General features: G+C 39.3%; 1 protein-coding gene and 2 pseudogenes across 2 annotated transcripts; all 3 read right to left on the minus strand.

Annotated features, from left to right (window-relative positions):
• Positions 1 to 507: 507 nt before the first annotated feature.
• Positions 508 to 242,937, minus strand: CDK6 (cyclin dependent kinase 6). Of its 2 annotated transcripts, none has more exons than XM_041727653.1 (8): positions 242,697 to 242,937; positions 239,265 to 239,869; positions 177,857 to 177,992; positions 127,592 to 127,759; positions 70,450 to 70,559; positions 22,284 to 22,334; positions 16,170 to 16,305; positions 508 to 10,763 (listed from the first exon to the last, which is right to left on the minus strand). In XM_041727653.1, exons 2-8 carry the CDS (start codon positions 239,495 to 239,497, stop codon positions 10,617 to 10,619), a joined length of 981 nt encoding a protein of 326 aa, XP_041583587.1. In that variant the 5' UTR covers positions 239,498 to 239,869; positions 242,697 to 242,937; the 3' UTR covers positions 508 to 10,616. The 2 variants fall into 2 exon arrangements, with proteins under 2 accessions (XP_041583587.1, XP_041583588.1); XM_041727654.1 differs by lacking the exon at positions 242,697 to 242,937 and adding an exon at positions 240,048 to 240,152.
• Positions 182,464 to 183,626, minus strand: LOC121474634 (annotated as a pseudogene).
• A 14,765-nt stretch (positions 242,938 to 257,702) lies between the features above and the next one.
• LOC121475190 lies at positions 257,703 to 257,801 on the minus strand (annotated as a pseudogene).
• Between the last annotated feature and the right edge of the window lie 30,557 nt (positions 257,802 to 288,358).

Consider the following 288,358-nt stretch of genomic DNA (forward strand, 5'->3'; position numbering starts at 1 on the left):
CTTTTCATGGGTCCCCATCTGCAAGCTTTGGAAAGGACTGCCATGCCTTACTTGGTTTTGGGTTGTCAGAGTTTAGCATAGTCAACTATTTCAAGCTTTAACATTTGTTACTGGAGCTTTAAGCTCAATGAACCGCTATTTAGTTTTTAAAAGCATTTGAGGGATTCCTGGGTGGCGCAGCGGTTTGGCGCCTGCCTTTGGCCCAGGGCGCGATCCTGGAGACCTGGGATCGAATCCCACATCAGGCTCCCGGTGCATGGAGCCTGCTTCTCCCTCCGCCTGTGTCTCTGCCTCTCTCTCTCTCTCTGTGACTATCATAAATAAATAAAAAATTAAAAAAAAAAAAAAAGCATTTGAAACCTGAAAAGTTTAAAACGTATTCTGCTAAAACTCGCTATTTATTTCTAAGTTACTTTACTCACCATAATTATATTCATTTTACATTAGGTAAAAAGAAAAACAGCTGTGATAGCGATAGTGATTCATTTCCAAGAAAGCAGTCCAAGATTGGTGTTTTTATTATTTTTATTTGCTACCAATATTTTTATTGTAAGAAATACAAAAGGTATGACAAATATACAAACCATTGTCATGTTGCTTCAATTTATAGCTTGTGCATAAGTGAAAACAATGAACTGGACAGTGACATTTCAACACTAATTCTTAAAAAACAATGATTTCCATTATCCAACAATAAATACCTAAATTTGCATTCTAGCACCCAGTAAGACATCCAGTTTCCAAAGGATTTGTGATCTGCAACCCTCTGAATCGTCTGACATGCTATCTTTGCCACTGCAACAAAGTCAACATTGGTAGTTGTCGCTCTCCCAAGGAGTCCCAGAGCGAGCGTGCTAGAACGGCTGCCCCTGACCTCGGGCAGTTCAGGTCAGAGCATCTTTAACTTGAGCTACTTTTTAAAACAGATTGCTACTGACGGGGGATTTAATGTAAATTTTGGTAGTCCTTGGATTACATATTTTACAAGATACAAATAACCTACTTTTCTAATTTCCTCTTCTGGTGGGAAGAGTCTAGATAAACTGACCTGTATTTTCATCTACCTAAAGGGAAAGAAGCAAGATCATTTAGCTCAGGGTGCTATGAAGGGGGTAACTTTGCAGTTAAGCTTTTTTTTTTTTTTTTTATTCTTTTTCTTCCCCCCGTACAGAGCTTTCTGTACAGCGTGGAGGGATGGTCACTAGAGTGAGAGAGCCCTTCCCATTCTGCTCCTGTCTACACCCACGGCCATTTTTCTTTGGGGGCTAAATGATCTGGCACTTAGGAAGGCCTCTGCTTTCAGAGAGCTGCACTGCACCCCCATTTTTTTTGGAGGGGGCACAGGGTTTGGCACTCTGTGAGAAAGGATAGTCAGATGAACCTGACAGGCCAGGGTGGTAATCTCAAGCTGTGTATGGAGAAAAGAGCAGAAGCAACATCTACTACCAAGCCATCTGCCAACGTTCTTATAAGACTGTGTTCCAGGCAGTGATTTTCCACACTGCTTCTTTGACCTGCTCAACCCAAAGCACCAAAATAGCATTCTGTAGCAATTCGAGCAAACGGAATGAGAGTAATTTTGCACCTTTAAGGAACATGCACCCTTATATGTCTGTACCCTGATATTAAAATAGCAGAATGAGTTTCAAGTATGAAGAAATACAGTAAAACTATGGCCTGTGGATGGATAGAAAACAGTAGCCTGGAATGTGGTTTTTAGGCTTGTTTAGTTTTTCTCTTTGTACCACAGCCAAAAATTGAATGCTCCGTAGAAAGACTTGGTTTTAAAATCAAGATGCACATGAACAGGCTAGAGGGCATTTGTGATTGGTGTTGTGGGCACACTCTGTGCCCAGCCAAAGGTCAAGTAGAAGTGGCGGCCAAGCCTGAGCAGGCACACCTGTGATGCCTACAGCATCTCTCTCACCTGGCCCCAACAGCCAAAGGGCGGCCAGGAGGATAAAGAGCACCACGCAGACGGGCCTGGATGGAGACAGGATACAGAGGATGGGAGGACATTGGTGATCTCGGCTGGTTCACACAGCCTAGATTAGTATCTGACATGCACACACACAGTCTCTACATCTCCAGAACCGTGATTTCAAACACAGAAACCAACAAGTCAAATGTCCAAGTTACGATTTTTTTTCTACGTTTAACACATTTTCTATTATAAGAGTAAGTCCCAAAAACAAACGAACGAAAAAGCTTACTGGGTATGACAGCCTTGCTGAAAACCTAGAATAAAGTTTTAACTAAGCCCTATGGGAATGCAGAAACACTACACTAATACATTCTACAGTGAGAACATGCATTTACACATCTCTGACATGAAAATCCCATAAAACCCTCTAGTTCTAATTTGCACTCTATGGGAACCAATATTGTGCTTTTCTTAACACATACTGTTCTTCTATACCAAACACTTGCCAATTAGCCTTCAGATCAAAACCTAAAATACCAGAAATGCAACAAGCTTCTGAGGTGTTGGGAACTGTTGGTTGTTAAAAGCCATTGTTGAGTACTGTACATGCAATCTTTGTTTTTATTACCAGATTGAATTGCTTCTGTACAAAACTCAGTTGCTTGAAGCACAGAAACTTGAATTTCTCCATCTCACACATTCTGGAAGCCCCAAGGCACAAGCTGACAGTTTGCTTCTACAGAAAACTCTCACCCTGTTCTTGCAACAGTACGACCTGTTCCCACTACTGCACATGACACCTATGAAGGCAAGAGATCGCAGGAAGGAAGCTTCTTCTCAAGGCCAGAAAGAGGAGGCGCCACCCAGGCACCTGTCTCTGCCTGGCATCTACTCTGGCGGCCGTCTGGCGGAGTTCCTAAATTAAGGCAGATTCTGATGCTTTTCTATCTGGTTTTAATTTTTGCTGTATTTTCACACTATACTATATGCATACTTGACAAAAGAACTACAAAGTCCTTTGCTTTAATTCCTTTAGGTAATGATAAAACACCTAGACACAAAAATACTACACCTACAGACTTAAATTCTACCCATCATGTTAAAATGCATGCAGCTTATCTGGGGGCTTAGTCTAATTTTAATTTACTTAGCTCCATCAAGACCATGATAATAAACACTAAATGCAAATCCTAATGCCATCTTCTTTCAGTTGTACTTTCACAGGACTAGTGTGATTCAGAAATAAATAACATACATGAATAACAATAGAAATAATTTATGCAAGTGTAGAACAACTTGAAATAGAAATTCCCCAACTTGTTAAGTGCTGATTCTAGGGGTAGTTGCTATTCATTCCATGTACTAACTAATATATTTATTACTGGTCATAGTAAAACACATGAATACAAAAGTAAGTGAGGCATTGTAATATTCACGTGTAGCTGTTGCAAACACAGGACCAAAATGAGAAGCTATGTAATGTAGTTGGGGGGCAGTTCAAGAAATGTATTACTGCTGGGATCTATTTTCATTATTCAGAGACTTCGAGGTTAAATTAGGAGTTGCTGGTGATCACAGAAATATTGCTAGCTAATACATATTATTGCATTTCAAAAAACCTAAGATTAGAATCTTTCAAGTTAAGGGTACCACGGGTATCTTCAGGACTGTAACCTAAGCATGCCAATGGAATTTGGCCAGAAACCACAGAGCTTTAGAAATTAAATAACTGTGTGTGGCTCTATGCTTGCTCATTACTGCTACAGTCATAGTTCTTTATAGCAATATGTACAGTTATGTGCCCCCTTAATTAAGGAAACCTATACTTGACAATCCAAACTCCTAAAGTAGAGAAAGGGTTATTTGCTTGATGAAACAATTCACACAAAAGATCCTCTAAACAGGAAAATCTCCTACTCCGGGAGATAATTTGCTTGCATATCTTTAACTATTTGACAAAGAAAAAAAAAAAAAAAAAAAGAAAAGGAAGAAATTAGAAACTAAAGAGGAGCTTTCGCCGAAGCGGAAAATAAATTTCAAAATTTTCAAAACAAAACTTTTCCACACGTATCTTCTGCCATCATATATGTAGAATGATAGAAAATAAAAAAATAAAAAATCTTTCCTGTAATTATACATCTTCTCTTTAAAAAAAAAAAAAAAAAAAGCTGAGCTTAGAGCTTGAGAGATGCCTGGTAGACGCTTCATACAGAGCAGCATCTCTTTATACCCGAACTTTCAAAGAATTGTGTTGTACTTATTTATGCACAGAAGACACCCGTTTGCTTCTAGGGACGTTTGGCTTCCTAAGATCGCAGAACAGATGCCTCTGAGACAGCAGCAGGGCACGGGACCTCGGACAGGTGAGCGGCGGGGGGGCCCCAGGCGGCCCCGCCCCAGGTTTTCAGACCTGCCCAACGGGCAACCAACGCGAGGTCCGAATTCGGCCTTCCATATAGGGGCTTAGCTGGAACCTCCTACGGTGGGGTTTTTGGCCGAGGGACGAGGCCGGGCTCCCCGGGAGCCCCCGCCGCCCCTGGAGCGCGCGGTACCTGCAGCAGCAGGACGTGGGGAGACTCGCCCGCCGGCTACTCTGCGGGAAGCCAAGCGGCTGCCGTTGGCTTCTGCCACTCAGGAGGGGTAAGCTGCCTTCTGCGGTGCCGAGCTAACGGAACGGAAAGTACTGCGCGGGCCTTCCTCCTCAATTCTGCAACACTTAGCAAAGGGACTTCTGAAATTAACTAAAATCATCTCGGGGTGGGGGTGGGGGTGGGGGTGGGGGTGGGGGGGCAGTGAGTCTCTGAGCAGACCTGCGAACTAAAACACAGGAGTGTATGGAGATATAGAGAGCTGCCAAAGAACGTCCCAAGTGGAGAAATTAAAGATTTATGCAAATATGCTCCTCCTGGATTATTATGCTCATAGGCTGGGAGAGGATTTTTTTTTTTTAAAAATTAGAGTTTCTTGTGAATTTACACTTGTGATCACACAATGTAAAAAAAAAAAATATTACCGGGTCTTTTAGAATTTAAGGGCTCTGTTTTTTGGCATGGCAGTTCTTCAGAAAAAAATAGTTTTGTCTCCTTAAACACCAATGTTACTTATGCTACTCATCTGATTTTTAAATGAGGATTTACAATTTTAATCAATGTCTAAAGGCCATCATGGGAGGAAATGTGAAAAGAGCAAACAGAGGCATAGGTATTTTGGCTGAGGCCACTTGGAGGAGTTTTTACACTCCTAAAAAAACTATCCCAGTCACAGATGCGTGTTGCCTTTTAACGAGTAAGCCTGTCCATCTTTGTAGCTTCTGCACCTGCAACAGTAAGGTAATTAGGGACCTCAAAAAAAAAAAATGCTTCTTGAAAAATACCATGCCTTGGCTTGGCTTTCTGTATGCACTTAAATGATCAAAATGGGTGTATTCTTCATTCTCAAGAAGAACTTACTTGCAGACACTTGTTCAGAACCTAGCTAACAGCTAAAATATTGAGGTTCCAGAATGTTATGAAGATTATTAATCATTCTAACAAACAAGGGCTAAGCAAGAGTAGAATATATACAGAAAAATAAAGTTAGAACCAAGTCTTCAGAAGTACCTCTTTAGCCTTGCTCAGATTGTTCCCCTACCACCTCCCCCCCAAAAGTGCCACCTTGTGGAGTATAATGGAATAAAACAAGAATGAAACAGGAGAGTGTGAATTTTAAAACGGACATTTGCAAGAAAAATCGTCTCCCTTTCCTACCCTATAACCTTCAAATTACTGTAAAAACATTTATGTAGATGCTTGAAAAATGCCTGTATTAATTTTCAAGAGGCTTTTGTTTTCCTTTTAAAGGCCAGAGCACCAGTATCAAGGAAACATAAATATGTCAATGGAAGTTCATTCATTTATCTAAACTCCCCGGAATACTAAGAAATATAAAACATTTTGAAAAGCTGATTCGTACTTCATTAAAACCAACAGAAACTAATTGAGAAAAAGGAAAACAGTGAAAAATCAGACTCCTCCTTTTCCATTTCTGTTGTATACAAACATCAGATGGTAGAAAAGGCCAAAGGAATATGTTGGTTTACTTTTCTGAAAAAGTACAAGTTAGAAATGCTTGAGATATAGGTATGTAACACAACTAGGTTGAAAATTGCATTGATAAGTGAAAATGCTATTGTGCTTTTGAGGAAAACACCACTATTCAATAATCTGGGGGCTTACATTGCTCAACAGGTTTTTGGTAGCCTCAAGAAGTGTTTCCATGGTGGAGAAGGAGCATGTAGCTATGTTTCTAATATCTGAATGTATTGAATGCACATGATTTGGGCTTCACAATTTTCCAAAAAATTCTGGTGGCACAGGAAATATGTGCCTTTTAAAAACGTATTATTATTTCTCTTTACAGTGAACATTCTTAGGCTTGCATAATGAGTGTAGCTTCATGTAGCTGCTTCCTCTCATGAAATAAGAAAGGAATACAGATGGTTTAGTGTGCTCAGGCCACCCTTTGAAATGGCAACTGCTTGGAACAGCTTTTCCATAAAACATATTTTTGAATGTACCAACTTCAGTTGCAAGGTGACTTTAATATAGATTCTTACAATATATTTGTTAATAAATATATATCCTTCAAAATATATCTAACTTTGAAACTATCCTTCTTTGAAATACCTTCATTTTCCTACTGAATTTTCTCTATCCGTTGTCCACTGTTTTAGGACTTTTAAAAGGTTTAGAAATCACACCACATCTTTATTTTTATAAAATACACTGTTTCTATGTGTCACAATGTAAAAATGCATTCTTTTGAATTCTACCAATACCTAAGGATTTCTAATGTCTCAACATTTTCTTTCCAAGGTAAATATTCTATAGTTTCTGTACCAACATAATTAAGTAATTACAGTGGCTTATTAACTTAATGTTATTCTTTCCTAGACCCAACTATGCAACAAAAGCCTGCTTTTGAAAAATGTGAGACACTCTCTCTTGTACTTATCATAAAAACAGTCCAGTTGTCATTTAAAAGAAGTGATTCTTTGAAGAGAAGAATTTTAATATTTAGTTTGTGCTATTAGGAAGCTTACATGATTTTAATTTTCATAATGGAATGAGGATTGCCATTATTGACTTTAATAGACACCACTTTTTAAGAGAAGCAGCTATAGTTAAAAGCTCAACTTTAATACATAATTTAAAGTTCAAAATGTTTGGTACTATTTAGGATTTTTTCATTGGGATGGATAGTACCGCATTCTGGAGTCAAATGATAAACCTCCAGTAAAGAGGTACAAATTTCCTTTCTTTAAGATATCCCACGTGTTCCGAAATTTTCCTTTTTACTTAAAACAAAGAAGATGAAATTCTATGCTTAGGTAAATACTTTGAGCTATTTTTAGTAACACACATTGGGCTAAATGAAAAGTGTGCTGTTCTAGTGTGTGATTCCTGAGAGAAAATCATGAGAACACAGAGGGATGAAATGGCTCGGAGCTCCTGTCCAAAACAGGTTCTTTGCTTCTTGGGTTTCTATCTACTTTAAAGGAGAGACAAAGCGGGAGGCGCCAACACACCGGGTTCTTACAAGCTCTTGGAAATTCTGTTTTTAAGGTTATAAAATTGGGGCCTTTTTACCTTTGACATGATAGCTTATGATGCTGAAATGGACAGGTTTCTCTTTTATTCATAATAGGGATGGTTAGAACTCTACTCCGCACAACAGTTTCCAAAATGCCTGGGCCACCAGAACAGCTATCATATAGAAACTATCAGGCACATTCCAGGACCAGTCCTCAGTAAGAAATGCAAACGTGATTTTCAATCTGACATCATATTTTTACCGCTTATAGCTGCTTCAGTATAATCCTGGGGCAGTATGACTTTTTCAGCTAACCACTGCTTGGCTTTTGGCAAAAATGTTTGAAACCATACGTCACAGAAGAATAAGCTGTATTCAGTAAACTCCTATGTGGCTATATGCTTCCAAGTTCGCTAATGGCAAGGGTGCTTGTGTGGGATCTGAATTTCAGAACTGGTGAGCCCAGATTTAAAAGACATAAAGCAAGAGGGGAATCACTCAACTCCAAGAACCACAGATGGAAGATCTGGGGTCAGACTCCTAAGTTCAGAGAGGCCGAGGTGCCCTCCTCCTGCTGCCTCTCCAAGGATAATTTGCCAAGTATCCAATGCTGAAATGTTTGTGCTTTAAGTTTTCTTCATAAACACTACTGATAAATGAGCCTAAAGCATATGCTAGAAATAAAGTGGAGCGCTCCACTTGTTTAAAATTCTCAAGAATGCTGAAAAATTCCAGTTTAGAACAGCTGCATTTTTCTGGAGAGAACTTATGAAAAACTTAAAAAAAGCAAGAATGCAAGTTATGTCCACTCTAACCATGGATACTAACTAAAAAGCACATGATGAATCAGTGCAGTGAGTTTAAAAATTCAATTTCTAGGCCCCAGCAAAAATGTCTTTGTATTTTGACCCCTGATCAAAGTTAAGGCAGTATATTCACTGTTCCAGGGGAGACATTGCCCCAAATGCTCTGGATTCATTATATCTCAAGCATTTACAGTGATGACAAAACATAATCAACGTTGTCAACAATGAAGAAAAGCGCTACGCATTCTAATGGCCCATCTTCTCATTCCTATCTGGCTTTAGACAAATCTTCTTGCTCTTCAAGTTACTGGGTTAGGAAAATGTTAAACAATATATATATTAAAAAAAGAGTAATTCCCAACCCAAAAAGCTTGCAAGGAGAAAAGTCTCCTAATTTTTCTCTTGTTCAAGATGGTAGTATAGAGTATTGAGCTGTGAAGGATTCAGTAAGGCTCGACAATATATAAACAGCATCTGGAACATTTTCTACTGAGGGAGGCAATGTTCATTCTTTGAAAACCCTAACTCTAAACATGGTCTAACTCTTGCATGCACTGAAAATATGAGTCAGAGAGCAAAGACAGCTAAATTTCCAAAAAGATACTTAATCTCTGTGTCTTCGAGCACTGACCACATATAAGGCAGAGATGACATGGAATATAAAGAATAGTAGAGAAAACGGCAAGAGACAAAAATAAAGCTGTTCACAATGCCCAGGTCAGGCTGGCTCTGCAGAGAGCAGGAGTACGCACAAGGCACTAGAAACAAGCAGAGCCTTGGGATGGAGAAAAGATAATTTTATAGAGTAAAATATATATTTCTAAAAAATAGTTAAAGATATTCCCCTCTGATTCTACACTGACAACATATTCTAAGAAATCATAAAACACTAAGTAACAGTTTAAAGTAATCTATGTGCTGGTGATAGAGAAGAACCAGTCCTCTACTCACTGCTTAGGTAACAACAATGAATGCTAGGTAGGAAGATCACATCAGAGCAAGAACATTCAGGACCCTGTTAGGATCACACAACTGGAGCCATAAACCACAATCTGACTATTTACAAAAGGTTCATTGAAAGAAAGCAAGAAAGAGGTGCATGGGAAAAGCTTAAGCAGTCTGTTATTAGTTATTTAATGGTAGTAATGTATATTAGAGGCCCTGGGGGACAGATAAGATGGATACTTTGCAAACAAGGCAGTGCATGGTAGAAAAAGTACAGTGTAATAGAGAAAAGTTAAATGGTATTCCTGTCTCTAGTCAGAACTACTATCCAAATCAGAACAGGAAACAGTTTCTGACAAATTCCTAAAATCAAAACCAAAATAAAGTAACAACAAAACCTAAAAAGGAAATAGATTTTAAATCAGGAAATAAAGGCTTTCTCTAAATTTTTTTTTTGACAATTTTACCTATTTGAGGTGTACTCCCTAAATCTATAGCAAGTAAGAAAAAGCTTATAGGGTATCTTTTAAAAGAAACAATAAAGCATATAATACAGGTTAAAATGGACTTATAAGGAGTAAATTCAGCTTTTTGAAGAGTAAACAGAATGTTATGCTTTAAAAGACATGTCTCTTAAAAGACACTAGCCTTTTTTTCCTTTTGTTGTGTGTATAAAACTTCATCTAGATAGCGAATCTTTTACTGCTAGCAAATTTACTACTTTTGGCCATAAAAGAGATTCTGAGGACATTGGTTCAACTTTCTAATTCGAGAAGCCCATTCTGGTAAATCACCTTTAGTCAACAGACACCAGTTATTTATAGGTCACTTTGAGTCTTTAAAATTCAATTATTCTTCTTGTTTATAGAAAGTAACACTTTAAGAGCTCAAGAATCACACACACACACACACACACACACACACACACACACACACAGACACACACACTCTCGCTCAAAAGTACCGAATCAGGCTCGGGCAGCTGCAGTGAGATTACATCATAACTCAGCTGTGCCTGGATTGCTCACTTCACACTGGCAGCATTCAAGGTTAGAAAAATGAAATGGCAGCACAATTGGTCAGCAGCTTCTCTTCTTCTGGAATTTTTCCAGGTTCTTGAAACAAACAAACAGACAGACAAACAAACAATGAACATAAAGCTGCAATCATTCTTGCATTGATTTCAAAACAGTAAACTGGGCGGTTTCCATGGAGAAGCAGAGCCCGTCCAGAAGATGGCCACTAGAAGGTCCCCAGCCAGTGATCCTCAGCAGCTCTGCCAGGGCTTACTCAAGGGTGGGGGTGGGGGGGATGGCATCAGCCCCCACGGGTGTTCTTCAGGTGATCAGCTCAAGGTGGCAGTTGGGACCTCAGGCTGTGTTCATCTCTGAGCTGTTCTGGCTGGGCGGCAGATGGGAATCCAAGTTTTCCTTGCACCTCTCCAGGTCATGGAAGTATGGGTGAGACAGGGCACTGTAGGCAGATATTCTTTTGGCTGGATTAAATGTTAAGCACTTCTGTGATAAAGAAAAAAATAATCGATTGACTTAAAACATGTCCATTTAAAGAATGTGTTTACAAGTTATGGATTAATTCACTGTCGTGAATTGGGGTTCTACAATGAGAATGAATGTCTACTCAGAAGACACTAGGGGGCGCCTGGGTGGCTCAGTCGGTTGAGTGGCCAACTCTTGGCTTTCAGCTCAGGTCATGATCTGGGTGGTGAGACTGAGCCCCAGCCTGAGGCTTTGTGCTCTGTGGGGAGTCTGCTTGAGATTCTTTCTCTCCCTCTGCCCCTCCCCTGCTCACCCTGTCTCTCTCTCTCAAATAAATATATGAATCTTCTAAAAAAAAGGGATGCCTGGGTGGCTCAGAGGTTGAGCCTCTGCCTTTGGCTCAGGGCTTGATCCTGGGGGCCTGGGCCTCCCCACAGGGAACTTGCTCCCCCCTCTGCCTATGTCTCTGCCTCTCTCTCTCTCTGTATCTCTCATGCATAAATTAATAAAATCTTTAAAAAAATCTTTTTTTTTTTTTTTAGAGATTCTATTTATTTATTCAGGAGACACACACACACACACACACACACACACAGAGAAAGAGAGAGACACACACACACACACAGGCAGAGGGAGAAGCAGGCTCCATGCAGGGAGCCCGACATGGGACTCCATCCCGGGTCTCCAGGATCAGGCCCTGGACTGAAGGTGGCACTAAACCGCTGAGCTACCCGGGCTGCCCTAAAAAAAAAAAATCTTAAAAAAAAAAAAAAAAAGGGAAACTAAACAAAATGCAGACAATAGCCATCTTATGTATGTCCTCAATGTATAAACTGCTCTTCAGGAAGAGGCAACAGCTTTCGAGTGGCCTGTGGACTGTTAGCTCCCCGGGCTTTCTATTCAACTCATACTATGTCCTTTAAAAATATATATATATATATATTTTTTAAGATTTTATTTATTCATTCATGAGAGACAGAGAGGCAGAGACTTAGCAGAGGGAGAAGCAGGTCCCCCACAAGGAGCCCGACTCGGGACTCGATCCCAGACCCTGGGATCATGACCTGAGCTGAAGGCAGATGTTCAACCACTGAGCCACCCAGGAGCTGCTAAAAGGTATTGTTACTGCAGCATGTATACAACCTTATTTAGGTAGTGATTTTTCTAATGCTAGCAAACTTTGTGCTATAGTCAGAGATGTCACCTGAACTTTTAATTCTTCCTCAATGTTTACTGGTGAGTCGGGAATGGAAGGGGGTAAATGGCTCATGACTACGTGATAGAAATAGTTTCTGACATCAGGATTTCTAACATCAAAACCCAAACAAAATAACAACAGAAGAAACAAAAAAAGGAAAAACACTTTATGCCAGGAAATAAAGGTTTTCTCTACTAAGGAGGTGGCAAGTTAAGGGTTAAAACCCAGGTGCTGCGGATCTGGATCTGCCAGCAAGCCCAGCAAGCTGTGCACCCTGCCCCCCGGGGCTGCACTGTCTGCAGGGAGCGACACCTTCCTCTAGTCAAGTCTCGGTGCTGCTGCCATATCGGCAGCAGCAACGTCCATCAGGTTCAGTTCAGGTACTGAACTCTCCAGCAGGCTGTCAATTCCAGTGCAGGTGGAAGGTGAGAGGGGGTGAAGGTGAACCTCTGGAGCAGCCGTCTCTGCTCCCCAAGTGCCCATTCATCATCAATTACGCAGAATGCTTCCCTAATCCTAGTTCCATTTCCACTCTGCCCCCAGGTAATCCTGTTCCTCACATCCGCCTCCTGTCCTTGCACCAACACCTCCACAGTGCCTAGCAGGTGGCAAGCACGAGTGAAGGATGACTAAGACCCCCCATTGCCCAGGAACACACAAGTAGCAGAGAAGCTCCTCCAGCCCCTCCATCCTTGTGATGCAGTGCCCACTGAAGTGAGCCGGAGATTGGAAATGTCTATCAGTTTCAGCCCTCTCTGTAATCAAAAGATGGCACATACCACAGTTATGCTGACCTCTTCTATTTAACCTGGGTCTTTGCCCTCAAGGGGCTCAGAGTCACAGTCAGGTCCTATCTGGATTAGGATGCCCTCTAACATTTTGTAGGATGCTACGGACCTAGAAAAACACTCATGAGTAGAAAATTCTATATTTTCTATACACTTCCAAGCCAATGTTTGGGTCCCCTGAAACTTTATTTCTCCTGAACTCCCCACCAGGCCTTGGATGTCATTGGATGCCAGTCTCTCATAGTGTCTGTCTCCTGAAAACCAAAGAACCAAAGGGCTAGCAGAGGAAAGAGAAGGTTGGTAGAATGGTCCTACTGTCTCTAATAGCAATAAACATCTTGAAAAAGCTTTGCATGGGCTGTATTTTCTCAGCACAGAAGAGCAGGGGCAAAATCCTTGAGCCTGGTCTGTCTTCCTTGAGTCCAGGAAGGAGAAAATTAGGTAGTGACATTAGAAAAAGAAGCGGTCAGTTTAATCTCCAGGACATAGGAACGAAGAAAAAAAAAAGTTGTGGGAATACGCTCAGGATAGAGACATGTCCCTAGGGGACTGTCTGGGAGGAAGCCTGTCCCCACAGTTATCCTGATGGCTTAGAGATGGGAAGTGGGTGGAGAGAAGGAGAAATCCTTAGCCTAACGTGGAAGTGTGTGAGAATCTCAGGTTGGAAATCTTAATACCTTATATATCATATAGAAATATTGTTAGAGATGGTGGCTAAGCTCTATCATTGCTCTACTTCAACTGAGCAATTGGATGACTTTAGAAATAATTCAAAATCTTATTTAAGAATATTGTTTCTCTGAGAAAATCTAATTTACTTGCCAAATAACGGACTGATAAAATGAGCTTTTGGAATTGCTATTTAGTCCAGAGTTGTATACTGTGATGGATTGGATCATTTTTCACCACATATCCTCCTTCTTCCCATCCCTGCCTTCACAGGAGTATTCCTTCCACTATTAGAGTTGGCCTTGGCCACAGAACTTGCTTTGGTCAATGGAATGTGAGGAGAAGCAGCAGGGTGCCTTTTCCAAGCCTCTGCCAGGCCATGGGGCCATTGTGTTTATGCTTGCCCTTCTAGGGGCATCCACCTTCTATTGTGAGAAAAACATGCTCCAGGGAGCCAAAGTCCCTCTTGTTCTGGGTCCCAGAATGAGACACATGGAAAACACTTGTACTTGACCTATAGGCTGCAGGGAAGCTGTCTCTGCCAATCTGCAGAGCCATGAGCAAGAAATAAACGCTTACTGATGTATGCTAGTGAGACTTTTGGGTTTGTAATGTAGCAAAAATAGCCTAATCCAAGGAATACCCTCCCCTCTCCAAATATGTACCCTAGGCTCTGAAAACAGCAGAAAATTCTCAAACTTTTTTCAGCAAGAGCATTACATTTGGAATAAGTACTCAGCTTCTCAAGTTAACCAGAATGAAGGGGATAAAACTTATAAAGATGGGTAGGTTTCAGTTGCTAAAAATAATTTTCCCCCTGAATTGTCTTATTATTGTGCACTAGTATGTACGTGTAAGAGCATTTATAAATGTCAGTGTACATATCTGCACATACATGGCTGAGGCATTATAGTGTCAGCCTTTTCTTTGAGATAAAACAAAGGACAATTCTTGAAGTGCTCAACCATTTAAGTGATGTTTCTTAAATAAAACAACTTTCTAAAATACCTTTCACTTTTCATCCTTCCTAAATAATTTGGAATAGAGGCGACAAGTACTGCTGGGGTTTCAGATGCCTGGCTGGGACCGCACAGCTCTCTTTCTTTTGTTTTATAGTTCTATCTTGTGTACCTCTAGCAGGAAATAGTGAGAACTTGATGGGGGTTCTGAGCTTTGAGGTGTTGGGGTGTCTTTTCCTTGAATGCCCATGGATTATTATGCTTTAATTTTCTTCCTCCAATCCTGATGTCTCTGGGTTTGCTTCTTATTCCTTTCCTTTGGTTTTTCTAATCTCTTTCTTGTCCACTCTCTTCCTTCTCTTCCTGGTAGTTTCCTTTCCTTCTTTGTTTTTTGCTCCTTCTCTAGTTTAGCGCTACTCTGTGGTCTGACTTTGAAGGCCATCACCACTAGTAGAAGACGCTGAATGAGCAAGGGGCCTTGTCTGCTATCTTTTCATTTTCAGCTCCTCTTGGTGATTTCTACTGATGTTGGATCTAGGAGATACTTTGAATTGTCTTTGGGTGTCCCAGTGGCTGTAGGAGTGGGATGCTTCACTATGAAAACTGTCATTGTGACTGCCTGTCCAGAATCTTCTTCTAAGAGAAGCATTCCATTCAATGTTCTTACTGAAAAGGAAAGCTGATGGTGGCCCTATTTTCATTAACATATCATCCCTCCCGTCTCCCAGCATAGCTGACTGGACCAAGAATGGTGATCAGGCCTGGGGCAGCAACTCATCACAGCTTGGCAAGAAGGTGAGGTAGATCAGCCACATTCTTCCTTTTAGGAATCTAATGTAGAAGATACTAATAGAGCAAATGTTAGCAGTGGGGGTTGGAGCTGAGAGGATCCAAGAGTTAGCTGCAGTTCTGATAGTCAAGGGGCCAGCCACAATTAAGGGGAGCAGATAGTACTACTGAAAAGAAGCACTGAAGGGGAGAGGAAAGCAGAGCTGGCTGGGCTCTATGAGAGCACAAGCAGGGGGAGCAGAAGGCAGAGGGAGAGGGAGAAGCAGCTTTCCCAGTGAGCAGGGAGCCAGACCCGGGGCTCAATCCCAGGACCCTGGGATCATGACCTGAGCTGAAGGCAGATGCTCAACCAACTGAGCCATCTAGGCACTCCCTAAAGTATAATATTTCTACAAAAACCCCATAGACTCTTAGGTCTCTATCTGAAATTTAGAATACAAAATGGGAGCACTAGCTCATCTAGGTCCAGGAGCACTTTCTTGGCTAGATAGCAAAAGCTGTTGGTCAGTAGTTAAAGGATATACTCATTACTCATTGGGTTCTGAACACCAGGAGTAGCTCAATACGTACACTCCTCTATCTATTGTTCTGTCCTCTAAGTGTAGGGAATGATGTATAAGGCCAAGTATTACTAGAGTCAATCTCAGAATACAAGTCCTTATTTTCAGTGAGATATTTTATATATGCATGGCACATTCAATACTTATTGGAAGCATATGTCTAGATGAATTGAGAGGCTTCAAAGGCTGCATTCAAATGAACATTTAAAAGATGGCAGATTGAAAGTGTGTGGATCAGATCCTTTCTCTGTGTAAAAGAAACGAAGACATTCCAGAATCAAAAGCCACCAACTGCTGCAGGTGTGGAAGTGAAAGCTGCAGATAGATTATGGCCTTTTGCCCCGTGTGGTTGTGGCACATGATGCTGAACCTGATGCTGTGCCTACCACCCAGCAGACCACCCAGTGGACAGGTCATGTCTTTCATCAGCACCATATGAACAACTTTGTACCACATGAACTTACCAGAAGGAGGTCTTTGCCTTGTTCATCAATGTCTGTCACAAACTTCTCAATCGGTTGAGGAGATTTTGAGTGGAAAGCCTGCCTGGGTAGGGCGACATCTCTAGGCCAGTCCTCTTCTCCTGGGAGTCCAATTACGCTACAAAAGAACCATGTGTGAACATACGCATTAGCTGCTGTACTGAAGCTATTTTCCCACCAAGATCCGGAGGCAGGGGACACAGAGCCAAGGGAGCTCCTCGCTTGTATGATCGGCAGGATGCTCATCTCCATCCTACTGCAATATAGTGAACAGAGGCTAGAGGACGATCTCACAGAGTTGTGAAATTCACTGGGAAGACCTAAGAGATCACTCTGGTGGCAGATACTAAATGTATGAGATGATGCAGAAATAGGAAATATTATATTACTAGTAAGTCCTAACATACTGACAGAATAGGACCTATATATTCCAAGGAGGCCCACATGGGCATATATTTTCCTTTGTGCCCAGGAGTGCTTTTTGTGTTCTGATTTAACACTCTCATATTCACATGTTTTTATGATGCTCATCTAGCATGATTCATTAACACATAAATCTGGTTGCACTTTTGGTTAAAGAATAATTCCCCAAACAGTAATTACATACATTAGAATCAGACCAAAAAAGAGGCTAAAAGGTATGTTAATCTGCAGCAAATGGTTTTATAATTTATCAAATCATATTAATTTAATTTATTTATATTTTATATTATAAAACTTTTTTTTTTTACTTTAAAATATTTTATTTATTTAAGAGATAGAGGGTGAGCAAGTGGCAAGGGAACAAAGGGAGAGGGCAAGCAGACTCTATGCTGAGCACAGAGCCGGACGCACAGACCTGAGCGTCCTGAGATCATGTCCTGAGCAGAAATTTAAAGCTGCCAGATGATTAACTGACCCACCCAAGCACGCTACAAAACTGTCTTAGGGTATTCCAAAGTGAGCAAACAATAAATACAGTATCATTTAGGTTTCCCCTAAAAATTATTCTGGGATCAGAAACGTGGAGAGAGGATCAAGTGATACAGAAACAGCACAGGCATTGTGTGCCAACTATATTCAAATACAAAACATAAATTAAAAAAAAAAAAACAGTGCAGTGTATATTCAAATACAAAACATAAATTAAAAAAAAAAAAACAGTGCAGGCTTTGGAAAAGACAGACCTGGGTTCAAATTCTGCACCTACCACTTACTGGTAGGTAAGGACATATTACTTAACTTCTGTGAGCCGCAGTGTCTTTATTTATTTAACAATCATGATTTACAGTGATAATTCATTATCATATGAGGAAAATAATGTTATTAATCTAAAATGTACAGGCAATGCATCACTACCACACTAAAAATATGAACTGTGTCCTATTGGTGTGTGACTTGAGGTTCTTCAGAAATATTAATAGGTCAGTGGCTTTCCACAACTTAGACACTCTGGAAATTAAAAAAAAAAAAGACTTTCTTTCTTTTCTTCCTCCCTTCCTTCTTTTCTTTTCTTTCTTCCTTCCTTCTTTTTTTCCCTTTCTTTTCTTTCTTCCTTCCTTCCTTTCTTCCTTCTTTCTTTTCTTTCTCTCTCTCTTTCTTTCTTTCTTCTTTCTTCCTTCTTTTCTTTCTTCCTTCTTTCTTTTCTTTCTCTTTTCTTTCTTCTTTCTTTCTTTCTTTCTTTCTTTCTTTCTTTCTTTCTTTCTTTCTTTCTTTCTTTCTTTCTTTCTTTCTTTCTTTCTTTCTTTCTTCTTCTTTTTTTCTTTCCCTCCCTTCCTTCCTTCCTTCCTCCCTTCCTTCCTTGTCTGTCTCTCCCTTCCTTCCCTCCCTCCCTCCTTTCTTCTTCTTCTTCTTCTTCTTCTTCTTCGAGAGAGAGAGAGAGAGAGAGAGAGAGAAAGAGAGAGAGAGGGCTCACTTGCACAGGAGGTTGGGGTTGGAGGAGAGATAAGCAGACTCTGTACTCAGCATGGAGCCTGATGGTAGGGGGCAGGGGGCAAGCCCATGACCCTGAGATCATGACCCATTGGAAACCAAGAGTGGACTGCTCAATGGACCGAATCACCCAGGTGTCCCTACACTATGGAAGTACTATTTAAAGTTTATAGAGGGATCCTGGGTGGCTCAGTGGTTGAGCATCTGCCTTCAGCTCAGGTCACAATCCTGGATCCTGGGATTGAGTCCCATACTGGGCTCCTCACAGGGAGCTTTCTTCTCCCTCTGCCTATGTCTTTGCCTCTCTCTGTGTCTCTCATGCATAAATAAATAAAATCTTAAAAAAAAGTTTATGTATAGATAGTAAGTAGGTTTGAACAGGGGAAATCAGAGGATGCAAGAACTTGTATCTCACTTATAGACTCTGATTAACTCCAAACTAAAATGTTATAATTTAGTGGACAGAATATAATGGCTATTTAAATTGACTAGACTTTTTTTTCTTTTTAAGATTTTATTTTGAAGTCATCCTACACCCAATGTGGGGCCCGAACTTACAACCCTGACAACAAGTCATATGTTCTACCAACTGAGCCAGCCAGGTGGCCCCTGACCAAAATTCTTTTTTTAAAGATTTTAATTTTTTATTCATGAGAGACAGAGAGAGAGAGAGAGAGAGAGAGAGAGAGAGAGAGAGAGAGGCGGAGACACAGGCAGAGGGAGAAGCAGGGTCCATGCAGGGACCTGATGCAGGACTTGATCCCAGGACCCCAGGACCACACCCTGGGCTGAAGGCAGGTGCGAAACTGCTAAGCCACCCAGGGATCCCCCCAAATATTTCAATTACAGTTAGAAATGGTGCCAGCCTGCATTAGGGTCTTCTCCTTGGCCTGCACTCATTGGGACAAAGGTTGAGAAAATGTGTTCTCCTGAATGGATTTCCAGGTGTCAGAAGATGTGGTGACGAATGTCACAGGTTCTCTGTAAGGCTTTGTTCCCCCTTCGCTTCCCTCAACAGAGCCCAGGTCCCACACTTCCCCTGAAACAGACACCTGGATCATAATTGCACCTGTCAAGGGGTGTCTGGGGAAAGACACTGAAATCCTACATCTGTTGGATATGCTAGGAGAGCCATGTTGTTGAGGCAAAGAAAGGCAGATTCATGGACATATTTACCAGAACAAGTGAGAGGAAATGACAACTTGGGCAATATACAAATTTGCTTAATAAAGCGAGATCTAGAATAAGAATAAAAAGAAAAAAGATACCACTATTAGTTATTAAGACATAAATGTGTATGCTTGGAAAGAATGGGATAGGCAGACGAAGAAAAATAGAATGCTTATGAAAGAACTTTAATAATTTCCTTCATTTTTAGCTTCTTAGCCACTTTTATATCATTTTTTTTGCATATCATCACTAGTCATCTAGAAATCAATTATAAAACACTTAGTAATAATTTCAAATCTTTTAAAAAATCTTTCTTAGAATATATTTATATTGAAATAAATCTGGTGATATGGGTAGCTGAATGCCAAAAGCAAAAAAGAGTATCTGTGTGTATATGTATGTGTGGTGTATAATTATACATATATGTGTACGTAGCTACCTATATAAATAACTTTCAAAAGTATTTAAAAATCTATCACCTCCTCTGATTCCATAATGATCTCATGAGATGTGTAGGTCAGTTGTTACTTCCTTTTTTATAGCCGTAGAAACGAAGGGATGAGGAGTGAAATCAACTGCCAAAGTCACACACAATGAGTTCAGCCACAGAGTGAGAGTGAACCCAGCTCTCCTTTATTCCAAATCCAATATTTTGTTTCCATTTAACTATGACTCTGTTTTGAAAAATGCTCTAAAATGTCACGAGCTAAATGCATTCAGTTTCACTTTCAAAGTACTTGCTGTTCTTTGAAAGTATAAATCTTTCTAAATACAGAAACATTTCTCCCCATAAGAGAATGTGAATATGGCTTTCCTAAAAAAGCTCCCCCAAACTCCCCCAAAATTTCACTTTAATATCCAGTATGAACTTTTATGGCTCATATATGAGTCTTGTGAAACTCTGATAGGTCCATTAAAAAGTGCTTACATCAAGTTTCAGTATTTGGACAGCTGAATATAAGCCTTAAAAGTTGACACTTGTAAAGACTGATGGCACAAAATAGACTGATGGCACAAAATAGACTAATGGCACAAAATCTATAAATGGCAGTAGGGACAGAAATCATTTTTCAAGTACTTCAGAAATGACACTAGGGTGCAGCATTGGCCCTTTTCTTTGTGTCAAAGTAACAAATGCAAAGTAAACAGAACATAATTTCAGTGTAACAAAGCCAGAAACCAAGAAGTGAATTCTAAAGGCATAAAACATATAGAACTTTAGGGCTTCTTTTGTGCTGGCAACCTGGGGTATCAGGCCTTTGCCAAAAGTGGAACTGGTTATCCCTTGGAAGCAAGTCAAACGTGTTTGCTGGAGGTTCTTTTGGGTCCATCTCACCGGCTTCAGATACTGAGGGGCACTAACAACGTTAACAAGTTTGCAGATCCTGGGTGGACAGAGTGCCCAGGTGACATCAACAGGGAAAAGGTGGTGATGGGTTTCAAGGGCTGGCAAGCTGTCTTCAGCCAAGATCACTATTCCTTCTAACATAGTCACTGGTATGTCTGACTGTCCCAGTTACTGCTTCAACAAGGTTTTCACTGCACACAGATTATATTCAACAGTAACGGGGAAGAACTGATGGGGGTTCATCATTGTATGAGCAAAGAAGTTGACACCTAGGAGCAAGAAAACAGGAGTTTTGTCCTGAATCTGTCCATCTTCTGGAGAAGGGGGAGGAGGGGGAGGAGGAAGAAGAGGAGGAGGAGTGGCAGTCTCAGCAGCTGCCCTGGACCAGGGAAGGCCCCACACAATAAAACCAGCAAATATTTTTCAGGCCTTGAAGCCACGGGGTTCTGATTCCACGGTGGTACTAACAAGTTTAGTAGACAGCTTTCCAGTCACTAAAAGAACAAATTCAGGTTCCGGGTTTATTCCAACCGTCTTCAGTAGTCATGCTTGAGTAGATAGTATCAATAAATTAATTATTTTCTTTAGGGGTAGTTTTCACCAGTTTGACGGACTGAAAATAACATAAAAATCACTGGGATTTTTATAAAATGTTACAGACCAATGATGAGGGCTATTTTTGGTTCTAGAACTCCCACTTTTTTCTTACTTCACTCCAATTCTGATGGGGCTTGGCAAATGCATCATGTATCCCAAGAGGATGCCATTCTTTATGCTCTGTGAGAGGAAAAGTCCCGTCTCAACATTCTAGAAACATGAAAGCATATATATGCCCACAGGCACAAACATGTAGATATGAATGCAACTCTGCAAATCATCAACAAGATAAGTGACAGACAATTAGAACCAAAGAATTTGAGCGCAAGAAAGGAGATCTTACAATTTACGTCTAACGCTTCATGACTCAGGAGAAATTAAGGAACAAAAAGGTTAAGTGATTAATGATGAATTATAATCATAGCTGCCATTCTTTTTTTTTTTTTTTTTCATAGCTGCCATTCTTAAAGCATTCAGGCACTGTGTAAGTACTTTACGGGCATTTTAAATGACTTTCTCAAGATTGCAAAGTTATGTAGCAACAGACATACAATGAGAAGCTAGGATTCTCATTTCTTACTTCTAGTGCTCCAAAGAAAAATGGGTAGTGTAGCATACCATCCAAAACAAAACAATGCAAAACCAATCTAGATGACTCAATGGGGATAGTCAATGGGAACAGGAAGCCCAGTGGGCAAGGATGGGTTACCAGGCAACCAAACGCTCCACCTCTGATGGTGGATGCATATGAAATGGCCCCAAGCAGACAACACATCTGAATTACAGAATTTGAGCTCAGCCACGTGGAGAAGGAGGATCAGTGGAAAGAGCCACATGAGCAAACACACAAGCTTCCAGAGCAGACCGGTTACGCCACACGCCATGATGGGCTCTGCATAAAACAGCAGGTCTGCCATGGCCCCACTCACCATACACATAATAATAACACTGAGGCAGCAGCTTGGGGGAGGAAAGACAAGAGATCAACATTTTACATGAATGTCAGAGGAAACGCACTGCAAATGTTTTAATGCTATGAATGCCAACGTGAAATTACAATTACTACTTACTCCAAGATTTTTCCAAGTTGATCGACGTCTGAACTTCCACGAAAAAGAGGCCTATAAGAATAAAAAGATACATATTAAACAGGGAATATTCTCAGGTTACATTTCAATCATATTGGTCATTACCATTGTTTACAGGAAGCAAAACATTCTTGAAGGGTGAGACATCTTTCCTCTGGTCAATGAAAATTTTCCTTGCATTTGACTTCACGGGAAGGATCCCTCCTAGGTATCTGCTGGTACCTGGCTCTCGCGTCCTATCATCATTCTGGGTATCCTATTCACGCTCACTGCATATACAGGCCCTAGTTTCAAAGTTCTACCTAACTTTGTGATAGGGTGGAATGCATCACTGCCCTTGTCTGAACTGAGGGGTGCGTGGGCTTCTTTGAAACTGTTCTTGGTCAGATTCTTCTCTGAGCACCTTTCCCTCATCTCTCTGCTATCACAGGACTTCCTGCGGGCTCTCCGTCTTCCCATGGGTCCTGATGCTGCAGTGGCATACCTCTGGATCTATTTTTCTGATTTTATCACTTTCCCTTCTTACAATATTAGCCATCATTATGGGCTTCAGAGTTGATTATGAACACACAGCCTCTCAGTGTCTACACTGAGCATTTAACTGGCAATTAAATGAGCTCACTTGGTGACATTGTTGGCATTTTCCCAAGTGGATCAATACTCCTCAAGGGCAAGAACTTCTCCAGTTTGCTCCTGATTTCTGTCATAGTGCTTTACCTGAACAGGTGCTTGGTCAATAAATATTTAATATATTCCTATGGCACACATGTATATTTTTCCTAACCCCTTAATCAATGACTGGCAAACATATTTTTCAACAATAATGTGCCTTAGAAAATATTTATAGCCTATTACCAGGGATCATATTTTTATAATGTTATATATCAGTTATAAATATTATGCATCTATTTTAGAAAAGCCAAAAATGGAATCCTAACAGCTATTATTTCTAGAACCCTAATGTTGAATGTGACATAATGCCATGTGCTCCCCAAACATTATCTCATTTAATTCTCACAAAAATTTCAGGTACAAGGTAGTATTATTATTACTATTTTCTCATGAGCAAATAGGATTGGAGATGTTTTATGACTTACTTAAGGACAAATAACAAAATGCAGACTTAAAATTCAAACAAGGTCTGCCTTGCTCCAAAGCCTATCTGCTTCATTACTAAATTGTAATACTTTTTTTTTTTTTTTTTTGGTTACTAATGTTCTCTACATCATAGATGGTCCCTACAGCTGAGCCTCTAGGGTGAAATGGCACAGAGACAGTGTGAAGAGCCCTTTATAGAGAACCTGTGTTTTCACAAGCAAGTGCCTATGGGATTCTGTACTTAAGACTGCTTTGCATATGTCCAAGGTGTCTTTAAATTCTTGCCCTGCTTTAACAAAGAACAAAGCAATTCACCAGACTGACTGAAGTTCTCTATTCTTTCCATAAACTTATTGTCTGATGGCTCTTCTACATTTTTTTAATTGTTTTTGTTTAAAGATTTTATTTTTAATGAATCTCTATACCCAACCTGGGGCTTGAACTTACAACCCTGAGATCAAGAGTCGTACACTCTACTGACTGAACCAGCTAGGTGTCCCTTAGTGAAGTTTTATTATTTTTTATTTTATTTTATTTTTATTTTTTAAAGATTTTTTATTTATTCATGTGAGACACAGAGAAAGAGAGAGAGAGGCAGAGACACAGGCAGAGGGAAAAGCGGGTCCATGCAGGGAGCCCGATGTGGGACTCGATCCCGGGGCTCCAGGATCACGTCCTGGGCCGAAGGCAGGCGCCAAACCATTGAGCCACCCAGGGATCCCCCATGAAGTTTTAAATTTTAATTCCAGTATTGTTGATACACAGTGTTAGGCCCTTCTAGATTTTTACATTCCTCCCCCAGTGCAATTTTTTACAACTGTTTTGGTCACATCTTAATTGATACACCATTTTTTTTCCCCTTCCAAAGTACAGAACTTGGGTTGCACAGAAAACAGTGCTCTTTCTTTTCAAACTCATTTTTCCTTAATGTTAAAAGCATGAAATTATATAACGAAGTATATCCAGCATTATGAGGTTTGGACAGACGCAAATCACCCATCTTTGTTTAGCAGGTATCTCAGATGGCTCGAGTGATGGGCATGTCAGGTCAGCAAGCACAGAGGGAACAGAGGGATCATGTTTAATCTGATGAGCTGGTTAAGCAGCTTTGTAAATATGCCAAGCCCCTCACCCTTCATGAAGAAGACTGGTATCCACAGTGAAATTATCTGAGGATCATGGAGCAGTTTAAAATCAACTGGCCATGGCCACTGGGAAACAAATAAAGCAGACTGACTTGAGTGGATCTTGTTCCCAGGCAAAAGCAGGAGACCATCTCTCTCTCCTGAGGTGGACACTGAGACCAGGGCCTGAGGAGGCTCAGCTGCAGCAGCAGCTCACACCCCTCACTGGTTTGGTTTTCAGCTACCTTTTTGTTTTTCTCCCATGGCAATATTGGAACTTTTTTTTTTTTTTTTTTTTTGCTAGCTCCACAGTGTGTTTAAGCAAGGGCTTGGATATTTTATCTTATGTTTGCTGCATGTTGTAGCAGAGGGCTTTTAAATCATGCAGTCTACCATACTTCCAGAACCTAGTCTTACCTCTATTGGCGGGACTTGGCTCACAGAATGAAATGACCCTTACATCCTTGACTTAGAATTAGCCCAGTAAATTGGCCTGCTTTAATGAGTTTAAGAAGCAGAAAGGTCTGAATCATAACCACTTCTCTGTGACCTGCTATGGGGAATACTAGAAACTTGGAAGCAACAATTCAGTGTATAGAATGTCAGAATGACATTTGCCCATAAGAAGACCTGGCATGTGACTATGAGGTCTATTAATTTGGCTTTATGACAGATATGGATTGGCATAAATTATATAGAACCACTAAGTCCTCACTGCATGCAATGAACTCCTATGAAATAGATCTCTGTGATGTAAAAACATAATCAGTTACAAGATAATGGAAATGAATCACATGAAAGGGGGTAACAGGCCTAATTGCAAATGATACTCCTAGTTGACCAAAAGGCTGGTCATCAATGTGACCAAATTCTTAGGACCATCCATTCAGTTTTGTGCTGACAATTCTCAAGTTTGTAGGAGCTGGTTTTGTGACAGAAGATGCTACGTTCATTAGAAGCATGGAGAGTTACAGTGGATTTAGAGGCAAGATGAAAGTTTTCATCATGATGAATTCTTGGGGTGCTATGATATAATACAGAAATGTAAGAATAAGATTGTTCAGTTATATGATACAATCTGTCTATGAATAAGGCTCCATGGTCAAAAGTCTTGGCTGTCAGGTCTCTGACCTGTGTGCATCATGTACTGAGGATTGTATTTTCACTGAGGCTGTTCTGAATATTTCTTCCTCCCTCAGATGAGCTGAGTTAAATATCCTTTAATTCATATAATTTATGCCATATTTTAGGTGGACAATTATGGACATTTTTGGCTACATTCTTTGGTTTGGTGGTGAGGGAGAGTTTAATTCTACTGGCTTGAATAATTTTATAATTGTAGCAATGATTCAGCTAAAACACACACATACATGAGTCAAACTTGGCTGCTTCTTTATAACCATGACACAAGGCTGAGCTGGAAGGAAGTAAAGGGTGGAAGGACCAACATGGGGGAGAATAAGACCCAGAAAGATTGAGACACTGAGACTGGGCTAGAGATGGCCAGACAGAGAGACAATGTGAGGAAGTCCAAAATAACTCTGAGCTCCGTTTCTTCCTATTACCTAAACATCTACCTCTCCTGGAAATCCTAGGGTGTATTTATATGGGCCTGTCATAAAGACTGAAGATGAAAAGGGAATATATATTACAGAGGTTTTATATTTTTATATTTTAGAGGTTCATAAAAATTAAAAAGGCATGCATTTTTTTGAGTTATTGCAGGGAGAGGATCCACTAAGCTATCCTCAAAGCCTTCCAGGTGACATACTTACTAATTTTTTAAAACTAATTACTTAAAAGTAAAATTAACAAAAGAGATATTCTACTGAAAGCAGTACATGTGAAGCCTAGTTTCATATTTTTCAAAACATTTTTTCTTTATATACACATTTTTTTGGGGGGTTAACCAGCAAGAACATCCCCACATAAAAACTGCAATTGTTTTACTGGATTGATATACTAAAAAGTTCCTTTATTATATGGGTCATTACTTAAGGTGAGTAACTTTTATGCAGTTTACTCTATCAAAAACTATAATTAATTACTTCAGATGACTTTTCAGTAGTTTAAACCAAGTGTTTGGGTAAATGGTGTACAAACATTATCTACTAAAGGCCTTCGCTGAATCTACATTTCATGGATCCATTCCTAATTTTATACATTTCTTTTCTCTTTACATAGCCTATGACCTTCCTTCTTCCTCAGAAGATTTTCTCCATGCTTGTTTCTTGGGACTATTACACCCATTTGCATTAACCTCTCTCTCAGTTTCTCATGGCCTCAACCTCTTTTCTATTTGAATTACCACATTAACTACTAGAGGACCCTACCGGAAGACTATGCCATTCTACCCTTTGAATCCAATTTATTTGACAAATAATATCTAGGGGGAAAATATCTGAAACTGAACATTGCTATGTTTTTACGGAAGAGAAATTTAGGTTATTTCCAAGTATTTTCTTCAAATATCTTCCTTCACTATTATACTTGATAATAGTTAATGCTGATAAGATAACTTTCTGCAAACAATAAATTTTAATTTATACATATAAGCATTTTTTAACTAAGAGGAGATTATTGTAAATAAAACAACAAATTGCATTCATTTCAAACCGTAGCAAAGTCAATTTTCTTCTAAAATGACTGTGGGCACTCTCATGCCAAATTAAGTATGGTTCTTGGGGTTTTCATTAGCAAGGATTTTTCCCAAAGCTTTTCTGAATTTGTGAGAGTTTCAGCCTTAATGCACACAAACCCTGTCCAACATGTTGATTTTTTTCTGGATATTTTTTGACTGGGGAAGGGGCATATGAACTGTTCTGGGTGACTCCCTACCTGGCTTATTTCTTTCTGAATGGCCTTAGGAAAGTCACTTAGTCTCTCTGAATCTTATTTGCTTTATCTGTAAAACGTCCAGTTTATAGTAGAGCTACAATAAGTGGCAACTAAACACATACATACTTTCTCATACTCATACATGGTAGATACCTCTGTTGTTTGTGGCCATTATTGTACACAAATGATAAAATATTTCATGCAGTGAACAAGAAAGGAAGGGGATACTTGTCACCACATGGTAGATTCCCAAATCATATTAATGGCTAATAATTCTTCCTCTCGGGTCACTATTCCCTACACCTGTTAGAACTCTTACACATTTATCATCAGGAAAAGAATGAATGTCAACATTTCCAATAAGCTTTGATTAATTTTGGATTGGCAATATCATTTCTTCCTCTGTACATAGTTTTTTAGCAACACTCACCAACGTCTTTTAAGCATGAACTGAATTTTCTTGGGTCAAATTACAAAGGGTACCAAGTTTCAGATTCCATGCCTTTTTAAACACACTAAAAGAATATATAAATATCATTCATAACCTCAATAAACAGTGGAAAACATTTAGAAGTAGAGTATGTTTTCTAGCAGATGAGACGTGTATGCTGATATGTCTGTCATAGAAAGGAAATGATTCATGCATAAGGGAAGATGAAAGGTTTTGTTTAGTTACAATACTTTCATTGTACTAAAAAGATGAGGAAGTCATGGATCACCCTATAGAACACCTCTGCAACCTGCATTTGACCTGCCGTTACACTTTCACTGCCATCTTTCTTGATGAACAGAGGAATTGTCCATGTTCATAATGTGACCTTTTGAAAAATATTGCTTACTATTTTATACTTGCTCCCATGTTCAGTTCTAGAGAGAGCTGTTATCTGTTAAGTTAAAAATGTTACCTTATCACTATACAATTACCACCTATTCAAATAACCAGATTAAGCAGAAGATCAATTAAGTGATTTGCTTCGTAAACACTGAGTGATCATCCACTAAGCACACATGGCTGCATAGGTGCTGGGAGATAAGCCTTCTCCCCAAATATATATTAAATGTAAATATTATGTAATATATGGTCTTAACATATAATATACATATATTTAAATTATATTACACATTTTAATACAAATATAAAATACATTAAAATGTAAATTTACAGTAGTTATAAGTAAATATACATATTACATACTACCATAATGATCCTTGCCTCTGTGGGAGACAAGAGATACAAATGTAGGATCTTGAAATGAAGTTTATTTCATTTTACTGGTGGGAGATAAAAGCTCAAGATAATAATTTAATCTTCACTTGAATGTTGGGAGGTGGGCCTGATTAACTGCATTTTATATATGAGAAATAAAGAAACTTAACCAAGGAAACTGCTCACTAAGTGGCTAAGCTGGTCTGACTCCTAATGAGGAGCAAACAGAAGCAGTGTTTTAGAAAGATTAATATAGCAAAGGTTTACTGAGTCATTCAGAGGGGATGGGGACAGCTAGGGAGGCCAACGGGGAGGTCAGTGCATGAATGAGATGACAAGGACCTAAACCAGGGGACAAGCAAATGGGAAAGGGCATAAAGACATAAAAGGGAAGGTGATCTGAATTTGGTAAAAGACTGAACACAACTTGGGAGAAACAGCATGGTTTTAAGTTTGCATTATTGGTAAAGCCAGGCTGAATGAGAAAGGTATGGAGACGGTAGTGTGGGGAGAAAACTGGAAGATAACTGACTTAATTTTAAACATATTCCTTTATAACAAAAAATAATGTATAAAACAACACTCTGAAATCTAAAAATGAAAAACATGCAAAAGATAGTTAGGCCTGCCTAGGTATATACCCAACAATACCTGCAATGTATGTGCACACAAACACTTGTACATGAATGCACATAGCAGTATTATTCATAATAGCCAAGAAGTGGAAAAATCCCAAATGTCCATGAACTGACAGTGGGATAACAGAATATCATATAGCCATACAATGGAGTGTCATTCAGAAGGAAAAAACCCCAACACTGTTACTTGCTATATAGTGCCGCATATATGGAATCTGTTTACCTCATCTCTGCATTCCCCCATCTTATGCTAACCTACTTCTATTACTCAGTTACTTGTTGGTCTGCCCAACCAAACTGAAAACTCTCTGAAGCCAGGGCCAAACCTTACTTGCTTTAGTATCCAGGGCACATAATTTACCCCTGCTTTGTTCATGACTGGCACTCATTTAATAAACAGGAATGGTTACTGTTCCTCCCACTGAGAAGGCTTTCTCTCCCTTCTTCCCATCAACCTCGGTCCCTCCCACCTCAAAACTTGTGTCCTTGGTTTCACTCTGGATAATTCAAGTGCAAGCATGTGTGTTTGTGCAGATATGTATATGTGAACAGATGTATGCCCATTTAGAGCCCAGACCGATTTGATTTCTATTATTGTATCTGTTTATGCTGTAACGAATCTGTGGCACTAGAAGACATCATCCTGAAAATAGTGGGTCTTTAAAACAGGGGCTGGTTGACAATGAAGTCTCCTACATCTAAAATCTCACCCAAACCATCAGAGAAGCAGCAAGAGGCATGCAGGATAATAGGAACTTTGCCCTGACGTGCTTTACTTTACCCAGGTATGCAGGTCATGGATGGGCTTCTTGGAAGACAAAGAAAGAGAACGGTTGAGAAGAAGTGCAGCAAAATACAACTGAGAGTGAGGGATTAGAGGGGGTGTGGGTGTGAAGGAGGCTCTTGTAGGAAACCAGCCCAGAAAGGAAGGGGCGCTGGTGGGAAAGAGCATGGGAGAAAAATAAAATTAAAGCCCAAGGAATACAATACAAGGACCCAGGTAAAAAGAAGAATCTGAGATGTAGTTCTGTTGAATGAGCCAGAGACCCAGAGGAAAAAGCATCTCCTACCAGGGAAGGGAGGTACCGCTGACAGGACAGAGCAGATGAATACAGCTTAGAGAGCGTGCTGCCCTCTGTCCACAGCAGGGGACTCTGAGTCTGGTCATTTCCTTACAAATAAATAGCTGAATTAATTTTTCCTTGTTACCAGATGTGAATAATTTATTTCTCCACAGAGGGCTCATATTTTACTGGACTAAGTATGAGTAACTTCCTTGAGAGAGAGAGCAAGCAAGCACAAGAGAGGCAGAGGAAACCCCACCAGTTTTCAATTCAAAATTGAGAATTAAAATTAAATGGGACCTCACCAAACCACTTGAGACTTCTGAAACATTACAAAACTTACAAATTAATATACTTACTGACTTAGTCAATTTTACAGATGACTCAAGAAGCCTAAGTGGTCAGTCAGATAAAAAAAATATTTCTAACCACTTCAACAAGTATTATCTATCATTTGTCAGAAATAATTATTGCTCTTAAATACTTATTCAATTAAAGAGTCGCCTTTCTGTTGTTGCAGAGCTATCTTTTCTTGTCTCAGTTATGGCTCGGGCTGCCATAACAAAATACCATGGGTTGGGTGGCTTACGCAATGGAAATTTATTTCCCATAGTTCAGCAGGCTGGATGTCCTGGATGAAGGTGCTGACAGGGTCAGTGTTTGGTGAAGACTCCCTGGTTTGCAGACGGCCACTTGTTTGCTGCATATTCACGTGGTGGAGAGAGAATAAGTTCCCTTGGGTCTCTCTTCTAAGGGCACTAATGTCACCCCCAAGGGCCTCACCCTCCTGACCTAAATAACCCTAAGTAATCCCAAATCTAATCTCTAAATAATCCCAAAGGTCTGATGTCCAAATAACATCAAAACCAGGGGAAGGGGCTTCCATATCTGAATTTGGTGGTGGTGGTGGTAAGACACAAACGTTCAGTCTGTAACACTTCCTTCCTCACATTACTAAATATAGTATCTTTCTGACCTTTAAAATCAGAAAGCTGGGCAGGTTCTTGTCCAATAGGAGCAACAAACATGATTTGTCTCATTCTGTGTTTGGGGTGCAAGTACTCATTTTATATACTTTTTGGTAAGTTTTCTTGCCAAAGTACATGTTCATGACTCTCACAGTGCCTTCCTTATCTCTGCTCTCCAGTCACATACTTAGCATACAAATATGGGTATTGGCCCTGGAATGTTAGTGATGCTGTCTACACGTGACACTAATATTGAAATATCAGTGCAGTGACCAATCAGCAGAAGTAAGCACTTGTTTTCTCAGGATAGAATTTTATTGACCCAAGAGCCATCTTAATTTTTTAGAGGCTTATTTATTGCATTTATATATATATATATATATACAGGATTATATATATATATATATACAGGATTTTAAAAAAAATTTACCCAGTTTCTCTGAGGAAAACATCTTGTGAGAATTTTAATACAATAACACACACGGGATATAGATATTAACTTTGAAAGAGTCAAGACACAGAGCATTGCTATGGCAAGGATCTTTCATGTTGTTCTTTTAGAGCCACATTCACTTCCCTCCTGCCCCCACCTCTCCTTAACCTCTGGCAACCACTAATCTGTTCTGTATTTATAATTTTGTCATTTTCAAGAATGTTATATAAATGGAATCCTGCAGAATGTAACCTTTTGAGATTGGCTTTTTTCTTTTTTAAGATTTATTTATTCATTTTAGAGAGTGTATGAGCAGGTGGAGGAGCAGAGGGAGAGGGAGAATCCCTGAGCAGACTCCCTGCTGAGCAGAGATTTTTTTTTTTCCCCACTAGAAGCTGAATGCCAGGACCCTGAGATCACATATTTTTAATGATGGGTGAGTACTTAAAACAAAATCACAAAGCATCACCTCAATTCTTTTCTCTTTTTATATACAAATGGGTAAGATAGCATCTCTAAAGATCTCCTCCTTTTCAACCAAACTAAGATGGCACCATACCCTAGAGCAGGATCTGAATTTGGGCTCTATAGTCCTTGTTTTGAACCTGAAGAGACAAGAAAGTGCCTAGCAGTCATAACAAAGCTGTGACTAAATACCACTCAAGCCTCTATGATGACAAGAATCAAGGACATATTTTAAAAAAATTATTTGCACACACATTTCTATCTACCCTTTTAGACGGAGTTTTATTTTATGACAAGGAGTGGTAATTTTTTTTTTCCTTTCTGAATGGTACAGACAACTGGTATCCTGTATGAATATAATATTCCTATCCAGCACATTTTGGGTAGAATCCAATAATGTGTGATAACTCAACAATTTAGCACAGGAAGCAAAGCCCACAACATTCCTTAGAAATTTCACAGACTATCTAGACAGAACAGACCCATTTGAATGGGATTTTTTCAGTGATATTTGAAGAATGCAATTTTTTAGGGTGGACATACTGGGTTTGTGACGGATGCAAACTCAGATATGAAAAAAAAAACACAATTAAATGATTCAGACTCCTGCGTTGTGCTTCCACAGACCTTATTTCTGCACAGGTCAAACAAAGGAAAGTTGGTGTTTGACAACTGTGGGTGACTCATCAGAGGAAGTTCTTACCATATGGATGTGCTTGTTGAAATAAAGCTGGTTAACAAAGCCAGCCTGTTTTCTCCCTGTGGGCCAGTGAGGGTTTCATTTTAGGAAATGGAAGTGTCAGTGTGGACAAACTGTCCTCAAGTATTTATAGCATAATGTGTAGTTTCCTTAAACTGTCTTTGAACAAAGAATATGTGAATGAAAAGTAAGATCTACATTTCTCTTGGGTTATTGGAACTGTATTCTGTTTATAAAACCTATTTAGCACTGTGACCTGGGCATAACGTGATAGGAAAGTGGTATAGCTACCCTGAGGTATGCTACTGGTTTCCCAACAAATTTTAAGAGCTCTTTATTCATTAAGGAAATTATGCCTTTGTTATATTCATTGCTAACATTTTCTCCAAGATTACCATATCCTTTTTAACTTTGAAGTATTTGAATTTTTTGATGAAGTTTTCAATTTTTATACAGTAAAGTATATCAGTATTTTTTCTTTGTGACTTAAAAAGAAAGATTCATTATATTTATTTGAGGTGGGAGAGGGGCTCAGGGAGAGGGAGAAAAAGCCTTAGTTAGGCAGGCTCCGTGCTCAGGACCCTGAGATCATGACCTGAGCCAAAACCAAGAGTAGGGCGCTTGACTGTCTGTGCCACCTATGTGCTCTTTGTGACTTTTTAATGCTTTGAAAGTCTATTCCATTCTAGGGTCAGAAGTATTTCCTATAGTTTCTTCATCCTTTTATGGTTTCATTTTTAATACTTAACTCTTTAAACTACTTGTTAATTTGTTCCTTGATAAGGAACACAGACACTAATCAGATTACCATTCTTCCTCACCTTTAACAAGTTGACCAGTTACCCTAACTTATTTGTTAAATCATTCCGCCCTACAAATCATGTAAATTGGGGTCTTTTTCCAGATTCTGTATTCTGTTCCATAAATGTCTATCACTTCTGCTGGTACTAGATTTTTTTTTTTTTTTTTAGATTTTATTTATTTGAGAGTGAGAGAGAGAGAGAGAGAGAGAGAGAGAATGAGTAGGGGGGGGGAGGGGGGCAGAGGGCTCCCTGAGCAGGGAGCCTGATGTGGGACTCAATCCCAGGATCCTGGAATCAGGACCTGAGCTGAAGGCAGACTCTTAACCGACTGAGCCACCTAGGCACCCCTAGATTGTTTTTGTTATTGTAGCTGCAGAATGCATTTTAGTGTTTTGGGGTGGAAAGCTTTCCTTCATAACGAAAAAAAAATTCTTTGCTATTTTAACCAATGTAACTCTTCAAATGCATTTTAGAAAATCCCACTGGGATTCTGATTGGAGTTGCATAAACCCATGAGTTAATTTGGTGAGATCTTGTATCTTCTCAATATTCAATCTTCTCATTCAGGAAAATATATTCTCTTTCTAACATTTAAGTATTCTCCACATCTATGCAGGTATTTTGTATCTCTCAATCAAATTTATAGTTTTCTTGATATAGGTCCCACACATTTGTTTACATTAGTCTACATTTTTTATTTTTACTGGGAATGAAATGCTACCAACTAGAGAAGCCAACTCTGGAGAAACTGCCACTCTGTTGTCTGAGGTCATAATCCTGACTGTTATCTTGAGTCATGGATTATTTTAGATTTGGAGTGAAAAAAGAAAGAAAAGAGGGACATGCTGGGGGGGTGGTTTATATTCCTAGTATGAAGACTGTAAACCGCTCAGAAAGGCTTTAAAGGTTAAAAAACATATAACTAAAAGCACTGGGGGTTAGTAGAAAAGAGAGATAATGTGCTAATAAGCAATCAGAATGATGACTCACTGCATTGGATCATCCCTGGGAAACCACCTACTAAGCAGAATTAGCAGTGAAGGCGTTATTTTTGGTATAGGATTCACTGCTACTTCCTCTTGGCGGGAAAAAAAACCCCAACTTATTAAATTCTAGCTCCCTAGAACACTTGAAAATGGTCATCCTGGCAGATTGGCCTGTCCAGTAACAATGCTATTTCTAGAACAGGGCAGGGTTGTGTTCCCTGTAGAGACTTCTTTAGAATAAGATAGAAGCACTTAGCCACGTGTAATGGAAAGGAGAATAAACCAGGAGGCAGAAGCCCCATCTCTTAATGCTGGCTCTGTAACTGATTAACTAATTGCTGAGTGCAGGCAGGCAGGCCACTTCACCTCAGCTCATCTGTTAAAGGACAGGTATCATGGCTTTTTCTGCCCCACTCTATACTGCAGACATGCTACAAAAATAATAAACTATGTGGATGAAGCAGTTAGAACAGCTGAGAAGTAAAATCAGCTTCTCAGTAGAAGTACGGCCATCAATCAAGTAGCAAATATAATGAACTCTCATTCCAGAGTTATTCGTTTTTGTGTAATACTGTGTTACCTACACCCATCTGCACCCCTCCATGATTTCTTCTCTTTTTCTCACTGTGTCTAAACGTGCAAAGAAGATTCATTGCTGTTGTTTTGGCCATATGTCTGGACGAAATCTCTGAATTTAATTTACTCATGATATTCTGCAGGGCTATTCACAAAGATCACTGGCTCAGAAAATTTGAAGATGATGCAATCAGGAAAATGATAAATATGGGGTGGGGGGTGGAATATGTTTTCTTATCCAGTATCCATGGTTAGTAAAGCTAATTAGACCATTTCCTCTCCCCATTCGATATAATAGTAAATGAAATACACTCCCTCTTTCTGAAAGCATTGATAGTTAGAATGTGTATTTCCCCAATTAGCAGTGAGTTTGAACATTTTATTTCTTTTTTTAAAGATTTTATTTATGCACGAGAGATAGAGAGAGAGGCAGAGACACAGGCTCTATGCAGGGAGCCTGACATGGGAATCGATCCCAGGTCTTCAAGATCAGGCCCTGGGCTCAAGGCGGCGCTAAACCGCTGAGCCACCTGGGCTGTCCTTCCTTCTGTTTCTTTATCATGGGTAACACTTCTGCGAATTTCTACTTCACAATTCTAACACAGCCATATACATTTTGCTTAATGAAATGGGATAAGAACTATAGGTAAGACATATTTTGCTAATCCCTACAAGCAACTCTGAAACACAGTCATTACTAGCCTAATTTTATAGATGAGGAAGCTGGGGCTCAGGACAGTTTTGTAACTTAACCAGACAAGTCATGTATGTATGTGATTAAGTTTAGGAGCTGGGATCAATATTGCTAATCAGGATTACTTATTGATGCTATTTTATCTCATGTTAAATGCAATCTACCATAGCACATTAAAAAATGTATGTTTGAATGTATGTTCCCAAACAAATATTAAAGTCAATCTTTGGCCTCAGCACGATATCTTCGTTTTATTTACAAAACAAATGAATCTGTAAGAATGAGGAGGTTGTGGGCACATGACTACCAATGACCTGCTTACTGCATATATCTGCCACGTATTTGACTTTATAAGAGAAGGGTATTATGGAAAGGATTTATGTTACCCACATAAATGAAAACATTTGGTTAAAAAAGGCACTTTCAGGTTGTGTTGCTTTAGCATGTAACTAATACACACCTTTGATTACTTTGATTTTGCATGCTAAGAAGTCTAAAGGGTATTAACATTTTTCTTTATGTGGTAACCAAACTTCTCTCCTCTGTTAATTTACCTAAATATATCTTTAGTATGCCTTTGATGTTCTTACTTTATTAGCATGAGTACTACTTTTTTACTCATGATCAATTTCAAAAGAGAAACCTGGCACCTGAGAGAAGGAAGTCCCTGATACCAGGGAAGAGTCTTTAGGCCGAGCTTGGAGCAGCTGAGTAACACAGCCTGTTGATCCCACAGCCTGTCATAGTGTTCTACTGTGTCAGGTTTCACCAAGCCACTCATTCAGGCTGAACTTTCCTGGTACCTCTCCCCACTTGTTTAGGAGTTCTGCCAATGCCTCGATAGAAAGACACTTCAGAGCAAATGTGGCATTTAGCCTGCAGGGTCTTGCTTTGCTTTTGCAAGGCATGGGCTCTGACAGGCAGCAGGACAACACATGTTGTGTGGACCCTCCAGGCCAGGGATACATTCTAATGCTGCTCTGCCATCAGCTAGCTGTGACCTGAGAGGGTAACATGAACTCAGCCTTAGTTTCCTTAGTTTCCTACTCCTTGAATATCCCAGGGAACATCATTTACATACTAAATTATAATAAAAATGTCCACAAATTAAATTTCCCCACTAATGCTTCAAAACATCTTTGACCACCAAAGTTAACCAGCTCTTGGATACTGATATGAAGAAAATTACTAACTTCTGCTTTTTAAGCAGAACTACCATATCTCTTCAAATGTAAGATGCTACCAATCGATTGCAAGTTACATCCTGATTCTAGAAACAATCAAATGTGAAAAAAAATGAACATCTCAGAAACACTGAAATACAGTAGAAGGGCTGATAAAATACTTATTTGCTCATTAGGAGGTTGTGAAATGTGCCAGGTGTATTGTGTTCTGACTCTTCTCAATGTAACTCCGGAACTTACGGCTTTGATTTCTTTATAGATCCATTTAATTTTCTGGTTCACTGAATACAGATTTTACTTAGTTTTTTTTGTTTTTTCCTTTTTGAAGTATTAACAAAACTTTGGAGCTTTGGTGAAAAAACAAGGAGAGCTGCCAGGCTAAAGTTCTTAAAATAAAATAAAAACAGCAAATGGAGGCCTTGATTGGCTAAGCACTTCTCAGTTACAGCATGCATTTCTTTTTTTGTTAAAGATTCATTTGTTTTAGAGAGAAAAAGAGTGTGGGGGGAGGGGTGGAGGGAGAGAAAAGAGAGAATCCCAAGCAGACTCCTCACTGAGCTCTGAGCATGATACAGGGCTCGATCTCAGGTTCCTGAGATGACTAGAGCCAAAACCAAGAGCTGATGCTTAGCTGACTGAGCCCCCCAGGTGCCTCACAACATGCATTTCTTGATCACTGATCAATGGTAGCAACTTTACTGAATATTTGTCAGGGAAAATTTAGTAAAGAGGACTCTAGGGTAAACTTTTTTGACACAATTTGGTGACCAGACCTCTGGCTTCCTTTGTGTATTAATGGTCTGAGGAGCATGTCAGGAAGCTGATAAAAATAGCTTCATTTAAGTAAGCTCCAGTCATGTTCTTCCCTCAAGAGAAGCTTTCTTGCTCAGCAGTATCACCAGAGAGACCTGGAGTCTGATAAAAAAGCCTTCCTGCTCTTGCTGGAAAACTAGGAGTCAGTGCCCAAGCACAGCTTTTGAACCTCACGTCTAGAGATCACATCACACTGTGCAGGCTTATGCTGCTTTATACAATTTCCTTTGTCTCCCCCACCTTTTCTCTAATTTTTTTTTTTTTGTTGTTGTTGTTTCGTTGTTATGGGTAGTGACAGTTTCTGGTTTCTTTCATTTATCAACGGTTTCCTCTACCACAGCCTCTATTCCTCCTGCTGGAAGCCTGGCACAACTGGAAGCTGGAAGAAAAACCGCAACCGAATAGGCTGGCACTTTAACAGTCATTTCCAACCACAGATTAATACTATTACTGGATTTGACTAACGGCTCTCAATCAGCTCAACTGTCATCACTGGAGAGCCTGATAGCCAGTGAAGCCCAAAGAGAAAATACAGGCAAATCCAAAGCATGGTATAGTTCTACTGATTTCTCATCTTTCTTTCTTTTTTTTCAACATTTCTTTTTTAAAAGATTTTATTTATTCATGAAAGAGAGAGAGAGAGAGAGAGAGAGAGAGAGAGGCAGAGACACAGGCAGAGGGAGAAGCAGGCTCCATGCAGGGAGCTCGACGTGGGACTTGATTCTGGGTCTCCAGGATCACACCCCAAGCTGAAGGTGGTGCTAAACTGCTGAGCCACCGAGGCTGCCCCCCCGCCCCCTTTTTAAAAGATTTTATTTATTTATTCATGAGAGACACACAGAGAGAGGCAGAGACATATGCAGAGGGAGAAACAGGCTCCCTGTGAGAAGCCCGATGCAGAACTCAATCCCAGGACCCCAGGATCACGACTTGAGCCAAAGGCAGATGCTCAACTGCTGAGCCATCTAGGTGCCCCGGATTTCTCTTTTGAATCCAAAAGTACCCCTCTGAATATCCTCTTCTTGGTTCTCCTTAATGATCTCTATCAGGACATAACTCCCTCCTGCTCCAACCAGCTGGAGGCTGAAGTCGGCTGGTGCCATGGGCTCCAGCCTGCATAACAGGGCACACTGCTCAGCTGCCAACAGAGTACCTGTGTATCTCACTCCTTGCACTGTCCCTCCCCCCACCCCAGAGACTGCACGGGATGCTGGTGTTCAAGTAAGTTATGTGGCCAGTATCAAAGTTCAAATGAAGGAGGCCCTCCTGGAGGTTCTGTGTTGATGACGGTGGAGCTGCGATAGGATAGCTATCACAATCAGGAACCTCGTTTTTCTCTTCATTGTTCACCTTGACGTGGCAGCCTCCAGGCCTAGTGCAGGTAACCGGGCTTTCCAACAGATACTGAGAGAGGATGGTATGGTATATTGCAGGGTATATGACAGGCTCCACTACAGTCAGATTCTGTCCTACCCTGGAGCTTTCTGCATGCACAGAAATTCCATCGTTTGAGCAAAGGCTTTGGGAAATGGTCCCCAGCTTTTGGCCCTGATAGAGTCTATCTGCATGCAGGGAGAAAAGGACTTATTATCATTTTCTGACAACCGTTAGGTCCTACTCTGGATGGTGTTTCACACACATTAATCCCAATCTTCTTCCTTTAAAATGTAGTGAAAAGGGCAGCCCGGGTGGCTCAGCGGTTTAGCGCCGCCTTCAGCCCTAGGTGTGATCTTGGAGACCAGGGATCAAGTCCCACGTCAGGCTCCCTGCATGGAGCCTGCTTCTCCCTCTGCCTGTGTCTGTGCCTCTCTGTCTCTCACAAATAAATAAAATCTAAAAAAAAAAAAATGTAGTGAAAGGCATGTCTTAATACAGCCCCAGGGGAGGGGGGAATAAAATAGAAAAATCTTTCTGGAGGGCAGACTGGTTCCTGCATCAAGTAGGGTTTTTTTTTTTGTTTTTTGTTTTTTTAATATTTTTCATTTGAGAGAAAGTGATAGACAGCACAAGCATGAATGGTGGGGAGAGGCAGAGGGTGAAGAATACTCCTCACTGAGCAGGGTGCTCAACACAGGGCTCAGTTCCAGGACCCTGAGATCATGACCTGAGCCGAACGCAGATGCTGAAACAACTGAGCCACCCAGGCGCCCCATCAATTAGGTTTTTGAATATTCTTTACCTCACTATTCCAATTCCAGGAATTAGTCCTGAAGAAAGTCATGGGAACATGCAAAACATGAGCTGCCAGAACAGATACCACAGTCTTGCTCTAAAAATCCCTGCAAATTTCATTCATTCAATAAATACATGCTTACTATGTGCTGGGGAATATTTATTTACTTATTTGGGGGGAATATTTAAATACACATAAATAAGACCAGGATATATTTTTACATGAAAAAAAAAAACAGGTCATAAAGAAGCATGAGCTCACTTTTATATGAAAATTGAAATGTTATAATGCATAGGAAAACAGAAGATACTTGGTAAACCATTAATAATGGTAATCTTTGAGTCACTTATTGAGTTTCTTTTTCTTTTTCTTTCCCCTTACCTTTCTAAAAAAGAAAGTATTTTGTGGAGAGCAATTTTGACTTTCCAACTCTAACATGCCTTCTATTTATTAGTTAGCGCTCTACTATTAAGAAGGAGCTTTATCTATTTTTATTAGTATGGACTCACAAATTTTGTTTCATTCAGTAGAAGAATTCATTATTTTAATGGGTTATAATCCATTACTATAATTACATATTTTCATGCTCAAATGGGCTCAGATTTGTCCAGGGGTCTCTTCAAGCCAAATTCTGTCTTCTTTGGTATGTTTCCATTATTATTATATTTATTTATTTATTTGAGAGTGAGCAAGAGAGCAGAGGGAGGGGCAAAGGAGGCAGGAGAGGGACAAGCAGACTCCACGCTCAGCATGAAGACCAATGTGGGGCTCAATTTCATGACCCTGAGACTATGACCTGAGCTGAAAGCAAGAGTCAGACACTCAACCAACTGAGCCACCCAGGCACCCTCCATTTTTATTATTATTTAAAACATTTTCTTTCTTTCTAGTACAAGATGCTCTAGGCTTATCTTACATTCTTTACTTATATTTTAAAAACTGTTGTACAATAACTTATTTTTGTTAAATGAAAGACTATGCACTATTTAAAGAATAAAACTTACATATAATATAAGATTATTTAAAAAGCCCAGATTGTTCATCCCGCATGGGTCAGAAATATTAAACAAATGGGGCTCCTCTTGGGGCTCCTGGGTGGCTCAGTTGGTTGAGTGACCCACTCTTGATTTTGGGCTCAGGTCATGATCTCAAATCCTAGGATCCAGCCTCGAGTTGGGCTCCACGCTCAGCAGGGAGTCTGCTTGAGGACTCTCTCCCTTTTCCCTCTGCCCCTACCCCCGCTTGTGCCTCTCTCTAATAAATAAAATAAACCTTAAAACAAAACAAAAACAAATGGGGCTCCTGAGTTCCAGTTGAGATGGGAGAGGGGAGCATCTGCCTTACAAATCAGTAAGAAAGGCAGTCATATCCAGTAAGATCATTAAATGCAGAAGTCATGGTTCTCTTCTTGATTGAAAACAGTGAGGCGGCCACACAACCCCAGATATGAAAGGAGACAGTTAAAAAAGCACATTCTGTTCAATGAATTTCTCATAGCCAAATGTCTCCTTGTCCTCCCCCTCCCCCCTCAGAAGACTGCAGAGAAGAAACAGTGAGACAAAATCATTTTCATCTGTGAGTTTCTTCCTGGTGACTGTTTGGAGTTTCCCTACGAGCTGGTGCGAGGCACTGCTTCCTGTGGCTCAGAACAAGACTCCCTGAGGGCCGATATATACCGGGGGACCGCACTCTGGATTCTGTAAGGCATCAAGGAAAATAAACCTGGAGCCCCTATTCCTCCCCTTCAAGGAGCGAGCAGCCCCTTCCCCGAAGAGCGCCCTGCCTGGGCTCTCTCCCCCTATGAGATGGGTTTACTGAAACTCACTGTACGGCATGCATGCTCAGCCTCTCGCCAGACGCCACGATCAGTTTTAGCCTTTGTGGTGACTGTGGTGGGGTGGAGGGGACACTGGGAGCCCTGCAATGATTAGTCATTACTTCAGGATTGAGTCATTTGGCCACACCGCCCAGTCAGCTGTGACCTAAGTTCATGCTTTGTGCCCTAGGCGTGAGGTTCTGCCTAGTATCCCGGGGCACCAAGTCCGAGGCTTTCTGACTGAGTTCTTCCAACGTTCGATGTTACTTCTGACAAGGAGCCCCCCTTATCCTGCTCCAGAAAAATGATACACCCAGGTACCTGAACCACGAACACTAAGAACAGTGACTAAGTTTTACTACGCACATGCAAGGCAGAGCCCAGAGCTTTCATTTAACCTCAGATCAACCCTAGGTGGGAAGTCGATGTTAATATGCTCATTTTACAGCTGAGGAAATGAAGGTTGAGAGATGATGGTTACTAGTGAGTCACCATCACCCAGCTAAGAAGTGGTGGACGCAGAACCCGGATGCTCCAAAGCGGGTCCTTGTGACGGTTTCTCCATGTCATGCCCGTCACAGAGGACCATGGAACTGTTAATGGACTGGAGTCTCTGCCTGAACAAAAGTTCCATGTTTTTCTTTTTTTCCCCTAAAAGAAAAATGAATGAATGAAAACCACTCTGGTGAGCTTGATGTTGAAATGAAGTAATTGTCTTCAGATGAGAAGAGAGGGGGATCCTGAGGACCTGCGAATCTGGGGGCAAACCTGCCACCTAGCACTTCAGTAGGTTCCTTCTGCACATTTGTGGATCTGTGCCGTACTCCTCCATCTGCGGAGCGCAGGGACTACGTGGTCCCTGACCTTGTGGGGCTTACAGTTTAGGAAGGCAGAAAGGAAAAATAATCATTATACAAGCAGTGAGTGCTGTGAAGGAAACAAGATGCTCTGGTGACCAACAACAGAGCAGTGAGGAATAGCCACATAGGGAGGTGCCACTAAACTCGAGGATGACCCAGAAGAAAGAGAGCTGCTGAGGTCTATTCACGTCCCTTTCATCTTTGGTGGTAGCTGGAATCCTCAAGTACTTTTCAAGAATGCTTTCCTTGGGTTCTGTTAAGCAGGTCAACCACTACTTTACAATCCATATGCTTTATCATTGGTGCTTTCTCCATACAGTTCAAGACATCCCAGACAAGATATAAATGAGGTTTTACTACTCAGTAGAGGACTCCTTTTTTTTTTACTATTCAGTCTAGGACTGTCCTTTTTTTTTTTAATTTTAAATATAGAAAATCACTTCAGGAGCAGGGATAAGAGGGAAGCTCTTTGTGTTTTGCAGAGTTCATCCAAGTGTACCACTTGTTTCTTCCCTGCGGAACAGTCATATCAGTTCTAGGAAAGATGATGAAAGAAAAGAAATGGGCCCAGAGGGTCCTAAGAAAACAAGGCCAAAAGTGCTATTCACGTGGGCCCTGAGGGGGACAGGAGAAGCAAAAAAGCAGTGAATGGAGTCCAGTTTTTTTCCCCCATCAATGCTATGCAGTGGTCAGATGTGGCACTTGGGATCAAGAGGCTTTCTCAGTCAGAACTGATGAGGGCTGACCCAGCTTCTCTGTATTTCTGAAAGCAGTCGTCTTATTATCTCTTAAGTAGAGATTCTGGAAAGTCTGATGAAGGCAACAGCCTGAAGGCAACAGAAGGACCTAGGTCCTTCTTTACTAGAATCTGACTGCATTTTCTCTAGGAGAAGGGAAGCTCCCTGAGGATACGGAGGACTAGGACCATGGCCATATATGGCTAGGGCGGCAATATTTCTGATGTTTAGAGACCTCAAATCACAATTATTTCCTTGTATTCAAAGCCTGTAATAAAAATGGTCGTTTGCTCCCTTCACAGAGCAATCTGGTATCTTGAGACCTTCTACTCCCTGGCTTCCAGAAGTCTATTTTTTTTCCTCCATTATAATACTTGCTCTATACCGAAAAATTAACCCTAAGGACTAATCTAGTCTCACAAGAAAAAGGCTTGTGAAATCCACTCCTGATGCATAGAATTAAATGCAGAATTACCCATCAAGTAATGTGTACCATCTGGGAAGGCCAAATTTCCTTTCCCAAGGTCTCGGTTCCTCCTTCTCCCCACTCCCCCCAAAAAAGACGGAGGAAAAGCCTGTATTTTAATGATTGATTGGAGCAGCCATTTTATGGTTCCACACACATCCAGGGCCTTAGAAGTCTCTTCCGTCACACAGAGTGACATGGAGCAGCATGCTGTCCTGCTCTCTTTGTCTGCCAGTAGAACTCCACACCAACTGACCAAAGCTGTCAGCACCCGGGGCTGCCAACATGGGCCTCCAGATTGTGAGGCCACAGGGTCAGATACGTGGCCTGGTGCTGTGCCGGTGCAGGGCTGCGTCTCCAGAGTGGCCAGCAGCCAGGCAGAGCCCTCTCTGTCACGGCTTGGCCACCTGTCTGCGAGGGAAGACAAATCCTATTTTATGAGGTTTGGCAGAGAAAGCATATTGTCTGCCCCCATATCCAAAACCACTTGAGTGGCAGAAGCAAAGGAGAAGAGCACAGACCCCAAGTGTGGATGTCAAAGTGGAGATGAAACTTATGGTTAATTTGGTTTGGATTCCAGGGTGTTTTCAACTTAGCTCTCTTCACTCTGAAGCTGTATTTCCCAGGCTTTTAAGAGAATTCTCTTAATGAAGTAATGCAATGCCAAAGAAATGGCATCACAGGGCTTTGCCCTTTCCTGCTTTTTAAAGGCCATCAAAACGATCATTCCCTAACATACCCATACAGGAAGAAAGATGAGGCTTATCTTGTTTTTAAGCTCTTGTGTTACCAGCATTTCAATGGCACAAGAAAGATAAGTAAATGCTTGCAAAATAAGGCCTGACCCAAGCCTCACCTGACACCCAGTTTCTATCTTGCTGAGCGCACATATTAGTAAGATTTCAAACTCATTAGAAACTGCTGGTCAATCCAGAAGTGTACTTCTACGACACAGGGAGGGCTTCTGATTACTTTGCAGTGAAGCCACTGTCACAAACAGGATTTCCTAAAGAGGTCTTAGGGCAAGGAAGCTTCATTCTAACTTCGGCTCTGCCATCTGGGCAGCCCTGCTGCTCCTCCCCTACTGTAAACAGGCAGTTGGAGGGACCTGGGGAACACTCCTTCCTATTGTTCTTCATGCCTCTCACTTCCCTTTCATCTCTGGTAATAGCTGGAATTTATGAGTACATTGGATGACCTTCCAAGTCTTTCCTTTAGAGTTTATTTACTTCATGGATCCTCCTTAGAAGGGCTCTATCTTTTGGCCTCTCTCATCCCAGCTATATTTGCCCAAAGGTGTGGCTTCATTGCTGTGCACTGTTAAACAGACTGGAAAAGAAGTCATAAAGACTGTGTGTGCAGTTCTTATAGTCCAACAGTGATTGTGGATAAAACACACTATTTCCCAAACTTTTACCTTCCATTCCAGCCAGATTGTGCTTTTCCCAGAACACACTGTTACTTCTGTGGCTTGTCTAATGCGGTTCTTGTTAAGAATCCAACTGATTATCTCCAAAATCCAGTTCAAGACTAACTTCATGAAGCCTCTATTTTTTTCTAGTCCAGTTCAGAGTTGTACTGAACTTTTCTGAGCTCTTGTAATATTTAATATTTAAATCTGTACCACTTAGCTTAGCACTTACGTATGCACAGAGTCTGGTATTGCTTGCTAAGTATTACACGCTCACACATCTTATTTGCTCATGTAGGTTATAACCTCTTTGAGGTCCTGGCCACAGACCTTGGTATGCATAAGTGAGAAGTGGTCTTTGACTTTTTGCTATCTCCCATAGTGCCCAGAATAAACTTAACTACCTTCTAGGTTTTTCAAAGAAAAACCATAAGAATCCCTGGTTTTGGTAAGTTTCATTTCTTTATGATGTAAATGGGTTGAATATATGTAATTCTAAACATCAGACTTACCCAGAGGAAAAAATGCTAGAACCAGCATCTATTTAATATGTTACATCTCTTTGATTAGTAAAATGATGTAACATTTCTTTTTTTTAAAAATATTTTATTTATTTATTTGAGAAAGAGAGAGGGGAGAGATCGAGAGTGCACAGAGGGAGAGGGAGAAGCAAACTCCCTGCTGAGCAGGAAGCTCGACATGGGGCTCGATCCCAGCACCCTGGGATCATGACTTGAGCTGAAGGCTTAATGAGCCACCCAAGTGCCCTGATGTAACATTTCTAAATTTAAAACTAAGTGCTTTCTGGGAACATAAAATAAAAAACAAACTTTACTGAAGAAAAATAGCCAATTCATCCTTGTATGGATCCCAGTAAAAAAGATCTAGGAAATCCATGGACACATTCAACAGATATTTATGGAATGCTGACTGTGTGTGAGATACAGTTCTATGCCCTTGGGATATCCAAGTAAACAAAGCAAATGTCCCTAACCCTCTGGAGTTTCATGTTCTGTGACAAGACATAAAAGCATTAACTTGTATTCATCTAAATACTGCAGGGCTGGCTACAGATCTTGGTATGTGTATGATGACAGCAGAGGAAAGAATCATAATGTAAGGGATGGAGGAGACAGCTGTTATAATTCTACATCTTGTGAGTTAGAGGCGCTGGTAGCTTTTGTTCTGGACTAGATTTTCAAGTGAACAGCCTTTGGGAGATAAGAGATAGTGTCTCCCTCTGGGGCAACAGCAGGTCTGTCTTTAATATAGTGTCTCACACTGGGGCAAAGGTCAGATGGACATGCTGCCCGTCAGAAACACCGCATTCCCTAAGCCTGGAGTTTGATTTGTGTAACATAACTCATTGTGTGAAGGTGTCACTCAGTCCTCTCAGCCCTCTTACTTCCCCATGGGAGCTGGTGTGCATGCTGGTACTCTAGCTGCTGCTACTGCTGAGTAATAAACTGTCCTGGTCTCTAACCTACGAGTCTTGTGTTTTCTGCCAGCATCCATGAAATAGTGGTGGACTAATCTGTTAGCTTGCAAGGAGGGTAAAATCTCAGATGCTTCATAGTTCTTGCCGTCAATCTCTGACAGCCTGAAGAATGGGGACTTGTTAGTTTATAAAGGCAAAACACGAGGAGGGGGAGAAGGTTGAAGTCTGTAAAATCGATCAGAGAAAACTTGGTCGTGTTCACCAATCCTGAACATCAAATTAAGGAGTCAATCCCTAATACTGGGGAGAGGTAAGTTTGGGACAAAAGAAAAGAATTTCTTCACTAGAGGATACTGACCTTATAGAATTTACCATCTCAAAAAATGGTGCTGGCTAAAAATACAAACTGTTTTTAAAAGGCTTCTCTCGATTTATGGATGACAGACTGAGAATGCCCAGTTCAGTATGTATTTGATGACTCAGTCTTGGCCAGGTGGAGGATCATGTCCTTTTAGAACACAATTCTCATTATGTTTAAGAGAAGGACTATTGGGAAAGATTAATAATCTAGCCTAGCTAGGGCCATTTTTAATCTACAAAGTAAGAATTAGAACTTTACTGCTTTATTGAAATCTAATCTGAAACATGTACATATAGACATATATTTGGGATGTATAACTATAAAATCTCCTTTAGAACAAGACACAATTCATAAAAATTTTAATTCACAAATCTGCAATAATCTTGGTGAAATATGCTCATATTTTAGTGCAGTTTTCTACCAAACTGGATGTGCCGAACACTCCCAGGGAATTTTTAACAGGCATATCTTGAGAGAAAAGTTCTGTGGTTAAATACATTTGGGGAGGGACACCTGGGTGGCTCAGGTCTGCCTTTGGCTTAGGGCGTGATCCTGGGGCCCTAGGATAGAGTCCTGCATCGGGTTCCCCATGGGGATCTTGCCTCTCTCTCTCTCTGTGTCTCTTGTGAATAAACAAATAAATCTTTTTTTTTTTTAAAAAAAGAACTTGTTAAATATGTTGGGGGAGCCTTGCACAATATATCCTGGAAATTCCAAAATCTGCTACCTTAATATTAAGAGCTCTGATGAGTCCTGAGTAAGGAAACTTGTGTTTTAACCAGGATTTGTCAGATTATTTTAGTATTATCCTACCATTTCATAGCACACCTTACATCTTATGAAACATAATTCTTCAAAACAGCAGATAGAGAAACGTCCTTTAACATTGTTAAAAAAAAGATTTTTGTATTAAAGAAAATACTGTAATGGCAATGTTATCTAGAAAGCCTCACTAATTTGAAGTGGAAAATAACAGTGGGCAAGGGACAGAACCAAACCCTGGTTTGGGTAGCTGATGCAGGATGGGTAGGGTCATCTCTCCTTGAGGGAGACCTTGGGGATCTTTGTTTTTTAGGTCCAAGAAGTCAAAAAGCTCCAATTTTAGGAATATTTCTATTTTTCATCAAAGCATAAAAAATCATATGATAGCTAACATTTATTGCTGCCTATCAATGTGTTAAGCAATTTTGAGCACTTTAAATTCTCACAATTAATTAGGAGAGAGGTACTCTTATCCATTTCCACAGAAAAGGAAAAGAAGACACAGAGAGGTTTAGTAAGTGGCCTAAAGCTACACAGCTGGTAAGTGGAAGAACTGGGATTTAAATACAGGTAGTCTGGCTCCAGAGTGTCAATCCTTTATGAGTGCAATTCATATCACCAAGCAATTCACTGTACCTTCCAGTTGGGTCAAAGCCTTAACGTAAGTAGCCTGCAGAATTCAAGGACCATAAAATTATACGCAGAGCACATGCTAACACATTTTCAAAAGCTTGTCAAAGTTTTACAGTTGTACCAGAAGAAATAAAATACAAATGGGACTGCATGTACCATCATCAAAAGCCCCTCATGTACCATTGTCAAAACCCCCTTGCGTAGTAATTCTTTTCACTGATTTGTTACTATATACACCATTACCCTTAAGTAAACAAACAAGGAACTACTAATATACTCATGCTCTTTTGATCACAGCAATGCTCAAGGCCACTTTGTGAAATGGTTCATCTCTAAAGTATTTTTCTTACAAAAAATATGATATAAAAAAAAGATATATAGTACATACATATTCGTGTCTCCCTCTGCCCCTCTCCGGCCCCAGACACAATTCTCTATCAGCCCCCGACACAATCCTCTGTACGCTCTTGGTTGAATGCAGAGTGCTGGTTGGGTGCAGCTACTGCTAGGTCCTTTTGACCTTTGGAACTGATACTCCTCACTATGTAAGACATTCTCAGCCAGAGAGCAACTAAATAGTCTTTGTGAATTGTGTATTCTGCAATGCTTATGGCTTATTCCACTTGTTTTGTTGTGTTGCCATTACTTTATATGTTGGTGTGTTTGTTAATTTTCTATTGCTGCTGTAATGTATTACCATAAATTTAGTGGCTTAAAACAACACCCATAATTCATCTCATAGTTCTGTAGATCAAAAATCTGGGAATGGCTTGGCTCAACTGGGTCTCTGTTAGTCTCACAAAGCTGAAACTGAGATGTTGGCCTGCCTGTAATCCAGACTGGAGCTTCCCATCTCATTCAGGGAGTTGGCTGAATTCAGTTCCATATAGATGTACTGAGGTCCCCACTTCCTTGCTGGCTGTCTAGTGAAGGCCACTCTTAGCTCCTGGAGACCTTGCTCTGGTTCTTAATGTGGCCTCTTCATCTCAGAGGCAGCAACAGTGAGCTGGATCCTTTTCACACTTGAAATCTCTCGGACTTCCCCTCTTCTTCCCCCATCTCCTGCCTCTAGCCTGAGAGAGGGCTCTCATGATTAGATTAGGCCCACCCAGATAATCCAGAATAATCTCCCTATTTGAAGGTTCATAACCTTCATTACAGCTGCCTTTTTGCCATTAGAAGGAAAGAAATTCATAGGGATTAGGGCATAGACCTATTTATGTGCCACTATAGGTACAATTTTTGGTGAACATTTTTGTGCCAAGATTGCTAACAGTGGTAGATATGCTAACCCTGACTCAAAAACAAACAAAACCAAAACCAAAACCAAAACCAAAAAACCAAAAAAACCACAGCAGGATGTTAAATTCCAAGTTTTACTCTGTTTCCAGCAGGCTTTAGGTCCAGGAAATAGGGTCCTGGACCTGACAGGTCCCTAACAGCAGCCAGTTAGGGAATGGTGGAAGGTCTTTGACATGTTGCCTGAGATCAGCAGCTGTTCAAATGATAGCTGGAAGAAATGACTGCCAGAAGCACAGGATGACTTCAAGGAACTTAAAGAGAGTATAGGGATTTCTGCAAATGTATAGTCCTAGGAGTGCATCTCTATTGACTAAGATACTAGTTTAAAAAAAAAATTAACATGAAAGGGCAGGAGCAGGATTCTGGATCAGCCTGGGCATGCCAGACAGTGACCTTTTAGTTGGATCCTAGGGAGTCCCTGGGGATCTTGGGAGAAGAAGCAGGGGCATCTAGGCAGCTAGAGTACTCTGGGTAGTGGCTTTTTAACAAATGGGTATGGAAACATTGCCAATATTTTAACAAGCGGTACAGGATGCAATATTAGCAACCCAAAGATATTCAACAATGTGGATACATTAAAAATTATATTGATACGCTATTATTTTATTAAGCAATTCTACCAATGTTGAACATTTTGATTGATTCCACTTTCTGTGTTAATATAATCTTTAAATAGAAAAAGTCAGTGTTTAGGAAAAATGGGAAGATGCCAGAAATTATGATATCAGCAGGAACAAATCACCCACCTGAAAATTTAGCCCAGTGCCTTTTGCATCACTTCTGCAATTTTCTTAAATGTCAATTCAGCTCTCTGTGCCTTGAGGGGACTGTAACTTGGATGCTCCATTTTATGTCTTTATAATTGTTTCTTATCCCATGCATCTCCCTTCCTATTTCATCTTTAGTTTTTCACTCTGACCTACTCTTATTTTTAAAGGTCTTTAGAGACCATTTCTTTCTAGTTACAGATGGGCTAAAATGAAACATAATTTTAGTCATATTTAATTAGACTTTTAAATCTGATGGTACACTCTGCCTGAAGCTTTTTCAGGGGAATTTCTGAAGTCCAATTACAGGGCGAGTCTCATAATAAGGACTATTAATTCATAATGAAATTATTTGCTTTTAAGCTTCATCCAGATCCTGTTGTGAAAAATATACTAACCCAACCACATTCCTATAGGGTCATTAGTATGGCCAGTACAAACAGGTGAGGTCTGCTGAAGTCACAGTTCTCCTCAGAATGATTGTGCAGAGTTGGGTGTTGGGGCTGAAGACAGCCCCTCAGGGAAGGCCACCAGTCCTCTCATACTGTGGCTTCCCATTCTTGATGTGCTAATTTTGATATCTCTTTCAGTTAGCTCAAGTTTGCCCAAGTTGTATTAAACAAACAAACAAACCAACAGTAAGTGCATCCTTGCACATATGAACGTTTCTGTTGCCTTCACTTGTTTAAGACAACTCATCTGAGTACAAAATTCTTGGGCACAGACTTCTTCCCCACTCCTCACCCAGCTGAAGATTTTTTCTTTATTCTCTTGTGCCTTTTAGTTCAATAAAAGAGAAGTCTGAGGCTGGCCTGTTTTTCCTACCTTTTTGCACAGCTTTCAAATAAATTTGTTCCTTGTTAGCTTTTCTCTTTCTCCATGAAGTTCAAACATTTGCCAAATGTGCCCTCTGTCAGCCTTTTGGCAGATTCCATGGGTTGCCTTCCCACTACCCATTTTTCCCTTTCACCTTATAAGAGAACTTGATGTTCTTCAGACCACCATCTGTCTGGTCAACAGAATCCATTTCTCTGGTGTCAGTCCCTGGTTCAAGTGCAGGCATATACCACAAGCAGTTCTCAGGATGAATTTTGGCACTTGTCTTTGGAGCCCAGGAACAATGAATGTGTTCTTTGTCTGAGCGTCCTGATGTTGAAGATGTGACACCTGGAACCACTGCAACCATTTTGCCATAAGAGAAGACAGTCTTCCAGGATGCCAGGACATAGTTAAAGGAATCTTAGAGAAATGAAGCTGTAGCCTCTGGATTAAGCCAATCCTGAATCTCACCTATCTCTGGAATCATTGTTTCTGTCCGCTAATAAACTCCTTATTCTTTAGTCAACCCACATGAAATTTTCTGTACTCACAGCCCTGAGCACCCCAACTACTAGGGCCTCTTTTTCAATGATTTCCCCCAAATACTGAGACCTTTGAATTCATATATTCAAATCCTGTCTCCATTCAGGAACATGTTCTATAATTATGTTTTTGATTACTGCCATTTCAAGGCCATCAATTTCTTAAGCCAAGTTTCCATTCTTTATTCTTCCTATTTGTCATTTTCTTACCGTTTCAAACCTTTTGTTCTTTTCCTCAGCATTGTGTGAGAATGTCTCAATACTGTCCTTTAAATCAATGATTCCCTGTCCTATAGTATTAATTCTACTTTTTATTCCTTCCAACCAGTTTTTTTTTTTTTTTGAGAGACTGCATGAGCAGTTGGGAAGGGGCAGAGGGACAGGGAGTGGGAGACTCCCAAGCAGAGTGGAGCCTGAGGTGGGGTTCGATCTCACTACCCTGAGATCACGACCAGAGCAGAAACCAAGAGTGGGATGCTCAACTGACTGAGTCATCCATTGATCCCTCCCTCTGACCAGATTTTAATTGTGTCCCTGTACGGGGTTTCCCTACAGCTCCACATAGTATCTACCTCCCTTCTCACATTAGTTTGCTGTTTCTGCATTTCAGAATGCTCAATGCTTGGAGCCTTTGTTTCTGTTTTAGAGAGCATGTCTTCTAGTATTCTGCATTAGTCTACTAATTTTTAGAAGTTTTCTTCTGATTTTGCTAATCCTTTTCAGTTTTCTATCTTTTTCTTGGACTTCTAAATAATGTTACTTGCCTTGATCAGTAAGTCTTTCTTCAAAAGCCACAAGAATTTTATTCTTTTAGTTGGTGTTCTCATTCTAAAAGGGGTGACAGCCCAGACAAGTTGTAGTCAACAAAATGTAGACTTTACTTGAACTCATTTCTGTAAATACTGAAATACTGAGTAGCTCTTAGATCAATTTTAATATCTACCATGTTTCATCTAATATTGCTCTCATGTGTCTACCTCCTGATTACCCTATTACCTCATTACCTGATTACCTGATTACCCTATTACCTCAGCTCCCCTGCTCCTTTTTCTGGTATATATACTCATACCTAAGAAAGAACGAAACAGAATGCTGACGGCAGAGGGTAGGCAACACACTGTAGTGATCTCAATAGAACAGTGGTTGGGAATAGCTGACCATTTTTTTGAATTGGAATGAACCTTGTGTTTCTGAAACCAGGGAAGGAGGGAGAGAGAAAAGTCTATCTAATTATTTTTAGGTGCACATAACAACACCAAGGGACCAAATGGATTTTTAAGTCTAGTTCTGGCTAACTGGAAATTTTTCCAAATAATTTTGATAATTCTCTCACTGCTAGTTTTAATTCTGGTTTTGTCTTTTTAGTAGGAAATTGAGAGAGGGGCAGTAGGAATCATTTTAAACTAAAAGGTCCTAACATTTTTAATGACTTCTGATTAAGAGCTCACAGACACAAGAAGCTATTAATATGCAATCTTTATTTTTTTTTTTTTGATTTTTATTTATTTACTAGAGTCACAGAGAGATAGAGAGAGGCAGAGACACAGGCAGAGGGAGAAGCAGGCTCCATGCACCGGGAGCCCGATGTGGGATTCGATCCCGGGTCTCCAGGATCGCGCCCTGGGCCAAAGGCAGGCACCAAACCCCTGCGCCACCCAGGGATCCCCTATTTCTTTTTTTTTTTTTTTTTTGAATATGCAATCTTTAAAAAAAGGTACCAGTTTAGGGGGAAAAATGTAAAATATCTACATATTCAGTTCATTCCCATACCACTTAACTGAGTGTCTTTCTTTCTTTCTTTTTTTTTAACTGAGTGCCTTTCAAATTAACTTTATTACACGCTGATACCTGTAGAATTCAATATGACTCTGACTAGCAAAACACACAGCAATTGGCTTCCAGTTTATTTCTGAATATCAAAATATTAGTATGTCATATGATTACTAAATGGTTGGGCAACATAGCGCAAACACATTTGGCAGGCTCCTGATGCCTGATTTCCAAGGTTTTGGACCTTCTCCCAGGTTTCAGAATGAGAATATCCAGCAAACTTGAACTGTGCCAGTGATAAAAGAAGAGCTAGTAGTATCCAATTCAGCTCATAGTAAAATCTAATTTCTAACGGAAACCTGCCATTCTAAACTGAACCTTGCAATACTTCAATTAGCAAGTGAATACTGCCCATGTATCCATAGCTGTCTCTGTCCCACCTTTCTATCATATCTTAAGATTTTGTGAAATGTTTATAAGAAAACAAGATCCAGAAATAATAAACCAGATTCTTGCTTTTATAAAAGGACATGCACGTATATGCACATACATGTGTATACATATGTACCATACACACACAAACCCCTAAGCAGCTGATTGCTCTTAGACCTATTTCTGAATAGATTCTAATCTCTGAAAATTTAATTTAGCTAGCAAAGCTGGAACAATAAACCAGAAACTCAGTACTACCATGTATTATCAGAGAAGGTATATACGGAAGGCCATGTTAAATGCCCTGGATCTCTCACAGTTAAATTGAGGAGAAGGGAACAGCAAGAGAGTGACACAGAGAGAGTGGAAGAAAGAAAGAGAAAAAGAAGGGCAGAAGAGGAGGACAGAAGCCTGAATGGTAGACAAGAGGAGAAAAGATGGAAGGAGAGAAAGAAGAAAATCTAGGAAACTTTTAAAATTTTTATTAAAAAAAAGAAGTCCAATACTTCTCAGTTAAGCCAGAGACTGGGTCTTATCAGATGATGAGCTCCTTCAGTCACTGTGAGAAGCCAGATGGAAGGCAGAAGCCCAGTATGAAACAATGGAGCATGGGTATCAGACAGACCAGACCACCCCACAGAGATGGGCCACATGGAGTTACCGACAGATTGTCACTATACCCTATCTTTTTAGGACAAGACCAAATGGAATCATTTGTCACATCTTCCCATTTGTTGTAATTTGGTGTCGTAATGCTGTTCTGTGAAAACTATTCAGGAATACAATAATATCTCCTGAATTTATATTTATCTAAAATACTTTGTATTATTCATTATAGTGTCTATCATCTTGTCTGGTAAATCTTCATGAACATTCTAAAGCAACAAATGTAATGTTATATGACATTTTTATGGTATTAACAAGGCCAGACTTAACTCAGATCAGAGGTCCAACCTCCAGCTAAAGTAATTCTGCACAGGCTTGGTACTTTTCAATTTTCAGGGCTGGGAGGTACCTCCTGCCAGGGGAGCCAGGGGACAACGAAGACAAGCTTGTCACTGATTAAAAGATTGGACTGGTAAGAACGAGCTTTCACTATATAAAATAGTTAATTTCTCTGCTTGTGTTTTATAATTAAAAGTGGATGGCTTCTTGTCTCATATATTTTTATTCAAAGCAATGGTTGAAAGATGTGACCAGAAGACCTGAGACTTCACAACCAAGGTAGAAAGGAGACCATCAGTGTTAAAGCAAGTGCTTCCAGAGTAAATGCAATGAGGAGACCCAAAGGCAAAATCCGAAGCAAAGATGCATGAGGTCTGGAGAGTAAGAAGACCAAGAAGGAAGGGCAATGTGAAAAGAGGGCCACATTCCAAGTTTTGCCTGGAATGAAGATCATGCCACAATATACATTATTCTCCAAGCCTAGGCACTCTGGAGCTCTGCAGAATGACCTTCATGTTGTCTGTGCACTGGAAAAAAACTAGTCTGAAAAACGGCTTGGGAGTTTAATCTTAAGATAATTTTTTTTTTTAACTGACAAAAGGAGGTTGATTCCTTCCCTATCACTACACAACTGATAGAAAGGAAACCCACAGTGAATTTTACAGTTGAAGGAGGTCTCTTATGTTTCAAACTAAGCTTAACAACAGTTAAGCTTAACAGTTAATTTTTATAAAATTACCATATTCACTTATACTTCCCTCTTGATATTATTTTTAAATATGGATAGAGGACATAGCCAGGGCTTATATGTGTCCTTGTTTTGTTTTGCTTTTTTTAAAAAAAAATTATTCATTTGAGAGAGAGAGAGAGCGAGAGAGCGAGAGCGAGAGAGCACGAGCCTGAGCTCATAAGCAGGGCAGGGGGGGAGAGGGAGAAGCAGACTCCCTGCTGAGCAGGGAGTCTGATGTGGGCTCTATCCCAGGACCCTGGGATCATGACCTGAGCCGAAGGCAGACTCTAAATTGACTGAGCCACCTAGATGCCCCTGTCTTGTTTTACTCTTGCCAATACTTCTAATCTTTGAGAACCTTAATCCTATCTCCCACCTTAAACTTAAAACAGAGTTTAATTGAAGCTTTTTGGAGGGCAATTTGGTTTAGCTGGCAGAATTTTAAGTATGCATGTTATCTGACCCTGTAATTTTGCTTCTGGAATTCACCATACAGAAATACTTGGACAAATGTTCCGCAAAATAAGCACAAGGATTTTACTGCAAAATTGTTTTCAATAAGACTGAAAATAAATAACCCCTAAATGTCCATCAATGGGAAATTAAATTATGAGATAAATGAACTGGCAATTATTCAGCAGTTTAAAAATGAGTTAGATTTCAATGAATTGATATAATATATGATAAAGTGAATAAGGCAATGTAAGCCCATCTCTGTGACACAAATTTATCGATGTACATCTATAAGTATGTGTGTATATATATATGTATTTATAAACACACACACACACACACACACACACACACCTTTGAATTTGCAATAAAAAAGATCTGGAAGTACAACCAGGAATTCATCTTTGGGAAGCAGATTTTGGATGAGTACAGAAAAGATAATATTCACTTTTACACTTCTGTGCCATTTGGCATTTTGCAACCAGACTACTCTACCTTGTGATTAAAAATTTTTCTTTTCTTTTCAAAAAGCTAATTGGCATCTAAATCTCCTAATTTGTTTCTGTCCTTAGCAATTCTTGTTTCTTAAAGTGGGATGTAGAGAGATCACAGAGACTGTGAGGCTCCAGGTGCAGGCAATTTTAAAAGAGAGGGGAAGATCTGCAGGTGCTGACAAACCCACTTGCATGTTGGCGTTCAAGTGCCACCAGTTCAGGGACAAAGGCCCAGCAGCTGCATCAATATCAACATCAACATCAACTCTTTTAGTTTTATATACAAGGACCTCAACTTTTTAAAGCCTCCAAACTAGAAAATAGATTCAATGAGTCTAGGACAGAAGGGCACTGATTCACTTCTTCTTCCCTTTCCAGTAAATGGCAGTCTGTTTTTTTTTTTTTTTTTACTTTTCTATTTGATGGTTTAGAGCTGTGTGATCTTGTACAGTACAGGTGGCTACTGAGCACCTGAAATGTGACTAGTCTGACTGACATGTGCTCTAAGTGTAAAATACATGCTGGAGTCTGAAGACTTATTATGAAGAAAGAATGTAAAATAGCTCATTCATTCATTCATATTTTTAAATATTTATTACATATTGAAATAATATTTTAGATATGTTGCATTAAATAAAATATACTATTAAAACTAGGGATACCTGGGTGGCTCAGCAGTTGAGCATCTGCCTTCAGCTTAGGGTGTGATCCCAGTCCAGGGATCAAGTCCTGCATTGGGTTCCCTGTGAGGAGTCTACCTCTCCCTCTGTCTATGTCTCTGCCTCTCTCTCTGTGTCTCTTGTGAATAAATAAAATCTTAAAAAAAAACCCCTAATTTTATCTGTTTTTTTTTCCACCTTTTAAAATGTGGCTACTAGAAAATTTTAATTAATTGGTTAAAAAAATTATTTATTTAACAGAGGGAGAGGGTGCAAAAGAGCACAAGCAGTGGGGAAGGGCAAAGGGGAGAGGGAGAAGCAGACTCTCTGCTGAGCAGGGAGCCCAACGTGGGGAGCTGAAGGCACATGCTTAAACCAACTGAGCCACCCAAGGGCCCCTAGAAAATTTTAAATTACACTGTGGCTCATGTTATATTTCTATTCAGCAGAGTTGCTTCAGACCTTCATGGATGGAATGTCTATATACTTAAACGTTTAAAAAAAGGAATAGTAAGGTGGAGAGGGAGGCATGAATGAACACACACATACACCCCAACTGTTACAATGCTATCCTCTATATCTTGATGCCTAATTTTTAGAGTTGCTTGTTACAATTCAGTGTACCTGTTATAGACCATATAGTTCTGAGTTCAAGCTCTGCCAATGACCAGATGTGGGATTCTGGGGCAAATCACTTGGGAAGATTAAACTGAATAATATATGTCAAGTGCTCAGGACCATATTCAAGGGTATGTAATAAGCTCTGTCGATAAGTGTTAGCTGTGCCAGACATCAGTAAGAGTTCCAGAACTGACCAGATTATGCTTCTACCCAGAAGCAATATCAGAGTTAGAATGAATCTTAGACATTATCTAGTAAACCTCAGAAACCCAATATATAAAAAAGATGAAATCAAGCTAACCTGAACAAACTGAGTGTGGGAGCAAGAAAGGATGTTAACGCCTGAGCTATCCAGGAGTGTGAACACCATAGATGTGGTATCTTATACAGGCCTCTTCATTTTACAGATAAAGACACTAAGCTCCAGGCCAACGAGCTGTCTTCAGTCACAGAACTGGTGAGGGAGGGATGACATGGAGTGAAATATCTGGTTCTTGAGAAAGAACACTGCTCTGCATCACATCATTACTGCAGCTGTGGAGGGCAACGTGTGTGCCCAGAGAGAATGTGGCTGAGAAAAGCACCATGAGACAAGACAGATGGAATGCTGAGGAGCCATTTGGAGTGGGGGGGAGTGGGTAGTACGGCAGGTCTCTTTCTGAAGAGGCAGCTTCTAGGGTTAGCTCTGGGAGATGAAAGGGGACAGGTTGGTACCCAGATCAAGAAAAATGTGTGGATTCTAAGGAGGAAAACCTGGGGCAAATTTTGGGATTAAAGTAGGTCACTTTGAGTAACATAAAGTTACATCTTGGAGAGGAGTATGTACTGAGGCCAGAATAAAGTTGGGGCTTCTTTAGAAGGTCTTTTTTTTTTTTTTTTTAAGAAGGTCTTGAGAGCCAACGGTCCTAGACCAGTTTTTTTTTTTTTTAAGATTTATTTATTTATTCATGAGAGACACAGAGAGAGAGAGAGGCAGAGACACAGGCAGAGAGAGAAGCAGGCTCCTCGCAGGCAGCCTGATGTGGGACTTGAAACCCGGACCTGAGATCATGCCCTGAGCCAAAAGCAGATGCTCAACCACTGAGCCACCCAGGTGTCCTGCTAGACCAGTTTTAATACGTTTTTGCAAAGGGGTGACAATAAGAAGATTAACTTATGCTAAATCCATGAGTGAGCAGGACACAGGAAAGCAGGCTGCCTATGAAGGACCAAACTGAGTTGATGGAAGTCGAGATCTGAGGGATCCTGTGGAGACAGGATCCACAGGACTTAAATATATGAGAAGGATGAGTAAGATCCTAAGTGACTTTAGGAACCTAGCTGGGTAACTGTGGGAATTTGGATGCCATTAACAGGAAAGGAGATGGCAAGAGAAATGGCTGGTTTGGTGAAGGTAAGGTGTCCGTGAGATGGTTGGTGGAGAGTCAGCCAATCAGAGAAATGAAATGTGGTTCTGGAACTCATCTGTATCTTATCTATACAGAGTCTTCAGAAGCATCTAGGCTTGGGAGAGAAGAAGAGCCAGTAAAAGAGATAAAGAAAGGCAGAGGCATCCAGCACTGTGCTTTTTCTTTACCAACAGCAAGGCCAGGAAGAGTTTAATGGAATAAGTGGTCACCAGATTGAGATGCTGAAGATACCAAGAAGAGAACAGAGAGCTGGTTCCTGTTAGCTCAGAAGGCAGCAGATGGACTGCAAGGAGGATTCAGCAGTTAGATAGATATGCCTGGGTTCAGAGCCTCTCATCATTTATTAGCTGTGGTACTTTGTACTACTTAAGCTTTTTGGGCCCCAGTTTTCTTACCTGTTAAATGGGGGTCAACAGTATCCCACAAAGTCACTGTGAGATTTAAATGAAATTATGTATTTTGAGGCACCAAAGAACACTTGTAGTAAGTGCTTGCTAAGCATTATCTATAATTTTTATCATTGGAAGGATTTAAGGAATGGCAAATGGTGAAGAAGTGGAGGCTGCATGTAGAGACCCTGTTCTTTTCAGAAATTTGGCCATGAAGACAAGAACAAAGATTGAGGGCACAGAAAAGGGAGAGTGAGGTCTTTTCTAGAAAGGAGTTATGAAAGCTAAGGGACAGGGAGATTCTGAAGTTACAAATCAGAAGGGGATGATGGATAGTGGCAGTGTCCAGGAGCAGGGTAGCATGGAGAACACAGTCGAAGGACTTGTCTTGGAAGGAGAATGCATCCTTCCTTAAAAGGAGAAATAAGGTGGCACCGGGGTAGCTGAGTGTACTAAGCGCCCAACTCTTGATTTTGGCTCAGGTCATGATCTTGGGGTGACGAGATGAGTCCTGTGTGGGGGGCTCCATGCTCAGTGGGAAGTCTGCTTGAGATTCTTTCTCCCTCTCCCTGCTTCCCCTCTCCTGCTTGTGCTCTCTACCCCTCTCTCTCTAACATAAATAAATAAATCTTTACCAAAAGAGGAGAGAAGGAAGAGAGGGGATGAATATGAGAGATTTTTGAGTTGAAAGAAGGGGCACAAAGGAGCTTACTTTGGATAGACTTGCTCATCTCAGTCAAGTGGAGATGTGGTGGAATGTTGGGCTGGAAGCGCAAGGACAGACTGGGCTTAGGGACTGTGGGGGTTGGAGAGTAAAGAACTGTGCATGGGACCAGGTCTTAGACTGAGGGAAGAGATCTAGAGGAGAAGAGATGTGGCCACCAAAAGCCCAGATGGCAAGTGCTAGAAAGCCTACATGTCCTTGTTGCGTGGAGCTTCAGGTTTAAAGGTGGAACACAAGGATGACGATGATCCCTAAGGTGCAGTGAGGGCCCCTGAGGAGTGAGCAGAGGGCACAAGTTCATCAGAAGGTCCTGGATACCTAAGTGCAGGCAGGGGGAGACAGGGAGAGGGTACACTGAACAATGCAGCAAAGTTGGTCAGGACTCTTAGTCTGCTGTTTCCTCTTACATGCCAACTACTTCCATCGGTAACAGTTCTTCCAACTCTGGAGTAGCTTTGATAAAGCTATTATGCTTAAAAAGAGCTCTATATTAAAAAAAATCGCTGGTTCTATGTGGCAGGTGATATAATTAGGAAGGGGAGACTAAAGCGGGAGAGGGTGGCAAAAAGGAGCTAGGAGGCTTTGGCCGAAGAGTGCCCCCAGCACCAGATGGCCTGGAATATCCCAGTTCTCTTCCAGGCGAAGAGAGCATTGACAGAAAAGGCGTGAAGAAGGAGACTTCAAGAAAAAGTTCTATGAAGGGGGACAAACTGGCCCAGAACAGGGATCCCAAGGACCGAGAGGGAAGGATTAACACAGTTTGGAGAGCCAGAGAAGGGGGAAAGCGGGTTGCTCAGAACAGGGATAAGACCATGGAGAGAAGTCCCAGACCAGTCATTGCCAGGAAAAGGGAAGCAATGACTTGTGCAGTTGGAGGGAAGAACATGATGGCAAAATTGGCAGGAAGAGTACTATAAGGATAAAATCTAGTTTGCAGAGAAGACCACAAAATAGGCAGCCCCAAGGTGCCCAACTGGAATGCTGGGTGCTGGAGTGCCGCAGAGCTGCCCTGATGGGGAAAGGCCAGGCCATGCCCTTTGGTGGCTTTTCAGTGTGCATCATGGAAAACAAATGCATTTTTCAAATTCATGTTAAAGTAAGATACATATTAAGCATAAGAGAAGTCAACATTGATTACGTTAAAAAGTACTCATTCGTTCTTAGAACTACTCTAATGCATTATTCAACCAAGATTAGTTCTTTTCCTAGGTACCATCTGGGGTATTTCCTTACTCAAGAAAATGCTTCTTTAAAGTTCTTCCTTTTGGGTTGGTTCTTTTTATAAAGATTTTATTTATTTATTCATGGAGAGACATGGAGAAAGAGGCAGAGACATAGGCTCCCTTGGGGAGCCTGATGTGGGACTCCATCCTGGGACCCTGGGATCATGACCTAAGCTGAGGGCAGACTTTCAACCACTAGCCACCCAGGTGCCCCTGGTTGACTCTTTAAAGGAAAAAAAAAAAAAAAAGCCTATGAAAGCATCCCAGAAGAGATAAGAATTCTCAAGGTCTAGTTGTATGCTCTAGTTTCCATACACATGTTCTGACCTAACCTGAGGTGATGGGTTTCTACTCAAGGCTAGGGCGTGTCCTGTGCAGTCTTCAGGTCAGCCAGTTAAGAACCTCAATTTACTGATGTCACTAAAGAGAGGACTCAAATAAGGGGAAACACCAACATAGTAACCAACGGGAAAATTGGCAAGGCACTCAGTGACATTTTAAAGTCATTAGTTCACAGACCACTCAGCCACAAAGGACAGTTTCACTGTCAGTTTCTCAGCTACTGGGTGTTTAATTCATAGAAATCAATGATGACTAACCTAGAAAGGCCACCACACATGGGATAATGTAGCCATGAAGCCTTGTTTGTTTCCTTCCAACAGTGACTGTATTTATGTTCTTCCTGGTGGCATTTGGCATTTCTTAGCTAGGGATCAGTAGGGTTGGCAACTCAGAACTTCTAAGAATTACTATCTGCTTACCACAATCTCCATATTCAAAGAACTAGTTTTAGGATTAGTTTTTTTCCCCTCCCAAAGAATTAGCATGTTTTACTTTTTTAAATGTGCATTTTCTTTTTATGAATTTGCTATAACCTGGAAAACCCCATAACTCTCAAACCACAGACAATAGTTCTGAGCAGGATCACAAGATAACCTGGATAGCTAGCAACTGTGAATTTAATTTGCCATGAAGTTAAAAATCAACCTATCTCATACATTCATCCATCCATCCATCCATCCTATCCCATCTCATGCCATCCTTCGATCTCACTAGTTGTCTACTGACTACATTCACAGCAATGTTTTTTAGTATTAAAATGTAACTCAATGTAGGGTATAGGTGGACCACCCATAGGCAAAGAGCTATAGGAAGAAGATAAAAAATTTCAATTCTTACCCATTTTGTAGCATGTCACTGTTAAGTCATTGGTGGCAATTATTAAACCAAGGTAATAGAGACAGATTGTATAAAATTCTCTGGCAGCCCTTAATAATATTACAGAGAATCAGGGATCCCTGGGTGGCGCAGCGGTTTGGCGCCTGCCTTTGGCCCAGGGCGCGATCCTGGAGACCCGGGATCGAATCCCACGTCGGGCTCCGGGTGCATGGAGCCTGCTTCTCCCTCTGCCTGTGTCTCTGCCTCTCTCTATCTCTCTGTGACTATCATAAATAAATAAAAAATTAAAAAAAAATTAAAAAAAAATAATATTACAGAGAATCAATTGGTCAACCTTTCTTATTTTTTTCTTTTTTTTTTTCCAGTCAACCTATCTAATATGGGAGCGCCTGGAAATCAAAGCTATTAAATGTATGGTTTGCTTCTTGACCTTTCTAAAATGTCATTGCCGTTACACTGTAATAATGCACAAAACATTCCAGATAAAGTATGACCTAGTAGGGTAAAACAATAGCAAGGGCAGAAACATGACAGAGTGGAAAAAAATCTAAGGTTACAGAGTCAGGCAGCCCTGGATTCAAATCTGACTCTGCCATTTAAGAGCTGTTTGTCCACGGACAAGTTATTTACTCTCCTTGCAGAAGACTTTGGTTTGTTATCTGGAAACTCTGGATAGTAGTCCTCAGAATGTGGGTTTACTGAGATAATGCATGTGAAGTGCCTGGCCCTGGCTCTGTCACATGGCAGACAAGTGTTACCTCCCTTTGTTTTTTTATTTTTCTCCCTAGGTTATGGAGAATGGTGACCCTTACTGATACAGAAATGATTATTCCTCAACAATTTTATATAAACAGCTGGGATGTGGCCTGTATGGGAAGGTTGATCCTGACTTCTGGCCTTCCAGTGAGAAACTGCTTTCCCTCCCTGGAAAGAGTCTTCTCATTATATCTATTCACAGAACCCTATGCTTCTTCAGAACACTTATCCTGGCTCAGGCTAATCAGCTAATCATGCATGCAATGCCTCTCTTCCCCAGTAGGATTTAATTTCTTCTCTAAAAAAGGGTCTTGCATCTAGTGGCCATGCTGTAAGTTACTTGTAGACTAATGAAACACCTGTTACAAGGTTTCCCACATGCAACATAGACCACCTGATATGTGAGAGAGATGATTTTAGGGGCTGAACATGGACTACATTACTCAATAGTTTTAAGGTTATATATTTGAGTGTGCACTAAACAAATAAGAACTAGTTCATCAGATCTGTGATTTTATATATTTTTGCTCAGGATGAGGCTAAAAAAAAGTAAATTGTCTATAAAATATAAAAAAGAAACAATTGGAACTGAAGAATACAGTCACTAAAATGAAAAATACATTAAGAGAATCAACAGATTAGGGGATACAGAATGGATCAGTGATCTGGACAACAAGCAAGTAGAAATTACCCAAATGGAACAGCAAAAAGAAAAAAATAAAAAATAAAATCAGGATAGTTTCAGGGACCTCTGAGGCACTATCAAGTATATTAACATTCATATTGTGGGGATCCTAGAAGGCGAAAAGAGACAGAAAGGGACAGAAAACCTATTTGAAAAAATAATGGCTAAAAACTTCCCTGACCTGGTGAAGGAAAAGACATCCAAGTCCAGGAAGCACAGAGAGTCCCAAAAAAGATGAACTCAAAGAGATCCACACCAAGACACATTATATTCAAAAAGTGTCAACAGTTAAAGAGAGAATCTTAAAAGCAACAAGAGAGAAATTAATAGTTACAAACATGGGAACCCCCCAAAAGACTCTGAGCTGTTTTTTTTAGCAGAAATTTTACAGGCCAGAAGAGACTGGTAGGATATATTTAAAGTGCTGAAAGGGAAAAATTTACAACCAAGAATACTCTAACCAGCAAGATTATTATTCAGGATAGAAGGAGATATAGAGTTTTGCAGAGAAGCAAAAGCTAAAGTAAAGGAGTTTATCAACACGAAACTGGCCTTAAAAGAAATGTTAAAGAGATTTCTTTAAATGGAAGAGAAAATGCCATAACAAGAAAGAAGAAAATCATGAAAAAAAATCTCACTGGTAAAAAGGTAAATTTATAGTAAAGGTAGTGGGATCAACCACTTTGTAGCGAGTATGAAGGTTAAAAGGCAAAAGGAATAAAATTATCTAGAACTACAATAATTTGTCAAGGAATATACAAAACGGTATGTAAAATATAACATCAAAAACATAAAACATGGATGGGAAGGAGTGAAAATGTACTGCTTTTAGAATGTGCTTGAACTCAAGCAGCCATCAACTTAAAATAGACTGCTATAATATATAGGATCTTATATAGGAACCTCATGGTAATCACAAACCAAATACCTCTGATAGATATGCAAAATATAAAAAGAAAGAAATATAAACATAACACTAAGGAAAGTCACCAACTCACAAGGGACGAGAACAAAAGAAAGGAATCGGAACTATAAAAACAACCAGAAAGTCATAAACAAAATGGCAATAATTACATATCTATCAATAATTACTTTAAATGGACTACTGCTCCAATCAAAAGGCACAGAGTGGCTGAATAAGTCTTAATAAATTTAAGGATTAAAATCATATAAAAGCATCATTTCAAACCACAATGGTATGAAACTAAAAATTACAAGAAGAAAACTAGAAAAAACATAAACACATGGAGGCTAAACAACAAGCAGCTAAATAACCCCTGGGTAAATGAAAAAAATCAAAGAGGAAATCAAAATATACCTGAGACAAATGAAAAGGTAAACACAATAGTCCAAAAGCTTAGAGACACAGCAACGGCAGTTCTCGGGCTCCCAGCATGGAGCCTGCTTCTCCCTCTTCCTGTGTCTCTGCCTCTCTCTCTCTCAATCTCTCTCTAGGTCTATCATGAATAAATAAAATCTTTAAAAAAAAAAAAAGAATTTTACAGTGATACAGATCTACTTCAAGAATAAGCATTTACCCTTATACCTAAAGGAACAGAAAAAGAACAAAGCCTAAGTTAGTAGAAGGAAGATAATAATAAATAAGAGAACAGAAATAAATGAAATATAGGCAAATCTCGGAGATAGTGTGGGTTTGGTTCCAGACAACCATAATAAAGTGGGTATCAATAAAGTGAATCAAATCAATTTTTTGGTTTCCTAGTACATATAAAAGTCATGTTTACACTATACTGTTGTCTATTAAGTGTGCAATAGCATTACGTCTAAAAAAACCAATGTATAAGCCTTAATTTTTTTTTTAATTTTTTTTTATTTATTTATGATAGTCACAGAGAGAGAGAGAGAGAGGCAGAGACACAGGCAGAGGGAGAAGCAGGCTCCATGCACCGGGAGCCCGACGTGGGATTCGATCCCGGGTCTCCAGGATCGCGCCCTGGGCCAAAGGCAGGCGCCCAACCGCTGCGCCACCCAGGGATCCCTATAAGCCTTAATTTTTAAAAATATTTTATTTAATTATTCATGAGAGACACAGAGAGGCAGAGACATAGGCAGAGTGAGAAGCAGGCTCTCTGCGGGGAGCTGGATGCGGAACTCGATCCCAGGACCCCGGGATCATGACCTGAGCCAAAGGCAGATGCTTAAGCATTGAGTCACCCAGGTGCCCATGTATATACTTTAATTAAAAATATTTTGCTAAAGAATTCTAACCATCATCTGAGTTTTGGGTGGGTCCTTATCATTGATCATAGAACACCATAAGAAATATGATAATAATGAAAAAGTCTGAAATATTGCAAGAATTAGCAAAATGTGACAAGAGACATGAACTGATAAGCAAATGCTGTTGGACAAATGTTGCAGACAGACTTGGTGGAATCAGGGTTGCCACAAACTTTAATTTGTAAAAAAAAAAAAGAAAGAAAGAAAGAAAGAAAAAAAGGCAGTATCTGCAAAGCACAATAAAATGAAGTATGCCTGTAGTTAATAATAATACATAATAACTTGGAATGGTGACAAATAGTAGCTAGATTTAACGTGGTGATTGATTTGCAATGTACATGAATGTTGAATCACTATGTTGTACACCTGAAACTAATATGTCAATTATATTTCAACTAAAAAAAACAAGTAAATTGTTTAGGGTAAAAATTTAAGTAAGTATAGTTGTTTCAAGAATATGGAAAAACCATGAAGGTGTTAAAAAAGATGACAACATTTGGGAAATATTGCCATAATAACAAGCAGGAACCCCGGGGTAGACACATGCTAATGCCACATTCTCTGATTTAGGATTAACCTAAGGTAATGAGGAGTCTGCTTTCAGAATCTATGGCTTGTAAATTCAGCTGGACACTGCAATAGGCGTGTCAACACCGACTCAGGACTTAAGCTACAATCAGGTCAAGCTGGGGGCTAGACCTCAGAACTCATCTGGCATGAGTAAGAAGCATGCACTTTCAGATATCTTGGTGTTATCACAGGAAATACCAAACATGAACAGAGCAGGAACAGGGTCACATCCCACAGCCATATTCAAGGTCAAAGCCAAACCAGCAGGAACTACCTAGGAGATAGAACACCCAGGCCAGGAATGATGTATGGTAAGCCTGGATTCATTCTTCAGCCAGAAAGGCACAGAGGACTGGATTCTGATATTGCTTCCTCCTTCAGGCAATTAATTATCAATTTATTACCTCTACGCAAGGCTCCAAGAAAGGGTAACTTTCTTTTGTGCATCTCTAAAGAGCCAATGGGTCTCTACCCACCATCTCACTTCCTCAGCAAACTGAGGCTGGCTGTTGCTGCCATCATGGAAGGAGCCCTTCACTGAGTCTCCAACACTGAGTACCCCCTTCTCATGCTAGGGTGAAAATAAGGGTATATCCCTGTCATAGTGGATTAGAACAAAGAATGAATTTTCCCACAGAAAAAATGTTATAAACAGAAAATGGGCTTTGATGAATTAGCACCAATAACATTTCATATATATTCCAGGTTATACAGGATTCCACAAGCTAGACTTACATAGGATTCTGCAAGCCACTTCAGTGGGAAATGTTTTAATGCTCTAAAATGAAAATTTAGGTTGCAACTGTTCCATAAGTAGTGACTAGCTATACTTAGAAATATAGCAAGTTCCTTACTAGTGAATGCTTAATACTACATATCTTAAATTTTATCTTTTAACATCTTTCAGGAAGATATTGATTTTATCATCAATAGTGGCTGGTATCAAGTCTTGTACTATTGAAGAATAACTGACCACTCTCATCCCATTACAAAAGAAGGACTCATTCTTTGTATTTGAGGACAATTCTAGACACAGAAATCTAATTCTACCGTACATTTCTTGAATCAGCTTTCAGCTTAATGAACTTATTTATGAGATGAATTAGAATAACTGTCCTGACTTCCATCCTGCAATGCTGACAGTAAATTATTTCCTGTTCTGACCATATCCTTTATTTTTTTTTAAAGATTTCATTTATTTATTTTATTTGAAAGCAAGCCAGGAAAAGGCAGGTGGGCAGAGCAAAATGAGGGATATGCAGATTCCCCACTGAGTGGGGAGGCAGACGCAGGACTTGATTTCATGACCCTGAGATCATGGCTTGAGTCAAAATCAAAAAGTCAGATGCTTAACTGACTGAGCTACCCAGGCACCTGTGACCATAATCCTTTAACACAATGTTTTCTATACCTGTTTGATGAAAAGAATTACAAGAGGTACTTTTAAAAACAAGAATGCCTGGCCCCAGCCCAGTAATGAATCAGAATCTCTAAGGGAGAGATCTGGGAGTTGCACATTTAAAGACTGCTCATCCCTGGTGATCCTGTCATCCAACCCAGTGGTTCTTAGCCTGGAGGGTGAATTAGGATCACCTTGAGGGCTTGTTCAAACACAGGTTGCTGAGCCCCAGCCCAAGAACCTCTGATCCAGTGGACCCTGGGGGAGGGGATGGGATTTGCATTTCTACCAAGGTCCTCAGAGATACTGAGGTTGTTGGTACAAGAACTACACTCCCAAATCACTTATTTAGCCTGTTGGGCAAACACTGAAGCTACCTTCAATATTACTTTTTTCTTCTCTCCTTGATAGAAAAACAACACTGGATTAAAATGCACAGGACTTCATTTGGAGCAATACTCTTGTTACTTTTTAGCTGCGTGATGTCAGTTAAATTTATCACTGTGTATCAGTTATGTTTCATGGGGAGGTGTAAAAAGGTAACAGAAGGGCAGAGGTTTGGTCTTGTACTCGGCACACAGTAGGCCTGCAATGAACATCTAAGTATTCTGATTTCTTTGGCATGATTCCCTCCTGTGAGCCACATATAAAAAATGCTGAGTTCAAAAAAAAAAAAAAATGCTGAGTTCTAAAAATAGGTCCCCAAATTTATTATAAGCACTAAACTTCATTTGGTTAAAACAAAAGAACAGACCAGGAATGGCTGACCACTTCTCTTTCTTCTGAGCTACTGTGTAGCTGACATTTTGAACATAACATGTATAATAGGAATATATACTCAGCTTTCCAACTCACATTTCCCATGGAAAACAGAATTTTTATTTCTCTTTTATTTTTATTTCTAAAAATAGAAAACAACGAGTTAACAGATTATGATTAGGCTCTCTGCTTAATTTTGATTTGCTGAATTTAGTACCCACGTATGGATTATTTTCCCGGCAGATCTTTACAATATTGTTTGGCTATTTCTTGTGACCTGAAAGTCAAACAAATGAATTACAGACCCTAAGAGTCAGAGGTCCTTGGAGGTCATTCAGCCCACCTGCCTACTCTACTAGTGCCACTGAAAACACCTCCAATGTGGGGTGACCTAGTTTCTTCTTAGACACCTAATGAGAATGTGCTATTTTCACAAACCCCAATCTTCTCTTCAGACAACTGTCCAATATTAGATTTTTTCCCACATCTGACCAAAAACCTTTATTTCTATAATTTCTAAATCCCTGGTCCTTACTTTGCTCTCTGTCATGCCTGAATATGTCTAATCTCCTCAGTCTGACAGCATTTGCAGTATTCTGAACTAGTGCTGACATCTTCCTTGCCTGGTCCTTTTTAGCCTGAACATTCTGTTTAAGCAACTATTCTCAGCATCAAAATTTCCATACATGTAACAGCCCTGGTCCTTCTACCATGGACAAAGTCCACCTTGAGCATATTTCTATGTCCCATCATCACCCACAAAAATAAGTTGCAGGGGCAATGGCATGTTTCCTTCCCTGAATCTCCAAGAGGTGGAAGCTAGAGTCCTATAAAACTTCACTGTTAAGGACCAAGAATGTTTTTCCAGGACAAGCTTGAATGTGGCAGCCCAAAGCAGGTGGATATGGAGATACACAAACACACACTCATGACCTTACTTGAAACAGAAATGCTATGTTGCCACTTAAATTACTGAAGACCCAAAATGTCTCTTTCCAATGAAGACAGAGCAAAACAAAAGATATTTCTTACTTTCTACGAAACATTTCTGCAAATATGCAGCCAACACTCCAGAGGTCCACGGGGGTGGCATAGCTGGACTGAAGCAGGACTTCTGGAGCTCTGTACCACAGTGTGACGACCTGCAAGGGCAAACGGATCTGAGCGTTACTGTGGAACAGGGTTGGTTGCTTCAACTTCTTACCTTGGGTGGTATATAGCCAAGATCCAATTCAGAAAGAGCACCTAGCATTGTATGAGGACACTGAGCTAGAAGCAATAAGTAACTAGGATTCATCATTGACAGGCCAGGAAATAACATCATCCCCACAACCTGGGTCCCCAGCTCATACTCTGTGTTTCTTATTAGGATGGTAAAATAATTGAGTTTCAGAAAGCAGAGTAAAGACTAAAAAAACCCCCAAAAACAAAAAAACACATGAATTTGAAAACTACTTTTTTTTTTTTAAGGGGCTTAAAAAAAAAAACAAACAATACAAGGAAAACAGGTGTTGGCAAAGATTCCAGCTCGGTTCTTATGCCAGCATTATTGGGAAATCAGAAAATGATTCCAGTGGTTGCTAGATGTTGACCTTGAAGTATAAAGAACACTCAGGACAAGTCAAAACTACTCTTATCATGAGACTGTGGGGAATCAAAATAAAGCCTCCTCAATGCCACTCTTTTCAGAAAACAAATAAAAAACTAAGAACTTAAGAGAGAATATATAACTCAATTGTTTACACCATGTGTAAATAAGTCATCCAGAGGACAGTATTCCCAAAGAGGAAGAATCTCACTTAATACAAGAATTGGGTGAAACAGACCCCGCCATGACTATTTCTGCAAGGCTGAGAGGTCAGGGAACAAACACATTTATGGGCTTCAGATTTATATCAGTATATGTGGGTTCAAGTGCTTCTCTTTTGGAGGGAAACAGAGATTCTATGGATCCCTGAAATAAAGAAATATTCTTTACTGCCAGGTAAGGAATTCAATACATAAATCTATTACATAAGCATTTTATATTATTCAGATTCCTTTTATCCTTACTTATTGTTTTGTCTAATTGCACTTTTGTTGACATCAATCTAAATTTCCGACAATTCTCCTTTATGTATTTTGGTGCTGCAGTACTTGGTGTGTTCAGATTGCAGTCGCAATTCTCCAAAACATGATTGCCATCTATTTCCTTCCTTCCTTGTAGACACACACTGTGCCTCCCAGCAAGAGATGGCGTTTGGGGCGCCTGGTGGCTCAGTCAGTTAAGTGTTGGATTCTTGGTTTAAGCTCAGGTCACCATCTTGTGGTCCTGAGATTAAGCCCCATGTTGGGCTCCGTGCTCAGTGTGGAGGCTGCTTCAGATTCTCTCTCCCTCTCCCTCCCAGAGCTCACACTTTCTCTCTCTCTCTCAAATAAATAAATAAACTTAAACAATCGTAAAAGAGAGAGAGAAAGAGTTTAAGTCACCTTCCATTGAATCTGAGTTGGGTCTTAGTGATTTGGTCAACTAAACTAAGAGAATGCATCTGAGACTATCAAAACTAGGTTAGAAGAAGCTTGGTAGTCGGGCCTTTTTTTTTAAGATATTATTTTTAAGTAACCTCTATACCCAATGTAGGGCTCCAACTCACAACACCAAGATCAAGAGTCGCATGCTCCACTGAGCCAGCCAGGTGCCCTACGGTCTGGGCCTTTTTGAATGCTTGTTTTTGAGGTGCTTCCTCTGGATCCGAAATGCTATGCAGTGAGAAGCACAAAGATGTTCTAGTGGATATGCCCCGTTGAGTTCTCGGCTGAAAGCCATGCTAGTGAGCCATCTTGGATATTCAAGTCGGACCAGTCCCTCACATGGCTGTGGGCCACTCATGCCCATGTCACAGGGAACAGAACTGCCTAGCCAAGTCCAGTCCACTCACAGGATTACAAGTGATAATAAAATGACTATTTTTTTAAGTTTTGGGGAGATTATACAGCAGTATCGAACTGAAACAAGATTCTTGACTGGTTCCTCCTCTTCATCTGATTTAACTAGTGTTGCTTTGAATTCACACAAGGAGTCAAATTTCGTGTAAGGGATATCTGGTTGACATCTAATGGAGGCATGGTGGTGATGTAACAAATTTAAAAAAGGAAGCAAACAAACCCCTCCAAAACCAAATAGTGTCACCCAGTTATCATTGGCTCCAATATGTCTTTCCAGCAGCATATCCTGCAGTATCTCCATATACCATAGTATAGTATCTCCATAACTCTTACAGTCTTCTCACATAATAGACCACAGCACTGAGTTTCAACTCTGTGCATCAGAATCATCCACGGGCTTTTATTATTTATTTTAAAAAGATTTTATTTATTAGTACATGAGAGAGTGTGAGAGAGAGGGACAGAGAGAGAGGGAGCAACAGACTCCCCACTGAGCAAGGAGCCTGACATGGGGCTCGATCCCAGGTTCCTGAGATCATGACTTGAGCTGAAGGCAGATGCTTAACTAATTGAGCCACCCAGGTGCCCTATTCATAGGACTTTTAAAAAACATATGTCTAGAGGCACTTGGGTGGCTCAGTCGGTTAAGTGTCTGACTCTTAATTTTGGCTCAGGTCATGATATCAGGGTCATGAGATTGAGCCCCAATTTGGGTTCCCTGCTCAGTAGGGAGTCTGCTTGAGGTTTTCTCTCCCCCTCTGCCTCTCCCTGCTCTCTCTCTAAAAGAAATTAAAAAAAAATCTCTCTCTAAAAAAAAAAAAAGGAAGAAAGAAAAAGAAAAAAAAACATGTGTTGATCTTCTCTGTCTCTCACTGAATTGGATCTCCATGATGGGGGCCCTGGAGTTCTTCCTTCACTTTTTTATTTCTTCTCTTTATATAACAGTTTTTCAGGTAACACTAACCCTTGACTAGGTCTGAGCCCACTCAATTATATAAACATAACCTCTAGCTCCTGCCTCCATGCTTTAGAGCTGGCACTGTTCTAGTCTGGAAAGCTCTTCCTTCTCCTCTGCACATGTGGAAATTCCCCTTATCCTACAAAGCCTGGCTCTGATGCTATCATCTCCCTGAACCCACTGCCACCTGAAAATCATACCTTGTAACATAGTTCCTAAAATGGTTTGCTGCAGAGGACACGGACTTGATTTTAACCATGATTACATCTGTAAATACCCATCACGATATTGCTCACATAACAACTGGGGTTAAACAAATACCAAATTGACAATTTTAAGCCAATCATTGCTAGGAGATAAGTTGGCAAAATTCGGTTATCAGTCATTCCCCAGGAAGAAGGTACTTACTACATTTGCTAAGAAGAGCACTCAGTTCTGGGCTCTATGAATTATGAATGAATAAATGAATTATTTATTTCTGCTTTATTAATATTTCTAGCTGGGGGGACATTTCTCTGCTCTTCTGATACATTGCAAAAAAAGGTGTAGGCGTAAACGATTCATAAAGTTCTGCTCAGTGGTTTATAGACATACACAGTGTAAAGGCACACACCTACTTTTTCAGCAGCATTTGAAATAAAGTCTAGCATCATATGGGATGAAAATTTTAACCTGAATATTGCATTGTTTTAAGCCGTTCTAAAGTGGCTGTGATTTCTGATGGATTACATGTTAGTGGGACTTTTTCATTTTGAGTACTTTAATCAGTGTACCTATTATGATCATCAAGCAAAATGTCTAGACAGTTAAAATAATAACTACATTGACATGTTTAGGAAGTTCCTTTCTAGTCCTTTTAAAAATTAGTTACCACTCAAAATGGATAATTAATTTTTATCAAATATCTTTAAAATGTCTATTAATAATGACCATATGATCATTCTCATTCATTCTACGAATAGTATGTCCATTAGCAGATATCCTAATACAATCCTTGCCTTTTTGGAATTAATCATTCCTAATCTTGCTGTATTATTCTTTTAATATTGGTGTATTACTCTCTTAATAGACCCTTGGGTTCTATTTGCTAATACTTATTTAGAATATTAACTTGTATTCCTGAGACTGAGCTGCAGTTTTATTTTTTGTGTTAATTTTTCCTGTTTTGATATTAGAAATATGAAAGGTTTCTAGCCTTCTCTATGTTCTGGAATATTATAAACAAGATCAAAATAATCTCTTAAAAGGGCTCATTCATAAAACCATCTGGATCTGGATCTTCATTAGCTGTTATGCTTTCAACAATCTTTTGAATTTCTTCTTAGTCTGTTTAGGTTTTAATCTCCTTTTGAGTCAATTTTGGTAGTAATAAAGGATTTTCATGAGAATTTCTAGATTCTAAAATGTGTTGGATTAAATTTGTACATAATATTTCTTATAATTATTGTCATGCCATGTGTTTCCTCAGTTTTCTGAGGAAGAGAAAATTTTATTTTTTCTTAATGTTGCATATTTTTGTCTTTTCTTTGTAAAAGTCAGGTTTTCCAGGAGTTTAGTTATATTATTTACTGAAAAAAAACTGACATAGAGTTTTATTTCCATTTTGGGAGAATGGTTGTTTTATTTTATAATTTATTGTTTTTCTACTTTTATCTTCTGAAAGACAAAAGTAGTTTCTTTGTACCAGTCTATCTACTTGAATTGAAACTTGATTTATTTTTAATTCTAATTAATGATATAACATTATTTAAAGAATATGTAATTTACCTTCAATTTTCCCTTTAATCCAAGAGTAAACTACTTCAATGAATAAATTATTTAGAAAAGTATTTTAAAATTTCCATGTGGTCATGTTATTTATGGTTATCTCTTAATTGTTGGATTTCCAGCTTTAGAAATTCATGGCCAGAGAAAGTAACCTGCAAATTTCTACTTTGTAGAATTTATTTTTTCATTTTATCTTTTTAAGATTTTATTTATGTGAGAGAGCATGCATGTGCATGCAAGCATGGGGAGAGGCAGAGGGGGAGGAGGAGGGAGAAGAGGGAGAGAGAGAGTCTCAAGCAGACTCTGGCTGAGTGTGGAGCCCCACGGGGGTGCTGGATATCAGGACCCTAAGATCATGACCTGAGTCGAAATCAAGAGTCAGACACTTAACTGACTGAGCCACCCAGGTGCCCCTACTTGGTATAATCTGTTACTGCTTTCTCTAGGACTATGTGCACATCTGGGTTTTGTGTCATAGGGTTTCAGGGGAGTAACTCACTCTCTCTTTTTTTTTAGGATTATTTTTAGAGAGAAAGAGCAAGAGAGAGCAGGGGGAGGGACAGAGGGAGAGAGAAAGAGAGAGAGAGAGAGAGAGAGAGAGAGAGAGAATCATTGAGCAGACTCTTGGCTGAATAGGGAGCCCAACTTGGGGCTCAATTCCAGGACCTGAGCCAAAATCTAGAGTTGGGCACTTAACCTACTAAGCCACCTAGGCACCCTGGGAGTAACTCTCTTTTAAGTGTAAAGTTCAATCCTAATACAAGTTGGTCTCATACAGCTCCTTCTATTTTTCTATACTTTGTCAAACTCTGGAAGAGACTCAAATTTTTGTTTTCCTTCTCCCAGAATCTCCTTGTATTTCTAAGGGTTCTGCCCTATACATATTGGCCTTATATTATGGTAAATAAAATTTATGAAGCAAAAGTATTCTTTTTTTAAAAAAATTTTATTTATTCATGAGAGAAAGAGAGAGAGAGAGAGAGGCACAGACACAGGCAGAGGGAGAAGCAGGCTCCACGCAGGGAGCCTGACGTGGGACTTGATCCTGGGTCTCCAGGACCACACCCTTGGCCGAAGGTGGCAGTAAACTGCTGAGCCGCCCAGGCTGCCCTGAAGCAAAAGTATTCTTAAGATATAAATAGTTTAGATGGCTGATATAAGATATAAAATAAATAGACAAATCCTAGTAAGTCAGTTATAAGATATAATGTAAAAAGGATACTATTCACAATAGTAACAAAAATATAAAACATTGAAGAATTTAAAAAAAGCAAAATCTATGTAAATACAATGATATACTATTGTTGAATAACTTAAAAATCAAATAGATGATGAGACAGACCATGACTAGGATGGGAAAAAACATTATTATAAATGTAACTGTCATTCCTATATTAACAAGAAAGTCTAAAACAATGAAATGATTTGGGGAAGGAATTTAACTTTGACAATATGGGACCTCTGGCAGAATGATGCTTAAGAAGAGCCAAAAATAGTCTGAGAAATTAAGATGAGGAGGATTTATTCTTGGTTACCAAAACAAACTCTAAGGTACAGAGAACAAAATAATAGGTGCTAACAGGTTAAAAAAAAAAGAATAAAGTCCAAAAGAGACTGATCTATTATTTATGGAGTTTAACATTCTTATAGGTGAATTTCATCTTAGTGAGAGAGAAAATGTACTTCAACATGTAAAAGCAAGACAACTGGCCAATCATTTGGAAGAAAGTAAGTTTGGTGTATACTTTACACCATGTCTAAGAAGAAACTGTATATTCATGAAAGATCTAAGTGTATAAAGTAGAGCTAGGAAAATGTATTAGAAAAAAACAGAGGAGGACTTTGGGCTATGGAGGCCTTTTTAAGCATGAAGGGATATCTAGAAGCTTGAGATGAAAAGATGAACAGATCCGGTTATTTCAGACTGTAATTCTCTTGGTAAACAGTATAAAATTAAGACAAAGACAAATAACAACCTGGGATAATACATCTAAAACAAATTACATAAATAAAACAACAGAAAAATGGATAAAGAATATAATAAGAATTCACAAGAAGAAATACATTATCAAAGATATTTAATCCTATTAAAAGAAAGGAGGGAAGGAATAAAGGAAGAAAATCATCACAATAAAGGGGTATCATTTTTGCCTGATTAGCAGAAAGGAACAAATGACAGTGTTCCGGGTTGGCCATAGTATGGGGAAAGTATTTCTTTTTTTTTTTTTTTTTTATAAATTTATTCTTTATTGGTGTTCAATTTGCCAACATATAGAATAACATCCAGTGCTCATCCCGTCAAGTGCCCCCCTCAGTGCCCGTCACCCAGTCACCCCCACCCCCCACCCATCTCCCCTTCGACCACCCCTAGTTCGTTTCCCAGAGTTAGGAGTCTTTCATGTTCTGTCTCCCTTTCTGATATTTCCCACTCATTTTTTCTCCTTTCCCCTTTATTCCCTTTCACTATTTTTTATATTCCCCAAATGAATGAGACCATATAATGTTTGTCCTTCTACGATTGACTTATTTCACTCAGCATAATACCCTCCAGTTCCGTCCACGTCGAAGCAAATGGTGGGTATTTGTCGTTTCTAATGGCTGAGTAATATTCCATTGTATACATAAACCACATCTTCTTTATCCATTCATCTTTCGATGGACACCGAGGCTCCTTCCACAGTTTGGCTATTGTGGACATTGCTCCTAGAAACATCGGAGGGCAGGTGTCCTGGCGTTTCATTGAATCTGTATCTTTGGTGTAAATCCCCAGCAGTGCAATTGCTGGGTCGTAGGGCAGATCTATTTTTAACTCTTTGAGGAACCTTCACACAGTTTTCCAGAGTGGCTGCACCAGTTCACATTCCCACCAACAGTGCAGGAGGGTTCCCCTTTCTCCACATCCTCTCCAACATTTGTGGTTTCCTGCCTTGTTAATTTTCCCCATTCTCACTGGTGTGAGGTGGTATCTCGTTGTGGTTTTGATTTTTATTTCCCTGATGGCAAGTGATGCGGAGTATTTTCTCATGTGCTTGTTGGCCATGTCTATGTCTTCCTCTGTGAGATTTCTGTTCATGTCTTTTGCCCATTTCATGACTGGATTGTTTCTTTGGTGTTGAGTTTAATAAGTTCTTTATAGATCTTGGATACTAGCCCTTTATCTGATATGTCATTTGCAAATATCTTCTCCCATTCTGTAGGTTGTCTTTGAGTTTTGTTGACTGTATCTTTTGCTGTGCAGAAGCTTCTTATCTTGATGAAGTCCCAATAGTTCATTTTTGCTTTTGTTTCTCTTGCCTTCATAGATGAATCTTGCAAGAAGTTACTGTGGCCAAGTTAAAAAAGGGTGTTGCCTGTGTTCTCCTCCAGGATTTTGATGGAATCTTGTCTCACATTAAGATCTTTCATCCATTTTGAGTTTATCTTTGTGTATGGTGCAAGAGAATGGTCTAGTTTCATTCTTCTGCATGTGGGTGTCCAATTTTCCCAGCACCATTTATTGAAGAGATTGTCTTTTTTCCAGTGGATAGTCTTTCCTCCTTTGTCGAATATTAGTTGACCATAAAGTTGAGGGTCCACTTCTGGATTTTCTATTTTGTTCCATTGATCTATGTGTCTGTTTTTGTGCCAGTACCACACTGTCTTGATGACCACAGCTTTGTAGTACAATCTGAAATCTGGCATTGTGATGCCCCCAGCTCTGGTTTTCTTTTTCAATATTCCCCTGGCTATTTGGGATTTTTTATGATTCCACACAAATCTTAAAATAATTTGTTCCAACTCTCTGAAAAAAGTCCATGGTATTTTGATAGGGTTTGCATTAAACGTGTAAATTGCCCTGGGTAACATTGACTTCTTCACAATATTAATTCTGCCAATCCATGAGCATGGAATATTTTTCCATATCTTTATATCTTCCTCAATTTCTTTCAGAGTTGTTCTGTAGTTTTTAGGGTATAGATCCTTTACCTCTTTGGTTAGGTTTATTCCTGGGTATCTTATGCTTTTGGGTGCAATTGTAAATGGGATTGACTCCTTAATTTCTCTTTCTTCAGTCTCATTGTTAGTGTATAAAAATGCTACTGACTTCTGGGCATTGATTTTGTATCCTGCCACACTGCCAAATTGCTGTATGAGTTCTAGCAATCTTGGGGTGGAGTCTTTGGGTTTTCTAGGTACAGTATCATGTCATCTGCAAAGAGGGAGAGTTTGACTTCTTTTTTGCCAATTTGAATGCCTTTTATTTCTTTTTGCTGAGGCTAGGGCTTCTAGTACTATGTTGAATAGCAGTGGTGAGAGTGGACATCCCTGTCTTGTTCCTGATCTTAGGGGAAAGGCTCCCAGTGCTTCTCCATTGAGAATGATATTTGCTGTGGGCTTTTCGTAGATGGCTTTTAAGATGTTGAGGAAAGTTCCCTCTATCCCTAAACTCTGGGGAAACTGTTTCATACCGTAAACTGGCACAACCTTTTTAGAGGACAATCTGACAGTATTTATAAAAGGAATAGTGCCCATGTCAAGAGTTCTACTTGCAGGAATTTATCTGAAATATTCAGTCTAGTATACAAAGACGTATTCAAAAGGATGTTTATCCCACAATGATTTCCAATAGGGGAATTACTGTTCAGCCATCAAGCCATCAAAAAAGATGAGGTAGTTCTCATTCCTGCTCATTTGTGCTCCCACACAAAGATGTCCATGATATACTGTTAAATGAATAAATACGTTTTGAACAGATTATGTGTGGGTGTAATCCAGAAGTCATATATGCATGCAGAAATGGCTGCCAGGACTCTCTACATGGACATGAGTTGTAAATGAATAGTTGCCACAAAAACGTGACAGTGCAGGAGGCTGAATGTTGAAAGAAAAGGGGATAGAGGATGATTTCAGAGGCACAAGATCAGTCAGTTCCTGTCAGTAAGCACATTTTATAGCTGAGAAAACTGAATTTCAGAGAGGCTGAGTCATCTGGCCAGAAACACTGAGCTGAGATGAGGAGGAGCTGTTATTCTCAACCAGGACTGACTGCTTTCAACTCTGTGCTCCTTCCTCAACATCCAACACAAGACCTTCAATTCAGCACTGCAAACATCCACACATCAACAGGCAAGCACACAGGCTATAATTAGATAACCAAGAGGAAAAGATTTTATATTTACATTGAGATATTTTAATGTAAACTTTTTTCTTTTCTTTCTTTCTTTTTTTTTTTTTAAAGATTTTGTCTATTCACAAGAGACCGAGAGAGAGAGGCAGAGACACAGGCAGAAGAAGAAGCAGGCTCCATGCAGGGAGCCCGATGTGGGACTCGATCCCAGGACCCCGGGATCAGGAAGGACCTGAGCTAAAGGCAGATGCTCAACCACTGAGCCACCCAGGCACCCTAATGTAAACTGTTAAAATACTTTATAGTTATAGGACTCAAAAACTCAGCTCACTTTTGGGGTTAAATGATTTCTGTAAAAAAAAAACGGATTTTGGAAAAGGTTTCAAAATTCAATTCTGAACAGTGCTCTGAATGGCATGGCAACTATTCGTCAAATTCCCATTTAATAATTTCAATAAAAATAAAGATTTAAAATCTCTTTGGCAGCCCTAAGATTTTTGTTGGTCTATGTGTAAATCATTGTTAACAGTGAGAGGAATCAGATTTATTAATTAGGTGTATGCTTATATTCTATTTGAACTATTAGCATTTGTCTACAGAGACATCTTTTTTGGTTTAATCTTTGTGGAATTCAACATGCTTGAAGTATGGATTGTAGAAGACTTATATTTCTAAATAATTCTCTAAAAAATCCCAACAATGTCCAAGGCCTTATTTAAAAATAACAAATTACTATTTTTTGCAATAGATAGAAGTCTAATTGTTGTTCCCTAGTTTATGTAATATTATCTCGTATGTCACAGTGTCCCCAGTTTTAATTTGCTATTTATGTGGCTGTTCCACATTCTAATTTATGTGGCTGATCCAGAGCCCTTTAGTCCTCACTTTACATATCACTGTAATTTCTCACTTTACATATCTCAAATGATGACAATTTCTGCGATTTCATGGGATTTAAAATATAGAAGTTCCAAGTTTTTGAGAACAAATTATAACAATTTTTCCTGACAGTAAAATATAAATTCTATTTGCTTTGGAATTATTACACTTCTGTGACTCTACAATTTTCTTATGGAAGACTGCCTAACTTAAAACCAGTCTGTCACATGGAAGCAGATTCATTAATTTTTACTTTAAAGCTTTTTAAGGAATAGACAAAAGTGAAAAAAAAATGTTTCAAGGGTTTAGTGCATGAAGTAAAGAATGTTTTCAATTCTACCCAAAAGTTCTTTGTATTTAATAATTCTAAATATTCTTAAAATATCACGGATGACCTTAAATTTAGAAACATGTACAGAAAAATCTATGAATGCAATGTATAAAGACCAACATTTAGAAATCTATGACAAAGGTAGCCTCTTTGATACATGATAACAATGCAGTTGTCTACTAAGCAAAGACAACAATAGGAACTATGGACAGAGTTTAGTGGTTGGAGCCAGCTGGAACCAAAGCAAATACGATGTTTATTACAATCATTACATGTATTAACAGCCTCTAGAGGTGCTGAATGGATTTGGCAACAGGAAGGAGAGTGGAAGACGGGGGAAGGGGACTTCAAGGATATTTACCCAAGTGGATGTATCTGTTTAAACTGCTTTGATCTTACAATTTTTTGAACCAGTCCAATAACAGTATAAGATAAAGGAGAGCCAAAGCCAACTGTGACTCTCAATACATCAGAGTAAACCATTCTTACTTAATATCCGATTTAACAGTCTTTTATTCATGTTCCTTTCACCAAGATCCTGAAAATACTTTGTAGATGTTATCTGAACCATCCTTATTATATGGCTACAAGCATGAAGAGTAGAAAAGCACATCGCGAACGCTGTGCTGGTCATCTTCCTTTTGCCTCTCTGGATGGTCTCTGCACTGTGGGGTGGGAATGGATCTGTACCTTCCACATGCCTCCATGTTCTTATTGGGTTTGACCAATGCGAAGCCTAGGCAGGAGTTCAGGGAAAGGGAGAAGAGTGAGGCAGAGTCTTTAACCTCCAGATTTCCTCCCATTGAGGTTGTCCAGGGCTGGCTGTGCTGCCATCGCAGTCTGTCCATCCTGGGCAATACATGATTCCAGAAATGGCTCCCATCAAGCTTGGGAATGATGAAAGCTTGGCTGCAACTGAGACCCCAGTTAGCACCTTCACTGTACTTCCCCTAAAACCCCCTTTGTAAATCTGGACTCTATAAACAAAACTTCCTCGTATTATTTTGAATGTGCACTGGGACCTATTTCCCAGGGGATCTTGACCAATACATTCAGTTTGCAGATGAAGAAACAAGCATGGATGTTAAAATCTTGTCTAAGCCTCGTTTTTCTGTCAATGTGGGCATTTAGACTAGATCTGTGAGGTGACTTCTGCTAGCATTCTAAGATGCTGTCATCTCTAATGATGTGACGATGGTCACATAATGTGGCAGTGGTCATGAAGCTTTAAAAAAGGTACATACTGTATAAACGCAAGAACTCTTATTTTTGGACATCCTTGTCTGTCCTTTGGTGTAGTAATCACTTATGGAGGGTACAGTGCCTTGATATTTTTCTTCTGGGGTCCGCTTCAATATCTCATCTCAAATACAAACTTAGATAAGGATTTCTGAGGAATATGTATACAGTCGTTGGAAGAACTCAATCTTGACACTGCCAAAGTGAAGGCTTTCTGAACTATGCTCTAAGCTTTCTGAACTATGCTCTAATCAATATAAAACTCTCTGGTATGTATGTTGTTTTTCCTTCCAGAAGACTAATGTGGTTTTGCAAAATGAAAATAAAAATTAATGGCAATTTCGCTGACTTTTCATAAAGGGTCTTAAAATTCAGCTCTTTAAAGTCACACAATTAACATCATCATCAGAATTATGCCAAGCCAGTTCAATGGAAACTCTTAAGGATTAGATAACAAAAAAAGTTAACCCACAAAGTACTTTGCAGCAAATAATAGTGGAGTCACCTCAAATAGACTTATTTATAATCTAAGGGCCAGAACAAGATGTTTTGATAGAGATGACAAAAATGGCCAAGGTCTACACAAAAATGAGATTCTGAGCATTGTGCCAATAACGATTGTGGCCTCTGCTCTGACGTATTCATTATTAGCACGAAGGCTATCTGTCCTTCCCAGGACCTACAGTTGTCCTGGCTCACAAAGGGAGACACTGGCTCCCATTTAGATGTGCTGGTTGCCAATCACCTGGTCATTGCTTCTGTGCTTTCTGTGGGATATTCTTTCCCTGAGTCTCTGCAGGTCTGAATCCTTACATATCACTTCCTCCATGAAGACTTTCCTGTTCTTCCACATCCAGAAACGACCGCTGTCTCCTGGGCTTCTACCACATTTTTAAATTTTATTTTTACATTTTTAAAAGAAGATTTTATTTATTTTTAGAGCAGACATCTTGCTGAGTACGGAGCCCAACATGGGGCTCAACCTCACAACCCTGAGATCATGATCTGAGCTGAAATCAACAGTCAGATGCTTAACTGACTGAGCCAACCAGGCGCCCCAAACTCCCCTGCATTTCTATAGCACTTGAACCTTCTATTTTCCATTATAGTCATTCAACTTTCTGGTCACAGTGTATGATCATCGTCATGCCTGAACGGTGCTCAGGAATTATCTGATGGCTGGATACATGAATAAAGCGCAGGGAGTTCTTGGAGCAGTGCTGATGGTGGACAGAGGCACTTGGCTAGACTGGAGTGGAGGATATGAGGACAATAATGTCTAATAATAACTGAGTACCTCAGAGTAATCCTGTATCTTTAAAAAAGAAATGGGATCTGTGGAGGGAGGTGAGGCTGAAGCAATCTGATTCAGAGGATGTGCGAGAAGATTTGAAGGGCAATGAAACCTAGCCCAGAGAGGTGTTCCCTCCAAGTGAAGATAAAAGGAATCTTCAGGGAAGAGTCACTCAGTGGTCAGGAGCCCACGTGCTGTACCCAAGGGGCGATGATGATCACCCACTGAAGGATGGACAAGGTAGAGTTCAGGGATCCAGACTTTTGACCTTTCAGGAGACCAGTGATCCTTACCATCTCTTTCTGAACATTATACTTTTCTCTCATTTTGCTAATGTTTCAACAGATCAATCTAAAAAAGGTTCTACTACTCTGGCTATCAAGCCTTAAGGGTCCAAGTGAACTTCAATTTGATTTATCACGAGGGTACCCACTGTATGAGAAGCAACCGCTCAGTCCCGGAGAGAGGGTCACAGGTTAGGAAAGCAGCAAGTCAAATGAGTTGGCTGAAAAATAGTGGGAATGGGGAGTGGGCTGTAGTGATTCAAATGAAGAATGCTAGGGTTCTGTCCTAGTGTGCTCCCACTTAGGGGTCTCTTCCCCCATCAGTCCCTTAAAATACTTCTTTTATTTCTTTCCTTTCCCTTTTTTTTAAAAAAAGATTTTATTTATTTATTTATTTATTCATGAAAGACACAAAGAGAGAGAGGCAGAGACACAGGCAGAGGGAGAAGCAGGCTCCCTGTGGGGATCACGACCTGAGCCAAAGGCAGACGCTCAACCACTGAGCCATCCAGGTGCCCCGACACCTGTTTTCTTTAAGGCTGAGATTCTCAGCTTTTCCCTGGAGAGCATCATTTGTAGATATCCTCCAGGGCCAACTGTAGCCAGAACTCTGCAGACCCACATATCCAGCTGTCTTCTGGACATCACCATGCAGGACCCCCATAGGTATTTCAATTTCAAAATGCATGCATTTTGTCGTTTCCCTGAAACTTGCTTCTCCTCTTAGATTCTCTCTCTCTGCAAGCAAAATTGCCACCTACCCAGGCGCCCCACTCACTCCACTATCAGTAAGGCTGTCAGATCCTGACAATTCTACTGCACACACCTATGTCCTCGCCTGATGGCCACACAACTTCCTCTGGGCTCCTTTCCTACCAGTCAGCCTCCTCCTACTCTGTCCTCTCTACTGCATCTGAAGCCATGCTCACCACACTTCTGCTCAAAATCCATCCACTCTCCAGAGCTTTTAGGGTCAGGTTCAAGTCCAATTTACCCACAATGCCCTTATGATCTGGCTCTCACCCTCTCTGGTTTTATCGCCTGCTGCTCCTTCACTCAAATACTTTCGTCAACCTGCTCAGAGGCTTTAGGGTTGTTCAACATGCGTGCTGTGTCATGCCTCATGGCTTTGCCATATGCTGAGACCTTTCTCTGGAATGTCTTCTCACAATACCATTCTTAATTCTTGTGAACCTTGCCCCACCTAGTCCTTCTCAGTGACACGTAATCCCAGCACTTATCACACTGTATCCCATTCATTGCCTACTTACTGCCTACTAGACACAAAGCCAGCTCTTTGAGGACAGAGACCGTTTCTTCCTTTCTTTTCTTTTCTTTTTTTTTTTAAAGATTTTTATTTATTTATTCATGAGAGGCAGAGACAGAGACAGAGAGAGGCAGAGATGTAGGCAGAGGGAGAAGCTGGTTCCCTGCAGGGAGCCCGACATGGGACTCGATCCCAGGCCCCAGGATCACACCCTGAGCCGAAGGCAGACACTCAACTGCTCACCCACAAAATCTCACAAAGCGCTGTGTATAGCAGACATAAAATAAATATTTATTCCAACAAATGTATGGGTAGCCAGAACATAGCAAAATAGAGGACTACAGGTTTAGGAGAGATAACCTAGGGTAGGATGCGGAGCTTCTATTACAGCGTAAATTTACAAACCATGGTATATCCCCAATACCTACACTAGGTATCCTGAGAGTCCACCAACATCATCTTCAGTCAACACATGACTTTTAAATAAAGTTGAAGACCATATAATTTCTGTAAAATGAAGTTTCAAAATGCCTAAAGGGCCCATGTTTTCCTTCAGGGTGTATTGTTTAAATTTCATCTTGAGCTTATGAAACTTAAAATAGTTACCCCTTGCTAAATGTCTACTAGTTTCAAGTAACAAACTTACTCTCTTTTTAGAAGTACAGTATAGTGTAGTTTTGATTTTGACACTAAACAATCACACACTTGATCTCTCTCTGCCTTCACCATAGAAACCAAGCAAATATTTGTAGACATTCCTTCAACCTTCACAGATAAGTAGAAATGAAATTATTCTGAGCACAGGATATGGCAGGCTGTGGAGCTCATCGTTTCCTTTTAAGCATTTTAACTCTTAAAAAATCTATATGCTCTGGGAGAGAACTTAATCACTCAGATTTGTAAGAGAATTTAAAAACTATCATGAAAACAGTCAAATGTCTCTGAAGTCCATGCCTCCCTTGCAAACTTGCTAAAGGAACACAGTGCAAGTCACCAGGAAAATGGAAAAGCATGGTTTTAAAATCTGAGCTCAGCCTCAAACATTCTCTAACACCTTAAAATTCACTGGGCACTGCCTTCTTTAAATGAGAAGGAGCTGGAGATCCTCAGATGGAAGGAGCTAAAAAAAAGGTACAGGTTCATTTGATGGTACTCACTGCCCCCACCATCTCAGCTGCACAGCTCCATCTACAAAGGCTCATGAAGATGCATGCAGGAAAAGAAAACCAGCCATGCAATTTCCACCTGATCTGGACCACTAGAAAAGGACTATGGAGGATTCTGAAGCTCCGGCTCTATTTTGCACTTTCAGCAATTAAAGGCAAGAATGAAAGAAAACGTGCTTCTGAAGAGCACGATGTCTCCTGCTGTGCATTTAGTAAGATTAAATTGTGACCAGAAAAGAAGGAGGATGTGACCCAGAGAAGCACTTGGCTTGCAGCATTAGGAACAGGGTAGTTAGAAGGAAGTTATTTTCTGACAAGAACTGTTAAATGGCAGATGGATTGTTGTGGCATTTTGTGATCTTTCCTCTAAAACCTTTTTGTTTTTATCCTAAAGAGTGGCAAAGAAGGGGTCAGGGAAGGAGGGAGAGAACACATGGATGGTGCACAGGAGATATAAAGTACTGTACTGAATGGACTTCCTCTGTTGCCTTATACAATCTTCAGTTTAATGGCATAAGGTGAGGATTGATGTACCGGTCTTTAAAGACAAGAAGTTGAGAATCACAGAATTTAAGTCTCTTGTCCAGGACCAATCAGCTAATAAATGGTAGAACAAGGATTTGAGGTAGGGCTTATCTGACTCAGGTTTGTTCTCATAGAGCAGACTGACCTCAGGTCTTTTTTTTTGTCTTAAGCCTAATTATAATTTTTAAAAGTCTGTATTTCCAAAACAATCATTTCCATAGCAATGTAGGTTTAACAGAAAAGCTGACTAGAGGAAAATAAATTGTTCGATAGTGTCCCTAAGGATTTTTACCAAGATGCCCACCACTTGAGGCATCGAGATGGTGGGTGTATAAATGGCTGGGGCCTGGGGGCAAGGCAGGGAAAGTCTCCCTACCCACATGCTCTGCATGGGGATCTGGGTCTGGTGCTGTATGCAAAGGCGTGTTTCTGCTGACAAACATTTCATGGCTGTCCTCTCAGAACATTCCTTCCCTGGAGACCACAACAACATCCTTCCTCCCAAACTTGTTCTTCTTTTGTATTCCCTATCTCTGCAAATGACGGCACCAGCTAACCAGTTCCCCAAGTCAGGCTCTTCCTCAAACTCACCCCTCATCCATCTATGTAGACCCAGAATGAAGAGGGGACTTTCTCATCTCTACAAAAGAGCAAAAATGTACATTTGACTAGAGTTGTGGGAACAGGAGAATGGAGATTCATTTTGGAGAACCTCCTCATTATCATCACCCTTTTTAAAATGCTGTCCCCGAATAAAAGAAAAAAATTCACATCACTGGGCACAAGAAATTTTCAGGTTTGAAGACTCTATGCAATTGTATGAACGTGATGACCTCACTCTAGATTTTACGATCTGATTTTACAGTTACTAAAACCAAAGTTGTATGTAAACATGCGTCCTAGCTCTTTCTTTATTTTCCTCCTGTTTTATAAATTTTATTCTTTTCATCTTTTGTTATTTTTAGTTTTCCCTCCTTTCTTTTCTAAAACACTTTTCTACACCCCTAGGATTTTTAATATCTTAGAAGATAGAATATCTTAATATTCTATCTTAATATTCTATCTTAATATCATAGAAGATTTTCTATGAGCAGAGGGGAAGGAAAGGACCACTTTAAAAGAATACAGTTAATTAAATAATTATAGAACATATAAATTCACTTGCTCTTGATGAGCTGCAATGCCTGTCTTAAAATTGTCTCAGCTTCTAGGAAGAACCACACCAATACCAAGGACTTAACAGAGTGTTTCTAGGTATATCCGCTATTAGGAGAAATATATGTGTGAACATAAAAACCAGCGGAAGGCTTCTCACCTGGGCTTAGAGGCTCATGCTGCACATGTGCTCAGGGCAGTGTGGTTGCTGCATGCAAACATTAGTTGAAAGGAAAAGTAAGCCTCCAGTTTCAGTAAAACTTGGCTTTTACCTCAGAACTAATTCAAAGAAATACTACTTTTCCACTTACAAACATTTCAAAGAATGTTGCTGCTTTCTAGAAATCTGTGGCAGGTAGCTTCTTTTATCCTTGAAACTGCTAGGACTTTGAAATGGTCCTAGAAGTGATTACAGTGATATCTAAGAAGACATGTAGATTATATAAAATATTTTAATTAGTCTTTTAGCAACTGAAAGTAATCTTAACCATCATTGTAGATGGTAAAATAGGACCCCAATTTATGGTAAAGATAAAAGCAGGGCCCAGCGACCCTTCTGTGAAAGGCTTCCAGAACATTCTGAGCCAGGGAGAAGCTCCCTGCTCTACACTTCCACAGCACACATCTCTCATAGCCCCTGATGATGTGTGCTGTGACCACAAGAATCTGCTTCCATCTCTATCTTAATGACAGGGATTGGGACTTAATTATCTTTAGATTTCAGAGCTGGCACAGTGTCTAGCAGAAATCAGGCATTCAATGACTATTTGTTAAATGTAAGATCAAGAAGTTCAAATTTGCTCCCCAACTACAAAACCAAAACAAAAGCAGAAAGGGGGGGGGGGAATCCATGCATCTTTGAATTATTCCGCAGGTACAAAAGGTGTTCCAGATTCATAAATATGGCAAGAAAATCAAATTTGCTCAACCTAACATGTAAATCGTCTATTTTGTTGTACATATCAGTAGTTTGTGTGCTTTAGTTGTTATGTGGTGTTCTACTGTGTCAACATGCCAGAATTTATTCAGCCATTTTTGTCTTCTGTTGATGGATGTTTCTAGTTCTTGGCTATGGTGAATGAACATTCTACTATGAACATTTTTGTGTATGTCTCTTGTTGGACATATCCGTTAATTTCTCTTGGGTGTATACAGGTATATCTATCTATCCAGCCATCTTTGAGAGAAAAAGAGAGGGAGTAGGTATATGTTTGGCAGATACTACAAAATAGTTTTTCCAAGTAGTCGAGCCATTTTATACTCCGATTAGGAATGTGTGACACTCCCAGAATGCCCCACTTGATATTCCCAAACATTCAGGTTAGTGTGTAGCATCACCTCATTTACTTTTGACTAACCAATTTAGAAGAATATAAGGTTCTTAAAAAAATGATTAATAATCTGGATTTGTTAAAGCTTTAATTAGATTCTCTTTGTAATGGCAGAATAAATAATGATATCTATCATTTCTTATAGATGCATGACTCAACAGTTTAAGATAATTTTTAAGATGTCAGGTTTCTCATTTTGCCTCTGCTAATCTGACTTCTGGCAGATTCCCAACCCTTTAAGCATCTGTTTGTTCTTTTCCTGAGGTGTATAAACTATATACTTACACAGAATTCTTAGACAATCTGCGCCATGAATAGGGAAACTAAACTGGAAGGTATTTTGAAATGTCTGTGCCAAGATTCTAAGTTAAAATATTAATAATGTAAAAATTCTAGAAGCTGCTGGATGGTGGTTTTTACGGATTTCCTTTATGGACAAAAGTTGGACACATCATTATGAACTAAATTACAGAACCATACCTGTCAGTATATAGTCCCATGGCTTAGTTAAGAGGCAAACCCTAAGCTATTAGCCCCTGTTGCCTCATTTCCTCCTGAAGAGGTCATGCAGTCACGTTTCCATCTGTGGTGAGCCCGCGTTCACATTCACCCAGGCATGAAATTTAAACATGGGGAACCACGGCAACAATGTCAGGGGTGGGGTGGGCTGCAGGATGATAATCAGAGTCCATGTGGCACCATTTTCCCTTGTTTAGAAACTGACTGACTGTAGAAATTACTTTCTTTATTTAGTGGATAAGCATTTGCTGAGTGCTGCTTGGTGGCTGGCCCTCACTGCTAGTGAATGATCCATAGTTCCTGCCCTGATGGGGCTTATAGCCTGAGTACAGAAGGGTGGGAACAATGTGAAGGGATACTCTGATTCAGCCCCGAAAGTTAAGTTTATTGAGGTAAACAGAGAATCTGTGAGATTCCACATTCAACTTTGAAAAGAAACAGGTATAAAAAATTCCATCAATATTTTCTATTAATAAAGACTTTTTCAGTAAGAGACAAATATCGATAGAATCTTGGAGATGTGGGAAGAATACATTTGGTTATACCATGAAGTCCTCATTATCCCACACTTACCTCCCAAAGGCAAATTAGAGGACAATATTGCCCAGAGACATTTCATGAAAAACAGTTTTTTGTTTGTTTCATTTTTTAGAGATTTTATTTATTTATTCATGAGAGACACACAGAGAGAGATGCAGAGGCAGAAGCAGGCTCCCCACAGGGAGCCTGATGTGGGACTTGATCCCTGGACCCAGGATCATGCCCTGAGCTGAAGGCAGATGCTCAACCACTGAGCCACCCAGGCATCCCTGTGAAAAAAACAGTTCTAAATCAAACACATTTGGGAATATGCCGAATCGACTCATGATATTCACATTTTTACCCTGGCATATTAAAGGCTCTAAGAAGTTCTACAGTCAAAACAGAAACCTATTTAACATTTGCCAAGTATTGTTCATGGAATGATCCCCACCCCTCACAATACCTATTACCATCCTACAGAATTAGACTTCCCCGAAAAATGCTTTGAAAAGCAATAGTCTGTGACAATGTACAGGATCAGGAGCACAAATAATCCAAAATACATTTTGGAATGTATGCATGCATGCAACTCAACATCCTAAACTAACCTCATCCTAAAAAGTAAGAGCTGGTCTATCTTGCTTTCAGCAAGCAACATTTATAAAATCTGGTTTTGCATTGAAAATTAAAGTATAAAATGTAAATAAAGGTCACAAAGGTACCCCTTTATAACCATTATAACATCTTTTATCACTATATAATATTTCAGATGTAGATGTCGAAGAAGCCTTGCTATGTCTGTATTAACTATACTCTTTCTGTTAGTACAGAATGTTAGCTCACATTTAGGAAGTGGTTGTTCTGAATAAGTACTTCATTTACTTTCAATCACCTCTTTCTGGTAAAAGTAGAATGCAGAAAAAATTTGGTTACTTAAACATTCTGTCTATATGCACCCCATTTGGGAAGAAGTTTATTGTAGTGTAATGTTGAAGTTAACCAACATTTTACTGGGCAACTACCATGAAAGGGATTGAGACTATAAAGACAAATAATAGACAATGCCTGTTCTGGAGGAGTTCATAGTCTAGTGAGGCAAATATAAAAAGAAATAACTGTTATACAGTGCAGTTGGAACTATAATAAGGCATGGAGAAAGTGCCATGGAAACACAGATGACTTCATTAAAGAGAATGGGTGATTTATTGCTCCTATAGTAAAGCATACACAATCTGTTTGTATACAATAAAAATATGACTATAATCAAGAAATTAATAAATATTTATTGAGCACCTATCATATACTATAAATCTGCGTGCCAGACTCTCTCGAATGTCGAATTACTACTAGTCTCATAGAATTTCATATTATTCTCAAAAGGAATGTAAAATATTTCTCAGATTTTCAGGCGATTTTATATCCAGAATTAGAGGGAGCCAAACTAAAGTTTAATTTTACACTTTGGAAAAAGTCTAAGGCAAAAGAACATCCTATGCAAGCAATCCCCCTGGAATGTGTAATCATTTTGCAGTTAGAGCCAGCAGAGGGAGTAAACCTTGTTGTAGAAAAGCCTCAAGTATATAAGGAGAAAAGACTTCAGATGTAAAGAAAACTTTTGACAAAAAAGAAAAGGAGAGCTGTAGAGATACATATTTCAAATGTAGGTAAATAATTTAACTGTATTTTTTAAATTCTTGAAACATAATGCAAAAGAGTCATAAGCAATCACTGAATAAGCTAAAGGATGTCATCTTACTTCTCCATGAGACCCACAGAACTGAACATTATAACTCTCCCATCCAGAAGCGATGGCAATCACAAATTTCTGTAAAACACATCCCACAGCAAAATCTAGCTAGTTAGCATTAATAGGAAGAAACATACACCAACCACAGTACATTTCTGCCTCAGTTTCCAAGACTGAGAAGCTGCTACCATGAAGAGAATGGGAGCTTTCACCTTGGCATTTCCAAATCTTTTGTGACCATTACAACAAATTCATTTTTAAAACAGAGCTACACAGAACTAAGCCTTTCTATGATTTTCTTCATGGGCAGTATTGTGACAAAAAAAGTTTTATTAATGAAAACCAGGCCTTTTTTTAAAGCTACTTTCACCTCTGACTTATCCATAATATTTTATCATGATTGCCCTTTACAGGGCACCTCTTGCACCTTTCCATCTGGTATTTTTCCCACATCTGGTTTACCCACCAAGCTACAAACCTCTTGAGTGTATTCTGTGTCTTTTATTTTTTATTTTTTAAATTTTAATTTATTTATGATAGTCACACAGAGAGAGAGAGAGGCAGAAACACAGGCAGAGGGAGAAGCAGGCTCCATGCACTGGGAGCCCGACGTGGGATTCGATCCGGGTCTCCAGGATCGCGCCCTGGGCCAAAGGCAGGCGCCAAACCGCTGCGCCACCCAGGGATCCCCTATTCTGTGTCTTTTAACACTATATACCCCCAGTACTAAGATAGCACCTCATGCCTTACACACAGGTGATGTGCAGTTAAGTGTTTGCCGAGAATGACTGAAATAAAGGAGTTTTGAACGTTCTAACTAGAGGGCCACGTGGGTGGCTCAGTGGTTGAGCATCTGCCTTTGGCTCAGGTCGTGATCCTGGGGTCCTGGGATTGAGTCCCTCATTGGGCTTCCTGCAGGGAGCCTGCTTCTCCCTCTGCCTCTGTCTCTGCCTCTCTCTCTGGGTCTCTCATGAATAAATAAATAAAATCTTACAAAAGAAAAAAGAAAAAGAAAAAGAAAGTTCTACCAGAGTGTCTGCTTTGCTCAGTCTCAAATTCTTTTTTTTGGTAGGATATATTTTCTTGATTCTCTTGCTTACATCAGAATGAATAACATATATATAGACTGGGGATATCTGCTTTTCTTACTCAGAGTAATGTAAAAGGACACACAGAGCAAAAAATGGTGGCACTAAGTTGGAGCTCTGGTGACAGGCTGGGTTCACGAAGCAGCCTTGATACTCCAGGTTCCTCTGATCAGCACTCCTTTCTAGTCTTCCTGTTCCAGTCTTGTAGGTGCCCAGTTCTTTCAGTAGCTCTATTACCCAGAAGCCAAGTTGACTGATAGGCGCTATAACTATATTCCCTTTTTTCTCGACTGGCTCTGTCAGAGAATTGCTTTTGGTATTAGTCTTCATGATGGACCAATTCCTAGCTTTATTTTTCCATTCTACTTTGTTTTCTAATTCATTCATTTATATTTAAAACTTTATTTACTCCCGTCTTCTGATTAATATAGGTATTTCTCTAATTTATCATTATGTTTCATACTGAGTATATATTAACATTTGTCTTTAAAAAAACAATACTACACAACAGATGCTTGTTAAAAAAGAACTCCTTTTCTTGTATAGTCCTTGGATTGAAGGCTTTCACCTTTATATTCAGTCCTTCTCATTCAGTCATAAAAGCATTCAGTGCTCTCAATCAGCCTCCGTGCACAGCTTTGGTTATACTGTCAGCTTTGATGTAGATTTCACTGTTACAACGTGAAGTCACTTGCACTAGAGGACTAGTTAAATAGGCAAAAGAAAAAGAAGATTCTACAGACACTGTGAGAAACTTATTACAGGAAACTAAGGTGTGACAAGCTGATGAGCTGAACAGTTGAAATACCAGCCACCAAATGCCTTGGGAACAAGTAAAGACCAAGACTTCATGTTACCACCTGCTCAGTACATGTAACATCTGCTCATAACAACTTATGCGAACTTCTTCCTCCTGAGGTATACCCATGATACAAATATCAGATGTTCACTCATCTCACCTCTGGTCATCAGGGAACTCATCATACGGTCCAGGGGGTACACGACTGGATGGAATAAGGAAAGAGTCCTGCACTGAGATCTGGAGACCTGGGTTTTTGCCTCACATACCATTAAAAAGCTCTGTGAATTAGCTTGCAAAAAAAGGTAGTTTTATACCACTGGACCCAAGGTTCCCCAACTGTAAAATCAAGAGGTCACATTAGATTATTTGTAAAGTCCTTTCAACCCCAGAATCCTAAAATCAAGAATCAAGAATTTCTACATGCTCAGTGACGCCATTTGGACATCGTGCTGTGTACCCATTCATCCAGGTCAATGATGCTGTGCCGAGAAACTTAAAGAAAGAGAAATTTTAAAGAAATGGAACTGCATCAAGATGAAAATTTAAAGGGCATTAATTGGTACCCAGTGGAGTCTTTGATTCCAAAAAACAAAACTGGAATTCCAGAAGAGACAGTGAAGAATCTTAGTGAGTCATTACATTGAAAGGCAAAAGGCAAAGGCCTATGATCTCTTATCAGTTGCAGTTACAGGCCAGAGAGCAATCTTGTCTGCATGTCTGTGCACTGTGGTGGGGGCTGTTGTCTGTCTTCTATTCTTTTTAGAATCTAGCATCATTATTCAAATAGGAATGTATAGGGATTGGCTGCAGTCTAGGTAGGCAAGCATCCACATACATTAAACAATATGCTCACCATAGCCATTTGAGAAGAAAGGGGTAAGATTTTTATAGGTCTGCCTGTGAAGTGCAGTCCCTTCTAAAAAAAGGCCACTGTAAGCAGGAATGGGATAGCATGTACTTTGTCTGCCCCTACCTGCTAGACCATATGGATCTATCAGAATGAATTCTCTATTCAGGTCTACAGACATTACTGAAAAGTTATTATACTAAATGGCTGAAATTACATGAAGCTACAAATAGATGGAAGGATATGAACCCACACATAGTCTATTATTAAGTTCAGGAGGGAGAAATTTAAGCTACCCATAATATCTCTGGAAATTCTGTTCTGTTCTCATGCAACTCAATCAATGAAGCTGATTACAATAGAGTGCACGGATAATAGACTTTGAAGAATCAGGTATACATGGCAGCATGAATTTATGAATCATCTTGGTTTCTTTGAAACATTATGAAGCTACTATGGTCCTAGGACTAGGACAACTGCACTGGAATTTTAAAGAATTCCCAGAACTTTTTGTTGGCGATTAAAGAACCCTGGGTTTTAAAGAAGAAAAACAAGAAGCAACGCTCAAGGTAGTAAGTGCTTTCATGTTACCAGTTCTCATATCCAAGGGCACTGGATCAAGCGAAAGGACAAAGAGATAAGGGCAATATTGCTAGTTACTAACAAATGGCAGATAAAAGAGCTCTTCTGGGTTCTGATTAAGTGACAGCATTCTACACATTCTTTTGACTTGAGAAAGTCAGACTAAGAGAGCAACAGCTCAGTTACATGTGAAGCACCGCTAAATAAGCGTATCTGTAAGCTTTCACATTCCAGCAGGACAGGATTCCTCCCCTTGCCGCTGAATAGAAACACGCTCTCTGTGCTCACAGCAATAATGCGCCTTGGCTTCAGCTTCCATAAAAAAGCATAAATGTATATGCTGAAAGCACAGAGAAGTTTTGTGCTGTGGGACGTGGTGGCTGGGAGCCAATGTTTACAATCCCCTGGGTGGGAAAGGCAGAAAGGCTCAGGACGGCAGGCTTTAAAAGTCTTTGCTGTTTGCCGCCAGTGACCTTCGCCTCTGTTTTCAAAGCAGCTCTCAGGTTAACCCCTTGGATCCTGTGTGCGCTGGTGCTGCACAAAGGAAATACCTTTCTTTGAAGGACACCTCTCTCCCGCACATCGGTTTCTGATTTCAGTCGGAGCAGCTCAGAAACCCTGGACTGAGAAGCGTGTATTCAATCTGCTATCAGACCCACAGGGACGGCAGGGGTACTGGATCTGGATGTCGATGTATGCTGTGCTCTACAAAGTGAAAGTTTCCAGCTCCAGGCAGTGGACTCAAGCTTACAACCAGGGGACTGTGAAACATGAGCATATTCGGTCTCCAGGGGAGAAGGAAGCATCCAATTTATGCAGAAATGCTCTTTTCCCAGCTAGCCAATGAGAGGCAAGGCTATGAGAGAGGGGCTTCCTATAGGGATCTCCGGACTGGAAGAATGGTGCTTAAAATTAAGGACAGGCGAAATTGCTAACAGCCCAGCTTAAAAAGCAGCGGAAGAGAAAAAGCCAATTGTAGAAATGAAAAGGGAGTTTCCTAGTTCTTAAGTTAAAGCTGACCACTTTCGCCTTAGTATTATGTTATAGTTGCTGTTACCATTTCAGTGAGGTGGAATTTATCATCTTTTATTCCTAATGCTGAGAAGTAAGGATCCCATAGAAAACTTACTACGCATATGCATGTTTTATTACAGTCTTTACTAAATGACTCAAAAGATGTGATTTAACAGAAATATTATTTAAGGCCTCAAAATGTTTTCAGGATGTTAAGATTTACTTGGAGAAAAAAAAAGTTGTCTGATGGCAAAGTTCTCGTGTCCGTTTTAACAAATGCTTGGGCCTATGAGAAGTTTTGTGGATTTCAAAATGTGTGGGACCCATACGTCAATTGTCCTTAATACTGTCCTCCCTTTATTGAAGGGGCAGTGTACTGAATTCCCGGGGTATGGGAATGAATCGTGCAATCCTAAAGTTCTGAGTCAATGAACCCCTCACCCAGGTTTAAGGTTAAGGGTTAAGACTTCTGCAGATGCAAATGGCCAACAGCAAACACCAGTGTAATTGATGTGCACAAAAGCCATTAAAATAAGCCTTATGAAAATCATTTAATCAAATATGAGACAGTAATAAGGGAGGATTTTCTCCTAACATTTGGAGATGAAGTCATGGCCTTTGTACTACCAGGCAGCTGCCTCTAACATCATAAAGTATGCGTATCCTGTAGTTAGAAGTCCATTCCCAGAAGAATGATGCTATTTGAGAATACAGCTTTTCGGTTTTCCTCAACTAATAACTGGGTCATATTAAGGTCTTCTGAAAAAGTTATTAAAATTTCAGCTTCACCAAGAATGTTTAAGAATAATCAAAATCACTGTCCCAGTTCTCATTACAGACCAAACAACGTGTTGCTGTCCCTATAGAAGTCAATGGTGATTAAGTACATATATTCTATTCAAATGCAGACACCAACTAGAAATAATGTTTTGAGAATCTAAAAGAAACCCCAGCTCTATCTCAAAGAAGATGTAATAACAACAGCCAAAGTTTACTGTGAGTTTCCCATGTGCCTGGCATTTCACTGAGGACTTCACAAATTTTATGTCATTTACATCCTGTAATCACTTGTTAGGTACTGCATTTTTTACCTATATTCGAGGTAAGAAACTGATGTTCAGAACATGCCAGTAACTGTAGTAAACCCCCCAGCTAGCCATGTGTTGGAGCTAGAACCAAACCCAGTGTAATTCCAGAGGTTGCAGGTGTAGCTATGGGGCCTGAGAGCCATATGCATGGAGAGATCATCACCCTTGCAAGAGAAGCCCTCAGCAGACATACTTCACAGCTCTAACACTGTGAGATACATTATGGTTATTATTATTATTACTGGGGACTCCAAGGCTTATCAATCTATCAAGAAGAGAGGTGGGTGCAGTTGGAGATTTTTTATTTTCTTACTGAATTAAAACAGTAACATGATTTCTCACTGAGGTCATGAAACCATAATACTTGGTTTCTGCAATAGATTTGCTAACAGTTATACGTTATGTTTGAATTTTAAATGGAATCTGGAAGTAGCATTGGGAATTATGCCTGTCACAAAATTTCATGTTTTACAAACCAGTTGGGGAACTATTTTACTTGCAGTCTACAAAATCTCATCACTTTCAATCTGGACCCACTACCCCTATGCCAAGATTTCAAGACCTTGTTTCTTATTTGTCTCCGTAAACGAACCATCCTAAAAAAAAAAAAAAAAAAAGACAAACCCAACTTGTGAAATCAAAGAAAATAATTGTTGCCATCTTTTATACAGTAATGACATGTCACTTAAAAACGGTTTTCGACTTAAGACTTGGTTTTTGAAGCAGCTTCTAAATAACTAAGATCCTAACAGCCAACCATGAACTTTAATTATTGCAATATAATTATGAGGAACAACTAGTTACAACTGAGCTTCTCCACACACAGTATAAAGTTAAAACTGTACAAATGAAGCCAAAATATGCACAGCTAAAAGGAATGTTACAGGGGGGCCTCTCTTCGCGAACAAAGCAAGCTCAGTTTGGCTCTTTTTCCCTCGCGCTACCACATCCGCACATCGTTAGTTGGAAAATTCCTGATATATGCTGTAATTTTTTGTGCTTTTTTTTCCCCCCAGTACGCTTGGGGCTTTAATGTCCAGATGCCATTTCCCCCCTTATCTGTCCCTGTTTGGTGCTCTGCCAACTATGGTCAACAATTAATACAGCCGAAGAAAAAATACAGTACACTCCCTGGCAACTGGTACAGCCTCGCAGGAAATACCAAATAAAAACTTGATTATGTATTGTTTAACCATTTTGTTTGCCTGTAGGCCACCCTGTCGTCAGTGTAATTCAGACGAGCATGCTTCATCTGGACGGTCTGTGCGCCGCACCATTGTTGCCAGAGTCTGTCACGCACAATCACTGGCTGCAGCCTGTGGTCCTCTAAATGAAAGGAGCAGATTTGTGGCAGCTTTCCAACCTGCATTCCTTTTAATTAGTCAACTTGTGGCCCAATGTTATAATAGATAAGTAACCTCTTAATATTCATGTAATTAATTAATTTTTTTCTCATTCAGTTATAAGGCTTTTGCATGGGGAAAAAAAAAGAAGCTCTTTCCTATATGGGCTCTGATTTATGAAATAAGCATGTTACTATTACAAAGAACATCCTGGGCTCTGTTTCAATGATTCTTCACAAGCAAGGACAGCTCCAGAAACCACCATATGCCCATACCTATATTTTAAGCAGATTTTTCTTGCATTTAAAATAGTAACTGAAATCCTTCTGATGTATAAATTTGATATATGCAAGATGGAATAACATTGCTAACTTTCACTGGGCTGGGAAGCATCCCTTCCATTTTAACTGATAAACGAGCTTACCACTGGAAGCTGGAAAGCTTACACTTATTTAAGATCCCTTGCAAAGAGGGCTGATATGTAAAGCGGCCTGCAGTTCTCAAAGTACCAGGAAGTCTGCTCTAGATCTTGATTAAATCAGTAATTAAACTACTGATGCTGTTAGATATTAGCACATGATGAACCCTTTAAAAGATAAGTTGTGTCCTATAAATATTATTAATTTTCACTGCTAAGAGGAATTAAAAATGGCTTTTAAAAAAGCTCAATACTTAAGTTCTTTCAACTATTTAAGTTTCTCAATTAAACCAGTCTCCTCAAAGGCAGTAACGACATTTTTACTTCTGTTAGGTCCTTGTGGACAAAAACATGGTAGGTCAAACACACACATGTAACTGTACTACCCCTACATACTCTAGTGTCACCTTCTCATGCAGCTTATGAGACATTTACAATGACACTTCAATGATTCATTCATTCATGCACGCATTCGTTCTATCATACACATACTAACGTGCCTGCTATTGCGATGAGGTTGTGATCCCAGTTGTAAAGAGAATAGGAAGATGACTGAAATCATGGTTATCTGCACTCAAAAGCCAATAGCTGAGCAGGTGAGGCACATGTGAAACTACTAATTGCGTAAGCTCCTCTGCAAGGTAGAGGTATATGATTTATGATACTGGGTTCAAATCCTGGCTCCTCTTTTATGAACTGCATCACCTTGGCCAGGTATCTTAGTCTCCTTGTGTCTCTGCAAAATGGAGAATCATAGTACCTACTTCATAAGACAACTGGAGGATTGTATGATGTAAAGTCCATGAAGTACTTTGCAGATGCCTGGCTCTATAAATTCTGGCTACCAGCAAAGATATATGTCAACTCCACAGGGAAGGGCAGGGTGCAGGACAGGGGAACCCACTGCTAGAGGCCTCAGAGAGGAGGTGCAGAGGCATGACTGACAGAGGGAGAAACTTGAACACAAGGCTGAGGAGCCTGATTACATGGACCAGATCACAAAGGATCAGATGACAAAGCCCAGACTGTATACTGAAGGGAAGGGAGGCACTGTAGAGTTTATGCAGGGGATGTATGTCATATTTGTATTCTAAAACGAACGTTCTGGTAACTGTGTGGGATGAAGCCGGAGGTGACCCTTGAGGCAGGGAGCTCCATCAAAAGACTGTGATGATCCAGGCACCCTGGGAAGAGGACCTGGAGACCTCTCACAATGAGGAGAGCAGAAGCAAGGGAAATAATTTTCAATGAGTCAAATGAAGCAGAAGGGGAGAGAAAAGAAATCTAGGGTAAATCCCCGCTTTCTGGCGGGGTGACAGAGCGGGTGGTGGCGCTGAGACCTGCATGGGGATCCAGAAGGAGAATGTCAGGCAGGCTCGCTGCCTGTGATGACATCACAAGATGAATATATGGGTCTGGGGCTCATGGGAGAGGGCTGAGTAGGAGAGAAGATGAGCTCTCCTCCTTCAGGACTGTCTCTTGGAAGCAGAGGAGATCACTGAGGGAGAGGGCATACGTAGGACAGAACCGATGGGGACAAGAGACGAGGGCATTTGGCAGACATGATGTCAAAGAAGCCACGGCGGATATTTACAAGAAACGAAGAACAGAGGAGATGTGTACCAGCAGATGCTAAGCCAGATGAGGACCTTAGAATATTTACTATAGCAACATGGTGGAAGCAGAAGGCTGTCTGCGTGAACTTGAAGGGTTAATGGTATCCAGAGTGAGGGCCACTCCGGTGCCACCTGACTTAAGGGGAAATGTGACAGTGTGGAGGCATGTGTGTGGGCTAAACTGTATTTAAAACGGGTTATTTCTGCAATTAAAATAAAGATCATTTGAACACAGCATTGGGGCCTTTCCCGTGGCCTCGGTGTATGTGTGGGGGGACTATGAACTGAAAACCCATCAGGTACACTACATCCACTTCTGATCATAAAGAGTTCCAGGAAAAAAAAAAAAAGAGTTCCAGGTGAACTCTATTTAGTAATTAGCAATGACAGATTTTTTTTAAAAGTCTCTTTTTATACTGCATAATAATGATACTACTACTCTTTTTACACACACATATTGCACACCTCAGGATGGGCAAAAACACATTTCAAATGTCCTCACTAATCATCACAGTATCATTTCCAGGTAAGTAACTAAAGCACAAAATGAATAACTTTGATTCTCTGGATTAAAAATGTCACATTTTTATGACACGGATGTATCATGAAAAGGACATGTCGTGTTTGTGTGTGTGGGGATGTGTATAACGCAAGGAACTGATGTTTTAGCATCTCACTTATGTGGGAAGATGAATGAAGACCTAGGCATGACAAAATTTCCCAGATTACTTAAGTTTCTCTTTTCAAGCTCTAAAAATATATTGTAATCATTTGGATTTTTTTCTTGCTTGTTTCCTATTATCAATTATCAATTGTCTTTACTCCTGCTGTTTCGCTGCCTGTGTTTTTGGGACTAGGATGCTATTCAAAGCCCTCAGGTGGTTTCCTATTCTACTTAAAAGCAAATTCAAACACTTTTAGTAGGACCCCCAGAGCAGGAACCCCCACGACCTCCCTGACCTCAGCCTTGACCACTGTCCCTCCCCCTTACTCCGCCTCAGCCACGCGGAGCTGAGGTTCCCTTCCTTGGCTAGGCCAAACTACCTCCTGCCTGGAATGCTCTTTGCTGAGTCTTAGCATGTTTCTGCCCCTTAATTCCATTATAAGAGACCTTCTTTGACCACTCACTGTCTTTAGAATAGATTCCTGGTCTGTCATACTCCATCCCATCACAGTGACTTAGAGAACTTATCACTGCCTGAAATTACACAGTAGTTTATTTATTTGTTTATCCCATCCATCTTTATTTATTTGTTTATCCCACCAGAGTGAGGAGAGATTTTTATCTGCATCATCTGTCCATAGTCTCAATTTGGTGCCTGGCCAGCTCAAACCACAGAGCAGAACTTTAAGAAATCACGTTGGGGCACCTGGATGGCTGAGTGGTTGAGCATCTGCCTTTGGTTCAGGGCGTGATCCTGGGGTCCTGGGGTCGAGTCTTGCATGGGGTTCTGTGCAAAGAGCCTGCTTCTCCTTCTGCCTGTGGTTCTGCCTCTCTCTGTCTCTCACAAATAAATAAAAAAAAAATTTAAAAATTATGTTATGTAAGAGTGGGGGCTCTAAATAAAAGCCCAAGGAAGTAACTGTAAGGCTGCCGTGATGCTGCAGTTAGTGGGGTGCTCAGAGCTCTCTTTCCTTTCTGTTCATGTACTCTGCTCTTTTCCCTTGCTTCCCTACCGTCTTTGCCCCGTCCCCCAACATTCACCCCTGTTATTGCCAATAGCTGCAGCTCATTTTCATTTTCACTGCTGTATAATTCTACCATGTGAAGAAACCAGAACTGATTTATTCATTCTTCTGTCCATGCACATTGGGGTTGTTTCCACTCCTTGCTGTTAAGAACAACGTTGATCTGAATATTCCTGAATGGGACTCTTGGTGTAAGGTCTGCACAAATTTCCCTACTATATGTAACTAGGCATGGAGCTGCAGGGTTTCATGCTATGAGCATGTTAAACTACATAGTTAATATCAAATTACTTTCCAAAACAGCATACTCTTTTATGTTCCTGCCAGTGGAGGAGCAAAGTTTTAGGTGTTTCCTGACAAAGCACAAAGTTGGTATTAGGTAAATATTTAAAAAATCCAATCTAACAGGATCTTAAAAAAAATTATTTACTTATTTATTTGAGAGAGACAGACAGACAGAGACACAGAGAGATTGAGCTGGGTGAGGGAGAGAGGTAAGAGGGAAAAAGAGGAGAGAAACAGATGTCCCATGAGTGCAGAGCCTGACCAACTGAGTCATCCAGGTGCTTCTAACATCCTCTACCTTTTAACTGGTGAGTTTTGTACATTTTACACTTAATGTGATTAATAATTTATTTGGATATATTTACCAATTTATGTACTATGTACTCACCATTCTTTCTTGTGTCTCAGATACTCCTGTGAGGATTAGTTTCCTTGTTTTTTTTTTTTTTTTTTTAAATTTTTTTTTAATTTATTTATGATAGTCACAGAGAGAGAGAGAGAGGCAGAGACACAGGCGGAGGGAGAAGCAGGCTCCATGCACCGGGAGCCTGATGTGGGATTCGATCCCGGGTCTCCAGGATCGCGCCCTGGGCCAAAGGCAGGCGCCAAACCGCTGCGCCACCCAGGGATCCCGTTTCCTTGTTTTTGAAGCATGTCCCTCAGAAGTTCCTTTAGTGAAAAGTCGGTGATAAACTCTCTGGGTTTTAGTTTATCTGAAAATGTCTATCTCATGAGTGTATTCTGTACCTAGAATTCTACATATATACAGTAAAAGTAATAAAATATCTCGAACAGTGGTGGTATTTCCACTACAACGTCCCACAGGTATCAAGAGAAGAGCAGATGAAGTAGCACCAAGCAATCAACCTTCTCAGTTTCTGGTCCACACTAATGATGCTAGGCATGCATAGCAAACACAAGTTATCGCTCCTGATCTCAAGGAGCTTTGAGCAGCATCAAATAAACTTAAGCAGAGGGTGAAGTTTCATGTAAGGAGTAAACTGTGTGGTTGCTTAAGAAGTGCTTCAGGAGTTCAGAGCAGGAAGTGTCTAAAGAGAGCTGGATTCCAGTCAGGTCATGTTGCAGAAGCTCCTGAATTACATTTCCACACAGCACTGCTTCTCTGGCCAAACCACACCTTTCCCTTGAATTTAAGAAAAGCCCAGAGTACATTTTCTTCAGAGACAGTATCATGATTTAATCTGAATCTTGAACTGGGCACTAAGTAGATAAGAGTAATACTAAGACAAATGTTGTTAAAAACCAGACAGTAAATGACTGTATAAAATTCTGCACACAAATTCCCTAAATGGCAGGTTGAATATGCCACTGAGTTATTAGCTTAGGTACCAACTCCTTTTGTGAATGGGGGGCATTCTTGCATGGCTTTGTAAAACAGAACAAGACAGTGCAGGTTACCTAAGGGCTGGGCTGAAAGCCTCAAGAATTTCTTTTAACTAATTTTTCTGAAAGGTTAATAGCTCGAAGAGTTCTAATGGCACGTATCTTATGCAAACTATGGAAAAGTGGTGTATGTTATTTGTGACATTAATTCCTAATCCATGGTTGGTACAATGAGTCACTTATTGACCAGAGAAGAATCTAACCTATTTGGGAAATGAAACATTCTGAGTATTAACTACTGAGCGCTGACTCCCAAGAGAAAGTGATAACTGAAATATAAAATGGTTTAGCCTAGAAATAAGGTTCTGACTACAGTAAGGAAAGAAATTTACTTTCATAATTTAAGAATGTTACATTTTGGGGCACGTGGATGGCTCAGTTGGTTGGGCATCTGACTCCTGATTTCAGCTCATGTCATGACCTCAGAATGTGAGATCAAGCCCTGCACAGGCTCTGTGCTGAGCATGGAGCTTACTTAAGATTCTCTCTCTCTCTCTCTCTCTCTGTGTCCCTCTCCCCCTATGTCAGCAAGCACTCTCACTCTCTTAAAAAAATTACTTTTCAGTCACCTACCTTCCTCTCTATAGAGATTAAATACAGAACATGTCCTTGAAAATATTTTTTTATCTTTCTCGAGTTTGTACTGTGGGTGGTAAAGAAGAAAGCAGAATCATTTTGCGCTATAGGGTCAAAGCTCAGTTTTTCTTTTCCCACTTTCCTTCTATTACTGGGTTGAAGCACTGTGTTTCTGGGACTGAGGTCTCACATTGAGAGATGGTGCCTGCAAATTAGTTTAAACTGTCCATGAAATTTACTCACAGCACCAAACTCACAGATTCTCAGTCTTATTAGTGAAAATTTGGCAACTGTTTGGATTTGCATATTTGATTGTCAATATCTGAAGGCCGAGTGTATGTATACTCACATATTTTTCCTAAACTTCAGCACTGTTTAAAGAATACTGATACTGGAAAGAAGGTTTCCTCAACATACTCATTTCAGAAATACTAGAAAGAGTCTCCCTTTTGAGAAACACTTAGGTAATAATGAAAAAGGAGAGAGTGGTCTCCCTGGGATGCTAGTAACCTGAACTCTAATATGAGTAGTCCCAAGTCATTCGCTAGTAGTAGGAAAGTGATTCAATTAGTTATACTCATTTCTGTACCCTTTTTCAAGTTCAGGTGCAAAGATGAGTAGGACTACTATGTCATTCAATGATAACACTGTATTGAATGCTTATTCTTTTCATGTATTAACTTGTTTAATTCCCATAACAATGCTATAGTGTCGGTACAATTATTTTCCCCATTTTAACAAATAAGAAACCCAGAATATAAAGAGGCTAAAGAATCTCCTTAAGCTCACTCAGCTTTTTAAATAGCAAGATAAACTTCCAATAAGAGGTCTGTGCTACCTCTTCAATGAAGCAAGATTGGCGGGGGGGGGGGGGTGGGGGTGTCTTTGCCTATAGTTGAAAATAGTAGGAGAGAAAAAGGAATATTCCAGGAACACTTGAATCAATTTAAGACTTCAAAAACAATGTTTCCAAGAAGGAAAAGAGAAACAAGGCAAGAAATTCTAAAACAGAATCAATGGAGTCACTGTTTAAAGAAAAGAAAGAACTTATTCTCTTGAGAGAGTGGGAACTATTTATTCAACAATACCTGATGAGATATCACGCACACGCGCGCGCGCGCACACACACACACACACACAGGTAAACCAATGAAATATTAGAAAGAACACCAGGCATATATAATATTTTAAATTGTAAGGTCTTTCCAAGCTTCTTCAACCTAACAACATCTGGCCCCAAGAAAGTGACATTGTTCTTTTAAAAGAAATGGCCACTATCAAGTGTATGCTATTTGGGGGAGTGAGGTGGCCATGTGATGCTGATGTGAAATTTTTTAGTTTTTAAAAAATCCTCAAATTCAACAAGACTCTTATTGTAGTTCTATCCAATAACTAATTTCTACACTTGATACTCCTTAGGAGCAGTGAAGGAAGAAAGATGAAGGTAGGTAGCCCCAGGAGGAGAACAGGGTAACTAGGGACTGAAAAAATATTACAAACCTTTTTTTATGCACCTCTTTCTTTCACACTCTACTTTGGCATTCTGACTTTGAAAACTGAAAACCAAACTCATGTCACCATTTTAAAAAAATGGACAAACTGAGCCAAGGGGAAGGGGATAACCAAGACCACACAAATTTGCCTATAATGAGTATATATTACTTTGATAATAGACATAAACAACTGAAAAGTACATCACCAATACCAATTACTATTTAGTGAGCACAATAGATGTGATATCTGGTTTCTTCCCTCATGGGGCTTGTTGTCTAATGAAAAGAGTAAATTGTGGCATTTGTGGTTGTTTACATTATACAACCTCACTAGGGCTTGGTCATATAATGACCACATGTGAGGTATATAATTTGCCAACTTTAGCAAAAGCTGGCTTATGGGGATGAAAACGGAGAAACAGAAAGACAGGTGGCTAATTAGCTAGAACATAACCATATCACAGGGTCTTTAGATCTAATAGTATCTAAGTTCTGATGAAAAGATGTATTTTTAGAAAAAGGTGTGCTTGTAAATGGAAAAAAAAGTAATTTTATGTTATATTCATCTTAACTACAATTGGGATTAAACCATTAGAAATTTCACACAACTACTAGTGAGATGTCTTATGCAGACTCAATATAATACAATCTATTTTGAATGGACATGTTCATCATATTAAGAAAAATTACTATACATATTTATACAACTGCCAATAAAAACAGTAATGATTACATTGATTTGTTGCCACTATGTCCTGAGCATGTTGCCTGCATTATATTATGCACAATAATGTAATATGAAGATAATTATGACCACAGATACTTACTCAATTTAAAGAAATAAATGATTTCTTTTTTATAAGGTAAGTTCATACCAGACTTTGGCATATGATGTGTCTCCCTCCTTTTCTCTGTATCTACATTTAAACATATCCAGTTTCTATCTCCTTTCTCCTGCCTCCATTTGACTCTCATCCTGTATCTCTCTTAAAACAGCCTCCACACTGCTCTTCCTGCCAGTAATTTCTTAATTTATGCCAAACTCTCCTTATTGACCTATTCATCACATTGCATCAGAAAAGATGTCCCTTTTTTAAAAAGACTGGGCAGACTCCTCATTCTTGAAGACCCAGCTCAATGATTGCCTCCCTTGTGAAGCATTCCCTGACCTCTCAGGTGTAATGATAGATACTTGCCTCCCGATTCACTAGGTTTATTTGGCTAGATACAAGATGGATGGGCAACTTCAGACTCACACGTACACACGTGTTTTAAAAAATAATCAGCCTTGGGGCACCTGAGTCGCTTAGTGGTTGAGCGTCTGCCTTCGGCTCAGAATGTGACCCACAGGTCCCAGGATGCAGTCCCACATAGGGCTCCCTGCTGGGAGCCTGCTTCTCCCTCTGCCCTTGTCTCTGTCTTCTTTCTCTGTGTCTCTCATGAATAAATAAAATCTTAAATAAAAAAATCAGGGATCCCTGGGTGGCGCAGCGGTTTGGCACCTGCCTTTGGCCCGGGGCGCGATCCTGGAGACCCGGGATCGAATCCCACATCAGGCTCCCGGTGCATGGAGCCTGCTTCTTCCTCCACCTGTGTCTCTGCCTCTCTCTCTCTCTCTGTAACTGTCATAAATAAATAAAAATTAAAAAAAAAATCAGTCTTACTCTAAAAACATATTAGTTGAGTAAGAGAAACGTTAATATATTAATGTATTTAAATAATATATTAGTGAAATTATAATCTTTTAGAAAGTATTTATAGTTTAACAAAGTATTCTTGCTGCTTCGTTGTTCTAAAAACCACCCTTAGCTTCTGATACACCTAACTGAATTTGCATGTGAAGATATTAACCTGCAGATTACTTGTAGGTTATTAATGCTCCCTAAATGTATGTTAATTAGTGTTACTAAGAATCCAAGCAATCATAGTCCTGGTGAACATGGTTAAGCATTCATTCTTGGCCTAATTAACATTCCCATAAAATTCTAAAGCTTTCTACTTTTAACATATGGGAAGCACTAAGGAAAAAAAGCACTGTACTTCATAAAATATTTTATTAGGGATCACTGACTGTATCTGTGTACTTCTGGAAGGAAGGAACAGTACAAGTTTCTACCTATACGGCGGCCCTGCTGCCTTGGGGAATTTTCTGGATCAATGAAGGCCTGTCTCTGCTAGTTGTCTACCAACAGCCCTTTCCCCTCTTCCTGGCTAACATAATCTGATTTTCTTTGGGGAGCAGTATGCTTACCTACAGTGTGATTGGTCTACAGGTAGGTAAATGATCCAGGTCTGGGAGATGAAATGTGAGAGTCTGAAAAGAGCCTTTGGAAAAGATTGTCGTCCCTGATCAAGAGGCCAGTGAAACTCTTTCTGGCCTCTGCTTCCTGACTCACTGCTTAGACTACTGTCATATGAGGAGGTGATGCTCGAGGCTGCAGCATCTCTAGGCCACAAGAGAAAACATAATTCACTGAGGAGGGAAGAATGGAATTTTCTTAATTTGGTTACAGGAATCAAAGGGACATCATGGCAAGAGTACACTAATTTATCTCGACTTCTTAGGTCAGGTTTTTAAATTCTTTCAAGATACTTTACTTTTAAATTTTTAAACTATTATGAATCAAGACACTTTTGACTGACTATTCTGTACTTGTAACCAAATGAAATGCTGACACAAATGATCCAGAAAAAACCCTGAAGATTCTAGCTTTGGTGATTTACTAGTAATAAAGAAAGGAAAATGAAGCAGAATTGCTCAGGGTAGTGACTGACATGTTTGTCATGTCTTGTTTCTGTTGCTCATGGACACCAAGTAGCGATGTAAAGTGAAGGGAAGTAGAGTTTGTCATCCCAAAACACATCACTTTGGCTAAAGCAATCAGAAGCATGTTACTTGGAGCTAAAAGTAATAAAAACCCAGCAGATTCAGGAAAAGCTCAGCTAAATTTATGTTGGAGAAGAGGCCTGTATCAGGAAGAGAACTATTACCAGAAATACCTTTTGACCTGAGAAACTTATCTGCATAATAGGGCCACCTCTACTTTCTGGAGATATCCTCTGCCTTCCTGTGAATGGCCTTCCTATCCTTTGTATCCCTGGACACCTCCCCTTTTCCTTGATGCAGGATCATTATATCAGCCTCAATTATCTCACTCCTGCCTTTTGGGTGTTCTATTTTTACAGGGCTCCTATATGTACAAAATTTGCTTTTCTCTTGTTAATCTGTCTTATATCGATTTAAATTATTAGACCAGCCAAAGAACCTAGAAGGGGGGGTAGGGAAGAGAAAAATTTTCCACTCCTACGGTAGGTGACCATGAATGAACAGATGGACCTTCCCTGGCTGGACACTGCTTGGCTCAGGGGCTGCTGTAGCCGAGAGATCCTGGGACCTCTGACAAAACCCGCAGAACGTAAGGAATCTTTACCATGTAAATCTCTGGAACTCTGCCTGCAAGGTCTGACGGAAGGGAGAGTGGTGGGAGACCTTTGCTTTTTCTCAGTTCAGATTAACAGGAGAAAATATTTGGGTGAACTAGTTCCTTTTGAATAGCGACTCTGGTAAAATTTTGTCATGAAAATTTGTTTATTATTGATCCTTTTACGCCCAGAGATGGCCACTGTTTTTGTCTTTCAGGTTGTTTGTCACTGATGAGGAAAGTGACAGAGATCACCCACAGTGGGCACAGGTCCTAGGAGCACCTTGTTCGAGCTGGCCTCACACACCGTCAAGTTCATGGTTCTTACCAGCCCGGTACTGTTTAGACATACTTTACCATGAGTTAACGGCACACGAGATAAAGGCCATTCCTAACGAGAAGCAAAATGCAACGAAATTGGTGGGCACAGGTTGAGCACCTAACAGCTGTTAGAGCACCTGTCACCCAACTCCAAGACTCCTTTGTTAGGATAAGTTTAGCTATAGCTGGTTAGTCCGAGTCAAAGGTAACAACCTGGTCTTCCATCTGCATCTCTACCCTATAGTGCCAGCTCTCAGGAAAGTCTTTCCTAAGGTGTCCTGATCCACAAGGGATCTTTACTGTCTCAGCCTTCACTGTCTCATTTCTGGATCCTGGGAGGGCTGCATCTCTCCTAGTCTCCTTTGGGTTGCCTCTTGTGCCCATGGTTAAGCCGTAAGAAGTGTTACTGATTTGAGTTGCTATTTAGATTAACCTAAGATCCTACTTGTCAATGGTCTAATGGATCCTCTAACTTGACTACATTTTAAAGAATTTTTTTTTTTAAGAGAGACCTCATCCTAAATAATTGTTTTATTGGTATCTATAGAAAGACCAAGTTGAAAAGTGAATACAAAGGAGTATAATTGCTGTCTGTAGGGACTCCCTTAATAAGACAGAAGAACAAAACTTATAATTCACCATCTAATGTAAATGCCCCTTCTCTACCCTCTTACTGCAAACCTTTATCCCCGACTTCCTCTCCCTGACACTCTAGATCTTTTGGATCTCTTGGCCTTGGTCTAAATCCCCCCCTCTCAAAATCCAGCCTCACTGCTTCAGCCAATTCTCTTGGATCCTCAAACTCCACTAACTTCCACAGGAAATCCCTCAAACACCCAGCTGCCTATTTAACTTCCCTTTCTTTATGAGCTTTACAGAAAGCACTCCAGCCTGATCTTCAGACCCAGGCTATACAGGTTACTCATGTAAATAATAAATGCCAGGGAATAAATTTAGCAGAAGCACCACAGATGGATGGTAGGGCTAAGGATTCCTCCTACTTTGGAGGGCTCTGTAATCAGGCTTTGCCAGGTTTGAGCCTTCCCATGCAATGTCCTTTGCAAATGCATCCTGGACCCTGCCAGCTTTGGACTTTCCCATGCAATGTCCTTTGCAAATGTATCCTGGACCCTCAAAGAATTCATGTCTGCTGGAAAGGAATAGATCTAGATTGTCTAAATTACAAAGCCCTTTACCTGTACTTTCAGAAGATCCTACCAAATTCATAGAGTAACTGTAAAGATTAGTGGCCATTTATAACCCGACTAACAAAGTCTATGATTGACTGCTAAGGGGTGCTCTTGTCACCCATGATTCTACTGCAGGTATCAGACAAGCCAGATGGGAAAGCCTTCTAGGGAAAGCCAAAAGAGATTCATAGAGGAAAGAGATTACCAAAATTTCTCCAAGGCCCTCCTGCATATGATCAGGGAAATGGATCAGCCAAAGCTAATGTTTTGGGGCTGGCTGATAGAAGCAACAGTAAAGCCTTTCTCCCTAAAGTGAATTGGTTCAACATTAAACTGTGCACTCATAAAGGATGCCTTTTTCAAACACTTTAGATAGACTTTTAAAAGACATACTGCATTAAACCCAGAAGCTCTAGAAATTTTTTTATTTCTTAGTTGGAAACCTCCCTGATACAAAGAAGCAAGTTTAATCAGATGGGTTGGTCAATCCCTTAATATTTAGGATGCAACCAACCCAGTTTTTTGGGGGGAATCAGAACCTCTCATCTTGCAAATTTCTACAAAGCCAGAAATGTGGCTCTAGGTAACAGTTCAAAGCTGACCTATCTTTATGAATCCCCAAACCTTTTCTATTTATGCAAAATATTTGCAGATATTGTAAGTATTAAACAGAACTGTCCTGTGCTTAAGGAAAGGAAAAATTTAAATAGTAATTACCCTAGACTTCTGATAAAAGGCAAATATACTCCTAAAACTCCACTCTACAGAAAATTTGGATATTTTCTCTGTGCCTTTGTGATGTAGATTTTCTACCCTCATCTTCCCTAAGACCTAAGAGCCACTCTTTAAAAGGCAAATTTTAGGGAGATGCTTCTCATCTGAAGAAACAAAAAGGCGGGAGGAGGTATCTGGACACTGGGCAACTGAAAAAATCTTCTGTCCTCTCTACAAATATTTGCAAAAAGCTTTAGCCTTCTGAGGTGAACTAAATTCATTTCAACTGCCAAAACAAAATTTGAATTCAACGGTTCTTCTATAAAATAGTGAGTTTTGTATTGTTGTACCTAACTCATGGCTAAAACTTTTAAACAAAAGCTGTAATTCTCTGTTCGCATTTCCCTGTGTGTTTGCTGTATGTGTTATAAATGTGTGATACTTTTCTTTATTTAACTGGCTTGAAACTAAGCACTTATAAATTAAATATTCCCTAAAGTTCTCAGAAATTTAACAGAAACTAACCCAAATATTTTTCAGGTTCATATGTTCTGAAAATAGTAAGTATCAAAGTTTAAGTTCATTGGTGTAATTAAAATAGACATGTTTTTAGAGGTATCAACATTGAATATAATGCAGGCAAATAACTTTTACTCTGCCTGAGTTTTACCAGTCAAATAAGTTCATGCTATATTGTTTACAAAAATCTGTCAGCAACAGAGATCACTTGGGATGATGGCAGACTTTGTCTAATGTCTCACTAAGTTTTTGTAAGTAGTTGAAACATAATTGTTGGGAGCAGGTGATTTAAACAGATATGAGTAGGTAAGAGTTTTTAGGTGAACTTTTTAACAATAATCGTGTTTTATGGTTTGTATACTTAAAAACAGCTTCTCAAATCTCTTTGTTAACTTGAAACTTTAAAGTTTTGCTAAGTTAAATTAAATGGCGGGAGGCTCAACGAATATTTAGATCATTTATTCCCAAGTAAGATAAAATAGTGCACACTAATTATGGAACATAAGTTTATCTATGGTTTTCTTATTATAGAGGAACTAAAGATAAATTTAAGTCTGTTAGTAAACATGCCTTGTGTCATACCGAAAAACTGCATTTTTTTAAAGATTATTTACTTATTTGAGAGAGCACATATGAACATGGGAGTAAAGGTCGGGGAGGGAGAGGGAGAAGGAGACTCCCTGCTCAATGAGCCAGAGGTGGGCTTGATCCCAGGACCCTGAGATCATGACCTGAGCCTAAGTGGGACACTTAAACCCACTGAGCTACCCAGGCCTCCACGAAAGACTGTATTATTAAAAAGAAGCACATGCTTCTAGAAATCGTAAAATGTACTGATAAATTTGCCAATCAAAAGAATGCTGGTGTGACAGTTTATAACTGCTCACTTACTAGTTTTCACTAGAAAGTAAGGTTTCTAAAGGTCAAAAATTTTAATTAATAGTTTTAAAGCTACTAAAAATAATAAGGGAAACACTTCTATATAAGGAAAGTAGGATGTGTTTTGGCTAAAAAGAAGTGTACAAGGTATGGAGATTAGTTTGTAGGGGAAAAGAATGTAAATATGTACTAAAATAAAACTGGGTTATTTCAGAATGGGAAAGAGGAGAATAAGGGACAGAATGGTATAAAAAGTTGGCAAGAGAGAGAAAGAAAGAGGATTTTACTTTGTGTAATCAAGCTGGCTTAAGTTGAATTGTTATAAGAGTTTTTTAAATAAGCTTTAATATTAATAGCTTGGCACTATCAGATTTTGAAATGGGCATACTCATTAAAACAACAATAAACCTATTATAAGGGCCAAGATTCAAAACACTGACATCACCAAACGCTAATGAAGATATGGAGCAACAAGAACTCTTGTTCACTGCTGCGGGGGGGACAGATGTAAAATGTTACAGTTTTTTTAAAAGATTGTTTGGCAGTTTCTTGGGGTGCCTGGGTGGCTCCGTCTGTTAAGTATCTGATTCTTGAGTCCAGCTCAGGTCTTGATCTCAGGGTCAAGAGTTCAAGCCTTGCCTTGGGCTCCATGCTGGGTGTGGAGCCTACTTAAAAGAATTATAATTTAAATGAAAAAAAAAGGCGGGGGGCAGTTTGGCAGTTTCTTAGAAGCAAAACATTAAAAAAATCTTTTGGTAATGCAATTTCTTGAAATTTATCCTACAAAAATATTAGTATTTGGGTGAGAAGACAAAAGCCCAAGGATGCTCACTGCAGCCAAACAATGAGAAACTATTGAAGGTTCATCCTAAAAGACTGGGGTAAAAAAATGTTACTATGCATATTCACACAGAGAAGAGAAAAATAAACAGACTACAATGTTAGATATGGAAAATGTGCACGATAAATTGGAAAAAGTCCACAGAAGACTCCAAACAAATTAAAATAACGTGTATGTATACTACAAACACACTGCTTCCACATATATATAGTTTCATACAAATATAAAAAGGTGTGAAAGTCCATTCATCAAACTTAACAGTAGCTTTTTCTGGGAGGAAACATTATTGAGGAGCTTCTTTTTTCATTTTTTTAAACCTATTTGGGATGTTTGAATTTTAAAATAATTGTAGCCATTTAAAAAATGTAGATTTAAAAAAATTGATTGAAGAATAAGGGTTTAGAGGAGGTTTCTGACTCCTGCATACAAATGCCACAAAGGCTTTGCAGAGGAAATGGCAGACCTTGCGTCTGGATTTGGTGAACTGTGTCTTACAAATACAGTGGGCCCCCTTATCTGTGGTTTTGTCTTCTGTGGTTTCAGTTACCAGCGGTCAACTGTGGTCTGGAAGCAGATGATCGTTCTAAGGTATCATCAGAAAGTCAACAGAAGGCTAAAGCTACGTCACAGTCATTCCCTTCACGTCATCTCATCACACAGGCATTTTGTCATCTTACATCATCACAAACAAGAGAAAGGCTGAATACACGTACAAGAAGATATTTTGAGAGAGACCACATTCACGTAACTTCTATCACATAAATTATTATTGTTCTATTTTTAGTTGTTAATCTCTTAGTGTGCCTGGTTTATAAATTAAACTTGATCACAGGGTTTATGTATAGGAGCAGACAAGAGCATAGATAGGGTTGGGAACTGTCCCGCATTTTTAGGCATCCACTGGGGGTCTTGGAACGTATCCCCCATGGATAAAGCAGGGCTAACTCTAATGGTGTTTCTCTTTCAAAAATGTCTCCTGATACCAAATTTCTAAAAATAAAATTACAGAACAGATGGATGCTCTGAATATCAGATGTTTAAAGCAATTGATGAATATCATATTTTTCTCCAATGTTACATGACTAACAATACTTGCGAAGTGTAATTAAACACTGGGAAAACTTGATGCCTTTATAAACAGGAGCACATAAACCACCAATGAAAAAGAAACCTGATGGAAAATACAAATTGGATGGTGCTTTAGGTAAGGTAGCAACAACATGGCACTTACACACGGCATTTCAGCCCCATGTCCTAAAATCAAGGAGTCCTTTTAGATATAATAGAGAACAAAAGATATATAAAAGTAGTAAAGAAAGTCCCCAATTGAAGAAGCTCTACTCACTTCAAAGGGATTGGTTACCCAATCGTGTCAAAATTTTAAATGTTCTGCTACATTTCTAACCTCAACTTGCCAGTAGAAGGCATGATTGTGGCCAACTTGTGTTTGGGTAAAAGAAGAACAAGTCTCTTTTTTCCCAGACTTTAACACTTTTATTTCATTTTATTTATTTATTTTTTTAGAGAGGGAGGAAGGGTACAGGGAGAGAGACTCTTATGCAGGACAGAGCCCAACGTGGGGCTTGATCTCACGATCCTGAGATCATGACCTGAGCTGAAATTTAGTTGGATGCTTAACAACTGACAACCCTCACCTTACCCCCCACTTTACTAATGCTTTTAAATCCCCAATGGGCTCTTTTGGCTGTTGTTAACTATCTTTGTACAAACAAGCAGTAAAAAAAAAAAAAAAAAAAAAGAGTGGCCAGATAGAATAAGAAGCTTTATGTAATAAATATATTTATTTATTTATTATATTTATTAATATATATATATATATTTTAAAGACTTCTTTATTAACTTGAGAGAGAGAGCAAGCGTGCACAAGAGGGAGGGGGACGGGGAGAAGAGCTGAGAGAGTATCTAGCAGAGTCCCTGCTGAGTGGGGAGGCCAGGTGCCAGGGCTGGATCTCAGGACCCTGAGCCAAAATCAGGAGTTGGTCACTTAACCAACTGAGCCATCCAGGGGCCCGTATTGAATTATATTTTAAATTGCATAGGCTCCTTTTGAAAATCTTTGCCACAAGCCCATCTGCAAAGAACTTGATTATTTATCTACTTTACACATTAATTTTTTTTAACTTAACATAGTTCTCTTAAAGCTATATTATGTTTTAGAACACAAGATTAGGTTATTACTGTAATTCTACTAAAAAAATTCCCCCAATTTATTACTGATAAAAAACCCATTTAACGTTACAAATGGTTACAACCAGAAAAAGCATCATTGAGATCTAGTATACTCTGGTAACACCTAACCAACTAACTTCCAGTCATGCATCTGAGTAAAAGCCATCATGTCTTGGTTTTCCAGAATACCACTGAAATATAAACACAAGGTTTTAGCAATGAAACTGATCAATAAAACAAGTTTGATTCCTGGTGCTGTAATTGCAAAATGGATGCAGATACAAGTTGTAACCACACCCTTCAGGGAAGCTGATGTTTAGGGGAAGCATCTCTTCCCAAACACACTTAGTACCCCCAATGCAGCCTCCCTCCACCTCTACTCAGAAACCTCTTATTTCAGAACACACACACACACAATCTTAACACTCACAGAGCAGTGCTGTGTGCCTGTGTGTTGTTACTGCAAGCCCTGAAACTGATATGACAGCTACTGAGAGGCAGATCAAAAGTACACAGGAAAGGAATGCCTAGCTTTATCCTACAGAGTCAGGCTGACTTCAGGGAGGAGATGGCTTTTGCATAAAGTCTTGAAGAATGAGTAGGAGTTTGTTAGCCTGCGAAGGAGAAAGACAATCTAAGCAGAGAGAATGCCTAAGGCACCGAGGCACAAAATCTAAAGGCATGTTGTTTCAATCAGGAGGAGGGAGGTCTGGAGTTGCAGATCATAGGGGTGGAGAGAAAAGTTAGGAACAAATTGGAGTATCTAGACTTTTTAACCTGTGAGCAACAGGCAGTCAGTGATAATTTTTATTTCTCCTTTAGCTCTCCAAGCCTACTGGTTTCCCACGGTAGGTCTACGCTATGTAGGCCCTCCCATGGCTCCTTTCTATAAGCCAGTCTCGTCTTTCCAGGAAAAAGAACATCTGCTTTTCTGACCGACTGTGGTCCTGATCTTTCACCCACTCTGGAAGAGTGGGATTTTATAGTCATCTAAGGAAATTTTCATGAATATATGTGAAGACCATCATTGTTTTGAATTTTTTTCGTATTTTTCACAGCAACTGTTCCTTGTCTTTAGAAAAATTTAATTGTAATTTTTCTAATCTGCATTTGCTAAACTAGTAAAAGCTAGTTTTCTGGAACTAGGTTACAGACAGACTTTGGCCCATTTAACAAGGTCAGACTGTTTATTCTTGACAGAATTCTTTCCCACTGTAAAAAGGTACTTTTAAATGCCACATTCCAAGAGCAGTGCCAGTAAGCCACTGAAGCATATTTTCCCACAAGAACTGATACCATGTGCAATCCCCACCTCACTAAAATCACCCAGAGTTACATAAGGTGCAGATAGGACTCAACGTCACTGGGAAATCTATCGTCACTGGGAAATCTATCGACTGGAGTAGTATGCTAGTAAGTATTCAGAGAAAGCTTCCATACATTTTAAAGCATTGTTACCTTTAAAAAGTAATTATTCAAAATAAAAATGAGAAAGAAGAAAAGGACAGGGAGCTTTAGAGATAAAAAAAAAAAAGTAAGATGACAGAATGGAATCCTTGTAGCTTTATATTAGTATCCAAATCTAGAAGTAGTAGAGACTTTTCTCCCTTATTTTGGGGCTTTTACGGCTGAGCTGTTAAATTTACAGCCCCACTTTTAGATTCTGCCAACCTTCAAAATAAATATATGAGCAGCACTAAAGTAAATTCTCCTACGCTTTCCCCTTCTTTCTTTTGGACGCTTCCCTGAGACTTGAAGGTAGATTATTTCTCCACAGCCAACTGTAAAGTTTAACATTCACATTTATGAGAGATTTAAAAATCATCAGTATCCTTACAGACACTGGGGGCAACGATGTCACTCAAATTCTGTGCTTCAATCCCTGGAGAAAAGGAAAATAGAATGTGGGAGCAATGTGACCCAAAGAACATCATTTAGAAACAAATTCGGCATATTAGCAATAAGGTCAATAAAATACCAAAGAAATCCGCATTACAAAGCCATCATATAAAAACTTTCAGAAAAGCCTGTAGAGATTAACGTATGTACATCCCTAATCAACCCAAGAACCCAAGTAGACTAAATAAAGTAACTAAAAAAAACTACAACGCAGACATTTTCAACCTTTTCCTGTAATGCCATGGTTCTTCCAAAAAGCCCCAAGAGATCTTAATTTTTTTTTTTTAATTTTTTATTTATTTATGATAGTCACAGAGAGAGAGAGAGAGGCAGAGACACAGGCGGAGGGAGAAGCAGGCTCCATGCACCGGGAGCCTGATGTGGGATTCGATCCCGGGTCTCCAGGATCGCGCCCTGGGCCAAAGGCAGGCGCCAAACCGCTGCGCCACCCAGGGATCCCGAGATCTTAATTTTTATTTAAAACATACCATACAGAAAATGTTAAGTGTACAAGATGGGGAGGTGTATGAAGGTTTATGATCTTGAAGAAGCAGGGATGAAGGACAATGATTATCTGAAGTTTAGGAATGGTTGCCCAGAGAGACATTCTAAGTGCAAATGTTACTTCCTCAGGGTTCAAGCTGCTATCTCTATGAGGGGATGACGTAGGTAGCTGGGAAGATTAACTAAAAGTTTCATCTAATGCAAAAAAACTAAAACAAAACAAAATGACAAAACCAAAAAATCCAAAAAGAACCAAATCAAAACAAAACCCAAAAATAACAACAAAAAAAAACCTCCAAATAAAGCAAAAAATAAAAACCACACACACACACAAACACAAGTACTCTAGATGCTTATAATTGATGATGAAGTGATCCTGGCAGCAACATGGAAAATGCAGTTGGAAATTCATTCATTGATTCACTGGTGAAAGCGGGGAGCTGGAAGAGAACTTGATGCCATTCAAGGAGTAGTGAGAAATTTAATGTAGGTAGAGGACAGGGAGTAGGCGTTTATGTGTATGAGGGTAGTATGAGTGGGAGGACAGAAGGATAGGTCAGGGCTACACTACAAAAAAACTTTGCAGGCTACATGCTACATGCTAGAGTTGGAATTCATTCTTTAGACATTGGAGAATCAAGAAGCTCACATATTCAAAGAATATATGAAAGAGGATATAAAAGTGCAAGTTATAAAAACATTGTTTTATATTCTATTCCAAGGATTATGTCTCATACTCCTTTAGATGAACATTAACACACCTGAATAAATCAAATTTAGGGGAGATGAAATTATTTCATTAATACAGTTTGTCAGACTAGTCCCTGACCAAGCAAAAAAGGCACATTCCCATAAGAATGTTAAATGTAAGATCCAACAAACCTTTTTCCATTGTGTGGATCCCTGAGAAACCCTTTGCCTTGCAAAAACTTTCTAAAGCACTTGGTCTTGTCGACCTTAAGACAATGCTTGGTCTGGATACTCAGACTTGTTCTCAAGTTCTGAGATTTGAATGGTATCATACAGGGTGTCTATATGATAGAATATAAAAAAACCAGGTGACAACTAGACCACATCTGCACTGTACCTTGATAGGACATGATGCCCAAACAGATGTATGGAATCAAAGAACATCTTGTGCTTTCTTTGAGTAAAACACCCTTCAGGCAGTAGCACTACAGTTAAACTGTTTTCATCTAGAACTAACTGGCAACAGTGACCACTGATGAAGGAGCTAGAATTAGGTGAGTCAAATGAATGACTATCTTTTATAAACAAGAAAAGTATTTGATTTAACTTCACAAATATACGTGATACAGTTAAATATCCACATGCATATACACATATCCACAGGAGCTTTCTTTACAGTATAGAATACATTATCTTTCTACATGGGAGAAATTTTCACAGTGGTCATCAAAGCTTGCCTTCACTGTGGAGGCAGAGTTAACCTATCATATAGTAACTCAAAATGTGTTTTATTGCCACTGAGAATGAACAACGAAGGATCTGGATGGGTTTTCATGTTTGTTTTGGCTCTGGTATTTTCCACGTACCCAGCCCTGGGAATCCTAAAGAAAACGTGTCCTGTTCCCAGCTCTGTGCACTGCCCCATTGTGTTCTACTTCCCTCACTGGTGAAAGTGAAAACGAAACCGGCACAAACACTCCATTGTTAACTATGAAATATGTACTGGCAACTGGAAATTTTCACAAAACAGACCTGGTTGTGTCATGGCAAGGGGATGTTGAGTGGGGAGGGAGTTACAGGAGCGTTTCCGGCTTCAGAGGTGTGTCCTGCACTTTCGCTGAGGTGCTGAGGCGACAGGGCTTTGGGTTTTTTCCATTATACTCGATTAATGCTCTTGGTTTGATTTACTCAGTATGCACTGGCAGCATTCGCAGGCTTCTGTGGGAGCAACTCGGCTGCCCAGGCTGAGGCACAAACCTTGCCAGGTCTCCATAGTAAATACGACATGCACGAAGAGGAAACAAGCATAAACAATTTATTTTCTCTTGTAAAAGATGACATTGTTCTCCGATCTCTGGTCCTACTTCACTTTGTCAACTTGGTGGTGCCGACCTGGTGCCATAAAATGAACTATTCCAGACACAGAGAAAATTAGCAGATTGTGTGATGTGCACAATTCATGCGGCCTCCATCTATGCAGGTTCTGACAGGGTGATGCTGGTGACCTCTCTGAGCATCTCACATCTTGGCATAGGCGAGCAAGGAAAGCTTCCCTGACCCCCAGCCTCTGAGGGTTCCTAAGACACAAAACTTGATGGAGTTGGGTCCCTTCCCTTTATTGCACACTGGTTTCTAACTACATTTCTTCTTGTGACTATTTTATGAAGATGTCTCCCCATTTTGATTATGAGATCCATTAGAGCAAAAACCCTGGCCATTTCTAAGTCCCCATCATCCCTCAGGTTCATGGACAGTGCCTGGCAGACGGAAAGTGATCGGTAATTATTTGCTGACTGAATTTCATTTCATTACTCTTCTCCCTTTTTTATCAAAAAGTTTTTGAATCCTCAAGTTTCCTTCAGTGTTTACTAAATGCTACCCAACTAGGGTTAGAGTAAGAAAACCATCTATTGCTAGAGGCATAAGAATGGAATGTAAGGAATTCGAGTTTTTGTAATACTTGTGGTATTAAATAATTGAATGATCATAAATACAATAATTTTGAGAATCACTTATTTCCCAAGTGAATTTTTCTAATTTGTAGAGTTGTCAAATAAAAGTCTTCCCATGTTTACTATTCATTTGTTTTGTTTTGGTGTTTCCACAGAGTGCAAAATGTCTTCAGAACATTGTGTCTCTTTCTTTTTAACGATTTTATTTAATTATTTTAGAGAGAGACGGAGAGAAGGCACAAGCAGAGGGAGGGGCTGACAGAGAATCCTAAACAGACTCTGCATGGAGCAGGCAGCCGGTCGTGGAGCTGGATCCCACAACCTCTAGATCACAATCCAAGCCAAAATCAAGAGTTGGACGCTTAACAGACTGAGCCACCTGGGTGCCTCCACAAGTGTCTCTTAATTGGATACATGATATGGAAAAAAAGACCCTTGGAGAAGGGGAACAGAATTTACTTTGTGAGAATTTCATTAAGTCATTAGAAAGACCGGAGAACTGTCTTACTCTTCCATTATGGTACAACGTAGAATTTTTCTCCAAACCATGTGTATCACACACAAGCATCTGAAGGAAAAATGCTAACTGTACCTTTTGTCTAATGGCTGTATGAAGACCCTCCCAATAACAACGAAAAGTCACTGTAAGACTGTTCACTGCAGAGCAGAAACGGGTTACGGCAGGCCATTCTGGGACCTCATCTCAGCATGTGAAGTTACAGAGACCCTAAAAGGAACAACTCATTCTAAGGCACAGACATCTCTCTATCCACGGGCAGCTTTTGGGGTCTGTCCTGGGGGAGTGTCTGGGTGGTCTGGCAAATACATCTGGATATAAAAATATCAACACCGGCATTACTCTGGACGGCCCTTGAAAAAGTCTCCTGTATGGTGAGTGTAACATGGTATTGTGTGCTGCTGCATTTATGCATCTGAGTGATTTTAAGGCGACGGACACACACAGGAGTGAACCAAGAGAATGCTTGTTTTTTCCTAAGTAACAATCCATTTACAAGACGTTCAAGTTTGGGGATGCCTGGGTGGCTCAGCAGTTGAGCTTCTGCCTTCGGCTCAGGGCCTGATCCTGGAGTCCCGGGATCGAGTCCCACATCGGGCTCCTTGCATGGAGCCTGCTTCCCCCTCTGCCTATGTCTCTGCCTCTGTCTGTGTGTTTCTCATGAGTAAATAAACAAACTCTTAAAAAAAAAAAAAAAAAAAACAAAAAACAAGACGTTTGAGTCTGCAGGAGTGTGGCAGAAGTTTTATTCTGAGGTCTATGTAAAAAATAAATTAGCCAGGGGGTGCCTAGATGGCTCAGTCGGTTAAGTGTCCAACTCCTGATTTCAGCTCAGGTCATAATCTTGGAGTCATGAGATTGAGTCCCACACTGGGATCCGCACTAGGCATGGAGCCTGCTTAAGGTTCTCTCTCTCTCTCTCCTTCTGCCCCTCCTCCTGCTCTGTCTCTCTTAAATGACAACAACAAAAGTAAGTTAGCCAGAAGGTACAAGTTCATGCCTCAGTGTTCTCTACTGTGTCAAAATGTGGCATGAGCTAGTTGTTTTTTAATTATAATTTTAACAAGACTTAAATTTTAGAAAGTCCTCAAGTGTTGGAACACCTGTGGAATCTCTGGATGCCCTTTGCAGGACCCAATAATCCTACAGAATATATAGCCTCATGCCTCTGCAATACTGGAGCCTATGGTGTGGAGAGGAGGAGGGGAGAAGGGATGGTGGGTGAGAGCCAGAATACAGACATTAGATTTCTCCAAGCCATTTGCAATCTATTTGGTGGATTCAGACTTAACCTGGTCACAGACTGCTTGTCTGAGTCTCAGTTTCCCCACTTTCAAAATGAGATGTTTGGTAAGGAGTTCTCCCGACACTGTATCTAATAACAATAGTATTGCATCACCCTGTGTACTATATGGTCCAATTCAGAAAAACAATAATAAATACTTGGCATCATAGACATGTGAAGACCGCTCCCTCTCTGAGATGCCATCCACAGTGCTTCATGGTTAGCAGAGTCATCATCAGACTGCTGGTGACATCCCAGGTTCTGCTTCTCAGACCCTCTGGGTCAAGTATGAGTGGTTGCTCTCTACTTCTCTTCTATTCTGACAGACAAAAGTGAGTTGCACCATACGTTGCATTTGACATGGGGAGTACTTAGAAATGTTGGCTTTAGAATGACTCTATCATTCTAGCTAGTCTTGTAGTCATTCTATTGAATAGGCATACATTATTGAAAAACTTTTGGTACTGAGATTATATAAGCCCATGAGTCATGATTCTTACACGCATCACATACGTGCAATGGAAAGAACCTCCCTGTAACCTACTCTGTTTTTCCACAAATGTAGTAGTATTTCAATACAGGTTGTAGAAGTCGATTTTCATGGTTTCAGAGAAATTTCTGATAAAAATCATCCACATCAGGTAACCAAGTGTAATGGGGTTCCGCCCCCAAGTCTTGGCCCCTTCCAGTACCGTGCCAGGTCTCATACACGTATTCATGGACCTTCCAACCCCCACGTGCACACTCTGACTGGCTGTCTGCGAGCTGTTGCCCTCAGACGTGGGAGTGCATACACGTGCCACAATCTGCTGTCAGAAGGAAGGACACAAGGAGAGCCCATGCAGTGCCCATTCAGTCAGGGAATTCCAGTGCCCTGAGCATGGCAGGAAGAGGGGGGGTCTCAGACTCTAGCTGGAACATCTCCGTGGCACCCTGGATTCTGCGCTCCATGAAGAGGCCCAGCTGGAGCAGGGCCCACGCAGGCTCCTCTGAAGTATGAGATCCTGGCCATGGGCCCCTTCTGCCTGAGTCTACTGCATTCACTGTAGCTATTCACATCTTAATTCTACAATCTTTAAATAAATAGGCATAAACCATCTTTTCTCTGTATGTTTAACCTATGCATGTCTGATTGTGTACTGAGCAGCAAGTACCTAATACTCTCTAAAGACATCTTGAATGTCATGCTGGAGGCATCCTGGCAAAGTCAGGCATTTAAAGGACACCTCACCCTCCCATATCAGATGAAGACAAGCTAAGCCATTTGTCACACACCCTAAGCGATGCACCACCTACAGCTATGACTATAGTCCACTCTTATAAATTGTTCTAAATTTCTTCCCAGAAGGCCAATTCCTTCAAGGAGCTTACAGCCAGATATATAAGACCCTGAAAATAATTGCAAGCAAGATATAAAATAGTATTATGATAGACATTAATAAGATGTTAGCCTAGAAACACTGAGGGAGGATTGATTCTTACAGGGAGTAACAGAAGGGGACACCTGGGTCAGGCTTTGAAAAGTAACTAATATATTAGCATTTCTCATGGCTGTAAGATGCCAGTTTTGAATCAGTTAACTTGTAATTCCTTTAACATTCCAAAGATTAAGTTGATTCCCAGGTCCTGTATGACATAACCCACTAAAAAATGTGTATTTCCAGGAAGTGGAGTGCAGTCTTTTTCTCTTCAAGAAATTCTAAAAATAAGTACCAGTTCAGTCTGAAAAACTGTGATTCTAAGTCTTTATATATCACCACGGATATGTTAACTAATGCATCACTAAATGGTTTCTTCTTTTAACAGAAAAACAAACAAAAAACAATGGGAAAACTTTTAAACGCAGCACCCCTTAGGAATCATAACCTTTAGTACTGACATTAAATGCCAGCTATCATTCTTGGAAATAATGTCAAATTTGTTCCAGTGTCCTTCCCAGTTGCTAGTATTTTTTGCTAGTATTTTTTACTTTATGTCACCATAAGAAATACAGAGTATGTGGGACAAATGAGACACTGAAAAATCAGGTATTTATGACTGTTGATCCCTTTTTCTCTATGAAATAATTGGTCTACGTTTTCCTGTCTGAAGATATCAACTTTCAGCAAGAATGGAATGTTAATTGATATTATACAGAAGCCGGGCTACCGTTCTTTAAATTTAATAAGAAAAAAAAAATCAAAACAAAACCAACTGGGTTTCCTGTTTTTATTTATGGTTTTTTGTGCCCATTTTGGGGAAATCAAAATAAAGAGTCTGCCTCATGAACAGCTCATCCTTTCCACTATTAAGATACCCAAAGAGATCAGCTCCTTTCATCTGGTCCCCTGGTGACCACTGGGATCACAAAGCCTATTGAAGCTTTTCCTCAGGGACACTAAACAACTATATCCTAGGGAAGCCCACAGCCCACCTAACCCTTCCCACTGGAGAAATGCATAGACTCAGCATTTTGGCTGTGGATATGTAAGAATACAAGGGCTCACACGACCCAGCCCAAAGTGGAAACATATCCTTTAAATACTATCTTGTACTTCATTTTCTCAAAAGTATGATTTATCTTTCAACAATGGTGACACACTCTATGAAACCTCTGTAAAAATTCTGATGCCCTAGGTAAAGCATACAATGTTGGGGAAAGTATGTGGTCTTATGTGTCCAGGTTTTAGTATCCCTATTTGGGGGATGGGGAAATGGAACACTTTTGTAAACTGAATGTTTTCCTAAGACAAGCTATCTCAGAGAATTTCCAACTCCCCTTCTGTCTATATCTCAGCAGCAGAGGCATTACTGGAATTTGGGCAAACAATTCTTTGGTGGGCAGTTATCAGCCTCTTTGTGGCCACAGCCATCCCCTAAGTCATCAGGATGACCAAAGATGCTGCCATACATTTCTCAACAATGCCCTCCACTGAGAATCTTCCAGGCTAAAGATGTGAAAAATGACATATTGATTCAAGAACATTCTTTTTCTTAAGGCTTAATCTAATGCTTTGAAGACAACTTTTATAGTCTTCATGGACCCAAGGGGATTCTTGGCATCAACCTCCTACTGAGTAAGCAGCAGCATAAAGGAATATTGCTTGGCTTTTTGTTATCTCTGCATGAATCCACTACATGCAGAACAGGTCTTTAAAAGATAAAAGTTATTAGCGCCTACATGATGGTTTTGTGTCTGGTGGAGACAAAAAAAAACCTGGACACTGTAACTCATTCTTTGCCAAAACAGACCCTTGGGTTTACTCCTTATACTCTGACTTGGGTGAGGAGGGTGGGGTGCTGCTTGTTCATGGGGCATCCTAGTTCACTATAAACTTAGTTTCTTCTTCATAGTCAGCACCACAGATTGAGAAGAGTGCTTTCACATACCTGTGTAGGTACCTCGTTATTTCTCAAACTAGGATGCTACAGACAGGACAACATTTCTGGCGCTCTTCTTTCCTAAAACCTTGTGCTATGTTTCCCCAGACTTTGTGTATGCAGCTCTGAAAATAGTGGTTATGGCAAAAAAGCAATTGGAAACTTGTAACTGATTCTTTTTTTAGTGGTGACAATGTAACAGACTATTTTCTGCAATAGGTCCTGTCTGTGACAAGCCCAGTCTGTATGTATCTATAGTTACAAGCAAAACCCTTTCTTCCTAGCCCTCCTGTTTAAAAAGTGTAAAGACAGGAAGCCTGGGTGGCTTAGCAGTTGAGCCTTTGGTCCAGGGCATGATCCTGGAGTAACCAGATCGAATCCCACGTCGGGCTCCCTGCATGGAACCTGCTTCTCCTTCTGCCTATGTCTCTGCCTCTCTCTCTCTCTCTCTCTCTCTGTGTCTCTCATGAATAAATAAATAAAACTTTTTTTTTTTTTTTAAAGTGTAAAGACATTCTCTCCCCCAACTGATCACATGCAGTAATAATCTCAGGGGCATGGCATAAGGGCAGTTCATTATTTAAAAGAGGAAACATAACTTTAATGAAAGAATAGCACTTTCTCACTCACCACTGAAGTAAGAGCCATCTGAAAACTGTAGATGCGGGCAAGGCCGAAGTCAGCCAGTTTTATTTGTCCACTGCTGGTCACTAAAATGTTCTGTGGTTTTAAATCGCGATGCACTACTCGGTGAGAATGAAGAAAGTCCAGGCCTCGGAGAAGCTGAAACATCATATCCTAAATAAAACCAAAAAAGAAAATCAATAAACTGTCAAAACAGAAATTCAACATGTGAAGGAATCCTTAGCCTTGGAAAGCATTTGACAAGTATTTGCTGAATAAATGAATCTGTTTTCCTTCTTAACCTCTCTAGTCTTCCATTTGCAAGATCACAAGCAAAAAATCTCACATTGACCTGTATCTTATTCACAAAAGGAAAATTTAAAAATAGTTTCAGATGCCTGGGGTGCCTGCGTGGCTGTCGGTTAAGCATCCGCCTTCGGCTCGGGTCACGATCCTAGGGTCCTGGGATTAAGCCCCGTGTTGGGTTCCCTGCTCAGTGGGGAATCTGCTTCTCCCTCTCCCTCTGCCACTCCTCTCTGCTCATGCTTTCTCTCGCTCTCTCTCTCTCTCAAATAAATAAAATATTAAAAAAAATAGTTTTGGATGGCATAAGAAATATTCTGGGAGGTAAATACCAAACTGGTGTCTGTAGTTAAGGCTGGGGAGAAGAAGTAGGTGGTAAGAGGGAGACACTTTTTACTTTATATACTTTCATATGGTTTAATATGTTATTTCAACAGTTAAAACCTAGTATATGATAATGCTATTAATGGTAATTCCTATTACTTTTATAGCAAGTAAGTAGTCACTACGTGTCAAGTACTTTTCTCAATACACAACCCAACACTAAGGTAAATAATAGCATTATCGCATCTTATAGGTCAAGAAACTGATTCACCGGTATATATAATTAGCCCAAAGTAACATCACCAGCCAAGTAGTGTTGATTCAACAGAAAAAGTGGGTTCAAATTCCTAGTGCACTCCTTTATTAGATCAATGATGGAATGAGTATGTAAGGCCAGGTAAGCCATTTAACCTTGTGAAGCCTCAATTCCCCTGTCTGTAAAATGGGAAAGCAACAAAACCGATTTCATGGCATCACTGTTAAGAAAGCACTTAGTACAGTAGTGAGTCCTCAATAAATGGTAGCTCATTGCTATCATTATTAACCAGCATGGAGCGGGGGTGGGGGGGGGATTCAAAAAATAATGTCACATCTTTTTATAACTTTGGAACCAGTAAAATTAGAGAGAAGATTTAAAACTCAGAAACAGTGTCTGAAAGTAGGAATTTAAGATGCTGACCATTGGATCCTTTGAATTCTAAGGTTAATAAAATTGACCTACCCTCCAAAATACTGTGCAAATGCTGTGCACAAGGGAGGATGGGATTATTTTATAATCCTTATATGAAATAAGGATTAGAAAAATGGTAGGGCAGCATCATGGGCTTCAAAGCTGGCAATGGCTGTGAGGACACACTTGTTCATCAGCTGAGTCATATTTGGTTATTGGTTTACAGTGCTGGTTTTTCCTTCAGAGCTGGGAGTTCTGCTGGCTTATTTAAAATCGAAGCCTTAGTTTTACATAAAATGAAGAGAAAATAGTGCTTACTTTTTATAATATTATGAGATTAAATGAAGTAATGTATACCAAGGGAGGTAGTGCAGTTTTGGGAAATGGTAAGCATTCAATGAATGACAATCATTTAAGTGTCCTGTTTCCCCAGGGGAGACAATCACAAACAACCATAAGAAAATGTGGCCAGTGCCATAGGTCAGGGAACCTGCTGACTCCTTAGCATTGGAAACAAAGCATTGAGCAGTGATATGCAATGACCCAGGTGTACTAGAATCCCTTTGAGATGCACCTCAATGGATATTCTGTCCTGGGAAAGTTTACCTTCTAAGTTTTCAAAGGCAAACCTCTTGAAGAAAACTGCACTGATGAGGGTCAGTCCTTTAGGACCTGGGAACCACTGCAGGTCACACACCTCACAATGCACATCCTTCCAGTGTGAAACGGAAGCATATGTATTAACAAGAGTACTCTGCTGGGGCAAACCAGTCATTGTTGGAAACGTTATGCTCATGGCTTGTAAGCCCTGGATTTTAAACAGCATGATTAACCTAAAGTAATGCCATGCTGGCCTGTCATCTTTATTCTTATACTTTCAACACCAACCATTTAAAACTACTGAGAATATATGTTTGGTTCATTTATCATTGTTTATATAGTCTAAGCAGCGAATTAGCAGAATAAAAATTTTAAAATTTGAACTAATTAATAAAACTCATCTAAAGTTTACAAAAAACCTGAACCAAGAGTAAAAAAACCAAAGTGTTAATTGCTTTTATCTGTGTATTTATTTATATAGGACATATGACATCTTTCTTAATTATTAAAATGGTACATGCTTAATGTAGAAACTTATAAAAAAGTTTTTAGGATCCAGAGGAAGGGGATATGTGGGAAGCTCAGTTGGTTAACAGTTAAACTCTTGATTTTGGCTCAGGTCATAATCCCAGGGTCATGAGATTGAGCCTCCTGTGGGGCTCTATGCTCAGTACAGAGTCTGCTTGTCCCTCTCCCTCTGCTCCTCCCCCTGCTTGCATGCTCACTCTCTAAAATAATTAATTAATTAATTAATCTTAAAAAAAATCCAGAGGAAGAACAGAAATCACTCAAAATCCTATTGCTCAGAGAATAGAGAAAACTTTATTATTAAATATTTTTTGTCTTTCTGGTCTTTCAAAAATTACAAATGTCTCAAAAAAATTATAGATGTTGCTATATTTGTAGGTATAAATGCATCATATTTATATATAAATATTATATATAATGTATAGCATAAACCAAGACTTAATATAAACATGTATTTGTAAATAAAAATGATTATTCTATACACATTATTCTGTGGTTTATGTGGTTAAATGTTTTAAAAACATTTAACAATTCATTATGAATATTTTTGCCACATCCACAAGATTCTTTTTTTTAATACATGATTTGTTTTTAAGATTTTATTTATTTATTCATGAGAGACCCACAGAGGCAGAGTCATAGGCAGAGGGAGAAGCAGGCTCCCCATGGGGAGCCTGATGCAAAACTCAATCTCAGGACCCCAGGATCACGACCTGAGCTGAAGGTAGACACTCAGTGAGCCACCCAAGGATCCCAATACAACATAATTTTTAACGGCTACATGGTTTTCCTCCCTGAGATATGCCATAATCATTATTTTAGTTGTGTTATTTTGAAACTTGTACTGGAAGTCTAGATCCCCTTCATTTAAGGCTAGGGTACTTGAAAATGACTTGTTACCATTATAACTATTACACCCAGCACAGTTTAAGTAGTGCCAAACCATATAAGTGCAATAACAATTCCACATAAATGGTGCTTATCGAGGTATAGGAAGCTGATTTTACATAAGGATTGCCATTCTTTAGATTTTATTAGGCTATTTTTATTTATTTTTAAAGATTTTATATTTTTACTTGAGAGAGAGAGAGAGAGAATGAGCAGGGGTGAGGGGTAGAGGGAGATACAGGACAGGGATTCCAACACGGGATTTGATCACAGAACCCTGGGATCATGACCTATGCTGAAGGCAGACGCTTAACCAACTGAGCCACCCAGGTGCCCTATCAGGCTATTTTTAATTTTTTTGTGTGTGAGCAAACAGGGTTTTCTCCTAAACCTACAATATCCAGTTACAAAAGAGTTTTGAACTATGTGAGCTTTGAATTAAATAGCTTAAAAATTTTTGCCCAAATCTCATCATCTTCAATGATTCAATTGTGAGGTAGACTGATGTACATTGTAGACTTGTAATAACTGTGATGTGGGAACCCTCCTCAATCTTTACCTGTCATTCACTGGAACACCTAATCTCAAAGGGAAAATATACTCAGCTACATTAGGGACTCCAGTCATAAGGAAGAATAAGACATGGTACCAATTTCTCAGAATGAAATGAACAAAACTGTACCACTAAACAAGGCAGGGAAACACACTTTTGCTTCAGAACCACAAGAAGTGCTTGGATCAAAGACATTTCAAAGGATTCTTTACTTAAGCTTATTACCTGTTCGATCTCAGTTTATAGTATCATGAGACATACTTTTAAAATAGCCTCTCAAGAATTTAATCTAAATTGTAAAATTTGAACTAATTAATAAAACTCTTAGTCTGTCTTATACAAGACACAAAAATATTTTACAGTAAGCCTGCTGATACAAGGCAAGGAAACTGTGGATACTACTGTTAAGGCTCTTTAAGTTAAACACAGATTTAAACCTATTTACATTACAATGCACAATCCTGGTAGAAAAGGATTCAATATCTAGTCACTTGGGGCCCTCATTATCTTTCTGAAACACATGGAAACATGTTTTAACAGGGCACCATCATGGAATGAAGTCTGGCTCCCAGTGACTTTGGGTGGGGATTTGTCCTTGGTGACTCTCCCCTCAGAAGATTCTGGACTTTCGTCAGCATACCAGAAATCTGTAAAGCTTTGTAATCATTTCTTTTAACTGTTCTAGAGGTTCAATCCTGTTATTTCTTTAAAAACAAGACATCAAGCAAACAAACTGAAAACTTACCTCATGCTTTTCTAATGGGAAGAACTTTTATCATTGGGTCTATTTTTTTCAACTACAAAGTGTCATTAGTTCCAAAAACGATACTAAAACACCCAATTTATACCATCTAGTAAATCACAGAAATGACAGCTTTCAATGGATAATTCTGGATTTTTGGCCTTATCTACGTTGGTATCGTCACATCCCCAAGGCTTCAGTGACAAAAATGTACACCAACAGTATATCTGTCTAAAAACTAAAAATAAGACACATACAACCCATAGTCAATGACATTTTTTTTCTCCTAAAATGTGTAAATTACAGTGTTCGTTATTCAAGTTTCAAGTATCTTTGTAATGGTTTGTTATTTGCTACAAAGGCCTACTATCCAGTTGGTTTCCTATGAAGGGTATTACAGGAGTCTACAGTCTAAAATGGATCACATACAATAAAGGTATTTTACATTAAACTGGTAAGATGTAGGTATAAGGTAGGGGTTATGATTAGGAATAGAAATAAAAGATCATGACCGCCTGCACATAAAGGGTGATAGTAAAAGCCATAAAGAAAGTCGAGCACTATAATAACAATGACAGTAATGAGGGTTAGTCCCAGAATCTTTTTTTGTTTTTGTGGGTTATGAATATATATATTAAAACTCTTAAGCATGGTAAAATACACATAATATAAAATTTATCATATTAACCATTTTTGAGTATATAGTTCAGTACTAAGTATATTCACACTGTTGGGCAACCAATCTCCAGAATTCTTTCATCTTGCAAAACTTAAACTATGCCCATTGAACAATTTCCCATTTCTCTCTCCTCCCCAGACCCTGGCAACCACTCTTCTACTCTGTTTCTATGAATTTGACTACTCTAGATACCTCATGTAACTGGAATCATACTGTAATTGTTGTTTTGTGACCTGTTTACTTCACTTAGCACGATGTCCTCAAGGTTCAGCCATGTTGTAGCATATGTCAGAATGTCCTTCCTTTTTAAGGCTGAATGATATTTCATTGTATATTCCATATTTTGCTTATCTATTCATGGGCTGAGGGACACATGGGTCGTTTCCACCTTTTGGCTACTGTGAATAATGTGGCTATGAACACAAGTGTACCAACATCTCTTTGCATCTATGCCTTCCATTATTTGGGATATATATATACCCAGAAGTGGAATTGCTAGATCTAGTTCCAGGGTCTTTTAAAATCACAGTTCTCCTATAAAATATGGTACAATATTACTCCATAAAGCAATGGAGTAGTGACTTAAAAAAGCCACGTCTGGGTCAATTAGCAGGTCATTCACTCACTGGCAATTTCATTCCCTCCTATTTCTGTGCTCAGGGATAATCTACTATATGTCACATCAAGCTTACTGTCAGGTTACACACCTTTATTCTACTTCAAAAATTGACAGAAGCTCGCTCATTCATGCTTTCACTGTTCAATTCACAACAATAACAATGGGCTGCAAAGATTGCTTTAAAAACAGGTTCCTGCTGCTTCTCATTTTGGTCCTCAGGAGTACCCAAAGAATGCTCATCCAAAATCACGAAGGGCAAAACAAATTCTGACAAAGCAAGGCGGGGGGCGGGGGGTTAAAGGAGGTTCTTGCAAACTTCAGATCACCTGGAAAGCTGTAATTCATGAATTCAAAGCTCCAATAAATGGGAGGACCTGGACACAAGCTACAAGAGTCACATGTGAGCTCTGCTCCAGGCAAGCTGCCAGTATTCCCTGTCACTTCACCACACCTCAGGCCAGCAGGGGCCAGGGGCCATGGTGAGAACAGGATAGGTAACTGAGTAAAGGCGATACATCGCCTGGGGGCTCTTCAGCAGAAACAAAGGCAAGGCCCCTAATTGCAAGTGCTGACTTTCTATTTTTACTGCCTCTAGGCAACTGGATAAAAGCATAATAAAAGTGGCTTTGTATGCCAATTTTATTAATAAAATATGTATTCTAAAGAGAGAATGAAAAGAATCCATATATTATTCATTCCTGGAAGTGACCATAATGCTGAAGTAGGTAAAGAATCAGTCTTAACTAACTAGAAATCAGAAAAGAACAACTAATTTTCACCAAGTGTGGAAAGTTGGTATTTGAAGGACAATGTAATGACTAAACAGATAGTCTGAAAGGAGGAATCATTACATCACCATGAGGGCTATTATTAACCCACAGTGGGAAGTCATCGGGAATTCAAACTACAAATAGCAAGGTCAATTATAACTTTTTCAGAGCAGGATATAAAAACCTGCATTGCATCAATACGAAAATACTGAGCACCAGTGCCTAGAGATTGTTCACAAATGACCCAAATGGTTTTTGTTCTTTGCACATTATTTTGTGCCTCTTTTAAAATACATTTAACAACATACTGTGTATATTTCCCTATTTCAAGACATATTCTTTATAATATATTTTTTAACAATATGCTTTTTAATGGCTGCATTTGGAAAAGTATCCTCTCATCTTTCCCCATTCTCCTTCTCATTTCCCTGTTCTGAGAATCTTCCCCTCCTCTCCAAATGAGGTAATGGATTTCAAAAGTTGGTTTTCTGCTCCAGAGTGGAGCATATTATTATCTGCCTCCTGTAATAGACATTGTTGGTCGCTAGCCATAAAGACTGGTCCAAGGTAATCACATTCTCATTTGTTAGGAATTGATCCAGGGAGGGACATGAGACCTAATGCTAGCCAATGAGATATAATGGTAAATCTGCTCTAGAGTTTCAGGAAGTATTTTCCCCTTTAAAAGAGGACCACAGTAGAAAATTCTTTTTTTTTTTTTTTAAATAGTTTTGGATTTTTTTTTTTAAAGATTTTATTTATTTATTCATGAGAGACACAAAGAGAGAAGCAGAGACATAGGCAGAGGGCGAGAAGCAAGGAGCTTCCCCTGCAGGAAGCCTGATACGGGACTCCCAGGAGCCTGGGATCACATTCAACCACTGAGCCACCCAGGCGTCTCCACAGTAGAAAATTCTTGCAGTACTTCCTCCTCACCTCCCAGCCCCCACTCTCTATCCAAGCATTTTACACTAAGTGCTACTCCTTGAGGATGTGAACTTGGCAGTTGTAGCAACCATCTTGAAACACAAAGGGAGACATCATCTGTGCTTATAAAATGCCAAAGTGTAATGAGGGAGAGTCTGGGTTTTTGATAACATTGCTGAATAGCTGAATCAATTTTAGGGCTGCCCACCTCCGGCCCTGTAGTTACAGCAATAATGCCCTTATATAAAGAAAGCTATTTTTTTCATTAAGTGTTCTATAATTTGCAGTTGAAAATTATTCTAACAAATCAAACTTAACTAAAATTACATTAACTAAAACCTGTTACGGTCATTTATCTTTCATTTAGAGCCCTCTTTGCTTACCCACCACTCCTCCCCACCCCGCAAGGGGCTGTACTAGCATTCTTTTCTTGTTGCCAATTACCACTTCCAGGTGGTTATCTTTTTCTCTTTGAAATTTATACCTCCTTTCATTTATTGTCACACATCTTCTTCTTCATTGTTATCATTTGCTATCCATCCTCCATATTCCTCAGGCTCTATGGCACATCCTATCTACCCCACACTCACCATTTTCCTGCATGACTTCAAGCAGCTCTACCTAGCTAGTACCTTGACTTGAGACCTTGACTTCTTTAACCCTATTCCATTATATTTGTTGTTTATCTCCATGGCTAAAAACCAAGAATGCATTATCGCTCAACTCTGATATATAATATTTTAATTAAACAATGTTTAAATTACTTTAATTGCATTTATTTTTATGTCAAAATATCACATTTACGTAAGTTCATTAGACAGTATAACTAATTAAAATTTGGAGAGCCAACCTCTTCACACACCATTTGCTAGATCTGCCAATTCCCTCATCTCTCTTGTTGGTCATTTTATCTTATCTTTATATAAGGCTTAATCCTCAGCTAATCCAACCACTCTTTCTTTCTTGGCTGTTATGCTGCAGAGAGTTGTTGGGGTGTGTGTGTGTGTGTGTGTGTGTGTGTGTGTGTGTGTGGGCAGGGAATGATCACATAATATGTGTCCATTATCAATAATATGAAGTTAGCCTTCAATCCTGATTACTGCTATGTCATCTTATTGATCCCTAATGAGCCATCCTGCTGTACTTATAGGCTAGTCTGAATTTTTACTGCTGTCTCCCTACCTTATAATCTTTCTTCTCTTAGCACTCTAGCCTATACTCCATCATGGGGAGAAACACAGACATCAAAGGAATGCTATTCCCTTCCTTTGTATCCACCTATAAATTTATAAGCACTGGCATCTAGCCCTCTCCTTTATCTTCTGGTAGGAAGGATTTCCTTCCTTCTATTCAGTATTCATCTTCCTTCTACACTCTAGGTCTCATTCAATTCAGCTTATTCAAGTAACCTTTGCTCTACTAGCCATTCCCTACTATACCTGCAACTTCTTCCCTCTCTATTGTCTCTTGACCAAGTGACCCCTTTCTTTCTTTTAGGATTTTATTTTCAAGTAATCCTTATACCCCAACAGGCGCTCAAACTCACAACCTTGAGATCAAGAGTCACATGCTCCACCAACTGAGCCAGCCAGGCACCCTTCCCCTTCTTTTCTCAGACAATGATCTTTATACATAGCAATGCACATTTTCCTATTTCTCATCCACATCACATCCTTACAGTGAACGAAGATGCTATAGCTCTTACAAGATCACCAATAACCACTCATTTGCCACAACCAATGGGACATTCTACTCCATGGCATTTCACCCTAGGTCCCTTCCTCCCCGACCTTCTAGGTTTCTGTTCTCCAAAGGAAAAAGACCTTCTAGGTTTCTGATCAGAAATGTAACACATATTCACTGTTAAAATAAAAAAAAAGTCAAAACACAAGGAAAAACATAAATATTTTTTTTTTTTTAAATTTTATTTATTTATGATAGTCATACAGAGAGAAAGAGAGAGGCAGAGACACAGGCGGAGGGAGAAGCAGGCTCCATGCGCCGGGAGCCTGATGTGGAATTCGATCCCGGGTCTCCAGGATCGCGCCCTGGGCCAAAGGCAGGCGCCAAACCGCTGCGCCACCCAGGGATCCCGAAAAACATAAATATTACCCACAATTCTCCCACCCAAAGATAACCACAATTAACATATTGGTGTATCCTTCTCTAATTTTTCTATGCATATATTCTCACATAGAAAGTTATTTCCTGTTTTATAAATGGAATATGAGTGTATATGATTTTGTAACCGTCTTTTTCACATCATAATGTATACTGAATTCATTTGCATGTCAAGGAATACAGATCTACTACTTACCTTTTAATTGTCATGAGCTATTCTCTTTTTATTTGAATACTATCTTTAACCAAAAGGTTTTTTGTTTTTTAAAGATTAATTTATTTTTAGGGAAAGGGAGAGAGTGAGAGAAAGCGAGCAGTGGGGTGGGGGTGGGGGGCAAAGGCAGAGGGAGAGAGAGAATCTGGAGCAGACTCCCTGAGCTTGGACCCCAATGCCAGGCTCCATCTCATGATTCTGAGATCATGACCTAAGCCAAAATCAAGAAGTGGATTTTTAACCAACTGAGCCTCCCAGGTGCCCCTACCCAGAACTTTCTAACATGCAGACCTGATCCTATCAGATCATTCTCATGCTTGAATGCCCTCAAACCAAGCCTACCTGGCTCTGGGACTTGTATCTTAGAACTTCTGAGGACTTCCTCCATCTTTACTCACTCACTGCTCTATGGCCCCATTTCTGAAAGAGGGACCTGCTTTAATCACTCTTCCTGCAGATATACTAGACTCCTAGGACACCATATTAACAGGTGCCAACAATGTTCAATGACTTTTCACAGAGGAGTGAAAAGTCCAAACTAAACTGGATGACTATGAAATCTATAAAGCCATAAACTTAAAAAGAACCCACTGACTCTTCCCAAGGAGGAATACTTTGGTGGGTGATAAAATTCAAGGGAAATCAGAAAAAGTAGGTTTGGATTATGGGACAGGGACCAAAGAGGCATAGCACAGAAATCAGTATTCCTACTATTCCTACACTACTAAGACCCTATTAAGACCTGGTAGCTATTAGAGCATCTTCATATGTGTATTAAGACTTTTGGTTCATTATTTCAGAAATATAATATCCTTAGGTCTATAATGAACACTGAAGCATGGAATAAAAACAATGAAAGATGTTTTCTTTCTATCTTACCACCTTTATCCAAAATTCTTGTAGCAATCCAAGCCCCATCAAGAGACATGGATTTGATTTTAGCACACTGTTCCACAGTTAGAGGTATGACTCTAAGCAAGTCACTTATCAGCTCTCATCCTAAGAGAGGCATTCTATAGATTAAATCCTTCTGCTTAAATCCCTCCCTCTGATTAAATATCACTTAGGTGCAGAATTAGACCACTGGCTAAATCTCCAAATAATTTAATTTCATATCACCACATCAATGGTTCTCAAAGTATGGGCTCTTAACCCAGTGCTACTAAGTTCCATTTCATCTTGGCCACTAGCCAACTGATCAACCAAGGCCCAACTTTTTGGAACTAGTTATTTATTCATAAAAGTCAGGACGGGGCACCTGGGTGGCTCAGTTGGTTAAGCATCTGGTTTTGTCTCAGGTCATCATCTCAGGGTCCTGGGATCGAGCCCTGCATTGGCCTCCCCACTCAGTGGGGAATCTGCTTCTCCCTCACCTTCTGCCTCTGCCTTTCCCCCTGTTGTGTTCTTGTGTGCTCCTCTCCCTCTTTCTCACAAATAAATGAATAGTATCTTTAAAAAAAAATCAGAATAAATTCTGCCCTGCCTCCATCACAGAACTGCAAGAATTATTATTATTATTATTACAAATTAGGTTTTGATTTGTTTTTTAAACTGTCAAGTGCTATACTGTAAATTCCCTAAGAAACAGGTATGTGGGGCTTATCTATACTCTCCCTGGAATCCAAGAAAGTACCTTATACACAGAGATCTGTTGATTTTACTTGATTTGATGAATTATTTAACAGTGCCTAGATAGGCATGAAGATGAAGTATAATGACTTTTGCCCTTGGCTCCGTGCAGAGAAGTTATATAAACATCCTTACTTATTAAGCTGATTTCTAAGTTGTTAGTGAAAAGTCTACAATCCTCCATTGTGGTTTATCAGTTATTCACTAAGAATTTACTGAGTGTTTGCCAAGTAAAACACAAAAGAAATTTCTCTTGGAAATGTATACAACCTAAGCAAGCCACCTGCATGTGAGATGCAAATTTCCATTTGAGGGCAGTATGATTTAAAAGAAAGGCCTTTGAATTTAGAGCTAAAGGCATTGCATCTCAATTTCTGCTTATAGTAACTTATATAATTTAAGGCAAATCATTTGCAACACTTGTGGGCCTTGGTTTTCACATCTATAAAAGTGGAAATAACCTTGAAGACACTTAATAAGATATTATATATTTATATATAATTACACATATTGTAATAATATATAATTACATATAATAAGTAGGACATGAAATACTTAAGTACTTTTATATGGTGAAAGTGCACACAACGCATTGCTACCATTTATTCGAAAGAGATATTAAGACCCTACTATGTGTCAGGCATTGTGTAGGTAATGATACACACAAACACCTAAGACTGAGACTCAGGACACTTGTTTTAATGGGCAGAGAAGATATAAATAGATACCTATAAACTTCAAATCAGTTTACGGCAAGGACTACACATGGCACAGGTGCTATAGCCGCTGAGTAAGCCCAGAGGACTAGCAGAGGCTTTAGAGAATAAGTGCTTAGGTATTTGAGGACAAGTGACAGCCCCTGGAGAGGGCTTACTCCTAAACGGGACCACATTGCAAAGGGTTTCACTACTGGGCCTGCATAGGGTGTTTATGGAATCTTATCTTAAAGTCTGTAAGAAACTAGTGAAACTGTGTAAAAGAATGGTATTATTATTTATGATTCAGGTTATAGAAAATATGGGAGATGCTATAAGGAGGCTATTATTCTACTCTAGACATAAGACAGTAGGGTCTGAACTAGAACATCAGAAAGGGAAAACAAGAGGACCGTCAAGTCAACAGACAAAAGTAATCGGTGAATGTTTTCACAGGTTGACTTTAACAGGCCATCTTTTGAGGGCTCTGCTACATCTCCAGGTTACACATGAGGTGGCCTTGAGACTTTATTTAATCTCCCTTCCCTGAGCATCAAGTCTTAGTCTCCTCATCTGTAAAATGAGGATGACATTTTCTTGAAAGGTGGTTGTGAAGACTAACGCTAGTGCAGTAACCTCCCGGCTGGGGTAACAGGTTCGGGACTGGTGTCACCAAATCAAGAAGAGGACCCATTGTTAGCAATGACACCTGGCTAAGTTCAGATCCATCTACTTTTCTCTTGTTAGTAAATGGACAGCCTCCTATCTTCCCAAACAGTCAAAATTAGACATCAACAGACACTACTGTGTGCCTACTAGATTGTACACACTTTAAAAAATTTAATTAAATCAGGTGTTATACTACCTGTTCTTTATTTTGAAAGTCTAAAGATTGCTGGCATTTTAGATTTAGAAGCATCCTTAGAAATGAACTGTTATTATTCACTGAATGCATTATAGGCCTCTGTAAATAACCCAACTTTCTTTTTTTTTTTTTTAAAGATTTTATTTTTATTTATTTATTTATAGAGACACAGACAGAGAGAGGCAGAGGCACAGGAAGAGGGAGAAGCAAGCTCCACACCGGGAACCCCACGTGGGACTCGATCCCGGGTCTCCAGGATCAGGCCCTGGGCTGCAGGAGGCGCTAAACCGCTGCGCCACCGGGGCTGCCCATAACCCAACTTTCTAAGGTGGTTTTAAGTTGCTTCTTCTTCCTTTTTTATTTTTATTTTTTGATTTATTTATTTATTCATGAACGACACAGAAAGAGAGAGGCAGAGACATAGGCAGAGGAAGAAGCAGGCTCCTCAGAGGGAGCCTGATGTGAGACTTGATCCCAGATTCTGGGATCATGCCCTGAGCCGAAGGCAGACACTCAACCACTGAGCCACCCAGGCATCCCAAGTTACTTCTTACCTTGTACCCGAACTGGTTTTTCTATGAGGCCTCCAACTGGTGAGATTTCCTCAAACTGTCTGATGGGTGTTTTCACGTGATAATCATTTACTTGAACGCATATAATTTTTTACTTAACATATATATTCAGAAGCTTCTACTGAGTAGGGAAAAACATTACTAATGAACTTTATTACATAATTAACTTTGGTTGCTTTCCCAAGCTTAACAAATAGGAGCTAGAATTTGTGATATTATTTCCTTATGTTATCCATTAATGCTGAACTATGTGCATTCCAATACAGAGAGGAGGAGAGGAACAAACGAGGACTCTGAAAAGAACACTTAGCTTCATTTGGTCAAAAAATGGTCTTTACAAGAGTTTTTATTATAGGTCATAAAACACTGCTTACCACGATGTACCTCTTTCCTTGAAAAAGAAAAGAAATCCTTGCAGTGGTGAGAAGCTGAAAACAACATGCTGCGTATTCATGCTTCCTTCCCATAAACACATCTGTGCATATTATCTGTTTTGGGTAAAGCTGCATGCACAGCTGTTTATGGAGGCTCAACATTTTTTATTCCATGTTGTTGCAAGGCCTGAATTTTTAAGCGGAACCTTGTTAGGGAGCAAATGCATCTCCAGGGGGAGGAGAACCATATGCTCTTCACTAATAATTCCTTCAGTCTACAGGAAGAAGAGGCTCTGGGTGGTCATCTCTTGTCAGGAAAAGCATGGAGGCCAAGAGAAAAGGGGATCTTTAGGCTACATGGAATTGAAGAGCAATACACCAAGGCAAAAATGAAAAGTAGGTTAAGAATCTAAGGAGTATTTTACAAAGAATTCAGCAAGTTAACATTAAAGTAAAGCAGTGCAATAGGAATTGTCCAGGGAAAGATGGGTGGTCTATGGCTAGAGGATTTAATTATTAAGAGTATTCAGGTATAAGTACATATATATACCGAGTACTGCTCCGGTTTAAAGAGGTCCCTCCCCAAAACTTCTTGGACTCATCATTGTCTCAAACCTGCCCCTGTTGCCTTCAAATCTTTTCCTGGTCCATCTGAGACTCCCTCTCAGTATTTATGGTCACTCTCTTTCTAGGCACCATAAAATCATCTCACACTTCTTACACTGATCCTCCAAGGCCTCACTCTACTACCTACCATCCCTAGTCTTAGAATTAAAGTTGCTGAGAGAAAAGCACTACATCATGGTCTCCACTTTCATCTGGGCTTTAAGTATTACCTTCTCTGGGTCTCTGGTAAGTTCCCTTTTCTGTTGTTCACCGTGGTTACATTCACCATTTGTCTGTGTGCCCAATTATGTGTCTCCAAAGTATCTTAAATTCTAAGTTCTGTCTTAACCTCCTCACTGTTTTCATTCATGGCCATATTCTGATGTATCCCAAGTCATAATGGTGGCTGGGACAGCTCTCTTGAGTTTCAGACATGCAAACTTCAGAGTTTCCTATTCATGTTTTCTAGAATATTCCACAGCAATATGTTCCCAAACAGTAACAGTTCTTTCATTTCCCAACAAAATCTGTTCTTCTGCCTGTATATTTCTTCCCTTATAAATGGTATTACTGCCCACCCAAATGATCAAGTCAAAATCTAACAGACATTTTGGATTCCTTCTCTTCTCCTGATCACATAGTTAATCAGTCACCAAATCCTGGTAATTATATAGTTCCTAAATTATGTTTCAAATCAGCCATTCTCTCCTATTTCCATGGTCCCTGTCAAGTTGCCAGTATCTCTTGCCTGGATGGCTGTAATAGTGTTCCAAAACAGATAAGCTATCTATCGTTAGATTTTAGCGTCTTTAATCTTTTCTCCACAGTGTCAACCCAGTGATATTTCTAGAATGTAAATCTGAATCTTACAGAAGTCCTCTGCTGTTCACTGTAAGACAAAGATAGAACTTAGCTTGCTACCTAAAGCATTTTTTTTAAGTATTTTATTTATTTATTCATGAGAGAGACACAGAGAGAGGCAGAGATATGGGCAGAGGGAGAAGCAGGCTCCCTGCGGGGAGCCTCATGTGGAACTTGATCCAAGACCCCAGGATTACACCGAGCCAAAAACGGCTGCTCCACCACTGAGCCACCCAGGTGCCCCAAAGTATCTTAATGTCTGATTCCTAACCACTTCTGGTTTCATTTCTGGCTGTTTCTATGGTCCAAAGGTGACAGAGTCTATTATATCTTGCCCCTTTACAATGCTGTGTCCTCTGCCTGGGAAATTTCTTCCATTGTCCTTCCCCCCAAAACACGCAGCTTGCCTGTCTGTCTTTACAATTTATCTTTCAAGACATACTTTAAGTAGATCTTGACCAAGTCCTGGGCAAAACTTCTGACACCCCCAGGCTAAGGTAGGCACCCTTTCCTGTAATCCTACAGCCCCCTAAGTATGATTCTATTACAGGACTTATCCTACTTTACTATACTATGGTGTCTCCCTCAGTGAGTTAGACCCCTTAACGCTAACAGAGGAACTGGAAATGGGATAGATAAGAAAAATAAGGAAGCATCCCAAGCACTTTGCTGATGCTATTTCATTTAATTCTCACAACAATCCCTTGAGTAAATCCACAGTCATTCATTCTAAATTAATGTTATCGGTCACTGTGCTACACTTGAAGAACAACAGTGCCTGGTGTCATGGAGTTGACAATGGAGGAGGGGAGGCCAGTTCTGAGAGGTCAAGCAAGGTGGCTATCTTGAAACATCAGCCCTGCCTTGGCTCCTCCAAACCTGGTGCTTCAGGTGTATTTGGCCCTCAGCTGCCCATGCCTTGGGCCTTGGTGAATAAGTGTAAAGGAACTGAACAATGTTTTTTAAAATATGCTATGACCTAGTAAATTAAGGAACCTCAAATTTTAATTCCACTTCTAGGAAGTATCCTACATCCTACAGAAGCAACAGCACAAGTCTTTAAGTCCATACAGAGGATCAGGGCAGCCAGGGTGGCTCAGCGGTTTAGTGCCACCTTCAGTCCAGGGCGTGATCCTGGAGACGCGGGACGGAGTCCCACATTGGGCTCCCGGCATGTAGTGTGTTTCTCCCTCTGCCTCTCTCTCTCATGAATAAATAAATAAAATCTTTTTTAAAAAAGAGGATCAATGGTATGTTATTTGAAATAGTAAAAAAATGGAAATACATAAAATGTCTACCAATAGGAGGAGAGGTAAATAAATTCTCAGTCTACAATGTAATATGAAGCAGCCATTAGAAAGAACCTGAGTAATTCTGTAAACTAGATAAATTAACAGCAAAAGGCATAAGCCTTAGAGTAATACAGACAGCTGATTTGAGTTTGATAGAAGGAAAGTGTAGACATTAATGTACATGTGGGTATGTCCATATCAGGGTGGCCAGATAAGACACAGAACACTCAGTTAAATGGTTTTTTTAGCTTAAATATGTCCCATGCAAATGCAAACTGGTACAGCCACTCTGGAAAACAGTGTGGAGGTTCCTCAAGAAGTTAAAAATAGAGCTACCCTACGACCTAGCAATTGCACTATTGAGTATTTACCCCAAAGATACTGATGTAGTGAAACACCAGGACACCTGCACCCAACGTTCATAGCAGCAATGTCCACAATAGCCAAACTGTGAAAGGAGCCTCGGTGTCCACTGACAGATGAATGGATAAAGAAGATGTGGTATATATACAATGGAATGTTACTCAGCCATCAGAAGAGACAAATACCCACCATTTGCTTCGACGTGGATGGAACTGGAGGGTATTATGCTGAGTGAAATAAGTCAATCGGAGAAGGACAATCATCATATAGTTTCACTCATACAGGGAATATAAGAGATAGTGAAAAGGATTATAAGGGAAAGGAGGGGAACTGAGTGGGAAAAATTAGAGAGGGAAGCAAACCACAAGACAAACATGGGAAACAAACAAAGGGTTGCAGAAAGGGAGGTGGGCACGGGATGGGGTAACTCGGTGACGGGCCCTGAGGAGGGCACTTGATGGGATGAGAAATGATTTTATACTATATGTTGGCAAACTGAATTTAAATTTAAAAAATGTAAAATAAAAATGTCCCATATAATATGTGAGATATATTTATATGGAGAAGTATTTGCTATTTATCTGAAATTGAAATTTAACTGAGGGTCTTTACCTGCTAAATCTGATAACCTCATCTGAACACATAAAAATGTCTGGAAGGAGATAGAGCTCCAGTTAAAGGTTGTTACCACTGGAGGTGGGGGTAGGAAGGAGGAACAAAAGGAAGACTTCTGCTTTTTTTTTTTTTTTTGTCAAGTGTTTAAACTGGTAGAATTGTCGGTGATTTTTACTTTTTTTTAGAGAGAGAGAGGGAATGTATGTGTGAGCCAGGGTGGAGGGGCAGAGGGAGAAGGAGAATCTTACACAGGCTCCATGCCCAGTGTAGAAAGCCCCACATGGGGTTCAATCTTATGACCCTGAGATCATGACCCCAGTCAAAATCAAGACTCTACACTTAATCCACTGAGCCACTCAGGTGCACCCCCCCCCCTTTTTTAGTAGGCTCCATGCCCAGCGTGGAGCTCAATGCAGGGCTTGAACTCATGACCCCAAGATCAAGAACTGAGCTCAGGTCAAGAGTTGGATTCAATCAAATGAGCTACAAGGCATCCCTGATTTTTACTTTTTGGTGTCCTTCTGAGGTTGCCAGTTAGAATTATGTATATATTTATGAAAAAATATTTTTAAATATAATTTTATATAATGAAATTAGATACAATTTTAATATTTAATACAATTTAATATAATTATACATATATATATAAAATGTCCCTTTTGCCAACCACATTAGTAGGCAGCAATCCAAAAATTGGGAGCCAGACAACTTTCAGCACAGATTTTAGGGTCATTTCAATCTCTGTCAGACATGATGTCAGTGCTTACTGGTCTTTCCTTAATAGCTTATATTTGAATGTGATTTACTTTTATTTTATACTATTCGACGTCAAAGAGGGATATGGTAGTTGTACCCCTCAACACACATACACATACACACAGTATTGTAAAGCAAAATAGTGGGTAAGCCAAAAGAATTGTTTTTAATACTTAAAATTCATAAAGCTCTTCCCTTTTGGGATTGTATTTTCAGTATTTTGGGGGTACATAAAATGCACACTGGAAAGTTTCTAACATTTAAAAGCCTACTTATGAGGTTTCACTATTTGTCACAAATGTTTAGTTTGTAGTTAAAAATATTTTACTAGATACTTAAAATTGTCAAAATAGGCTGCAAAGGCATTAGGGAAATGTCCTGCCTCTATGTATTTTAAACTGCTTGGATAAGAAGAGATGTAAATGATGATAAAATCATGTTTGATGTTCTGAGTGGAGAGGAGGATCCTATTCAAATTCCTATACATTGGGCGAAGATTTTTGCACTGCACATATCTGACAAAGGACTTATACCCTCCATATATAAAGAGCTCCTACAAATCAATCAGAAAAAGACATATAACACAATCTTTTAAAATGGTGGAAGACGTGAATAGGCACTTCACAATAAAAGGAAACCCAAATGTCCAGGAGTTTACAAAAAGGTGCTTACCTCTATGAGTCACCATGGAATTGAACATTAAAAGCATAACTAGATACCATTTTAATGGTTTAAATTGACAACACCAAGTGTTGACATAGATATGGAGCAACTGACCCCCTTCTGGCACTGATGGAAAAATACAAAATAGTTTAAACCACTTAGGAAATTGTCGGGCACAACTACTGGTACACAGAGAAACAAAAACTTCTCTTACAGATACGATGCTAGGTAATCAAAGCTAATACACAAAAAAAGTATACACTTTTATATGCAATAGCCAGTGTAGTCATTACTTTTAGGGAGAGGGTTATGGTCTGGGAAGGGGCATGAAGATGCCTTTGGGTATGTTCTCTTTCTTGATCTGGGTGGTGACTATAAGTAAAAAACCAAGTTACATGCATGCTTGAGATGAGTGTACTTCTTTATTATGTGTTTGTTTCTTACACCTCAATGAGAAAAAACAAAACAAAACCCTGTCTTTCCAATACCCATCCAAATCTGAGAAGTCATATAGTTCAGTCATGCTATTCAGAACCTGTCTGGCAGGCTCAGTATTAAGAGTCTTCACGGATTATGCTCTCGATTTTCCTTTGGGATCTGTTCATTCTTACTTCTCAGCAGTATAATCATTTTGCCTCATTTCCACCTGTATCAGTGTCTTCACTGAAGACACTTGAAGTGTCAGAAGTGAAGACACTTCTGTAGACAGAAGGGTGACACAGGATGACACAGGTAATATGCATGTGTGTAAGCACTATGGAAAGTATCAAGTGTTATATGCATGTACATATTACCATTGCTTATCTGACATTGGAACACTCAAGGTTTCTCCAAATGATGTTAAAGCCACAATGTTTTATTTTTTTAAAGACATAAGATCTTGTCTATCACTGCCATTTCATTAACAATTCTTAAATTTTTGAAATATAAAACATCAGAAGTTAATTATGAGTAAGGTTAAAGAGTGTCCTATCCTATTCCCTTCATGGTTCACTGCAGTGCCTCACAGGACAGGCGTATGAGGTTTTGACTGTACCTTTCCCGCTAGATGACACTTGGCAGGTTTGTGTATTTCACTGAATCTAAAACACTATCTATTTTAAGATTTACTATTATTTTAACGGACCACTAAAGAAGGAAGACAACTGCCAACTCAACTATGACACAACTCTTTCTTATCACATAGAAATTTTAGTTAAACTTAGTAAAAGGGCTCCTTAGACTTCTCCAGCTTTGGATTTTTATTATGTATTGCTCCTGAACATAGATCTCAATTAAAACTTGAGTGAAATAATTTGATTCAAGTATTCCAAAAACTTCTTCGCCCTCACAGTTCTGTTCTTTCACATCACTTTTCCATTCCAGAGTTTCCGATGTCTGTTTTCCCCACACAATTCTGTCCTCTGTGTGATCAAGACTTCCACTGTTATCTGCAGGATTTTCATCCAAGTCACTGATTAATTTTACAAGTTCTCTAGCACGTGTGCGGTCAATAACAACTCAATCATGACTGAAGCCTGTTAGCAGTGACTGTACAATGCATTCCAAATGGGCATCTTAGAACCAATGAAATATTATACTTAATCTCTTTGAACCCCAGTTTCCTCTTTAATAAAACAATATTTACCCTTACAGAATTGTTATATAGATTAAATTAGATAATGTTGAGGTAACATATTCTGGTGTGAAAATAATTTTCCATGAGAAAATTTAGGATGTGACTCCACTGTTTCCAGGAATCCATGCTGTTGATAAATCGGTTGCTTTTCACTTTGGGTCAGAAATATGCTCCATACTACACTTTATCTACCATCCAGACATTCAATAAGCATTCATGAAAGGATATGGTGGGCATTCTGAAAAATGTGGGGGATGCTAAATTAGTCTTTTTCGACAAAAAATCTTGTATAGCTGTAATATACTTTAACATACCAGTTTAGCAATCTTATCTGGCAGGAAAATAGGACTATATCTGAGGACAGTTTCTGAATGAAACTAAGCCAACTCCTAGTGATTATCACTTAAGTCTTATTTTTGTAAATTACATAAAGATTATATGAATATATTTCATGTATTATGAAACATTATGTTTTATATGTGTAATGAAAAGAGACAAAACCTGAAGAGTAGAAGTCCTACTTGGCCACCTACTAAGATTGTCAGATAAAATAAATATATGTGCAGTTGAATTTTAATTTCAGATGAATGATGAATAATCTTTTAGTGTAGGCATGTCCCCACTATAGCATGGAACATACTTATACTAAACATTTATTTTTGTTGTTGTTTATCTGATATTGGCATTTAACCAAATATCTTTTTTAAAGATTTGCTAAATCTGGCAAATTTACCACCTATTCTAACCTTAGTGTCTTCCAAAGCGATAGCCACTATCATTAGTTTGTTGTACACTCTTCCAAACTTGGTTTTAAGAAGAGATAAATATGTATTTCAGAAAAACAGAACCACACTGTCCTCACAGTTCTTAAACTGGCTCTTTTTTCCTTTAGCTCTTTCAACACTGTGCTTTAAAGGTAATTCCTTACCGATTAACAATATTCTTTTTAATTGTCACATAGAATTCCATACGGTATCACAGTCTATTTGGCCATCACCTTACTGATTAGCCCTGAAGTTATTTCTATTTATTTTTTCCATTATAATTAACATTATAGTATACTTTCTTATTCATACCTCCTTTTGCACTAGTGTCAGCATATCTCTCAAAGGTGAAACTGCTTGGTCACTGAATATATTCATTTTTAGTTTTAATAGATACTGTCAGATTGCCTCCAAAATTCTGTCAGTTTATATTCCCACCAACAGTGCACCACTGCTACCCTTCTAGAAGAGACTGTCTCCTTTCCAATTGAATTCCCATTCAATTCCTGTTGTCATTGCTCCTAAATGAGTACATCACCACCAAATCAATCAGTTTAAAAAACTACAATGACAAAGTCAGCCAGCCACCCAAAAGCCTGCCATTATTTCCCAGTGCCTACATGATCAAGTTCATTTCTCTCTTGCATAACTGACTTCTTGTCCATATCTCTCGGATGTGCCCCACCTAATGCTGTCTTTCCTCAAGTGGAAATTGGCTACTCTTGAGTAAGACTACCAAGTCCTGCTTCTGGTTTATGTCATTCGTGCCTTAGAGTAACATGACCAAGGTACTACACAAGTGCCAGGTTCTTTATGAAGCCATTCCTTATTTTTCCACTCTCTGAGTTCCTGCAGTGCTTATCATTTTTAACATGTGGCATTTATCATATACTGCTGCCTTATGTGGTAGCTATTAGATACAAAACTGGAATATACCTCCTTGCTAGACAGGCCTTCTTGTTCCTATTTAAATCATCCAATAAAACGTGTATTTGAGGTACATCAGATATCCGAATATTTTGTTTTTTATTTTTTTAAGATCTTATTTATTTGAGGAGGGGGAAGAGGGCGTGAGTGAGCAGGGGGAGGGAACAGGAATCCGAAGTGGACTCCACACTGAGTAAGGAGCACAGAGCCTGATGTGGGGCTTGATCCCACAACCAGGAGATCATAACGTGAACTAAAACCAAGAATCCAAAGCCCAACTGCTTGAGCCACCCAGGCACCCCAAATATTAGAATATTTTAAAACAGCATTTCAATTTGGTCAGCTGCCAACAGGAAAATGTAATTAAAAATTGAGGGAAAATGCACAGACATTAAACATACTAACCTCAGGCCTTTCATCTTTTAGATGTGCCAGTACACAATGGAAAACTCTTTAAAAATCAACTCCCTCAAATCATGATGGCACACTGTGTGTTCTATACTTAGAAATTTCAGAGATAAAAGTTTATAGGATTTAATGTTCCAGAGCATCTGAAGATTATTTTTTAAAGTAATTCAGGAGGTAACTAATATATTAGCAGCAAGAAATAGATGAAAGGAAATGCAAAAAGGTATTTTATATAGTCAAAGGCATTTTACAGCCCAAACCAGAAGGAAAAAAGACCATTAGGGACACCAAATAGATCAAATGATCCTTGTGGGTCATTAAAGACTCCAAGCATCATCTATATGGTATCATTTTAGACAATTTTGATAAGCCATTGTTATCACTGGTCAGATCTTGGTGTAGTGCTATGATCCATTTAGGTCTCTACATTTGAAAAGTACATGCAGGTAACTACAAAGTACATAGGTGAACAATCACCACTCCTATGAGTAAGATGTTGCACCCTTTAAAAATATTTTATATATTTGTAACTATTGATTTGCAGATTTAAATCCTTGTTTAGATACAAAAACTGAACCTCAGAAAAGTTAAGTGACTTGCTCAGGTCACATGGGTAGTAACCAGGCATCTTGTTGCCATGGGACTCACTTTCTCCACATCAAATAAATAAAATGAAATAAGCAGTGTCTTCTGGGCTTTAAGACCTTTAAGTATTGTAGTACTTCCCCAAATCTAGATGATGTGCTGCTTCCTGAGACTCCATAGAAGGCAAAAACATATAACTACTTAATACTCCTCTCCCCTACTTCCCCATCCACACCTGTAGAATTAATGAATATTAATGCAAAGTTTGCAAAGTGATTTTTGCAACTTAAAGCCAACTGATTCTAACAAGCTTCTTGCAGCTGCACACACCACAGTGGTTTCAGTGAATGGAAATGATACAAATTCCATAATATATATAGTGAAGTTTTTAGAAAGATATATAATAAACATATTTTTAACAAAGGTAAAAAAAAACTCTGAGAAATAAAATATATGCCAGTGTCCAAACACAATACCAGAAATTCTTCATGGTAGGCATGCTAAATTTTCATTCCTTTAACCATGTGTGCAGTTTTTAAAAGATTGTATTTATTTATTTGTTTTATTTGTTTATTTATTGGGGGGGGGGGGTTAGAAGGAGAGGGACAGACTCTGCACTGTGTGCCAAGCCTCATATGGGGCTTGATCCCATGATCCTGAAATCACGACCTGAGTCAAAACCAAGAGTCAGACGCTTTAACTGACTGAACCACTCAGGCACCCCCACATTTGCATTTTTGAACCTTTTAATTTCTAATGTAATTCCTTTCCCTCCTTTATGTATGCCCACAAGGAATGTCTGATGCTTAGCAGCATTTGTCCTATGTGCCCTGTGAGTTTTTTTAAGGCATTCTGCTTTATTTCAGACATCTCTAGTCCTTTGGTGGCAAAGTGCTTCTTATATAGAAAAGGCACAATAAATGTTTACTGAATTGAATAAAAGCCATGAGTTTATTTGACATATATCCTTATTTGACAAATATGCAAGTAGCTACCAGGGAAAGAGTAAGAAATAACTTCTGCGCAAGCATTACTGAAATGAAATAGGTAATACAGAAATTATTACAATCCCTCATGGACAAAAAGAAGACATTTGGAATGAGGCTCTAGTTAAAGAGAATAAAATGTTAAGAATGAAAGTTCCAGCAAAGGAAACATTACAAATTCTGAGGTTAGATCAGTAAAAACAAGGGCAAAGTTCAAACTAAGATTGTTTTTAGAAGAATGTGCAAGTAAGTATGGTAACTCATTCAAACGCATAACAAAATTTTTCAAGGATAGGTTTTTATTATAGCAAATAATTTTATATAAATGAGAACAAAACCACATTTATATCGCCTGTGGAAAGTGCACTAGACTATAACAATAGGATTTGAGTTACTGTTGTAGCACTGGTTCTAACTACGTGACTTTGGGCAGCTTCCCTACTTCTTTGGGACTCATTTCCTTAAATGTACTATGTGGAAACTGGGTTATACACATTCCAAGGCATTTTCCAATTTTGAAAATTTCATCAATTTGTATATAAGTGATGTCTTCCTCAAGCCTCTAAAAATACCCTTCCGAGTAGGTTTATTTATTTTTTTAAAAGATTTTATTTATTTATTCATGAGAGAGAGACACACACACACACGGAGAGAGAGAGAGAGAGGCAGAGACACAGGTAGAGGTAGAAGCAGGCTCCATGCAGGGAGCCCGACGTGGGACTCGATCCTGGGTCTCCAGGATCACACCCTGGGCTGAAGGCGGCGCTAAACTGCTGAGCCACCCGGGCTGCCCCCTCCTGAGTAGGTTTAAAAAGATTCCTCCAGTTCTGTTGACATTTTTAATTTATAGATCCTATTAGATAAACCTTGCCAATGTCTTGAGATTTCAAGTTGAGTTGGTACTATACCACATTTACAGGCAAGAGTAAGAGGAGAATGGTCTGGATGTACACCATCTGTAGAGAACAACACAGTCATGATGACAAAACCATACCGCAACAAGCCATTTCTGAAGAAAAGTAAAACAAAGAAGTGGATTTATGTCACATTGTAGAAGATGGGCCTTTTTCAACATTCTAGTTGCATTCAGGCACCTGAAAGAATAACTAGAATGCTGGCTTTGAAAATCTGTCTGTCCCGTTACGTGTACAATGGGAATTTCAAGTGCATTCTAACAGATCTTTACAAGGTGTGCTTTTAGTTTAGTGCAGCTACCACTATATAAAAATTTACCTGGTATATATTAATTTTTTAAAAAAAGACAATGATATTTAATGATAGATTTTATAATGTCTTATTCCTAAATTATTCCTAAATTTTTGGATTACCAGCCAAACACCAAGATAGATCTTCTATAGGGACACTTGTTTTTGATCCTTACTAAAGTCGATAGTCAAAATTACAGCCTGGGAGGCCTTCCTATTTTTAACAAAGGAAGTAGACACAGATTCGAATATCTACAAGACACTAAATGGACAAAGAAATCCTAGGAGTGGTTTCTGAACTGCTTGGGGGAACATGTAATACAGTAATTCCTTCAGAATACTAAAATTCTATTTTCAGGGGTCTCTCACAATCTTCACTTGTTCTCAAATAAAGGCATAAAAAATACTAAGTCACACAAGAAAAACTGCTAAGAAGTCTTTAGGTGATAATGAACCTATTTCTGATGCTAGATTATTTTATGGAGCAAAAGGGTGAGAGTGGGGCACATTTTTTTTTTAAGATTTTATTTATTTATTCATGAGAGGCACAGAGCGCGCATGAGAGAGGCAGAAACACAGGCAGAGGGAGAAGCAAGCTCCATGCAGGGAGCATGACGTGGGACTCGATCCCAGGTCTCCAGGATCACAACCTGAGCTGAAGGCGGCACTAAACCGCTGAGCCACCCAGGCTGCCCAAGAGTGGGATACATTTTTGTCTTTAACTAAGCTGAGCTCTAATTCACAACTGTGTTAAACTTTGCCTGTCATTCTCCCAGAATTAAAAAAAAAAAAAAAGGAAAGGGCAAGATACTTTAATTGGAGAGAAGAGAACTTAACTAGAGATTATCCTAATGTGGACTCTTTTCTCTGTGACAATATGGCAACAGCAACCATGAACAATTGACAATTTATAGATTTGTGAGGAAATATCATAAAAGTAGTGATCACATAGTCAGTTCTCACTTTTTACAGGATTCTTACATTAAAGAAGCAAGCTCTATCTTTGAAAATATGCTATGCATTCCTTAACGGTTTAAAAGTAAATCTGCAGAAATAAGAGCATATTCTCCTTAACTCTGAATCTAAAATGTTAAGCAAAATACAATATAGGAAATGAAACAGCCAGTATCTATTGAAAAGGCTTACTTTGGAATCCTATCACTGACACCATGGGGCTTAATCATAATAATAAAATTAAATGCATCTCTTTTCATTTTGTTTCTGAATTTATTTTATATACTTAGATGCTTATAATAATTAAAATTATAAAAATAAATTGCCTTAATGACCCTGAGGGCATAGAAATACTAAAACATTTATGTAAATAGGATTTACTCATTAAATAGCACTGATAAAGCTATATAAATTATATTTAATTCTACTACGGTGACTTAGATGAAAACGGTTTAATGGCTTGTGCAAGAGTCACAAATCTAGCTCCTGGCTCTTTACTTGTGTGAACCTGGGCAAGTCATTAATTAGCTGGTTATGCCAGCTGTGCCATCTGTAAAATGAGGACAGTGCTACTTCTCAGCTGCATGAGAATGTTGCAGACTCAGCTCTGAGAAATTTCTCCCAGAATTTAATCTTTTTGAAAAGCCAAATCCAATTAAGATATAAATGTACAGGAAGTATTAATTCTCCTTAAATTTGCAGACTAGCTAATGTCTTTCAGTGGCATTACTAAAGTTGGAACTATTCAACTGTTCATGAAAATAGTCATGCTTATTGGTTCCCTAGGCTTGTGTCTACATGAGAGACAAGGCTGAGGGTAAACAGGGGATAAGTTCTGGGAAAAGAATGCAGTGAATCATTAGGACTAGAAGTGAAATGAAACGCTATACCAAATCCTGTCAAAACTTTAGGACTTAAAATGTGAAACTACTTTTTCCCACGAGAATTTAGTAACAATAATTTTAATGAATGCTAGGAAAGATTTTCAAGTTCTTGGTTGACACATAAATAATAGGTGTTTTCAATGAAATTTGCCATTTTATAAAATATAGCACTATTAATTAATTCTAAAATCCAGAGAATTTTTATGGAATTACATATTATGGACATATGACTACCAAAGTGGTTCATCATGATTGATGTTATGATTCAGAATACCACGGGAGTTAGTAATGATTTGGTGACTTCCCATGAAATTCAATCCAGTGTTTTGTTTGTTTTGTTTTTTGTCAAATTGGCTCATCATTTTCACTAAATTGGTATTTTCTCTGCTATCCTGTTTCCAATCATCTGGAATCTTCTGGAGCCTACACAATCTTCAGGTATGGGGTTTAAGTAAAGCCTGACATTATATGATAGATCCTGGAATCAGGCAGGCCTAAGAAACAATTTTGACAAAACAATGCTATTTAAACATGAGTGAGTATAATTTAGTTTCTACATATTTTCTTTTTTAACTAAAATAAAAATCTACTTTATAGTTAATAAATCTACTTCTGAACGTCAAAATGTGACATTTATTAGCTTTTTAAAAATTACGTGCTTCAATATTCACCTACAGTCAAGCAGAAGTCAATTACCAATTATCCCCCAAAATCAGAGATCAGTAACATAATAGAAAAACTCCCATATAGTCTATCCATCTATGAGACAAGAAGAGACTCCATAATTAGAGACTGAACATATATTCATATGAGCTTATATTTTTATATACTTTACTGATTCTCCTTTGCAATCTACTATGTAAAATATTATGAATACCTAAAGAGGCAAATTTCCCTATATCTATATATTACCTTGATATTAGAATTAAGAAATACTTTTACATATTACTAGATACATTTAAAATTGGACAGGAAGACCGTCTTTGAAAATGGGTATCTCTTGCTCCAATAGGGGCAACTTAAAATGGGTACATGAAATTTACAGCCGGACATCATGGCAGAAGCTGATTGTGGTCCTTACTGAAGAAAGTCACCTCTACCCTGGATTTGTACTTCCCTCCTACTGCCTGCTGTTGACAGGGCTGGTGGACCCCTCTGTTGCAGCTGAGATTGCCTAGGACTCCTGTTGTACTAAGTCACCCTATGAAATGATATAAACAATTCACCTGGGAAGGAGAGACTTGAATTCTCTCTGCTTCACTGTGACATCTCAGTCAAGTCCCTAAACCTCTCTGTGCTTGTTTTTCAACCTATAAAATGAGGGTCTCAGACTAGATGATGCAATAGAGTTGCAAAAGCTCTAACATTCATCAGTTATGCCACCTCTTCTTCCAGAGAGGAAGAGATGAAGTCCTAATATGACAGTGTTACTTCTCCTCAATTATCCTATTGGTTGCTCCTAACCCTCACTTAAAATTATGTTAACTGCTGCCAGAATTTTCTTCACTAACGTTAAGTAAGAACTCAGTGCAATCCAAAGTATGTCTCCATATTTTATCTCCAATATTTTGTCCTTGGTACATATAGTCGACCATCAGCTCATAGTCATATAGTCACTGCCAATCACTTTCAGAACACCTGTCTGATAAACACTCATCCCCTGCCCTGAGCAAAATGCTATCTTTTCATAAGAGAAACCTTCCAAGTGCACAAATATGAACTTAGTACCTGTTCGAAGTTAAAACCCATAATAAACATTCTATGTTTTTCTCTGAACTATTTTCTTTAAAGATTTTATTTAGTTATTCATGAGAGACATAGAGAGAGGTAGAGACATAAGCAGAGGGAGAAGTAGGCTCCCAAAGGGAGCCTGATGCAGTACTCGATCCCAGGACCCCAGGATGATGACCTGCGCCAAAGACAGACAGACACTCAACCACTGAGCCACCCAGGTGCTCCTCTCTAAACCACTTTTAATGATGAGTTCAGACAAATAAGTTTCAACAAACATAATTTCACATGGAACCATCTCATTATCCATCCTTCCACGCTGGCAATCAGATTCTCACGAGAAAAAAACCTACCCTGACACAAAGCATGTGCTTACAAGGGTCAGTTAGGACTCCATCTGGATAACAGCACCTTAAACATTTCAATCTTTCAAAAACAAAACAACAGTTTTGGGAAGCTTCTAACTTATCTTAAAGTTTCTTTTCTCATCTTGGATGGTCCTCCTCCTCTGAAAGTGGCTCTCTCTCATTCCTCAAAGTTCTGGTCTGTGTTCTAAAAGCTGCCATAGGTCTTGGGGAAGACGGCTTGACAAAAGTCAGTCAGCAAGATGGATCTCTTTGGAAATGGAAGCTGTCTGGAGCCCACCAACTTTAACGACTTGGGTTTCAACTGAAGAGGAGTTTACTGCCCTCCAGCCCCCTTCCCTGGGGGCAGTAAATTACCAACGATTAAAGAGCCAGTTCCCCTCACCCTTCTTGCCTCCACCTCTTCTGTGCTCCCAGTGAAAGCGTAAAAAATGCTCCCCAAAGGACAAAACCTGCCACCAAGACAGCAGCACTGTGGTAATTTCTCAAGGCACTATGATTGATAATGATCAGCGGAGCGTGGGATAATAGCTCCCCTTAATTTACCGGTCCCTTTGAAGGGTTAAAATCTGGCAGATGTTGATAGCTGACACTCCTTGCTAACAGGAAAGACACATTGCTGTGGGGCCCACTTCTAGGCTTTCCCGTCCCTGCAGCTGTCTGTGTAGGGCTAATTGTATCCACTTGTTTAACCTCGGGGAACGTCTGGAGGGGACCCAGTGCCACAAGGGTACCTTTTTTTTTTTAACGGTCATTTCCTCTCTGGTGTAACTTGCATGACAGTATGTGACAAGCAGAAATTAATGGGGACACTGCTGTGCCAATTCCTCCTGAATTGCTGACACTGGCTACAGGCTGCCTGTTTGCCACCCAGCCAAGACCTCACATGAAACATGGCGAGGGGCCCACAGCTCTATTCACCAACAAGCCAGCTGGTCAGTGATGAGAGGAGCCGAAACAATGTAGGGCGCACAAACCAGGAAGAAAATGCTTTACAAACCGCTTCAAATCAAAGAGGTAGCATTTGTTGGGAGTTAATATGTTGCTTTGTTTTCCTCAGTGACAAACTGCAAGACTCCCATGTGCAAAGTACTTTAGATATAAGAAGTATTCCTCTCCCAAGGCCTTCTCAGGTTGAGGGCAGGAACATCACTCAGGCAAAGGGAAGCCATGTGAGATTTATCTCCAAGGAGGCTTTTCCAGCAGGCAGCTTCCAGGAAGGCCTAGGAGCCAACAGGCTATCTCTTGCCTCTAGCTAAGTACCATGGTGCTGACCATTTTAAAAATTCTATGCATGGGTGTCTCTTTCACTCTTTCTCACACATACAAGCACACACACAAAAGAATCTCGAGTTCAAGCCCATTATTTGTCCGCAACGTTTTACAAGGTTGGGGAATCTGTCCCAACCTTGGCAAGATCCACTTTCTCCTCTTGATATAATCAGAAACCAAACTCTGCCGGTGGTCACTTAAAATAGTGGTCCTGTTATAGATTAGGCCCTGCTGATTTCGGCTCAAACAAATAAAGGCTTAGAGATTAAAAAACAAAAACAGGCTGGTAGAAAAGTCAACTAACCATGATCTCATGTAGAACTCAAAAAGTCAAATTTAGGGAGAAAGATCGAAAATTGTAACAGGGAAATTTATTACACTGGTTCATGTTTTCTAGCACACTTGGGAAGTCCTAAGGGCATTTCAAAAAGGCACAACAGAGGCTCCTCAATTTTGTGTCTGGACATGGCATCGAGGTGCTCTGAAGTAGTGGATACTCTCAAAAACAAGAATCTATTCAACTCACTGTTTCTTCCCTACGCAATTCTAGAGTATACTAGATGATGTAAAGATGTAGCCAGTACCTGAGAAAATAAGGAACATTCACAGCAACCAGGGAATCTAGCAAATGACGAATGTGCAAATTTTGGTCTAAGTTAGGCCTCTCATTTTTGTAGGGCATAGGAATAAGATTGGAGAGAGAATGCAAACACCCACAGCATTACCAGGCTGACCCTGCAGAATAAGAGGACGTGTGTTTCCACTTCTGAGAGGACCTCTCAAAGCCAAGATGAGAGTGGGGGGCTCAGGATGGTCATCCTACGGCCAAAAAGAGTTAGTTACAGGGACAGGCATTCTATCTTTCTACCAGTAAATGGAATTAACAAAATTCTCCAACCCAACTCGGCCTGACAAGAAGCATAGGACCAGAGAGAGAGTGAAATAGTATGCCCCTTTCCACCAAATAGTGGATGAGCTGTTGTTTCTGTAAATATTATCTGTGAATTTAGGAAAGGTTTAAAATGTTTCTAACTCAGAACTGGACTTCAGGCCTGGAAAAAAACACAAGGGAGTAAATTGTGGAAATGGAAATCCGAATTTCAACAAACACATGTCCAAAATATACTATATAATGTTATGTAATATACTATATAGTACTATACTGAGCCCTTTTTTTTTTTGAAAATTTATTTATTGATTTGAGAGAGAGAGTGTGAGAGAGCGCGTGAACAGGGGGGGAAGAGTAGAGGAAGGAGAGGCAGGCTCCACTCTGAGCACAGAGTCCAGTTCAGGGCTCGATCCCAAGGCCCTGAGATCATGGATCACGATTTGAGCCGAAATTAAGTCAAATGCTTAACTGACTACGGTACCTGGGCACCCCTATTGTACTACACTGAGCCTTTTTAAAATAGTCCCTGATAGCACAATCTTCAAGGATCCCTGCTTTCTGATCACAAAGTAATATTCTAATGAAAATTCAAACATTCTGAATCCAAAGGATGCTGAGAACATACTATCTAATTAACAGGTCATTATGCCCATGACCAACGTGGAAACATTAATAGGCAGGAATCCCATTCAACTTCAGACATTCCCTCTTATGTGACAACTAGGTGGTGAGCACTGGGATCTCTCAGAATCAATTCTGCAAATATTATCGAAGACCTGTGTAGGTGAAATCCTGAGCTTGAGATGTGATGCCCACAGAGTGTGCAGTAGCTTTGCAGTTTCCCACCAAAGGCTCTGTCAAGAGTAGTGCTGTGGGGGAGTGCTTCTCACTTCATTTCTCATTAATGAAAATATTACTTGCATTTATGAATTTAGCTCCAGCTTACATCTCTGAACTCCCAACTTTTTCCAGACTATATATATCCAATTTAACAATGCCAGAGGAATAAAATAACTCTACATGTGTAATTTCATCACAGAAACATGTTTTAAAAATGCATATTTTTAAGTTAAAAAGGGGATACCTGTACTTAGTAAAATAGCCTCTCTCAGTTCAAATGCCACATTGTAGTGGTCAAAAAGTTGGCCAGCTTGTTAAAGCCTATCTGCCCTGCACATAGATTTGTGAGTTAGGGAACTATGAATCATATTTTAAAAGGCAATCCAGCAAGCAGCTGGATATAACATTTCCAGGCTTCCCAGCCCTTCTGGATGATTCGTTAGGCCTCTTATCAGGACAAGAAGAATAGAGATCTCTGTTATGGCTTTCCTGTGGCAAGTAAAAGACAAGGCGATGATTTTCCAGTCCATTTCCCCTGGCAACATGCTCATCAATCACCAGAGGCTACGACTTTGTTATTTTGGCTGGAGGAAAGAGAGCTCAGTGGTTTCTATCCACAATGAAACGAGACTCTCTCCTCTGCGATGCTTTACGTTGCCTCTACCTTAAGAGTATCTGTCTTTGATGGCTTAGGGCTCACACTGCTCAGCTGGAACACAGCAATTCTACCTCCTGTACAGATGATTCAGCCTTGGATAAAAGCTATTCTGAATAGCTTGTTTGGTGATGTCAGTTTTTAAGTCCAGCAAGGGGACCTACCAAAGCTGCAGGTGTTCATCTTTCTGTAAACAAAGTCCCCTTAACGATGTTCATATACCATCACCCACACTGGTCTATTCTCATCTTCCTATGCTCAGAAGGAGTACAATGGAAAAGGATGACAGATTTTAAGGAAGCCCCTCCCCCTCCCCAAATTTAGAAAATAATAAACATACATCTAAATTCCATTTGGCATCACTTTCCCCCCTTCAACTTTGAAGAAGCACAGGTTGTCTTAAGTGTTATTCATGTTATTGTAAGGGCAAGTGCGTGTTCCAAAAATTATGGTTAGCATTTCAAAAGTCTCAAATATCTTACTTCAGGTTAAATTGGAAAGGTATCTGACAACCCTTCATTAAATTAATTTTGCATTCATAATTCTTATCTATTTGTGGGTCATCTCTCTGTACAAGGCAAATCCAGGTTTTGAAAGAAACACTTTTTTTAAGCAAGTACAGAATAACACAAATGTCTGAAAAAGCCTGTGCTTAACGATATAATGTTAATTGTTACGAGCTCATTTTAGCAAGAGGACAAAAAAGTTGATTTTATTTTTTTAAATATTTTATTTATTCATGAGAGAGAGAGAGAGAGAGAGAGAGAGAGGCAGAGACACAGGCAGAGGGAGAAGCAGGCTCCATGCAGGAAGCCCGATGCGGGACTCCATCCCGGGTCTCTAGGATCATGCCCCAGGCGGAAGGCAGGCGCTAAACCGCTGAGCCATCCAGGGATTCCCAAAAAGTTGATTTTAGGTAAAAATCACTATAGTAAAAATAGGCTTGTAACTTCATTCTATAAAGTTTACTACTCAGCAGTAATTACCTCCATTTGCAATCAAGTGAAATTTCTCCATAAACCAATTATACTATTTAATGGTAAAATGACAATATTATTTATTCTACTCTCTCAATGTTTGTCATTTTATCAATATCAACAATACCATGTACTAAATGCATTTAATGTATACACAACAATTATTTTACAAAATCTATCTTATTGAATAGTTGCCTGACAGCAAAGGAAATGATACTATGTTGGTAATTCTTGCTGGGCTAGAAAGAAAAAATTCAGATGTAAGAACTTATACTTCTCTGTAACACAGGGTAATCCCCATAAAAATGACGTTAAAACACCCATGTTGGATCATAAGAATGTTAGGTTGAATCATGTGAAATTTCTATTTTGTAGGGCAATAGCAGTGGACTATTGGCAAATCATATGGCTTAATGTAATAGTGGTATATGTCCACTTTAGACCATAAAATAAGTAACCCGTAATACCTCGACAAAGGCACACTATTAGTATTTTAGTATATTTCCTTCTAGTTTTCTATACGTGTACTTGAGATGTTTTTAAAACTTAGGATCATATTATATAAACAATTTAGAGCATATCTTTCTTTAGGTAATTACTTTTCAAAAATATGATTTTTTTTGCAAAAATAATTGTTAGATGAATTTTCATAATTTATTTAATCATAGTACAGTCTCATTTTTCACGTGTATTTCTCCGATTGAGCATTTCCTCTATCTTTCAACCATTCTGTGTATATGTATTTCTTCGTGACTCTGTGCATATTCCTTTTCCACATCTAAATTGGGTTTCTTATTGGATTATAAAAGCTTTTTATATGTTAAGGATACTAAGCTTGTTATATTTTTATAAATATCTTATTTGCCTTTTAGTTTTATTTATAATACTTCAAGTTTAAAATTTCCAGTCTAATCTATGAATTATCTCCTTTGTGATGATGTCTACAGTGTTTGGCTTAGAAAACTCTTCTCTACTCCTAGATCTGGTATTTGCTTATGTTATTCTACTCATTAAAAAAAATTAATAGCAAACCCCCTTATATACACACGTCTTTTGAAAGTATAAAGTGTTTATTAGACTTTATACAAAACTGTAAAAGAAGGCACTTGCTTGGTATCCAAAGCTGAAAGTGCTGTCTTCAGCTCCTAACCAGCACTAAATGTTACTAAATCAGGCCTGTTTCTAGCAAAATTTACAAGCAAACTCAGCTGTCTCTTTTCTAAGGAAAATTTCCTGCTGTACAAAGGGTTACCTCTGAACAGTATCTCCATTATTTCACCCATGACTCCATTCCTAATTTTCTGTTTTCTGGCAGCTGCTCTCTGACTTACAAATAATGCGTGTCTTTGTTTAGAGTTCCTTAAAAAAACTGTATATTCTAAATGTGGAAGAAAGCTCAATTTATTTTACTTTGAAACCTGAGAAATCAATAACATGAACCATATGTTAATTATGGAACTTAGTGATAAATAAAGTAAGAAGGTCCTGAGAAACCTTGCTGGTGAAAGTGATGGAAGAATTGAAACAGAAAAGGAAAGAAGTCCTTTCTCTCGGTGGGTGATGCTTTCATAAATCTCTCTGCTTGGGAGGATACCAAAATGCAACCCTTTTCTTAATTCATTCTAATGTAATTTATATTTCACTTTCTTCCCAGTTCCTAAGTGTTTTCAATCAAGGCCTTACACCAATGATGAGATGCATATCAAGGGCCATTACTACAGTGGCCACATTTAGAACAGATGATGTTAAAGACAAAATTTAACCAGTATTTTTGTCCTTCTGTGTCATTTATTGGCGTTCATATAGTTTTTGCACTGAAGACATGAACCAACCAATCCTTTTTTTAAATTTTTTTTTTTTAAATTTTATTTATTTATGATAGGCACACAGTGAGAGAGAGAGAGAGAGGCAGAGACACAGGCAGAGGGAGAAGCAGGCTCCATGCAGCGGGAGCCCGACGTGGGATTCGATCCCGGGTCTCCAGGATCGCGCCCTGGGCCAAAGGCAGGCGCCAAACCGCTGCGCCACCCAGGGATCCCCCAACCAATCCTTAATATCTGGTTGAAAATATTAAAGAACTTAATAGGTTTACAGGATAAATTTCTTGATTGGGGTAATCATTATAGTGAGGGATAAAAGTACATAATGTTTCACGTATTTACATTTGACATAATCATGTGCTTTCTAAAAAGCTATTTTGAGGGATTAACTTGAGGGCTATAAATTTCTATTTCCTGGGACCTATTCAACTAATTCTCCTCTTGTTACCACCAACTTATTTCTTCCCTTTCTTTGTGTCATCCTGCTGACAGAAATGTATTTCCAAAGGAGGACACAGAAGGAAGCAAGGCCTTTGCCTACAGCCTTCACACCAAGTTAGTCTCAACAAACACTTCAGGTCTCCAGCTACGGGTGATGTGAATTTCTTATTCCAGATCTGAACATTAAAACATGATATATAAGTGAAATTAAAATGTCAACAAGGAGCACTTCAAGTGTTTGTTCCATACTAAACACATCCAAAGAACATCTTAAACTGACGATAACTGTTTCCAGATCAATCAAAATCTGATTGCTCAATGTTGACTTAATTAACCTGTAATGTTGCAGTTCCCAAACTTAATTCATACTGAAATCTCCTTTGCCCTGTGGTCCCCAATTTCCTGCTACGTTCTATTTTAGCTTTCCAATCTCAAAGTGGTATGACTATACTAGAATAGAATGATAAATATTTCTTTGGTTTTGTCCAAGAAAGGAAAAAAGAACAAGTATGGTTAGGGACAGCAGAGAGCAATGTAAGTGCAAAAATCAACAAAGCTACTAACTTATATTTGTTAAAAGCCTATAATATATCTCAGGGTCCTGGGATTGAGCCCCACATCCAGCTCCATGCTCTAGGGAGTCTGATGGAGATTCCCTCTCTCCATTTCCCTCTCTGCCCCAACCCCCCCCCCCCCCCCCCACCGCCCCGCGTGCTCTCCCCGCCCCAAATAGATCTTTAAACAAACAAAAAAAAGCTTATAATGACAACTGGAAGAAATTCTGAGCACTCACTGCTTCTAATACATGCACCTCAAAGGGAGTACCTGAATACTGTTTGACACTGGTGTCAGCGCTAAAAAAGCTATCATCCACCTAACTTTTGCATGGCTTTGGTTCCTGATCTTTATAAAACAGGGTTAAGAATTCTGAGCCAGTTACACTTGCAAGTCTACTTGCAAGTATACTAATTTAAGACCACAGAGAACTGTGAAAACATCAGTGAAATGAAACAAAAAGCATCTTTCAAAGGTCAAATCATGATGTCATTAACATTTTTTTTTAAAAGAATAAGATTTCAGGGTGGCTTAAGAATTTCTAGTTAGAATTCTCATATTCCTAAGCATTTTCTTTTTAATTTTTATTAGTGAGTTAGCATTTACCAATAGAACATCTTAAGGAGTAAAGCCTCAGTGTTGTCTTTTTAAAAGATTTTATTTATTTATTTGACAGAGGGAAAGGGTAAGAGAGCCTGAGCAGGGGAACAGCAGAGGGAGAGGGAGAAGCAGGCTTCCCCACTAAGCAGGGAGCCTGGATGTGGGGCTCGATCCCAGAACTCTGAATCACTGAATGAGATGGGAATACTTGGGTTCATGACTCAGAGGTTCGACTGAGCCACCCAGGCACCCCTAAAACCTCAGTGTTATTTAATAGGTGTTTTATATACATGTGACTCTGGTAAAATGCCACACCTGACTTCACCTGGGCTTAGATTTGAACCTTCTGGTGGCTGGTGTTACCCATGCACAGCAAACAAATATCTCAGAGGTTTGAGTAGTCTCAGAGTGTATTCCATTCCCCCACTCCAGTCCAGTTATATGTCACACTGAAGGAGAATATTTTTTAAACTGTAGTGTCTATAAGCATCACTGGAGGGTACTTACTAGAAACTCCCTCCAAGATTAGGTTGGGGAATTGGTTAGGGCAGGGCTATGGTCTTATTTTTAAGATTTTATTTATTTATTCATGAGAGACACAGAGACATAGGTAGAGGGAGAAGCAGGCTCCCTCTGGGGAGCCTGATATGGGACTCAATCCCAGGACCCCGGGAGCATGACCTAAGCCACAGGCAGACACTAAACCACTGAGCCACCCAGGTGCCCAAGGACTACTGATTTAAACAAGCACTCCAAGCAGTGGTTATGTAGGTGATTCATGACCACACCTGGAGAAACAGAACATCATATCTGCCTAACTTCATTAACCCTTTATTAGATGGAACTCATTTTTTGCAAAATTTGTTGGGTTTAGTCTATTTTCCAGGCATCTATTTTAAGCTCACCATAGTATGGTCGGAGCAAGAGTTTTTACAGATTAGATTTAGATTTGATTATTGCTAAAATTCAAGGAATTATCTTTCACTTCCTAAGACTTCAAGTGTCACAGTATCCAGATGCTTGGCATCAGGCCTTGATTTAGATATAGAAGTACAAATTAAGGTCAAACTCTCTTGATTTGATATTCCACTGGAGTCAGTCTTTTTGGAGACTTACTCTTTGAGAATGATGATGAGGAAGAGGAAGTGCAGAATGAGTGGAATCACAACAATATTTCATATACTGGAGGTATCTGATTCTTATGACTGCCACTATCGGGTTTCCAAGGGTTCATTACACAAATGTTTGTGAAAGCATTATTCATTCAACAAATATTTACTAGAACCAAGAATGATTTTCTTAACTGTAATGAAAGGATTGATTAGTCCGTTACACCTTGCTTAGGAATGAGGAATAAAATACTATCTTAGATAACTGAGGGATACCATCTTTATATGCCTTTCACTAATTTAAAATGTGATTGTTAATAGTTAGCATTTGCTCTAGCAGCAATTCTGATGCCTTAACTTCTAAACTGCAAAATGTATATAAGTATCTGAAATTTTTGGATAAGAATAATAAAAATGCAAATGAATAAATATAGAGTATTTTCAATTCAATTTTTTAAAGTAACTTCAAAGCTGCTTCTTCGCTTGGCGGGGATAGGGAGGAACTTTGCACACAATGGTGAATATGTGTTTATGAAACACTTATCTTCAAATTTTAAAAAATGTGTAATTGCTCAATTATCTTTTAGATACATCTCTGGGAGATGAGAATAGGGTCTAGGATTCATAGCATCATTCTCTTCACTGGACTTGGTTTCATATCCTTAGTATAAAACATATTTAACACAATCCAACATTGAAAGATGATAATTTCTGGAATTTTGTTAAGTCACTACTATATGAACAGAGAAAATACCATATAGTTCTAGTAGAGATTAGTTATTGGTTTTAGACTATATCTAAACCAAGCCAATGAAGGGAATCCTTAGTTACAATGTGGATAATCCCAACACCCCTGCCCACCATATAGAGTTGAATGTGAAAGCACAGAGTGGGTATGTTGAGATAGGGCATACCATATTAGCTTATTTTTCTACATATGTTGTATATGTATATTTACATATAAAACCTATCCTTGTAAAAGTACAATTTACTCACTTGTACCATGGGTAAGTTGACGCCTACATTTCAGAACTAGAGGATTAATGAGGTAAGTACCCTAGTATAGTGACCAACATATGTTTACTGAATGTCCCTTACATTCTAGACAGCATGCAAGCACTGGGCTAAGTGCAACAGAATCTTGACTTCAAAGGTCTTACCTTCTAGTTGGGAAAGACAAACACAGATTAAAAAATGAATGAGATAATTCCAGCTAAGTGTTATGAAGAAGATAAAATAGGACCGTGTGGGAGGGAGAGGTGTAGAATATTCCAAACAGCACGAATGGTTAGTACATACAGTCTAAGCAGGAAGCATGGTGGAAGAACAGAAAGAAAGCAGGTGTGGCCCCAGAACAGTGAAGCCAGGAGAAGGGTGGAGACACACTGGACTTTGGAGGGTGCAGTAAGAAAGAACCCTAGATCCTGTAGGACTTTTGATTTTATTCTACAGTCACAGGAAACCACTGGAGTTTGTAATTGGGGAGTAAACACTTTGATTTATGTTTTTGTAAGATCCCTCTGGTTGTTACACTGAGGACGATCTAAAAGGGGTAGGGCTGGAAGACAGCATATTGAGTTAAGGAAGCTGGTGTGACAGGTTGGGCTAGAGAGCAATAAAGATACTGAAAAGTAGTTGGACTGGGGATACTTTTTTGCGGATAAAGCCAAAAGTACTTGCTAATAGACTGGATAAAGATTGTGAAGAAAAGCAAGAAACCAAGAATAATGCCTAGGTTTGGAGCTCAAACAATGGGGCCTATGGGGAAGGCTTCCATTGGGAAGAGGATTCCTGGGCAATGTTTTGGTTTTGAGATATCATATGGTACACTTAGAACACAGGGAAGAGGTGCGGCTGGAGGACATAACGATATCTGAAGATTGTGGACTGAATGACATCACCTGGCCAAAAAGTGTGAAGAAAAGAGGGCTGAGGGTGAAGCCTTGAATGTTCCAACATTTCAAGGAAGAGAGCCAGAAAAAAAGACTATAACCAGAGAGCTTAGGCAATGCTAAATTTAGATGAGGAATATCCCTCTTCTCTGTAGAGCATCACTCTGCTATCTGTCACCATGGTGACTACAGACTAGGTGTACACTGCCTGCAACTTTTTAATGGGCTCTATAAACAGATTTCATATCCAAGGTGAAGAAAAATTTTTCTAGAAGATTATAACTTACCTGTTATTAGCTTGATCAAAGTGTCATTTGCTTATTTTAGTGAGTCAGTCTTAAGAATACCTTTAGAAAGACACTGGCTTTTTTTTTTTTTTTTAACCCCTATTTCCTGTTACGGGGGAAAAAATCCAAACCACTAAATAACTGTTATAGTTTGTTATTACATACTTTTAGATAATCATGTATTTGCATCATTCTGTCCTTTTTCTCCTGATATTTTCAGCTACCACAGGGGCTGGGAAATTGCCTAAGGATTTGTTTTTGAGGGAGTCCTCAAAACCTAGATTGTCTAAATATGTTCTCCCTGAAGAAGATCCTTGATTTATTGAAAGTTACTACACACTTATAGCTTATACACTCCACATTTCCCCCTACATTTGGGGGAAACTCAGTGTTGACTCACTTCCTTCTGACGAACTCTCCTACTGGAGTCAATGACCAACTATGGGGTGCCTCTCTGCTGGCTACTCTCGGACTGGCTGCTTAACTCTTCCTGAGAGCAATATAGCAGATGTTCCTCTTAAAGATATCCCCCAGCTCTGTGTGAGTGTATGTATAGGGGGAGCACATACATAGGTAAGGATGTGTTTGGGTGGAGAAAACATTCCTGTTGAGTCAAAAGACTATATTTGAAGCTGACTTTCCATAGGAAAAAAACTATAATCTAGGCTGCATTCCTGAGGGAAAGTCCAGATGCCTGTTAAAAAAAAAAAAATAATTGAATGCCTCCAAGCACAATGGTTAATACACTATAAATGATGGGACTTTTAAGATTTATTTATTTTAAAGTTTTTTTTTTTTTTTAAATTTTATTTATTTATGATAGGCACACAGTGAGAGAGAGAGAAGCAGAGACATAGGCAGAGGGAGAAGCAGGCTCCATGCACCGGGAGCCCGACGTGGGATTCGATCCCAGGTCTCCAGGATCGCGCCCCGGGCCAAAGGCAGGCGCCAAACCGCTGCGCCACCCAGGGATCCCAAGATTTATTTATTTTAGAGAGAGAAAGGGAGGGTGAGCACGTGCAAGCATGGGGTAGGAGGAGAGGGAGAGAGAGAACCTCAAGCAGACTCCCTGCTGAGTGGGAAGCCTCACACAGCATCGAACCCTATGACACTGAGATCAAGACCTAAGCTGAAATAGAGTCAGATGCTTAACCAACTGAGCCACCCAGATGCCCCGAATGATATGCTTTTTATAAGGCATGATAAGGGCCTAGAATGTGCATACACTGATTTGATAAAACACTGTAATAGCCAGTAAAATACCACTTTATTGTGGAAGGGTAGAGGGACTGAAATGAAAGACTCCTAGAACACAGGCTGGAAAGAGCCCAAAGCCAGGGACAGAAGAGAGGGCTGGTGCAGAGCTATGCAGAACCCAGGAAAGCTAAGCATGTGGTGACCATGGTGTGGTGGGGATGTGGTGACCATGGTGGTGGTGGGGACAAGGGTGGGTTGGAGGAGCAGTGGAGAGAAAGGCTACAGGGAATGGAGGATCTTGAGTACTAAAAAAGAAAATTAACTGTTTGGGAACCAGCAGTGCTGAGCAATGAACCCATAGCGATTCAACTGTACCATGCGAACTGTCTGAAGCTGAATTGCTATATGATGAGGCCCATCCTAGACTAAAAATCAACCCTGGCATGACTGACCTATTGGGTCCTTAGTGTCATTACGACATTCGACTTTGCCTTATTAAAATTAATTTTATTAAAACAGTCCTCTCAGGCATCTTTCACTTATGCATTTTCTTTCAAAATTATTTCATGTTACTACAAAAAGCAGCATTAAACACAAGGACAGATGTGTGTGTGCTTAAAAACACAGTCTATTCAATTAGTCAGCCATGATATTAGATGGAAAAAAAAAATGTCCTTCCAGGATCCTTATCATTATTGTGGAGTATGTGTTCTTTGAATTTCTTGCCTTGTTTTTGGGATCACCTTATTATGCAACATCTGCTCTGAATTTCCAATGTGATAAACAGAGTATGAGTGTCTGTGGCAGATGGCTAATGACCAGCAACGACAGGCCATTCAAGCCTGCCTTGTTTTCTGAGAAGCGATATTTTCATGTTAATTTGCTCTGTGTCCTACAAAGATGAGACAAATCACCTGCTCATAATTCAAGCAAAGTGGAGACCACCAGGAGCCAGAGAATGGGCAATGGTTCGACTCCTTTAGGGGTGAGAGGAGAGAAGGGTCTGGGACACTTTTCCTCATCTGCGTGGAGGGGGAACCCATCAGTCACTTGGCATTATGTCAGATGGAGAAAGATGAATCAGCCCTGGGCATCTCATACTGACACCAGAGCCACTGTTGACTGCAAGCAGATATGAAAACAGATTTCCCAGAGGCAGAAAACAGGTGCTATTAAGAGTGTGTGTCAGTCTCTGAAGTCTGGGTTTTGTAAAATAAACCTAATAGTATATTTTATCTTCTAGTGAAAAGATGACAACCAACAGAAATCTGTAAGAAACATTCAATTGAAGATAAAATGAAATCTAATTCACAGGGAAAATGACCCATACAGACACACAAACCTTGAGCTTTTTGGCCTTCTCAAGCCCTATAGAATTCATTTATCATAGAAATACATAAGTAAAATGTCATTTTTATTCCAAGATTGAGTCATACAAAGGGGCCATATGGTCCTGAGCTAAAAGAACTCTGTCCTATTTTGGAGAGGCAGCTGATCTTTCAGTGTCTTGAATTTCTACTTGTGAAATTATACTGCCAGTTTCATCAAACATGTTATATGCAATGTCCAAAGAACGACGCTAGGTTCTTAAAGAGTTTATAAGATGTTGAGAAGCCAGGTATGTACTAGAAAATATCTTGTACTATTATAGGCAAGCCTAAGTACCCAATGAATAGTTCAAGTAGAATAGGGCATTCCATTCTAAAACCCTATAAAAAAAAAAAAAAAACAGAAGATTTTATTCTCCCGATATATATCCTGCCACATAATTCATTTTCTAGGTAGCAGTTACAATAATTAAAGAACAAGGAAATGGATTTTATTTACAGGTTCTTTCTGATTCCCTCTTAGAGGGCAGCAGATAAGGGAAAGAAAGAGAAAAAGAATCTGAAAGCCCATTTTTTCTCATGAAGCCCTCATATTGGAAAAGTGCTATATAAACAGAGATTCTAAATTTATCGTGAACCCTAAAAAAAGACAATTGTTAAGGTGTCAATTATGGTCTTACAAGTTTAAGCATGGAAGTCCAAAACAATGTCAAATCTCAAATAAAAATAAAGGTGGCAGTGAATTCCTCCAAAATCAAGTACAACTAAAGATAACATTCTGAATTAGAAAGAGGAAAACACGGTATGGCAATGGTAAGTCTATGAAGCAAAATGTGAATATATGTTGACTTCAAAGTACGACAGTGAGCAGCCTCCTCTAAACAAATATCATTATCAACATCAATGTATGGGGTGCCTTAGGATATCAGGAAGAGATGAAGACCACAAGATGGAGTATGTGTAAGATGTATATATGCATCTATTTATTTATTTTAAAGAATAAGGTGTATTTTTAAATGTTGTAAAGAACCACCAATGATTTTTATTCTCATGAGCTTCTCAATGGCAATTTTCAGTTCAGGCCTATACACTTCACTTACTTTATCAAAGCCTGACATGAATACCATGCAATAATCGCAGGCTTTTCTAGTGAGTTCACCCAACTATCAACCTCCACAAATACTTAGGGCTTCAGGGCTGTGCTGCTTTTCTGCCTTTTCTATTTTTTTAATAACAAATAGTATTTAAAAGCATTTGAAAAATTGTTATGTGATTTATGCAAGAAGCAGGTCAAATAAGCCCATCATGGGTTCTTTTCTAATAAACATGTTGATGAAAATATTGAACAAAAATATTTTACCTTTATAATACCTAGTAAGAGACCATGGAGCATTTCAGTTGTGTACAAGTACTGCTCTCCTGTAATTTATGTCCTGAGCAGGCACTAGAATATCCTGAACTTAAGTGGATAATAGGTAAATAGTGCCACAGAAAACATGGTGGGGGGTAGGGGAACTGAGGAAAAATGATCTTGTATGAGGTCTCTTCTTGACTTTGTTTTATATCTATTTCATGTTAAGAATTTTTTTGCATATTTACAATTATTTTATAATATGGCATGTTCTGACACTTGCAAGACAATCTTAGTACTAATATCTATTGAAGCACATTTTATAAAATATTTTGGTACCATAATACAAAGACTGAGCAGCTAAAGATTGTGCTAATTTGTAAGTGGTTCTCTTTCTTCCTTTCACCTGAAAACACTCCCTAAAGTATTGCAATAACCACAGAAAATGTGTACCACATGCATCTGGGTGCATTTCACCTCTTCTCTTATACTATAAGGTCCTTGAGAGTAGCTTCTTGACTAACTCATTTTTGTGTTCCCTAAATGCTAATGCAAAACTCTGCAAATACTCAATAAATATTTATACCAGTATACTCAGAAAATCTTATTACAACAAAGTATTCTATGTAAGAATCCAATTGTGTTCCCAATAGGTTGTTCATAATAACAACATTCTCTTGATCTAGGTATCTAGTTATTGAGACTTCCTGTAAATAAGCCTATACGACAATGAAATATTTCTGTTCTCTGGCTGAGTCCATACAAAATTCAATTAACCAGAACCCCAACTAACCAGAACCTCTTACTTAGCAGATGTTTATCCTGCAACCAACTCTTAAAAAGAAGTCAATCACAAAAACAAAAGTATGTCTTTACTAAAAATAATTTTGTATCATTTCTACATTTGGCCTAAAACTATACATTTGATGGTTTTATGATGGTTATGTAATTGTTTTAAATGATTATTCGTATTTTAAATAATGGCCTAAACAGCTCCCAAATGCTCAAATTATTTTTAAAAATTCTTATATTTGATAAAGAAGAAAAGTAGATTAGCATAGTATTGTTCAGAAAATTTTTAATAGTTAAAGATGAAGACAAAATAGGTCTTTTTAAAGTTTTACTTATTTATTCATGAAAAAACACACAGAGAGGCAGAGACATAAGCAGAAGGAGAAGTAGGCTCCCTGCAGGGAGCCTGATGCAGGACTTGATCCAGGACCCGAGAATAATGCCCTGAGCCCAAGGCAGATGCTCAACCACTGAGCCACCCAGGCACCCCCAAAATAGGTCTTTTGATCAGCCTTTAAGTTAGCAAAAATGTTCAATTAACCACTGACATTAACAGACTCTGGGAGAATCTCCTGTTCAATACAGAATGAGTGACATTCCTTTTCCCTGGGGACAGATGAAAAACTCAGAAATACTTTAACAATTCACCTTATCAAAACCTTCTGTTAACCAGCGTTATTTTCCCTTCTTGCCCCTTTCTTCCCCCATCAACCCTTGCTCAACTCTCCAAGCTCCTCTCCTCTACCTCACTTTGGTGACCACCTTTCTGCCTGTTCCTCATCTTATCCTGCTTACCCCTACACCCCCACCCTTAAGAATTCCCTCAAACCTGGGGCACCTGGGTGGGTTAGTTGGTTAAGCATCCAACTCCAGATTTTGACTCAGGTCGTGATCTCAGGGTCGAGATATTGAGCCCCACATCAGGCTCCACACTGGGGTGTAGAGTCTGTTTAAGATTCTTTCTCCCGGGGCAGCTGGGGTGGCTCAGCGGTTTAGCGCCGCCTTCAGCCCAGGGCCTGACCCTGGAAACCCGGGATCAAGTCCCACGTAGGGCTCCCTGCATGGAGCCTGCTTCTCCCTCTGCCTATGTCTCTGCCTCTCTCTCTCTTTGATGGATAAATAAATAAATAAAATCTTTAAAAAATAATTTAAAAAAAAGATTCTTTCTCCTGGGATGCCTGGGTAGCTCAGCGGTTGAGCATCTGCCTTTGGCTCAGGGCATGATCCTCGATCAGGGGATCAAGTCCCACGAGCCCTGTGGGGAGCCTGCTTCTCCCTCTACCTGTGTCTGTGTCTTTCTGTGTTTCTCATGAATAAATAAATAAAATCTTAAAAAAAAAAAAAGATTCTCTTTCTCCCACTGCACTGCCACCCCTCCCCCACTCTCTTTCTCTTAAAAAAAAAAAAAAAAAAGGAAATAAATCCTCCACAACCCACTCCGTTTCTACTCCTGCCTGATCAAACCCTAGTTCAGTGCGTTACTCTGGTTTATCAAACATTTTATTTATTTTTTTCTAAAGATTTTTTGTTTGGCAGAGAGAGAGAGAGAGAGAGAGAGAGAGAGAGAGAGAGAGAGAGACAGGGAGAGAGAGAACATGCACAAGCAGGGGGAGTGGGAGAGGGAGAGAGAGAAGGAGAAGCAGACTCCCAACTGAGCAAGGAGCCTGACACAGGACTCAATCCTAGGACCCTTGGGGTCATGACCTGAGCCGAAGGCAACTGAGCCACTCAGGTGCCACCTATCAACCATTTTAAATACACAGATACTTTTGTAACCAATTCCACTCAGCAGCCTCTAATGCCAGGAGAATTTAATATGAAGCTCAAATGATCTATGCAGGTGGTAATGTATGGCATAAATATATAGTTACCTTGTTTTGCTTAAAAAAGATCCCCCCACCCCCCGCAAAATAATTTTGAACTTAGAACTAACTACTCAGAAGAAGCTGATGATTATTCTGATAGTATTTATGTAAGCTGTGGGAAGTCATTTAAAAATAATTTTGAAATAATTATATCTGAAGATATGTTGTCAATGTTGTCTTATTTACTGAGTACCTATGTGTAAAAATCATTGTGCAGTGACTGTCAGGATACAAAGGTGAATGAATATGGACATAAATAACCATGATTAAAGGCAGAAAATATAACCAAGATTGGGAGAGGTGTAGAATGAGTGCTATAAGACAAATGATATTATATCCAGCTGTAAATGTTGATCAAATGATATCTGGGTTGGGCCAGGTACTGCAGCAGATAGTTATTGGGGGGGGGGGGCAGGGGAGCAAAGAAGTGACATTAAGGAGGCGGGGGAGCAAAGAAGTGACTCCATATAGGAGCTAAGCCCTACATGCTGAACAGAGGATTTTATTTTTTCTTATTTATTTTTCTTTTAAAGATTTATTTATTTATTCATATGAGAGACACAGAAAGAGAGAGAAGCAGAGACAGGCAGAGGGAAAAGCAGGCTCCATCCTGGGATCACGCCCTGAGCCAAAGGCAGATGCTCAACCGCTGAGCCACCCAGGCATCCTGTGAACAGAGGATTTTAGACAAACTCATAAAGGAGGGAACTGAAGCCACATTGGAATTGAAGTTGAGAGGAAAAAGGTGTACAGAGATAAAGGAGAAGAGGGCCAAGAACAGATAAGAAATATCTACATTTACTTTTTTTTAGGATTTTATTTATTTAGAGAGAGAAGGAGGGAGAGGGAGAGAAAGCCTGTGCATGTGAGCAGGGGGAGGGGAAGAGGGAGAGAGAATCTCAAGAAGACGCCGCATTAAGCGAGGAGCCTGACATGGGGCTCGACTTCACAACCCTGAGATCATGACCGAAGTTGAAATAAAAAATTGGATACTTAAATGACTGAGCCACTCAGGCTCCCCAGAAATACCTACATTTTTAATTTTTTAAAAAAGATTTTATTTATCTGAGAGAGAGATAGAGATAGAGAGAGAGAGAGCGCACAAGTGGGGACAGGGGCAGAGGGAGAATGAGACTCTCCACTGAGCAGGGATCCTGACATGGGGCTCGATTCCAGGACCCTAGGATCACGACCTGAGCTGAAGGTAGACTCTCAACTGACTGAGCCACCCAGGCATCCCGGAATACCCACATTTAGAGAGAGTTCAAGTTCTTGAAACTGCTCAGGAAGAAATGAGAGCACTACTGAGCATATATATATTCTTTTAGGAAGGGCAGATGGGAACATAAACCCTTTATCAATCTAAAACCAAAGGAATAAATTATTCAGTATGTCAAGTTATATATGTGTCAGTATATGAAAACACCAGCTAGCTATCACTAAAAGACAAGATAAAGCATTGCCAGCTATTACCTCCAATCTAAAATGATGCTGAATTTTAGGACCCATTTCTTTTTTTTTTAATATTTTATTTATTTATTCATGATTGACATAGAGAGAGAGGGGAGAGCAGAGACACAGACAGAGGGAGAAGCAGGCTCCATGCCAGGAGCCCGACGCATGACTCGATCCCAGGACTCCAGGATCACCCCCTGGGCCGAAGGCAGGCGCTAAACCGTTGAGCCACCCAGGGACCCCCTTAGGACCCATTTCTAAACAAGGAATGATTAGGTAAGGAGTCTGCTTAGTTAAGTCACCTAATACACATAACTGAAACGGTCTTTTTTTTTTTTTTTTTTTTTATGATAGAGAGAGAGAGAAGCAGGCTCCATGCCGGGAGTCTGACGTGGGACTCGATCCCGGGACTCCAGGGTCGCACCCTGGGCCAAAGGCAGGCGCCAAACCGCTGAGCCACCCAGGGATCCCCTGAAACAGTCTTAATGGAGACCTGCACACGTTGATCTAAAAGATTTACTGGGAAGTTCCATTAAGCAGAACAGAAATATGACCAACAAAACTTCCTAAGTAAGTTTTTCCATAAGACTTCAAGGAAGGAAAAACTTCTGGTCAATCCAGCACATCTAGCCTGCTGACCTCTAAGGAGTCTTACATCATTCCTGAATCCCAACGGTTTAGGACAGTACCTGGTACTTAGGCTTCCTATAAATATTTTATGAATGAGAAAAAAAATGGAGAAAGAAGGACCTAAGAACCAGTATTTCAGATCTACATAGTATAATTTATGTCCTGGAGTCAGTATACAATTATACTATTCAATGTGCTCAGGCCCAAAGTTTCAAATTACATCGCTTGGAGCCTGTCAATCATCAGAAAAAGACTGAGCTATATTTATGACACTATACCCTCTAAGATTAGGGGCAGATAATGTACATATAGATACTTTTAAATAATTTTAATACATATTAAAACTAAAAAGGTTTTTTCACTGAGTCCTAAAACTAATGAACTAGAATATATCTTATTCTTTGAACATCTCACTGGGTTAATATATTTAACTATATACTGTGTTCCAAAAACTCTAATTCTGGCCATTTTTTTTTTTAAGTAAGCTCTACACACAATGTGGGCCTTGAACTCACAACCCTGAGGATCAAGAGTCCCATGCTCTACTGACTGAGCCAGCCAGATGCCCCCCTCGCAATTTTCATATGGAAGAAATGCGATTGCTTAATAAACTTTAACAGTGTGATGACTTAAATCAAGCAGGAAGATGACTCTTGATACCTTTATGGTTTCAGTGGGCACTCCCGGCTCTGGGACTTTATCCAAATAAGTGGTCAAGTCTTGATCAACATGTTCAAACACTAATGTTAGTTTCGTTTCTCTGTCTGTTCGTGACACTGTGCATACATCAAACAATCTAAAAGAAAAAAGAAAAGAGACATTAAGTATATAGCAATAAGCAAAGAAGTTAACTTGTATGTCTTAACACATATCCGGCAATTCGATCATACAATGAGAAAAAAAATACCAGTGTTGATCATTCCTTGTGATAATATGGAAGGATGCCTAATGGGATTTGATATTTTAATAGCAATATGAGATTCAGAAGAGAAGCACTTGGGTAAATAATGACAAAATCCACAGTGGCAAAGAGAAAACAACAAGACCAGCATAAGAATGTCTGCCTGGAGAGTTTCCTTAGTTAAGAACTTACATACAACTATTTGCCAACGGAGATAGTTTAAAGAACTGCAGCCTAGGAAAAATATGGTTCTTCTTTGCACACAGTTCAAGAATTATTAGAGACCAATTAAGCATTCTTTGGAGATGCTGGACTCCACAATGAAGATTTTCCTGGATTTTTTTTTTTTGAGGATTTTATTTATTTTATCATGAGACACACACACAGAGGCAGAGATATAGACAGAAGGAGAAGCAGGCTCCCTGCAGAGAGCCTAATGGGGGACTTGATCCCTGGACCCCGGGATGATGCTTTGAGCCAAAGGTAGATGCTCAACCACTGAGCCACCCATGCATCCTGATTTTCCTGGAATTTTAGGTGTTACAAACATGCCTGTGAAAATAAAGATGGTGAAATACAGAGAAATTTGGTTAATTTCTAAGAGAGACTTCTCATCCTGGAAAGGGCAAAATTTCTTGGTTTAAAAATTCCAAATATCATGCTAATTAAAACGGAAACTTCAACATTTTGGGGGGAGAGAGGTGGCATTTGAAACTACATTAGTCAGCTACATCACCCTTAAGTGATAAAGACAGATTAGATTAACAAACTTTACAATTAAATTGGGATGGGCAGAATCTAATAATCTTCCACAAAATTCTACAACTAATTCAAAATTCAAGTTTTAAAAGCAAAGCCTTCAGGAATCAGAAGCATTTTCAAGCCCAAGGACAAATTTTTCCTTACTTTCAATCACACACAGCATACTACCCGGCACGAGATGCTTACCACATGTTTGAATAATTAAACAAACCACCCCTAAACAAGCTGTAAGTAAATCTGACAAGAATGTAATATAAATACTAAGCAATGGCTAATAAAATGCTATTCATAGTCTTTTCTTTCATTTTTAAAAACTGAATAAACACTCATTTCAAAGAAACTATTGATAAATGTGCATAAAACACATCACTAAAATGCAGCGCTCTCAATTATGTACTTTGTATATTGACCTCTGTTGAATTTTTAACGTCAAATTGGTTCACCATGCCACCCTACTGCATTTCTGGGCTAAATGGGGCCCCACAATATTGGGTACTTCTCTGTAAATCTAAACTAAACTTTAAAATAAACTAAAGAACATTATAATTAAGTTAAATCTGTTGGGATGAACACCACCACCACTAACCTCACATACTTCACAGCCAGATCCATGCTACTTTTTACTTATGGGCAGTCTGGGATGAGTTCGACAACACCACTAAAATCAATTAAGACCAGCCGAATTTCTTCTTGTATTTACTTCGAAATATTCTGATTTCTAAGTTTTAAAGATTTTATTTTTATTTATTTGAGAGAGAGAGTGCACATGCTCACATGTGCCTCTGAGCAGGGGGAGGAGGCAAAGGGGGACGAAGAAAGAACCTAAAGCAGACTCCATGTTGAGCCCAACTGGGGTTAGATCCCAGCTGAAACCAGAGTTGGAAGCCCAACTGACTGAGACACCCAGGTGCCCCGATTTCTAAGTTTAATCATTTACTTCAAAACTGGATTTTTTTTTTTGAAATTTCAAAGTCTTCTGATGACACGAATGTGACTTACTCTGGAAAATTACTCTGATAAAATAAAAACTCCTAATAAATTCATTAAAGATAATGCCATTAATCATATGAGTGTCATGCTATGACAAATATGATTACTATCATGCATGAATTTGATGCCTGGATGTTTATCAAAACCATTCTTTCAGTTTGGTAAAGTGAGGCAATTACCATTTATTCATGGGCTTCTTTGAACCACCCTCTTTCCATTAAAAAAACCCACACACTCTGCCAGCTTCACTGTTTTCTTCCTCTTGAAGAAAAGAGTTCCACAATCACCAAGCTTCTTTCTACAGGTTACTTCTATTTTTGTAATGAATTAAAACAGCAGTGAATCATAAATGACATATACTAAATTCAAATACAAACATGGGAACTGCACCATTACAGTTGTGCTTCTTTAACATTGCTTTTAAATGTTTTCCATTATAATTAATACATTTCCTCCATGAAAAAAATGTATTTTTTATCACTGCCTCAGGTCAACACTGATTTTAGTAACTCCAGTTCTTACTGCAGTTATAGTTTGTGATATATATATAAGATACTTTAGTAATTTCCAAAAGAAAACAAAAAGTTTGAGAAGGACATAATTGGAGAATAAAAATGATCATAAAAACTGCTGAACCAAAAGGTCACCTGCTTCTAAACCGTTGTTAATTGCTTAACAGTCCTGGCAGTATGCTTTGTTGCTTCATTTTCCTGAAAGCATGTTTTCAAACACTCTTTGTAGGACACAATTCAAGAATAACATCTAACCCACACAAGTTATTTTCCTCAAACCTATATCATTCTCTTCAAAATAGGAAAACTCACTGATGGAACCTGAAACAATTAGACTCCACACCTGAGAGAGACAAAGGTGAGCTCATGGAAGCCACTGCCAATTGTTCTACATGATAAGCCATGGAGAAAAGGCACGAATTTTAATTGGCAATTTTTATTAAGATTTATCTATTTGAGAGAGAAAGAGAACATGTATGAGCAGGGGAAGGGCAGAGAGAGAGGAAGGGGCAGGCTCCCCACTGAGCAGGGAGCCCGATACAGGGCTCGATCCCAGGACCCTGGGATCATGACCTGAGCTGAAGGCAGATGCTTAACTGACTGAGCCACCCAGGCAATCCTTTATAATTGGCAATTTTTTAAATGTGGAATTTTAAAGAGGCATGTGTGACAGTGCATACCATAAAACATTCCTGTATAAATTTTAATGGATATAATTATTTTATTCTTCTAGGTTACAAAAAGAATGGCGTTCGGTTGAAGTGTCTCATGCTGGTTCAAGAAGGTGGTATTATTTGTGGGGGAGGACTTCCTGAAATTTTTAAAACTTTATTTTACAAGTGGAGATCACATATTTCATTTTGTATTAACATTTCTTGCCTACAGATTTAGACATTCATATCATCAAAGCAAAAAATCATCAGAGTAGAATATCAGCACAGCATAGTAACATCCTACTGATAATGGCTATACATGCATGTTTTTTATTGGTCTCCAAGCCACCGGGAGTTTATTTAACCAAGGCTCTCTAAGCTTACATTATTTGTATGCAACTCTAGAGAAAGCCAGTTTATCAATTTATAATTTAGTGATCGTGACTATGGCAAATGACACTCTTCTAGTGAATAAATACATGTCAGTCATTGCAGAGGTAATTTAAGTATCTTTTATGCCCCAAATACAGGACAACTATGTAAATGTCTAGAGAATCAAGTTTAAATGAAATATTCAGAAGGTAGCTCATATGATGGGTATGATCTAGATGACCTTAGCCTAAATATATTCCTTGCTCCACATTGTACAGTGACTCCAGATACATATTCCACAGATGCAATGGTTTCTTTTCCTTGGTCAATGCAGAAATAAAATTTGTACTTCCTGAAAGCACCTTTATCTGTTTATCCATGGAGACAGCTTCTCTTTGTTTGCCTTTGTCTTATTCTGAATATATAATTCACAGGTTTACAAACTTTTCCAATCACTTCATTTCAGCTTTTATTTCATCAGGTAACATTTGAGAGGGCATTTTTATTTTTATAGGTTAACTATTTTAAATTCACTGTTAGCCAAGTTAATAGTAGTGGATAGTTTTCTTGTAGAGAGTGATTCTAAACACAGTGAGTAGATGTCTACTAGCTCTCATCAATTGGCTGTACCTCCTGTCCTTTTCCCTATATTTGAGAACTACGTATTTCATTGTCCATGGCCTCAGGCAACAGGGCACAAAGAATAACTGGAAAGAAAAGAAATATTGCATCAAATTGGTTGTTTCTTCCCAGCCCTCCCCCAAAAGGCCAAAACATTTCAGTAGCTAAGTTTTCTTAACTAGACTGAAACATGTGTGGGACACCTGGTGGCTCAGTGGTTGAGCGTAAGCCTTAGGCTCAGGCATCATGATCCCAGGGTCCTGGGATCAAGTCCCACATCAGGCTCCCAAAAGGGAGCCTGCTTCTCCCTCTGCCTATGTCTCTGCTTCTCTGTGTGTCTCTCATGAATAAATAAATAAAATCTTAAAAAAAAAAAAAAAGAAACATGAGCTTAAGGGGGAATTACTGATTTAGTTGAAGGGAAAAAGCAACAAGTAACATAGTATTTTCAAAAAGTGTAACAATTTTGTGAAGATTATATATCAATTAATGTTGCCCTAAGCTCTGCCAGTTTTTAAATGATTTTTTTTTTAAATTGCACAGCAATAGGTTTAAACTCAGGAAATAAGATACAGGTCAGTCCATTATCCACATATCTCAGCCATGATGTCTTCCAAGCTTTCACCAGAATCTTCCACAGTTACCTCAGGGACAGAACCTTCTTTTTGGGAATTGTATATGCTACAGCCATATACACTTACCTTCAGATATGTCAGGAACTGAACTTGAAGAATTTTTCAGTTTTTCTTCTGAAACCTAAGATACCAACTCAATACCTCATCCCTTGTCTTCATGTACTGTCTCTTCTTCTTGAACAACCAACCTCCTGTTCTTCTATTCTTCCTGCTACTTCCTGCAATTTCTGTCAACACACTGAGGATTTGACTTCATGGACCCAGCAGGGAAAAAAAATCCTGCACTGCATTATATCCAAGGTAAAAACTAACAGTACCAAAGTTTAACAGAAACTTTAAAACATTTTGTACCAAGATCCCAACCATCATTCCCACAGTGGTAGAAGACTGGCTGCACACACACTTCTCATTTGAGAGTCTTTTCATCAATATTTGCAGCAATTTGGTGGAGCACCCGCAAAATAAGCAGATTCTCCAGGAATTATGAGCTGAAACTGCGTTTTCATTGACCCCAGACTTTATCCACATTTGCCCAAGTTCATTACAAGCTGTGTTTATTGTCATCTGAACTTCAAAAACTGTCCACACACCTAAGAAGTAGGTCAATGGGTTTTCCCTCCTCTAATCCATCCATGAAATGTTGAAAGTTTTCTACTGAGGTCATATTGTAGTTGTGTGCTTTATAAAGAACATCAGGGTTAATGTTCCTCAAAGCATATTCTGCTACTTGAACTTTACTTAATCCTGCTTAACCGGAAGGATAGGTTGGGAAAAAGGTTTATTCATATTGGCCAGTTCCTTCTTGTCATAGTCAAAGAGTAGCAACTTAACCAATGCCACATCAGCAGCAGTCACGCTACCAACTCCACCAACACCTACCATTGCTAAAGCAAAGGTATGGAGGTCCTCGCAGTTGCTTCTAATTCCCATTCATTTCAGTGCCATTAGGCAGCTATAGGGACTAGAGTCCACCACCTCCAGGCTCAGCTTCTTTTCTTTTCTTTGATTTTTTTTTTTAAGATTTTATTTATTTATTTGACGAGAGAGAGAAAGAGCACACTGGGGCGAATAGCAGAGGGAGAGGGAGAAGCAGGCTCCTGCTATTGAGCAGGGAGCCCAATGCAGGGTTCAATCCCAAGGACCCTAGGATCATGACCTGAGTCAAAGACAGAGGCTAAACTGACTGAGACACCCAGGTGTCCCCAGGTCCAGCTTCTTGATGAGAAGGCCACCCACAGCCCAACTTCTTCCCTGGCCAGTTCCCACTCCAGCTCCTCTACCCAACTCCCCAGACTTGGGCATGGCTGGGGCCCTGGGAAAGTGCTCCTATGTCTCTGTAGCAAGGCCTTGAGTGCCTTGCAGCCATCCATCCCCTCAGAACCAACCCTCTTAGCTTCCTCTGTCTTCGAGTCTTGGGAGTCAGGCCACAGTAAAGCCTTGGTCATCAGTGTCTGGAGCTGGAGGCCCATGATGTTGCCTTTCCAGGTGGTTAGGGTGCTAATATTAATTTCATCTGGAAAACGTGGCATAATACTTTCTCCTTAGAAATTCACAAGTGGGGGCACCTGGGTGGCTCAGGTCGTGATCCTGGGATTGAGTCCCGCATGGGGCTCCCTGCAGGGAGCCTGCTTCTCCTTCTACCTATGTCTCTGTGTCTCTCATGAATAAATAAATAAAATCTTAAAAAAAAAAAAAGAAAAAGAAAGAAATTAACAAGTGACATCAAGGGAACTAGAGGTCCTGGGAGGACCTGTAGGATACCTGCCTCTTTTGGCTCCAGTGTTCATGGTCAATATCTTACAGAGCCAGGACTCCACAGAAGACGTTTTGGGAAATACTGATATACATTAAAATACAAAATTCAGTCTGACTTGTTAATGAACATTATCACTATAAAAATAAGTTATATTAGTCATAATGTATAGGAAATGCATTTTGAATCAACAATATAAATACAGGCATCCCCCAGTTTTCGAAAGTTTGTGCCACTTCACTTTCACATCACACCACCGCACTTTTACAAAAGTCCTACATTAGTACACCTGTTTTTGTTAAGCAAAGAAATCAGAAAGAGGATTTTTGCTTTTAGGGAAAAAGAAAAAAGTGAAAATAGCATTCAATACTTGTTTTGTAATGAGCCTTTATAGAGGCAGCATGCACCCCAAACAGTGAGGCACCCCCACAAGCTCCTTCCTCACAACTATACTCAGCCTCTAGGCACAACCTGCCTTAGCTTTGAAGGGTCTCTGTGAGCATGTGCGCTTTATCTCATTTTATTTTGGGCACCCGCTAGCAACATGTGTCCTAGGGTACCAGAAAAGCCTAGGAGAGGTTGTTTTTTGGATCTGGGAACACTCAAAAAATTTTCCATATAAATTAATGGTAATTGCTTCTTTACTTTACACCATTTCAGCCTACAAAAGGTTTCATAGGAACATTCTACTTTCAAATAGCAGGAAAGGCCTGTATTCATCTTAGGAATTTTAGAACATAATATTTATGATGCTTTTTTGTCTACAATGACTCCCTCGAATTGCCCCAAATCAAATAAATAATAGTCAATGTGGTGGGCAATAAAGAGAACATAGATGTTTTAATATAACAAATAAGTCTCACATAAAGCAACTGAGCGAAACAAGAACTGAAATCCCTGGTATTTGGCAGGAGGTTAACAATCTGTAATATATTTATATAAATCAATGAGGAATGTGACCAAGCTGCCTGTAACCCCTACACTTGCAAAACAAAAGAGCCAGACAGGTCTGAACATTAGAACATAAACACTGGAAAATAACTTCAACTGTATGATTCTTTGTGTTGACCAACATCTTAAGACTTTTGAAAACTTTTTTTTTTTTTGCTATTCAGTAAACTAATAAAAATACCATTTCAATGATTGTGTGATTGCAATTCCATAACAGAAACATAATCACACCATGTTGAATATGAACAAAATAGATGTCTTCTGGAGGAAGTCAAAACTACCATTTAATATGCATCTACTAGAGCTTAGTTTAATGTGATCCAAGTGAATGTTCAGAAAGAAGTGAAAAGTGGTTCTCAGCATTCACTAACTCTATGAATCCAGTTTAGCTATGCAAAAAGCAATCCAGAAAAGCCAGATATGTCATTACCATTTTACAATTAAGTCAGCCAAGCCCCTCATTATCCCATAAAGTAAGTTATCTCCCTGTCTCAACAGTCCTGACCCCTCAGCTGTAGAGCAGAGAGCAGGACTTGAGGTCCAGCATAGCACTCAAGCTTTCCAGCTGTCCTAGTGATGTAATTATCTCATAACAAAATATCTCCGTGAATTAACTCTGCATCCTATCCATTGTAATTCTTAATGACTGCTTCCTGTTCATGTTTTCCATTTAACTTGCTATTCTGGATCTATTGCATAGGCAAGTTGCCTTCATCTAATGGATGGGATTATATCCAATAGATTTGGGATTTCCAAAGATTACAATTTACAAAGGTCTCCCAAACAACATGCTTTGTAACACAAGCCCTGCCTTTCTTTTTTGGTTATAATAAAAGGGAAATCTGTGTTATTTGCTATGATTAAACTTTGACCTGTCACAGGAAGTTCTACAAGGAATTTTTTTCCTGTCACTTTTTTTTCATACCCTTGAATGTTTGGACATCAAATAGTTCAAGAGCTGAGAGATGTCTGGCACAGCTGCCTAAGAGCGCTAAACAAAATTTTATTTGAACAACAGCCAGTCCTTGGAATTGAGAAGAATTCTTTTTTCTCTCTCTTTCTCTATAGTCCATGAAGTACATTCTGTGCCTATAGCTTGCACGCACACAAGGTTATGTTCATGCATCCCTCTTGCCCTGCATTACTGGATACTGGCCAGGGTATTCTCCATTTGTTCATTAAATATGGACTGTGTGTGCACTTGTTCTAAACCACTACTGAATGGTGTAACTCCAGAGGTATTTGCCACCAAAAAAAATGAGAATGCTGCTAGAAGGAACTTGCCACTTCAGCAGCATCCATAAACATTTATGAGTACCTACCATGTGCAGGTGCGGTACTAAGTTTTAGAAATTCCAGTACATCTAATGGGTATGATCTTTAAGAGCTTTACTATCTAGCTGAGAGAGAGGAGACTGATATATAAAACTGTAAGTAATGCATCTGGCTAAGTATTAATTTGAAATAAATTCTATAAATATAACATGAAACTTTATCAAAGTAAATTCATTCTACATCCTAATATTCGGTAGACATCTGTGATGTGTCTGCTTTTGCAACACCTATTACCTCTTCCGTAAGCCATATTCTCATTTTTTTGTTGAGGAACTACTCCTATTCAGGCAATATAGTTTGGGGGCATGAGTGCAGTATGGCATGTAACCTACCCCACAGAGTGACACACTGATTCAGGGATGGAGAGGACCATATGACTCAGTCCCGGGACTTTTACTAGAACTTCTGGGAGAGTAGAGCTCTTTTTATTCTGAGATTACCAAACTGGCAACATATAAGCTTGCAGGTGCTGATGGCTGTCTTTGCAACCACTTTAGTGAGGATATCATGGAATGCAGCCAACGGGAAAGAGAGCCAAGGCAGAGAAATGATGGGCAAGAGATTCTAGACGCCACCGGTTAAGCACTGGCCCCACCTGTGCCAACATAACCCTGGATTTATTAGTTATGTTAGCCAGTAACATCACTTTTATGTTTACCCAGTTTGAGCGGGGCTTTTACACTTACCAAAAAAAAAAAAAAAAACCCAAAATTGTCCTAAGACATTTATACGTATCTTGAAATGGTTAAATGATTTTGAAACATCAATATCTGACTTCAAATATGTTTTACATTTAAGACAAAATGAATTAAGGTCAAGCATATAAACAGTAGTAGTTTCCTCTAGGTAACTGCACAAACCCTGACTTGCTGGGAGACTATTTCCTTTAAATGATCCCTCTGTGAGCAGGTCCATTGGGCAAGAGTAACTGACAGTCCCAGAGCAGACTAATTCATCTCTCCCAAGAAGGCACACAGCTTCCTCCCAGGATTCCTATTTGAGGTTCTTGGTCTGACTGCAGAAACATTTTGTGGAGAAAAAGTGGAGAAAGGCAGAAGACACACAGACAAGTTTAGAGCAAAGAGGAATATATAAGCTAGAACGGGAAAGGACTCGGTGGGGTAAGAGGAAGTGAGGAAGAGGCAAGGAGAAGTATTTAAAAATAACACAAATATAGTTTAATTTAAAGGCTGAATCCGAATGCTCAGAGATATGTTCTCCTAGAACCCTGAATTAAGCAACCTCACTACCTATTGCTGAAAAGAGGACATGCACAGATGACCCTCGGGCAATGCAGAGTTTAGGGGTGCTGACCTCCTCACAGTCAAAAATCCATGTGTAACTTCTGATTTCCCCCAAATTTAACTTCTAACAGTCTGCTGACCAGAGGCCTTACTGAGAACATAGTTGATTAACACATATTTTGTGCGTTAAATTTATTATATACTGAATTTTTAAAATAAGGCAAGCTGGTGCTCACTTGTGCAGTACATATACCAAAATTGGCCCCGATGCAAATTTGACAAACGTTCCGTATTTTTAAAAAATAAAATAAAATAGAGTAAAGCAAAGAAAATGTTATTAAGAAAATCATAAGGGAGAGAAAATACATTTACAGTACTCTGTTGGGAAAAATCTGCACGCATATAAGTGGTTATAGGCATTCAAACCTGTGTTATTCAAGGGTCAAGAGATATGTCAAGTCATAACTATAAAGCAGGGACATCTCTGTTCATGCTGTTAAGTTTAAGGCTACCATCATTTGACAAATGAATGAGAAGTCAACATCTTTTATTTACTAAATCACTTGATTCTTTATAGCCTTAAAGAGAGTGTTCAAAAGAAAGTTTCATGATTCATCTTCCTCTAGTCTATCTTTAGAGTTTCTACTAATCTGGTTTCAGCTTATATCAACATATATGTGGCAATCTGGATCTATGAGGTAATATCTTTGCATCCACTAACCACAAAATGTCTCATAAGTTAAATGGGAATCCCCCAAATTGGGCAAGTTTACAAGATATGGCTTGCACTAAAGTAAATATTTAAAACAGAGCAAACAGTAAAACTCGTATATATGGAAACACACTTGTACCATATGATAGCATATGACAGCACAAAATTGGTATACTATTACCTAGCCTCTAAATTAGCTATGTGGAAGTTCTAATTGGAATATGTGGTGCCTATAAACTATTCTGCTCATATTCAAGATGAATTCCTGAAATGGACATTAAACAACAGAATTCAAACTTCTTTCAGAGTCCTATAGCAAGCACTAGAGGCACTCTTACTTTATCAAACAGTTCTTTATATTGCATTTTGTCTGAATGAAAGGCAAAGAGAAGAATGAAGTAGTAGCATCATTCTGTTATGCTAACTGTATGCTATTATGGGAAGAAGGAAACACTACTTTAAAGCTCAAACAAATGAGGAAATCATAAAAACCTATTTGTTCTCTTATAGGGCAGAGAATGGTAGCAGAGGTGAAATACTCGACAAGTGCATTCTAAGTCATCATGCAAATCACTATCTACCCAAAGTCAAGGGACAGAAAACACAGGTAGCTAGGCAATGCTGAGTTGCTATTTTTGCTGAGTCTAGTTCCAATACAAAATAGTTTTGTACGTTCAAAAGAATAGAAAGTCATTTCTACAAAGGGAAGAAACCTGCAAAGTGAGAAAATTCAGGAATATTCCATATGGATTGTAATAAACACCATTTGGGGCAACCCCAGCTACAGGGCAGGAATGAGATACTAACTACTTTTTTACCTGTTGAGATCTCCACCAAGACTCAATCACCTTATTTACACAACAGTCAGCTTCCACCAGCCACTTGACAAACATAAATATGTTGGTCAAAATTAGGGCCTGACATGAGTGAAAGGATTAAGAGACCCCAAAATCTGTGGCATTTGGTGTGAAGGTGGAGGTCATGGGCCCCAAGTCTTAAACCCCATTGACAGGTCAGAGGTTACAGATTAGCCATCTAGAGATAGCCAGCCTTAAACTGGAAGTGCCTCTCTACATTTCTGTTTATCCTGTTATTTTGATTCTCCAGGGCCCCTGGCACAACATCTAACTCATAGCAATGGTGTTCAATAAATGTTTGCTGAATGAATTACACTTTCAGAACTGTAACTCAGAGAAAAGTCACCAGCAAAGTAAAAGAAGATCTTCGGAGATGTCATTAGGAAAAAAAGCATGGCAACTGAGGTAAAGTGAGGAGATGTGCTAGTAAGTTGCATTTATTAACTAACACGGTTAGTTTGTTCCCTATCTACTAGCCACTTCTACATGTGTGGGCTTTTTTAGTTTTCACAACAACAACTCTGTGAGATGGTGCTCATTTTATGATAAAGGAACAGATGTATGTCATCAAGAGTTCACTGCAGTATCATTCATAACAGCTAAAAAAAAAGTAGAAATGACTCAAGTGTCCATCAACTGATACATGCATAAACAGAAGATGGTATATCCATATAATGGAATATCACTTGATAATAAAAAGGAGTGAAGTAGAAACATGGTATGACAAGGATAAATCTTGAAAAGGGTATGCTAAAGTGAAAACCGCCAGTCATGAAAGGCCACGTATTGCACAATTTCTTTTATATGAAAGGTCCGTAGTAGATGGATCCATAGGTATGGAAAGGAGATCAGTGGTCGCCAAGGGCTGGAGGTGGTGGGGCAGGAGAGGAAGAGAAGATGACCAGTAATGCAACTGGGATATCTTTGGGGTGATAAAATGGTCTAAAATTAGATCAAGGTGATGGTTGGACAACTCAGTAAATAGACCAAAAACCACTGAACTGTTGATACAGATAAACTTGATGGTATATAAAGTGTATCTCAATAAAGCTGTTTAAAAACAAAAGGAGGAGGGACACCTGGGGGCTCAGACGGTTAAGCATCTGCCTTAGGCTCAGGTCATGATCTCAGGTCCTGGAATCAAGCCCAGCATTTTGGGCTCCCTGCTCAGCAGGAATCTGCTCCCCGCCCCCCCCCCCCACTCCATTCCCCCTGCTCACGGTCTCTCTCTTTCTCTCTGTCTCTCAAATAAATAACAATAAAATAAAATAAAACAAAATAAAAACAAAAGGAGGAAAGAAATAGCCAAAGAGATGTTTAGTACTTTGCCTAAAGCACAGGACAGTAAGCAGTGGAGATAGGATCTGAAGTCAGACTGTCTGGTTTCCTAACCATTGTGAAATGCTACCTCTGCAGCATTTAGGTCAAACCTATCTATGGCAAAGGAGAAATACTGGCTTACAGGAGTTGTAGTAATGCCAACCCCCAAATGTCTTTGGTAAACCTGGATACAGCAGTCTATACTTTCACATGCTGGAGTGAAAAACAGAAATGTTCAGAAAATTCACAGGAAAAAATCAAGTTGGAGACTATTGATCCCTTAGGCCTTCTCACATCCTTCCCTTAACTAGTTAGAAAAAGAACACACTTCAGTTCACCCAACAGAGCTAGAAAAAGATATCCTGATCTCAAAAACACAGAGTTAAATGATATTTTTGAAAGGAAAGTCAACAGCTCTGGCTTGAGTCAGAAAGAGTGCTGGATTCTGGAAAACTTTCAACATTCAGTTCTGTCTCCATTTCTGACCTGTAAAAGCCCTGTTCTCCAGCTCTGGGTCTCTCTTGAGGAAAAACGACGAATCCGCCAAAACGAGGCAGCTGTCTGTGCTGAAGACTGTCTGTTGGGTCTTAGGAGAAAACTAACCAAACTGTACCTACACCATCAGCCAAAAATCTTTCATAATCACATCCTTATGAGGTGAGTAAATTCATCCCAGCGCTAATTCACTCAGGTATTTAGGATTAGGTTTGTATCTAATAAAACAACCACTGAAGGTAGCTCCTTTAAAGGAAACATAAATGACTGTGAATGTATGAGAAAAATATAGTAGCAACTTAATGAAATATAAATGAAAACACCAGCAATATACTACTTAAGCCCTTCAAACTGGGTAATGAATTTTTAAATGATAAAATGGCATAGTGTCTGTGAGGGTTTGTGAAATGGACCCACATCACTGTGGAGTACAAACCGGTAAAAATAAAAAACAAAAACAAAAAACACAACAAAAAACAACAGTAACAAAAAACTTTCTGTAGAGTCATCTAGCAAGACCGGTAGATAGGTACATAAATAGATACACAGCTCACACAGCCTTTAAAAAGATGATTCAGATTCATATTTACTGAACATAGAAAGGCATTCATAATATGTTATTAAAAGAAAATGCAGGTTTCAAAAGAATATGTGCCGTTTGATTCCACATATATAAACAAAATGGCAGACAGATAAATCAAGATGCTAACAGTGGTTATCTCTGAGTGATGAGATTACTGAGTTGTGTTTCCTGTTATTTGCCTATTTCTAGACTTTCTACACTGAGAACTTAACTTTTTAAAAGATTTTATTTATTTATTCATGAGAGACATAGAGAGAGGCAAAGACAAAGGCAGAGGGAGAAGCAGGTTCCCTGCGGGGAGCCTGATGCAGGACTCCACTGCAGGCCCTCAGGATCAAGCCCTGAGCAGAAGGCAGAGGCACAACCACTGAGCCACCCAGGTGTCTCAAGAACTTACCAATTTTTGATTAAAAAAAAAAAAAATCACCATTTGAAAAACAAGAATTATAAAAGCTTCTTTTCTTTTTTTTTTTTTTTTTTTTAATTTTTATTTATTTATGATAGTCACAGAGAGAGAGAGAGAGGCAGAGACACAGGCGGAGGGAGAAGCAGGCTCCATGCACCGGGAGCCTGATGTGGGATTCGATCCCGGGTCTCCAGGATCGCGCCCTGGGCCAAAGGCAGGCGCCAAACCGCTGCGCCACCCAGGGATCCCAAAAGCTTCTTTTCTTATTTAAGTTTTCTTCATCACTTGAATACTTTTCTTCAATCTGCTCCTTCCTCTATGTTACTGAGAAAAATCCTGATCCTCAGTCCTGAAGTGGCAAGTTTTAAAAATTAAATATAAGTTCTTAAACTTGTTCTAGGAGAAAAAAAATATGTATGCATTACTACCTCACTGAAGGTATGTATGGAACAACTCCATAAAAAAGAATGTAGGAAAAATAAAATTACTTTTCTGATGCCTAGCTAATTGTTAGGTCAAAAGTAAAAGAATTACCATGAAATAAAAGAGAAATGATGACAGCTTACAAATTCTTTAAATTACTCTAATGTTTATCATACAAGCCAAAGAAAAATCCTGCATGGTAGAATTATGGAATTTTCAAAGTATGGGGAAATATAAAGATTATCTGGTTCTATACACTGTACAGACAAAGAAACACAGGCCAAAAGAATGCAGACAGGCAAAGCAACGGAAAGAATAAGACACCTGGGTCTCCTAAGAATTCAGAGCCCTTTCTAATATAATAAAGTATACCCAAAAGAACCAAAGAACAACAGCATGTTTTTTTTTTAAAAGTCATTATAAAAATTACACCTAATCTTACATTCTATTTTTTTTTTAATTTTTATTTATTTATGATAGTCATCAGAAAGAGAGAGAGAGGCAGAGACATAGGCAGAGGGAGAAGCAGGCTCCATGCACCGGGAGCCCGATGTGGGATTCGATCCCGGGTCTCCAGGATCGCGCCCTGGGCCAAAGGCAGGCGCCAAACCGCTGCACCACCCAGGGATCCCCATTCTATTTTTTTTTTTAAGATTTATTTATTTATTAGAGAGAGACAGCAAGCCCGCACATACGTGTGAGTGAAGCGGGGAGAAGGGGCAAAAGGGCAAAAGGCAGAGAGAGAATCTTCAAACAGACTTCTACCTGAGAGCAGAGCCCAATGTGGAGCTTGATCCCAGGACCCTGAGATCGTGACCTAAGCTGAAATCAAGAGTTGGCCACCCAACCGACTGAGCCACTCAAGCACCCCTAATATCTTACATTTTAAAATTGGATCTATTGAAACAAAATTTCCAGGAACTACTATGTTAAGAACTGAAAAAAAAATCTATAAATATATTTTAAGGACACCATCAGGAAACTATATGAAAAGATAAGCAAAGAGAACATAGTTGGAAATGTTAAAAGAACTGATAGCTCTATAAACTACCAAACTTAGGTATCTGAAAATAGGTTGTTCTGTTCAGATGTAAAAATGTATAATATTAAGTTATGATTTAGTATGCCTAAAAAGCAATTTTATTTTAGAGTTAAATCTTTGTTCTAGGAATATTTCATATAATAAGGTAAATATCTCATGGTGTTGATAGCAATTAAAAATTAAAGGAGATAAGAATTTGAAAATGTAGCTCTAACTACATGTTCCCCAAGAAGAACTTTTCTTTTGCAAAGAACCATAGGAACAACTCATACCTTCAAGTAATTCTAGGTTCTTCCATGACCCCATACATCTAATCAAGCACCAATTCCACCACCTAAACGTTTCAATATCCACTGCTACTTCCTGAGTTCAGGTACTCATCACTCTAGCCTAAACTTCTATAGAGGGCCCTTCCTGTTTCCTGCCTCATGGAGCCCCTCACTCTGGTCCATAAACCTCCCACAGTGTACACCTGATCATAATACCAAACAAATGCATTCAGCCAACAAATATTTACTCAATATTTGTCATTTTCTAGTATTGTACTGGGTGCTGAGGAGAGAACGATCAATAGATAAAACACATTTTCTTAAGCTGTTGAGAAAGCAGACATAAAAACACGAATATTAACTAATCTGGAAATGCTGAGGGATAAATATATACAAGGCATTTTTAGAGTAATAAAGGAGGTACCTAACTCAGACTTGTAGTAAAGAATTTGTAGAGGAAATGACAACTGGACTTACACACTGGTTACCCAAGAAGCTGGTGAAGAAAGGGCACTCAAAACCAGGAGAAAGTATAAATACAGGATAGCAAGAAAGTATTCCCCTAGAGAAAGAAAAAAAAAAAAAACCTTGTCTGCCATACAGAATTTTTTTTTCCCTGTGGAAAATGGGTATCTACTTATGATTTTTAAATAGCTCATTCTGGTGGGCATGGGTAAGAGGGAACAGTAGCAAGAAGACCAGTCAGGAGACTGTTGCAGTTGTACAAGGAAAATAAAGAGGGCCTGTCCTAAGGAATTGGCAGCAAGGACGGAGAGGAGAGTACAGATTCCAGAAATATTTAGGAGGTTGAATTGGCAGGACTTGCTAAGTGTCTGAATGTGGCGGGGGTGGAGGGATGAGGAAGGAGAAGAAGCCAAGGATGACTCATAGGCTTTTGACTTTGGGGACTTGGTGCCACCCCATGAGATACAGCAGTGTTCCCAGACCTTTGGTTTTCAGGGAACTGTAAAATTTCCAACTAATTTTGGGCTCTGACAGAATGTTGTCAACTAAAGACATAAATACACCCTACCATCGACTATCAACATCATTTCATTAGAAAAAGCACATTTTAACACCCAAAATGTAAACAGATTTAGCTTTCTGAAAAATTCACCCACAGGGCCCTTATTTTTCTAATTTCATCACAGATGATAGAAAATTGGTACCAGGCCTCAGATGAAAACTGGGAAGCCCTGAGATGGAGATCTAGCAGAAGTCCATTCAGCAGTCAGATGAGGAGTTGAAGGCAGAAGAGTAATACAGTCCCTGCTCTAACTCTCTAGCCTTAGAGACATCTCATACATAATAAAGGTTGCAAAAGAGTTCAAGAGCTATGGAAGCCCTGCAGAAGAGGCACTCATATGCCTAGAGGGGTAGTAGCTGAGGCACAGAATCTCAAAGGATGATCTGGAATTTGCCAGATAAACAAGGGAAGTTTGGCGTGATCCGGGCAGGAGGAATGGCATGTCCAAAGATATGTAGGTATGCAGGAAAATTCATATTTGGGGAATTGTGGATAGTTTGGCATGGCTTGGTGATTATCTTGGAAAATGGCAAGAGAAGAGCTGGAAAAGTAAACAGAAGTGAAATTACGAAGGGGTTGGTAATCCAGGCTAGGAAGTCTGGAAATTATCTTAGGAACACTGGGGAAGAACCAAAGGATGTTACAGTAGGCAACGCCATGGCCAGATTTACCACTTGGAAATACCACTCTGCCTGCAGAACAGAAGTTGGACTGTAGGGAAATAAAACTGGAGGTGAGGAAAACACGTTGAAAGTGTCTGCAAAAGCCCATGTAAGACATACAGACAGATTAAAGCAAGAGAAGCAGTAAAAAGAGAGACCAATACAACCAACAAATATTTACTGAGCTCCTACACTATTCCAGGCATATCAATGTCAATGAGACAAGATCCCTGCTCCCTTGGAGCTAATTTTCTGTTGTTGTTAAACAAAAAGAAAATCATACTTTACATAAATGTTTTACAGCTTAAAAATTTCACCATATATCAAATGTTTTCACAAGTCTCTAAATATTTATGTTCATATATGATAAAACCATTTTTAAATTGCACTAAATTTACATAATTTATCAAACATTTCCCTATTCTTGTAACATTGGCCCATTACCTTACGATAAATGTCTAAATAAGTGACACTGCAAAGATCAAAAGTTATCTACTTTTCTGAATCAAAACATATATATATTTTAAAAGTTCTTGATCCAGGGGCACCTGGGTGGCATAGCCAGTTAAGTGTCTTGATTCTTGGTTTTGACTCAGGTCAAGATCTCAGTGTCCTGGGATCAAGCCCCACATTGGGTTTTGAGCTCAGTGCCGAGTCTGCTTGGGATTCTCTCTCTCCTCTCTCCTTCCCCTCACTGCTCTCTCTCTCAAATAAATAAATCTTTTTTAAAAAGTTCTTGATCCAAATAGCTTTATAGAAAATTGCATCAATTTCTACTCCCACAGTAATATCTAGGAGGTAGATTCCATAGGATTTGGTGATCATCTCAGGATGTAAAAGTTCAAAGAAGTGAAGATTAGAATGATTTTTAGAATGCTGGTTTAGGCAACAACATAGATAGTGGTGCAATTTCCAAATAGGAGAAGAAAAGAGAAAAAGAAGATATGAAGAGTAACTAATAAGTTCTTTCTAGAAGAGATGAATTTGAGATGTTTGTGACATTCAGGTGGTAGTGCCTAGGGAACAACTGTAAACACATACTGGGAGCTTTGGATACAGGTCAAGTAATAGTTTGGAAAGTTATCAGCATAGGATTGAGACAGAATCTTGGGGACTATAACATGAACAAGAAGAACAGCACCCCTGAACGAGTCAGAGGCAAACAAGCAAACAGCTTAGAAAATGTCACACACACACACACAGAAAATGATGCTATTGTAAATCCACTTACAATAGCATCAAAAAACAATAAAATACTTAGGAATAAATTTAAGAAAAGAAGTTCACTGTATACTGAAAACTACAAAACACTGTTAAAAGAAATTAAAGAGGGTCTACATAAATAGAAAAACATCTGTACTCATGGATGAGAGGGATTTGATATTGTTGAGATGCAGTAATTCTAAAATTGATCTGTAGCTTCAAGGCAGTCCGTATGAAAACTCCAGCCTTTAAGCAGAAATTGATAAGCTGATACTAAAATTCATACAGAAATACAAGGGGCCCAGAGGAGCCAAAATAATCTTGATTTTTTTTTTTTTTATTTATGATAGTCAGAGAGAGAGAGAGAGAGAGAGAGAGAGAGACAGGCAGAGACACAGGCAGAGGGAGAAGCAGGCTCCATGCACCGGGAGCCGGACATGTGATTCGATCCCGGGTCTCCAGGATCGCGCCCTTGGGCCAAAGGCAGGCGCCAAACCGCTGCGCCACCCAGGGATCCCCAAAATAATCTTGAAAAAGAAAAAGTTGGAAGACTTCTCAATTTTAAAACTTACTATATGCTATAGTACTCAAGACAGTGTGGTACTGGCATAAAGATAAATATATAGGTCTATGGAATAGAATTAAGAGTCCAGAAATTAACTCTCATGTTTATGCTCAACTGATTCTCAACAAATGTGCCAAAAGGTTGAGGAAAGGATAGATTCTTCAACAAATGATGCCAGAATAACTAGATATTCACATGCAAAATACTGAAGTTGGACACCACCTCACAACTTACCTAAAAATTAACTCAAAATGGATCACAACCATAACTGAGCTAAAACTATGAAACTCTTAGAAAACAAGATCTTGAGTTAGGCAATGATACTTAGCTATGGCGCCGAAAGCACAAACAACAGAAAGAATAAACTGGACTCACCAAAATTAAAGCCATTTGTGCTATAAAGGACATCATCAAGAAAGTGAAAAGACAACCCACAGAATCAAACTATTTGCAAATCATTTATATGAAAAGAGACTTGCAACCAGAATATATACAAAAACTCTTGCAACTCAATAATAATAAAAAGACAAATAAACCAACTTAAAAATTGGCAAAGTTTGTCAAATATACCTCAATAAAGCTGAAAATAAAATAAATAAAATAAAATAAAATAAAATAAATAAAATAAAATAAAAATGAGCAAAAGATTTGAATAGACATCTCTCTAAAGATATAATATGGGACAATCAGCACAAGAGATGTTTACCCATCATTAGTCACTAGAGAAATTCAAAACAAAACCATGAGATACCACTTCATATACACCAAAATCAGTAAAATATAAGAGATAATAAAAATACTGGCAAAGATGTAGAGAAAGTGGAACTCTCATATAATGCTACAGTAGCGATGTAACTAGGTGCAGCCACTCTGCAAAACAGTTGGCAGTTCCTCAAACTGTTCAGTATAGAGTTACCATATGGTGTAGAGTTCTACTCCTTGACATACATACCTAAGAGAAATGAAACATACATCCACACAACAACTGGTAAAGGAATGTTCACAGCTCCATTGTTCATAATAGCCAACAACTGGAAACAACCTAAAAGTCCATTAGCTGATGAATGAAGAAATAAAACATGTAATATACACACAGTGGAGTATCATTCAGTCACAAAAAAAGAATGAAGGCGGTCTACATGCTATATGGAGAACCCTAGAAAACATTAAGCTAAGTGAAAGAAGCCAGGCATAAAAGATTACATATTGAATGATTCCATCCATATGAAATGTCTAGGATAGACAAATCTATAAAAACAGAAAGTAAATTAGAGGTTGCCTAGGGTGAGTGCTGGCAGGGGGACAGAAGAAATGGGGACTGACTGCTAATAGAATAGGATTTCTTTTAGGGGGAATGAAAATGGTCTAAAATTAGATTATTGTAATGGGTTGTACAACCCTGGGAATACACTAAAATCACTGAATCACCCACTTCAAATGGGTAAACTGTACGACATGTCAATTATGTGAGAAAAAGCTATTTGAAAAAGAAAAAAACATAAGAGACTGTCTCAAGAAGAGAGGACTGGTCAATGCTACAGGCAAAGAAGTATACTTTGCTCTTCAAAATACTTCCATTGTTGTTTCTTGCCCACAGGATAAAGTAGCAGTACAAAAATCTAATATTTATTGCGTGCTTACTGTATGCCAGGTATGGTACTAAGAACTTTATCTGAAAAAAAAAAAAAAAGAACTTTATCTGTGTCTATGTATTTAAACCTCTTTTAACACTATAAAGTAGGCATTATCATTTCTTTTACAGATGGAAAGAACTAAGGCTGCAAGATTCGGAGATTGCCCAGTGTCATAAAGCTTATAAACAAAGGAGCCAAAATATGAACTCAGATCATCAGGCACGAGAACTCTTACTCTTAACCACCGTATCCTCCATTCCATGGCCTACTATGGTCCTCTTGATCTCACTGCAATTACCAATCAATTCTCATCAATTTTTTAAATTTTTATTGATTTATTTGAGAGAGAGCTAAGAAAGAGCACATTAGCAGGGGCGGGGGAAGAGGCAGAGGGCAGAAGCAGGCGTCCCGCTGATCAGGGAGCCAGGCTATGGGCTAGATCCCAGGACCCTCTGAACTGAAGGCAGACGCTTAACTCATTGAGCCACCTAGCTGCCCCCTATTCTCATCTTTTAACTAGATTCTATCCATCCTGTAATACTTGCAGTCTTTGAAATGTATATGGTTTTTGCTCTGTGCCTCAATACAAGCTAATACCTCTGTCTACAAAGCTCTCTTCTCTGTCCATCTGGTTACCTCCTGCTCACCTGCAAAGACTACTCAGAGGTGAGCATCCTCTGTGCTCCTCACTTTTCTCCCTCTTCTCCTCCCACTTCCAGATCCAGACTCCTATGTGTTACCACAACATACCTGACTCACTGGAGGCACTCAGCCTCCAACACTGAATGAATAAATAAATGAATAAAAATATTCGATTGTCCCATAAAAGAGCACACTGTATTTCTGGAAATAGCCTGAGCCAAGTCTGATAAATTAAGTGGGGGATCAGGCTGAGTAATATTCTTTTGGGTCCAAAAAGAGGTGTGATAATAAAGTAAAGATGTTGATTTTGGGGTTTGGCTCATAAAACAGTTCTGAAGACAATTCCAAAATAGTCTGAAAATGTTTTGCTCAATTAGAGCAGAGCTAGAAAAACTGGACTGCCTCCCATGGGACAAGATTTATTTGGTCATATAAGTTCTAGTATGATGTTTTTCATTTTTTTCTTTGTCTCATTATTTTCAAGTCACAAGGTATAAGGCAATTGCACTTTTATTAAATATACTTCATTTCCTAAACAGTAAGCCTCTAATTAAGTTATCCCCATATCCCCCCTCATGCTTTCTTTCCTCAGTAACTATCTTGACATGCTAAAGAAATATTTTATCATCAGAGGGGGATTTTGCTTATTTCCAAAGAGGGAAACAATTTGCTACTCTTTAATATAAATCTCACCCTAATTCAGGAATGTCTTGCTCATGAAAGGAAAAACAAGGTCCAGAATCTATTAACTTGTGATGATCTATCACCTTCAAAACAATTTACATTCAGTATACATTTGAGTACATTTAGCTACTAAAGCCTAAATCCTCTGTGTATTTGCCAGTACAATAGTATACTTAGGCCAAAACTAGGTCACAAAATGTTTTAACATGACAACATGTTTCACTCTTCCAACATTTTGAGAAACTTCCAAGGAACTACAGAAAGAGAGCTTCCTGAAACAAACAACTTCAGTACCTTAAATCACATCTGAGAGAAGTCCTGCCCAAATTTGGATTCAGCACACTATCAAAACGTTAAAGATAACTAACCTGCACCACAGCACACATTTGATCTTTCTGTTTAAGTCTCAATCTTCACACACCAATAAGCCCATCTGTGATTTTTTTGTCCATCTCTAATTTTTTTGTCCAGTTCTCTTACAACTACCCATATATTTTAATGTAACAGTTTTTCTTATATCAGAATTTTACAGGTTTTTACATCATGCACATGGAAGTAGTATATACAAAGGTTAGAGCTTGGAATTAGCCTCTTACACACATATCTGCTAATGTCAGTTACAAGTGTTTCCTGGCTGTTAATAGGAGGATATCACTTAAAATACATCCATTTTGTTAGGTAACGAACAATAGTTCCGAAAAGTGTTAACTTCGGGAATGAACATACTTACACAACTTCTAAAATGTTACAGACATGTAGATATTCAATCACTGGCCTCCTGGCTTTTATTTTTTCATTAAAAGTAAAGCGTAAAACTGGATACATAACCCTCTTTAACAAGGAAATGAGCAGGGATCCCTGGGTGGTGCAGCGGTTTGGCGTCTGCCTTTGGCCCAGGGCGCGATCCTGGAGACCCGGGATCGAATCCCACGTCGGGCTCCCGGTGCATGGAGCCTGCTTCTCCCTCTGCCTATGTCTCTGCCTCTCTCTCTCTCTCTCTCTCTGTGTGTGTGACTATCATAAATAAATTAAAAAAACAAGGAAATGAGCAGATAACAAGCTGCCCTATAACCTTACAGTTTTTACTGACCTGATCAGACATGCTAAAAAGAAAATAAATCCAATAGTTACAGTCTCTTTTTAGTCTTTCTAATCATCCTCACAGAATAACCTGAGAGATAATTATCTTTTGCAAGTGGCTAAATGTATAAATATTGTTTATTTACTGTTTCATATTGTTTTCTCACCTTCTTTGATATTTCACTTCTTTTTTGTTGTTTTTCAGAGTATATTCCCATTCAGAATTAGAATAAGTTTCTTTTTTTTTTTAAGATTTATTTATTTATTTATGATAGACAGAGAGAGAGACAGAGGCAGAGACACACACAGGAGGAGAGAGAAGCAGGCTCCATGCACCGGGAGCCTGACGCGGGACTCGATCCCAGGACTCCAGGATCGCACCCTGGGCCAAAGGCAGGCGCTAAACCGCTGAGCCACTGAGGGATCCCCAGAATAACAGTTTCTTAAAGAAAACTGGAGTTGGAAAGAGTAGGACATTCTGCCCTTAGATTCATGTTATTTTTTAGATATTCAAAAGAAAATCACCCACAAAAATTCTAAAACAGCAAAGTATAGAATTTATAGTTCAGTACTTGTCAACCAGAGAAGTAAATAAAATACTAGAGAATTCTACAATACTTTCCTTATACACCAGTTAAACATTTTTCAAATACCACTATTAAATGATGTGCCAATAAGTTATCTGTAGGAGGTTAGTTTTCAGTCAGGGATGTTAGGTCAATGAACAGACACAAATGTATGCATAAGTAGGATATGGAACAGAAAACATGTTAGCCCTGATTCAAATGGAGAACCAACTCTAAGAATAAAGAAGAGAAAATTAAAATGCAAGTGATGAGGATGAGCTGCTAACGGAAAAGGCCCAGGAGATGGGGACTGGGGTGGCTCAATGGATTGTCTGCCCCGGGGGCCTGATCAAAGTCCCTCATGGGACTCCCCGGCAGGGGACTTGCTTCTCCCTCTGCCTGTGTCTCTGCCTCTCTCTGTGTCTCTCATGAATAGATAAATAAAATCTTAAAAAAATAGAGAAGAAAAGGCCCAGGAGACTATGAGCACTTCAAATCTAAGTGGCAAGGCTGTGATGGCAATTTAACAGAGCACAGTGTAATCAATCAATCTTACTTTTACAAAAAGCTTCTATTTCATCTTTACAAAAGCAAACTCTAGAAAAGACCCAATTTGGCAATGTGGTTCGGATCCTGTCGCAGGTGAGGAAATTTGTGTGACAAACAGAACTTCCTCCCTTACAGTCAAAATGGATGCACGAAGCACAAGTTTTGAGGTCATCAGCCAACTCCCTTCCCGGGCTCCACATGCAAGGTGCAACTGTCCCACTATAATCTGGGTTTCCCACAGATAAGCATGCAGGGAAGGCAATGCCTTGGCTGGCAGATCTGAGCACCCTCGAGAACTACAGCTTTTATTGGAAGAGAGTAAATTAACATTTTGGTTCAAACCTCAGTTTCTTATGAGGTTGGCATGCGTCCGTTATCCCTGGACTCTCAATCCCTCTAGGTATACTAATAAAATTGGGCTTCCAGACTTTAATGCCAGGCAGATCCTGGAACATGGCAACCACACCACAGACCTGGCTCCCTGGCTCCGGGCAGCCAGCCATCATTTTGACTCCTGAAAAGGCAACAGTGGTTACCTTGACCTTGAGACATACTTTTTCTTCACACTGTAACAAATGTTTCTGCATTTTGACTTCTAATTCATACAACTTGTAAACTGTAACATTAAGACAATATCTCAAGCACATATTTACCCACATTTGCTAGAAAAACTTCTAAAACAACCATCTCTTCAGGTAGCACATAGAAGCACCTCTGAGAAGGCTAATTGTTTTTTTTGTTTTTTGTTTTTTTAAGATTTTATTATTTATTTATCATGAGAGACACACAAGAGAGAGAAATACAGAGACACAGGCAGAGGAAGAAGCAGGGTCCCTGCAGAGAGCCCGATGTGGAACTTGATCCCAGGGCCCCAGGATCACGTCCTAAGCCAAAGGGAGACGCTCAACCCAGGCATCCTGGAGAAGGCTAATTCTTAACTTAGTTTATACTGAATTGTTTTAATTATGAATTGCCTCATGGGGTGGGAAATGCTGAGAGTAAGGACCTGGGATCATGACCTGAACCAAAGGCAGACGCTCAACCACTCAGCTACCCAGGTGTCCCCATTCTTTACCCTAATATCATTCCTCTCTCATCTCTCCTCTGCATCTACAAACACAGTCACATTTTCTTTGTATAAGGACATCAAAAATGTTAAACTAGTTTTACTTCAACCTGGTTGTCATTCTACCAGCCACATTCCATCTCCTCAGTTTATTTAATGATAGTCTCTTCTCTGTGCTACATTTTCTCTCTTGTTATCTGTTGCCTGGCTGCCCCTCTCCTTCTTCCAGCAAAATCTGCTCTCTCAAAGAGATACGGGTAACCTCCCACGACTAAATGCAGTCTCTTCAATCCTTGACAGCATGTGCCTTACCTGAATGAAATGTCTCCTCCTCCTTGAAACTCTTCCCTCCCAAGATTCCCTTCTCCTTCTCTGGTCTCTGACTCCCTTTTCTCCATCAATCCTAAATACAGGTGATCTCAAGGCTCCATTCTTCTTCTTATTTTCCCCCCTCTATATGTGGGCGCTCTTGTTCAGTCACTGATGTATCACGTGGCATCTGATTTGAATGTGGCCTTAACAATCTACTACAGACAGCAATTGTTTCTGAGGCATGATTTGAAACACCTGTGCTTGTGAAAACTTGTGTGTTAACAAGTCCTTTCAGCTGGTGATACAAGCCTAGTCGTGTGCTCAGTTTCCACATGGGGCATTTATGGGTTGCTCCCTACAGTGTGCGACTGGTATTCCAAATGTGGGACTCAAAAAGATCTAGCTAGGTCTCCTTTAAGAATGTCATAGGTTTTCTGGACTCCTCTCTGGAACATGCAATTTCCTGTACTTCATTCCTGAGAACATATATAACTCACATGTTCAAAAGAGAACTCATCGGTGTCCCTCAAACCCGCTCATTCTCCAGGGAGTCCGATGTCTAACAGTAGAACCACATTCTCCCACTCAGGCTAATCAACCCCAATTCATCTTGCTGATTATATGACCCTGCTCACCCATACACCCCTCCAGCTACCCCGACTGGCCAATTCTTGCACTCAGCTCTCTCATTTCAAGGAAATGATCCCAATTTAGGCCACCATTTGCTTCTCTCTCTCTAGTTTGCTTGTCTCTAGATTCTATTTCAACTTGGTTTACTCTATTATTCTGTTATTATTCCCACCACTATGCACATCTCTACTACTTCCCTTCCCCTCTCGCTCTGGTCAACTCAACACCTCAGACTCATTGGTCATGCATCATATGTCATTCATCTCCACTTTTGTGATTCTCTCCTGTGGAGTCTAACTTTCCTGCTCCCCTAAGTTAAGCAGTTTCTTTTTCTGAAGTAGCCTAAAATTCTATCTGTGACTCCACACGGTCCATACTACTTTATTCTTTATATTATAGTAGTTTGCATGGGTTCCTCTCTCCTCCAGCTAGGTCATAAGCTCAATGAAAATAGGGGCTGCTAATACACATTTTGATTCCCACTGACCATATTGCTTATAGTAAGTGCCTTGCATTCAGGAGGTGCTCGGTTAACCTCTGCTAGGTAGAAAGTCATCTAAAGGCACTCTTTTATGAATGCATCCCGTGTCACATACAGCTATTCCCTGTTGGCAACATTAACTCTGGGAATGAGATCTAAACTGTAACTGGGTGCCGTAGCATCTTTGGGTTCATCCAAAAACCATCTTCAAATCAGGCAATCCTGATACTCAAGTTCTAGAACAAGCCCCTGGAGAAACTGGAATATGCCAGAACCAACTTCCCAGTCTCTTTAGAATAGAGACTCCACAAAAGTAACCTTCATTTCATGGGATATTATATCATCCTCAATCTTGTGAGTACCTGACCTGCCATTTTAGGAAAAAGGAGGAAATTTCAAGGTTCCATTTAATTTTCCATCCAGCAAACAGGAAAGCTTCATCTTTTCATTCAGAGCCCAGTAACTTACTAAATGGTAGGCTAAAAATCTTAATAAAGCTTTCAAATGAGGGATCCCTGGGTGGCACAGCGGTTTAGCACCTGCCTTTGGCCCAGGGCGCGATCCTGGAGACCCGGGATCGAATCCCACGTCGGGCTCCCGGTGCGTGGAGCCTGCTTCTCCCTCTGCCCCTCTCTCTCTCTGTGTGTGACTATCATAAATAAATAAAAATTAAAAAAAAAAAGCTTTCAAATGTGTTTTAGCTGTACAAACAGCAAATTTCTGAAGCCATCTAGATTAACATTGTGTAAAAAATTCAGCATTATTAAATTAAATATTAAAATATGTTCTTTATACTTAAGTATAAACACGTAGAAGAAAACGGGCAAAATTTTCAAAATTAGCTAACAATGACATTTTAAAATCAGTTGTAAATTTCATTTGATTCTTTTTATTTTGTTTGGAGGTGGGGACAACTTTTACTTATAACAGGAATTCCTTTCTTTCTTTAAACACTGGGAGTGAGCCTTTGTAGAAAAGGATTATTTCTTTAGTTTCTAAGAAACAAACTGGAATAATTTATGCCTTCAAAATTTCCCTCATAAATGACTTAGTGCACAATCTCCCTTTTTTAAAGCTATTTGACACTAAAATTATAGGAATATAGAATTTTAAAGCCAAAGGTCATCAAGCCTTAGTCCTCCTTTTTGAAAATAAGGAAACTGAGGGGTGGGCATGGGTAAGGTGACCTGCCTAGGATCCCTCTCTGACCTGTCCTCCCCACTGTACCATTCTGCTACTGAATGCAGCAAAAGTACCTCCCCCAAAATTAATCTTAGGAGGAAAAGCATATTATTCTTATACCTTAAAGACTATCAAGTATTCTTCAAGGAAGCTTTAAAAATATTTGAAAAAAAAAACTCAGAAGGATGCATGCTTCAGTGTTTTAACACACTATCAAACCTTTGGGAGGAATTTCAGCTTATTAAAAATGTGACTTTCAAACATGTAATATTCAAATACATCTTTCTGGGTTAGTAAATGCCTCTCATTTTCTAAAATCGTGGAAAAGTGCAGTCAGCCTTAAGAGAATTCTCTCAACTTATTGTCCTGTCCTCCCAAAGGCATGACCAAAGATATAAAGTGCCCGTTTATTACATAAGCAGCTATCACACATCTTTTTAACTGTCAGGCCATTCTGGTTTATGTACATAGCTGCAGTTCCCACTGTTTAGGAGTTTATACTATATAATCATTTCTTCCATATAAAAATATGCACTGCTTTTTTGCTTGTTTTCATTCCTTTAGGTGGTAAAGGACATTCATAGTGGCATCCACACAAGGCTATGGATTGGGGAATCTTAATTAGGGCACTATTCACACTTAAGGCCAGACAACTCTTTGTTGGGAGGAACTGTCCTGTGCATTTTGGGTGTTTAGCTGCATACCTGGCTTCTACCACTAGATACCAGTAGTATCCCTCCAACTGTCAACCAAAAAATATCTGCAGACATTGCCAAATGTCCTCTGGGGGCAAAATCTCCCTCAGTTGAGAAACTACTCCTATTGAGGATAGTGTTCACTTCTGTATATATTCTGACACTATTTTTATTTTTTTATTTTTTTAAAGATTTTACGTCATGAGTTCTATTCACAAAGATCTTTCATTACAGTTGAGGAAAGAAGACGTGCACACGCAAAATAACCAAATAAGCACGGGCACTGCAGGATAAGATAGAACACCGGGTCAAACCAGGTGAAACAAATTTCTCGGGGGAGAAATGATCAATGGAAGGACTCACGTTTCAGAAACGCTCTTATGGAGCTGATGAGATCAGAGCCTAACCTTTGAAGACGAATGTCTATCGAATAGGCAGAGAAAGCAGGCCATACCAGGTAGCCACATGGGCAAGGCTTGCTGAGAACAGCACTCAGGCTCTATCTGAGGGCCAAGCCGGGCAGAGTTCATCTAGAAGGTGGGGGGAGCATGAGCATGTGGAACAGACCCAGATTTTGGAAGGCTCTGAAGGACAGGCAGAAAAATCTGGATTTGACGTGGCTGGTAGAAATTAAAGGGTATTTTGAGCACAGAGTGATATGGTCAAGGACGTGACATAAACTAGAAGACGGTAAACACAAAAGAGGAAAAAGTGAAGCCATAGAGCTCTATGCTGACAGAACCCTAGCACAGGAACAATAACAATGAAGAGAAAAAAATGGGTACCAAGGACATTTTTAAGGAAAAACCTATTGGGCTTGATTAATATCAGACCACATCAAGTAGAAGGGAAACTAATCTTCAAGGGTCAAGTCTAGATTACTAGAAAAACAGGTGAAGCCTCAACTACCATCTACCACATTCATAAACTTCAGACTCACTCTAATTAACCTTAAGAGTTCTTCACTAGTTCTTTTATTTAATCCCCTCATATGGTTAATGCATTTATAAACGGAGACATTAGAAGGAAAACCATAAAACCTAATAGACCAGCCACTGTGATATACATTAAGACAATAAAGAGGGCAGCCCCCAGTGGCTCAGCGGTTTAGCGCCGCCTTCAGCCCAGGGCGTCATCCTGGAGTCCCGCAATGGAGTCCTGCGTCAGGCTCTCTGCAGGGAGAGCCTGCTTCTCCCTCTGCCTGTGTCTCTGCCTCTCTCTCTCTCTCTCTCTCTCATGAATAAATAAAGAAAATCTTAAAAAAAAAAAAAAGACAATAAAGAACAGAGGAGGCCACACATCTAGAAACTGAAAGAGGTTCTAATTAGAGGTGTCAGTTGTCTGGGACTACCTTAGGCTTTCTTCACTTGAGGATAAGTGTATCCTCTTGTAAGGAAGGGTCACCAGAGCAATCCCACTTCTTTAGTCTTTTTTCAAAAAAAGCTCTGATTCCCTAGCAGGGATAAAATGCAACTAATGAAAATTCAATAAACAAACAAATGCAGCAATCTTTTACTTCCTGGCCTTCATCGTGGGTTCAGTTCCAAGCCACACTCTTAAGGAAATCCCAAATTTTCCAGTTGACCTGAGCTCCATCTACCTTGTCTTGCTTAAGAAGTAAACAGGAAAAAAGTTATCCCTACTCTGGGTTTTCCTCTTCTCACCCATTGATGGTAAGGGAAAGTACTAACATCAGAGTGCTGATTATATGAACATTAGCCTTATTAATGCTAGATAGTGCTGGGCCTATGTGTTTCCTCCAATTTACACCACAGACTTTTATGATTTTTTTGCCTCCTACAAACTGATGTTAGTTAACCAGTGCCATTCTGTAATGCAGGCCTTCTAAACCTTAGCACTATCAACATTCTGCACCCTCTTTGCATAAGGGAGCTATCCTATGCCTCCTAAGGATATTCAACAAGACCCATAACCTTCACCTATTAGATGCCAGAGCAACACCATTCCCCAGTAATGACAAAGAAAACACATCTAGAGATTGTCAAATATCCCCCGAGAGGTAATCACGCTCCCAGCTGAAGACCACTGCTGTAATGTGATCTTGGGAGACAAATACTGGTCAAGCAGTGCTTGTATAAATAATCCTGGTTCAAAGACTGAACAAATGAGTATGAGTTGGTCTGAACGTCTCTAATTTCTTCAACCCTAAAAAACATATGGCTCTTTCTCTCGATTTAAGTGGGCTTGAAGCCCCAGTGGAAGAAAACTAGTCATATAACTGGTGCCTCCAAAGTAGGCACACGCAGAGTAGCATGGCTAAACCTGGGAAGGGTTGGAAGCTGATCTGTGGAGCTGCCTGCCCTTCCAGAATCACTGCCATGTTGTCCCTCCCTTCTCTGGGCTCAAGTCATTCAGAATCAGAAGAGATGTTGCTTAATTGAGTTTGTTGATAAAAGCATCTGCCAGTGAGTTAATTGTGCTTAAGATGTCCTCTAGCCATCATAAAGCCAAGCAGCATTTGTACTCAACGGTTTAAAATAAAATCCATTTTGTGTAAGGATGTTCCAGTTTTTCAATCTGAAGAGCATGACTTTCCTACCAAAATGAGTAAGCTCTACTCTACACATCACTGTGGCCAGGAACTGATTATGCTCATCCATGCAACCTACTCTTCATGAACATCTTCAGTGTTCTCAAGTTGAAACTTCTCCAAGTTTCTATGACTAAAAACTACTGTTAAGTGTTGGCATGCAATTTTAAACCTGTTTAGGAACACATATGGCTTTGAAACGCTTAGGCAAACTTCAAAATGATTTAAGAATTATCCTAAAGCTGTATTTTCATGACAAACATGGTATTTTGCTTCTAAGGACTCAGATGTTAGCCAGAACAGAAAGAATTAAACATCAACCAATTTTCTTCACCATGTGAAATCAGGGCTAAAATTCAGTCTTTCCTAGACTGGGGCTTTTCCCCCCCACATCTTGCCTCACTCTAATATATGAACTAAGAATCAGTGTTTGATGCTGGTGTGGGGCACCACACCAAAAACCTCACACAAGTCCAGTGCTGTGAAGACTACCATGGCCCTATCCACAGAAGCTTCTTTATTTTTTCTTTTTTAAAGATTTTATTTATTTATTCATGAGAGATACAAAGAAAGAGGCAGAGACATGACAGAGGGAGAAGCCAGCTCCCTTGGGGAGCCTGATGCCGGACTCGATACCAGGACCCCGGGATCACGACTGAGCCAAAGGCAGACGCTCAACCACTGAGCCACCCAGGCATCCCTCCAAAGAAGCTTCTTATCCTCAACATCAAATAAAACTAGATTTTCCCCTTACAAAATACATATAAAATATATCTTCCAGGGTTGCCTGGCTGGCTCAGTCAGTTGAGCATCGGACTCTTGATTTCAGCTCAGGTCATGATCTCAGGATCATGGGCCTGAGCCCTGCTTTGGGCTCCACACTTAGTGTGGAGTTTCCTGGAGTTTCTTCCCCTCTGCGCTTCCCCCTACTCTTATGCACAAGCTTTCTCATTCTCAAATAAATAAAGAAATTTTTAAAATATATAAGTATATATATCTCTCTTCCAAACACCCCCAAATTTAGCAATGTATTTTGAGAATGTATCTATGACTGTTTAAAATGTCCCTCTTAAAAAGTAAACAACTGTAGACTCTTTTTTTAATGGCTTTTTATTTATTTATTATTTAAGAGAAAGAGAGAGACCGAGAGCGTGCACAAGCAGGGGGAGCAGAAGAGAGGGAGAGGCCCCTACAATTGTAGACTCGTTAATGACTTTTTTTTTTGATTCCCCACCATTACTATTCCCTTATTTTTATCACTATTTACCACTTGATTAGCACCTTTATAAACATATGCAATTAAGTGCAAAATGGATATGCACATGTTCCCACATGAAGAGTGGTGGGGATGTAAAGGAGAAATGAAGAACCCAATGTTCTAAATTGATTATCGCTTATCTGTATGTTTAAAGAAGTCAGTTCACCTTTTAACATCATATAACAAGGGCTTCCTCTGTAACTGGATAACAAGCATAAGATACCATTTATCATAATACCAATAACGAAACAGAGGAGCGCCTGGGTGGCTCAGTCAGTTGGGCATCTGCCTTTGGCTTGGTCTTAGGATTCAGCCAAGCAAGGAGTCTGCTTTTCCTCTCCTCCTACCCCTCTCTGCCCTAGCTCATGTTCTCTCTCTTTCAAATAAACAAATAATCTTAAAAAAACAACAACAACAAAAGGAATTTTACAACATATGGAACAGACCAAAAGCTCTTATTTGCATGTCAAGTATAACAACTTCTTTATCCATATTTTTCTACTATAAGACTAAAAGCTGATGAGTGTAACATAAATTTATCTTATGTTTCTCACCAAAAACATTAATGAGAAGAACAAACAAACGTAGGTTTTGGGCAACAGGTCAACAATTTAAGATAAACCACACTGAAGTTGGAGCTCTTACCAATTTTGGATCCAAACTCATTTTAATTCTTAATTACTCTGCATTTTTAGGTGTTTTTCTTCCCCCCTTTAACGTCATTTCTTCTTTCTGTCTAGTCTAGGGATACTCTCTCAGAACAAGGAGCTTTCTCCCCTCCTAATTTTGAGCCTTTCATGATATTTCAAAACTTTAAGAAATTATTTCTTTAATTCGATCTCTTTTAAATTCTTTTGGTCATTCCCTACTCTACTTTTACACATTCAGAATTTTCCTCTTCTTATACGTTTGTCCTCTCAGTTTTTATTAAGTTTATTCTCCACCTAAACTCCCTCTTGTTCTTCACTACTACCATCTCAGTCTCTCAACCTTTCCCTCCATAATCTCTAGATTTAAAGAGTGAAATTTTAGGGGCACCTGGGTGGCTCAGTCGGATAAGCATCTAACGCTTGATTTCGGCTCAGGACGTGATCTCAGGGTTGTGATATCGAGCCCCATGTCAGGCTCCAAGCTCAGCATGGAATATGCTAAAGATTCTCTCTCCCTCTCCCTCCCTCTCCAAAAAAAAAAAAAGCAAATGAAATTTTATAATAAAATTAACCAAAACATAACACAACAGATTTTGTTTCTTCAACAGACATGACATAAGGCCTTCTCTTTTATGGATAGCCAAATCATATAACCAAGTTAACATTTTAATTAACTGTTAGTTCTCTAAACCGCAGGAATAGTACATGTTCATAACTGTAGTTCAGAAGGATTGTAATAAAGTACAAATCTTAAAATATTTTCTCAATAATCAACAAAATATTAAATTATAAGTTTTAGTGTTCAACATACTTTTTATTTTTATTTATTTATGATAGTCACACACACACACACAGAGAGAGAGAGAGAGAGAGAGAGGCAGAGACATAGGCAGAGGGAGAAGCAGGCTCCATGCACCGGGAGCCCAACGTGGGATTCGATCCCGGGTCTCCAGGATCGCGCCCTGGGCCAAAGGCAGGCGCTAAACCGCTGCGCCACCCAGGGTTCCCCAACATACTTCTCATATTCTAATTCTCTGAAAATGAGTCTTCATGGTCAGAAAAGATGACAACCTCCTATTAACTAGGATTTCTTATTAACTGGAGCACTCAATTCCTCAACTAGGCAACTCAACAAAAAGATTTCCCTATGTATGTCACAGAATTACAAAAACGAGATATCTCCTATGGGGGTTGCCTGGGTTGCTCAGTTGGTTAGGCGTCTACCTTTGGCTCAGGTCATGATCCCAGGGTGGTGATATGGGAGCCCTGAGATGGGCTCCAGCCCCGTGCTGGGGTCCCTGCTCACTGGGGAGTCTGCTTCTCCCTTTGCCTCCTCTCCTGCTTGTGTTCTATCTCAAATAAATAAACAAAAATTTTTTTAAATCTCATATGGTATTTTCCTTAGTGATAAGTAGAATTTCTTGCTATATACCTCAATATGCAGAGTGCTCATTAAATCAGATGAGGAAATGCAAAAGGAATCAAAATGTGTTTTTGTACTGTTGTGGGCAGCATCAGAAACTTGAGAGTCTTGAGGATTCCTATAGCAGTATTTCAGAAAACACTCAGGAAAAAAAGAGGTTTCATTTGTTTTTCCCTGTACTGGGCATAATTCTCACACTCTTTGTTATAATTTGTGATGCTTACGAATGCTGTATTCCCTAATGGTGAGTTGGCCAAATGGTCTGGTAGAAATGCTTGCAGACATGTCTGAAACAAATGATCCACACTAAGTACCTTCTAGAAATGCTCTTTAAAATAATTTACTGCTTATTGGACAGGTGCTCTGTCTGGCAAAACCTGGGTTTGTAAATTCTGTTTATTTTCTCCCATTATTTGCTTTTCATTTTATAATCATCTATGGAGTGAAATGCCATGTTCAATTTTCCAATGGTCTGAATCTCTGAAAATGTTATGCTTTGGAATAAAGCTCTTCATGTAATTTCTCAAGTATTTTGAGGTTGGGTGGTTAGATGAACAACCAGAACATAATCCATTTTCAGCTGGTAGGATACTCAAATAAACAAAAATATGTTTCTGAATGAAAGACATTCAAAGGAATACATATTACCACATATTTTCAGTATGATTATGTAACAAGACACCACTTCAAAGCTAACTTTTAGTTTGGATTACATGTGCAAAAAGGTCAGGGCTATGTTTTCTGCAGGAATTTTTACTTTTGCTTACTTGAAAGCAGTTAGATTCTTGCTATTTAGGGGCCTCTGTAAAGATAAAAATACATAAAGAAATAATAAATATATATGTTTTAAACACAGCATTATGTTTGTTTTAAGTTGCTCTTCATTATAAACTAATGCTCTAAGATTGTCTTTAATAATAAAACTATGTTTCTATAGAAACTTTATGTCTGCATAACCTATAAAATAATTTAAATCTGTTTCATAAATTTTTAAACAAATTGGCTGTCAACATGGATAAACTCTCAACCCTGTCTATAAGTAATGTAACAGCCCAGGAAAACAGGGAAAAAATTTCCAAGGTTTTCTAAAATTTTCAAGGCTTTCTGCAATGCTTCATCTCCAGATGTTTCAGTACTAATAGTTTTTTAGTCTAATAATTTTGGCTGGTCCTAAATATAAAACAATTTGGTTTCACTCACAATGAGGGCTGTGCTGGACTATCCAGAAAGTGATGAAGGTCCCAATGAACAGATCCACAATCTCCCTTCCTGCTCAGTTTCTTGGGTCCCTAAACCTTTCCTGAAATCAAAGTCACAGATACACTGCAACTGTGTCTGAACTTCATTTCCTTCCACTCCTGCTCTAGTCATTAGATTGTACAGAAACAATACAAAGACCAAATGAATTCTCTAACAGGACTGCCTTGAGTTGAGAGGTAGGATGTATTTATTTATTTATTTTATTCCAGAGCCAAAGCTACTTCTAATCTTAAGAACAGAAAGTATGTAATTCAGCACAGAATATAATGGCTCATATCTAGTACCATTCATTAATTAATCTGCAACAGAAAGGAAAGAATCATTTCTGATTTCAAATGTCTGATGATGAGGAAACCAAAGGTTCCCTGAAATGCTCAGTTTGGACCAAGGTCATTCGATATTAGCTGGAGCCCGCTACAAAGAGAAACCAGGAAGTGCTGAGTCATCAAGAGCATAAGTGACACTGTGGTCAGCACTTTTGGTGCCAGGTTCAGAGGTGAGTGTACTTCCTTTGACCTGCCACTCTTCCTTCTCTCACTAGCCTGGGGTAGGCAAGGCAAAGCTGACTGATACCAAGTTGGAGGAGCAGCATGAACCCTAACAAATAACTCTATTTGATAGTCCCAATTCCAGGAACATTTGTCTCTACATACGCCTATTAAAACAAATTGTTAGAAAAATTAAATTAAAATATAGATGGCATTGAGTATGTCAAATTTAGTGATTAACCCCCAGTTTCTAGTAACAGAAGACAGTTTCCTCCTTAAATAATCAGTGTGCCCTTGCCAGCATCTAGTTAATTTGCATTTCATTCCCAAGCAGGCATTACCAAAATTGTCCTATCCAAATGATCTCTGCATGACCAAAACACTGGTAGTACTAGACAGAAAACCCTAAGATTTGGGAAATAATACCTGGAGTCAAGGTGACCTTGAACAGGCCATTTAAATTCTCTGTCAGTTTCATTATCCATAAAATGGGAATAACAATCCCTCCCAGCTTTGAGAATAACTATATTAATAGCACTTAAATATACAACCGCCACGCAAAAAAGAATGAGACATTCATTATTTAAACACAAAACAAAACCAAATCTTGGTCTCAGGCTCCATGCAATTCATTAGACACGTTCAATAATTTCACTGGATTTATTTATTTTTTTTTAATTTTTTTAAATTTTTATTTATTTATGATAGTCACAGAGAGATAGAGAGAGGCAGAGACACAGGCAGAGGGAGAAGCAGGCTCCATGCACTGGGAGCCTGACGTGGGATTCGATCCCGGGTCTCCAGGATCGCGCCCTGGGCCAAAGGCAGGCGCCAAACCGCTGTGCCACCCAGGGATCCCATTTCACTGGATTTAAATGTTTACTTTGTCACCCAGATTAGAGTCCATACAAGAAGATAAATCTGGTAACACTAATAGTAGTACATGGACAGTATTCAGTAGTACTGGGCTATATGAAAGTGTATTTTTAAAAAGGTAACTATATATGAGAAATATCACAATAATAGTTATATTAACGAAAAGGACAGTTTGAAGATACCAAGAATTAGGACTCAGCATTTCCCTGCAGTATCTCTACAGGTCTCCAAAAACATACTTAAATTAAATCAACTTTTCCTCAATAACTGGCAATTAACTTTTAAAATCTAGTTTCATGTTGTAATGTTGATAGCTGAACAAAACAAGCACAGCACGAATACCTTTTTCAATATTTTATTGCATTGAGGTAATTTTTGCAGTTGTATTATGGAACAAATAAGCATTGTGAGCTAGCCAGGGATTCAACTACATTTAACATGTTGTATCTACTAAAAATCTTGGGTCGCCAAATCCAGATGTAGCAGTGGCCTTTGGACAATCATCTTTTCAGTCCCTTTGCAGTCTTTGTACACTTAGATGACCCAGACGTGACTGAAAAGATTTACATCCTCCCAACTGTGTGTGAAAACAAAACAGGAAGATTGCCTCTTGGCCTAAACTCTCAAAAGGAAGAACGGACGAGGGTGACTTCATTAAATCTTGAGATTAAATGTGGAAATGATTTTAGCACCCAGAGATGACACAAGATGGAAAAGAATTCAAGATGACAACATAACTCTATCCAACAGCTAACATTTGCTGAATAATTCCCATATCCACTGTGCTCATATCTTAACTAATACCTGATATAACTTTTACCTACAGCTTATTATCCAGAGGAAAGCTAGGCAGACTTTAGATAGAGTCCTGCAGGACTGAATGATTTATGACCAAGAGAATGAGGGCTGCACATAATACATAACATCAGAATTTCAAAAAGACTTTATTGAGTTTGGCCACACATTCCATGAACAAAACCACTCTCCCTCAAAACATTCCAAATAGTTGAATGGTGATACCAAGGAGGATAGGCAGAGGCAGTGAGGTAACTAAGTATTTGCCAAACGTCGAACACAGAACAGGGAATGTTCAGAAACATTATTTAATATGTATCCTAATTTTACAAATAAAAAACTAAAGCTTAGGGAGGTGAGAAGTATGACATGGTCAAGTCATACGGTCATGCGGGAGAATGAGAATGTGAGCCCACATTTGACCTCGACTTTTATGTTATCAGTAATATCCAAGGGTCTATTAATAATAACGTGGTTATATTTCCAAGACTCTCTCTGTGTACCCTCATACGTTTTCTTTAAAATTTCACAATCAAACTTTTTAGGATACCACTACAGTACCTTTCCCAAGAACACCATATATTACATTGCTAAACTGTGGTTCATGAATTTGTTCGTGGTTTACCCTACAGACTAAGCCCCTGCTCAATCATTTACAATAACAGATGTATAAAGTTGATGCCAACCCACAATCAGCAGAATATATTTTCAACTGTCATACTAACTGGGTGATCAGGCTTCTATCTCAGAAGGAGACATGTGAGATAATTGGTCTAGCACTAGGGCTGCAGGTTCCAGACAGCAGGCAATTTTTTTCTCTGCAACTTTCAACTCAATTCCCAACCTTGGTCTGTGCACGCATGGTCTAAAAAACTCTTTTAGCCACTCAACAGTGGCCAAGAAAGCATATCCAGTTCATAGTCATTTATGATTTGGGGTTTTCTTTTTATAGAAAAGTGGGATCATGTTTTTGAGGTCCTGAAAGTCCTTCAAATCACGTGAGGCTAGCATTTTACTTCTGCCACAATCAGTTCACTAGAAATGCTAAGTAAAAGCCCATGAAAAGAGGACAGAGGTGAAAATCAAGGTTGTAGAAAATTTGGGGAGGAAAGAGAAAGAGAATCAATCCTATATAACACTGCTTGCCTCAAAAGAAAGAAAAAACTGCACCAAAGCTTTCTCCATTGGAGCAGTTGGTTTTGTTCCCTGACTGCTCCCCCACATATCTAAGTGCAGTGAGTACATTCCCAACTCCTACTGCCAAGTTAAAATGAAAACGTTCTCAGTCTAGAAATGATTGAGGTGGTTTTCTTTAATCAAATTAGAGCAGCCAAATGTTCCTTTCAAAGGTAACTGTCTACTCTGCAGCTGTATGCAAACTACCACATCAAATGTGAGGGAAAAAATAGCGATCGAATTGTGTCCTTACAGTACAGTGCTGGCTGCAGAGATGGAGAAACAAAAGCATCCGTACAGCTAAGAATTACATTCACAGTAAGCTTCCAGAAATATGCTGACTTCACAAACTGTGAACAATGTACTGAAACTTCCAGTATATAATTAGCTATTTTGGGGAAGGGAGGAGTGGGGGGGGGGGAATTCCCCCTTAAAAACAGCTAAGCAGCAATAGATACCTTGAGTCATTTACCCTAGCGACCAAAGCCTCAATGAGAAACATTAAAAGACTGGCTGAGACTTCATGCACAAAAAAAATCTCATAGACCTTGCTTTTTCACTTCCTGTCTCCATCAGAAACACACCACAGTGAGTAATCTTGAGTATCCAACAAGCTTCAATTAAGCTTGTAATGATTCATTTACATGCAGAATTTATTCTTTTAAATCATCAGACATGGGAAATTCCTGCAAAGAATTAATTCATAGTGGTCTTATTTTTTTTGTATGTTTCTCTTAAGAAAAATAAATTGGTTAACATTCCCTATATGATGTCAAATTAGTTGCTGCACATTACGGGGTTTACACCAGCTGTTGGGATGCTAAATGAAAACCTAGAAATGACTAGGTTTGAAAATCAAGAATGACAATGATCGCAGATAACCAGGTGCAACAGGCAACTGGAAGATGACCATGTTCCTCCTACATACACAGCTCTTTTCCAAATGATTAGACCATCCTGCAAATTAAAGAATGTCACAAAAATAGGGGGAAAATCTACCTCACGTGATTTTTATAGGTCTCCAGGGCATGTGTTCTTAAACTTTTTTTGCTCCTGGTGAAATGTGTGGGCTACTTCTTTGAGTCACACTATTTTAAATCTATCCAAATGTAAAGACTGTTGTATAGATAAAACCTCCTTCAGATTATGAGCAATTCTCAGGCCACTACCTTTAGCAACACCCAACACTCTTCTGCTCCCATGCAGGAAAGCAAACTTAAAACTGCAAGAAAATAATAACATTTTAATTTTTTAAAATTTTATTTTAAGAAATACATTAGATGGGACGTTTAGTCAAAAATGGCAGTTGGTTGGTTGCCTGGGTTGCTCAGTCCACTAAGCGTCCGACTCTTGATTTTAACTCAGGTCATGATCTCAGGGTTGGGCGACCAAGCCCTGCCTGGGATGGAGTGGGGGGGGAGCAGTCTGTGCTGGTTGTGGAGCCTGCTTAAGATTCTCTCTCTTTGCCCCTCCCCATTCCTTCTCTTAAAAAAAAAAAGATGAAAAAAATGGCAGACCCATTGCAAACATTTGCCTCCAGTCTCTCTCAAGATACTGGAATAAAAGAAATAAATCCCATAAGTAAAAAATATGCCATCAAGAAACTGAGAGTTTAGTAGATTTTCTGGATGACTAAAAATAAATAGAAGCAAGCTGATGGAGGAAAATAGAGAAAGTCACAAAAAAAAAGTGGTCTCCAAAGTGGTGAACATGTAATTCAGTGGTGAACATATTAAGAAAACACCTTTAAATTATAGGCAATTTTTATTTCTTCATTTCAAAATCATTATTTTTCTGATTTTCAATATGTATACATCTGTGGACAGATGCATTTTTTAATAAGTTAGTGATGATCTGGGGCATGCACCTTTTTAATGAAGGGAAGGCCTGTACCCTAGAATAAGCTATGAGGGCACTGTGGAGAAAGCAGGAGCTAGACTGAGCCAGCAGGTAGGATGGAGAAAGAGAAAGAGAAAGGCAGCCCAGGCAGGGGAGTCAAATGAAGGTGTGCACCAGGTTACTGCACCAGTCAGCATCCCCACTGTCATCCCCATCCCAAGGATGCTGGGATAAAACCTTTCTTATTAATTTGGGCATTTGGGAGTTCTTCCTCATCCAGACAATCAGTTTTCCCATTCACTCAAAAGTAAAGCGAAAGAAAGCAAGAATGTTGAGACTCACCTGTCACAAACAACTACTGGACAAATATATAAAACAACTGTTTTCAGATACTGGGTAGTATAGAATGGTGAGTTCTGAGAGAAGAGAAATAAATGAGGGAAGCCCTTAACTGCCCTGGCGGCTTTCTGTGTGGAGGCAATTTCCAGACCACAGGTACAGGGAGGAAGGACCCAGGTGAGGACTACAGTATCATGACTTGAGTAGGAAGGTATCAGAGCTAAGAAGGTGATTGGAATCTGTAAGAGTACTGAACAAAAAGCCACACGGAAAAAGTGTTTCAGAAATCTACATGGGGGGCTGTCGATTACTTCCTTTCTTGAATATTAACCTGCCATAGGAACTGCTTAAAACCAGGCAAAAACTGCTTCTCAGGAAAGAACAACTACTAAGAAACTGTTAATGGAATGATTCCTAGAGCTCACAAAGGGCAAGAAATCTTCTCAGTTTGTTCTCATCAGTTAGAGAAGAAAAGACTACAAAAAGCTAATGCCTTAGTTACTGGGTCTACACTAGCCCTAAAGTAAAGCCAACAGTAGATTCCCCTCTCCATAAAACAAAACAAAACAAACAAACAAAAAATACCACAAAACAAACAAACAAACAAAAAACCCACCACCACACAAAAAACCCTAGAAACTAAAAATAAGCCTTGGAAGGATCAAATTGAACCACAAGTAACTTCACTGTCCATCAGAACAAAGTCCAACACCCTTTAAAGGAATAGAACAAAATCCAGCAGTCAACAATGTAACATTCATAATGTTTGGCATCTGATAAAAAGTATTAAACATGCAGACATACAGTAAAATGTAGCCCACCACCAGGAAAAAATTCAGTCAACAGAAATAGACCCAGAAAGACCAAGATTATGGAATAGCAAAGACATCAAAGTAACTATTACAAATATTAAAATATTATAAATATGCTCAAACACCTAAAGGAAAACATGAAAATAATGAGGGAGAAAATGAAAAATATTTTTAAAAGAACCAAATGTAAAATGTACCAAGATAAACTACATGGACCAAAAAAAGTCTTAATAAATTGAAAAAGGAGGGACACTCATGGTGTGTTTCATTCAAATAACAAGCAGCCATGTTGGGAGTAAGAAGAGAGGAGGAGTCTACAAATGTCTCTTCCCATTGTTTTGCTTAGATTAACGGTGAGAAAATGGTTTGCTTTGCCTAACCAACTCTCAGTAAATGGCTGCAATCGAGAAAAAAGCCCTTGAAACTCAACCTAAAGACTAAATTTTAGCTATATTTAATATATTAAGTATAGGCAATAAGGCAACTCAAGAAAAAAAAAATGTATTTGTGTGGCCCACACCAAGGGCCACAGCCTTAAATGTGAGCAGAAATGCTCCTTTCTCATCCTCGGAACCAACCCACTTTGAGAAGGAAATAATTCAGAGCCATAGGGTTTCAACAGAAATCAGAGCAACAGGAATCAAATACCTGGGTGGCTCAGTGATTGCGCATCTGTCTTTGCCTCCAAAGTTCCAGGATGGAGTCCTGCATCGGGCTCCTGCATGGAAGCCTGCTTCTCCTCCCTCTGCCTATGTCTCTGCCTCTCTCTGTGTCTCTCATGAATAGATAAATAAAATCTTTTAAAAATAAATAAATACATAAATAAATAAATTGAAAAAGGATTAAAATCATAGAGTTGTTCTCTGATCACAACAGAATTTATTTAGAAAGATTTTGAAAAATCCTGTACGTAATTAAAGAACACAAATCTAAGTAACCCAAGGGTCAAAGAAGAATCACCAAAATAAAGTTAAGATATTTTGAACTGAATGAAAACAGAACTACAATAAACCAAAATTTAGGATGCCTGGGTAGTTCAGCGGTTGAGCGTCTGCCTTTGGCTCAAGGGCATGATTCTGGAGTCCTACATCGGCATGCATGGAGCCTGCTTCTCTCTCTGCCTGTGTCTCTGCCTCTCTCTCTCTCTGTGTCTCTCATGAATAAATAAATTAAATCTTAAAAAAAATAAAAATAAAAGTAAATAAAAAGAAACCAAAAAAGCGAATAAAACAACATAAATGCTTATATTAGAAAAGAAGAAAATTCTACAATCAATAAGCTAAGCTTCTATTTTAAGAAGCTAAAAGAGCAAATTAAACCCAAAGTAAGTAGGAAAAGGAAATAAAAGTGAATATAAACTAGACAAGAGACAAATTATAAAGGAAATTAATGAAACCCAAAACTGATTTATCAGCAATAAAACTATCAAAATTCCACCTGTGTGGGTTAAGTGGGGGGGCATACAAATTACCAATATCAAGATTGAAAGAGGTGACATCACTATAGATTCTGCAGACATTAAAAATAAGAGACAATAAAGAATAAAGAATTTATACCAATAAACTAAGAAACCTACATGTAACACACAACACTTCTTGAAAAATACAAACAACAAAAAATGATTTTACCTACACAACCTGATATTCATTAAGGAACTAGAATTTGTAGTTAAAACCTTCCCATAAAGAAATACTGGGCCCAAATAACTGAACTGGTAAATTCTATTAAATGTATAAGAAGGAATTAATATTAGTGCTACACAAAATCTTTCAGAAAATCTTTCAGAGGAGCTCTCAACACTTAACAACTCATTTTATAAGGCCAGAATTACCTCAAAATCAAGATCTGAAACATTATAAAAAAATTACAATACCCTTCAAAAACATAGATGTAAAAATTCTGAGCAAAAATTACAATACCCTTCAAAAACATAGATGTAAAAATTCTGAGCAAAATTACAAAAAGCAAAATTGCAAAAAACAATTTTAAAAAAGAACAAGGTGGGATGCCTGGGTGGCTCAGTAGTTGAGCATCTATCTGCCTTTGGCTCAGATGGTGATCCTGCATTCTGGGATAGAGTCCCACATCAGGCTCCCTGCATGGAGCCTGCTTCTCCCTCTACCTGTGTCTCTGCCCGCCCCCACCACTACCACCCTCCCCCCCCCCCCGTGTGTGTCTCTCATGAATAAATAAATAAAATCTTAAAAAATAGTAATAAATAAAAATAAAAAAGAACAAGGTTGGAAAACTTACACTATCTAATTTCAATACCTGCTATAAAACTACAGTAAATAAAACACCATGGCAGGGGCAAAACAAAAGAAATATGAATCAATGGAACAGAACAGAGTCCAGAAATAGACCCAAATGTATATATGGTCAACTAATTTTTTACAAAGTTGCCAATGTAATCCAAAACGAAAAAAACAGAGACTTTTCAACAAATGGTACTAGGAAGCTGGATATTTGTGCCAGTAGAAAAATGGAACTCTTACCTCAAGCCACATACAAAGATTTGACTTAAATGTATCAGACTTAATATAAAAGCAAAAACATAAAATTCTAGAAGAAAACAAAACAAAACAAACAAACAAACAAATATATATATATATGCCTTTGGGGTAAGCAAAGATTCCATAGATGGGATATAAAAGAAGGACAAACCATTAGAGAAAAAATGACTCTGGAAAAATTAAAATCTTCTGTTTGAGAGACAGCATTAAAAAAAAGAAAAAAAAAAAAGGAAGCCATATACCTAGAGAATATATCTGTAATACATATATCTGACAAAAAACTTTTTCAGAATATATTTGTAATTTTCACAATACAATAAGATAACCCAATTTTAAATAATCGCCAAATATCTGAATAGATATTTCCTGAAAGAAGGTAAGAGGATTGCCAATAAGCAAATGAAAAGACGTCAATAATATTAGTCATTAGGTAAGTGCTAATTAAAACCACAATGTAGTATCAGTTCACACCTAATATAAAATGGTTAAAATTAAAAAGATTGACAATACCAAGTGTTGAATAGAATGCAGTCAAATGAAATCTTCACACATTGCTGGTGGAAATGTAAAATGGTACAACGAGTCTGGAAAAGTCTGGCAATTTCTTTAAGAATTAAACACACATTTGCCATACAAGCCAGCAAACCACATCTAGGTATTTATGCAAATGAAATGAATGCATATGTCATATCAACACAAAGACCTGTATATGAATGTTTATAGGAGCAGCATTCAAAATAGCTCCAAACTGGAAGCAACACAAGTAACAATCAAGATGTGAATGGATATAAAAATCGTGGCAAATCCATATACTGGGAAAGAATGAACTACCAATATAGTAAAGATGAAAGAATTACAAAATTAGTGATGAAAGCCAGATGCAAAAGAACACAATGCTGTTTGATACCATGTATACAGAATTCTAGAAAGGACAAATATAATCTATTAGGACAGAAAGAAATTTAGTGGTTGCCAGGGGTCCAGGTAGGGGGAGGAGATTGATTGCCTGAGGAACTTTAGGGGTAACAGAATTGTTTTAGATCTTGATTTTGAAAGTGGCTATGTGGGTGTATAAATTTGTCAGGACTCATAAAAAACACAGTCTTAAAATGGATGTCTTTAACTGCATATAAACTACATCTCATAAACTTGATTTTTTTTCTAAAAGCAAAGGATATCCAAGCATCACAAGGCATTGAAAGAATCCAGCAATAGGAAAAGAAAGCTAAAACTAACATTTACTAAAATAAAGATAATATGAAGAAGTTTTTAAACATTTGGAGCAATTCAAGGACATTATTACACCCATAAAACCAGAACAAAATGCTTACCCCCCAAAAAAGCAAGCTGGGAACAACAACAAAAGATGCTTTGAGGTTAAAATATAATTGCCAAGAGTAAATTCAATATACAGTTGGGAAAATAATAGAGAAAATTTCTCTTGAATATAGAGCAAAACAAAACTAAAGCAAATAGAATAGTGAGAAAACAGAAGAAAAGAAGGCAAGACACACAGTAAGATCCAACCTGTAAAACTGAACTTAAGGGACTTCAAGGACTCAGCCAAAAGATCAAATATCTAAAAGAAGAATCTCGGAAATGAAGAATAGAATAAATAAATAAATAATTTTTAAAGTAAAATGAAACAAATCTGCACATAGATCTTACAGAATGCCCAGCAATTTTAATTTATTTATTTTCAAAGATTTAGTTATTCATCTTAGAGAGAGAACACAAGCAGAAGAGGCTTAGGGAGAGGGAAAGAGAAAACCAAGCAGACTCCCTGCTGAGCATGGGCCCCACGTGGGGTTCAACCCTATGACCCTGAGACCATGACCTGAGCCAAAACCAAGAGCTGAACGCTCAACCAACTGTGCCACCCAGGCACCCCCAGCGAATTTAATTTTAAAAAGTACCACATAGGGGATCCCTGGGTGGCGCAGCGGTTTAGCGCCTGCCTTTGGCCCAGGGCGCGATCCTGGAGACCCGGGATCGAATCCCACGTCGGGCTCCCGGTGCATGGAGCCTGCTTCTCCCTCTGCCTGTGTCTCTGCCTCTCTCTCTCTGTGTGTGTGTGTGACTATCATTAAAAAAAAAAAAAAAAAAAAAGTACCACATAAAATACATATTTCCAAAGAACACATCCTAGCAGTTTCCAGACAAAAAACTTACTAAAAACTAATTAGAAAATCATATTGGCAAATAATTTCTCGTTGGCAACACTGAACACAGAGAGAACAATGGCTTTCAAGTTCAGTGGTAAAAATTTTCATCCTAAACTTCTAAAAACAGTTAAACTACAATCAAATGTGAGGGACAATAAAATGTTTCCAAATTGGTGAGGATTCAGAACAGAAAGCTTATCTCTCATACACAATTTCTTAGGAAGTTACTTGCAAACATATACTAGCAAAACAAGGGTGTGAACCACTAAAGAGGAAAGGCCAGGATGTAGGACTAAGTGGCTCCAACCCAAGAAACAGTGAAAAAGTCTCAGGAAGACAACTGTTCATCAGGCTCAGTAAATAACCAGTCCAGAGTAAATCAAAACTTCAGAGAAACTTCAGGAAATGGGCAATTCAGCAGAAATGGGTGGTATGATAAAGTGTTTGAAAAAAAAAGTTTAGGCTGTGACAAAGGCAAACAGTGCATGAAAAAATAGAAAGGCAATTATAAACTCCAGGAAAAACAAAACAGTATAAAAACGTCATGGTCTAAATAAGAAGTACACTAACATAGAATATATTTTTTTTAAAAGTGATACAGAGCAAGAAATGAGAATCCAGATGTTGGTATTAAGAAAGACAGACTTCTATGACCTCATAAAGAGTTATAACAGTGGACCTGCAGTTGTGGCTGCAGAACAGAATATGAATGTTTAACAACTTTAACAAAGTAGATAATAAAAGTTATAATATTAGGGGCACCTGGGTGGTTTGGTGGTTGAGCATCTGCTTCAGCACAGGTTGTGATCCCAGGGTCTTGAGACTGACTCCCACACAGGGAGTCTGCTTCTCCCTCTGCCTATGTCTCTGCCTCGCTCTCTGTGTGTCTCATGAATAAACAAATAAAATTTTTTTAAAAAAAGGTGTAATGTTAAAAGGAGTACAAAGGTTAGGGGTTTAAATACCCTTCTCCAATTAAATGGAGAATCAAGAGATATTGCCAAAAATGAAAGAACAAAAACCTGGTCTTTAAGGATATTATCTTAAATTATTATATGAAATAAAAATATCCCTATCTAACAAAAGGTGAAGGAGATGAACAGGGAGTAGTATTAATGAGCTAAATCCTCATCTTTCGGAGCAGGAAGTCAACCGGTATCTAAAGGTTAAGTATTAAGAAAGAGAGCACAGTATTTTATCTAGATTAACAGGTAGAACTATCACAAGCACCAAAAACAGAGTTAAAAGTTTTGTCTGAGTACTGGGAATAGGGATAATTGGGTCAGGAGCCTTGTTTTGTTTTGTTTTGTTTTGTTTTTAAATCATGAATTCAAAAAATAAATAAATAAATAAATCATGAATTCTTCTGTACTAATCACCAAGTACTAATGTCATGATTACAAAAGAAAGAAAGAAAGAAAGAAAGAAAGAAAGAAGAAAGAAAGAAAGAAAGAAAGAAAGAAAAGAAAGAAAGAGAAAAGGAAAAAGAAGAAAGAAAGAAAAAAGAGAGCAAGAGAGACGTGGGGCAGGGGGGTTGTGTGTGGGGGGAAGCCACAAATTCTTTAATACTCTTTCCAATAAGAGATAATGTATGTCCCATCCCCCTGTATCTATAAGGCTTTAAATTAACTTGTAACCAACAGAATGTGGCAAAAATGACACTGCCTGTTCCTAGGGACACTGACAGGCTTTTGGAGCCATGAGCCACCCATCTAAATCCAACTACTCTGAAGTCCTGATGCTGAGAGGGATCCCAGACCACATGGAGAGGTAAGGTGGGACTACAGTCCCAGCTCAGGTCTTATCCTACCTCTACTAGCCCACAGGAAACAGGCTGGAGAGTAAAGACATCTCCAGATGATAAAACCCCTAGCTGCTACTTTATCTCCTCTTGAAGCTTTCAGACACCATGAAGCAGAAATCTACCATTCTCTCTGTACTTTGTCAGAATTCCCCAACCACTTAATCTTTGAGCATAAGAAAATGGTATTTTTAAGTCCCTAAATTTTGGGCCACTTGACTACACAGCAGTAATAACCAGAACAATTAACAGAAAATTAGAACTACTTTAAATTTAAAAAATACAAACGATTCCCCAAGAACTCTAGCAACATACCTGATATTCTATTCTACTCCTCCTTTTCCTTCCTTCTGTTTTTAATTCCTTTCCTTCCTTCCTTTCCTTCCCCTCATCCTCCTTCCTCTTCTTAGCATTATAACTGTTAGTCTTTATAGGTGGTCATGACTAAGTAACATCAGATTCCTTATATGACCACAATCAACTTTAAGCAGAAAAGGAAGGTGCTTGTAATGGAGCATCAAATAGGAGTACTGGAGCAAGGTTCAAATTGGGACTGGACACTTGGGCTTCACTACTTATAAGGACAGTTACAGTCATTTATATACAAAGGCTTGACAACTTATGTCAAACTCTTTAGGAGAGTGTGTCAACCCTTTTTTATAAAATTTCATAACCCAGAGAATCTGAAACCATGTCTTATAATTTCCACCAAAACATCTAAATCAATTCTGCTATAAAATATATAACCATTTAAGGTATCACTTAATATTTTTATTTAAAATTATATTCATAACTTATAACTAATAAAAACATTAGTGGAAGAACTAGCTTAGGAGTATCCAATCTACTTGCTAACCATTAAAATATCAACCAACTCCTACTTTCTAAGTCAGAATCCAATATACTACTCTAATTATTAGAGACTATATAATCCGAAAGAGTTTTAAGTGCAATACTAGTGAATGAATAGAAAAAGAACGTATCTGCTGAATTTTGATATTTTTTTAAAGATTTTATTTATTCATGTGAGACACACAGAGGCAGAGACATAGGCAGAGAGAGAAGTAGGCTCCCCACAGGGTGCCTGATGTGGGACTTGATCCCAAGACCCCGGGATCACTACCTGAGCCAAAGGCAGATGCTCAACCACTGAGCCACGAGGGACCCCTAAATTTTGATATTAATTTACAGTTTTACTGCTAATAAAGTTACTGTAAAAGAATAATCTTTAGTCACAGTTTAACTATTCATTCAGTCAGTCCCTCAACAGATGCTTACTGAACTATGTGCCAGGCACTGTTCTAGATATTGGGAATAAAGAAGTGAACAAAACACACAAAAATTCCTGCTCATATGGAGCTTATGTTTTAAGGGGAAGTGTATATTCTACGTTAATTCATGCATCACTTCCACAAATATCTGAGTGCTAGGGACAAAGGACAATGTGAAGATGGTTAAGATAAAGTTTCTATGAAAAAGCGATCAGAAAATAAAATTCCATTTCATTATATACAATTAAAGAATGACAGTCTGAGTTTACTTTTTCAACACGTACTGGTTGGGGTCTCTCTATACCAGCGTTTTCATCTACTTTCAGATCACTAGGTTTAAGATGTGGAGTTAAGAAACTTCAGATTTATATAAACTATTCCAGGTTCTACCACCGTATTTTATCTTCACGTCACTGTATCGCACACCTCTACTTCAACTTAATTCATCTTCTGCCACACCTTGAAAGCGTGTGGTCCTTTCAGACCACAAGATAATTTCCAGACCATTCTCTATTGGCCTAATGATGAGTCACCTCTCAATTTTATCAACTAAGGTAGAGATAAAACTCCCGTTTTTCATAAACAATGATGCTACTCTTGACTAATTTCAAAAGTCTTGTTTTTCTAGGATTCAGAATTGGTACCACCGAGTCAACCATGCTCTTATATGGTTCTCCTTGAAATCAATCCCAACATTCTGAGTCAGCCAACATTTAAGGAATAAAGAGTAATGCCTCTGATGCAGAGTTTTTCTCTTTGCAATATTAACTTGTTTAGCGGAGAGCCCAAATGGCATCAACAACCCCAACTTCTAGTCTAATGAACTAGTAGTTAGCTAAATTACCACTGATTAAATCCCATCGGCATGAATAGCAGGATGTCACAACTTTTCATCTGTTTTCTAATGTGTAAAAAGTGTGTTATTTCAAAAGGATGCTTTCCTTCCCAGTTCTTTAAGGGGACTTCCATAATTTAAATACACTTCATACACATGATTAACACTGGGAATCCCTTCTAACCCAATCTTTCTTTTTTTTTTTTAAATTTATGATAGTCTCAGAGAGAGAGAGAGAGAGAGAGAGAGAGAGAGAGAGGCAGAGAGAGAGGCAGAGACACAGGCGGAGGGAGAAGCAGGCTCCAGGCACCGGGAGCCTGATGTGGGATTCGATCCCGGGTCTCCAGGATCGCGCCCTGGGCCAAAGGCAGGCGCCAAACCGCTGCGCCACCCAGGGATCCCCTAACCCAATCTTTCAATCTGTTTCAGTTTCTCATGGCTCAACAAGAAAACAGCCCATTTTTATCCAAGGCTACTTAATAAACTTCCTCAAGGGATTGATTCTACATGGTTGAAATGTAGACAGTATCCTCTAAAACTCCTAACTTGAAACCATTCAGATAGTTTCTTGGTTTTCACTAAGAAGTCTTAAAAATAGGGCACCTGGGTGACTCAGTCAGTTGAGCATCCGCCTCTTAATTTTGGCTTGTGTCATGATCTCAGGGTTGTGAGATCAAGCCCTGCGTTGGGTTCCATGCTCAGCAGGGAGTCTACTTGAGATACTCTCTCCATTTCCCTCTGTTCTTTCCCCCATTCCACTCTAAAATAAATAAATCTTTCTTATTTTTTTTATAAGAAACCCACAAGAGGAAGTTTCTTTTTTTTTAATTTTTTTAAATTTATTTATGATAGTCACAGAGAGAGAGAGAGAGAGAGAGAGAGAGAGGCAGAGACACAGGCAGAGGGAGAAGCAGGCTCCATGCACCAGGAGCCCGATGTGGGACTCAATCCCGGGTCTCCAGGATCGCGCCCTGGGCCAAAGGCAGGCGCCAAACCGCTGCGCCACGCAGGGATCCCAATAAATCTTTTTTAAAAAAAGTTTTAGGGGGTGCATGAATGGCTCAGTCAGTGTCTGACTCTTGGTTTCAGCTTGGGTCATGATCTCAGGGTCATGAGATTGAGCCCCATGTCAGTCTCCATGCTCAGTGGACAATCTGCTTGAGGTTCTCTCTCTCTCCCTTTGCCCCTCCACCCCACACTCTCGCTCTCAAAAAAATAAATAAATCTTTTTTAAAAAAATTTAATGTGTGACATAAGAAGGAATAATTTTGTTTGAGATTTGAAATTTAAAAAGAGAGAGAGATAGGCAGCCCGGGTGGCTCAGCGGTTTACTGCCGCCTTCAGCCTGGGGCATGATCCTGGAGACCAGGGTTCGAGTCCCATGTCAGGCTCCCTGCATGGAGCCTGCTTCTCCCTCTGTCTGTGTCTCTGCCTCTCTCTTTCTCTGTGTCTCTCATGAATAAATAAATAAAATCTTTAAAAAAAAAATAGAAAGGGGCACCTGGCTGACTCAGTCAGACCCCAATCTTGGGTTGTAAGTTCAAGCCCCACATTGGGTGTACAGATTACTTAAAAATAAAATCTTTTAAGAGAGAGAGAACAAGAAATGAATTCAAGTTCTCCTTAATTTGAATAGTGAAATACAAAAATCATCAGATTCCCATCAGTTTTGACAGTGTGGTCCCAGGAGAACTTTGTCCTCAGACCCTCCTACAATAATCCATTAGTGAAAGCATACAGCATTGGGTAAATCTGAAACCAATTACCAATACTCAGATTAATGACTGTATTTTACTACAATTACTATAAACCCAAAATATACCTTTTCAGAAATACCTAGCTCCATTTATACTTTCACCCTATGGGGTGAAAAAATGAAAGTACATACTCCCAACAATCTGCAATATAGAGATCTGTATACATGTTGGTTTCCTCCACAAAATTACAAAACTTCTTGAGGTCAGGAATTCATTTTGTTATTAGTATCTTACATCTGTATAACATTTGACCTTCATATATACAACGTCATTTGATCACAGTAACTTTCTAAAGTCAAAAGAGTAGTAATAATCCTATTTTATGGTGGGGAATCCAAAATGCAAAGACATAAGGAATTTACTGTAGGTCACTCAGCTAACAGGTCAAGGAAGTCAGAACAAGTATTCTAGTATTCTACTACTATTAGTAGATGAAAAATTTCAAACATATACAAATGAAGAGAGAACAGGAAAATGAACTTCTACAAGCTTTAACAATGGTCAACTTGTTTTCACTAGAGTCTATTTTGAAACAACTTCCAGATCTAATATCACTTTTTGGGGAAATATTTCAAGATATAGGTCAATCATATTTAACAAAATGTTGAACATAACAGATAACCCATAAATACTTGCTTAATGCTACAGATCTCATATATACTTTCAGACATTATTACTCAATTCTGACTAAAAAAAGCCAAATCTGAATTCCTAGATGGTACATATTCATCCATTCACAAATATTTATACTGAACTAGAAGATGCCAGTCACTAGCAAAAGACGAACAAGAAAACAGTCCCATCTTTTAGGGATCTTGCATTCAACTGTTCTGGATATGCACACATATACATGCATATGCTCATGTGCGTGTGCATGCATGCGTGCACACACACACACACACACACCTCAACCACATGTGTCTTGAGGAACTGGAATTGGTCTTGCTGGAAGAATACTTAACTAATCCTACCAGTTTGTCAAGGTGGAATGAAATTCTCTGTACATATATTATAAAGTCGAGTGGAAGACAATGTTTTAACAGAATTCCGAATCTTGATATTCTTTTAGAAACTATTAGGAAGGTTTTCCTTAACTTTGCTCCTCCTGAGTTCTTCCAGTAAAGAAAGCCAACAATATTAAAATTAGTGGGGAAAAAAATAATTCAAGCAACTGAGTAAAACGTATTTAGAATACCTTCCATTCTTATACTTAAAAATGTTCAAATCATTTCCAACTTCTACTGAATGTGTGTGCATTTTGTAATGTTCATGTCTTCATTATGGTATATAAATTAAGTCCAAGAATGTACAGATAATAATGGGAATTACTTAAATTTTGAAACTCACTTCAATATAAACTATATAGATTGGAGTACAACAAAAATGAAATGTTCTCTTTTCAGTATTTTTCATTATTCCCAGGAAACCAAGTATGTATAATCCTATATACTGATTTGTTTTCCCTTTTGACACTCCTTAGTATTAACATTCATGTAAGAGAAATAATCCATATGGTCCCCTCCTTAATAACTGAAACTCTTTTCCATTATTTCATTCATTTGTTCATTTATGAATTTTATTTCCACTGGATATAGAATGCAAGTGGACATGACCACAAGATACTCCCTGCCTTAAGGAGCTTATAACTAGGACGTAGAAAGGTAGAGGATCGTAAGAGGGTGGCTGGGGGGGGGGGGGGAAGATTAATATCATATATTATATAATAAACAATATAAAGGGACAGATATATATGGATTGTCATAAAGGAGGTCCAAAGATGCCAAGGCTCAAAGGGAATAGAAATTTTAACCAAGTGTAGGTATTAAGGGGTGGGTAGACCACACAGAAAAAAGGTGGCATTAGGGCTTGGCTCTGAAGGATGGGTAGCATTTCAACAGGTAGAAAACAGTAGTACAGGGAAGGGTACTGAGTGCACATTCTGATTATCAGCCCAACTAAAGTTGCAGAGGTGGATGGCAAAGAGCATATTCAGGGAAAATTAAGTAGTCTACTTGCCGGCACAGCAGAATACATGTAGCAAATGCACAGAAGGAACACAAGAAAATCCTACCAAAGCCAAAGCTAGTACTGAAGACAAAAAAGTAGGTATTTGTGTAATTTAAAAATGGGTCTAAGTATTTGAAAGTTCTTACTTAGTTGCAGATGCATTGCAATTAATACCCAATAATCTCCCAGGGTTTAGCCAGAGATACTTGCTAATGCTGTATGCAGCTCTAAAAAGATGAAAAGTTCTCACCTTAGGAATTTATAACTTATTCTCCTTCATTTAGAAAATACACACTAGGCAACTAATAGTTACAGACATTGTGTTATTTGTACATATAAAAGATATAATCTTAGAGTCAAGTCAGAAAAAACATGAAATCATTAAACTGAGAATAATTTTTACATACCAAGGGAGTGTTTTTCTGATATGCGATGACCATTAATCATCCTGTCCTGCAAAGACTGGATATAAACCTGCATCTGAATCTTGGCCATCCTTAATTTGTATCAATTTGTATTGTAGAAGATGCATATAACCGTGGAATAAAACAGTTGACTAAAAATAAGCTGTTTTTACACATTGACAAAACAATTCCTACACAGACTAAAAGGGAATTAAACTAGGTCGTATCTAAGACCTTTCCCAACTCAGAAATCCATATTACTGTGATTCTAATTCTACTGCATTAAAATCCTTTAGGAAAGCCAGATAATAAGAATTAAAAAATAAAATGGCTACTTCAATGACAAAGCCAACAGTTGCTCAAATTTAAGTAAACTACTAAATGTTTAATAACTATTCTATCTCAAATGGACACCCAGGCTACTACTACACACTCACAGATTTCTGCCACATGCCTTAAGGTACTTTCATTTCACCTATTAGAGAGCTCCATGTGGAGCTGGTAAAACGAGATCAAGTATGGCAGCAAACTGATGATATTCTAAACTGCCCAGTGTCTCCTATAAAACTCCTCTGATCGCTGACCTATCTGCCTCAGCAGACTTAGCATTATTAGATCATTACACAAATGATGACCTTTATGTAGGCATGCTTGTTACCAACCACCAGTACCCACCTTCAATGGTGCCTTTTGGCCCTTGGACAAAGCCCAACATACACACACTATCTTGTCCTATTACCAAACCTCCTGTACCCAGATTTCTTTTCTGCCATGTTCTATTACACCAAGAAGTTCACAATTTCCTTCCTAGGAAGACAAGTTCACCTGAATCTCCTGACAAATATAGCAATAGTATGATTAGTTCTTCAAGAAGCAGTAGTACCATATTTGCTTATGTACCTAGATATTGTTATGTTGCCTGATTTTCAAGTACTTTAATGTTTATTTCATTATATGAGTAGTAGATACCAGAGCCACATTATTTAACAGTTCATTTATCAGATGAGCATTTAGATTTTTCCTATTGTTTTGTCTAAAATGAATTCACTATTATTACTTAATTAAGTATATTAACATATTATTTTTTAACCGTAGCTATTTATGTGATCATAGTTATTATTCCAATTCTTCCAAAGCAGAACTTAATGGATAATCTTTTTTTTTTTTTTTTTTTGAACTTAATGGATAATCATCACACTTTTTACAGATAAACTTCAGCAGGGAATACCACAGATTTCAGGAATTTCCTGAAGTGGTATGTCACTTATTCCTGGCAAACCATCATCCTTGTCTACACATAGTTCATTTTTCCCAAACTAGAAAGGTATTCGCTTTAACTTCTTCCATCAAACAAACAAAAAGAATTTTTTAAAAAACTGTTACTCAAATTTTAGAACAAGTAAACAACTTAAAAATGGCATGACAGACACGTTGCTTGACCTCTAAACTTTATTTCTTTACGTATAACATAAAAGGGCTAAAAGACTTCCAAAGTCTTTCCAACTCTAATGCCCAGGAGTCTGAAATGACATATGTAACCATCAGATATTTCAATCTGAAAGAACATTCCCTAGGAATCACTGATAGTGAGGTGTTAAAAAAAAAAAAAACCACAACAGATAATTTCCTCTTAACAAAGAGTCTGTGTTCATTGATATTCACTTGTCCGTGTCTTAAACATAAGGAAATACACCAAGAGATGTTCAAGTTTATACAAGTTTCCCTTCTATAAGCCATTTCTTTCTTAATAGAGACATTCTAATAATTCCAGGGTGATAACAATTATGTAAAAGGATTCAAGTGCAATGCCAACAATTTAGCTTTATCTAGTTCTTCAGCAGGAACAAAGAATGGGCAGAACATTATTGTGAAAATGTATTAAAGAACCTTGATAAACTGGAAACTTCTCAAGGAACTCTTAGAGAATGAAGAGCCAAGCATACTTGTAACATACCGAAACTTAAAAAAAGAAAATTAAACTCCTGTTTTTCCTGCTTTCACTAAAACAAGTCCTAATGAACATATCCTTCACCCACAAAATAATACTTTTATTCAGGATTCCCATGAGCAAACCCACCTAAGGATTCAGCTTTATGCTACCTCAAATAATATGCCATGATTCGGTTTTCCTAGAGAAAATATTTTTATATTCTTTTTATGTTATATGTTACTGAGATCTTTAAAAATAAAAATCTGGAAAACTCTCCTTGAATAATAATCATTGAGCTGCGTGGATTTTTTTTTTTTTTGGTTGTTCTCTTTTTTAAAGCAGTGATTAAATATGCCAACAATAATTTAACTTATTTAGATATCATAAGTTTAACTTACTTAGAAATGCCATTCGTTTTAATTTCTGAACCAGTACTTGATTTGAATTACACTAATAAATCTAATCCCTGGGGACAACGCTGGGTATCTTTGTAATGATACAACACTGTCACCTATCAAGGTTCAGTGATCATCTTATTCATTCAAACACAGTGGGGGGGGAAACTACTTGAGGGAAGTAGGTGTGATTTACCCAAGTATCTTTCCCAGAACCTAACTCCACAGTTTTTAAAAAGTAGGTCCTTCCTAAAGCCTTCTTAAATATGCAAAGCCCAAATGTTCATATCTATTAGGTACATGTCAGTATCATCAGGTAGAAATTTATTTGTATGTCTCTCCCTAATGCTTCAAAAAGCATTTGACTCTGATTAGTGTTTTGGTTATCTTACTTAATCAGCAAATTCCTGGTAACCAAATTATCATAAATACTAGTTACTCCATAAAACTAGTTAGGCTACACATAGCACATCAAGCCCATGGAAATAGAGAGAAGTGAATTTTTAAAGAGAAGAAAGAACTACTCATCTTATTACAAAGTAAGTTCTACAAGTATGGAGACTTTTTCTGACTTGTTCATTGACGAATTCCCAGTTCCTAGCAGGGTCTGGTACATAATAAGTCATCATTAAATATTTGGTCAATCAACAGGATGCTGATAAAACATTTTATTTTATCTACTTATAGATAAATATATATATATATACTGAGTTCAGAAGCTAAAACAGGATTCCTTTGTGGAGTGCAGAAGCTCCAATATAGGTTCACACAGAAGTCGGATTCTGGCAAAGGTTCTAGGATTGGGGATTACCAACTGTAAAATAAAAGTAAATTTACATGCTAGACATTGACTGGCTGATCAAGCCCAGGCCTGGGATACATCAAGCACGGGTAAACAAGAATTTCAAGTCATTACCCCTGTGCATACAGGCGATGCCAGTGCCAGCAATAACAAGTCAGCCTCTCTGGCAAATCCATCAAAATTAAATCTTAAACTTTTGAAAAAACTAATATGTTTATTATGCTCCTGCAAGCTTAGAGGCTTAACTACCTGTGGGAAGGGCCTATAATTATGATCAATTACTTATGACTTGAAGGCACTTACAAAGACATCTGTCCTTTTAAGAAGCCTTTAGAGAACCAGCCACAGCGCTGTAAAACTGGTCCTGTGGGGCACACCAATACGTCACAGGTATGGGGGGTGTCCAACTGTGACAACTCTCCCTTGGAAAGAAAAGAAGCATTGTCACCTATCCTTGATTCTGACCCTCTCTGAACAAATATTAGCAACCTTCAAAATCCTGAATTCTTAGTCTAGTTAAGCAGGTCATGGGGACCAATGAGTGCCCCAAAGCAGAGGCTGAAGAGAAGAAACAGGAAGGAAACCAATGGAATGGAGATACATAGCTCATGAAGATGACATCATCAATACTCTTCTCAAGTGTCACTGAATTTCATGGCATATGACTGATGGTCTTTTCTGACAAGCCACAGGCTCATTATACCCAAGTACCTTCTTGGTTCCAGAGCCTGTAACGTCTGGGTTTGAGTATGATTTGTTTTATAGAAAAGGTCAGGGGAACTGATGCTTTACTAGGAGCTTGTTTGGAGGCGAGAGCCCCACGAGGCAGCATGGAAACATATAATACTTGGGACATTTGAAGCATTTTTAAAATTACAAAGTACTCTCATATACTCTGTCTCAGCTTTTCCTCACAACTCCTGAGAGGTAGGCACCATCATTACCACTTAACCCATAAAAATAAGCTCTTTCAAAAACCTTTAGATAACTTTGTCTTGAATTTATAAGTGGTCTCCTGAAATTTCTCAGTACAGAATCCAAGTCATGGGTCAGTTAGAAATCTCTAAAGACAAACCAATTTCAAGAGGATAAATCAAGAGTATAAGGATGGATTAGCCAAAATCAAACATAACGGCAAAAACCATCCTGTTATAGGGATAGTCCTTGTAAAAAATAGTATTACACAGGGGTGCCTCTGTAACATCTCTATGTTGGAAGGACAGCATTTTTTAAAAATTTATTTACATGTAATGGTCCTTAATTGGACACACTCCTGAAATTCTAGGAGTGGAATTTATCCTTTGGGAAGCACCTAGGTGATTCCTCCAGGAAGATGACTAAGTTACAGGGGCCCAAATGTACTCTCTCCTTTTCCCTCCAATTATCACAAAGGCTCGCGGGAAGAGCTTTTCTTGGTTTTCAACAAAGAAAACACACACAAAACGTTATCTACTGCTCTTATGTTTAATTCCATCTTCCTTAAAACACTCATTCTCCTGGCCTCATTATCCTTCGTCCCCTGTCTTTTACTGGCTAAAGCAGAAGTATAATGGGGGTCCTATTTTCATAGCTATTCACTACCTTATTTATGTATTTGTGATTCTTTGCAGCCTTCTAGCCTAGTCTCACTGTGTTGGGAACAAAGCACCACACAAATCACACAGGATAAGGGGAGACAAGTCAAAACCTCCCAGGAAGATCTGGTAAGACATTTGGGCTCTGTGTCTCTAGAGGTCTCGGTATTTCAAAGGTCAGTGTTGGGTCTCTTGACTTTGATGACTAATGTTAAATTGTTTGACTTTTCACAAAAATATTTAGCTGTGCTTATTAACATACTTTCATCTACAGCGCACACAGTAGGCATGTGTTGGAACAGACTCCTCAGAGAGGTGAGAAGACAGAAAGAACACCTCAAGATTTCCTTTTTCAAACACACTATCCTAAGAGTTGAGATAAGTAAAATCACACTGGCAGAACTGGCAGAAGTTTCTGTGCATTCCTTTTCTACTTAAAACTACGTATATTTGTTTAGAAAAGAAAAGCATGACACACCACACAATGTCAACCACACAATGGGGAAATTCCAGGATCACTAAGAAAACACCATTATCCTAGTCACACACACACTTTAGTTTAATTACTGGTTACCACACAGGAGAGGCTTTAAGAAATGCTGTCTTTTCATCCACTTTCCACATCCCCTCCAGAAAAAGCAAACGGAGAACCCTTGGAATCTGAAGACTCCACATCTTGGACTCACACATCACCACTTCTGAAAACTATGCACCTCGGAGACGTAAAGTCATACACAAATAGGCAACATTTGTGGCAGAAACTTTGTAGGCGACCCTGCTTGACGCTTATTTATCATTCTAGAACTTCAGTAGGAAAAACGACGTCATTGGCAATAACAGTCTTACGTCTCTACGTTTTCCAAACTTTATTTATACCAGGCTCCACGAGGAAAGGTCTCGTCCTACCAGTTTTCATCACCTCCTGCCACTTCTCTTGATTCTCGGCCTTTCAAAAACTCCCCAGTGGCCAGGGAAAGTATGAGGGGGCGGGCAGGGCACGTCTCCGGTCGGCTCGTTCCCTACAAGGCTCCCAACCTCCCGGACCCCCGTGCGGGGACAGCGGGGACAGCGGGGAGGAAACAGGGCTTGCACCGCGGCGGGGAAGCCTGCGCAGGTCACATTTCCTGCCTCGTCTTTCTGCTCGCTGTCTGGCAAGGTCGCCGGCTCCGGCCTGCGGCTCTGTCGACAAAACTTTCTCTCGCTGGGTGAGGGCAGCGGGTCGGGCCGTGCCTCCCCGGCCGCCCCCGGCCCCCGCGCCCCGCGCCCCGCGGCTCCCGGGTCCTCCCCGGGCACGCGCGGCCTCCGACGGCGCGGGCGCCGCTCCCCCGCTCACCTGACCACGTTGGGGTGCTCGAAGGTCTCCAGGTGCCTCAGCACCGCCACCTCGCGGATGGTGGAGAGCGGCATGCCCTCCTCGCCCGTCTGCACCCGCACGCGCTTCAGCGCCACGAAACGGCCTCCGTTCTTCAGGTCCCGGGCCTTGAACACCTTCCCGTAGGCCCCCTCCCCGATCTCCGCCACGCACTCGTACTGCTGGTCCGCGCGGCTCAGGCCGTCCTTCTCCATGCCGCCCGGACGCCGCCCGGCGCGGCACCGCTGGGGCGGGCGGGGGGCGCGCTCGGCTCGCTCGCGGCCGCCGCTCGCCTCCTCCGGGACTCCCTGGCCCGCTCCCTCGCGCCCGGAGCTCGGTCTCGCTCGCCCTCGCGCCCGCCGACTACCGCGCTCCGGCGCTCGGGCTCTCGCGGCCGCTGGGGCTGGATGGAGCGACCTCCCCGCGGGCGGGCGCAACCCCGGTGCCGCCGCGAAACTCCGCCTGCCGAGTCGCCAAGGAGCGAGCCGATCCCTCCTCTTCCCTCCCCGAAGCGCAGTCCTCTGCACAGACACCGAAGCGATTACATAGTCTCTGGCCCCGCGCGCCTCAGTCCGCAAGCCTTCCACCTAAAAGAGACGGGAGGACAAGAAAAAGTGCAATCAGACATCCCGGGCGCCTTCCTCCGAGTTCCCGCAGACTCCCCTCCTCCTACTCCATGAAGCCCCCATCGCTACCCTCGGCGCGCTCCTGCCCTCTCCCAGGCTGCCTAATCCTTCCTGGTTCCTCCGAGGAAAGCGAAGTTACTTTTCTTTCCCTGCAGAGCTGGAGCCGTCTTCGCGCAGAGGTTGCAGGGGCCCCTCGGGGATGAGCGCGCGGCGCGGGACGCAGTGGAACGGGAGGGGGCGTGCCGAGCAGCCCAGAGTGTGCCGGGAGCGCGGGGGAGGGGAGGTGCCGGGCACGTCAATGTCACGGCTTAATATTTATCCCTACATCATTGTGTTGCACTGCTACCCACCCCGCCCCCCGGGCCTGGACGTGCAGGGAGAGGGGCTCCGGGGTGCCGTGGGGCTTTCAGGGGTTGTGCACAAGCTGCTGTGGAGGGGCTGTGGGTCCACCCGCGTGGGGCTGCCGAATGTGGGTGGGGGCTCCCGGGACCCTGTAACCCGATGCTGGGAGTGTGCGAGGAGGGGTGGTCAGACATCTGCTGGGAAATTGCTTCCTTTCTTTCTACTTTCAGTTTTTCTGCGAGGAGACATTTAAAAACGACTTGCACACACAAATGGTCTTTTTGGGGTAAAGAAGTCTGGGCTGGAAACGAAATTCTTCCTCCGACGCGGAGGACCTCCCTGGTGGAAACCCATGAGGTCGGGGAGGGCTGGGGCTCCCGCTACTCGGGAGTGGAGGAACGGTGGGGCCCCAGAGGGGGGAGCCGCCCAAAGGGCCGTGAGGGTGGGAGAAGGGGTTATTCGTCGCACTTTAGCTTGTCATCTCCTGCGAGAATAACTGCGGGAGGAAGGTAGCATAACCGCGACTCGCCCTGAAATTCTCAACTAATTTCAACCTCCTCTTCAAAAGGTTGGGGGTGGGAGGAGTAAATGCCAAGCCTCGGGGGTGAGAGAGAAGGGGCTGCGCCCCAGGGGCCGGGACTCCGAACCTTTCCCCACTCCCTGGAACTTCTCCAGATCTTCTGGATCTTAAGTTGCAGCGGTGGCTGTTCCATTCCTCCCTCCGCTCGAGGCCTGGTCTCATCAGGGGCCAAACGCGCCCCCCGACCCCCCTCGGAGCCCTCCGCACAACACAGGGCGGGGGTGGGGAGGCAGGGTAGGGACACGCTCTCCCCTCCCCATTCAGTTGTAATCCAGGACCCAGGGAGCCTGCAACCCGTGGCCGCCGCGGCCTCGGCGGTAGGTTCGCCACGCGGGCCGCGTGTCTGGAATTCCCGGGACACCTCGGGATTACCTGCCCCGCACCGCCGGCCCGCTCGCCTCCTGCCAGGAGTCAAACAAATGGCGCGATCCCCACGGCGTGCTGGCAGAGGGGACCGCAGCGAGCGCAGAGCCCCTCACACTCCATTCAAAGCTCTCCTTAAAAGGTAAAGGCGAATCCCGGGGGAGAAAGGACTGAGCCCCCCAGGAGCCTGCGCGGGGGTCCGAGCCAGGCCTAGGGCCACACAGGTAGCCGCGGAGCCGCCGGCCGCGCCGCCCGCCCCTCCCGCCCCTCCCGCATCCCCCTCCCCGCCGCGGTCCGCCCGGAGGCTCAGCAGCTCCGGCAGCGCCGCGGACGTCCCACCCCCGCAGGGAGCTGCGCCCGCCGCCCCCGCCCGGCCCCGCACCGCCCGCCCAGGCTCCCCCCTCCCCCCCGCTCCCCGGACGGTCGGCTCCGGCGGAGAGAAACGGGAGCAACAGTGCCTTTTCCCCCCCTCTCCTCCACTTTTTTTTGTTGTTGTTGTTGCTTTCCCACGCTGGCTGAATGTGACTTGACCCCATTTCAAAAAAGTTTGACATAGTGCTTCAACATTTCCGCATTCCTCCGCGACTACAAAGGCTGCAGCCGCCTCCTTCTGCTTTCTGTCTCTGCTCTCTGTCTTCACACTCAATGAAATCCTTCATGTGCCTCTCCCGAAGCCTGCCAAGCACCGCAAGGGTCGCCACCGGCGCAGCGACAAGAGGCCGCACGGGGACCACGACTCCCGCGTGTGCGCACACGCAGATGAGCCCCACGTGCACACTGTGGGGCGCGCTGGGGGCCCGGCGCTGCTCGCCGCGGGGTGTGCGTTCCAACTCGGATACTTCAAATTAATAAAAGTAAACTGGGAAACTAAACGCCAACGTGCGTCCTAGTGGGGCTCCAAGCCCGTGCACTGGCCGCCTGCGTGCACTCCCGTAAGTGTGCATAACCCCCCGCAGGGGAGGGGGTTCCAGCAAGAAGCCTGCGTTAACATTGATCTCGTGGTGGAGAAGGTGGAGGCCACACCCACACCTCGGCGAGCTGGAGAGTGAGCTTCAGCGGGGAAATGAATGTGGGGCACGGAAGCACAACGTCCCGCATGGAGTCCCCCCAGAGGCAGTGCATTCTACACTCTAAAGGGTAGATTATTCTCCGAGGGTCCGAGTGGAGTTTATATTCCGCTTTAAGGAGCCTGATGAGTGCGTGGGTGTTTGTGCGCACGGCTGTGTGGGAGCAGCAGCGGATCTCAGCGCTGGGGGTGTCCCTGGTGTGGGATGTCCTTCCCTTGCCAGACTAGGAGAGACTCCTCCAACTCCCCAGGACTGGTCCCCATCCCTAGCCCGCCTCGGGTCGTAAGGGGTTAACTACAGCCGACTCCGAAGACGTACACCCCCCACCACGGTCACCTCCACCCACACCCCCGCTTCCGACCCCGGCCAAGCTCCCAAATCTCCCCCGGGGACCCCCCACCCCGCAGCCCACCCACCCGGCCGCACTGCTCCTCACCTGAGGGGCCCGGCCGCCTCGGGCCTCCGGAGAGGGCTGCGAGTGTCCGTCCGACCTTCGCACGTGTCCACCGCGCGCCGAGCAGGTAACCGGCTCGGAGGAAGGAGTTAGCCGCGCTCTCGCCCGCGAAGGGGTGGGCACAGCGGCGGAGGGCGGAGGGACGGCGGAGGGCGCCGCCCGCGCCGCACGCTGGGGGCGGCCGGGGGCTGCGGGGCGCGGGCCGGGGCTGGGGCGAGCCGGGGCGGGGGCGCCCCCCCTCCCCCCGAGGCCGACGCTGCCCGAGACCCACCCCGAGGCGGCGACGGCGCTAGGGGCTCGCTGCGCCGCGGCAAGCAAGTGTGCAAATTAAAGCCTTCCGGAGAGGGGAGGCGGCGAGCCCGGCTGTGCTCCGGGTCTCCACTCCCCAACTCTCGGCTCCGAGTGGGGGGCGAGAGGGCGGCGGGGGGGGGGGCGGTTAAATGAAAATTTCCGGCTTTCGCTGCAACTGGAGTGAGGGATCTTGCAACTAAAATACGAGGCGTGAGAGGGAGAGTGGGATGTGTCGTCGGGAGTCCGCGGAGTTTCCAAACCCAGGGTCGCCCAGAGTTGGGGTTTTGACAGAGTGAGGCGGGGGGACCAGCAGGCTGTGATGTGGCCGGGTGGGAAAAACACAAAACAACCCACCGTAATTATGAGGGGCCGGTGGGGGTGGGAAAGACCAGCACTTTCCAAGAAACTGAAAAATCAGACCAAAAAAATAACTCTTCTCTATTAAAAAAAAAAAAAAAAAGTCTGGCAGGGCGCCTTGCAGAAAAGAAAAGAAAATACTAATCTGTCCAAGCACTTTTCACTTTCAGCATGAGCTACATTTGTTTTGTTTTCCTTCGCTTCCTTTCGGCCTCACAAAGCCCTATCTTTTCCTTTTGGACAGAGGATAGGATTTGGAAATTGTCAGGCACTCTGGTTAACGACGTACTTGAAGGGGCTCGCGGGTTCACAATTAGTAAGTGGTTAGCAATCGCTAAGGGTTCACTAAGGTGTTTCTGGGAAGCTAAAAAGACTAAAATTTAATATGAATATCAGAACTGCAAGATAATGGATACACACACACACACACACACACACACACACCCCAAACAAAGAGAAGAGAACGTGATTCAGTGGGTGCTCAGTTTAAATGCATTATTGGAATTCTGAAATTTGAAACCTTGTAAGAATGTATACTTTACCTGCTGAGAAAACCTGAATACAATTATTGCAGGTGAAAATGAGATTTTGGACAAAAAAAAAAAAAAGTCCTCAAGACCCTGCAAAGGAGTAAATCCTCCCCCCAAGAAAGCTGTTTTTTTTTTTTTTTTAAAGAATCCAGTGTTCTCTAAAGTCTGTATCTGTAGAATACTTGAAACCCTTTTAAACATCTTAAAGCAAAGTTAAGAAAACATTTATTTATTTCAGATCTCTAGAAGAACTGAAATCCAGCGAAATACTGTTTGAATTGGAAATATTAACCTCAATAAATTTTTTTACTTTTTGAATTAAACCATGTTGCCTAATGTCAGAGTAAATCAAAATTTCGCCCTTATAAAATTGATTCCAACTACAATGTGAAGTAACAGGTTAGGTAAATTAAAATTTTTGCATTTTCATTAGGAAATATTTTATAATACATTATAGTAATTTGTTCTTGAATGATAAAAGTGGATATTTGTGGTTTTTTATGCTTAAGATAATTCATAAAATACATTTTGTATTTAGAAGCATGTCTTCTAAAATTCAATTTCTGAACAAAATTTGTAAAGGTATCTATAACCTCATAAACCATATAGACTTAAGAAAACAAATTTAGATTTTGTATTTATAGAAAATATTGGTTCAGTACAAATCACTAATTAGACTTTAAACCAGAGATGCAAATGAGACTTACATTTTTTATAATTGCTACATTTATCAATGATTTTTAAAACAAGATTTACTTGCTGGTGATTTACACATTTATGTAATTTAGAAATAATTGTCAATAAATAGTCAGAGGAACCAGCAAATGACTGCAAGAATTTATTTGGATAAATAATTTGTTTAAAAAATAGTAAGCCATAAATGTCTTTAAAATTAACAGAAAAGTGTCTTTTCTACACTGGGTTGCATTTTTAACTAATGAATTTGACAACAACCATAGATAGATTTGAGATTCCATGATTTAGATCACTAGATCACGTGTACAAGGTAAAAAAAAAAAAAAGAAAGAAAAGAAAAAAGTTTTTAATGATATATGCTGAGTGTTAACTCTTTTCATGTCATCTGCTTTCTCTGATACTGTTAATTTATCATTGTTCACTATCTCTGGTTATGGTTCATATGAAATCCCAGTTGGCTAAAGCCTTAGACCAGGAAGTTTTACAGTGGATTGTGTAAAATTAGTAAATACCAGATTGTTTTTGTTTATGGATAACTTCCTCTGTAGGTAACAGGTTATCATAACAAAATTTGTGCAAAGTTTATAAACTGTGAACCAAATTCCGACTCCTTTGTTTAGGAGTCTTTTATGAATGAATACAGAGCATTCAAGAATAATGATTTGCATGCCACATATCTGATACCCTAAATTTGCAAATCATCATACAGGGTTTTAAAAATTACACCTCATGGATTTATCTTCAAATATGATATTGTAGCTTGTACTGAAAGTTCTTCTAGTGCCATATAAGAAGTGCATTCTATATGTGAACACTTTAAATCAATATCTATAAACTGTGTTTTTCTCTAAAATAAAAATAAAATTTAAAGTTCTAGTCTATGATTTGTAATCTTAAGGAATGAGTAATTTATTTAAAATTAGTAATTTTATAATGTACATTTAATTCTCAACCATCTCTGATTTATATTGGCTATTTGAATTTATGAAACACATTTTCCAGAAACTCGGAAATAAGGTTTTGCTATATACTACACAATAATTTTGATTGGCGGTCCATGTAAATGTATCCTTTTAGTGTGTAAAGATCTCCTGTTTATTGCTCTGATTAAAAAAAAAAAAACAACAACTTCTCTGGTTTAATAACTTTAAAATCAGTTACCCTTATCTTTAACTTGATTTATATGAGGATGTAAATGTTATCATTGTTGAGTAATTACTATGAAAAACTTTAAGTTTAACAAAAATAGTATAATGTAATGCAGTACATTTTAATGCAGTCTTTCTTCCTCAGGCATTTCCAAGATATTTTCTTGGGTTTTCCCTTAAAATATTGAAAATTTACTAAATATATTAGGAAAACTCAATTGTACTACCAACTTTTTGAATTGTAAAATTTTCATTTAAATTATTTTTTAAATTCAATCTTCTAAATAAATTACTTCCTGTCAATTTCGAAATGACCTGGGGTTTTCTCTTTTTTAGTTGCATGTGATTTAGTGTATTACATTAAGGCAGTGAAACTTGCAAAGATTTTGATACTTGCCTGAGGGGAAAAAGTATATCAGGTGGTAGCTTATAAATTTAAGAAGAAAAAACAAGACATTATTATTTTTTTTGAAACTTTCCGTTTTCATGGGTTCTAGTGCTCTATAATTATCCCTGTGCTCCCTGTACAACATGTCAGTACTATGTTCATATTTGTATAATTGTCATCATATTTCCTTTTTTCCCCTTTTGATAGACATTCCTATATCTTCTTTTTGCTTAGTGTGTGTGTGAATACTTGTATGTTCTTAGCATACCGTCGTGACATGTTCAAAATGTGTTCTTAAGTTCCTTTCATCATCTATATTAGTATTCTGAATAGTCAGAAAAATAACCGTGGAAATATAAAAGATGATGATAATCACATTGAAACACCTACATTTCCTTTCGATGTATAGCGTCCTATTGTTTTCACTGACTTCTAACATTTCTTTTCTAAGATAATACTTGCATCTTAACTGTACACATGGCCTAACAATTGTGTCGCCATAGCTGCCTTTGGTTGAGCTAAAAGGTGCACTCACGTTTTAGATGGACTGTTCAGATGAAGCAGAGAAGGTAGGACACAGTGGAGGTAAATCATGATAAAGTGCGATCTGGGAAGTAGGAGGAAGGACAAAGGAAGGCACCTGGGAGAAACTTCTGTGAATGGCCTGACAGCTGGGGCAAGTAAAGGAAATACTGCCCGGGTCCTGGAGCCAAGAGATGCAGCCTCGGGGCTCTAATATAGAGGATCCACGCAACCTAATTCTTCTAGAATGAACACCTATTGTGCATTGAAATCTGTCTTATTAAATGAGATTATATAATGTATGTGTCTATATTCACGTAACTATTTTACCTTGTCTCATTATGGATTTTTCCTAAAAATAATATAGAAAGGAATTCTTTGCAGGGTTCTTTGGATTTCTAGAAGAAAGTATATAATAGCATAGCTCTGTGGATCAGTTACTTTTTCCATAAATTGAAGGGAGAATCTGATTTTTAAACCCTGCTATAAATGTGTTCAGCTACCCAGATCTTACTGTGCTCAATACCTATTACAGTAACTGGCAACTATTTTATGTCCAATAAATGTTAGTCAATGGGAAAGTTGGCTTTATACTCTTCATTCCTCTCCTTTGGGACTACTTCTTCCTATTCCCTTCAGGGAGATATATTCTAATAATTTTTTAAATATAATCCCAGCAAAGTTTAAGGATCAGTGTGCTGATGTCAGGGCTTCAGAACCATATCTCCTCTACCTGCAGTTCTCTTCCTTGTAGCTCTCTCCTCTAAATCCTATCGTCTTCTTAAGGCCCAGCTCTTAAAACCTAGGAGATTCCCTCAGCTGAATGACATTCCTCTTGGCTCTGACTCCTTGAGGCCATCCGCTTTCTACCTCTTTAAAAGCTTGATGCTCTGCTCTCCACCACCCTGAGCTCCCCAGGTACATCCACCATGCCTCGTTCCCCTTGGCAATGATCCAGCACCTGGCTGTGCCATCTGGCCATAGTAGGTGGTCAATGAACGCAGCAATGGTTCTTGTCTCTCTGCTTGAGTGTTACAGAATCAGGCAGGCACAGACAAACTGGAACAGCGTGGCATAGCTAGAATAACATCTAAAAAGTTGAGGACACTGTTCCACTTTGCTTAAACAAGAAAGAACCAGGTCATCCTGTTACTTTTTATGGATTTGTTATGTTTCTCTTGTGTTGCAGATATTAGTCATTGAAAACATTTTTTTTTGTCTGAAAGAAAATGTGTTCAGATTAATTTCTAAATTTGTCTGAAAAACAAATTCTAAAATCTTACCTGCAAAAAATGTACTTAGGTAACTTTCTGCATTGTCTTCCCCAGAAAATTCCAATTAAATAATTTTTCTTTAAAAAGAGCAAGTACTGGGATGCCTGGGTGGCTCAGCAGTTGAGTGCCTGCCTTTGGCTCAGGGCATGATCCCAGGGTCTGGGATCAAGTCCTGCATCTGGCTCCTTGTGGGAAGCCTGCGTCTCCCTCTGCCTATGTCTCTGTCTCTCTCTCTGTGTCTCTCATGAATAAATAAATAAATAAAATCTTTATTTAAAAAAAGAGCAAGTATTAAGCTCTAAGGTATATTAGAAAAACTATATAGTTCAGAACTGAGAAAGATTACTAATTTTGTTGAGCAATATCCTTATCATCTATGGGAGTATACTGTAAAGGAGAGAATCCTTGATTTCTAAGTCAAGAGCTTGTGTTTTATTCCTAGTTCTTCCTCCACTGCAATGCCCACTGCACCCTCAGTTATCAGTCATTTAATCTTTCTGACCTTCAGTGTCTATGCCTACTTAATGGATCTGCTAATCATTCAGGAAGATGTTATGAAAATTGTTTGGAGAGATGCAACAGAGAGTTTTACCTTCACAAGAGAAGGTACGGAAAGATAATTAAGGTTGCTGGTCTGTGGGTCAGAAGACCTGAAATTTAACCGGAAGTTGGCCAGGAACTACCTGTGTGACCTTGGCAACATATTTCAGCCCCTGGACCTTAAGGTCTTTGTCAATAAAAAAGTTGACTACATTCAACAATTAATATTTGCTGCTGTAGCTTGAAAATGCTATAGTTGGTGCCATCATTATACAGCTACTCTTATAAATCCCCTAAACAAGAATAGTGCCAGTGGATCGGACTCTTAATGTTAGCAACCCAGAGAGGGTTCTGGACTTAAATGTGAGATATATTGGGGTCTTCTAACATTAGCCTCTGTATTTTCGAGATTGAGTAGAAATGAAGACCTCTAGAAAAACATTTGAAAAATTCACTAGACAAGGGAGAGAGGAGCCAGGTTTTTAATTACTTGGCTAAAACAAAATGTGATGGATTAAATTATTCAACCCTCATTAATAAGATGCGATAAATAAATTACAATGGTACTCAGAGAACCAGGACACTAAAGATTAGAAATGTTGGATGACATTTCCTTAGAGAAATTCTTCAAAGATATCATGAAGCATAACTTTGGGAGATGTGACATATCTGTAAACCATTGAAAACATCTATGGCAGCCAGCCTCCTGTGAGAGGCAGTGGGAAGTGGGGCATTGGGGGGGTGTTAAAAGGCAGTATGCTGTGAATCTGAGGGGCTCCAGCAATATAAGAAATCCTGAGAACTGCTGATCCAAAGCCATTATTAAAATGTGTGCAGAGGAACAGGCTGTTGCCTCTGTGTCCTTGTTTTCTACCACACTGGCCCATGTGCATGGTTGGTTTTAAGGTTTTCCCTAGATGTGCAACAACATTTTCACAGTTGGAACCAGATGGTCGTGGATTAGCAGCTTGGCCGCCATGTGACCTTGAGTAGATTCTTAAACTTTCCGATCCCTAGTTTCCTTCACCCACAGAGTAAGGATACAATTATCCACCACAATAAGCTGGGGCGAGAATTCAATTAGTGTCAACTATGCATATTTTGCACTTAATAGACCTTTAATAAATATTAATAATATACAACCAACATCTCTTTCCTGACATTTCCTATTCAATTTTTTTTTTTAAGACAGCTAACCCTTTGACTGACATGATTTTCTTTTTCAGCAAGATTGAAACATCTACCCATTGCAGGATGGGTAGATTGCAAGAACAACCCCAGAAACAGCGCACACTCGAAATTATCTTAGGCTTTGATAAAACCACAACTATCTCTGGGTATGTGAGGGATGGAGGAGAGAGTGGGTTGTCTCACTTGAGACCTTACCTCAATACCGCTCAACCTCCTTAGTCTGTACCTCCCTGTCTTCCTCACCTTCTTCCTTCCATTTGGCTCTTTGTTCTTCCTTCCCACTGCTTTGGTGTGGCCCATGAGTGCTGACATTTGTATTAAAAGCCATGAATGCCATTGTTTCCCTGCAAGAGCCCCCCCCCCCCCCCATCACTCTCCCATAGTCCTTGGCTCCCACTTTTCTTGCTTTAAGAGCTGTCATCCTATCAATCTCTTTTCTGCCTTTCAACCTTGTCTTCTTAGCTTGGCCTTTGATGACATTGTATCTCCTGCCCAATACTCTTTCTCTAGAAATATGTGAGGGGAGCTACCCCACCTCCCCTACCCCCTTTTTTATTTTTTATTTTTTTTTCCTTTTTCATTCCTCAGAGTTATTTTCATATCAGTTCATATCATATCAGTTCATATTGCACCTCTCCAGTGTCAGACCCTCTGGTGTCATTCCATTTCTCTCAGAATAAAATCTCAGTCTTGCCCTACACTACCTCTACTCTCATGCTTGTCATGGCTCTCTCTTGTCTCACCTCGTATAAAGAGTGGGAAGCAGTTCAGAACCCAGGTATGGCCAGATTCATGTCTCAGGCCATCATGTTTTTTTTTCCTACCGTATTACTACTCCAGGTTCTGGCATTCCCGGTGGGAGCCAGTGAAGGGTAACATTAGTGCTTCAGAGTTGCATCACTGGAGCCAGGCTTGGTGGTTTCAAATCCAGATCCTACTACTTAGTTGCTTTGTGTTCCTGGGTAAGTGACTTAACTTCTCTGAAACTCAGTATTTTATCAGGGTTAAGACTCTCCGCCTCTAGGGTCATCCTGAGGATTTAAGGAATTAATCCATGTAATGCACTTACAGGATTGGCACATAGAAAGTACATGTTAGCTATGATTATTACTAATATTCCTCCTGATAAAACAGCTGTCACTTCTTAGAGTTCTGCTGTCCTTTTTCCTGGGCACCTGGCCCAGGATTTACTGCACAGTACTCTGTGTTCAATCGGTACAGCGGCCACACCCTTGGATCCTTTGCTACCAGTGTTATATGCTCCATCTTCTCCCTTCCGACTTTTCTCTCCCCCTCCCCCTCCCTTTCCCCTTCCCTCTCTCCTTCCCCCTCTTCCCCCCTTCTCTCCTCATAAATCCTGCCTTTCCTTACTTTCTTCTACACTTTCTCTCATACATTGTACAGTCTGTTCTGCATTAGCCCTCACCGTCTTCTCCTCCATTCTCATGCTATTTCTGTTCTCACAGAGGAAGAGTTCTGGTGGGAAAGGAACTGTCATGTCACCAGGAAGAGCCCCCAGAAGCAATCTTTTGGAGCTCTTACTTCCTGGGTAGAATTTTGCTCTTTCAAGGGGCCTCTGCGTCTGAGATCTGAAGCCCTTTATCAAAGACTGCTTGCTGCTCAAGTTGATCAGAAGTGCCATCTCAGCACTTTTAACCCATGTGTGGGTTATACCAGCAGCATCCAATGCTTTAGAAAACACTGACTTGTCTTATCAACAATCAGGGGCCAACCATAAAATCAACCATAACCAATTGTATTGCTTGCTGCTCCTAGGGGGCATGATGAAATAATGTGGTGGCTTTGATGCCTAATAAAGTTCAATTCCAGTGATGGTGAGAATGTAGGAAGGAATGAAAGACATATTCAGTGCAAATGTTTTTTTCCTCTTTGTCCTATTAGATTAGGAACCCCTTGAGCAAAGGGATCATGTCTGCTGTCTTCATTTGTAATGTTTAGGACCGGTGCCGAGCTTAGTGCCTTATTCACAATATGCGTTCAGTAATTAAACACTCCCTGAATTTTTGCTTTCCAAGTACTAGACAAACGTGTCAAAATTTGAGTACACAAAGGCTGAAAGAATGAGTGCAGTGCTCTATGTAGGGATTGTCATTCAGGTAGCTTTGTAAAACATACAATTCTAAGCACTAAATTGTCAGACCAGTAAAAAAAAAAAAAAAACTTATCAGGGATCTATAAACTTCTTTAGCATATCTTTTGTGGCAGTTATTACACTAGACCCCCTTATTCGTAGTTTCACTTTCCACAGTTTTAGTTACCTGCAGCCAACCATTGTCAGGAAGCAGATGATCCTCCTCAGACCTACCGTCAGAAGGTCAATAGTAGCCTAACGCTAGGTCACGATGCTGACATCACTTACCTCACTTTATCTCATCACGTAAACGTTTTATCATCTCACATCATCACAAAAAGGAAGATGAGTACCATACAATAAGGTATTTTGAGAGAAAGAGAGAGACCACATTCACATAACTTTTATTACAGTCCTATTATTGTTCTATTATATTATGGGTTGTTGTTGTTCATCTCCTAATGTGCCTACTTTATAAATTAAGTTTTACCATAGGTATGGATGCATAGGAAAAGCCAGTATATATGGGATTCAGTTCTGTCTGTGGTTTCAAGCATCCACTGGGTGTCTTAGAAAGTATCCACAGTGGATAAGGTGGGGGGACTACTATACTATAAATTATAGTGATATAGAAGTATATCTTAATTCTCTCTATTATTTGTTAAACTCCTTGGGGGAACTAGTTTCTACTGTTGTGCTATACACATCATGTGCTTTCAATACCTGTTTGCTGAATAAATGAAAGGATGATGAAATGGATGATGTTATACTGCCACTACTGTCCAAAGAGGTTTTACATAATTCAATGGTCTTATTAGGTAAAAGTTACTATCTATATAATACATATATGGATTTGGCATTAAAATAAAAATTCTATAGGTCAAAATTATATCAAACTATATTATTTTTCATGATTCAAAGGCGCTTCAAGATCTTTAACTTACAAAATTAAGAGAAACCAACTGGTGCCCTAAAAATATATCTTCATCTCTTGTTTTGGTCTGCCAGTAGTTTACTGTGACTTTTAAATAAATATACTTTGTCAAGTTATCTAGTTGTATGGGTTCTGAATAAAAAGCAATCTTATATTCTGGTTGAAAAGATTTTAGAAGGCTAAAGTACCTTGAGAAAGACAATATAACATTGACCCAAAGTGATGAAAATTATTGTATTTTAATTTTTCTTTAATACATTTGTATCTCGACATTATTACATTTCTAGACCAAAATGGTTTGTACATCTCCATTGCTTGAGCAGGAGGAAATCATTATAATGAACAGAGTTATTGAAAATGGTCCATGTTGTGTAATTCCCAGGATAAATGGGCTGAGTAGCAAATATTTCTTTTGTGAACTGTTTTATACCGAAATGTGCATTATTAAACCCATTTGTTGAGCACATTGGAAGATCGAATATCTTCCTAACTCGACACTGGAAAATGTTTATTTGCTATTCCTCTCCTTCCTCTGCTCTGATCTTGTTAGATATTGTTTCTGGGTTTTCTGGAATCCATCCATATTAGACGGGGAAAAAATCATAGCTGAAGAAACCAGAAAAACAGAATTTACAATTTATAAACACATATTTTTAACAAGTTCATAAGAAATTTAAAATAGCATACATAATAGAACCAGCATGTAGGAAAACATATAGACCAATGTGGTGGGTAACTATTTTTATACTGTCATAAAGCTCCTATACATCTGAAAAACACAAAAACAGTAGTCATCAGGCAGTAAGAATTCGAATGCAGCAAAAGAATGCTAGTGATCAGGATGGTTTAGGGATGATGTGATGTCCTTTTGATTTTATAAGTAAGTTACTTTATGTATACTGTGTACTGAAGTAATATACATTTAACTATTGCCCTTTAAAACACTATGTGTGAAATCAAGTTATTTTTATTTCATTTAGAGTAATCATATGTGGGTCTCATTCCATGTTTCAATTACTCCCCCCAAAAACCCACCTCTGTTGAAAAATCAACTGAGCACCAAAGACTAGAGTTGAAGGTACTAGCAAGAGTTGGAGTGGAGGAAGCAGAAAGCAGTTTCCTCTTGACAAAGTTCTCCTCCCTTATCTAGAGTAAAGTTGGAAGTAAAACATCCAGGTGTAGATTTATCTATTTCCTCATTCATTCCATAAATATCTACTGAATACTTACCATGTATTCATGTACTCAACATGGGGACATGTTATAAAAAGTTGTTAATGTGACATTGGACTTCTGGGGAGAGTCTGAAGTTACAAATATAGAATTGGAAGTCAGAGAAATGGTTTAAGAGATTTGAAGCAGTTGGAAATTAAGGGAAGTTAAATGAAGAGATAGGTGTATGCTGAGATGTGGAGGGGATACCAGACCAGTTACATTCAATTGCTTCGGGAAGTCTCTGCTATGAATGTTTACAGGAAAGATATGAGAGATTTTGAGGAGAGAGAACTATGTGTGTATAGCTGTCGGGGAGAATGTTCCCGGCACCAAGTCCAGGGACTGTTGTTGGCATTGTGGCACAAGGAAAGCAAGTGTGAGTATGGTATAGTGAGCCAGAGTACTCTCAGCTTTCCTCTAGCCATGCTCCTGGGCATACATGGAAAAACTAGATAACATGTATGATGTGGGTTTGCCCACTGACAGTGGGTCACAAGAATATGACAGGGGTGTAGGTGGACAGGGGCATAATGGGCTGAGAAGAGGGTTCATGGATGGATTAAACTAAAAAGGATTTAGTGTTTATTGAACTCAGTGAGTAGAAAGCCAGGAGAAGGTTAGGAAGGGGAGGAGTGCAGTGGTACACATGGGGTTGGGTATATAAAACAAACATTCCAAGTGCCTGTAATGCTTAAATTCAGGGAATGATCCTGCTGGTCTGTGGCTGGAGTAGAGTGGAGTTAGAGGATTGCAGGGAATAAGATCATGGGACTCCATGGCTGAGGTAACTGATGGGTCCCCAGCATGAATTGTGAAGTTGTCAGAAAGTGGTGATGAGGAATGAGGATGTGGAGGAAGATCATAAGCCAGTTGCTATATTCATTTAGAAAGATGGAAGTGGGTCTCATGTGAATTCAGTAAACGACAGCTGTGGTGCCTTTAAGATGGTGGAACAGAGAACTGGTGTCAATTTTAAATGAAGAGGAAAAAGAAGTTGACAGTTGAGTAGTCCAAAAGTTTAAAGTCTGGGCTTGTAAATTCCTGGAAGAGAAATCCCTTAAAATCTAAAATGGAAAAGGGGTGGCGGGGGGCAGCACCTGGGTGGGTTAGTCAGTTAAGTATCTACCTTTGCCTCAGATCATGATCCCAAGGTCCTGGGATAGAGCCCTGCATCAGGCCCCTGCTCAGCTGGGAGACTGCTTCTCCCTCTCCCCAGCTTGTGCTTTCTTGCTCTCTCTCAAATAAATAAAGAGAATCTTAAAAAAAAAAAAAAAAAGAAAAGAAAAGAAAGAAAGAAAGAAAGAAAGAAAGAAAGAAAGAAAGAAAGAAAAGAAAAGAAAAATCCCAAGAGGGCCAGAACTTATTTTGAAGACATCCAGATATTATATACCATCAGCCATATATATTTTTTGTTGTTCTTTCAAATACATGTTAATTTGTTAGTTGTTGATTTGATTATTCATCATTATGGATACTATCTTGGGTAAGAAAAGGATGTTATTTTATATTCTGCCTTGATTCCTTTCTGAAACTTCTTTTGTATTTTTTCATGGTCTCTCAGCTTTGAAAGTGTCAAATAGTGGGAGGATATGCTTTCCCAAATATCAGATACTCAAGGCATTTTAATACATCAAGAATGAGATCCAGTTGGCAGAACCAACTACAGTAGAGAGTATGTTATTTTTCAAGTAATCCTCTGTATCTGAAAGGAAAACACTGTATTAGTCATTTTTTTCCCTAAATACCATAATTTATTTTATCTTACTTATACAATCACAGGCTTGGACTGGTTTTCAAAACTACCATTATATTAAGTATGTAAAATACAACTGATATGATTATTGAAGTGCGTACTTTATGCATTAGAATGGAGAACACAAATTTTGATGAGTTTCCTCATACATGAATAAGTGCTCTGATAACTTTAAAGACATGTTAGTATATTCATAGACATTCTGATTATTGCAAAGCCAGTTTTTTTTTGCTGGGGTACTTACCTAAATTGTTTATAAAGCATAACAAATGCTATTTAAATCACAAAATAATAAACCCCTTCTAAGGAAATTCTTTAGTAGGGGCAGCAGATCATAGCAGTAAAGGTTGACATTGACAAACACCTGTCCTTTATAGTTACCTGCTAAAAGGCAGGTGTTTTTACATTAATTATACTTCTGTTGTGCTTTTCATCACTACTATAACATATGTATCTGAAAATGTTGATAATTTGAAAGATTTCATAGCACTAAGAGCAAAAAACCCCTATTCATGCATTGAGATGAATCTATTCCTTTTCAGTCCTTACTTAAGTAAAACAAGTCCATGGAATTCCAAAGTAAGATATTATCCTTTCCTACTTTCCTGCCTGCAGTGGTAATTCTCCTTTGGAAGACAGTCATCTTGCCTGCTGGATCCTTCCCTTAGTCTGACTCTGTTTGATATGAGATCAAAGGGCTTTCATTTTCTGTATCAATTAGGCTGGCTGTCTTGTCTCAATGAGATTAAGTAGCCTCTGGAGAGTAGTGACACCAGAACAGCCATAGATGAGCTGATGGTAAGCATACAATATGGCTGTCTTAATTCTTTCTAAATGATAGTTTGTCTAGTCTGATGTCTTTCTTTTATGGTTGTGTCTGAGGCTCATTTGTTCAGGGCAACCATGCAGCACACACCAGACCTGATAATCAGTGGTTTGAGTTTCTAAAAAGGCTGGAGAGACACATCAATTGTCTCGCAGGCTTAAGATATTTCCCGTACTAAGGCAAAGTCCAGCTTTTTGCTGTTGTTTCTTCGATTTTTTTTTTTTTTTTGGTAGCATACCAAGTACCGGAATATTTTACTCCAAATAAATTCTAAATCTTATACCCCAAATTTACCCCAGAGTTGCTTCAAAGAAGCATTATCAAAAGCATTTCTGAAGCCCCAGGCAAAGCTATGAAAGCCCAGTGTTAGTCCGGCTACACAGATTCTTCTGTATCTAGAAGTTTGTGGTCTGCATTTTCCACTGTCATATTTAACCACCTTTCTTGAGATAAGACTTTAATGATCTCACTGGAGAAAGTGAAGCAATGTGTTTAAAGGAGTAAACAAGATACTAGTATTTATTAATAACATCCTCTCTAGGCCTGTTCACTCTGTCTTTACTTTCAGAGATTTCCTCGCCAGCTGCTTCATCAAGAAAAAAGAGGTTGTCAGGCATCAACTCACCAACTTGGTCTTCCTCACCATCTTCAGACTTCTCTAGGCTTAAATCTATTCTTCTTTCTTCCCTAACATCCCAGAAGAAAAACTTCTAGCACTTTCCAAGTCTTGGCCTTCACCTTGAGCCCTCAAAATCTTGCTTCCTCAGTATTTCCCCTCCTCTCCTGTTTGTGACCCATCCTTTCTCTTCTGGGTACACATGTGCTCAAGACTCCACCAGACGTTAAAGAAATAAAAAACGGTGACAAAAACAACCACTCTTTCTTTAGCTCAACTTCCTTTTTTTCTGGGCTAATGCCTTACATTTCACCTTTTCATCATCAAATTCTCAACAAAAAAGACTACATGACTTAGTCTATTCATTAGGTCTTATTCTCTCTCTCTCTCTCTCTCTCTCTCTCTCTTTTCTTTTTTATACGATAAACACCTTTGTTACATGACAAGCATAGGAGGAAAGGAGATTTTTTTTGCTTTTATGGACTTTGATTTTCCTCAGATAGGACTCTAGCTCCTTGCTTTCCAGCATGGAGCCATCTACTCAGCCACACTGGCCTGGTCTTGAAGCAATGCATGCAAGAAGCTTGCCCTGCCGGAGTGGCTCCTCCAGAAGACAAAAATATGGAACGCTTCGTGGATTTTCATGTCCTCCTTGCACAGGGATCTTCTCTGTATTTTTCCAATTTTAGTCTACGTGCTGCCTAAAGGGAGCACGGTCCCATTCCCTTTTTAATGCACTGTCGTCTGATTTCTACGCCCACTGCTACTCTCACCAGCGTGGGTAAGAACATTGAGTGACCAATCAATGGACACTGTCCTACATGCCTCTCTTGTCCATTTGCCCCTAATGGCTAGTATCTCCAGCAAGCAAGTCCTCTTCTCTTCAGAGCTCTGTGTTACTTCCTTCTCCTGGTCCCCCTTGTGTCCCCAAGTGTTTTGCCTCTTCAATTATTTTTTTATCCCTCCATCCATCCCTTAGAAGTTGGGGTCCCCTCGGGTTTGTTCTTACCCTTTCCTCCTCCTTCCCTCCTCATCCCCCTCACTCCGAGGCAATCTCATGCTTTGGACTGATTTCTTCTCCAACCATAGATCTGTATCTCCAACTACTCACAGCAATTCCTCTCGAGGCCCCTCAAAATTCAGCATACCGTAAAGAATTGACAGGACATTCACCCTACAAACTCTTCACATGGATTTCTTCTCCTCTTCTCCCTGGCTCATTGGGAACGCCATCATTCTCCCAAATGCCAAAGAGTGAATCTGCCTCTCCTCTAGCCTCCTTACTTCCTTTTGCTTTCACCTCCTGAGAAGCCTTCTCCTGACTCTTCATTCTTCATTTCACGGCTCCAGCCTAGGTCAGAGCTCATCACCTCACACCTGGTAGGTCACATGTAGGCTTTTCTGTAGTCATATTTCTACAATCAGATCTGATCATGTCACTACCAGGATTAAGGACTCTCTTCAATTTCCATTTGCCTCCAGGATATACTTGAGCCAAAACTCCTTAGTGTGGCATAAGATCCCCTTCAGAATATAGCCAAGTCTGATATTCTATTTACCCTTTGGTCTCCCTCCCCCATATGCCTTTACACACTCCAAAATGTTCCCCATTTGTGCTTTCAGAGCTAAGATCAAGGTGCTCTTTTTCCCTGGAATGTTCCTGTTTCTTCTCTTCTCTTTCTGCTTGGCAAATCTCGATTCCTTCTTTTATGTGAAGCTGCAGTGTCACCTCTGTTCTATTACACTTTGCTAACCTCCACCCCTTTGCTAGCCTCCACCCCACTCCTACCATGTTCACAAAACTAATTGTTATGCCGTTGCTATTCCAGATCATTTTATGCAGGCTTCCACTTAAAGTCCTTGTCTCATTGTCTTATAGCTATTTTTCTGCTGCTTTGTCTCTCCTGCCAGAATACCAGTTCTTCTAAAGCCATATTCACCTTTTCCACTATGCCAGAGATGCTCACCAAACTCCACCTATGTCTTCAAGATGAAACAGAAAGCCTTAGTCAGGGGCCTGGCTGGCTCAGTCGATTAAGCCTCTGACTCTTGATTTCGGCTCAGGTCAGTGTCTCAGGGTCCTGGGATGGAACCAAGTATGGGGGCTCCAGGCTCAGCAGGGAGGGAGTCGGCTGGAGATTCTCTCTCTTCCTCTCCCTCAGCCCCTCCTCTTACTCATGTGTGTGCTCTCTCTCTCAAGCAAATAAATAAATCTTAAAAAAAAGAAGAAAGCCTTACTTGATTGCCTCAGGCAGCAGTAGGTTCCTCTGTCCTGCCACAATGTTCTATTCATGTACTCTCTTAGAGCTCTTAGTATACTGAAGTTTCATATTTACTTTTTCCATCTCTTCCACTAGACTGAGAGTATCTCAAAGCAGGGACTTCATCCTATACATCGTTGCCATCCAAGTGGTTAGCACAGTGTCCAGAACACAATAGGTACCAAGTAAATGTTTGTTAAATCAACTGCCACCCCCCCCAAGTCTCTATTATTCATATTGGAGTTATTTTTAGAGGTGAATTGGTGCTTTTGTTTTGAACACAGGATACATTTTAAATGCCTGTTAATTTACTATGACTATTTCACCTACAATGACCACCACCTGCATAGATCATTGAAAAATCTTGATTGCTAAAGAGCACATTAAGTTAGTAGAAAACAATCTTCAGAAAGTGCTGAATTAAAAGAAAAAGAGTGAGCGCATAGAGTAATATACAGTGCTTAGTCGTGGCATTAGAATGTCAAAAATATATAACATCCCACAGCCTGGAGTTATTTCTTTGTAATAATTATTAACCTCATCAATTAGAAAAGAGAAAATCAAATAGAAGGTAACTGAAATTACTTAACAAACTTATGCTAAAAACCAGCTTAAAAGTTATACTAAAAATTGCCTTAATCCCAGAACCAGAGTGTATCTGTAGAATGTCTTCCTTTTAGAGTTTTCCCCACAATTGTCAAGTTATGGGACAGATGAAAACATAATCTTATTTTTGAACAGCTGAGGTTGGTGTGACAGTGAACTGGGGGAACCAGGAAACTATGAGGATAACCAGCTCTTCCCTCTTCCCCTACATTACCCTACCCTGTGGATTCAGACAGATAATGCCTGTTTATCGTATAACAATTGATCAACATGGATACATTCCTGGGCTATAAGTAAGAATATTGATCTGAGTGAGTCTGACTTCAGAGCTCTCTTTTTCTATGTGCTAACAAACTATTTTCTGAACTCTCTAGTACCTATTTAGTTAGGTGATTAAAATCATTAGTAATACAAATTAGTACTTATGTGAATAAGATAACTCCACATTTTCTTTCAGCATGGTGAGTCTTCTCAAAATAGGGTTGTTCAGCCAACCCAACACAGCTACCATCACTGTATTTTTCCCCTTTCTAACCCCCCCCCCCCACTTTAAGTTAGGTTGTGGTGTGTTATGGGTATTTCCCAATAAATTACCAACCCCTGTACATATATTTTTACTTAGCCCATATCCTGCTTCCTACACTCTTCTAAGTTTTATTTATGAATCACTCAAAATTTTACACATTCCAGAAATTACACATTTACTTTTCAGTGTATAACAGCCATTCTTCCTCCCTTATTTGAAATATTTTTTAACATCCGTTCTAAATGAACTCACCATTGCTCATCCTGGTTTGCATAATTATAGTTGGCCCTTATAAGTAATTATCAAGACTCTTTCTTTCTTTCTTTTAACCTTGCTCATTCTTTTTATTTTTTTGTACAAGGTGAGGAGCTTGGGGGAGGTTCCCCCATAAAGAGAAGGCACCTGGCTGTGAGGGTACTTCACAGCTCATTAATTATCTATTGGGCATTGGCTCATTTAAAGAGTATTGGCAGGTTAGGATTTGAGATCGGAGGAACCAGGGTGGAAAGCAATTTGTCCGAATTAGAAAAGAATCAAGATGGAGAGCTCTAGGCTCAGAGATGTCCCAGGCGTGCAAGAGGATTTTAGATTTGGGAATTTTTAACAGCTTTTGAAAGATGAAGAAAGCACTACTAGTATGCTAGAATTAGGAACCAATGCTTCACATTTAAGAAAAAATTCAGCTTCACCCAATGAGGTGAACTTTGGGAACTTACATAAAAATGTAGTTTAAGGAGCTCCTGGGTGGCTGGCTCAGTTGTTAAGTGTCTGCCTTCAATCAAGGTCATGATCTCAGGGTCCTGGGTTTTGAGACCTGCATCCAGGCTCCCTGCTCAGAGGGGAGTCTACTTCTCTCTCTGCCTTTCTCCCGAGCTTGTGCTCTCACTCTCTCTCTCTCCCTCAAATAAATAAGTTTTTTTAAACCTTAAAAAAAAGTTAATTTAAGCTAAAATTATAAGAAGTTTCTTGAGAATGAAAATAAAATTGATTATGAAGGGTAGATGGAATGCTTGGAAGTTCATAATTGTCCTTTCCAACCTATAAAAAATATAAATAAATAAACATGTTTAATAAAGATATACTAAAGAGGTAATTTTAGTTTTGGCTTTAAAAGAATTCAAACAGGGACACCTGCATGGCTCAGCGGTTGAATGTCTGCCTTCAGCCCAGGGCATGATCCTGGAGTTCCGGGATCAAGTTCCACATCGAGCTCTCACCGTGGAGTCTGCTTCTCTCTCTCCCTATGTCTCTGCCTTTCTCTCTCTGTGTCTCTTATGAATAAATAAGTGAAATATTTAAAATAAAATTAAAAAAATAAAATAATTCAAACAATACAAAAGGGTTTACAGTGAAAAGTAAGTCTCCCTTTTCCCCTTCCTCTACCTTCTCCTCCTCCCCTAGTTCCTTTGGTAGACAAAAACCACAGTGATCTAGTTGTTATTTATCCTTCTGGAGAAGTTCTATGCATTTACAACCACATATGTGTGTGAGTTATTTCTTATTTCACTATGTGAATGATAGGGTACTATATGCACTGTCTGCACCTTACTTTTTCCTCTGATTGATGGGTCTTAGAGACCTTTTCCTTATGAGTCCAGATAGAGCTGCCTGCTTGATGCTTTACAACCATTGCAAAACTTAACTAACCATTCCCTTCCGATGGACATTTAGGTGGTTTGTATTCTGCTGTCACAAAACTATACTGAATCAGAGTTCAGCAGAAAGAACAACATGAAAACCTCCTGACAGGAGGGTTGGAGGCAGGGTAGAACAGAATGAACTGTTGTTCTCACATGAACCCAACATTTTTAGGTCCTGCTTTTCTCTGTGCCTCATTGCCACCCGTAAATGGGGGGCAAACACACAGAAGCTCTATGAAAGGGCCACTTACTGTTGTTTTCCTATGAGGTCAGGCACATTTCCATTATGTGGAGTTATTATGTAAAGTGTGTGTGAAAGAGAGAGAGAGAAGCAGAGACACAGGCAGAGGGAGAAGCAGGCTCCATGCAGGGAGCCAGACATGGGATTCAATCCCTGGTCTCCAAGATCACTCCTTGGGCTGAAGGCGGCGCTAAACCGCTGAGCCATCAGGGCTGCCCAAAGTATCCCAAGTCTTACATGGCAGTGGGGGTACATGTTAGAAATATACCTCAGTTATTTAAGAAGAGAACATCAAGTGTTGTAGAAAGAGCATTGGTTTGGGTCACAAGAAGTTGGTTCAAGCCTCAGCTCTGCCTTTTATGGGTGTGATAATTGGAAGTCCTTTTAGTTTCTCCGAGCCTTATTTTCCTCTTCCATAAAATGGAGATAATAGTACCAAACTTGATAGATTTAATGAGATAATGCTTATGAAGTGAATCTATAAACCAGTGGTTCTCAAACTTTAAAGAGTTTCTGAATCAGAAGGTCTGGAGTGGACCTGGAGAATTTACAGGTGTTTTTTTTTTCTTTTTTTTAAGATTTTATTTATTTATTTATTTATTGCTTAGAGACACACAGAGAGAGGCAGAGACATAGGCAAAGAGAGAAGCAGGCTCCTTGTGGGAAGCCCGATGCGAGAATCAATCCCAGGACCCTGGGTTCAAGACCCGAGCCAATGGCAGATGCTCAATCACTGAGTCACCCAGGTGTCCTGAGAATTTACATTTCTTTTTTTTTTTTTTTTTTTAATTTTTTTTTATTATTTATTTATGATAGTCATACAGAGAGAGAGAGAGGCAGAGACACAGGCAGAGGGAGAAGCAGGCTCCATACACCGGGAGCCCGACGTGGGACTCGATCCCGGGTCTCCAGGATCGCGCCCCGGGCCAAAGGCAGGCGCCAAACCGCTGCGCCACCCAGGGATCCCCGAGAATTTACATTTCTGATAAATTTTCATGTAATGCTGATGCTGCTGGTCTAGAGACAAGAATTTTGAGAAACACTGGTACACATCATAAAGAACTAATAGGTGGTGTTAAAGTTTTTGTCATTATAGTTATTACCCAAGAAAGAACACTACCTTTACATATGTCCTCAGAGAAGTGAGAGAGGTAATGGTGATCACTTTTGAATTAAAGTAAAAATTCTGCTGGTCAATCAATTGCAGAAATCTCTAAAGAATTGAACTTATTGAGTGAGGGGGAGTGGATACTAAACATACAATTATGCACACTTTGAGTTTATTTAAATGTTCATGCACCTCTGAATTCACTGGTTAAGAGCACTTGACAGGAAGTGGAAGTACAAAAATAAACAAGAAAGGCTCATCTCGTGGCATTGCTGCCTTAACTGAACACAGGAAGTCCTGGAAATCTTGCAAGATTGTCTGTTCCTTCATGATGACTAGCCTGATTTTAAGACCCCCAACGAGTATTTTATGTTTGTATTTGTCAGGGTTCTCCAGAGAAACAGAACCAGGTAGAGAAAAAATTACACACACACACACACACATACACACACACGGAGGTATTGTAAGTTGTTAGTTATAATAGCTATTGTGTAGTTCTAGTCTGAGTCCGAGAACCAGTAGAGCCAATGGTATGAGTTCCATTCCAAGTCTGAATCCAAAGGCAGGGTAAGACCAGTATTTTAGCTCAAAGACAGGTAGAGAGAAAGAATTTTTTCTTAATTTTTTACTCTATGTCTTCAACAGACTGGACAAGACACACCCACGATGGAAGAAGGCAATCAGCTTTACTTGATTTAAATGTTAGTCATTTCCAGAGATACCCTTTCAGACACAACCAGAAATCATGTTTAACCAAATATGTGGGCACCCTGAGATCCATTCATGTTAACACATAAAATTAACCATCAAAACACTGATGGATGTCTGAAATGAGCTAGTTACAGTGTGCTTATCATGGTTTTCCAGTCCACATTGCCACTTCAAAACACTTGAAGTTTCAAGGAGCACAAACACCAACTGTGGCTATGTGTATAGTTAGTTTCATATTCTAGTTGTCACACATCTTAGAGCAAAATGTTTCAGTGAACTACTTCTAGCTAAAACTCAAAATATTCTTTTAAAACCAGAAAATATTAGGTAATGATAGTCAGTTGCTATCATCAACACCATCACCGTTATTATATTTATTATAGGAAAGGTGATGCCAACAGGTCTATCTGCCAGTCTACAAAAGCTGCTCAATATTTAAATATGTGTTAGGAATCATTCAGAATCACTGATTTATTGTTGTCAAAATGTGTAGGAATCTAGACATTCAGCTTTTGCACTGACATATTACCTTTTGAAAATCACCGTAGACATTCTACTCTCCATTCCCTTCTCAACTAATAAATACAACCTGTGGAACAAGAGACATACCACGGTACATTCCTGGGACCCCAAGAGACAAATATTAAAATATTTTAGAAGACAAATATTAAAATTAATGAGATAGCCACATATATTTGGAGGTAAATTCATGAGTGATGAAGCAAAATTTTCAAACCATGCACGGCACAGTAGGAAGAAAATGTTGAGATTGTGTGTGAGTAATGCTTTTGCGAAGATGGCATATTATTGTGGTGGGTTTCCTTACTTTCTGTCTCACTGATTCCCTTCTTGACATTGCACAGCTATTTCCTTTGTAATACAGAAACTCCCTTAAAGAATCTTTTTCCACAGCTGGCTTTCATCACTTCTTGATAGGTACCTAAATATTTCAGTTTCTTCCACTTTATTTTCCTTTAACAATAACTGCTGCCCAATCAAATCATTCATCTTTTCCCCTGTGTGAGTATTTGAGATCTTGAATGAGTGTTTATGAAGCACCGTTTGGAATCCCCTTTTTTCTCTTGTTTGGCATTTTCATATATTCTTGGTCTCAATTACACTTGGAGGTTTGAATTAAATTTGTTTAACTATTTAAAAATTTATTGTGGACTTTGTTTTTTGTCTTTCCCTATAGAAATTTCTGTGTGTAAAGAAAAGACTAACCTTAAAACCTAAGAGTTATTTTGTAACTTGTATAATAGATCCTGAACATTTATAAACAATATTCAGACATGTGGCACAGAAAAGCAAATATTATGCATTAAAATGTCCACAAACAGGGGATCCCTGGGTGGCTCAGCAGTTTGGCTCCTGCCTTTGGCCCAGGGCTTGATCGTGGAGTCCCGGGATCGAGTCCCACATTGGGCTCCTTGTATGGAGCCTGCTTCTCCCTCTGTCTGTGTCTCTGCCTCTCTCTCTCTCTCTCTGTGTCTCTCATGAATAAATAAATAAAATCTCAAAAAAAAAAAAAATAAAATGTCTACAAATGATAATAACAATGAACATTTATTTATTTTCTGTTTACTATGAAGGAGGTGCATGACCATGTTCTTTATATGCTTTAATTTACTTCATCTTTCCATCACCGCTAGAAGTTAGGAATACTTTCTTGCCCTTGATGTGCAGGGGAATCTTAGGATTAGTTTAAGAGTTTGAGTTGAATCTCTGTATTTGTAACCCAAGGAGTATGCATTTCTGTAAACATTACACATGTTATTATGTACACATATGTCATTATGGGTGTTTAAATCCTGGGCAAGGGGAGATGGGATTGAAAATGGCCTGTGCTCTTTCTGTCCCATAGCCATTTACATTGATTAAATTTTAAAAATTCCTAGAGGAACCTCCTGGGAAAAGAAAAGCAAAACAAAAACATAACAAGGATTGGGGCCAGAAAGCCAGCTTGCAAGGATTTTACTGACATGGGTCCATGGCAAGGACTTGACTTTAAGAAAATCTGAAGACTGAATAGAGAAACCATAAATATGATTTTAAAACCAAAGAATATTAAAAGATACACACTAAAATGTCTTCCTATCATTCTTGTCATTCATCTGTCCAATTCTTATCCAGTATCTACCATTCGTAACCACTGTCCTTAATTTCCTACGTAAATTTCCATAGTTTCTTCAAGTGTATGAAAGCAAAAACAAATGGGTTTTTACTTCTCTTAATTTGCTTTCAAAGACAGCATATTTTACATACCATTCTGCACCTTGTTTTTTGTTTGTATGTTTATCTTGGTCTTCTTTTCCTATTGGTATAGAGAAAGCTTCCTCATTCTTTTTTACAGTTGTTTAATGCTCTATGATATAGATATATTATCGTGTATTTAACTAATCAGTTACTTTTGACGAACATTGGGGTTGTTTCTAATCTTTGGCTATTACAGACAATGTTTAAGTAAATAACTTTGCACAAAAGTCATTTCTCCCATCTGTGTGGTAAATCCCTCCAAATGTAATTCTGAGTCGTTAGTGGCTTTCTTTAATTTGAAGTGACCACCTAGCTATTCTCTCTGAGATGTACCCTGGTAAGGGAAAAGATGTGTATGTGTAAAGCTAAAAAGAGCTATAACACCTTAGGACCCAAGCCACCATGTTATAGGAATCCCCTAGGAGAGCCTAACCCACGAAGAAGAGCCATATTTCTGTTGACTTTCAGGGGAGGGATGAGTATAAGTCCTAAAAGTTGCTGAAGAGGTGACACTGGAGTGGAGATACTACTGGCCTGAGTGAACCACAGTGATGTAGTTCAAATGGGAAGCCAGGATGCTACTGTGGGCTGCTGAGGCCTAAACAGAACTTTGCTAAGATTAACCATCCCAGCAGTGCAGGTGGTCCCGAGGCCAAGGGATGGCTCAAGGACAACTCTTTCCCATGTTCTTAGGTTTTTTTTCACATGGTACTAACAAGCTAATGAAAGTCATAGTACAATGAAGTCTGGTGATAGTTGGGTAATAAATGCTTAGAAAAGGTCTTGTTTCTATTTTTTTAATTTTTACTTTTTTTTAAAATTTTTAATTGGAGTTCAGTTTGCCAACATATAGCATAACACCCAGTGCTCATCCCATCAAGTGCCCCCCTCAGTGCCCGTCCCCCAGTCACCCCCACCTCCTGCCCACCTCCCTTTCCACCACCCCTTGTTCGTTTCCTAGAGTTAGGAGTCTCTCATGTTCTGTCTCCCTCTCTGATATTTCCCACTCATTTTCTCTCCTTTCCCCTTTATTCCCCTTCACTATTTTTTATATTCCCCAAATGAATGAGACCATATAATGTTTGTCCTTCTCTAATTGACTTATTTCACTCAGCATAATACCCTCCAGTTCCATCCACGTCGAAGCAAATGGTGGGTATTTGTTGTTTCTAATGGCTGAGTAATATTCCATTGTATATATATCTTCTTTATCCATTCATCTTAGAAAAGGTCTTGAATAGAAAAACATGAACAGATGTTTTCTCCAGAAGTATAAAGTAAGAAGTTAGCATCTCGCTTTGCCCATGTCTTGATGATAATAAATGTTAATTAACTCTGTTGAGAATTGATGTGTATCTTTCCTGATTTTTCAATATAGGTCTATATATTTATTTGCATAAATAATTTTTTATTACATAGGATATTTCTTCATAGACTTATTATTTTGTGGTTCTGTTCTTATTTTAAATACATATTTTAGAGATCATTCTAAGTTAGTATATAAAGATCACCTTCACCCTTTTTAAATGATTCATTTGAAGTCTACTGTCACTTATGTGACCATTCCTGATTTTTGGCCAATTCAAACAGTGCTGTAGTAAATGCCTTTGTACTTGTCTCTGGGCACCTACTGTATGTGGGTGCTTCTCAAAGACAGTTACTCAGACATAGAACTCCTGGGTGTCTAGAATTGAGATGGATACTGCCATACCAACTTCTAAAAAGGCTTCACTAGTTTACAATTATGCCAATAGTATAGAAGAAACAGTTTGCTCACAATCTTAATAATATTAGACTTTGGGCACCGGGGTGGCTCAGAGCATCTGCCTTCGGTTCAGGTCATGATCTCAGTGTCCTGGGATCAAGCCCCACATCAATCTCCCTGCTTGGTGAGGAGTCTGCTTCTCCCTTTGCCCCTTCCCCTGCTGTGCTCTCTCTCTCTCTCTCTCTCTCTCCCTCTCACTCTCGCTCTGCACTCTCTTTCTCTCTCAAATAAATAAATAAAATCTTTAAAAAAAACATTAGACCTTATCAATCTTTTAAAATTATGCCAATTATATTTTTAAAATTACATCACATCATTGTTTTAACTTACATTTCCTAGGTTAGTGGTGATGTTGAACTTTTTTTCAAATAAGCAGTTTTCATGAAGCCATGTGTACTACTTCTATAAATTGCTTATTTCCTTTGACTATTTTTCTATTAAGTAGTTGTCTTAATTAATTTGAAGAAGTCCATTATGTTCTGTTATGCCTGTTGGTTGTAGCAAGTGTACAACTATACTTTGTACTTGGCTATATCTTTTGAGACTCTATGAGTTGTATCTTAGTTTGTTCAGCTACTGTAGGACTGGGTGTCTTATAAATATCAGGAATTTATTTCTCACAGTTCTGGAAGCTGGAAAGTCCAAGATCAGAGTTCCAGCATGGTCAGGTGAGAGCCCTCTTCCTGGTTCATAGATGGTACCTTGAGCTGTATCCTCCCTTGCAGGAAGCAGGAAAGGATATCCCTGGAGTCTCTTTTTTTATAAGGGTACTAACTGCATTCATGAGGGCTTAACCTTTATGAACTAATCACTTTCCAAAGGATCAGCTTCCTAATACTATAATCCTTGGGGGTTAAGATTTCCAAATATGAATTTGGAGAGGGACACAAACATACAGACCACAGCATTTTACCCCCCAGCTCCCCAAAATTCATGTCCTTCTCTATGCAGAATACATTCATTCCATCCCAATAGCCCCAGAAGTTTTCACTTGTTCCAGCATCAACTCAAAAGTCTAAGTCCAAAATCTCATCTAAATATCAGCTGAATTAGATATGTGAGACACTCACCTTTAGGCAAATTGCTCTCCAAGTATGAACCTTTGAAATCAAATGAGTTACGTGCTTCCAAGGTATAAGGAAGGGACAGGCATGGGATAGACATTTCCATTCAAAAGGAAGAAATAGGAAAGAAGAAATGGGTAATGATTTCTTAGCACTTCCAAAGCCTTAAAACACAAGGGGGCAGAGATCCCACCTTCTGGACACACCAGGTGGAAGTTGGGCCCCTAAGGCTCCAAGTGGTTCTGCCTCCACAGCTTTGCAGCCCACACAGGAGCTCTCATAGGTTGGAGTCCTATGTCTGTCCCTCCTTCTCTGGGGCTGGAGTCATTGCCCTAGACTCAGATGGTCACTGCCCTAATCAGATTTCTTTGCAGTGGCCCCTCCCCATTCTGACCCTGCTGCTCTGGGAGGCTCCATTCTTTCAGATCTAGGGGAGATATCCATATTTCTACTGGCTAATGGCTCTGTCTTGGTGTGTGACACTTTGTATGTGATTCTTAGTCATAGAAGATGGAGAATAAGCTAAGTTAGAGTAAGACAAGATGGAGTCACAGTGGCCAATGTGAACTCCCCTATTAGTTGTCAACGTGGGATATAGGACTTTGAGTGTGCCTCTATAGATAAGCTGTGTGCTGACAGATAAGTAAAACTTGTTAGGAAAGGTCTGTGGAGAGACTTGGGTGAGACCTAGTGGACTGAGCTGATAGGGCAGACCATCAGGCAGAACTGTTACACCCAACTCAGAGGACCCTTAAAAGAAGGAGCTGTCTTGCACTGGCTGGAGGGCTGACAGATCTCCTATGCTATATGTGTCCACACGCTCCACACAGGCACTGCCAGGCATATAGGTCTTTGAACAGAAGACCATTTGACTGCAATCTAGGCCAACACGTTGCAGGACCTACGATGGGGCTGGGGCCTCCCCACTCATGTTGAGATGCCTCCTTCCCAGATCTTCTTCAGAGTGGTCCATTAATTCCCATCCAACTTTCTTGTGTGACTAGCTTATGTGATAAACTTGTGCAATAAACTGAATAACTCACGAATTTAATGTTGATGCTACATGGCTACTTGAAACATGTCTCAATCCTGTGATTCTTAGTGGGCCTTGCCATTCACTCTGCTTTAGGCTTGTGCACTCTGATCTCTGTAGGGGCTCTTCCAATGTTTACTGCCTGTGCTCTCAGGTGGGACTGCCACCTTGGCCTCCTTCCACGGCATCTGGAGGTTGAGGGGTGCAGCTCAGGGTTTTGGGGGAGCATAGCCTGCACTGTGAGGTAGACAGCAGCCCCTCCTTTGAAATAAATATGGCCCGGAGGCCCTTGAACTCTGGACCTGTGGAGGTAGGGCCAGTCCGGAACTGCCTTCAGGTCATTCTTCTACTGCCTTGAACAATAAGTCCTGGCTTCTGTTTGGAAGGCCCACCATCTACCAATTGTCTTAATGAATAGCTCTTATCTTGTGTTGAGATGGCCAATCCATACCAATTTCCTTATCAAATTTGGCTGCACTCTTTGTGTTCTCTCCCAAAACAAGCTTTCTTATTTCTTTCAAAACAGATAGGCTGAGAATTTTCCAAATTTTAAAATTCTGCATTCTTTTAGATTAATAATTCCACCTTTAAATAATTTCTCTTTTTGAATTTTACTATATCCAAAAGAAACCAGATGCTTCCTTCAACACTTTGCTTAGAAATTTCTTCAGCCAAATATCTACTTTTCATTGCTTACAAGTTCTACCTTCCACAAAACGCTAGGACAAGAACACAATTTGGTGAAGCTCTTATCCACATTATAACAAAGATCGCCTTTCCTGGAGTTAACACAAACATGTTTCTCATTTCTGTCTGAGACCTCAACAGGATGACCTTTATTATCCATGTTTCTACCGACATTCTGCTAACAACCACTTGAGAATTCTCTAAGAAGATGAAGGTTTTCTCTACAGCTTTCTTCTTCTTCTTCTTCTTCTTCTTCTTCTTCTTCTTCTTCTTCTCCTTCTCCTTCTCCTTCTCCTTCTCCTTCTCCTTCTCCTCTCCTCCTCCTCCTCCTCCTCCTCCTCCTCCTCCTCCTCCTCCTCCTCCTCCTCCTTCTTCTTCTTCTTCTTCTTCTTCTTCTTCTTCTTCTTCTTCTTCTTCCTCCTCCTCCTCCTCCTCACTTTATTTTTGCAATCAGACAACAAAAAGAAATAAAAGGCTTTCAAATTCGCAAAGAAGAAACCAAACTTTCCCTCTTCGCAGATGTCATGATACTCTATATAGAAAAGTAAAAGACTCCACCTCAAGATTGCTGAAACTCATACAGCAATTCAGCAAAGGGGCGAGATACAAAATCAATGCACAGAAATCCGTGGCATTTCTATACACTAACAATGAGACTGAAGAAAGAAATTAAGGAATCAATCCCATGTACAATTGCACCCAAAACTATAAGATACCTAGGAATAAACCTAACCAAAGAGGTTATATATATCCTAAAAACTACAGAACACTTCTAAACATTTTATTTTTAAGTTATCTGTACACCCAACATCTCAAACTCACAACCCTGAGATCAAGAGTTGTATGCTCTATGGACTGAACCAACCAAGCACCTCTACAGCTTTCCTCTTCTGAGCTCTTGCCAGATTTGCTTTTACAGTCCATTCATAGCAATGTAGGCTTTCTCTAGTACTCACTTCAAGTCTCTTTCGGCCTTTGCCCATTACCCAGTTCCAAAGCTGCTTGCACATTGCGAGGTATATGTTACAACAGCAACTCCATCTTGGGACTAATTCTCTGTCTTAGTCTTTTTGGGCTGCTATTACAGAATTCCATAGACCGAGTAGCTTATAAACAATAGAAATCTATGCTGACAGTTCTAGAGGCTGGAAGAGTACCAGCATGATCAGGTGAGGGCTCTCTTCTGGGTCACAAATTTCTCCTTGTATTTTCACAGGGCAGAAGGGGCTAGGGAGCTTTGTGGGATCTCTCTTATTCATTTTATTTATATATTTATTTTTATTAATAATCTTAGATACAGTTGAGGTAAGTAATAAAGAACTGGAAGGTAGGTAGGTAGGGGAAATATCCAAAACAGCATGAGTGAAAAAGAATGGAATATAAAAAAATAATAGAATAAGAAATATATGGCGCAGAGTGAAAAAGTCTAACTTTGGAAGGAGACTAGCAAGAGAATGAGGGAGGAGAAGCAACCTGGTTACAAGAGAAACAACCAGGGAGAAATAATGTCTGAAGATGTTCAAAACCGAGGTACATTATCCAGGAAGTTCTTGAAATGACAGCAGGATAAATGCTTAGAAAAAAATGTATCTAGGTCCATCTTAGTAAAACTGAAAATAAAAGGCAGTTAAAAATAAATAAATAAATAAATAAATAAATAAATAAATAAATAAATGGCAGTTAAAAAGATCTTAGCAGTCAGAAGTGGGGGAAAGTACATAATACCTTTAAAAAAACAAATATTATAATGATAGCTGAATTCTCAACAGAAACACTGTGCTACAAAAACTATATGGAATGAGGTCTTCAAAGTGTTGGGGAGAAAATGCCAGTCTAGAATGCTATGCCCAGTGAAAATACCCTTTAAAAATCAAAGTGAAGTAAGTCATTTTCAGACAAATAAAAATTGAGAGTACATGCCACCAGCTGCCTTACATTAAACAGAAAAAAAAAAAACCCTCCAAAATAATAACATATAGAAGCAGAGCATTGGGCAAAAACTCACAAAAAATAAAATAAATAAATGTAACAGATAAGGGTGCCTGGGTGATTCAGTCAGCTAAGTGGCTGATTCTTGATTTTGGCTCAGGTCATGATCTCAGGGTCCTGAGATAGAGCTCCACATCAGGCTTGAGCTCAGTGGGGAGTTGGCTTAAGGATTCCCTCTCTGTCTGCCCCTCACCCTGCTCATGTACACACACATGCTCTTTCTTGAAAATAAATATTTTTAAAAATAAAAAAATACAATTTAACAGATAAAGTTTTTTTCTGAAAAGAAACCTGTTTTATTTTTTTTAAAAATTTTTTTAATTTTTATTTGTTTATGATAGTCACAGAGAGAGAGAGAGAGAGAGGCAGAGACATAGGCAGAGGGAGAAGCAGGCTCCATGCACCGGAAGCCCGACGTGGGATTCGATCCCGGGTCTCCAGGATCACGCCCTGGGCCAAAGGCAGGCGCCAAACCGCTATGCCATCCAGGGATCCCAAGAAACCTGTTTTAAAGGATAAAATTCAAAAGGAATTTGGGGAAGCATAGGCTAATGGTTTGGTAAATTTGAAAAATAAAGATTTATTTTGTTGAACAACCTTCTAAATCATGTCTGATTGTTATTATCAAGTCTAGTTCCACATTCTCCAGGAGAGATCACATGTCAGACCATGAAACAGGTTTCAATAAATTTAAGAAAATGGAAATCATATAAAGCATCTTTTCTAACCACAATAGTATGAGACTAGAAATTAATTATAAGAAAAAAAACTAGGGATGGCGCAGTGGTTTGGCGCCTGCCTTTGGCCCAGGGCGCGATCCTGGAGACCCCGGATTGAATCCCACGTCGGGCTCCCGGGGCATGGAGCCTGCTTCTCTCTCTCTGCCTGTGTCTCTGCCTCTCTCTCTCTCTCTCTCTGTGTGTGACTATCATAAATAAATAAATAATTAAAAATATATTAAAAAAAAAAAACTAGAAAAATGCAAATACATGGAAGTTAAACAACATGCTACTAAGTAACCAATGCATTAATAAAGAAGTCAAAGAGGAAATCCAGAAATACACGAAGAAAATGAAAATACAACGGTCCAAAATATTTGGAATATAGCAAAAACTAAGGGAGAAGCTTATAAAAAGAAGAAAAATACAGAAATAAGAAAAATCTCAACTGAACAACCTAAACTTATACCTAAAGGAACAATGAAATGAAACAAACAAAGCCTAAAGGTAGTAGCAGAAAGGAAATAATAAAGAATAGAGTGAATATAAACAAAATATGGACCAAAAAACAAGCAAACAAGCACTATAAAATACCATGAAACCAAGAACTGGTTCTTAAAATTGATAAACATTTAGCCAGGCTCATCAAGAAAAAAGAGGGGGGTCTCAAATAAAATCAGAAATGAAGAAGAAATAACAATTGGTATAATAGAAATACAAAGGATTATAAGAAAATAATATGAAAAATTATATGCTGACAAATTGGACAACCTAGAAGAAATGGATAAATTTCCTAGAAACATATAATCTTCCAAAACTGAATCAGGAAGGAATATAAAATTTGAACAGACTGATTACTAGTAATGAAATTGAATTGGTAATAAAAACAACTCCCAACAAACAAAAATCCAGTAACGGATGGCTTCACAAGTGAATTCTACTGAACATTTAAGGAAGAGCTAATGCCTATTTTTCTCCAACTATTCTAAAAAATAGAAGAGGAAGGAAAACTTTTAAATTCATCCTGTGAGGCTGGTCTTACTCTGATACCAAAACTAGATATGACAAAAAAAAGTGCAGCCCAATATCTCTAATGAGCATAAATACAAAAGTCCCCAACAAATATTAGCAAATCTAATTCAAAAATGTATTAAAAGGATCATTCACCATAATCAAGTGGGATTTATTCCAGGGATACAAGGGCGGTTCAATACTTGCAAAGCAATCCATGTACTATATCACATTAACAAAGGGATGGATAAAAACCATATAGTAGTCTCAAAAGATGCAGAAAAAAGCATTTGACAAGATACAACATTTGTTCATGATAAAAACTCCCAACAAACTGGGTTTAGAGGGAACATGCCTCAAAAATAAAAGCCATATATGAAAAACCCAAAGTTAACATCATACTTAGTGGCAGAAAACTGAAAACTTTCTTCTAAGATCAGGAACAAGAAAGGAATGTCAACTCTCACTGCTTTTATTCAACATAGTACTGGAAGTCCCAGCTGCAGCAATCAGACAAGAAAAAGAAACAAGAGGCATTGAATTGATAAGAAATAAAACTGCCACTATTTGCAGATGACATGGTACTAGATATAAAACCCTAAAGACTCCACAAAAAGACCTATTAGAATTAATAAATGAATACAGTAAATTTGCAGGATACAAAATCATTATACAGAAATCTGTTGTGCTTTTATACACTAGGAACAGAGTAGCAGAAGGAGAAATTAAGAAAACAATCCCATTTACAATTGCACCAAATGAAATAAAATATCTGGGAATAAATGTAATCATTTAGATGAAAGACTTATATTCTGAACATTATAAGACATTGATGAAGGAAATTGAAGACAACACAAATGGAAAGATATACCATGCTCATGGATTGGAAGAATTGATATAGTTAAAATGCCCATACTACTCCAAGCAATCTACAGATCCAATGCAAGCCCTATAACCTCCCACCTCCCCTTCAGCAACATTCTGTTTGTTTCCCAGAGTTAGGAGTCTCTCATGGTTTGTCTTCTTCTCTAATTTTTTCCCATTAGTTTTCCCTCTTTCCGTTATGGTCCTTTTCACTATTTCTTATATTCAACATATGAGTGAGACCATATGACGGTCTTTCTCCAGTTGACTTATTTCACTCAGCATAATACCTTTCAGTTCCATCCATGTTGATGTAAATAGTAGGTATTCATCCTTTCTAATGGCTAAGTAATATTCCATTGTGTGTGTGTGTGTGTGTGTGTGTGTGTATACACATATATATACACACACATCTTCTTCATCCATTCATCTGTTGAAGGACATCTCTGCTCCTTCCACATTTTGTCTATTGTGGACATTGCTGCTATGAACATTGGGGTGCAGGTGTTCTGTCATTTCACTATATCTGTATCTTTGGGGTAGATACCCAGTAGTGCAATTACTGGGTCATAGGGTAGCTCTATTTTTAACTTATTGAGGAACCTCCACGCTGTTTTCCAGAGTGGCTGCACCAGCTTGCATTCCCACCAACAGTGTAAGAGTGTTCTCCTTTCTCTACATCCTCACCAACATTTGGCAATGCCTTCAGTTTTGGTTTTCTTTTCCAACATTCCTCTGGGTATTCAGGGTCTTTTCTATACAAGTATACAGGCTCTATACAAGTCTTAGGATCATTTGTTCCAACTCTGTGAAGAAAGACTATGGTATTTTGATAGGGATTGCATTGAATGTGTAAATTACTCTGAGTAGCATAGACATTTACACAATATTTATTCTTTCAATCTCGAGCATGGAATGTTTTTCCATCTCTTTGTGTCTCTTTAAATTTCTTTCATAAGTGTTCTCTGTAGTTTTTAGAATACAGATCCTTTATCTCTTTGGTTAGGTTTATTCTTAGGTATCTTATGGTTTTGGGTGCAATTGTACATGGGATTGATTCCTTAATTTCTCTTTCTTCAGTCTCATTGTTAGTGTATAGAAATGCCACTAATTTCTGGGCATTGATTTTGTATCTTGCTCCTTTGCTGAATTGCTTATGAGTTCTAGCAATCTTGGGGTGGAGTCTTCTGGGTTCTCCATATACAGTATCATGCCATCTGCGAAGAGTGAGAGTTTGACTTCTTTGCGAATTTGAATGTCTTTTATTTCTTTTTGTTGTCTGATTGCTGAGGCTAGGACTTCTAGTACTATGTTGAACAACAGTGGTGAGAGTGGACATCCCTGCCGTGTTCCTGACCTTAGGGGAAAAGCTCTCAGTGTTTCCCCATTGAGAATGATATTCTCTGTGGGCTTTTCATAGATGACTTTTATGATATTAAGGAATGTTCCCTCTATCCCTATACTTTGAAGAGTTTTAATCAAGAAAGGATGCTATATTTTGTCAAATGCTTTTTCTGGATCAGTTGAGAGGATCATATGGTTCTTGTCTTTTCTTTTATTAATGTGATCTATTACATTGATTGATTTAAGAGTGTTAAACCACCTTGCAACCCAGGAATAAATCTCACTGGCTCATGGTGAATAATCCTTTTGATGTACTGTTGGATCCTATTAGCCAGTATCCTGCTGAGTATTTACACACCAATGTTTATCAGGGATATTGGTCTGTTATCCTGTTTGATGGAGTCTTTAGAAACTGGACTACTTTTTTACACCATACTCAAGCATAAACCCAAAATGGATTAAAAACCTAAATGTGAGATCTAAAGTCATAAAACTCCTAAAAGAAAACATAAGCAGTGGTCTTTCAAACATTGCTCTTAGCAACATTTTTATAGATATGTCTCCACAAGCAAAAGAATCAGAAGCAAAAACAAACTATTAGGACTACATCAAAATAAAATCTTTTGCACAGCAAAGGAAACCATCAACAAAACTAAAAGGTAACCTAGTGAATGGGAAAAGAAATTTGCAAATGGTATATCTAACAAGGGGTTAATATCCAAAATATATTTTTAAAAATGTACACAACTCAACAAAACCCCCCTCCAAAATCCAATTTAAAAATGGGCAGAGGACCTGAATAGACATTTTTTTTCAAAGAGGACATGCAGATGGCCAAACAGACACACGAAAAGATGCTCAACATTACTAATCATCAGGAAATGTAAATCAAAACCACAGTGAGATATCATCTTACACCTGTCAGAGTGGCTAGTATCAGAAAGACAAGAAATAACACATGTTGGGGAGGATGTGGAGAAAAGGGAACCCTCATGCACTGTTTGTGAATGTAAATCAGTGCAGGTACTTTGGAAAACAGGGTAGAGGTTCCTCAAAAAACTAAAAATAGAAATACCACATGATCTAGTAATTCCACTACTGAATATTTACCCAAAAAAAAAACCGGAATACTAATTTGAAAAGATATATGCACCTTTATATTTACTATAGCATTGTTTATAATAGTCAAGATAAGCAAGCAACCTAAGTGTCCACTGATAGATGAATGGATCAAGAATACACATGTACACAGACACATACTAAAATATTACTGAGCCATTAAAAAGCATGAAATCTTGTCATTTGTAGCAACATGGCTGGATCTAGAGAGTATCATGCTAAGTGAAATGTTGAAGAAAAAGACAAATACCATATGATTTCACTTGTATGTGGAATCTAAGAAACAAAACAAATGAACAAACAATAAAATAAATAAATTTGCTTTTTTTTAGAGGGAGAGAGTCTGTGTGTGTGAACAGGGTGGTGGGGAGGGGCAGAAGGAGAGGGAGAGAGAGAATTATAAGCTCGATTCCGTGACCCTGAGATCATGACCTGATCAGAAATCAAGAGTTGGACGCTTAACCAACTGAGCCATCCAAGCACTCCTAAAATAGATTCTTAAATACAGAGAACAAACTAGTTGTTGCCAGAGGGAAGGTAGGTGGGGAAATGGGTGAAATAGCTAAAGGGGATTAAAAGATACAAACTTCCAGTTATAAAATAAATAAGTCACGAAGATAGAAAGCATAGGAAATATAGTCAATAATAATTGTAATGATGCAGGGAACTTGGGTGGTTCAGTTCATTAAGTGGCCGACTCTTGATTTTGGCTCGGGTCATGATGTCAGGGTCCTTGAACCTAGCCCTGAGTGGATTTCCGTGCTGGGCATGGAGCCTGCTTAAGATTCTCTCTCTCCATCTATCCCTCCCACTCCCCCTCATCCTCATTCACACTCTCTCTTTCTCAAAAAAATAAAATAGAATAAATAATTGTAATAATGCTGTATGGTGACAGATGGTGACTATACTTACTGTAGTGAACACTAGTAATATATAGAATTATAGAATCAATATGTTGTACACCTGAAACTAACATATGTTAATTATACTTCAATAATAAAATATCTAGTTTCATTGAAAACTAGTGTATCTAATATAGTGAGGTAATATGTAAAATATATTAGAAAACTTTAAGTGATGTCAGTGTTGTAAATGATCTACAGAACTGAAAAATATATGCCTGTAGCAGTACCTGATTTGGATTATATATGCAGATTTGGACATATTCAATGAGACAAAGCAGGGAAACTTACATAAGCTTCAGTTTTATCTAGTTACTATGATCGTTAAATCCTTTGCTCTCATGGAACTTCAAAACTGGCAAAAGAACAAAGTTAGAACTTAACAGTGCTGCTATTTTTAATCAGTCATGTGTTCCAAATACATTAATTGCATACCAACTCTTTAAAATAAGTATGGTTGGCTAAGAGACAGAACATTGTGTTTTAAAAATAAAGCAGTTTCCTGAATGTCTACTTTTCATACATGTAATCCATGTGTAGATTTTATTGCGATTGATCATGGATGTGATGCCGAGTACAATAGAAAGTGAAGAAATACAATAGTCAGTATTTGACCTTCTCCACATTTGATCCTGTTTTTCACTGATAGGCTCTTTTCAATGGGGGACTGTTTTATGTGTGTGGAAGGGCTTATCCCTCTCTTCTAAACCAAGTACAAAGAAAATAACAGAGATTAAGAGTCAAATTACCAGGTTTGAATAAAGTCATGAGGGGGAGAATCTAGGAAAGATGGAGAGCAGAAGCAGTTGCTATGTTTAAATCAGGATTTAGAAAACAAAATCAGAGCCATCAAGTCAAGGTCAGGAGCATGTAGTAATAAGTAAAGTAGGAAAAATTAAGATAAACTGCAACAAAGAATAGGCAGATTGCAGGAAAAGAGGGTTTTAGGGAGTTTAATAATTCTTGTATCTCCCAGCTGACCTCGCCTATCAGATAAGCCTTTATGTGGTCAACCTATGTGTTTCTCTGAATATACATAATAGTATGGTCCATGAAAACCAGTCATATGTTGCAAGTAAACAGAATGTTTCTGAGCCACCATATGAAGGTATATTTCTTGATTGACTATATCAGTAGTGATGATACATTTGGGAGGAATAAAGTATCACTTGGGATAGCAGTATGGGCACCTGGTACATGGGTTGGTAAGAGAGTTGACCGGAATTAGCTATTGGTCTATATTCAAGGTCATCGGACAGAATAAAACATCAGCTTTGACCAGTTATAGGTCAAAGTCTTGACTTGAGTTTCAGTAGCACCCTTCTCTCTAATCGACTGAACTAATTTGCCACAAACAGATTGTGACCAAAATTGTGCATACAGAACCAAGGGAAAGGGAATCTTTTGGGTCTTCATTTTTAAAATTCAGTTTGAAATCTTATCTCAAGCTTTTCTTTTTCAGTCAAGGCCAAAAAAAATTTTTTTTAATTTTTATTTATTTATGATAGTCACACACTCACAGAGAGAGAGAGAAAGAGAGAGAGAGAGAGAGAGGCAGAGATACAGGCAGAGGGAGAAGCAGGCTCCATGCACCGGGAGCCCGACGTGGGATTTGATCCCGGGTCTCCAGGATCGCGCCCTGGGCCAAAGGCAGGCGCCAAACCACTGCGCCACCCAGGGATCCCCAAAAATTTTTTAAAAAGGTGTGTGGAGGGAACATGCATTATACTTATTCCTGAGTATTGTGTAATGAGTGATAAGATTTCTTTGGGAAAAATCAAGCTTTATGTATTGTAATAGTGTATCTATTCTCGTGGGTATAAAGCAGTTCCATTTAATCTCTTTTAAGTAATCACTTTCATTTTCTAAATCTGGGGTTTCTAGGAAGGGCCAGAGAATAAATATTTTATTTTTTGTAGGTCATACTATCTCTGTGGCAACTATGTGACTCTGCAGAGTAAATGGAGCCATGGACAATATGTAAATGATTGAGCATGACTATGTTCCAATAAAGCTTTATTTACAAAATAGGTGACAGACTGGATTTGGCTTTGCTGACCCCTGCATTAGAGTTCTGGAGGTTGTTGTATTTAGGAAATTGAAAACATCAATTTGCTTTTGCTTTCGATGATAGTAATAATAGCTAGTATTTGTTGGATACTACGTACCAGGTACTGTTCTGAAATATTCATGAATTCATTGAATCTCCATAATAATTTTCTCTCTGTAGGTTAACTAACCTGTCTAAAAAGTCATACTCAGCAGGTAGTGAAGCAGGGGTTTGCACCTTACCAGCTTAATTTTGGAGTCTGAACTTTTAACTATGAAAAGTAAGTATTACCCAGGAGATAGTCAACCCTTTACTTGTATCACCTTATTATTTTGCACTGGGCAAAGGCTGGCAGGTGGACTTATGTCAGAGCTCCTGAATTGTCCATTCAGCTGCTTTCCATCCACTTCAGGCCTGGCTGGCTCCCAATGGAGATAGCACAGGCTGCAGCATCCCGATGGAGATAGCACAGGAAAAATTATGCAGATCGGGCCACATCACTTTGTGCTGCCCTGGCTCTGTTCCTTACAACATGCCGCATGAGCTCGTAGAGGTGCATTCAAATTATCAGGAAGTCTCGGTGTGAGTAAAGGGATTTCTGATTTAAGGGGGCAGTAGTAGGTGGAATCATTAACCACATAGATCTGTCCCTACAGCCCAAAGGAAAAGCATTTTCCTTTACTCAGTCTGAATCCTCATTTATTTATTTATTTATTTTTGGAAAAAATCTCACACTCAACCTAAGCAGCATGTTCTGGAGCTTGGTTCCATCTCTCTGTCTCACAGTGCAGGTGATATGAGGAATCTAGTAACCTGTGAGGGTTCAGTCCATCAATAGGTTCTGCCTTCTGACTGAGAACAAGTAGGGCTCAGCCAATGGAGAGAGTGAGGACAGGATGTGCATTCCCTTGATCCCTTCCTTCATGTTAGTGGAGACGGTCAGTTTTATGTGCCAATTTAGCTGTATTTCCCAGTTACTTAATCAAACACTAATCCAGGTGTTGCCGTGAGAGTATTTTTTAGATGTGATTAAAGTCTATAATCAATTGATTCTATGAAAGGAAGATTCTCCTGGGTAATCTGGGCAAGACTGACTCCATCACTTCAGCACTTAACAGCAGAAGTAAGGCTTCCCAGGAGAAGACCAAATTCTGTCTGTGGACAGGAGCTTCATCCTGTGTCTGAGAGTTCCAGCCTGCCCTTCCCAAAGGCCTATTATACACATTTTGGCCTTGCTTTGCTAGTCTCCACAATTACATAAGCCAATTCCTTGCAATAAATGTCTTACTGTTTATTTCCTACTAGCCCTGTTTCTCTGGTTGAATCCTGACTTCAGTTGGCTATGTCTCTTAACCATGGCCAATGTTCTTGTCAAGTGACTAGTTTTATATGAGTATCTTTCCTTCTTGTTCTGCAACTGCTTCTTTCCTAAGGGTGGTAACAGCGTAAGTTACTGAATCATTACTACAAGTTTGCATATCCCATACTTCTACATCATCCCTTTATAAGTCACTTGTCCCTGAATCAACTTATTTTGAGTGGGCTGCTTCCTCTTGAGACCTAAGTGATACATCCACTAATAAGAACACTTAAATTAGAAAACAATCATTAAATGCACAAATTCATCTTTTTGAAATATTATCGAGTGCCTATTATGAGCTGGCCAAGTGCAAAGCTCAAGAAATAAGATGGTTAATAAAAACAACATGGTCTTTGTCTTCGTGAGCTTATAGTTTGGAGGAGAAGGTGGACAAACAAATAATGATTGTTCTTGTAGGAAATTCTACAATTAGCACACTATGAGAACCCAGAGGAGAGGCTCTTAACCTAATACTGATTTGAGGCATCTGAGAAAACTTCCTGGTGGAAGAGATATCCAAACTGAGGCCTGGAGTTAGAAAAAAAAATGAACCAGGCAAAGGGATATGTGGGTTAAATGCTCTTATGTGTATGGTGGGGAGTAACATGTGCAAAGGCCTAGAGTTTTAAGAGGGTGTGGCTTCTGTAAGTCGCCAAGTATCATTGGGTATGGAGGGGTGATAGCACAGGTTGTAGAAGCAAGCAGCAGCCAGATCAGGAAGGACCTTTGCTGTCACGTTAAAGAGTTGGGTAGGGAAGCCATTAAAGGGTTTCAGGTCTGAGGTTGCTGTAATCAGAAAGGTCACTGCAGAATGGAGAAAATACTGAAGGGGCAAGGCTGGAGTCCTAGTGATGCGAGCAAGAGAGAATAGCCTTGCATGATGGCAGGGGCTAGTCCAGAAAAAGAGAAAATGGTAAATTTTGAAAGATGCTTAGAAAGTAGATTTAATTGATCTCAAGGAAAAATGAGATTTGGGCTCTGGGGGATGGGAAGGTGAAGAAAAAAGAAGAGTTAAAGTGTCCCTTAGTTTTCAGCATTGGCTGGATGACTGATGGTACAGTGTCTGGGATAGGAAACAGGTTTGGGGTAAAGGAAGCAAGGTTAGTTATGAACTTAGTTAAGAAATGAAGTTAGTTGGTTAGAATTTGAGGAACCTGTGAGATCTGTAGGGGGAGGATGAGTAGCAGGATATATAGGTCTGAAGCCCAGAAGAAAGTTTTGGATAAGAAATAAAAATCTGAGATTCATTAGTAAATTAGATGATAAGTGATCCTATATTGAGAAATTTCAGGGAAAGAATATAAAGTGAGAAAGAAGAGGGTAACTGACCAAAGCAAGGAATGCCATATTTGGACAGATAGTAAAGAAATGATCTTATGAAGGAGTCTGAAAAGCAGGAGAGAGAGAAAAACCATGAGAAGGGGAATACTCCTAAAATCTGAAAAGGGAGTGTTTCAGGCAACTTTTATATAAAAGTGGAGCAAGATGGGGCTGGAAATTGTACTAGGGAATGGGGAAGACATCATCCCCTCCTTCTAACCTGGAAGGAATGGGGGAAATGCATAACTTCTACTTGAAAGACGGCAGAGGTTCTAGCCTCCTCACAGGAGAACTAGATCTTAATTAAGGCAAACGTGGTACATGTTCTTTATTATAGAAGGGATTTCTAGAAGATATAGTTGTAAGTTTGGACAAGATGCCCAGAAAAGCATGGAGATGTGTTCATAGGTCAGTGGTATGCCTGGAGTGGCCCTGTCCATTCCTCCTAACCACCACCACAGTGTTCCTAACATACCAGCAAGATAGAAGCACCATCTCTTTAAATAATGGTGTCCAGATATATGCATGATAGTCAGCCAGACATGCAGGACTCCATGACAGTGACCAATGGGGCCAATAAGTAAAAAGCCATATTTTGCAAAATAAAACAAATCTGAACTACATAGGTTTAATTTGACAAGCTCCATAAACTGCTCTAAATGTCAGTCATTCCCAAATAACAGATCAAGAAGAAATTTTCCCTGATTTGAGGCAAAATGACAAAAATGCAAATAATGTAGTGAATTTTGCAATAATGATCATAATTATTATTATTTCAATTCTTTTTTTTAATTTTTATTTATTTATTTATGATAGTCGCACAGAGAGAGAGAGAGAGAGGCAGAAACACAGGCAGAGGGAGAAGCAGGCTCCATGCACCGGGAGCCTGATGTGGGATTGGATCCTGGGTCTCCAGGATCGCGCCCTGGGCCAAAGGCAGGCGCTAAACCGCTGCGCCACCCAGGGATCCCCTATTATTTCAATTCTTAATTATGGCTGCATGTATTTAACTTTAATAATTAACTTTAATAATTTACCCGTTAAGTTATATTGTTCCTTCATTTTTTGAGGGTTGTTAAAATTGGTTCTTATATGAAACAATGGTAATAATAAATGACAATTTATCTTAATTATCTTTTCTGGTAAGATAAAATAGTGACAACCTATTGCTTTTACTTGTCTTTGAAAACTCCAAATCTGGAAACTGCTCATTGGTTTCCACACCTGTGAATATTTTTTTTCAGTGTGATATAATTTGTTCATACCAATTAGGAATTAGGAGAAAAGGACTTAAATGTAACTTGATGTAATAGTCTTTTTGTCAGTTGCCAAGTGAACTGGAACACAGTTTGGGGATGCTTAGTAGATGGAAGAGAACTCTAAGAACAGGGGATTCTGCATTCAATTACACTTGGTAAGTCTTGCACACCAAATCTTTTTCCTGTGTTCCATAACGTACGTATCACATGAAAGACTAAAAAGTCCTGGAGTCAAGAAATCAGTTAAATTTTGTTTAATGGCTGAACAAACAAATTTGTTTGCTGTAGGAACATTTTTTTTCTGGCACACCTAATTAGCATCTCCTGGAATAATCTTCCATTAAGACCAGTTTAAGAAGTGTTGGAATAGTTGCTCTGTAATAGTAATCAAAAACGTATCTCCATGCTAGGAAATCCAATCAAAGCTGAAGCCTAGTGAAGTACAATTTTATTTGTTTTTAATTATATCATACAGATTTTTATTTTTATTTTTTTAAAAATAAACTTTTATTTTTATTTTTTTTAAGATTTATTTATTTATTTATCATAGACAGAGAGAGAGAGGCAGAGACACACACAGGGAGAGGGAGAAGCAGGCTCCATGCCGGGAGCCTGACGTGGGACTCGATCCCGAGACTCCAGGATCGCGCCCTGGGCCAAAGGCAGGCGCCAAACCGCTGAGCCACTCAGGGATCCCCTCATACCAATTTTTAAATACCTCAGTCTGTTGACCATGCTCATAACTCACAACAGCAAATATTTATGTGGCATTTACCGTGTTTCAGGCACTATTCTAAGCACTTTTGGATGTATTAACTCGTTCATTCTTCAAAATTGCCTGTAGGGGAAATACTATTATCCCTATTTTATGGATGAGGTTACTGAGCCACAGAGGGATTATGTCACTTGTCCAAGATCATACAGTTTGGTTCAGAGCTCAAGCCTTTGGTCACTCTGCTCTGCTGCTTTATTGTGGGCTCCTTATTGCTGGCACGGTCTGCCAAAATTCAATTTATGGCTGCATGGTTGGATGGGTCACCTATAAACTCGCTTAAAGAATGAATGATGGATTGAGGTGCTCTGAAACTAGTCAGCAAGGGTTCACCTGACCAATATTGACTGTTTCTCAGACTTGGTCCCACCACAAGATATAATGAACTTTCCAAAGACTTTGAAAATAGTGAGAGCCCAAGCTGAATCCTCTTTGAAAGGAGTCACCAAGGTATGGACTGACCACACTTCTAAGGAACCATGGACTCAGGGGAAGTCTACCTCCGGTCTCTCTGGAAGGAGTTGGCCAGGATGGACTAACACCTTGGTCAGAATTTACTCTGAGAGACGCTCTGATTTCAAGTCTCCTGTCACAAAGGCTTCTGGGAAGGGTTAGATTAGCTCTGTCTGGCTAGTGTCTGAGGCTGGGATGGTGGGCAGAGCTGGTGGGAGTGGGGGCCGAGGATGGCTGATCCCTAATTGGGCCTCTTCCCCAATTCTTGGTTGAATTCTAAGGCTGTCATATGCAATTAAACTTTCATTTGAGAAGAAATAACATTCTGCTTTTGTGTGTAGGAAATTGCTTGCATAAAACCAGTGACACAGTTGTCCTCCACTGAAACAATTATTTGCCACTAGTAGAAGGTCTGTAAACCTTCAGTACTAATTTAAGTCCAAGATTGTTCTGCTCCTGTATTTTGTGGCCAAATTATATTGGGAAAAACACTTCCAAGTACCTCTGGATACCTTCAAAGTTCATCCTGTGTTTCAATCATAATCAGGGTTTGTTTTTGTTTTTTTAAAGCATACCAAAGCCAATCCTCTTGGGGGTGGAAGGGGTGATTGAAACACTAAATTTAAAGAAATTAAAGCAAGAACTAAATCTTAAGAAAGTAAGTAGAAAGGAGTTGAAATTAAAGTCATACCTTTGACCAGCAAACATAGTTTTAACAAAACCATAACACTATTGGTTACACAAAATCAAAGGGAGCTCACAAATATAAGTCGTAAATCTGTTTGGCTCATTTGGGGTGTAACCAGGCATAGGAGGTGAGAGAGTTTTTTTGCCTGTTCCTAGGACATTAGCAGCCAAGTCCAAGGATGGAAGGCAAGAAAACTCTCTTCTATGAGGGGGTAGTTTCTTACTGCTTCCTGAAAGAAAAATCTTTCTGTTATCATATATTTGCCCCTTTCCCACTAAACTGACAGAAGAAATTTCAATTTTATCACAGCAGGAGATGGTCATCCTGGAAATCACATGGTGGGGGTATCTTTCTTGGTAGGGAAATTTCTTGACAAATCATATTAAGATAAAAGCACTTTGCTTATTCAGAGATGCAGCAAAATATTGTTCACAGGCCATTTGCCGATAAGCTTCAATGTCTGAGGAATTCAGCCTTTTGAAAAGTCCAATGCTAGTATTCTTTTGAGTTGCCAGCTTGTTTTTATAGTAATTGCACAGTAAGACTCCACTTTGTTTCACTTGACAGATGACATGTGAGACTGTCCATAGGTGACAAAAAACAGATTATCAAGGGAAGTTGTGGAAAATCATACTAAACTATTTTAAGAAAAGAAAAATTTTAAACCAGGAGTAATTAAACCCAGCCAGGCCTAAAGAAGTCAGGAAGCACAGACTACGTAGTGAAGTCATTGCTAATCTTATAATTATTTTATTTTATTTTATTTTATTTTATTTTATTTATTTATTCATGAAAGACACAGAGAGAGAGAAAGGCAGAGACACAGGCAGAGGGAGAAGCAGGCTCCCTGCAGGGAGCCTGATGCCGGACTCGATCCCAGGACTCCAGGGTTATGCCCTAAACCCAAGGCAGACACTAAACCACTGAGCCACCCAGGCATCCCACTAGCATTATAATTAAATGATCTTGTGGTTCAGCTTAGTCTTTCATTCAGAAATGAGCCTATTGTTTGATAAGCAAAATAGAACTGGTCGACAATAGATTATTTTCTTAATTAACTGTGTTCTTATAAAAATGCAGGATAAAGAAAGTCCATAAATGTCTCAAACCACATACTCAAAAAAACAAAAAACAAAAAACAAAAAACAAAACAAAACAAAAAACCAACTCACCACATACTCATGTCTTATTCTTTGAATAGCTTTATAGCTATATTTAGCGCCTTTTTGGTATTTAATTCAGCTTCGTTTTTAGATAATTTTATATATATATATATATATATATATATATATATATATATATATATATATAAACACTGGCTTAATAGCATAACAAGAATTTTATATGCAGAGAAAAAAATGCCAAGAGGGCATTCAGGCTTTTATTGGTGTTGTTCATTCTCTAGGTGGAAGGTCACCATCACAGGAAGCTTTCTCAGCTTCACTAATGCAAAGCCAATTGTTCCCTCTTCTCTGCTCCCACAGTGGCTTAGTCCAGACTTCCACTACAGCCTGTATCTATTA

The sequence above is a fragment of the Vulpes lagopus genome, chromosome 13 (genome assembly GCF_018345385.1).
Source record: "Vulpes lagopus strain Blue_001 chromosome 13, ASM1834538v1, whole genome shotgun sequence".
NCBI lineage: Eukaryota > Metazoa > Chordata > Mammalia > Carnivora > Canidae > Vulpes > Vulpes lagopus.

Excerpts from the sequence above, each read along its gene's own strand:
- CDK6 (XM_041727653.1), bottom strand. The coding sequence starts at position 239,497 with ATGGAGAAGGACGGCCTGAGCCGCGCGGACCAGCAGTACGAGTGCGTG. Across the intron at positions 127,760-177,856 it reads TGCCCACTGAAACCATAAAG|GATATGATGTTTCAGCTTCT; the intron begins GTATCAAGAGTC and ends GGTTTTATTTAG. Across the intron at positions 70,560-127,591 it reads AGATGGCTCTTACTTCAGTG|GTCGTCACACTGTGGTACAG; the intron begins GTGAGTGAGAAA and ends TTGCCCTTGCAG.